Here is a 288,358-nt window from a genome sequence, read left to right as displayed (position 1 = left end):
TGCCCCGATGCATCAGCACCCCTGTATCCCTTGGGTAAATTCCCAGCAGTGCTACTGCTGGGTCATAGGGTAGGTCTATTTTTAATTTTCTGAGGAACCTCCACACTGTTTTCCAGAGTGGCTGCACCAATTTGCATTCCCACCACCAGTACAAGAGGGTTCCCGTTTCTCCACATCCTCTCCAGCATCTATAGTCTCCTGATTTGTTCATTTTAGCCACTCTGGCATGAGGTGGTATCTCAATCTAGTTTTGATTTGTATATCCCTGATGAGGAGTGACATTGAGCATCTTTTCATGTGCCTGTTGATCATCTGGATGTCTTCTTTAGAGAAGTGTCTATTCATGTTTTCTGCCCATTTCTTCACGGCATTATTTGTTTTTCAGGTGTGGAGTTTGGTGAGTTCTTTATAGATTTTGGATACTAGCCCTTTGTCTGATATGTCATTTGCAAGCATCTTTTCCCATTCCGTCAGTTGCCTTTTAGTTTTGTTGATTGTTTCCTTTGCAGTGCAGAAGCTTTTTATCTTCATGAGGTCCCAGTAGTTCATTTTTTTAATCATTTTTTTAACGTTGATTTTTGACAGAGACAGATATAGAGTGAGAGTGGGGGAGGAGCAGAGAGAGAGGGAGACACAGGCTCTGAAGCAGGCTCCAGGCTCTGAGCTGTCAGCACAGAGCCCGACGCAGGGCTCGAACCCACAAACCGCGAGATCATGACCTGAGCCGAAGTCGGATGTTTAACTGACTGAGCCACCCAGGCGCCCCCCCCAATAGTTCGTTTTTGCTTTTAATTCCCTTGTCTTTGGAGATGTGTCAAGTAAGAAATTGCTGCAGCTGAGGTCAGAGAGGTTTTTTCCTGCTTTCTCCTCTAGGGTTTTGATGGTTTCCTATCTCACATTCAGGTCCTTCATCCATTTTGAGTTTATGTTTGTGAATGGTGTAAGAAAGTGGTCTAGTTTCATCCTTCCACATGTTGCTGTCCAGTTCTCCCAGGACCATTTGTTAAAGAGACTGTCTTTTTTCCATTGGATATTCTTCCTGCTTTGCCAAAGATTAGTTGGCCATACCAAAGTGGCCAATTCTTAGGCCAAAACTTGGAAGCAATGATGGTGACGTTAGCTCCTGAGTCTACCAGGCCAGAAAACGATTTTTCATGAATTGTATGCTCATCTAAGGCCTTCTGTCCTTTAGAAATGTTTGCCAAAATACCTGTTTGCCAGTAGATCCAAACCCTCCCTGCCATTCTATCGGCGTGGGATTTAAAGCAATGTAAGGCAACAATAATAGTTGAGCAATGCAATCTCCTACCATGAAATGCCAAGGAACAGAAGTACTAATCATTACTAAAATTTCATCCTTAAAATCAGCATCTATGATTCCTAAGTGGACATGAACTCCCTTGGACAAGACTACTTCATCCAATAAGAAGACCAACAGACCCTGAAGGAAGAGGGCCATAAATCCCAATTTTAACCTGATAAATTCCAATGGAGAGTTCAAGGACCAAAGAATCTGGGGCAAGGATATCTAATGCAGCGCTCCCTCGTGTGGCATGAGGAGGTGATGGACAGATCTGAGTGATAAGTCCCCGTCGCTCATGGGATAACAACGTGGAATCTCATTCCCCATATTGTTTACCTTTGGGCCCTGGGGAGGGCCCATTATCCCCTTTCTCGACCGAGGAGGCAGGGGAGCTCCATTTTTATCGACTTTGGATGTACACTGATTAGCAAAATGATAGCCTTTATTGCATCGGGGGCATAACCTAGGAGGTTTAGTATTTCGTTCTGGTAGGAGAACCAAGGTAGATCCTGGGAATTGTTACGATTCGGCTGTCTACAATCCCTTTTATAATGTCCCAATTTGCCTCAGCGAAAACACTTGGACTGTTTGTAAGGTCCAGTGCCTTGAATAGCCGCTGACAGTAACCCCATTTTATAGGCCTCTGAGCCGATATCTTGATAAGCCTTTAAATAATCAGCTAAATCACCCCCTTGAGACTTCACTGGGCATAAAGCTTGTTGGCATTCCTTATTAGCGTTACCAAAAGACAGCAGCTGTAAGAGGAGATCGGGAAAGCCCGCCCCAGAAACGGTTTTTATAATAACATCATTTAGCCAACATCCTTTAGCTGAGCGATGAAATCTACATCAGGCTCGTTAAGATTCTGTTTAACTTGAACAAAAGAGGGTGTCACCTGTCCCGGGATAGCTATTTTCTCCCAGGCATTAAGGCAGCACAGTGTAACTTGCATACTGGTTGATCATCACGCTGAAGCCGAACCTGTATGCCAAACCCTTGTCCGGCCAGTAAATTGTTCTAGGGTAATGGGCACAGGAGCTTTGGCGGCGGCATCACGCCGGGCCTGTATCTGTGCTTCATCCCACCAAGTTCTAAATTGCAAAAATTCAGAAGCACTTAGGACAGTGCGACCTAGGACCTCCCAGTCCTACGGAATGAGTCACTCTGAATTTCGCTAAACCAGACACCAATCCCAACATATAGGGGGAAGTAACACCGTATTGTATGCAAGCCTGTTTCAAATCCTTAATTACCTTAAAACTTGAACATCATCAAATTGTTGCCCTCCTGAGTATATTGCTGATCAGGAGGAATTTGGGGAATGTTTACAGGATAAACTGCAGGCATACTAGCCATTAATTCAGTGTCCCTGCAGCCTCAGCTTGTTGAAGCATCTGCATCATGGAGGACACAGGAACTGTGATTCTCCAAGCGGAGGTATCAAAAAATGTGTTTTTTGAATAAGTGGAGCATTTAGTTTCCTCAAAAAGATTGACAGGCCCAGGGCCGTGGGGCAGTGCGGGAGGCAGGGGTGCGGAAGCTTGAGCTGAGACTATCTCTAGGCCATTAACCCGGCACCCCGTAGGTTTCCCTTCCTCCGGTGGTGGGGGTAGGGGCTCGGGTTCCTCATTATCTACAAGCTCATGATCATTTTCAGCCAGTGAAGGGTTGTGAGGACCAATGCTCCCTCCTTCCCCCGATTCTGACTTCAAGGGCTGTAAAGCCAGGGAAATTAAATTACATAAAGACCATATGGAGAGAGGGATGGCTTCTCTTTGTTGATGAGTTCGAGCAAAACACATAAAATCAAATTCCATTGTTTCTGATTCAAAGCATTTTTGCCAGAGGGCGTAAACCAATAACAATGTTTCTTTACTAAATAAATCCTCAAATGCGAACGTTTCACTTTTATCCCTGAGCTCTTTAGTAACGCCTGCAGGAGCTGAATATATGAGTCATAACTAAATGAGGTGGCATTCCCCATACTTGCCCCACAGAAATCCCAAAGGATGAGCTTCCCTGGCTCAAAGGTTCCCTTCGGTTCCCTCCCCACTTCTTCAGCGGTGTTGCAAACTTCGACCTTCAGGCCCCTGTTCCAGCACCAGCTGAAGAGAGACAGGGCCTAAAGGTGCGGTGAGGAGAGAATTACAAAGCAGGGGGCTGACTCTCCAGTAGCCAAAGCACCAGTTCCTGCCTCAAGCCTCTTTTAATTTTGCAATATGTCTGATAACAGCAAGCACATACAACATAGTGTTCGTCATCTTGCCAGGTCATGCACTTGAAGTGTATTCCACACTGGGTCATGAGTACCTTTGGCGCCAATCAAAACATTCTTATCCCCAGGCCTGGGGCCCACATGATGTCCTTCTGAAGAGAACGTGCAGTCCAAGGTTTTCTGCCTGGGAACGGAACTGCTTTCAATTCCTTGCTGCTCCGTCCCTTTCCTTCAGGACATTCTTATGGTGGCTCTGGCTTCTTGTTCTCCAATATTAGCCTATTGGTTAAATATAATCCCATTCCCCTGGATGGTGATTAGTTTAGGAATTGGCATGGAATGCACTTTGGCCAATAAAAGCCATGAAGAGGTTTGCAGAGAATTTTGATTTGCAGGAAATTTCTCTCTAGTCTGGGAATGCTTCAAGAATTGATCTTCTTGCTTCCTTTGTGCATTTCATGTGTATGATAGAGGTTTGAACATGCTGCAGCAATTTTGCTGCTATACCCTAAGAATAAAGTAATGAAATAAAGAAAAGCAATGCCAATAAATTCATTTCTTGCCTGTCCAGACCATGGATTGTCTCTATGACTAGGCCCATGATACAGATCTAGAGAACTATAGTCTAGAAAGCAATCTAAATATTCCACTATAAAAGTATAAAACCAGCAACATTTGTAAGTAATACAGTGGCATCTAAATAAGTCAGATCAATTTAAGAATAAACACCCAACAAGATAAATTCAATTAGTCAGTCAAACTTAGGAGAGACAAAAGTTAAACTGAATTGCTCTAAACTTACTGTACAATCAAACCAAATGTCTTCTAGTGTGTGTCTTGCCCAGGTGACTAAAATGATGTTTATTTTATAATTTATGATCAAAAACAGAACAAAAATTATACATTTCTTTTCTTATTTTCAAACAGACCTCAAATATGTATAAGTAGGTCAATGGCCATCAGTATGTACCTGTCACTTACATAAATGAACAGTATCATCTTTACACAAAGAATGTGGTGACTATATAGAACAACAACAACAACCTGAATAGCAGGTTCTTGTGGTAACCAGGGCTGAATGAAAGAATAATTTAGTATAGATTTTAGTTTATATTAGGACAAAATTCTGAACCAAAAGATTAAAAACAAGTTTGGGTACTTGGACAAGCACCTCAGAATGAGAGGAGACTGAATTTGGAAAGTGATTTTTAAAAAGTCTTTATATCAGGGCACCTGGGTGGCTCAGTTGGTTAAGTGTCCAATTTCGGCTAAGGTCATGATCTCATCATTCATGAGTTTGAGCCCCGCATCCGGCTCTGTGCAGACTGCTCGCAGCCTGGAACCTGCTTCTGATTCTGTATCTCCCTCTCTCTCTGCCCTCCACCACTCACAGTCTCTCTCTCTCTCTCTCAAAAAAAAAAAAATTTTTTTTAAAAGTCTTTGTGGGGGCGCCTGAGTGGCTCAGTCAGTTGAGCCTCCGACTTCGGCTCAGGTCGTGATTTCACAGCTTGTGAGTTTGGGCCCCGTGTGGGGCTCTGTGCTAACAGCTCAGAGCCTGGAGCCTGCTTCAGATTCTGTGTCTCCCTCTCTTTCTGCCCCTTCACCACTCATACTCGTGTGTGTGTGTGTGTGTGTGTGTGTGTCTCTCTCTCTCTTTCAAAAATAAACAAACATTAAACAATTTTTAATTAAAAAAAGAGTCTTTGTATCAATTCTGTGTATCAATTCTATGTACCTACCAAGCATCGAGTTTTTACCAGTAGACTGGAATCACCGTTGCTTCTAGAACTATATTCATTACTGAATTTTAGTAGACTGTATTCAGCCTTTGCTGATACAGTCACACAAATTGAAGAAATGAAGTACAGAATGAGATAAGACAAGGGACCTATTGGCCTTTATAACACATTAGATGCCACATTTGATGTGTCCTTCATAGTGTTGGACTGAAATGTAAACATACAAGTGTTCAAACAAGACACTTCCCAAATGTCTCCCACGTTCTGAAGGCAACAAGGGAAGTGAACTAGCTTGCAACCATCTAGAAGACAATCATCTATTCACATTGAAGGACACTATCCTTTCTTTAAATTCCAACCATCACATCCCCCTTCTCTCAAAAAGTTTGCATTGTTTACACCATGGGAAATGGTGTGGGAATAACAGATGTTGAAAATAAGAACACTCTAATCTCCGAAGAGAAATCTCAAAATTTGGGATATTGGTGTGGGGTATGGCTGAGTGATTCAGAATCCAAGAAGTGCTGAATTTCAGGGCAAATGGATGTCATTCTAGTTAAGCTGGTTCTAGAATTATGAGGCTGAAGTATTAGATGGGTCATTGGTATGGGTCCAGAAGTGTCTGTTCTGACGGCAGGGGGTACAGCAAAGAGGAAACAGTGAGCCAGTGGAACAGTGTGGTGATTTTCACAAGATTACAAAGGTAGGTTATAGACATTGTCTGCTGCCTTCTTGTTACCCATTTACTTGTTTTCCTTGTCAAGAGAGCCTCAACTTTGTTCAGAATTATGGTGGCCTCATGATCAGGTTCATGATTGGTCTAACCCTTAAACCTAGGTTGGCCTAGTTCTGGGTGGTAAGATGCAATAAGAAGTCTATTGAGGAAGGGTTTTCTGGAAATGTTTTGCTGTTTTGATGGTAGGAAAAAATTGTGCTGGTGACTCCTATTTTCCTTGGAGCTATGAGAGCCATCTCTTGATCATGGGGAAATGGCCAAGAAAATAATAGACTCTAGCTCTAGTATGAAATTATTATCTCCTTACTTCCAGATGTCTTGTTTGGGAGAAAATAATCTATTTAAGCCATTGTTAGTCAGACGTTATTGCTGAAAACAATCTTTACTGATACAACTAACATTATAGTAACAATTTTCAGATTCCTTAATTCATTGTTGGTTAATTTATTAGTTTTCTAGGGCTACAGATTGGGTGGCCTAGACAACAGAAACTTATTTTCTCACAGTTCTGAGGGCCAGAAGTCTGAGATCAAGGTGCCAACAGGGTTGTTTTTTTTTTTTCTGAAATCCTCTTGTCTGCTTCATGGATGTCTATCTTCTGCTAGTGTCTTAAAGTCTATTTATTTATTTTTGAGAGAAAGAGTGTGTGTGCAGGGGAGGGGCAGAGAGAAACACAAAGAGAGAATCCCAAACAGGCTCCACACTGTCAGCGCAGAGCCCATTGTGGGGCTCGAACTCATGAACTGTGAGATCAGGACCTGAGCCTAAATCAAGAGTCAGACACTTAACCGACTGAGCCACCCATATGCTCCATATCTTCTCCTAGTGTCTTCACATGGTCTTCCTTCTGTGTGTGTGTGTGTCCAATTTTCCTCTTGTTATAAAGACACCAGTCATGTTGTGTTAGGGCTACACCAAGGACATCATTTTATCTTAATTACCTCTTTAAAGACCTTACCTCCAAATATAGTCACATTCTAAGGTATGGGGATTGGATCTTAACATATGAATTTGGTGGTGGTGGGGGGGGAATAGTATTCAGTCCATAGCAGACAACTACAACTAACATTTAATATTTATGGTTCTCAGACTCTTTCAAATGACTGTTGGACAATCACAGCATAGGGTCTTTAAGGAGATTATATTTGTCACTTTTTTCTACTCATTCATTCAACAAATAATTAAATGTGACTGGTGTTATAATAGATGCTGGAGGTGAATACAAGGGAAACTAAGAGAAGGTTCCTTCTCTTTAATACTGTATAGATAGTCGAATGTGTGGACTAGAATTGGAAGGAATTCCAAAGGTCATCCAGACAGGGCTGTAAAATGTAAGAGTTGGAAGGACCTGGCCTGTTGTCTTGTTCAAGTTCTCCATTTTATATTTGGGAAGTCAGCAGCCTTCTTATATTTCAGAACCCACTTTACAAACCCAGGCAAGTGGGTTCTCTCTAGTCAAAGAATCTGCTTAAAATATCCCAATAAACCCAGTTAAAGAGTCTTAGGATTAGTGGGGGTAAAATGACATTTCATGAGCACTTACTGTTATCTAGGCACGATGCTATCAACTCTCATGGAGGACAAGCCCACTTCATGTGAGCCCCACTTTGGGTGAAACACAAGTCCTGCTTTGGGTGAGCCCCACTTCTCTCTCTCTCTTTGCCCCTCCTGGGATTCTATCTCCCTCTCTCTTTGCCCCTTGCTCACTTATGCCCTCTCATCTCTTAAAGGAAAAAAAAAAAAGAGTACACTTATGATGACCACTGAGTAATGTATATAATTGGTGGGTATATTGGGGCACCTAGGTGGCTCAGTCAGTTGAGTGTCCAACCTCAGTTCAGGTCATGATCTCACAGTTCATAAGTTTGAGCCCCACGTTGGACTCTGTGCTTACAGCTCACAGCCTGGAGCCTGCTTCAGATTCTGTGTGTCTCTCTCTCTCTCTCTACCCCTCCCCAGCTCATGCTCTCTCTCTCTCTCCCTCTCTCTCTCTCTCTCAAAAATAAACAGTAAAAACAATTTTTAATAAAAATTTTTAAAAAAAGAATTGGTGAGCATATGGTACACTTGAAACTAATACAACACTATGCATTAATTATACTGGAATTAAATAAATAATAAATAAATTTTCTAATTAAAAAAAAAAAGAATCCTTGGTTTTGGTCCTGGTTCTGCTACTAGCCATTTTATGGCCTTTAACCAATACCTTAAATTCTGGCCTTAGTTTCTTATGCCTACTTACAAGTATGTGGGCAAGAGTCATACTTTAAGAAACATAACTGAAGCACTAGTGAGCCAAGAACTAATTTCCTGAACTAACTCTTGCTAATGTACTAACAAAAAAGATCAGGTGTCTCTCAGAACCCTAAATAACAGATGTATTGTAATGAGGCTTTTCTGGAAATAATGCCCCACCTTTGTCACCTAAACCATATAAGGAGGGAACAGTGGCACCATGGCAAGCTGGTGAAGAAGATATATTTACTTAGGCAGGGCCTTTCAACGTTCTCAAATTATATTATGTGAACAATGCTGCTTGACACAAAGCAGTCTCCATCTGGCATACAATGTGCCCAGTAACATAGCATGTATTATTGACAAACACAATGACAAGTGTCTCTATTTTCTATTTCTAATACATTTTCAGGGTGATTTTTATTTTCTGAGATTTTCCTCTATTTTCCAGATGTTATCTTTACAACTGAAAAGAAACACATCATTAAACTGGTGATAGTATCATTACATTAATATATATCTCAAAAACATGAACTAATTAGCAGTCAAAAAATGTAAAATATCAATAATAACTTTTCTAAAATCTAAATATGTATTAACTATGGACTGAAGAATATCAGGAGACCTCAGAGTACTCACAATCAATTCATAAATATTGTTTATTTCACTTAAGAAAGTATGAAAGATGATAGGGCACCTTGGTGCTCAGTTGGTTGAGCATCTGACTTCGGCTCAGGTCATGATATCATGGTTCAAGAGTCTGAGTCCCACATTGGGCTCGCTGCTGACAGCGCGGAGCCTGCTTTGAATCCTCTGTGCCCTTCTTTTTCTGCTCCTTCCCCACTTATGCTCTCTCTCTCTCTCTCTCTCTCTCAAAAATAAATAAACCTTCAAAAAAAAAAGGAAAGTATGGTACACCTGGGTGGCTCAGTCGGTTAAGCATCCGACTTCAGCTCAGGTCATGATCTCACGGTCCATGAGTTCAAGCCCTATGTTGGGCTCTGTGCTGAAAGCTCAGAGCCTGGAGCCTGGTTCAGATTTTGTGTCCAGCCCCCCCGCCCCTCCCTTACTCATGCTCTCTCTCTCTCTCTCTCTCTCAAAAATAAATAAATGTGAAAAAAATCAAAAAGAAAGTATGAAAGATGGTAAATATATTTTGGGGATTTCAGTGCTCACTGTAACTAGTAGAATAAGAAATAAAATAATTTTTCCCTTTAGAGGAACAAGAACAGAGCTACCATATGGTCAAGGACATTATGCCCATCTATGTCATCTCAGAGAATAAAATTCTTGCACAAATGATATCCAGAAAGACAGCTGGCAGTGAACTGGAACTGAGTGAGGTATTTGGTGCTAGGCAGCCTGGGGACACTGTTAAGGATGCACTGATCTTTGTCTCCCTGAGGATTCCATGCTGCTCTACCTGACCTACAATTTATGGACAGTGTTACTCAACCTAATGCTAAGAGAGAACAGGATGAGGGATGGAGGATCAAAAGGAAGAAAGGTCCTTTTGGTGTCAAATGTGGGAAAGACAGAATTCTACTGTAACAACAATTCTTCTGTAGCTATTCATACAGTTCATTCCTAGAATATAACCATTTCTTGCTGTGTTTCTCTGAACAACTTCTACAGGATTGGAGTGAACAGTATAGCTGGTTAACCGGCTATTTTATGGCAAGTTATTTTCCTTTGGGTTATTAATCAAAATAGAGTTTACCATAAATTTCTCTTAAGTCTGGAAAATACTTTGCCGTGCATGAAGGTGAAGTAATGTGGGTCTTTAAAAGCAGTGTATACTTCGGGACTATATATATAGTCCCCCCCCACACACACACACACATTTATATATGGTACATGTGTGCATGTGAGCCCCTAAGCCCACTATAGAGAAGGCACATGAAATGAAAACATTTGAGTTTTTCCTCTCACTCCAAGACTTAGTGAGTCAGGAATGCTAAAGGGGAAAAAATCCCAGTAACTTTATTTATTTAATTATTTGTAGAGATGATGCTGTTTACCCTCAGTCATGAGGAACAAAATTTGAAAAGAGTGGGAGATCAGAGGATTTCAAAAAGAACAGGATGATTTAGCACAAGAAGCAAGTTAGCTATAAGCACGTAATTAGGGTGCCTCAGGAAGTTACCATGAATGGCAAGTAGAAATGAGTGTCAATGGAGCAGAAAGGGTACCATCCAACCTGGAGAGCTAAGCACCAAAGATCTATGTTAGAAGAACATGGCCAACTGCAGAGCCAATCTGTAGGGACTCCCATAAACCAAAAATGGGACAATTTGAACAACAGAAAGAATAAGAACTGCAATAAATTTAAACTCATCAACTATTTTTATTTTTCTTTTTTATAAGTTTTTAAATGTTTATTTATTTATTTGGGGGGGTGGTGAGAGAGAGAGAGCAGGGGAGGAGCAGAGACAGAAGGCGAGAGAGAGAGAATCCCAACCAGGCTCTGCACTGACAGTGCAGAGCCCAATGTTGGGCTCAAACCCACAAACGGTGAGATCTGAGCCACAATCAAGAGTTGGATGCTTAATCAACTGAGCCACCCAGGCACCCCTCATCAACTATTTTTAAATCCATGAATATTAAATAGTTACAAGAAGAAAAATATTTAACTGGTCAATCTGGGAGGATTATTTTGAAGTCTATTGCTTTGAAAACTAGCAAGTAAAGTGCAAATCGAAGTCTTATCCTCAGGGTAACAAAATAGTTAATGAGAGGAAATTTCTCCTTGAAGAATTATTTCAGTTAATAAGTTGAAGAATGATAGAATCAGAATATCACCATTTTGCAACTAATGATCTAGGCAATGATCATCAGTGATTGCTCACATCACAAGACAACAGATTTTATATATCTCCTGGTAGAAGTACATAGCATCCCTTATCAAGTACTCTTCACACACACACATGCACACACACAAACAAACCTTCAAATGTAACTAGTAATTTATAGCAAACAGAAAGGGAAAAGAAATATGGTAAAAGGGACACAATCAGAAAAATCCAACTGTAAGAAACTGTTTAGGATAAATGACTCCATTTCTCTAATAAGTGAAAGGAAAAAGGAATAGATGGCAGGGGAGACCTTTAGATTAAGAAACTTAAGAGACATATAAATCCAGAAGGAGGGCAGGGCAGCATGGAACTTTTCTTTTGCATCCCTCATCCCTAAAATGCAGCCAAATCAACACTGAACCATCTTGCACAGCTAGAAAACTGATCTGAGGATTAACACAACAATCTGCACAACTTGAACTACAGAACTTGGCAGGTACGTGGTGCAGAGAGGTGAACTTGGGGAGAGAGAAACTGTTGAGGGTAGGAAGCTGTTTTTGCCTGTGGAGAGAGGATGGAAACAGAAGAAGAGTCCAGGAAAAGCATTGCTCTATGCCCCCTGAGAGCAGCTGGAGAGAAAGAGAGTGGAGTGAGCAAAAAAGGAAGAATGGAGAAAGGGACTACAAGGGACTGAACAAAAAAAGGGGGGCGAGGATAAAGGAGACAGTCTAAATTCCACTAAGACGCCATAAAAAGGGGAGTTCAGAGTCTGAAACTCAGCAGTTTGATACCTGGAGGAGTTCTAGTGGGAAGAGCAAAGCCCAAGAGCAGACAGCAAGGTCCAAGGAGTCCTCAGGCCACATGGGGAATGGCTTTTTCCCTGCTGGGAGGACATTTGATAGAAGCAGTACAGTCTCCTCCAGCAGACCCCAGAGAACAGCCACTTTCACTGGTGTTGAAACAGGGACATTAAGGGTTCACTGAAGCTTGGAGCCAGATGGGCATTGTGATTTACCATAATCCCTGAAACGCTGCTGCTACACAATCCCCTAAACTTTTTCTGGGGCAGGCTGGCACCAGCTGCAGTTTCTGTGCATCTGTGGCAGCACAGTCTTGCAAACATTCCTGGGGGCGGGCTGGCCTCCGGCCACTGCTCAGCAAACCCTCCCTCAGAGGGTCTGAGCAGGTCAAAGCCACAGGGCACTCAGAAGTGAGGTTTGGAAACACAGTCCCATCTGAGATAAAACTCAGGAGGCAGGCTGACAGCTTGGTCATGGACAGTGTAGAAGCAGGGAGTGGATGGAAGCCAGACACAAAGGAGGGGTGCTTGATTTCCAGTCTGTGAGAGCACAGAGTTCTGATACTAGAGACTGGGTAGCTCAGTGATGCCATCTTCACCCCTCCCACGCATGCGCATGCACATGTATATCTACATAACGATCCAGTCCAATTAACTAAGCAGCTCCATCCAGTGGAGAATGGAGCTGCTGAACCAAGACCCACCCAAATGGGCCATAGCGCTCTAGTGGAACACCACAAATCTCTCTGCCTACTTAGTTTACATACTGTAAAGTGCTCCATAGTTTGACTTCTAGGGGAAACTGGACATAATTTCAATTGTATTTCATTCTGTTCATGGGTCTATCTATTCAATTTTTTTTTCTTTTCTTATTCTTGAATACAGAAAGAGAAAAAAATTATTTTTATTTTCTGTTTCTATGAAAAAGATTTAATTTTTCTACAATATTTTTTACTTTTTTGTAAGTTTTTTAGTTCTATTTTATGTTCATCATTTCATTTGATTCTATTTTATTGCATTCATTTTTTTTTAATTTCTAACATTTTCCTTTTTTTAACCTTTTTTCTTTCTTTTCCATTCTTTCCCTTTTTTCTCTAATCTATCAAACATCCTTCAAACCAGACTGAAATATACCTAGGAGCTAGCATTCTTTATTTGATTTTTTGTGTTGTTTTTATTTTTATTTATTTTCACTTTTATTTTATTAATTCTTTTTCTTCCTTCAAAATTACAAAAGAAAGGAATACACCCCAAAAGAAAGAACAGGAAGAAAGGACAGCCAGGGACTTAATCAACACAGATACAAGCAAGATGTCTGAACCAGAATTTAGAATCACAATAATAAGAATACTAGCTGGGGTTGAAAAAAGCATAGAATCCCTTTCTGTGGAGATAAAAGAGGTAAAATCTAGTCAGGACAAAATTTAAAATGCTATAACTGAGCTGCAATCTCAAATGTCTGCCATGGCAGCAAGGATAGATGAAGCAGAGTAGTGAATCAGTGATATAGAAGACAAACTTATGGAGAATAATGAAGCAGGAAAAACGAGGGAAACTAAGGCAAAAGAGCACGATATGAGCATTAGAGAACACAGTGACTCATGAAAAAGGAATAACATCCAAATCATAGGGATCTCAAGAGATGAAGTAGAGAAAAAGGAGTAGAAGATTTTTGTGAGCAAATCATAGTGGAAAACTTTCCTAACCTGGGGAAAGACAAAGACATCAAAATCAAGGAAGCACATAAAACTCCCATTAGATTCAACAAAAACCGACCATCAACAAGGCATATCATAGTCAAATTCACAAAATTCTCAGGCAAGGAAAGAATCATTAAATGGCAAGGGGAAAAACGTCCTTAACCTACAAGGGAAGACAGATCAGGTTTGCAGCAGACCTATCCACAGAAATTGGCAAGCCAGAAAAGAGTGGCAGGATATATTCAATGTGCTGAATCAGAAAAAATATGCAGTCAAGAATTCTTTATCCAGCAAGGCTGTCATTCAAAATAGAAGGAGAGGTAAAAAGTTTTTCAGATGAACAAAAACTAAAGGAATTCATGACCACTAAACCAGCACTGCAAGAAACTTTAAGGGGGACTCAGAGGGAAGAAAAGAAGAAAATAACAAAAAAGACCAAAAGCAAGTAAGATCAGAAAGGACCAGAGAACACCACCAGAAACTCCAACTCTACAAGCAACATAATGGCAATAAATTCATATCTTTCAGTATTCACTCTAAATGTCAATGGACTAAATGCTCCAATCAAAATACATAGGGTAACAGAATGGGTAAGAAAACAAGATCCATCTATATACTGTTTACAAGAGACCCACTATAGACCTACAGACACTTTCAGATTGAAGGTAAGGGGATGGAGAACCATCTATCATGCTAATGATCACCAAAAGAAAGCCGGAGTAGCCATACTGATATCAGACAATCTAGATTTTAAAATAAAGACTGTAAAAAGAGATGAAGAAGGGCATTATATCATAATTAAGGGGTCTATCTACCAAGAAGACCTAACAATTGTAAACATGTATTCTCCAAACATGGAAGCAACCAAATATATAAATCAGTCACAAACATAGAGAAACTCATTGATAATAATACCATAATAATAGGGGATTTCAACACCCCACTTACAGCAATGGACAGATAATCTAAGCAAAAAATCAATGAGGAAACAATGGCTTTGAATGACACACTGCACTGGATGGACTTAACATACATATTAGGAATATTCCATCCCAAAGCAGCAGGATACACATTCTTTTTCAGTGCACATGGAACATTCTCCAGAATAGACCACATACTCTCCAGAATAGATCACATACTGGGACACAAATCAGCCCTCAACAAGTACAAAAAGATCAGGATCATAGCGTGCATATATTCAGACCACAGAGCTATGAAACTCGAAATCAACCACAAGAAAAAATTTGGAAAGATAACATACTTGGAGACCAAAGACCATCCTACTAAAGAATGAATGGACTAGCCAAGAAGTTAAAGAGGAAATTAAAAAGTATATGGAAGCCAATGAAAATGATAACACCACAGCCCAAAACCTCTGGAACACAGCCAAGGTGGTCATAAGAGGGAAGTATATAGCAACCCAGGCCTTCCTAAAGAAGGAAGAAAGGTCTCAGATACACAACCTAACTTTATACCCTAAAGAGCTGGAAAGGAGCAGCAAATAAAACCCAAAAACAGCAGAAGATGGGAAATAATAAAGATTAGAACAGAGATCAATGCTATCAAAGCCAAAAACAAACAAACAAACAAACAAAAAAAAAACCCCAGTAGAACAGATCAATGACACCAGGAGCTGGTTCTTTGAAAAAATCAACAAAATTGATAAACCCCTAGCCAGTTTGATCAATAAGAGAATGTTATGGGCAATTGTACGCCAATAAAATGGGCAATGTGGAAAAAAATGGACAAATTCCTAGAAGCATATAAACTACCAAAACTGAAATAAGAAGAAATAGAAAATTTTGAACAGACCCATAACCAGTAAATAAATTGAATTAATAACCAAAATTCTGCTGAAAAACAAGAGTTCAGGGGAAGATGGCTTTCCAGGGGACTTCTACCAAACATTTAAAGAAGATTTGACACCTATTCTTTTGACACTGTTCCAAAAAAATAGAAATGAAGGGGAAATTCCCAAACATATTCTATAAAGCCAGCATTACCTTAATTCCAAAATCAGACAAAGACCCCAATAAAAAGGAGAACTACAGACCAATTTCCCTGATGAACATGGATGCAAAAATCCTCAACAAGACATGAGCCAAACAGATCCAACAATACATTAAAAGAATTATTCACCAGGACCAAGTGGGATTTATAGCTGGGATGCAGGGCTGGTTCAATAACTGCAAAATAATCAATGTGATACATCACATGAATAAAAGAAAGGATAAGAACCACATGATCCTCTCAATAGATGCAGAGAAAGCATTTGACAAAATACAGCATTCTTTCTAGAAAAAAATACCCTCAAGAATGTAGGCATAGAAGGATCATACCTCAAGATCATAAAAGCCATATATGAAAGACCCAATGCTAGTATCATCCTCAATGGGGAAACACTGAGAGCTTTTCCCCTACAGTCAGGAACATGACAGGGATGTCCACTCTCGTCACCGTTATTCATCATAGTATTGGAAGTCTTAGCCTTAGCAATCAAACAACACAAAGGAATAAAAGGCATCCAAATCGGTGAGGAGGAAGTCAAACTTTCACTCTTCACAGACAACATGATACTCTATATGAAAAACGCAAAAGATTCCACTAAAAACTGCTAGAACTGATCCATGAATACAGCAAAGTCGCAGGATATAAAATCAATGCACAGAAATCGGTTGCATTCCTATGTACCAATAATGAACCAGCAGAAAGAGAAATCAGGGAATCAATCCCACTCATAATTGCACCAAAAACCATAAGACACCTAGGGATAAATTTAAGCAAAGAGGTGAAAAATCTATACACTGAAAACTACAGAAAGCTTATGAATGAAATTGAAGAAGACACAAAAAAATGGAAAAATATTCCATGTTCATGGATTGGAAGAACAAATATTGTTAAAATGTCAATACTACATATTCAATGCCATACCTATCAAAATAACACCAGCATCTTCACAGAGCTACAACAAACAATCCTAAAATTTGTATGGAACCAGAAAAGACCTTGAATACCCAAAGCAATCTTGAAAAAGAAAACCAAAGCAGGAGGCATCACAATCCCAGAATTCAAGCTGTACTACAAAGCTGTAATCGTCAAGACAGGATGGTACTGGAACAAAAACAGACACTCAGGTCAATGGAACAGAATAGAGAACCCAGAAATGGACCCACAAACGTATGGCCAACTAATCTTTGACAAAGCAGGAAAGAATACTCAGTGGAATAAAGCAAATGCTTCTGGGAAAACTGGACAGCGACATACAGAAGAATGAACCTAGACCACTTTCTTACACTATACACAAAAATAAACTCAAAATGGATGAAAGACCTAAATGTAAGAGAGGAAGCCATCAAAATCCTCAAGGAGAAGACAGGCAAAACCTCTTTCACCTCAGCTGCAGCAACTTCTTATCTAACGTCTCCAGAGGCAAGGGAAACAAAAGTAAAAATGGACTATTGGGACCTCATCAAGATAAAAAGCTTCTGCACAGCAAAGGAAACAATCAGCAAAACTAAAAGGCAATCAATGGAATGCGAGAAGATATCTGCAAGTGACCTATCAGATAAAGGGTTAGTATCCAAAATCTATAAAGAATTTATCAAACTCAACATCAAAACAAAACCAAACCAAATAAATAATCCTGTGAAGAAACGGGCAAAAGACATGAATAGAGATTTATCCAAAGAAGCCATCCAGACAACCAACAGACACATAAAAAAATGCTGAACATCACTCATTATCAGGGAAATACAAATCAAAACCACAATGAGATACTACCTGCAACACCACATGTTGGCAAGGAAGCAGAGAAAGAGGATCTCTTTTCCACTGCTGGTAAGAATGCAAACTGTGCAGTCACTCTGGGTGACAGTATGGAGGTTTCTCAAAAAATTAAAAATAGAACTACCCTAGGATCCAGCAATTGCACTCCTAGGTATTTATCCAAGGGATACAGGTATGCTGTTTTGAAGGGGCACATGCACCCCAATGTTTATAGTAGCACTAGCAACAATAGCCAAAGTATGGAAAGAGCCCAAATGTCCATCCATGGATGAATGGATAAAGAAGAGGTGGTATATATATACAATGGAGTATTACCCGGCAATCAAAAAGAATGAAATCTTGCCATTTGCAACTACATGGATGGAACTAGAGGGTATTATGCTAAGTGAAATTAGCCAATCAGAGAAAGACAAACACCATATGACTTCACTCATAAGAGGAATTTAAGATACAAAACAGATGAACATAGGGAAGGGAAGCAAAAATAATATAAAAACAAGGAGGGGAGACAAAACATAAAAGACTCTCAAATACAGAGAAAAAACTGAGGGCTACTGGAGGGGTTGTGGGTGGAGGGATGGGCTAAATGGGTAAAGTGGCATTAAGGAGGACATTTGTTGAGATGAGTACTGGGTGTTATACATAGGGGATGAATCACTGGAATCTACTCCGGAAATCATTATAGCACTATATGCTAACTACCTTGGATGTAAATAAAAATAAAAATAATAATAATAATAACAAAATAAAAGATATTATAATACCTTCTTCAAAATTTAAAAAAGAGAGAGAGACATATAAACCAGTTGCAAAGAATGGGTGTTAATATTCTGAATCAAACAATCAAATTCTAAAAGGACTACTTTGGCCAACATGAACATTAATTGGATATGCAATGATATTAATAATTCTGTTTTTTGTATCATAATAGTATTTGTCTACTTTTTTAAAAAAAAGTATTTTACAAATACATTCAGAAATATTATAAATTAAATGATATGCTCCCTGGGATTTACTTCAAAATAATGTAGGAGAATTAAGGATATGGTAAATGTGAGTAAAAGTGAAATAAAACTAGCCATGCATTGTCAATTGTTGAGGGTTGATGATGTATATCCAGGAGGGGTTAACCATATATTTGATAGAGAAAGAGAAAGACAGAGATAAAAGGATGTGGCCATCTCCTAGGCCATGCTACCACAGTGGAACAGAGGCCCCCAATAAACAAAACCATAAACCATAACTTTTGGGCCCTCACTTAAAAGACTTAAATGCAATCAGAATGTCATCAAACAGTACACAAAATAGGAGAGAGATGAAGGGGACACAACATGAACATGAGCATTTTCAGAAGTATAGTGGACTGAGGAAAATCATATTTTTAATTTCATCAGACCAAAATTTTATGTTCATAATCAAGACATAATGTTTTTTAAAAGGGAGTATTATTATTGTTATTATTGCACGTACAGAGAGTTGATAAAGGGTATCAGTATTAAAACCTATGGCTAACATCACATTTAATGGTTAAAGACTGAATGCTGCTTCCCTTAGGTCAGATCAAGGCAAGAATGTACACTGGGAACACTCCTTGTGGGATGGGGAAGCACCAACAAACAACCCATTAGTTCCACATAAGGTGCTGTCTCTCACCATCTCTGTTCCTCCATCTTGGCCCTGAGAGAGGCCGTCTCTCTTGCTTCCCACATCAGCAAGGGTTCAAAGCCCCCTTGGACAAAAGCTCCCCTGGGGACCTCCTCACAGCCTTGAGAGCCAAAAAATGCCTGCTTCGGGAGGCCGCATCCTTGGCTCCATCAGCTCCGGAGAGAACTCACAGGGCACCCTGCTGGACGGCATCTGCCTAAGAATCCTCTTGAAAACAGCTACTGACAGGCATCTGAGGCTTTCTATAAAGAGTAAGGTAACTGACCAGGCGCCTGGGTGGCTCAGTCGGTTAAGGGACCAACTTTGGCTCAGGTCATGATCTCACGGTTTATGAATTCCAGACCTGCCTCAGGCTCTGCTTCCAATTCTGTCTCCCTCTCTCTGCTCCTCCCCTGCTTGTGCTGTCTCTGTCTCTCAAAAATAAATAAACGTTAAAAAAAATTTTTTTTTAAAGAGTAAGGTAACTGGCCTTTTGGGGGTACCTGACCCTCAATACAGTACTCCCATCATCCTAACAGCATTTTAAGGTATGGAAAACGAGGGTCTCAGGGGTGATTTGCCCAATTCTCACAGCTACTAAAACATAGCAGTGGCAGGATTCAAACCTACCAGGGTTTGTGACACCCAATACCAGGGTTTGTCCCCCCCGCCCACCAGAACTTGCAGAAACCTCCCCCACCCCGGGTTAGGCCAGGGAGTCGGGCGGCGCTGGCAGATGGCGGGGCAGGGCGCGCGCAGGGACCCGCCTCCCGGAGGAGAAGCGGAAGCGGAAGCGCCATCAGACGGTAGCCATGGAGACGCGGGGGGTGGCGGGTAGCCACGGAGAAGCGCGACCTTTAACCTGCAGCCGAGGGTACGTCAGAGGCGACAGCAGACGGAAGTGCGGAGTCGGCGGCGGCTGGGCTGTGGGGTTGCGGGGCAGCGGGGCTGCGTGGCCACTGCAGGCAGGCTGCCATGGAGGTAACGCTGCTCGGGCGACCGGACTGGGACCGGGGCCCACGATCTCCCCGCGGGGCCTTCCCGAGCCGCGGTTTGAGACACGGGGATGGGCGCCGTGTGAGTTCTTGGCAACCTTCCCTTTGCGCCCCGCAGCTCTGCGCTGCTCCGGTCTCTGCCCCTCCTGCCCCAAACTCAGTCCCTAGATTACCTGACTCCTTAGAGCCAGATTGTATATGATTTGCCACAGCGACAGACCCCCACCTTCCCTAACTCACATAGCAGTTTCCTACACTTGATTCCACGGAGAGGCTTTACCTGTAAAGGTTCCAGCGTTCTATCTGAGATTAGGAGAAGAGTTCTTGATACGTGGGTTTGATTTTGTTTTGCAGGATCCTGTTCAAGATGGGGTGGCTTCACCAGCCACCTCTGGGACCGGGAAATCTAAGGTGAAGAGAATACAGTACTTGACTAGCCAATTCACTGAAGAGTGGAAGGGTGATGAATGGAAAACTTTGGCATGGGTAGGAGGGTGGCCTATTTAAAAGAAACCCTTCCCCAAGGGCTCTCGATTCTAATTGACACAGTAACCAATCTGTTATCTTTTTTTTTTTTTTTTTTAAGTTTCATGGTGTGAAAGGAATGGACCTTGTTTACTTCCTGCTCCTGGTTAGCACCGCTGAGAGATTCTGCAATTTTTCAAACATTAATCTATGAGGATTTATATAGTGTAGTGGAAAGAGCAGTGACATTAAGTAGGAGTCAACGGACTCAATTCTGTAGGTTACTCCTACAGTATGAAAAAAAGGTTGAATTAGGTAATTTTTATGGTCTGGTACAACGTTTAACATTCCATGATTCTAAAAAGATAGTGGTTTATTGCTTGCATACTAAGTTTTCAGTACTTCCCTGAACAGTTACTTCATCATTTAAGCTTCATGGTAACCATGAGACAAGTACTTTTGTTATCCCAATTTTACAGATGAGAAAACTGAGCCCAGAGGTTAAGTAATTTCCCTGATTTCTTAAAAAGACTAAATGCACCCTGATTTGTCTTGTTGCTATATTTATGCTTACATATTTTCAGATAGCCAAAGACATTTCAGCCTTGAATAATTTTACAGCTCCAAGGAACGTTAAGTAGAATTAGTCCCAGTCCCCTAATTTTACAATTAAATCAAAACCCAGAAAGTATCTTAACCTAAACAAGAATTTATGTGAGTAAGAGGATATGTGCTGTTTTTTATATTTCATAGCAGTCCCTTAACTGGTATTTATTGAGTTGAAGTTGCAGCTGCTACTTTTAAAAAATATGGTTTGGTTGACATGAAGATTTATTCAGTAGGATGTTTTTAAGAAGATATTATATTTCTTTTTTTGTGGTCTAAAAGGAACATGAGTTATAACAAATTAGTAATATCATTACATCTTTCAGCTGGAAACCTTGCCCAAGGAAGATCTTATCAAGTTTGCCAAGAAGCAGATGATGCTAATACAGAAAGCTAAAGCCCGATGTGCAGGTATTGAGTTGAAAATACTCATCTTTACCACAATCTCATTGAATCATGATTTAAAATACTAGGTTTTTAGTTGTATATTGGCTTATTTTGTTTACCAGTGAATCCAATAAAATCTTACTCAGTGTGAAATCTATTATTATTTAACATTCTAACCATTTACCTGTGATTTTTTTTTTACCATTACACATCTCTAAACGGCAGTTATTTTTGAACCATTAAAATAATTTAAATAATAAAATAATAAAAGTCAAGGAGGAGGATCTTAAAGAAAAATTTGGTTAAAATTAAGCATTTTTTTGGATTTAGATTGTATATTGATCTAGATAAATCATTTTTTTCTAGGGTAGTCAGTTGAAATGTCAGAGATAGAAGATTGTGAGCCCAAAGAAGTAAAAAGAGGCCTCAAGTAAAGTAATAAAATATTTCCATTCCTGGAATGTTGAAATATATTTGTGGAAGTTGATTGATTGCCTGTTCAACTTTATATTCCTAAAGAATGTAAATATTAGTATTCTTTTCAATATGTGCAGTGAGGTCAAGAATTTCCAGTGACTTAACAAATGTTAATTGCTACAAGCCAAGATTTATTTTCTACTAGAAAAGGTCGCATTGTGTTTAGGGAGATTGGGCCAGTTTGTGATAAAGAGAGTAATAAATATATTTGGAAACGTGTTCTAGGCTCCAGACCTGGACATGAGTTGATGAAATAGGTTAGTATTTATGCTTAATATGAGGTTAATTATTGCTTTAAGATTATGCAGTAAGAAGTTATTTACAACTAAAATACTATAATGTCTCAGATTTGCATCAAAAATATCAAGATAGGTAAGAAAAAAGGAAAAATACAGGTCAGGATGAAATGAGTCCATGTAATTATTGCTAAATTAAGGTGATGGGTGTATTAATCATACTATCCTTTCTACTTTTCTTACTTGTCTGGAATTTTCCATAAGAAAAAAGGAAAATAAAAGGTAATATGGGGTGAAATTAGTACTTTCTCAAAATATCTGCTGCTTTATTCTAATTTATAGTGTCTTTTTTTTTCTTAAAGAATGTACTTACCACTTTAGACAATAATTATTCTCTTCATTTCTGAACTGGAATTTTTTTAATAATTACTTAGAATTGGAGAAAGAAATTGAGGAATTCAAAACAAAACCTGTTGCTGGAGGAACTGGTGATATTATTAAGGTAATGCAAAAGTTGCAAATATTGCTTTAATTTTTATTTATTTACTTAGAGGAAATGTGTAATAACAAATCAAATTTCCTTTAAAGCTGTCAATGTGCCAGAGCCCTTTCTGGCTTTTGCCTCTGTTTTTCCACTTCCTCTCTGCCCTTGGTTAAGTTTTTTACCTCTCTTTCTGTGTGAAATGAGTGGTACTCTCTTCTCTTTTCCATCGCACACACTCTGTAATTAAGGCGCTGCCTTAATCTCAGCCCTGCTCTTCCCTCTCCCCCTCAGAAAACCCGTGTTCAGGAATTTGATGGTGATTTTTAGGCCAATGGATGCATAAAATCTATAAATAGATATATATACCTGGATGTGATTACTGACCCACATCTCACAGTTGAATCTCTAGCTGTTTGGGGAAATATTTAAATATTCACCCATTTCTCTTGTCTTTTCTTTGTGTTTAGCATGGCCAAATCCCTTTTACTGGACAACCAGTGGCAGCACTGTTTTTCAGACCTTTTAACTTTAGAGACTCTTCAGTTTTCCTGTTTCCTTTATCCTGTACATGTGTCAGCCACCAGTGATCTATAGTTCCTTCAGGATAATGCTGCAGTTTATCAGTACACTTTCTCTTCCCTAACCCGGCTCTCTCTTCTCTTTTGGTTTTATATGCTCTTGCCAGATCACAGGGTATTGTTTTTATCTTGTTTATCTGTTGAAGAACCTGAATTGCTTATTCTTACTTACAGGCCCCTAATGCTAACTAAATGTACCCTCCCCACCCATTTGGTCTAATCTTTAGAGTTCCTTTTGTTTCTCAAAGCTTTGTAATGTTTTTTTTCCATGCTTTTCTAAATTTTCTAAATTTCTAGTAGTCATCTTATTTCTAGTAGTTATATTCTAGCACATTGGGATACATCTAAAGTTTTATTCAAAGCTGATGTATTTGACTTTCATTTTTAGAAGAGGAATAATCGTATTTTCCATGTCAAAATTTGAAGGTATATGAAGTTATATGCTGCTTCCAAATGCAAGGGGGAGGTGAAATTGCATGTTAAGATAATGAAATTTCTCGTACATGTCACTCTTGTTATTATCTCTTTGCTGGAATCAAGTCTGTATTTCCTAAGAAATAACTGTGCATCTGTGCCTCTAATCTTCAAGATTTTTTATAGCTGTTTTCAGTTAATGACCTGTATATATCCCCTAAAAATCAGTGAATGTATTTAGGATTGCCCTGATATTTACCAATCAGAAGTTTATTTTGCAATATTCTATGTAATGTGAAAAAGCTAATTTTAAAACTAAAATTGTTTTAACCAAAGTAATCTGTGCACATAATTTACAAATAATGCTAATAACTAAATAACTTATTAAAACCCTAATAACTTCTAGAAATTATTTCTGTATTTCTAAATAATACAGTTACACTGCTATTCCTTGATTTATCCATTTTAGACATTTAGCTATTAACTTGCTGTTAACAGCATATGAAAATTTTGCTATCTTTCCCAATAACTCCTACTTTCCATTGATCAGATAGATCAGATCATCTTTACTGTTTTTTTCCTGGACCCCCCCACCCCCCTTCTAAAGCCTTCTGTCCTGCATTAATTTGTTCTGGTTGTTCTCTAGGTCTGCCACCCAGTTTTCCTGGAAATGGCCTTGTGCCATGATCCTGTGAATTTTTACACTGCTTTTCTATATTGGCCCCCCATTTGCTAAGTGACATGTTATTCACTGTGGTGGTTAACCTCATCTTCATAGAGTATGCCCTTCTGTAGCATCCTAAGAAGGGATGTATGGGAGGAAAATGTCATCCCATATTTTAAAATGGCTTTATTTTACCTGTGTTTGAATAATAGCTATAACTTGATATAGAACTCTAAAATTTCTACATCTGTTGTTTGGTTTGTTTTTATTACTTTACGTAAGTTCAGAAGTAGACAGATATAGAGTGATAGTAGACTAATTTATTTAAGATTTTAACATTTTTATAGATTTTAAACATTTAGGTTTAACTTAATCTGGATTCATGATGAATTGGATTTGTGATTTTCCTGTTTGTAAAGTCTTTCAATATTTGTATCATGTTATGCAAATTTTGTAGAATAATGGAATCTGCTTCTTATTTTGTCTGAACAAGTTCATATGTAATTGGGATAATCTGTTCTTTGAAAATTTGATAGAATTCACCTGTAAAACTATTCCTTCTGTTACCTTAGGTGGACATGTTTTTAAACCACTAGTTTAATTTTTAAATTGTTACAGTATTAGGCTTTTTAATTTTTTTTTCTTGAGTTAATAAGGCTATATTTTTATTCCTTTCATTTCAGTTTTTAATGTTATTGCCAAATAATTGTTCATAATATTCTCTTTAGCTGTTTAATCTCTGATTTATATGTAGATATGTTTCCTTTTTATTTTTATTGTTGTGACTTCTGTCTTCTCTTAATCAGTCTTGCTAGAAGTTTTACTTACTCTTGTTGATCTAGTTTCCATTTCATTTACTTTCTATCCTGTTAAATTTCTGCAGAGAACAAACCTGTCTGAGGAAAATGGGACAGGGGTGATTTCTTGCCTTTTATTCTCATCCTCCCTATTCATATTGTCAACCAATCCCCAGTTTTTGAATCCCACACATTATACTTCCCTCAACAATATCTAGGGCCTCCAATTTCTGGACATTTAATTTACTAGAGTATTTGCCAGCTTCTCGTGTGTTTCCCTGTGAAGACACTGTAAGTTTTACTTTTCTTCCTCTTTCTAATTAAGTTCCTCCTCCACTTTTCAGTTTTTCAAAAATATGGTGAAATTTCCCGTAGTCCTTATTTATTTTCTCCTTTTCTCTTTGTTCTTATGTATAGATCTTTTTAAGTCTTTTATTCTTACTTCAGTGTGGTTTGGAAATGGTGAAGAAAAAATTACGCATGTGTTCAATCCATCATTTTTAACCTCTGGCAAACAAATCACCCTGCTCCAAAACAGGCATTGACTGAACGTCTGGATGCTCTTCTTCTGGAAAAAGCAGAGAGTGAGCAACAGTGTCTTTATCTGAAGAAAGAAAATACTAAAATGAAGCAAGAGGTTGAGGTAAGGCAACAATGTAATGTTTGGTTTTTTTATTTATTTACTATAGTCATGAATTTTAGAGCTAAAATCTTAACAAGCATGTGATTTGATGACTTTAATAATTTACAACAACAAATTAATATCTAAAAAAGAAAAACAACTGAAATCCCTCATCTACACAGAGATAGAACTAGCATTTAGTTTTTGCATTTCTTAATCCTCTTTATTGCTGTAATGTTACTCTTTAATGAGAATTATTAAAAATCACTTGTTTTGTGAAAAAGTACTTGTTTAAGTAAGTTGACTCTCACGCATACTCTAAATGAATCATTGTTCAGTTCTGGAATAGTCCATTGCCTATTGGGTCTGGGCTAATTTTCCCCAAAAGTCCCCTATTGTTCAACTCAGGAGATAACTCATTAAACCTTTGTGACTCAATATAACTTCCATAATTTATCCCTTTTTAAAAGGAAATTAAATCCAGAGATTTCTTAGATTTTAGTTATTACCCTGAATAACACATTTAGTACTGCAACATGCAGTATGATACTTAAGGTAGTTGCAGCCTGAGCAGAATTCTTGGGAGTCTCAGTGTCATATTGCTCTATGTACATTTTTGCTCACTTCCTTTTCTCTCCAGTTAGCCTGTGGCTAATATTTTTCCTGAAGGCAGGCATTTCTTTTGTCTTAATTAGGTATTTTTGTGTGCTGATTTTTATAATAGGATTCTATTACTAAGATGGAAGATGTGCACAAGGAGTTTGAACAATCACAAGGAAACTATGTGAAAGAAATTGAAAATCTGAAAAATGAATTAATGGCAGTACATTCCAAACACAGTGAAGATAAAGCTAGCTTGCAAAAGGAACTGGAAGAAGCAACAAAAAAACAGTTAGAACTTTCCGAACAACTTAAATTTCAGGGTAACTGTGAAGATAATGTTAAAAAACTACAAGAGATTCAGAACATCAAGCCAGTCTTTGAGGAACAAATTTTATATCTGCAAAAACAATTAAGCACTGCCACAAATGAAAAGGAGCAAGAAATTACACATCTGCAAGAAGTCATTGAGGCTAATTCCCAGCGTTACCAAAAAGATATTAATAGTTTGCAAGAAGAGCTTTTGCAGTTGAAAGTTGCACACCAAGAAGAGGTGAAAGATTTGATGTGCCAAATAGAAGCATTTGCAAAAGAACGGGAAGCAGAAGTGAGTAATTTAAACCAGCTAAAGGAGAATTTAGTCAGACAATGTGAAGCAAGTGTGAAGAACATTCAGGAGAAATATGAATGTGAATTAGAAAACTTAGAGAATGCGCCAGATGCAAGCCACGAAAATCAGATGTGTCCTATGCTCTTACAAGAAGAAGCTTTTGTAGAACAAGTAGTAAACGAAAAAATCAAACACTTAGAAAACACCTTAAAAGAACTGGAGTCTCAACATAGTATCTTAAAAGATGAGGTAACTTACATGAATAATCTTAAATTAAAACTTGAACTTGATGCACAACATATAAAGGATGAGTTTTTTCATGAACGGGAAGACTTAGAGTTTAAAATTAATGAATTATTGCTAGCTAAAGAAGAACAGAGCTGTGTAATTGAAAAATTAAAATCTGAACTAGAAGATTCAAACAAGCAATTTTGCTGTATTGTAGAACAACATAACAAAGAAGTACAGAGACTTAAGGAACAGCATCAAAAAGAAATATCAGAACTAACTGAGACATTTTTGTCAGGTTCAGAAAAAGAAAAATTAACACTAATGTTTGAAATACAAGGTCTTAAGGAGCAGTGTGAAAACCTACAGCAAGAAAAGCAAGAAGCAATTTTAAATTATGAGAGTCTGAGGGAGATTATGGAGATCTTACAAACAGAACTGGGGGAATCTGCTGGGAAAATAAGTCAAGAGTTTGAATCAATGAAGCAACAGCAAGCATCTGATGTTAACGAACTTCAGCAGAAACTCAGAACAGCCTTTAATGAAAAAGATGCTCTTCTTGAAACTGTGAATCGTCTCCAGAGAGAAAATGAAAAGTTGTCCCAACAAGAATTAGTGCCAGAACTTGAAAATACCATAAAAAGTCTTCAAGAAAAGAATGAAGTGTGTTTAGTTAGTCTCAGTCAGAGAGATACCATGTTACAAGAACTTGAAGCAAAGATAAGTTCCCTCACTGAGGAAAAAAATGATTTCATAAGTAAAATAAAAACTTCTCATGAAGAGATGGATAATCTCCATAAAAAATGTGAAAGGGAAGAAAGATTGATTGTAGAACTTAGGGGAAAAGTAGAGCAAACTAGCCACTGCAACAGTGAACTGGAACAAAAGGTAAATGAATTAAGAGGAGAACTAGAAGAAACTTTAAAAGAAAAGGATCAAAATAACCAAAAACTAGAAAAACTTATGGTTCAATTAAAAACTGTCTCTGAGGACCAGGAAGCACTATCATCTGAAGTTAAGTCTCTTTATGAGGAAAATAATAGATTAAGTTCAGAAAAGAACCAGTTGAATAGGGATTTGGAAGTTCTCCTGTCCCAAAAAGATGTTATGCTTAAGGAACACATTTCTGAATTAGAAAAGAAACTTCAGGTAACAATTACAGAACGAGATAATTTAAGTACACTGTTTGAAAATGAGCAGGTTCAGAAGTTATTTGTCAAAATTCAGTTATATGGTTTTCTGAAGCAGATGGAGTCAAAAGTTTCAGAAGAAGATGAAGAGCAAGATGTTGTAAATATCCTACAAGCTGTAGGTGAATCCTTAGCTAAAATCAATGAGGAAAAACACAACTTGATATTTCAGTATGATGAAAGGGTAGCAGAGTTAGAAAAAAAGATTAAGTGCCTTCAAGAAGAGAATGCAGTTCAGCATGAAGAGCTTCAGTCTCTACTAAGAGACCATGAACAAGAGAAAGTTCTCTTAAGGAAAGAATTAGAAGAAACCCTGTCGCATAAAGAGGCCTTGCAGTCTGATCTTCTAGAAATGAAGAATGCTAATGAAAAAACAAGGCTTGAAAATCAGAATCTTTTAAGTCAAGTTGAAGAAGCCTCTCAAAACTTACATAGCAAAAATAAAACCCAAAATGAAAAAGAACAGTCTTTTGTAAGGGAGCTTGAAAACCTGAGGCTATCGCAGGAACAAAAAGAAGCTGAATTGCAGGACGTGAGAGCAGAGTTGTTGTTATTAAAGGTACTATTATTTCAATTTTATTAATTTAAATAAATTCTTAGTTCTAGTACTAGACTAGAAAATACATACATTAAATTTTTACACTTTTAAGTCAGAAGTAAATTGTTTTCTGAAAAGTACATTAAACATTTTCATGTTACGTATTCTGTATCCATATTGGTCACTTTTTGGTTTTAGATCATTTTAGAATCTTGATCTGGCATAAGATTAAATGATTAAGGGGTTAAATGTCTTGGTCAAAATTGCATAACTAGTCAACACCAAAACTACAACATGAAAAAACTAGAATTTCATTCTGGTGTGATATACATTTTACCCTTCTTAAAGAGCACTATTGAGCAGAAAAGTGGGCTATTGTGGTATTTAACTTTAGCCAAAATTTTAGATTTTTGTCCAAAATTTGTGAAAGTATGATAAACTATAATCATTTAATCTTTTCTTTATTGCATTATGTGTTTGGTATGTGTCAGGCTGTTCATCTTGGCCTTGGATACTGCTGTTTTTTTACAGTAAATTCTATATGCATAAGGTCAGTATTACTTGGTCTATCAAGGTAAGAAAAAGACTGCTCATCAAATTGCTTTTTGTGTGAATTTTCTTTAATGAGGATTTTCTCATGCTTGATATGATGGCCAATTAGTTCATCATGGGAAATGAAGTGGTTTTCTTTTTGTTTTTTCTATAAAATCTAGGATTCCTTAGAGAAATCACCTGTAGAAAATGATCAACCTTCTTTAGTAAAAGAGTTGGAAGAAAAAATAGGTAAGTATGGTTTTGTATATGTTATCACAATGAATTACACAGATTCTTCTAGAGTTAGAATACATTGAGAAATGTAGCTGATTAATGAGTTGTTAAATCATGATAACTAGCTGTGTCTAATGCCCCCATTTTTGCTTCTCTGCCATCTGTTTGCCTTCCTTTCCAAAATTACCACTCTCTTGTTTAATTGTTTAATCTAAAGGACTGATGTGATTCCATTTATAACTGGTTCCATGATGGTTTGGGGATTTTTCACTTATTTAGCAAAGTTTATTTGAATGCCTAGCTAGATAGGCACTAGTAATAGCAAGTGATTAAAATACAGACCATGTCTTCAAAGAGCCAAGTGCCAGAGGGGCTGTTCTTGTAGTAGTTTGAAGTGTCGACAAGGTGTAATGCTGGAAGTACAGGAAGGCATGATCGGCTGTCTGTCTTCAGGTAGGAAAAACATCACAGAATAGGCTATACTTTTGTGTTAAAGAATGAGAAATTTGACATGAGAAGAAAGGTATTCTGGCAGGAGAGAACGGCAGGTGTGTGAATATCAACATACATAACATCAAGGAGCATACCAAGAAGTTCCTAGAGAGGCAGGAGTATGACCACAAAAGCACTAGAATGTGTGCAAAGAAGTTGAGACTTTGTCCTATACACATCTTTGTCATAGTAACATTATGGAGTAGCTATTTTATTCCCATTTAAAAATAAGAGACAAATACTTAGAAGTGTTAAGTAATGTGCCCATAAATCTTCAATTTAGTGTCTAGTTAGTCTAGTGAGGGAGAGGTAGCAGGGGAAGCTGGAAGATTTTTAAATGAATGCTAGTTTTCTTATAGTGGATGACTGGGACAAGTGGGGTTAAAAATGAGATTAGGAACTCGGTTTGAGACAAATTTAACAACTCAGATGGTGATGTCAGGTAGACTACTAAATATGCAAATCTGGAGTTATGGGGAGAGAGCTAGATCCGAGGTGAAAAGTTGTAGTTAACAGAACAGTTAAAAGCCATGAGATGGAGATCACCAAGGAAGTGAATGTAGAAAAAATATGAAGACCAGAGACCGTTCTCTGTCATTTAAAAGTCTGAAAGATGGGAACAGCACAGGAGATTGGGAAGGAGCAGCCAGTGAGTTGGGAAAACCCAGAACATAAAATGTGTTGGAAATTAAGATCAATGAAGTGCAAGTAACAGAAGTGTTTAAAGAGGGAAAAAATATTTAACCATGGCAAATGCTAGAATAGGTAAAGTAACATCAGTACAAAGAACTAACCATTGGATTAAGCAAACTAGAGGGCATTGGTAACTTGATAACCTTTTCCGTGATATGCTAAAACCAGAGCCTGAATGAAATATGTTCAAAAAAAAAAAAAAAAAAAGAAATTTGAGAGCATGTGTACACATGCTTACAAAGGGATTTGCTTGTAAAAGAGATGAGACAGTATCCAGAGGGGAAGTGTGGTGGTTTGCCTTTTTTTGTTTGTGTGATGTTTCAGCAATCCTTTTATGACCTTTCCCATCCTCTTTGGTGCTTCCACTGGGGCACCTGGGTGGCTCGAGTCAGTTGAGTGGCCAACTCTTGATTTCAGCTCAGGTCATGATCTCATGTGTTCATGAGTTCGAGCCCTGCATCGGGCTACGTGCTGACAGTACAGAGCCTGCTTAGGATTCTCTTTCTCTCCCTCTCTCTCTGCCCCTCCCCACTCTCTCTCTCTCTTTCAGAATAAATAAATAAACTTTAAAAAAAAAAAATGAAAGAAAGAAAAAAAATTCCATTAGAGAGGGGGATTTGCTGCACAAGAAAGAGGGAGCTTTGCTGCACTGATTCTTGAGTATGTGAGAGGTGTAGGATGAAATGCAAAAGTGGAACAATTGGCCAGTGCTGCACAAACACACAGACAAAATAATCACCTGTAGCAGCAGAGAAAGGCAGAGTCTGTGAGTACAGGTGCATCTGGATTAATGAGCGAGGACAGAAATTCAGATAACTTAAGCAGAGATATCAAGAAATAAGATCTGGAACACAGGAGCTGAAATAGAGGAAATGGCTAAAGATGTTAAGGAAGAGATCAGGATTGCAGTGTGTCTACAGAGCAAAAGTATTTAACTGTATCTGATATTTCCCCATATGATCCTGATTTGCAAATTGCCGCCTAAAATCCTACCATAGTTGAGTTTCTAGGAAATCTTCTAACATTAAAGGAGCACTAATAGCCTCTCCAATTCCTAGACACTTATGAAATGAGTAGGCTATTTTGACAGTTGGAAGGAAATGGACATTTTTACCATTGTTTCCCTTGCTTAGGTAATGACTAAACTTGCACTTAAAAAAATAGATACTAATATTTTTGCTACTTATTACTTTTAATTACAGATTACAGATTTTGTGTTCCAGATTAAAGGTCAATTTCTAAGGCTAACACAAGTAAATAATTTGGATTTTTTCCTTTTGAGTTCATATATATAATCCTTTCATTTTGTGTTTTTAGGATATCTGGAAAAAGAATCCAAAGAGAAAGAGGAAAAAATAAATAAGATAAAACTAGTTGCTGTGAAGGCAAAAAAAGAACTAGATTCTAGCAAAAGAGAGGTAAGGTGACTTAAAAATACAAGATTCAATAATCTTGCATATTAGAAAATCTAGTTTTTCTGTCCATAAAAAACTTTTTAGGGGCGCCTGGCTGGCTCAGTCGGTAGAGCACATGACTCTTGATCTCAGCATCGTGAGTTCAAGCCCCACACTGGGTGTAGAGATTACCTAAAAATAAAATCTTTAAAAAACAAAACAAAACTTTTTATCATATATTTAAAATAGGCCCAGACTCTACGGGAAGAGCTTGAATCTGTTCGATCAGAAAAGGATCAGTTGTCTACTTCCATGAGAGATCTCATTCAAGGAGCAGAAAGCTATAAGGTAAAAATAGTTATTTTAATAGCAAGTTATATTTGTAACTTCTAAGTTAAGGAATGTACTAGAAATGTAAAACTTTTCCATAAGACAGTCACCTTGTATTTTTTAGTAAATTTGTTTCTATTTTTTGTGTAATGTCACAGCATCCTAGTATCAAGATTTTAAGTGTCTGAGATTTAAAGTACCTTCAAGCTATTGTTTTTTAAAACCAAAATTCTGTCTTGGGATTTCCTAATAAAATCAGTAACAAAAAAGATGACTATTATTACTGTTATTATTTTATATTCTGGCCAAGTGAATAAACTTGAAACTCAAACAACAGGTTTAAAAGGAAAGTAAAAGCATTATTTGGAGGTAATATGCTTATCAACCTAACATGAGAATATTATAAAAAAATTTAAAATTAAAATAAGAGAGTGCGACAAAATCCCTGAATGTAAGATAAATACCTTTACATTCTTGTATGTATTTATTCAGCAAATATTTATACAGTCAGAGTGAGTACTGAGTACTAGGGAGATGCAGTCCACCAAATAGACTAAATTCCTGCCCTCTAAGGACTTAAATTCTAATGGCAATAACAGAGAAGTAGACAAAAAAAATTTAAGAAACTTACAGTGTATAAAAATAAAAGAGGATGGTATCAACAAGAGAGTGAGCCAAGTGGGATTGATTGAAAGAAGAAAATTCCATAGAAGCCAAAAAATAAAATTTCAGGAAGAACTTTAATGAGAAAATTTGGCACTTCATGAAGAAAACTGCAAAACATATATATAGCAACTATTATTATTTGATATACTTGTTTTCAGGTTGGTTTACATGTTCTGAAACAATTTCACTAAAGATTTATTTATTTTGGTTAGGCAATCTTGACAATTATTTTAAGTTTCAAATGGGAAATAAGCTCACAAGAATAGTTAATACTTTTTAAAGTGAAAAAAGAAAAGCATCTTGCTCTAGCAGGTGTGAAATTTATTACAAAACCATAATGTGATACAATTCTGATATAAAAATAAGACATTAATTTAACAGAAGACAGAGACCTCTGCATAACAACAAACACTTCTAGGCCAGCCTCTTTTCTAAGCACTTTACATATCTTATCACACTTAATTCTAAAAAAAAAATTTTTTTAGTAAAAAAAACAAAAAAGCAAGAAACATATAATTAACATTGCCGCTATCACAGAGCAAGTAACAGAATAAAGCCAAGTTTGGATTCAGGAAGTCTGGTTCCAGATCTGTTCTATCACCAACTAAGCTAGATTGTATACTAGCCCAGTAAGATTTGAAAACATTGAAACCAACAAAGAAGGAATTAGGTAACTACTTCAGAATAATTTAGTTAGATTTTTACTTTACTCCCACACACCAAAATAAATTCTAGGTGGATTTAAAGAGTTTTGTGAAAAGTGAAAAGGATTTTTTAAAACCTGGTATAAAACAATCATTTTACTGCTGGATATGAGATATGTTTCTAAACTTAAAAGCAATTGAATTTACAAAGGAACAGATAGACTGAACTATATAAAATAAAAAATTAACATGAAAATATGACAAGGGATTAATATCCTTAATATATAAAGGTATTTGACACATCCATTTTTTTAAAACACTTATTTGAAATTTAAATATAGGCTCATTTGTCTTTTATGAGCCATTAGCAGCTTGCTTCTTTACATTTTAATCTAACTTATTAATTTTTATCAATGGGTAGACCAGGTATGCCAATTTCTTGTTTAAACTATAGAGATGCCTAGGTGGTTTAGTCGGTGAAGCATCCAACTTTGTTTCAGGTCATGATCTCACGGTTCATGAGTTTGAGCCCCGCATTGGGCTCTGTGCTGACAGTTCAGAGCCTGGAGGCTGCTTCGGATTCTGTGTCTCCCTTTCTCTCTGCCCCTCCCCTACTCACACTCTGTTGCTCTCTCTCAAAAAATAAACATTAAAAAAAATTTTTTTTAATATAGATTTCAGGGGTATTTGGGTGTCTCAGTCGGTTGAGTGTCCAACTTTCGATTTCAGCTCAGGTCATGATCCCAGTGTTGTGGGATCCCCTGTGTCAGGTTCTGTGCTGAGCGTGGGGCCTTTTTAAGATTCTTTCTTCCTCTGCCCCTCTCTCCTTACACATGTCCACTGTCTCTCTCAAAAACCAATAAAAATTAAATATATATATATAGATAGATTTCAAAAGAAAAAAAAAAAAGAATATCAAAGAACGGTGAGCCAAGTACAAAAGGTACAACTGCATAATGAGAATGCTCATAGGAAAAGAAAGACATGCCTTTCAAGAAATGTTAAAAATTTAGGGCGCCTGGGTGGCTTAGTCAGTTAAGCATCTGACTCTGGATTTCAGCTCGGATCATGATGTTACAGTTCGTGGGTTCAAGCCCTACATCAGGCTCTTTGCTTAGAGCACAGAGCCTGCTTAGGATTCTCTCTCCCCCTTGTCTGCCCCTCCTCCAGTCTCACACATGTTCTCTCTCTCTCTCTCTCTCTCTCTCTCTCTCTCTCTCTAAATAAACTCTTAAAAATTTTAAAAGTTCCTTAGAGAAGGAAAATGATGTAGGTCAGACTCAGAAAACAATACTGAAGAAGAACAAAATGGGAGGATTAACCTGACTTCAAGACTTACTATAAAACTACAGCAATCAAGACAATGTGATATTGGTAGAAGAATAGAGAAATAGATCAGTAGGAGAGAATAGAGAGCCCAGAAATAGACCCATATAAATATAGTCAGCTGATCTTTGACAGTGGAGGAAAAGATAACCTTTTAAACAAATGGTGCTAAAACAATTAGACATCCACCTGTAAAAAAAAAAAAAAAAAAAAAAAAATTGAATCTAGATACAGACCTCATACCCTTCACAAAATTATCTCAAAAGTGGATCATAAGCCTACATGTAAAACAAAAAACTGTGAAACTCCTAGAAAATAACTGGAGAAAACCTAGGTGAATTTGAGTGTAACAATGACTTTTTAGAACACCAAAGGTATGATCCATGAAAGAATTGATAAGCTATATGTATACACACACACACACACACACACACATACATACACAGACACACACATATATGTTTAAATTGTAAGTATTTGTTCTGCGAAAGATAATGTCAAGAGAATGAGAAGGCATAGACTGGGAGAAAATATTTGCAAAGGACGTACATCTGATAAAGGACTGTTATCCTAAAATATGCAAAGAACTACTGAAACTCAACAGTAAGAACACAAAAAACCTGATTTAAAACTGGGCCAAAAAACTTACACCAAAGAAGATAAACAGATGGCAAATAAGCATATGAAAAGATATTCCACACCATATGTCATCAGGGAAGTGCAAATTAAAACCACTGCATGCCTATTAGAATGGCCAAAATCTGAAACACCAACACCAACAAATGCTGACAAAGACATGGAGCAATAGGAACTCTCATTCAGAAAATCTGGTAGGGGTACAAAATAGTACAGCCATTTTAACAGAAGTTTGGCAATTTCTCACAAAACTAAACCTACTCTTACCGTATGATCTAGTAACTGTTGGTGTTTATGCAACGGAGTTGAAAACTTATCCACGCAAAAACCTGCATGTAGGTGTTATAAACAGCTTTGTTTATAATTGCCAAACTTTGGGAACAACCAAGGTGGCCTTCAGTAGGTAAATGGATAGATAAACTGGTACATCCAGGCAATGGAATGTCATTCAGCACTGAAAAGAAATGAGCTATGAAGCCATGAAAAGGCATGAAGGAAACTTAAATGCATGCTACTACCAAGCAAAAGAAGCCAATCTGAAAAGTCTACATAATGTATGATTCCAACTACATGACATGTTGGAAAAGGGAAAAGACAGTTAAAAACAAAAAAATCAGTGGTTGGGGAGGAAGGGATGAATAGATGGAACAGAGGATTTTTAGGTTGTGAAACTACTCTGTATGATACTGATTAATGGTGGATGTATGTCATTATAAATTTGTCCAAAGCTAGAGAATGTACAACACCAGAAGTGAACCCTAATGTAAACTATGGACTTTGGATGGTGATGTGTCAGTGTAAGGTCATCAATTGTAACAAATGTGCCATGTATTATTGATAATATAGAAGGCTCTGCATTTGGGGGTAGAGGAGTAATGGGAAATCTGTACCTTCCTCTCTGTTTTGGTGTGAACCTAAAACTGCTCTTAAAAAAATGAAGTCTATTAAAACATTTTCAAAAATACATTTTAGGGGCACCTGGGTGGCTCAGTTGATTATTCAAGCCCCACATCAGGCTCTGTGCTGGCAGTGTGGAGGCTGCTTGGGATTCCCTCTCTGTCCCTCTCTCCGCCCCTCACCAGCTTGCTCTCTCTCTCCCTCTCTCTCTCTCAAAGTAAATAAATAAACTTAAAAATACATTTTATAGTTGTAGAATTTTCTCAGTCTTTGAATAAGCTAGGGATTCCATTTGTGAGGAAACAACAGGACGTACGATTAAATCGGTCCTGCTGATATGTTTAAGAATCATGATCATTTTTTATAAAAATAGACATAACTGAGCTCCATTAGGTTCCTCAGGGAACATCAATATTAGGATGCTGAGGAATTTTGTAGACTTGTGAACCTGGCCGGTTTCTTTTTTCAGTGTTCATATCACTTAAAATAATCATTTTTATCAGTTTTTTAATGTTTATGTTAAGAGAAAGAAAGCAGGTGCACGCACACATGAACAGGAGGAGGAGAGAGAGCGAGAGAGAGAGAATCCCAGGCCAGCTCCGTGCTCAGTGTGGAGCCTGATGCAGAGCTTGATCGTGACCTGAGCCAAAATAAAGAGTTGGATGCTTAACCAAGTTCCCCAGATGCCTCTCAGTTGTTGTTGTTGTTGTTGTTGTTTTAAAGATCTGAACAGGGGCGCCTGGGTGGCTCAGTCAGTTGGACGCCTGACTTCAGCTCAGGTCATGATCTCACAGCTCATGAATTCAAGCCTCACGTTGGACTCTGTGCTGACAGCTCAGAGTCTGGAACCTGCTTCAGATTCTGTGTGTGTCTCTCTCTCGCCTTCAAAAGTAAACATACATTAAAAATATTAAAAAAAAAAAAAAGATCTGAACGTGCAACAATTCTGAAGCGGTGATAATTTGTAATTATTCATTTGCTTGGAATCAATGTAGGCATATGCATCGAGGAAATTAGACCATTGCACGCATGGCATTCGTTTTTTGTTCCAGTGCTCCCCTTAGGAATAATATGATTATAGTCAGAATTTCCTGTGGCGAGCCATTATTTATTTAAGTCAGCTTTGTTATAGGAATCCCATTTTTGCAGCTCTTGACAACTATTAGAACCATAGCAAATAAAAACGAAGACGAGATAGAGTTTAAGAAGATAAAGATCTCTGATCTATAGACTTAGAGGAATCTGCACGAAATACAAAAACAGCATGGAATCTTCTCTCTGTGGAAGACAAATGATTTCTCAACCCCATATTCATTTAAGCCAAGAAATAGCAGAACCCTCAGACAAATAAACATGGACAAACATATATATATAAGCCAGATTTTTGGTTCCCACATCCTGTTTTTTGTCGATCATTAGATGGGTAGACCATAAAATTGAAACTCAGATCCCAACATTCAGCTACTAGTGTGGATAATAGTTGATTATGTATAAATCAGAATTAGAAACAAAATTACACTTAGCCAAGAGTCGGATTTGGCAAGCAAGAGCCAGAAAGAGCCTATAATTGTCACACATGAAACCCCAGAAGAGCCTGGGAAGGACTCAAGAAGTCCTGGTCTGAATGAAGGTCACTTTTTAGGCTTTCCAAAGTAAACTTTCAAAGAAAACTCAGATTTTGTTAGTTATTCTGTACACAAATTCATTATGTGAAGAACAGTCGGTAGTTTTCCAAGAACCAAGGCAAAAGCAGGATTTATTAGAGGAGGGGAAAAAAAAAACAGTACACACAGTCTCAAAACAGTGAATCTCATTTATATACTTTGGAGGATAACCTAATTTGCCAGTATGTTGCAAAAAGGTCAGCCTGGGCATTTTGTTTTTGAGTAGGGACCAACCAAAAATATCAAAATTCCATTGGTTTTAGAGTCCAAAAAATGGTAAACATCTTGCCACAGAGAGTGAGACACTGATTGTATGAAATATCTTCCTATGTCCTTCCATTAGCACTTATACCTTATATTAGGCCAGGCCTGAAACATTTCCCTCATCACAATTCTTTAGGTGGAGTTAATAGGCCACCAGGTTAAGCTTTTTCTCCTCCCTCTTTAAATTTTGTTTATGTTACAGGAGTTTATTTTTATTGACGACTAGAATATATTTAACTTGCTGGTACTGTATAAATGTAAAATCCTTTTGCCCTTTAATAGTTCCATCCCATACTAAAGTCCTCTGAACTATGTTAATTTTATTATACAGTGCCAATTAGATGTTCTGTCAAATGTTGAACTTAGCTAAGTGTTTTAAACTTTCAGAATGGACTCAAATGTTATATCAAGATGGTTTGGTAATATAGTCTGATTGGTCAAATGTATAATTGTCTAAAGTTAAATCCTTTTGTTTTATTGAAGAATCTTTTATTAGAATATGATAAGCAGTCAGAGCAGTTGGATGTGGAAAAAGAACGTGCTAATAATTTTGAACATCACATAGAAGAACTTACAAGACAATTAAGGAATTCAACTTTTCAGGTAAAAAAAATTTTGTGGAGGTATAATTGACATACAACATTATATTAGTTTAGTTTCAGGTGTACATCATGATTTGCATATATTTTGAAGTCTGGTTAACACCTATCCATACGTAGTTACAGAATTTTTTTTCCTTGCAATTAGAACTTTTAGGATTTACTCTCTTAACAACTTTCAAATATTCAATACAGTGTTATTAACTATAGCACCATGCTGTACATTTCATGACTTATTTATTTTATAACTGGAAGTTTATAACCTTTGACTGCCTACACTTATTTCACCCACCCCCACCCTGTGCCTCTGGCAACCACATATTCTATGAGCTTAGTTGTTTCGTTTTTTTTTTTAATTGCACATATATGAGAGATCATATGGTATTTATCTTTCTCTGATTTATTTCACTTAGCATGATGCCCTCAAGGTCCATCCATGTTGCCACAGATGGCAAGATTTCATACTTCTGTATGGCTGTATGGCCAAATAATATTCCATTTCATATATACACACACATACACATACATACATACATATACCACATGTTTTTTATCCATTCATCCATCAGTGAACACTTAGGTTGTTTCCTTATCCTGGCCATTGTAAGTCATGCTGCAGTAAACGTGGTTGTGCATATATCTTTTTGAGTTAGTGTTTCTATTTTCTTCGAATAAATACCCAGAAGTGTAATTACTGGATCATATGGTAGTTCTGTTTTTAATTTTTTGAGAACTTCCGTAAGGTTTTCCACAGTGGCTGCACCAATTTACATTCCCAACCCTTTTCTCCACATCCTTGCCAACACTTGCTGTTTCTGTTTTTCTGATGATAGCCATTCTAACAGATATAAGATGATATTTCATTGTGGTTTTGATTTGCATTTCTTTGATAATCAGTGATGTTGAACATCTTTTCATGTACCTGTTAGCCATTTGTATGTCTTTGGAAAAATGCCTGTATAGATATTCTGCCCATTTTTAAATCGAATTGTTTGGTTTTTTGCTTTTGAATTGTACAAGTTCTTTATTTAGGCTGTTAACCCATTATCAGATATAAGATTTGCAAATGCTTTCTCCCATTCAATAGGTTGCCTTTTCATTCTGTTGATGGTTTCCTTTGCTATAAAGAAGGTTTTGAATTTGATGCAGTCCCATTTGTTAATTTTTATTTTTGTTGCCTTTGCTTTTGGTATCAGGTTCAAAATATCATTGACAAGACCAGTGTCAAGGAGCATACTGCCATTGTCTAGGAGTCTTATGGTTTCAGGTCTTACATTCAAATCTTTAAACCATTTTAAGTTAATTTTTGTGTAAGATGAAGGTAGTGGTCCAGTTTCATTCATTTGCATGTGGACATGCAACTTGTCCAACACCATTTATTGGAAGAGACTGTACATTTCTTATTGTATATTCCTGGCTCCTTTGTCATAAGTGAATTGACCATATTATCATAGGTTTATCTCTGGGCTCTTTGTTTCATTGACCTGCATGTCTGCTGTTATGCCAGTACCATACTGTTTTGAGTACTATAGTTTTGTAATATAGTATGAAATTGGGGAGCATGATAGCTCCAGTTTCATTCTTCTTTTTCAAGATTGCTTTGGCTATTTGGGCTCTTCTTAGGTTCTGTACAAATTTTGGGATTGTTCTAGTTCCCTGAAAAATGCCATTGAATTTTTCATAGGGATTGCATTGAATCTGTAGATTGCTTTGGTCAGGATAACAATATTTGGACTTTTGAAAAATATTAATTCTTCCAATCTATGAGCATAGAATATCTTCCCATTTATTTCTGTCATTTTCAGTTTCTTCCATCAGTGTCTTAAAGTTTTAAGTCTTTCACCTCTTTGAATTTATTACTAGGTACTTTTTTTCTTTTTGATGCAGTTTTAAGTGGGATTGTTTATTCTTAATTCTTCTTTCTGATAGTTTGTCATTAGTGTATAGAAAACAACAGATTTCTGTATATTGATCTTGTATTCTGCAGCTCTACTGAATTCGTTTATTCTAACAGTTTTTTGGTGGAGTCTTTAGGGTTTTCTATACATAGTATCCTGTCATCTGCAAATAGTGACAGTTTTACTTCTTCTTTTGTAATTCGGATGCCTTTTCTTTTTCTTGCTTATTGTTGTGGCTAGGACTTCTAATACTATGTTAAATAAAAATGTCACAAGTAGGAATCTTGTCTTGTTCCTGATCTTAGAGGAAAAACTTTTCACTATTGAGTATGATGTAGTTGTGGGCTTGTCATATACGGCCTTTATTATGTTGAGGTACATTCCTTACACACCCACTTGGTTGAAAGGGCTTTTCAGGTAATTTTAAATTGAGTAAAAGCAAACATGAAAATTGTAATAAATATGTTTAAATTTCAGTATTTTTGCATAAAAACTTTTAATTAAAGTTAATATAAACTTAATTTCATTTTCTTTTTCCCCCTGTTGGGGGAAGACTATGACAAAACAGCTGGCAACTCTCCTGTCTTATCTACTGCTCTAATCTCAGCTCCCTGGGGTATTTTTGGTTTTGTTTCTTTTTTGCTTTTCCTCTGCCAGTGCTTGTGGTCTCTTGTAATGTTTGCCAAATTTATTTTAACAATAGTGTTTTAAACTTCTTCTCGATTTTACATTATGTGGAATTGTTTTTGAAATCTTCAGTTTTCAAATTGTGCCATAATCTCATAATGTATTATTTTATTCTTCCTGTTTTATACATATTTTTCTGCATGTTTACAGTAGTGAACATTTGTCATTCTAGTGTGAAAAATTAAATTCTGATAATGAAGATCTCCTGGCTCGTATTGAGACACTACAGTCTAATGCAAAGTTATTAGAAGTACAGATATTAGAAGTCCAAAAAGCTAAAGCAGTGGCAGACAAAGAGTTGGAAGCCGAAAAACTTCAGAAAGAACAGAAGATAAAGGTACAAACAGTCCCATGGGATTAATTTGTTATATAGTGATATTTTTATTATATTACTTAAGTGAAGGAAAGACTATGAATACAAGAGTTCATTGATTCCCTAATGTATGTGAACTATGAATTTGAGAATCCCAAGATATAATTTTGAGGTGCACATTTTTTAAATATTAGAAGGTTTTCAAGCTTTTTTTTGTATTTTAGTATATCCAATTCATTTTATAGACCCTTACAAATACCTTTTTTTAATGCTAGTTGGCTTGGGGGGATGAGGTGGCAATATTTTTATTTTTAATTTCAGGAGCATGCCAGTTCTGTAAATGAACTTGAAGAACTTCAGCTTCAACTTCAGAAGGAAAAGAAACAGCTTCAGAAAATTATGCAAGAATTAGAGCTGGTTAGAAAGGTAAAATAAAATACTAAATTCAAAACTAAGATCAATATTCACAGTGTTAAACTATTCTAATAGTTTAGAAAGGAAATATGTCAAAAATAAGGTTTTTGAGGTACCAAAATAATCATGTGTAGATTGTCAGCCTCAAAAAATTGCAAGTTTAACTTATTTCTCTCAGTCCTGTTTTTTCAGAAGAATCTAGGCTCAAAAATGATTAGATTTTGGTTTGATACTTCATTTTTTGTACAAGATTATTCTATGACACATGAAGATCTAATTAATGTCAAAAATGGGAATTTGTATTATACTTAAAACTTTGGCTAATTTTTCTCTACTTCTTCAAAGATGAGGCCAAAAAGAAAAGTACTGTAAGAGCTGCTTAAAATGTTAATATTTTAGGGGCACCTGAGTGGCTCAGTTGGTCAAGCGTCTGACTATTGATCGTGATCTCAGGATTTAAGAGATTGAGCCGCACTGAGAGCATGGAGCCTGCTTAGGATTCTCTCTCTACCCCTCCTTCTCTGTCCCTCCCTGGCTCTCTCTCTCTCAAAATAAATAAATTAATTTAAAAAAAATTTTCAATGTTAATATTTTATAAATAAGAGCTCCATAGGTAGAACTATGAATTGTGGTTAATGAAAATTATGATGAAATTCAGTGAAACTGAGAAAGTTAGATTAAACTATTAGAAAATATTTTATTTTATAAAATTACAAATTAGAAAGTACCAATTTCTAGTTTGTTCACATGTGTAAACTTTCCATATTACAGAAAAGCATAATAGAATATGTTTATTCCTGTGGCATAATTTATAATTATGCAATTAACAGTTTTGCAAATCAACTGATCTACTATTATGTGGATCTTTTATTTCTGATATGTGCAGGATGCCCAGCAAACCACATTGATGAATATGGAGATAGCTGATTATGAACGTTTGATGAAAGAACTAAATCAAAAGTTAGCTAATAAAAACAGCAAGATAGAAGATTTGGAGCAAGAAATAAAAATTCAGAAGCAGAAACAAGAAACCCTGCAAGAAGAAATGGGTGAGTAAAACAAAATTCACTTTAACTTACAATAATTTCATCATAACAGAACACAGGGCAGCAACATTAGGTGTTCATTTCACCAGTCTTTGACTGCCAACCAGAGCTTTCACACAATGCTCACTATTCTTAAGGACCAGGAGGGTTGTAAAACCATGTTTTGTTTGGATGTGTACAGTCCGCGTTGGTGAATAATGCATTCACTTACTTAAACATTTCTTAAGTACCTGCTATGTGAGTGATACAAAGGTAAGAAATGGTCTTATCCGCGATTTGCTGGTTGTCAGCAGAGTAGGAACATCAAATAGCAATTAAACCTTCTCTTTAAGATGATTACATTCCATTCTTTCCATAAAATGATTTCTCATGTATGCACCTAAAGCTCTAAATATCCCCAGGCACTCCTTCAACCACATCTCATAAGTTGGTATATTATACTTCTTATTCCACTCAAGATTTTTTAAATTTCCTTTGGATTTCTTCTTTGACCCATGGGTTATTTACAAGTGTGTTATTTAATTTGTTTGAAGGAATTTCAAATATCTTTCTGTTAATGATTTCTAACTGAATTCTGTTGTAGTTAAAAAACATATTCTGCATGATTTCAGTCCTTTTAAGTTTATTCAGTTTTGTATTAGGGTTCAGAATAAGATTTCTTTTGGTGAATGCTCCTTAGGCACTTGAAAACAATGTGTTCAACTGTATTAGTTGTTGGATAGAGTGTTCTAACTAATATCAAGTAAGTCAAGTTAGGTGACTGTTTAAGTTTTCTGTATTTTTAATGATTTTCTGATTACTGCTTTATCAAGTATGGAGAGAGGGATGTTGAATTTCCTGAACATAACTGTGGATTTCTTTCTCTTTTCATTTCTGTTAGTTTTGGCTTCACATATTTAGAAACTCTGGAATTAGCTACATTTACATTTAGAATCATTACTTGTTCTTGGTAATTTAATTCCTCTATTATTATGAAATGTGTCTTATTACTAGTAATATTTATTTTTCTAAAGTCCACTTTGATATTAATCTAACCACTCCAGCTTTCTTTTGTTTATTGTTTACATAGCATGTCTTTTGCTATCCTTTGGCTTGCGACCTAAGTCTATAAAATACTCCTTTTAGATAGCATATAGTTGGGTCTTCCTTTTCTCTCCAAGCTGACAGTCTCTGCTATTTAATTGGAATATATAAGTCATTTATTTTTAACATAAATATTTATGTGATTAGATTTAAATCTATCTTGCTGATTATTTTCTATTGTTCTTGTAATTCATTTCCTTTCTCCTCTTTTATCTGCCTTCTTTTGAATTAATTTATATGATGCTATTTTATCTCTTTTATTAGCTATACCATTGTTAGTGTTTAGTGGTGGGTTTAGGGTTTATAATATATCATAAATTTATTACAGATTACATTTAAGTAAATTATACCACTTCATATATAGTATAAGAATCTTACAGTACTGTTTGTTTCCCCATTGTTGGTCTTTGCTTTATTTTTATCACACATTTGCTTCACGTTTTTCACATGTGTTAGGAATGTAATAACTGTGTTGTTTTTCTTTAAAAATATTTCTTTATTAAAGAGAGATATGCAAACCATGGCCCACAGTTATTCATATATATATGTAGGTTTTTATATTTGTGTGTGTGTGTGTGTGTGTGTGTATATATATATATATATGTATGTATATAAAGGTTTTATTGAAACATTGCCATGTACATTTGTGTGTATCACCTATGGCTACTTTCATGCTATAACAGCACAGTTGAGTAGTTGTAACAGATACTGTATCACCTGCAACACTATAATATTTATTACCTCACCATGTAAAACATTTTCCAATCCCTGTTTTAAACAAATAAAAAACTAGAAAAAAATTTTTTAACTATTTACCCACATATTTACCATCTCTGTTGCTCTTCATTTCATGTATATCCAGATTTCATCAAGTATGACTTTCCTTTTGCCTGAAGGACTTCCTTTAACATATCTTGTACTGTGGGCTGTAGGTATTGAATTCTGTTATGTCTTTCACCCCCAAAAAATTGTCTTCATTTTTTTCTTAACTGTAAAATTTTATTCTTTTTTTTTTTTTTACATCCAAGTTAGTTACTATATAATACAACAATGATTTCAGGGTAGATTCCATAATGCCTGTTACCCATTTAGCCCATCCCCCCCTCCCTCCCACAACCCCTCAAGTAACCCTCTGTTTGTTCTCCATGTTTGAGTCTTATGTTTTTCCCCCTCCCCGTTTTTATATTACTTTTCCTTCCCTTCCCTTGTGTTCATCTGGTATGTGTCTTAAAGTCCTCAGAGTGAAGTCATATAATATTTGTCTTTCTCTGACTAATTTTGCTTAGCATAATACCTTTAGTTCCATCCACAAACTTGCAAATGGCAAGATTTCATTCTTTTTGATGGCTGAGTAATACTCCATTGTCTATATATACCACATCTTCTTTATCCATTCATCCATATGTGGACGTTTGGGCTCTTTCCATACTTTGATTGTTGTTGCTAGTGCTGCTATAAACATTGGGGTGCATGTGTCCCTTCAAAACAGCACACCTGTATCCCTTGGATAAATACCTAGTAGTGCAATTGCTGGGTCATAGGGTAGTTCTGTTTTTACTTTTTTGAGGAAACTCCATACTGTTTCCAGAGTGGCTGCACCAGTTTGCATTCCCACCAGCAGTGCAACAGGGTTCCTCTTTCTCTACATCTTCGCCAACATCTGTTGTTGCCTGAGTTATTAATTATAGCCAATCTGACTGATGGGAGGTGGTATCTCATTGTGGTTTTGATTTGTATTTCCTGAAGATGAGTGATGAGCATTTTTCATGTGTCTGTTGGCCATCTGGATGTCTTCCTTGGATAAGTGTCTATTCATGTCTGTTGCCCTTTTCTTCACTGGATTATTTGTTTTTCTGGGTGTTGAGTTTGATAAGTTCTTTATAGATTTTGGATAATAACCCTTTATCTGATATGTCATTTGCAAATATTTTCTCCCATTCCATAGGTTGCCTTTTAGTTTTACTGATTGTTGACTTCAAGTTTCATAGCATTGTGGTCTGAAATATGCACAGTATGATCTCGACCTTTTTGTACTTGTTGAGGGCTGATTTGTGTTCCGGTATGTGGTCTGTTCTGGAGAACGATCCATGTGCACTAGAGAAGAATGTATATTCCGCTGCTTTAGGATGAAATCTTCTGCATATATCTGTTAAGTCCATCTGGTCCAGTGTTTCATTCAAAGACATTGTTTCCTTGTTGGTTTTTTGTTTAGATGATCTGTCTATTGCTGGAAGTGGGGGTGTTGAAGTCCCCTACTATTATGGTATTATTATCAATGAGTTTTTTATGTTTGTGATTAATTGATTTATATGCTTGGGTGTTTCCACAGTTGGCGGATAAATGTTTACAAGTGTCAGGTCTTCTTGGTGGATAGACCCCTTAATTATGGTAAAATGCCCTTATTCATCTCTTGTTACAGTCTTTATTTTAAAGTCTAGATTGTCTGATATAAATATGGCTACTCTGGCTTTCTTTTATTGACCATTAGCATGATAGATGGTTCTCCATCCCCTCACTTTCAATCTGAAGGTGTCTTTAGATTAAAGTGGGTGTCTTGTAAACAGCATATAGATGGATCTTGTTTCCTTGTCCATTCTGTCACCCTATGTCTTTTGATTGGAGCATTTAATACATTGATTTACAGTGAGCACTGAAAGATATGAATTTATTACCATTATGTTACTTGTAGAGTTGGAGTTTCTGCTGGTGTTCTTTCGTTCTTTCTAGTCTCTGTTCCTTTTGGTCTTTATTTTATTTATTTATTTATTTATTTATTTACTTACTTACTTACTTACTTATTTATTTAGTCTTTTCTCCCTCAGGGAACCCTCCTTAAAATTTCTTGCAGGACTTGTGTAGTGGTCACGAATTCCTTTAATTTTTGTTCGGGAAACTTTTAATCTGTCCTTCTATTTTGAATGACAGCCTTGCTGGATAAAGAGTTCTTGGCTGCATATTTTTTCTGATTCACCACATTGAATATATCCTGCCACTCCTTTCTGGCTTGCCAAGTTTCTGTGGACAGGTCTGCTGCAAATCTGATTTGTCTTCCCTTGTAGGTTAAGAACTTTTTTCCTTTGCTGCTTTCATGATTCTCTCCTTGCCTGAGTATTTTGTGAATTTGACTATGATAGGCCTTGATGATGGTTGGGTTTTTTTAATCTAATGGGAGTCCTCTGTGCTTCCTGGATTTTGATGTCTGTGTCTTCCCCCAGCTTAGGAAAGTTTTCTGCTATGATTTGCTCCCATAACCCTTCTACCTCTTTTTCTCTCTCTTCATCTTCTGGGACCCCTATGATTCTAACGTTGTTCCTTTTTAATGAGTCACTGATTTCTCTAATTCTTAAATTGTGCTCTTTTTCCTTAGTCTCCCTCTTTTTTTCTGCTTCATTATTCTCCATAAGTTTGTCCTCTATATCACTGATTCTCTGCGCTGTCTCATCCATCCTTGACGCCATGGCATTCATTCGAGATTTCAGCTCAGTTATAACATTTTTTATTTCATCCTGACTGGCTTTTACTTCTTTTATCTCTGCAGAAAGGGATTCTAATCTATTTTGGACTCCAGCTAGTATTCTTATTTCATGATTCTAATTCTGGTCAGACATCTTGCTTGTATCTGTGTTAGTTAAGCCCCTTCCTGTCATTTCTTCCTCCTCTTTCTTTTGGGATGAATTCCTTCGTTTCGTCATTTTGAGGGGAGAATGCCTTCATTTTTGAAAGATAGTTCTGCTGGGTATAGAATTTTATGATGTGCCTTGTTATGTTTTCTTTCCCTGTTTATATCCTGCTTGTGGTTTTTTGCATTTCTTTGCTGTATTTAGATTTTCTAGTTTTCTTCAAGTTGATCATATTTTTGGCCATTGTTTACTTTATTCTTTCTTGTTTAAATCCTCCTTCTTTTTTCCCCTGAGACTCCAATTACACACATTAGACCACTTGATATATCACCATAGATTAGTGATAATTTGTTCATTTTTTTCTATTTTTTTTCACTTTCTGAGCTTCTTTTTGGATACTTTCTATTATTAAATATAATATAGTTTCTATTCTTGTTGTTTCTATTAGTAAGTAATTTTTAAATTCTCTCATCTCCAGAGTCTAATATTTTATTACCATCCAGTGATATTTTCTTGAGGTATTATATTTTTCATCTCCAGAAATTCCATATGTGGTTTTTTTTGTTCCTGTTTTCCATTTATCTCTTCATTATATTTTCCTTCCAGTCTTTAACCATATTCTGTGATTTATTGTTCTAAATCTATTGATTGAATTTTTTTCTCCTGTTATCAGTAATAATTCCCTGCTTCTTTGCATGGGAAATAATTTTTTAATTGGATGTGAATTTTACATGTTGAGTGCTAGATTCTTTGTATTCAGTTACAGAGTTAAACTTTGGCAGGCATTTATAGATCAGTTTTATTCTTTTGTGGCTTGTTTTTCCTTTTTTATTTTTTAGGACAAGTGTAGAGAGCCCTTTCATACAGATTTAGTTCAGCCTCTCTACTAAAATAGGGATCTTCTGATGTCTACTGAGTGCCTATGTATTAAACAAAGTCTCTTTACTCTGGCTGGTTGGAACAATTTATAGCCCTTTGTGAGCCCTGGGAATTGTTCCAATTATACTTCCCTATTCACTGTTCTTTCCAAAGCTATTGTTCTTTGAATCTCAGCAAGACCACTGCTCTGTTTGGGAGTCCCTTTCTGTACCACAGTCTAGAAATTGCCTCCTGACCAAAAGCTGGGACTGTAATAGGGCTCACCTTGTTTACCTTCTCTCATGGATCACAGCTCTAAAGTGCTTATTGTCTAATGTCAGAAAGCAGGATTTTTTTTCATATATTTTGTTCAGTTTTCTAATTGATTACGGTGGAAAGTAAGTCTAAGACTTGTTACTCCCACATGTCAAGAAGCAGAAATCCCATAAAATGATTTGAGGTGGCTGCAAAGATACTACCGTACAATATTTCAGATATATAAATGATGAGGAAATGATATAAAAGCAAATGTTGAGATATAGGACTATACAGTAAAGTCAGACATAACATCAAGACATAAAGTGTATGTTCTGTGTGCTTTTGGTATCACTTTGGTCTCCATAAATTGGCTTGGAGTTTCCCAGAAGCCATACAAAGACAGAAACATTCTCAGGTACAGGGTTTATAATAGCCACAATATTAAAACAAATGTGATAATTGCAAGAAACATAGCTTTTCCTGGTACTAAGATGTGTGAGAGAACTTTTTTTTAAGACATTTTTATAAAAGGGGGTGCCTGGGTGGCTCAGTCGGTTAAGCATCCAACCTTGGCTCAGGTCATGACCTCATGGTTTGTGAGTTCAAGCCCTGCATCGGACTCTGTGCTGACAGCTCAGAGCCTGAAGCCTGCTTTGGATTCTGTGTCTCCTCTCTCTGCCCCTCCCCCACTTGTGCTCTGTCTCTCTGTCCATGAAAAATAAATGAAAAAAAAATTTTTTTAAAGACATTTTTATGAAAGAAACACTGTGTTATGTGGTCCCAGACCATAACTTGAATGGTCCCAGACCTAACTTGAATGTCACACAGTATTGGAGAGCTTTTTGGAAAGCCCAGGCACAGATGTAAAGAATCAGAATCTTAAAGTGTGGGGCATTAAAATCTGTGTTTTCCAGGCGTACCTGGGTGGCTTAGTTGGTTGAGCGTCTGACTTTACCTCAGGTCATGGTCTCATGATTGTGGGTTCAAACCCCCCGTTGGGGCCTGTGCTGATAGCTCAGAGCCTGCTTCTGATTCTGTATCTTTCTCTCTCTCTTCCCCTCTTCTGTTTGCCCTCTGTCTCTCAAAAATAAAAATAAATGTAAAAAAAAAGGTTTTTTTAATAAAATCAGTGTTTCCAATAGTCTCATATGTGATTTTGAAGCTAATGCTACCTTAGGAATGTCAAACATCCAGAAATAGCAAAAACTAAAACCACCAAATCAATAAATAATATTTAGTAAGAATCTCGTGTGCATATAAGAACATTTCACAAAATGGGAGTTTTCAAATTCAGACACTGATAGCCCGGGGGTATTACCTTACAGGATTGGCTTGTAAAGTGAAAATAAGTAAATTTAACCTTTACAATGATTGGTTATTACAATGGGGGTTCCCAGATGACAAGTTCACTTGTTTTGCACAATAAGTTAAATAAGTTTCAGTTATATGACTTAAGTGGTTTTGTCTGCTCGGGGAATTTTCAAACCCAGTATCCATTTTATATTTACTTTTAACAGAAATCACTGATAATCCGGATAATCCAGATTTGTATTTTCAATGGCATCCCCACAATAAATAAAGTAACAAATCTCCCATGAATGTTTCATAATGGGTACTTCATTCAACCTGTAGCCAAATCACAGCTGAATAAACGTGATTCCATGAATAAACAAAGGAATGAAGCCACATATGCAGAGTTCTGATATCTGCCTGCATCCAGGGGGGGAAAAATAACATATTCAGATAATCGAAACGACTGTAGAGTTTCCAGACAATTCACTATGCATGTATCTCTTATGTACATACCATATTTTCCAACTGTGTTCTTGGTGCATTGAATGGTAGAACTCTAGATTATGTTCCTTAAGTAAAACATTTGGGATGCTTTTGTTGTTGTTTTTTTTCAATATATGGAATTTATTGTCAAATTGCTTTCCATACAACACCCAGTGCTCATCCCAAAAGGTGCCCTCCTCAATACCCATCAACACCCTCCCCTCTCTCTCACCCCCCATCAACCCTCAGTTTCTTCTCAGTTTTTAAGAGTCTCTTATGCTTTGGCTCTCTCCCACTCTAACCTCTTTTTTTTTTTCCTTCCCCTCCACCATGGGTTTCTGATAGGTTTCTCAGAATCCACATAAGAGTGAAAACATATGGTATCTGTCTTTCTCTGTATGGCTTATTTCACTTAGCATCACACTCTCCAGTTCCATCCATGTTGCTACAAAGGGCCATATTTCATTCTTTCTCATTGCCACGTAGTACTCCATTGTGTATATAACCACTATTTCTTTATTCATTCATCAGTTGATGGACATTTAGGCTCTTTCCATAATTTGGCTATTGTTGAGAGTGCTGCTATAAACATTGGGGTACAAGTGCCCCTATGCATCAGTACTCCTGTATCCCTTCAGTAAATTCCTACCAGTGCTATTTCTGGGTCATAGGGTAGGTCTATTTTTAATTTTAATTTAATTTTTTCAGGAACTTCCACGCTGTTTTCCAGAGTGGCTGCACCAATTTGCATTCCCACCAACAGTGCAAGAGGGTTCCCCTTTCTCTACATCCTCTCCAGCATCTATAGTCTCCTGATTTGTTCATTTTGGCCATTCTGACTGGCGTGAGGGGATATCTGAGTGTGGTTTTGATTTGTATTTCCCTGATGAGGAGCAACGTTGAGCATCTTTTCATGTGCCTGTTGGCCATCCGGATGTCTTCTTTAGAGAAGTGTCTGTTCATGTTTTCTGCCCATTTCTTCACTGGGTTATTTGTTTTTCGGGCGTGGAGTTTGGTGAGCTCTTTATAGATTTTGGATACTAGCCCTTTGTCCGATATGTCATTTGCAAATATCTTTTCCCATTCCATTGGTTTCCTTTTAGTTTTGTTGGTTGTTTCCTTTGCTGTGCAGAAGCTTTTTATCTTCATAAGGTCCCAGTAATTCATTGTTGCTTTTAATTCCCTTGCCTTTGGAGATGTGTCAAGTAAGAAATTGCTGAGGCTGAGGTCAGAGAGGTCTTTTCCTGCTTTCTCCTCTAGGGTTTTGATGGTTTCCTGTCTCACATTCAGGTCCTTTATCCATTTTGAGTTTATTTTTGTGAATGGTGTGAGAAATGGTCTAGTTTCAATCTTCTGCATGTTGCTGTCCAGTTCTCCCAGCACCATTTGTTAAAGAGACTTTTTTCCATTGGATGTTCTTTCCTGCTTTGTCAAAGATGAGTTGGCCATACGTTTGTGGGTCTAGTTCTGGGGTTTCTATTCTATTCCATTGGTCTATGTGTCTGTTTTTGTGCCAATACCATGCTGTCTTGATGATGAAAGCTTTGTAGTAGAGGCTACAGTCTGGGATTGTGATGCCTTCTGCTTCAGTCTTTTTCTTCAAAATTACTTTGGCTATTCGGGGCCTTTTGTGGTTCCATATGAAATTTAGGATTGCTTGTTCTAGCTTCGAGAAGAATGCTGGTGCAATTTTGATTGGGATTGCATTGAATGTGTAGATAGCTTTGGGTAGTATTGACATTTTGACAATATTTATTCTTCCAATCCATGAGCATGGAATGTTTTTCCATTTCTTTATATCTTCTTCAATTTCCTTCATAAGCCTTCTATAGTTTTCAGCATACAGATCTTTTACATCTTTGGTTACATTTATCCCTAGGTATTTTATGCTTCTTGGTACAATTGTGAATGGGATCAGTTTATTTGTCTTTCTGTGTCTTCATTATTAGTGTATAAGAATGCAACTGATTTCTGTACATTGATTTTGTATCCTGCAACTTTGCTGAATTCATGTATCAGTTCTAGCAGACTTTTGGTGGAGTCTATCGGATTTTCCATGTATAATATCATGTCATCTGCAAAAAGTGAAAGCTTGACTTCATCTTTGCAATTTTGATGCCTTTGATTTCCTTTTGTTGTCTGATTGCTGATGCTAGAACTTCCAACACTATGTTAAACAACAGCGGTGAGAGTGGACATTGTGGTCTGAAAGTATGCATGGTATAATTTCAATTCTTGTAAACTTATGAAGGGCTGTTTTGTGACCCAGTATATGATCTATCTTGGAGAATGTATCATGTGCACTCGAGAAGAAAGTATATTCTGTTGCTTTGGGATGCAGAGTTCTAAATATATGTCAAGTCCATCTGATCCAATGTATCATTCAGGGCCCTTGTTACTTTATTGACCGTGTGTCTAGATGATCTATCCATTTCTGTAAGTGGAGTGTTAAAGTTCCCTGCAATTACCACATTCTTGTCAATAAGGTTGCTTATGTTTGTGAGTAATTGTTTTATATATTTGGGGGCTCTGGTATTCGGTGCATAGACATTTATAATTGTTAGGTCTTCCTGATGGATAGACCCTGTAATTATTATATAATGCCCTTCTTCATCTCTTGTTACAGCCTTTAATTTAAAGTCTAGTTTGTCTGATATAAGAATGGCTATTCCAGCTTTCTTTTGGCTTCCAGTAGCATGATAAATAGTTCTCCATCCCCTCACTCTCAATCTGAAGGTGTCCTCAGATCTAAAATGAGTCTCTTGTAGACAGCAAATAGATGGGTCTTGTTTTTTTATCCATTCTGATACCCTATGTCTATTGGTTGGCACATTTAGTCCTTTTACATTCAGTGTTATTATAGAAAGATATGGGTTTAGTGTCATTGTGATGTCTGTGTGTTTTATGCTTATAGTGATGTCTCTGGTACTTTGTCTCACAGGATCCCCCTTAGGATTTCTTGTAGGGCTGGTTTAGTGGTGACGAATTCCTTCAGTTTTTGTTTGTTTGGGAAGACCTTTATCTCTCCTATTCTAAATGACAGACTTGCTGGATAAAGGATTTGCGGCTGCATATTTTTTCTGTTCTTCACATTGAAGATCTCCTGCCATTCCTTTCTGGCCTGCCAAGTTTCAGTAGGGAGATCGGTCACGAGTCTTATCGGTTTCCCTTTATATGTTAGGGCACGTTTTTCCCTCGCTGCTTTCAGAATTTTCTCTTTATCCTTGTATTTTGCCAGTTTCACTATGATATGTCGTGCAGAAGATCGATTCAAGTTACATCTGAAGGGAGTTCTCTGTGCCTCTTGGATTTCAATGCCTTTTTCCTTCCCCCGTTCAGGGAAGTTCTCAGCTATTATTTCTTCAAGTACACCTTCAGCACCTTTCCCTCTCTCTTCCTCCTCTGGAATACCAGTTATGCGTAGATTATTTCTCTTTAGTGCATCACTTAGTTCTCTAATTTTCCCCTCATACTTCTGGATTTTTTTATCTTTTTCTCAGCTTCCTCTTTTTCCATAATTTTATCTTCTAGTTCACCTATTCTCTCCTCTGCCTCTTCAATCCGAGCCGTGGTCGTTTCCATTTTATTTCACAGCTCGTTTATAGCATTTTTTAGCTCCTCCTGACTATTCCTTAGTCCCTTGATCCCTGTAGCAATAGATTTTCTGGTGTCCTCTATACTGTTTTCAAGCTCAGCGATTAATTTCATGACTATTATTCTAAATTCACTTTCTGTTATATTGTTTAAATCCTTTTTGATCAGTTCGTTAGCTGTTGTTATTTCCTGGAGATTCTTTTGAGGGGAATTCTTCCGTTTGGTCATTTTGGATAGTCCCTGGAGTGGTGCAGACCTGCAGGGCACTTCCCCTGTGCTGTCTTGAATAACTGGATTTGGTGGGCGGGGCCACAGTCAGACCTGATGTCTGCCCCCTGCCCACCGCTGGGGCCACAATCAGTCTGGTGTGTACCTTCTCTTCCCCTCTCCTAGGGGTGGGATTCACTGTGGGGTGGCATGGCCCGTCTGGGCTACTTGCACACTGCCAGGCTTGTGGTGCTGGGGATCTGGTGTATTAGCTGGAGTGGATTGGCAAGGTGTACAGGGGCGGGAGGGGCAGGCTCAGCTCGCTTATCCTTCTGTGATCTGCTTCGGGAGGGGCCCTGTGGCACTGGAGGGAGTCAGACCTGCCGCTGGACAGATGGATCCGCAGAAGCACAATGTTGGGTGTTTGCCAGGTGCAAGCAAGTTCCCTGGCAGAAACTGGTTCCCTTTGGGATTTTGGCTGGGGGATGGGCGAGGGAGATGGCACTGGCGAGCGCCTCTGTTCCCAGCCAAGCTGAGCTCTGTTGTCCGGGGCTCAACAACTCTACCTCCTGTTATCCTCTGGCCCTCCGGCTCTCCGATCAGATGATAAGTCCCGCTTGCTGTCTGAACACACTCCTCTGGCCCCTCCGCTTTTGCAAGCCAGACTCGGTGCCTCTGCTTGGCCAGCGGGTTGCCCCTCCGCCCCGGCTCTCTCCTGCCAGTCCGTGTAGCGGGCTTCGCCTCGCCGCCCTTCCTACCCTCTTCCGTGGGCCTCTCGTCTGCGCTTGGCTCTGGAGACTCCGTTCTGCTAGTCTTCTGGCGGTTTTCTGGGTTATTTAGGCAGGTGTAGGTGGAATCTAAGTGACCGGTGAGCCCAGCATCCTCCTACGCCGCCATCTTCCTTCTACAAACATTTCGTTTTATGAATTAGTTATTACGTGTATGTTTGATCATCAACTAAACTGAAAGAGAAGATTGATTGATACCTTGGAAAAACTAAAAAAAAGATATTTATTCAATAAATAAGTATAGAAATAAATGGTACAGGAAGTGAGTACTAGAGTTCAGAGGAGAGAGATTCTGTAGACTGAAACAATTGCAAGTTGGGCCTCAAGGTGAGTCCTGAAGGTAAGGTTTGGAGAGAAAAAGCAGACAGGGAAAGAGTATTCCTTTATGCAGCCATGGTACAAGCAAAAGTTAAAAGAAGTAACATAATTTTGGAAGTCTTGATCAGTTGGAGTGAAAGATTTGACCTGCCAGGGAGAAGTGAGGTATGATTAGGAAGACATTTTTGATCCAGTTCATGAAGTACCTGAAGAATGTATTGGGGCCCTTTTTAAAGACAGTGGGGGAAAATTGGTCTGCCAACATATTGGTTTAAATGGAATGGTGTAGAATCTGCCAAAAGCTGCCAGGCTAATGGCAGAAAGGGCCTTGGAAGGCTGGGCTAAGGAGATGTGGTAGAGTAGGAAAAAGATAAAACGTCCAGACAATGTTCTGGGGGGGGTGGGGGGGGAGGTTGCTTAATAAATTAGCAACACACATCTTAATCTGAAGCCCCTCCAACATTTATCCCCACTCTGTAACTGTATATCTCATATCTAAAGGAAATCTCCTTTCATGCCCTCGCACTCCCGCCATCATGCCCACGTTTGGGAATCCTTCCTAATCTTCAGTGTTTCCTATTCTATGAATTTTTTTTTGTCCTGTGCAAACTTTATATAACCTTTGGCTCCTGTGGATCTCTGTAGCCTTTTGTATTTCTTTCATACATTTATATCTTGCTTTATGTTATCATGTGAAATGTTATCCCCCAATTTCATTTTTAGACAGTTTGAGCTCAGGAACTTACTGTATCTTATCATAATTCCTGAAGCACTTAACAAAGGTTTTATATGTAATTTGTGCTTTAGAAAATGCTTTTCAGAACTGAGCAAATAGTTGCCAGAGGTTAACTAAATTAGACTTATAAGAAGTCATAGTTAAGATATATTCTTAAAGTATATGTGTTCATATTTACATGTAGTACAACTACATAAAGTTAATCATTGATTATAATATACTTTAGTAGCACAATTACATAGTGCCCATGTAATTGGCTTAGACCAGGTGTCCGGCACACTGTTTCTTGAAGGACCAGGAAGTCAGTCTCCATGGCTTCACAGGCTACGTGGTCTCTATCATACACTCTTCGTCTCTTTCACAACAGGCTGTGACCAGATTTGGCCTGCTGGTTGTAGTTGGGCACCTGTGATCTAGACAGTAAATCCACTTATTCCTATATGATGTTTTTTTTTTACCTGTGTTAGCATAAAAGTTTTTTGTTTTTATCATGTTTTATTTGTTCCTTAGTGAACTGTCACTGACAGTCCCATTCCATAAAACAATTAGTACCACAAAAACAGACAACCAGGTATGTGCCTCTGCTGTGATATAATTGGAAATACATGGCACCTCTTTTGAGGTACTTCTTAAAAGCAAAGCTTTTATCTTTTAGTTATACACTAAGTATATAACTTTATTTTAAGAGATGTATACTGAAATATGTACAGTTCAATGGATTTCTTGTGAAGAACCAAAAAAACAAAAAACAAAAACAATCACCCAAAAACCAGTGAGGGCATAAGGAATAGGTAAGGGTATAGGTTAGTGGCTGGCAAACTTTTTCTTTCAAGGGCCACACAGTAAATATTTTAGGCTTTACAGGTCATATCATATCTCTATCGCCATTAGTAAATTTGTCATTGTTGTACTAAAGCAAATGTGAACAATATGTAAATAAATGAACTTGACTGTGTTCTAATAAAACTCTTTACAAAACAGGCAGCAGCCAGATTTTAGCTTGCAGACCAGATTCCTGTTCTGGGTGAAATAAGATTGGCCATGTATTGGTAATTGTTAAAGCTGAGAGAGGGGTGCCAGGAGTTTATTACACTGTTGGCACTGCTGTCGTGTATATTTGAAATGTTCCATAATAAAAGGTTAAGACAAGTTTCTTTTAAATATGGGTTAATACAAAGAAAAGACTTGTCATTTCTTTATTTAAAGTCATTCATAAAAATTGTTCAACCTCTTCTGAAATTATTTCCTTTACTAGCTTCACTACAGTCTTCAGTGCAACAATCTGAGGAAAAGAATACCAAAATCAAGCAGTTGCTTGTGAAAACCAAAAAAGAACTGGCAGATTCAAAGCAAGCAGTATGTTAATTTCCCATTTTCATATTTCAGTTTATGTATCTATAAATCCCTTCTTTTCTAAATATAACCAGGATTCTTATTCTTTAGGAAACTGATCACTTAATACTTCAAGCATCTTTAAAGGGTGAGCTGGAGGCAAGCCAGCAGCAAGTAGAAGTCTATAAAGTAAGATTCTTTTTACTTCTGAGGATTTACAAAAGAAGTAAGGTACCATGTAGGGATTTTTCTAAATATCCTTATGTACATATATTTATATACCCACACACATTTCCCCCCCCCCCCCAATATCCTTCCTCAACATTTTGAAAAAGTAGAAGCAGTAAGCCAGGTATGGCATATAACTGGAGTATCCCATTTAGCTTAAGCTAGATTCTCTTCATGTATTTGAAAATCCTTAATGCACTAAGAATAGTACAACACAAAATCAACACGGCCCCAGAGCTGTATCTGAGCTTTCTAAATGATAGTGCAGTCACAAGAATCAGTTTATAAAATGGTTTCATATGTTTATATTGTATACATATGTATGTATGTTTCCATTATTATATATATTTTTATAACTGTTATATAATATCTTGATATATTCAATTAAACATTGAACTATAATAAGTAGTCTGGAATTTATGATTTTTCATGATTGATTTTAAGGAAAACTGAATTTATTGGGGAAATGTTCTATTATATTGCCTTTACTCTTTTAATAATAATAGATATTTTAAATTCTATTTAGTTTTATACCTTATACATACTCATGATCCAAAACTCAAGTTTATTTAAAGGAACATCTTTAATTAGTGAAGATCCAATTTGCTAGAGCTTAATTGAAAGGTTTTGTCCCAGATTCAGCTGGCTGACATAACCTCTGAGAAACATAAAGTTCATGAACAGCTGAAGACCTCTGCAGACCAGCACCAGCGCACGTTGAGCGCATACCAGCAAAAAGTGACAGCCCTTCAAGAAGAATGCCACGCTGCCAAGGTACATGCTTCACATGGACACAGACGACAGGTGTTATCACCTAGCAAGCAGTTCACGGGAGGGCTGTGGTCTGGCCTTTTAGTGTTTGCTGTTATTTAAGAGCACTTATTAGAGGAAAACTCGGTGCAGCTCATCTGACTCTAACCCCAACCCCATCCCAATCCTGTCATGTGCATAACCTTTTTTTTTTTTTTTTTGTTAAAAGGGAAGACATAGGTACATGTTTCCATTTTAACCTTGTTTTGCAATTTCTGTATGTAAGAGTTATTTTCTTTAAATTTTATAATCTAAAAAGCATATAGTTGTTTCTGAGGGCCAAATGATTATAAAATAACATTCTACTAGAATGGCTCTGAGGGCCTGCTTTCTTCAGCATACAAAACAAACTCAATACAGTAGCTTTGTGAGAGGTGCAGCTATCATCTAAGCAATTTTGGCAGAAGGGTAATGGGAGATCACCTTGGGAAAGTGAAAGACCTAGAATTTCACTTTTCCCTCTCTCCTTAGAAATCTGAAGTTCAAGTAGTTTAATTTCTTTGAATTTTTCTTGTATTTATGAAAAGAGGGACTATCTTAAGTAAAAATCTTTCCAAGTTTCCAAAGGCAAAAATAGTGCCATTACAAAATTTATGGGTACTCAATGAATCTACCAGGGAGGAAAACATGTAGAAACATCTCCTGTCAAACAAAATTATATCATTCAAAGAATTAAAAAGTGTAAGGCCAACAGAAACACACTTTTTAGGGTAAGTTAATCAAAGGGATAAAGAGTGTCAGCCATTTTATTCATTTTCTAAAACAGGTTTTCATTGTAAGTCATTAATCTGAAAGAAAATAAGAGGATTATGTTACAATAGAAAACACAATAGAAAAATTATTCTCTCTCTTTTAAATGTCATAGGCAGAACAAGCTACTATAGCCTCTGAATTTGAGAACTACAAAGTCCGCGTGCACAATGTTCTAAAACAACAGAAAAATAAATCTGTGTCTCAGACTGAAACCGAGGGAGCTAAACAAGAAAGGTAAAGTCAAAATTAAAAGAAACATGCAGCTTTCCCTTCCTCCCCCTGAGATAGGTCCTCCACCAAGTATGTTGAAAATCCGACTGATTTCATTTGACTGTGGAATTTTACATGCAACGAGAGCAGGGTGTCTTGGCTTCACTATCTCCAGGCAGCAGCAGGGAAATGTCACTACCAAGGGCACTGTTACAAACTCAGAAACTGTGTAATACGGGCAGTGAAATGAGGAGATAGTCTTTGAGGTATAAACTAAATAGTGCCATCTTGTTGTAGTAGGATCTGGTCATAGTAAAAATACAGACATTGAAGTTATGTTATGATTACTTTTTCCCATTTTGAAAATTTAGAAATAGAAGGGAAAAAAATGCTTCCTTGATATACCCACCATTAATTAAGCTTAAATAGGGGTGCCTGAGTGGCTAAGTCAGTTGGATGTCCAACTCTGGCTCAGGTCATGATCTCATGGTACATGAGTTCAAGCCCTGTGTCAGGCTCTGTGCTGACAGCTCAGGACCTGGAGCCTGCTTCAGATTCTGGGTCTCCCTCTCTCTCTCTCTCTCTCTCTCTCTCTCTCTCTCTCTCTCTGCCACCCCCCCCCCCCCCCGCTCACTCCCCCCCCCCTCAAAAACAAACATTTAAAATTTAATTAAGCTAAATAGAAATTGCTTTAAAACATTTTGCTTATTTCAAAAAGTTTTAAATTAAGTACTAAATTCTAGTCTGGAATTAAATTATTCTTTTTAAATTTATGACCATGTCAATTATTTGTTTCTGTAGTATGTTTTTAATGCATCTTTAAAACTAGCATAAGATCACTTTTGTAAATTACTTGAAGGTATGCTAGGAATATTAAACAAGGTATTCTACAGCAAATGTGTTTTATAAGTAGAGAGTCAGTGTTGAAAACAATTTTACATCTGCCTCTTACTATTCTAGGACTAAATATTCTGCAATGTTTGTATGTTTACACTTTTGCTACTTTTTATTTAAGTATCTATTAAATATGGGAACTATAGACTGAAAAATGAGATATTTTCTCTGTCAACCCATTTTCAAATTTCAAAGCAGAAATTGAATATTGACACATTTAATATGAAAATGTCAGCATCTGCAAGAGCCCTTTTTGAAAATTTTTGTGCTGTTCTTTTTTTTTTTTTTAGTGTTTATTCTGAGAGAAAGAGTGTGAGTGGAGGAGGGGCAGAGAAAGAGGGAGAGAGAATCTCAAGCAGGCTCTGCACTGTCAGCGCAGAGCCCGACATGGGGCTTGATCTCATGAACCATGAGATCATGACCTGAGCCGAAATCAAGTCGGACTCTTAACCAGCTGAGCACCCAGGCACCTCTAGAGCCTTTTTTGATCGTGCTGGAATTTTGGATTCAAATTATTTTAATGTAAATGTTTTACATTCCTTCTATTTTCTTATGCATTAAATGCTTTTTTTTTTTAAGGAAATTAAGCTTAGACCTGATTTTTTTTTTAACTAAAAGCGTAGCACTATAACAAAATGGGCTATTTTAATACCATTCAATGCTCTCTTCTCCATTTGAATATGAAATTTATAAATTCACAGCCTTTTTTGTAAATCTGCATTTGCCTAAGACACAAAATCTGACTCTAATGAATTCTATAACTGAGTTCTTCCAATTATACTTCGCTTAAAATAGTCCATAATAATAACAAGAATATGACATTAAAAGATCAAATGATTAAAGTAAAATTTATTTGAAACCAGGTTTACGTCTTCCAAAATTTTTTGTAAAACTGTTTCTGTTTTAGAGAACACCTGGAAATGCTGATTGATCAACTAAAAATCAAATTACAGGACACCCAAAATAACTTACAGATCAACGTATCTGAACTTCAGATGTTACAGTCTGAACATGACACTCTGCTAGAAAGACATAACAAGATGCTGCAGGAAACTGTATCCAAAGAGGCAGAACTCCGGGAAAAGTAAGGTTGCTAGCAGCACTAACAGTGTTTATACTGGGCAGCAAAATATTTCCTTGCTAGAACTCCTAAAGTGTTGCTCCTTGGGATAAATTGAAAATAAGAAACAGATATTCCTAAAGGCTTGGTAACTTTGTTTTCCTATCTTAAAGCCCTCCTTTTTTATTGTTTTTATGCTTCACTTTTTTAAAAAACAATTAACTTTATCTGTTCATCCAATATTCTGTCTCTCCTATGGCCTTCATGACCAGAATGTTTCTTTTAAAAAAACCCACTTTCCAACTCAAGTTTCAAATTCTAAGCATTTTTCTTTCTCTCGAGAGGAAAACATTCAGACAGCTGCTGGCTGAAAAGGAATATACAACTTACCTTTGCAACTGTCTTCAACTTGTTATATTATTACTGTTAATCAGTACTTTCAGTAGACCTTAGGGGTACTGGCAGGAGGAGTAGATTATTGTGAACAAGGAACTTTGGATTCCTAATGAAGAAGTTGGGTGGTAATATTTGTTGTATCTTAGACTAAGGAAAAGAGTTCTTCATTGAGCATCATTCATCAAGGATGTTGGAATACTTTACATGTCTCAGGTATGCTTTTAATACCTACCTAATCTATGGTAATCTCAAAAACTTCATTTTATTGGCTTTCTAATCTTTTAGCAGTGTAATTTATATAAGTTAAACATGTAAATCAAAAGTTTCCAGGAAGATCTACCGATTTTCTAGCTCCTTATCATCGGAGTTTACCATGAGATTAGCTTAAGTATAGTGACGCTTGCTTGCTCTTTACATTAGAAATTTCCCACACTTATTCTTTACTCTAGAAAAGTTATTGCAAAATATATTGCTAACACAAGTAAAAGTGCAAATGATGCCTCTAAAGTTCAATAAATATTTTTTCAGTACCTACTATGTGCCAGGCACTCTTAGTCCTAGAAACTTCACAGCATTTGAGATATCTTTAGAGGTCTTAACCCCCTTCTTCACACATATTAAGAGTAATATTGTTACTATCTGTGTCCCAGTATGAAGAAATAGCCTTTTCTTTATAAATCCTCTTCTTTTTTTAACCATCTTAATATTTATACTTTCTCTATATGAGATTGTAAAAACATCTCAAGAGGAATAACTGGGCTGAGAAGCTAATACCTACTACATTGCCCAGAGGATACAGCTACTATAAACACATCAATAACAGCTGAGACGGATGGTAAACTTCCATCAGCACAATTGTTCCAGGTCCAGGTTGGGATTCAAGCTTCTAGCTTTTAACTAGGTAAAGTCAGAAGTGTCACTGATACCACGTGCAAACTACCAACCTGACCCTAGCTCTAAAATGTAGCTATTATCTTCCTTAGAAAATTGTTGTGACTGCCGATGATTCTTCCTTTACTTTCGTGGCAGATACTATTTAAACAAAGGCTTACGAAAAAAGCAGGCTTGAGGGGTAACATATACACTAGCATTTTCTGAATTCATTGATCCAGTATAAATTTGGCAATTAAGAAACCTTTTCTGAAGCATATGATATTTTTATTGTATGTCACGCTTTAGCCACTAAATTTTGTTTTAAAACTATATGGTGTGCATATGTGTAGCACATAGGAAATAGCTCTTGGAAAGCTACATGTTGAACCAGTAACAATGTCTGTGCCTGAAGTTGGGATTTTACACTGTGGGGGTGGAATTGAATAAAAGAAGACTCTCACTTCTTTCTGTAATTGGTTCCATATTGTTTGAATTTTTATGAGAGTACTTGTGGCTCCCTTGCATTAAAAGAAAACTTTTTTTTTTCTTTTTACCAAATCCAAACATAAAACATCAAGACTATAAGTGAACAATTAAACATAGTGGTTCCCAAATTATAGTTGCATAGCTAGCATCAGGCTGACAACATAAAAATTGCATGCAAAACTGCTAAAAGTAGGCAATTTCTAGGACCACCTCCAGACATTCTGATTCAGTGGCTCTAGGATGAGAACTAGATGTTTATGTTTTTAACAAGGGACCCAATGATTCTACTGTGCAGCAAGATCTTAAAACAGCTGTAATAAACCAAGTCTATGTGTTTCAGAGTTTTGCATTACTTGGCTCAGAATGGCTCAGAAAACTTTCCATAAGGCTTTCCCTAAGGCTTTATTTATGAATCAAAAGAAAGTATTCATTTTTGTGTTTCCAAGGTAATACAGAAAAGGTACAGTAATCCTATTACCACATAAGATAACTTGAAAGGGGGACAATTTAAAATATAATTATTTTATGCTCTAAATTTAACCCTATTTTCTGATAAATGATGAAGGAAGTTCCTCATCTGAACCATTGTAACATGGTTACTCAAATGAGGTTCCTCATGAACTATAGAACACAGAAATGATTTGAACTAGATGACTGCCAAAGTCCACAGATGGTTAGCACAGCTAGTACCATTATAGATGCTTTTAGAAGTTAGTTCATACATTTAGTAAATATCTCAGGGCTAATGATCTAATAGAACCCAGTTGAGAAAAGCTGAGTCAGCATGACAAGTTGAAAGATCTCCTATGAAGTAAGTTCCTCTCACCCTTCAGGTTGTGTTCAATACAGTCCGAGAACATGATGCTAAAGTCTGAACATGCACAGACTGTGAGTCAACTGACGTCCCAAAATGAGGTCCTTCGCAGCAGCTTCCGTGATCAAGTGCGCCATTTGCAGGAAGAGCACAGAAAGACAATGGAAACTTTACAGCAGCAACTCTCCAAAGTGGAAGCTCAGCTTTTCCAGCTTAAGAGTGAACCGACCACAAGAAGTATGTGTGTATGCATGAAAACATTGGTTGTTCATGTTCTCATGTATTTATGTCACTTAAATACATTCTCCACAAGTTCATAAGAAAATAGAAAATGTATCAGGTGAAAGCCAGTGCCAATGAATTTTGGATTAGCTTACTGAGAAGATATTTGAACCATTTGAACCCTTGTTGATTATACTTATAGCCACCTCCTCACCTCTTACAGTACTGACTTTCACGTGTTTGTTACCCTCTGTGTGACACTATTTCCTGTTCTCTCACTCAGACATAACCTGCAGTCTCATGACATGTATCCAAATTCCAGTATTCACTGAATCTGATGTTCTCCACTGTTGATCACCAAATGTATCTGTTTTGTGATTAGGATTATGAGAGTTAGCAGCTTACTAACAGCAACTGGGCAACAATGAACTTGTAGGATCAATTGGCCAATATAGTTTCTTCCCTTTAAAATTTCTGCTTAATTAGATGGGTGCCATGGTGGCTCAGTTGATTAAGTGTCCGACTCTTGATTTCGGCTCAGTCATGATCTCATGGTTCATGAGATTGAGCATGGAGCCTGCTTAGAATTCTTTCTCCCTCCCTCTCTCTCTGCCCCTCCCCTGTTCATGTGCATATTCTCTCTCTCTCTCTCTCTCTCTCTCTCTCTCTCTCAAAATAAATAAACCTTAAAAGAAAGAAAGAAATGAGGTAACTTCATGGAATGGAAAATAAATGAAATTGGAATTTAACAGATCTGGGTTAGAATTCTTACCCCTAACCCTACTATGATACCTTGGACAAAGTCATTTAATTTCTCTGACCTTTGGGTTTCTTGGGATTAATAAAGTAATGTGTTTGAAAGTGCCTTACAGATCTTACAGATCTATGCAAGTGTTCATTATCAGCAAACAGGAAAGCCTGGCCTGAGGAGTGTAATAGATCCCTGCCCTGGGTGCTAGGCCTTTCTTTGGCTAAACACTGAAGTTATGAAGAGGCAGTGGTAGGAACCAGCAGAGGTAAAGGTGTAAGGCAGTAATAAACAAGAATATCTGTCCAGGAAATTTCAGCAAGAGTGTTGTGTCAGAAAGCATGCAGCTATCTGAAATAACTAATCCTCAAAAACAGAGTCTAGTTTTAGAATTTCTGCCAGTATTTTGCAACAGTATAGCTCTATTACAATATTTAATAGTATATTTTATCTAGGTGGTAGCAATTAATTTATAGCTTCTGTTGAAATTATTTAAGTGATTAAAAGTTCAATAACTTCTATTTTAATAAATTTTTAGTACTGACAGAAATTCTTTTTTTTAATTTTTTTTTTAACATTTATTTATTTTTGAGACAGAGAGAGACAGAGCATGAGTAGGGAAGGGTCAGAGAGAGAGGGAGACACAGAATCCAAAACAGGCTCCAGGCTCTGAGCTGTCAGCCCAGAGCCCGATGTGGGGCTCGAACTCACGGACCACGAGATCATGACCTGAGCCGAAGTCAGACGCCCAACCGACTGAGCCACCCAGGCGCCCCTAGCTTAGAAATTCTTTATGCACCTATTACTTGTCTTCTAGTTCTTCAAATTCCCTATCATACCATTTGACATCCCTATGATCATTTTAATCTCATCGTGTATCTTAGTGAATGCTGAATCCATGGTTTCGAACAATCTCACACTTTTAAAAAAAAAATTTAATAGGCCCAGCTTCTTCCCACCAACCTTTGAAGAACCTTCGAGAAAGGAGAAGCACAGACCTTCCCCTACCAGACATGTACACCATAACCCGGGAGGAGGGAGAAGGAATGGAGACAACTGACACAGAGTCTGTATCTTCCTCTGGCACTCACACACAGTCTTTAGAGCAACTGCTTAATTCTCCTGAAACTAAACTTGGTAAGTCTCTCTCTTTGGGTATGTTTTTCTTATTTAGCTCTGTTGTCTTATCTAATAAATCCTAACCCTTAAGTTATACTTGTTTTTTTTAACTACTCTAGGAAAATTTCTTTCAGTGTTCCACCCCAAATGGAAGACTCTTCTACAGAATGAAGCAATTGTTTGTTTGTTTTTAATGCTAGTTCTGCTCTAAGCTTGAGCCAGAAATAGATGGTTGTAAGCTATGTAGTATTAGAAAGTAGGATGAACTATTCTCTCACCCTTCTAAGAAACTGACAGCTTTCATTTATTCCTCTGGGTGACTTAGTAGTGCTAAACGTATTTAAATATGGTAAAGTTTTGGTACATGTTAGTCTTACCTGTCATGAACATTAATGTTCATAATTCAGAGAGACTCTATCCTCTAACTGAAGTTTCAGGATCTAGAGTAAGGAGTGTTTGTGTCCATGGTCACTGATTGTGGTGTGGGTGGAAACTGCAGTTAGTCGTCCAGGCAAGGTTAGTAGTAATGGCATGGAGGCATCATGAGAGACTGGCAGCAGACTCAAGAATCAGATCTGCCAAAATTCCTTGTCAACTTCGAGCCTGTTCCTTCTCTATAAAATTTGAATAATGATACCTACCCACTTCATATAAAATTCTTACAAGCATCCATGATATAAACGATTGGTGAATGTTACTACTCCCCTTGTTTATAAGTAAAATGACATAAACTCTTGGGACATAGAGGAGTGTGAGTAGTGAAACTGATAGAACTGTCTACAAATTCTAGAACTGGGGTTCATAGAACTTGAATGCAGTTAGATTACATGCTTTACAACAGAGATTCTGCCTTATTAGTGTTACATTCAACATGTAACGGAGATATGTTGAATAGAAGAATGACAGAGAGTGGACCTGAGTAATATTGCAAACTAAAATATCCATACTTAGATATATTTCTTACTTAGAATCTTCATCTATAATCTCTGATTTTGAGAATTAATTACTGGAACAACATCTTGCAGAGCCTCCTTTATGGCATGCTGAATTTACCAAAGAAGAATTGGTTCAAAAGCTCAGTTCTACCACAAAAAGCGCTGATCACTTAAATGTCCTGCTTCGGGAAACAGAAGCAACCAATGCAATCCTTATGGAGCAAATTAAGGTAAGATCAAACACTGCCACCCAGAAAATACTCTTTGTACCAGATTGGTTTTCTTGACCGCACCCCCTACTCTCACAGATGAGACACATCCATCACATCTTGATTGTTTATGACACTACATTCCTGAAACTGAGAAATACTACTTGCTTTGGTATGTGTTATATATAGGAAGACTACTTTAATTCCTGCTTTTTCTAAGAAACCATAATAGATTCAGAAATAGATTAGAGTAGGTTCACAAGTCATTGTTCCACATGTGCTTATGTAAAACTCAAATAGGTATGGGCCCTTAAGTTCTAAAGATAAACCGTAGACACTTCTCATTCATATCATTCAGCTGATATTTATGGCCCTAAACTACTTATCACAATTGTGGGTAGAGATAGGAAGGTAGCATAGGAAGCTTTCCTATTTAAAAGCAACAGTAGAAGGGAGAAGCCAAGATGGCAGAACAGCATGGAAGTTTTTCTTGTGTCTCATGTCCATGAGATACAGCCAGATCAACACTAAACCATCCTGCACACCTAGAAAACTGAGGATTAACACAACAATCTGCACAACTTGAACCACAAAATTCAGCAGGTACGTAGCACAGAGAGGTGAACTGGGGAAGAGAGAGGCCGTGGAGGGCAGGGAGCCATTTTTGCATGTGGAGAGGATGGAGGTGGGGAGAATACGGGAAAAGCACCCCCCCCCCGACCAAAGCAGCTGGAAAGAAAGTAGAACCATGGAAACAGCTGCAGGGACTCAACTAAAAATGGAGAAAGGAAAAAGAAAGGGTTTAAACTCTGTTAAGACTCTATAAACAGGGCAAGTACAGAGTCTGAAGCTCTGCAACACAATACCTGGCGATGCTCTGGTGAGAAGAGTGAATCCCCAGGAGCAGAGTGAAGCCTGGGGGTCTTTGGACCACATGGGAGAGGCAGTTCCCCTGCTGGGAGGACACCTGGTAGAGGCTCTGTGACTCCCCCAAAGGCAAGGCCCCAGTGGACCTGGAAGAACAACCGTATCTACTGGTTCTGGAACAAGGTTGCTGGGGGTGAAGCCTGGTGCCAAATGTGTGTGGTGATTTGTCATAATCCCTAAAATGCTGCTGCTACCCGATTGCGTGAACTTTTTCTGGGGTGGGCTGGCACCTAGCCGCAGTCCCTGGGTACCAGCAGCAGCGCAGTCCCACGAATGTTCCTGGGTGCAGCCAGCACCTGGCCATTGCTTGGTGACACCCTCCCGCAGAGGGACAGAACAGGTCAAAGCCACAGTTCCTCAGAAGTAAGGGGTGGGGAAAAACAGCCACATGTGAGATAAAACTCAGGAGGGAGGTTCTGCCTGGGGCATGGCCACAGACTGTGTAAAGCCGGGGAGTGGACAGGAGCCGAAGACAAAGGACGGTACTTAAGACAAAGGATGTGTGTGTGATTGCTGATCAGGGAGAACAGAGTTCTGATACGAGAGACTGGGTAGCTGGATGACACCATTATCACCGCTCTTGCACATGCATATACACACCTACAAGCGCCACACCAATCCACCCCAGTAAGCTAAGCAGCACCATCTAGTGAAGAATGAGCCGTTACACTAAGCCCCACCCAACCAGGCCAACCTCGCTCTTCAGGAGCATGAGTCTCTCCATCTGCTTAGTTTATGGACTAAACTAAAGCTATTATTAAAGCTATTCATATTATTAAAGCTATTCATAGTTGGACTTCTAGAGAAAAATGAAGTCGTTTCTATCATATTTCAGTCTGTTCACTGGTCCATTTATTCAATTTTCCCTTTTTTTTCTTTTCCTTTTTTCTCTTTTTCATTTCTTTTTCTTGGATACAGAAAGAGAAAAACTTCATTTTTGTTTTCAATTTTTATTACAAATATTTTTCTTTAATTTTTTTCTATTATATTTTTTACATTTATGTAAATTTTTTTGAATTCTATTTTATTTCCATCACTTCATTTTATTCTACTTTAATCTATTCATTTCTTCAAATTTTCAAAAGATTTCCTTTTTTTCCTTCTTTCTTTCCCTTTTTCTCTGATCTATTAAGCCCCTTTCAACACCCAGACTAAAACACACTTAGGATCTATCATCACTTATTTGAGTTTTGTGTGTGTGGGTGTGTGTGCGCGTGTTTAATTTTTCAATTTTAATATTTTTTTAATTTTAATTTTTTTACCTCATTAATTCCTTTTTTCTCTTCAAAATGATGAAATAAAGGAATTCACCCCAAAAGAAAGAGCAGGAAGAAATGAAAGAGGCTTAACTAACACAGATACAAGCAAGATGTCTGAATCAGAATTTAGAAGCACAATAATAATACTAGCTGGATTCGAAAATAGATTAGAATCCCTTTCTGCAGAGATAAAAGAAGTAAAAGCCAGTCAGGATGAAATAAAAAATATTGTAACTGAGCTGAAATCTTGAATGGATGCCATGGCGTCAAGGATGGATGAGACAGAGCAGAGAATCAGTGATATAGAGGACAAACTTATGGAGAATAATGAAGCAGAAAAAAAGAGGGAGACTAAGGAAAAAGAGCACAATTTAAGAATTAGAGAAATCAGTGACTCATTAAAAAGGAACAACGTTAGAATCATAGGGGTCCCAGAAGATGAAGAGAGAGAAAAAGAGGTAGAAGGGTTATGGGAGCAAATCATAGCAGAAAACTTTCCTAAGCTGGGGGAAGACACAGACATCAAAATCCAGGAAGCACAGAGGACTCCCATTAGATTAAAAAAACCCAACCATCATCAAGGCCTATCATAGTCAAATTCACAAAATACTCAGGCAAGGAGAGAATGATGAAAGCAGCAAAGGAAAAAAAGTCCTTAACCTACAAGGGAAGACAAATCAGATTTGCAGCAGACCTGTCCACAGAAACTTGGCAAGCCAGAAAGGAGTGGCAGGATATATTCAATGTGGTGAATCAGAAAAAATATGCAGCCAAGAACTCTTTATCCAGCAAGGCTGTCATTCAAAATAGAAGGACAGATTAAAAGTTTCCCAGACAAACAAAAATTAAAGGAGTTTGTGACTACTAAACCAGCCCTGGAAGAAATTTTAAGGGGGGACACCCTGAGAGAGAAAAGACAAAAAAATAAAGACCAAAAGGAACAAAGATAGAAAGGACCAGAGAACACCACCAGGAACTCCCAACTCTACAAGCACAAGCAACATAATGGCAATAAATTCATATCTTTCAGTACTCTAAACGTCAATGGACTAAATGCTCAAATCAAAAGACATAGGGTAACAAAATGGGTAAGAAAACAAGATCCATCTATATGCTGTTTACAAGACACACACTTTAATCTAAAGATACCTTCAGATTGAAAGTAAGGGGATGGAGAACCATCTGCCATGCTAATGGTCAATAAAAGAAAGCCAGAGTAGCTATACTTATATCAGACAATCTAGACTTTAAAATAAAGACTGTAACAAGAGATGAAGAAGGGCATTATATCATAATTAAGGGGTCTATCCACCAAGAAGACCTGACAGTTGTAAACATTTATGCGCCAACTGTGGAAACACCCAAATATATAAATCAATTAATCACAAACATAAAAAAACTCATTGATAACAATACCATAATAGTAGGGGACTTCAACACCCCCACTTCCAGCAATAGACAGATCATCTAATCAAAAAACCAACAAGGAAACAATGTCTTTGAATGAAACACTGGACCAGATGGACTTAATATATATGCAGAAGATTTCATCCTAAAGCAGTGGAATATACATTTGTCTCTAGTGCACATAGATCGTTCTCCAGAATAGACCACATACTGGGACATAAATCAGCCCTCAACAAGTACAAAAAGATGGAGATCATACCGTGCATATTTTCAGACCACAGTGCTATGAAACTTGAAATTAACCACAAGAAAAAATTTGGAAAGGTTACAAATACTTGGAGACTAAAGAACATCCTACTAAAGAATGAATGGGCTAACCAAGAAGGTGAAGAGGAAATTAAAAAGTGCATGGAAGCCAATGAAAATGATAACACTACAACCCAAAGCCTCTGGGACACAGCAAAGGCGGTCATAAGAGGAAAGTATATAAGAATCCAAGCCTTCCTAAAGAAGGAAGAAAGGTCTCAGATACACAACCTAGCCTTACATCTTGAAGATCTGCAAAAAGAACAGCAAATAAAACTCAAAACCAGCAGAAGACAGGAAATAATAAAGACTAGAGCCAAAATAATGCTATCAGAACCAAAATAAAACAAAACAAGACAGTAGAACAGATCGATGAAACCAGAAGATGTTTCTTCGAAAGAATTAACAACATTGATAAACTACTAGCCAGTTGGATCAAAAAGAAAAAAGGAAACGACCCAAATAAATAAAATCAACAATGAAAGAGGAGAGATCACAACCAACACAGCAGAAATACAATCAACAGTAAGAGAATATTATGAGCAATTATATGCCAATAAAATGGGCAATCTGGAAGAAATGGACAAATTCCTAGAAACATATACACTATCAAAACTGAAACCGGAAGAAATAGAAAATTTGAACAGACCCATAACCCATAAAGAAATCAAATTCATAATCAAAAATCCCAAAAAGACAAGAGTCCAGGGCCAGATGGCTTTCCAGGGGAATTCTACCCTACATTTAAAGAGGAGTTAACACCTATTCTCTTGAAGCTGTTCCAAAATATAGAAATGGAAGCTGTTCCAAAATATAGAAATAGAAATGTTCCAAAAAATAGAAAACTTCCAAACTCTTTCTATGAAGCCAGCATTACCTTGATTCCAAAACCAGAGACGCCACTAAAAAGGAGAACAAAAAACCAATATCTACCAAACATTTAAGGAAGAGTTAACACGTATTCTGTTGAAGCTGTTCCAAAAAATAGAAATGGAAGGGAAATTTCAAAACTCTTTCTTGAGTCCAACATTACCTTAATTCCAAAACCAGAGACCCCACTAAAAAGGAGAACGAACTATAGACCAATATCCCTGATGAACATGGATGCAAAAATCCTCAACAAGATTTTAGCCAACCAGATCCACCAATACATTAAAAAAATTATTCACGGCGATCCAGTGGGATTTATACCTGGGATGCAGGGCTGGTTCAATATCCGCAAAACAATCAATGTGATTTATCACATCAATGAAAGAAAGGACAGGAACCATATGATCTCAAGATGCAGAGAAAGCATTTAACAAAATATAGCATCCTTTCTTGATTAAAAAAAAAAACCCTCAAGAAAGTAAGGATAGAAGGATCATACCTCAAGATCATAAAAGCCATATACGAAAGACCCAATGCTAATATCATCCTCAGGAACAAGACAGATTGTCCACTCTCACCACATAGTATTGGAAGTCTTAGCCTCAGCAATCAGACAACACAAAGAAATAAAAAGCATCCACATTGGCCAGGAGGAGGTCAAACTTACACTCTTCACAGATGACATGATACTCTATATGGAAAACCCAAAAGAGTCCACAAAAAACTGCTAGAACTGATTCATGAATTCAGCAAAATCGCAGGATATAAAATCAATGCACAGAAATTGCTTGCGTTCCTATACACCAACAATGAAGCAACAGAAAGAGAAATCAAGGAATTGATCCCATTCACAATTGCACCAAAAACCATAAAATACCTAGGAACAAACATAACCAAAGAGGTGAAAAAAAATCATACACTGAAAACTGTAGAAAGCTTATGAAAGAAATTGAAGAAGACACAAAAACATGGAAAAATATCCATGCTCCTGGATAGGAAGAACAAATACTGTTAAAATGTCAATACTATCCAAAGCAATCTACATATTCAATGCCATCCCTATCAAAATAACACCAGCATTCTTCACAGAGCTACAACAACCAATCCTAAAATTTATATGGATCCAGAAAAGACCCTGAATAGCCAAAGCAATCTTGAAAAGAGGCATAACAATCCCAGAATTCAAGCTGTATTACAAAGCTGTAATCATCAGGACAGTATGGTACTGGCACAAAAACAGACACACAGATCAATGGTCAGAATAGAGAACCCAGAAATGGACCACAAATGTATGGCCAACTAATCTTTGACAAAGGAGGAAAGACTATCCAATGGAATAAAGACAGTCTGTTCAGCAACTGGTGCTGGGAAAATTGGACAGCAATATGCAGAAAACTGAACCTGGACCACTTTCTTACACCATACACAAAAATAAACTCAAAATGGATGAAAGGCCTAAATGTGAGACAGGAAGCCATCAAAATCCTCGAGGAGAAAGCAAGCAAAAACCTCTTTGACCTTGGCCGCAGCAACTTCTTAATACATCTCTGGAGGCAAGGGAAACAAAAGCAAAAATTAACTGTTGGGACCTCACCAAAATAAAAAGCTCCTGCACAACGAAGGAAACAATCAGCAAAACTAAAAGGCAACTGATGGAATGGGAGAAAATATTTGCAAACGACATATCAGATAAAGGGTTAGTATCCAAAATCTATAAAGAACTTATCATACTCAACACCCAAAAAACAAATAATCCAGTGAAGAAAAGGGAAAAAGACATGAATAGACACTTCTCCAAGGAAGACATCCATATGGCCACCCGACACATTAAAAAATACCCAACATCACTCATCATCAGGGAAATACAAATCAAAACCACAATGAGATACCACCTCACACCTGTCAGAATGGCTAACATTAACAACTCGGGCATCAATAGATGTTGGTGAGGAGGCAGAGAAAGAGGATCTCTTTTGCACTGCTGGTGGGAATGCAAACTGGTGCAGCCACTCTGGAAAACAGTATGGAAGTTCCTCAAAAAATTAAAAATAGAACTATGTACGATCCAGCAATTACACTACGAGGTATTTATCCAAAGGGATACAGATATGCTGTTTCGAAGGGGCACATGCACCCCAATGTTAATAGCAGCACTAATAATAATAGCCAAAGTATGGAAGGAGCCCAAATATCCATCGATGGATGAATGGATAAAGAAGTATATATAGTATACTTCTATATATATGGTATATATAGACAATGGAGTATCACTCGGCAATCAAAAAGAATGAAATCTTGCCATTTACAAGTATGTGGATGGAACTAAGGGTATTATGCTAAGCAAAATTAGAGAAAGACAAATACCATATGACTTCATTCATATGAGGACTTTAAGACACAGAACAGGTGAACATAAGGGAACGTAAGCAAAAATAACATAAACAGGGAGGGGACAAAACATAAGAGACTCTTAAATATAGAGAACAAACAGAGGGTTACTGGAGGGGTTGTGGGAGGGGGGATGGGCTAAATGGGTAAGGGGCATTAAGGAATCTACTCCTGAAATCATTGTTGCACTATATGCTAACTAATTTGGATGTAAATTAAAAATTTTTTTTTAATTTAAAAATTAAAATAAATAAATAAAAGCGACACTAGAAACACATGGTAATAGATTGTGGTGCAGTTGAGGGTTACATAATGCACCCAGGCTCACTGCTAAGTCACTTCTCCAAAAATAGTCCTATTACTTATTGTGCAATTCTCATGAGCCAGGCCCTTGGCTTTACATAGACCATCTCATTTAATCCTCACATCACTGATGAGAGAAATGATTGAAGCTGATAAGTGGGGAGCAACATTGCAGCTCTTGTATGTCTGGAGAGCACATGGCTTCTGCCCTGTACATGCTTGTCCAAATAGGCTCTCCTTCGGTGGAGAGCCTCAGCTCTCCTTGTTCAGTTAACTGTTTTATACTGAGTTATTACATTATTCATAGTAAATTGTATATACTATGACATTCACTTCTAAATATTGTAATATGCATCTGTATAAAATAACATTTTCTACATATTCCAAACATTTTCACATATAACAAATTGCTAACTAGTCCAATGAGTCTAAGTGACTATTCAAATGTTGTATTTCCACAAATTTACATTCCTGAATGATTTCTTCGACCTTATTGTCACTTTTCAGAATGACCGTAGATTTTAGGACCGAGTTTGCTAACTTTCCTGGACTAACATAAAATGATGAAGTATAACTATTTTTGTCTGTTTCAACCCACAAATCTCCAAAGACTTTAACATTTTGCCATCTTTTCTATCACCCTTTGCCCCATTTTTTTTGGTAATATCTTAGATCATCTTATATTCCTTATATTTACTCTGTCATGGACTTGGCTTTTGTTTTGGTGAAATGCTGTGCATCATGTAAACATAACTTCACTGTGGACACCGTGACTACCTGCAGTCTGTGAGCAGGGCAGGGAAGGGGTTTGTGGCCCTTGTTTTCAAACTCTGGCTTGCCCTCTTCACAGCATGTCTTATTCCACAGCCCTGAGCCCACTGGTTTACTTTCTGTAGAGAACAGGAGATGGAGGGAGCACCATAGTACCAACCTATGTAGGCTTTATATCAGTCCCCCATTTTCAGCCCCAATTTCCGTGCTCCTCTGTACTTCTGAGGCAGGAGCTTCTTGGTATTTTTGTGGAATCCATTGTGTCCTCCTGTCAGTGGTAGTTGGTAAGCTGCTGGACTGAGTCTTGTCCACTTTATCTGTTTCTCATCTTTTAGGAATTTCTTGATATTTCTATCTGCTTTTTTTCTTTTCTCCTACTCTCTTTTAGTCATTTTTGGGGGGCATTTCAGCAGGAAGGGAAGAAAAGTGCATGTGTTCAGTCCACCATTTTTAACCCAAAGCTCCTAAAACCATTTTTAACTCATTTATTTAATATCAGCTCCTCAAAAGTGAAATAAGAAGACTGGAAAGAAATCAGGAACGAGAAAAGTCTGTAGCTAACCTGGAGTACTTGAAGAATGTCTTGCTCCAATTCATTTTCCTGAAACCAGGTAGTGAGAAAGAAAGACTGCTTCCTGTTATAGATACAATGCTGCAGCTCAGCCCTGAAGAAAAGGGAAAACTTGCTGCAATTGCTCAAGGTACGTGAAGGAAAGTATTAGAACTTCTGTTTCATAACTTACACTAAATGCTGCCTTGTGGATGAGACTTTGTGTGTGCTCTTACAATCTTTTTCATGACACTATGACTTAAAATATGAGTTCTATCATATGTGTAACCTGTGACTAGATTTGAAAAGGTAACATTATGTAATTTTAAGATGCATCAAAATACAATACAGTGTTTAGTTAGATCTTTTGAATAGTGGACTTGTAATTCTAGCATTGAATTCTATCAAAGAATGTGGTTTTATTTTATATGATACTTTTTTTTTTAACTTGTGTTGGTTTAGTCTTTCTTGCTTCATGTCCACCTTTACCTCTTTTCCCCCAAAGAGTCTAAAGGCAACAATGATATGGCTCAACACTTGGTCCATATCATACCCAACAGTCCATTTCTTAAGGAACATTCAGCTTTAAAGCTGTCCTGTGTTTGGAGTTTAGATTTTCTATCAAATAGATTTAATACTGTGATTTCATTAACTCCTTTAAAATGATGCACATATAGCTGCTGTAGTTACCTGACTTAAGACTGCGTCTTAAGGATCATGGTTTAATTTTTGTTAGTTTCAAATGTTTTTATCACTGACCCTTTCAAGCATGCAGGCAGAATACTGTCATGTCCCTTATAGTTCTCAGTCATCTTTAACAGTTTTCAACTCATGGTCAGACTTCTTTTGACAGGGGAAGAGCAGAGCTAGAGATTTTAAAACAAGTTCCACACATCATATGATTTCCCCAGCAAATATTTGCTGTGTATTGGACCCCTGTGCTGTCTACACCAAGTTCACCCTCAGTGTTCCCATTATCATAGATGTCTTTCTACAGCATCGCAAATAGGGCTCACACACTGTATCTGGTTGATGTCCCTTAAGCTTTGTCTTATTGTTATTATCTATAGCATTTCCATGTTCTTTTTTGTAGTATGTCGATTATTATTTGAAGAAACTGGTCATTTTCCTACAGAAGCTCAGTTCTGAATTTGGCACTTGGAGATAGCATTTAACTTGTTCCATTATTGCCTATAAATAGGAAGTTAGATCTCTGATTAGATCCAGGTGTAAATGGGTGGGGTGGGAAACAAAAAATACCTCATAGGTAATGTTGTATAATTTCTGAGACATCGTATCAGTAAGCGCAGAATGTCCAGTTGTCCCACTTTTGACTGGTTTACCTCATGTTGGTGCTCTTTAACATGTTCTTCTATTCCCTATAAGTCCTGATTAAACTGGTAATGCTGGAGAGTGGTGCTCAAAATTGAGCAGGTATCAGAATCATCTGTTGCAATGATTAAAACTCAGATTGCTGGACACGCCCCTCCCCACCAAGTTTCTGATTCAATAGATTCAAGAGTTCGCATTTTTAACAAGTTCCCAGATGATACTGATGCTCTGGGGACCTGGTCTGGTGACTATACCTTGAGAACCCCTGATCTAGAGGACTGATACGATTCGGGGTTTGTTGTTTGTTTGTTTGGTTGGTTGGTTTTGGTTTTGCAGAAATACTTCATACATAGTGCTGATTGTTTCTTTCAAAATGTTGTCTTACAATATATCTGAGTAATGATGAGGGAGGAAGATTCTCAAGTAACCTCAGTTCTGCTAATTGTAGGGCACATTACCTTAGCTACAATTGTATTTTTGTCACAAGAACCAAAATAAGAATACATAATGTACATTTTTTGTAATTTAGTTATCCTGATAATAAATTTGCTTTTATATATTACTTTTTGTTTATTCTACCAAAGTTAAAACTATTTTTTTCATTGTAAAATTAACCAGGACTTTAGGAATGACATGTGTATTTTTAAATTAAAACATACTACAATGAAATGATCTCAAAATACTTAGCATATCTAACAGTCTTTTTTAAGGCCCAGATATTTAATGTTATGTAGGTGTTACATTCAAGTGGCTCCTGTAAGTTGAGTGCCTGTTGATTAAAAGATCTCAAAGAGACTAACTTAAGGGTTCTGATAACACAGATGTTAGTGATCATCCCACAGGGTATATATAAGAAGCTCATTAGAAACCCAGAACTCTAATACAGGTTTTTTGCTAAGTCCCGTAAACGTATACGAAAATTCCCTAAACTACTATACGTTATAAAGATTATTCACTTATCTCTTATCTATGTGAACAAACAAAAGAAAACTTATAAAAATTGAATTAGAAACAGCTGTAGTCTGGCAGCAGGTAGAGATACAGCTTAAGCAAGAATTATTAAACTGGAAGATGGGTCAGAAGGAATCATTCAGAATTCAGCATGGAAACACAATGGAGGAAAAAAAACCCAGAAAAGTAATAGATTTAGAGGATAGAATGAAGACATCTAACATATATTTAATAATTGAAGTTCTAGAAGGAGAGGACAGGAAAGAATGAGGTAGAGATGGTATTGAAGAGAGTGGCTAAAAATTTTTCAGAGCTGCTGAAGGACATCCCTCCACACATTTGAAAAATCTCAATACAATTTCAAGTAGGATAAATAAAAGGAAGTGTACCTCTTCACATAAAAGTGAAAATGCCCCCTAAAAGAATAGAGAAAAGTCTCAAAAGAAGACCCATTACCTCATTACCTTTAAAGGAGTGATAGGCTCACAGTGTACTTTTCCGTGACATTGGTGGAGTACTGTCTTTCGCATGCTATAAGATATAAATGTGAACCTTGGGGCAGCTGGGTGGCTCAGTCAGTTAAGCGTCCAACTTCAGCTCAGGTCATGATGTTGCAGTTCATGAGTTCAAGCCCCACGTCAGGCTGTCTGCTGTCAGTGCAGAGTCAGCTTCCAATCCTCTGTTCACCTCTCTGCCCTTCCCCTGCTCCTGCGCATACGTGCACTCTCAAAAATAAACATTAAAAAAAAACAATAACTGTGAACCTTGAGAAAATATTTCTCAAGATCTTTTCTGATAGAAACTTCAAGAATTCACCTCCATTGGAAATGCTCAACTATGTACTTCATGTATAAGGAAAAGGTAAGTAGAAGGTCAGAGATACAAGAAGGAATGCCATGCACAGGAAACCTGTCACCACACTACGGAAAAGGGTCCTGGGCCCCATCAGCCAGACCAAGGACATTTACCAGGACTTGGAAACAATAGACCACGTTACAGATGTCCAGAGTACCAGAAGAGAGGGTCTGAGGGCTGCTCTTCCTGACAGTGAAAGGAATGGGACCATAAAAGCAAAGAACACAAGTACCTCTTGCCCCCTTCATCTCCTTTGAAGCAGGGTTTATACTCTGATTTTGTGTAGAGATTATACCAATATTTTTCATTCAGGTTGGTAATCACTAATGGATGTTGAAATTAATTTGGTGAATCACATACAGAACATTTTTTTTAATTGAGACAATGAGACAAACATCAGACTATCTTGAATCTGATAAGGGTAAGAATTGTTTCTTGAAGTTCCCTGGGTATATGTGTGAATGTTGGTTTCTGTCTGACTGTATCAGACAGATGTTTGCCTTTCTGTGCATCTGGGTCACAAATATTTGAGAAACATTAACTTAGGGGATAAAGTAGGTTTTCTACCTCTGACAGGTGATGTCCAACTCCTTGTAATAAGCACCCAATAAGGACCCAACTTGCCCCACGGGCAAGTGTCATTAGCTGCTCAAAGCTGCCTGTCACATCTCTACATAAGGCAAAACAACACAAAGTGCTACGTTAGTCCCCAAACAAGTAACATGAAGAAATACTGCTCAGTAGCATAGGTTGTTGCTCTGCATGTGGTGCAAATGTTAACTCCCCTGCTTCCCTCATGTTGGATCCCAGCACCATTCACAGGCTGCGGATTTCTCTTCTTCTTGAGCCACAACTTGAGGTAAGCAGGTTGTTGGTCATATCGTGCTTCTCTTTGAAAGACTAGAATCTCAACTTGGCTGCTCAAGTAAGAGCAAAGTTTGCTTCTCTACATCTTTACTCCCCAACTAGGTTATAATTTGCAGAACTGTGTATTGTTCCTTACTGTACAGTGTTGCCAAAATCTAATACTTTATAGAAGTAAGTAAAGAGGAAAAATACCTAAAACTAATAGAAGAACCAATTTTACCTCAATTAAGAAAAAAAAAAGAAAGAAAAAGAAAAAGGCTAACAATTCAATAGGAAAAAAGGTGAAGACCGTGAAGCTTTTTTGATCATCTCCAGACTGGCAGGAAGAGAACACTCACATACTCACTGTACGGGCCTGATTTGGTTTGAAGAGGATGTAGAATTTTATCAGAAGAGAGCAATTACTCAGTGCAGGAGCAAATACACCCTATCTCAGCCTTTCTGTGGTCCTTGTTTACCAGAGAGGAGCAGCTGCCCCAGGGGTGCCTGGGTGGCTCATTTGGTTGAGCAGCCGGCTTCAGCTTAGGTCATGATTTCACGGCTCGTGAGTTCAAGCCCCGCGTCAGGCTCTGTGCTGACAGCTCAGAGCCTGGAGCCTGCTTCGGATCTATGTCTCCCTCTCTCTCTGCCCCTAACCCACTTGCATTCTGTCTCTGTCTCTCTCAAAAGTAAATAAACGTTAAAAAAACAAAAAACAAAAAAACAGCTGCCCAGAACATTGCATGGGGCAGAGTCCTGCCAGATCTGAGACACAGATCAGGTCATGATCTCACAGTTTGAGGATTCCGGTCCCACGGCAGGATCTGTGCTGATGGCGTGGAGCCTGCTTGGGATTCTGTCTCTCCGTCTCTCTCTGCCCCTCCCCACTCCCACTCTCTCTCTCTCTCTCTCTCTCTCTCTCTCTCTCTCTCTCAAAAATAAACATTTTTTAAAAGGTTAAATAATAATAAAATAAAGTTCCTCTATTTAAAATTTTGAAAATGCCTTTCTGCATGAGATCCACTTGTGATACATTATACATGCTTGAAAACACAGAAGAGCATCTGGGAGAGAGTATACTGAATTTAATAGTCATCACTTTTGGGGAGAAGTGGGAAGGTGGCAAAGGACATATAATAAGAAGAGGGGTTCACTTTTTTTAAGGTTGTAAAACTTGCAAATCATATATATTAATATTCAAGTCATAGTAAGAAGACAACAATAAAGGAGGCCTTGTCTGAAATTTTCTTGGAAGCCCAGAATTTTTCTGAATTTTAAGACAGGATTTGTTTGTGTTGATCATAAAAAAGATAAAAGGAAACTGGAACACTCAATACAAAATGATATAATCCCCTGGGAAAAGTTTAGCATTTTTTTATAAAGTTAAACATGCTTACTGTATAATAACAATCCCACTCAGAGGTATTTATCCAAGAGAAATGAAAGCCTTTGTTCACACAACAAACTGCACAAACCTAACCACTGAATGATACACTTTAAAAGGGTGAATCTTATGGTATGCAGATCATTTCTCAATAAATGTTAAAATTAAAAACCCATGCACAAACGTTTTTAGCAGTTTTATTTTAAATTGGAAAAAAATAGAAACAGCTCAGATATCCTTCACTGGTAAATGAATAAAACAAACTAGTCTGGTACAGCCACACAGAGGAATCTACTCAGCAGTAAAAAGGAATGAACTACTGATACACACGGAACATGGACAATTCTCAAATGCATCCTCCTAAGTGAAAGGAACCAAACTCCAAAGATACACAATGTAATTAAATTTATGACTTTCTAGAAAAGGCAAAAAGGTAGGGATGGTGGTGTTATACCTAAAAAGGATGAATTTTACCATGAGTAAATTATACCTCAGTGTATTTGATTTTAAAATGATTACAGGGCGCCTGGGTGGCTTGGTCGGTTAAGCGTCCCACTTCGGCTCAGGTCATGATCTCATGGTCTGTGAGTTCAAGCCCCGCGTCGGGCTCTGTGCTGACAGCTCAGAGCCTGGAGCCTGTTTCAGATTCTGTGTCTCCCTCTCTCTCTGCCCCTCCCCTGTTCATGCTCTGTCTCTCTGTGTCTCAAAAATAAATAAACGTTAAAAAAATTTTTTTAAATGATTAAAAACAATGCTTTTTGTTTGTCTTGGTTTCATTTTGAGGTTTACCACAAAACTATTGGGTTTAGATTCTAAGTTATGTAAGGCTTCTGTTTTAAAAGAATGTAAAAATTCCCCTTATTGTCAATAATACTTAGTTGTGCTGGGGAGTTTATTTTGGAATTGTCTAATGGAGAAAGCAAATACTGAAAGTTCAAGAACATACTTGTAATGTCAAAGTATGGTATGAAAAGATTAATGCCTTTTTTTTTCTTTTTTAACTTTCCAAAGGTGAGGAAGAAAATGCTTCCCGTTCCTCTGGCTGGGCATCCTATCTGCATAGTTGGTCTGGACTTCGATAGATTGACAGGAAAACATTATTTATTTACCAGATAGAACCCATTTGGCAAAAAAGTTTCACATACGTTGCTGTCATTCTTTTGTCCAATAGTGTGTGTATATATTCACATCTATATATATTTATACATATCTATGTCAGATGTATTTTAAAAGTCTCCGCTTGAAGTAAAAGTATGAAGTAAGTACAGCAGCCTGAAGTGTTGATACCAGTCCACAGCCCTTTGACTTTGTGACCTCCCATGTGTGCTACCAGATGAAAACACCAAGAACGAAGTCACTCCCTTCTTCTGTAGAACCTCAGGACCCGCCTGTTTCTGGGCAGTACTGTGAATTTTGAAGTTAAATTTTGGTACAGTACCAACTGGAATTTAGGTTTTTAAAATAATGTTACAAGACTGTTTATTGCAAGATCAGACTTGCAGATGGATTATTATTATAAATTGTTAAAGAAAACTTGTTAATTAGAATATGAAGGAAAATACTTTATTGGTAAAGTTGACATGTTTATTAAGAGATTATAAAGGAAATATGTGCAGTTAATTATGAAACTAAAATACAGTTTAATTACTTTAAAATGAACTGTCCTTTTTTTTCTCTAAAGTATATTATCTCAAAACTCATTATGTTGTTAGAGACTCTACCATTGGCTGGTGTGACACGGAACATGAACGTAGGGGACCAAGCTCATTACCTCGGGGTGATTTCATGATGTCTCTCCAGGCTCTTGAGGGGACTCATCCACTTTTAAGCCATGAATCTGTTTTGAGAATTCTTTCCATCTCCCCTAATAAAAACTTATCAGCACATTGATTCTGTCATTAGCATTGTATCTAATATGAGAGTGAGTGGTGCTTCCCGTGGCCCAGCAGACATGCCATTCCATGAACTCCATCACAAGGAGCTTCAGGAAGACACCTTAGAGGCTGGGGTCATGGTTCCACAGGTCTTGTGAATAACTTTAGGTGGTGGTGGTACCTGCCTTTGATTCCTCTGAGTATATTTTATAGACTAGATCAAAATTGTGTTCCTAAATCATAAATTTGAGAATTCCATTTTTAATATTTATTTGATGGAAAAATCACCACACAGTATGCTCTGTAAAGTTCTCTTAAGCCTTCCAATTTATACCCTAATTTTCAGTCTCAGCTGGTGAACTGACTTTATATTTTGGTTACTCAGAACATTTGTTTCCAATTTAATTTAACTGAAATTTGCTGCTGACATGTTGAGTTTGTTCTTTAAAGAATATCTCCTATTTCTGTCTTTCCTCCTGTTTTAGAAGAACAGACTTATCTAGTGAATGTATTAATGAAAATGCATCCATTTCAGAGCTGACTTTAAAAGTTTAGCTTTTTTACTTTATGAACTGTGAAGATGTGTATGCCAGCAGCATACTATGTAACTACTAGTATTTAAATAAATTTCACTTTAAGTCTAGGCCTTTTTGAAGTCTATATAAACTTGTTTTGAAATACAGTCTCTGCTTATGAATGTAATAACAAAAATACCTTTTTGCATGATAAAAAAATTATTACCTTGATTACAAAAGTGATATTCTTTCATGGCTTCAGCAATGAGAGGAAATGTAATGATTATTTTAATATTTCTATTAAATATATTTAACTGCATATTGTATTTTTATGCCTACTCTTTTTCTGTTAGACACTGTCTCTTTGGGGTTTTTTAGTCCATGAATTGGCATTGCAAATTCTTTCACTGCTTTCTTCAGACAGTTGGGACCTAGAATGTCATTTGCTTGAGAGAACTGACATTTTGGTGCATAAAGTGTAGCCATGATGCCTTCCATGTCTGACATCTACCTTCCAGCTGGATCCGGGAGCCACATTTAGCCTTACTTTGGGCACCTCTCAAGTTCCAGCCTCTTCTGTGATGTAGGCCTCTCTTGTATACAGTGAGATTTGCTTATGCTCCAAACTGTGTAAGATCAAGAATTATATTCCTTTAAACAAACTTTCACAATTACATTCCTTTAAACAAACTTTGGCAGAAGTGTAATTGAATTGCTTACTAGCAAAGCTAAGGCTTGGAAAGGCATGCAGCGTTTTGTGTTCTTTTTAAGCCCCATGTTAGCTAATGATGTCACTGGAAATACATAGTATTGAGGAATGTGAAATTTCCAATAAAGACACAATTTGGTATTTGGTGACACAAAAAAAGTACTCGTACTATGAGTAAGTTGGAATGTAGGTTGCAATTTGGTTTAAGACTATTCTGTTTTGATTTGGTTATCTGAAAATCAGCTATTATTTCAAAATGAATATACACTAGGTAAAACAACCTGATACAACTTTGCAGGTGTCTTTGAGCTAATTTTTACCCATGAGTGTTAAAAAGGATTTGGTTATTTATGCATAAGTTATATATAGCAGAAAAATCTTTTCCTCCTGCATTCAAAATGTGATTACATGGCCTTCAAATTGTTACTTTAAAAAAAACAGCAAGGTGCATATGAATAGAACACTGAATATTGTTCAATATTAATATGGTGAAGAAATAAGATTTCAGTTTCAATAATGTAGATGACCACCCCAGCTTCCCTTTGAGGTGAGCTCAGTTAGAACCCATAGTGGTTAACACTCCAAATGTCTGCCTAGACTTGAAGACGACAACAATCCTTTCCACCCCTGCCTCTCACTGGGAACTTTTGCCCCACCACCATACCAGGAGGCAACCATAGGCCCAACCAGAATCACCTGAACCAGGCACAGAGCCCTAACCCAGGCGAAATTGATTAGATTCAATGATGTGGATTTGGTACTACAGAGTCAAGTCCGCATTTCTGTGTAACTCAAATTATGACAAAGACAGGAGCTCTGGGAGGCCCAGAAAGAGCAAGGAAAGCTCACCTAGAAAGCACAAAGAAGGCTAAGCTGACAGGCAGAGGTAATACATATGGGGTGAGAATGTTGGGAGACTTCAATTCTGCTCTAATACCTGAGACACGTATAGTGGATTCTAGACCATGTCCCTGCATCCTCAGCAAACTTCTACATGTGCTTCGAGAGTGACTATCAGGTGTCTGGAACACAGTGCAGTGACGAGAGGAGAAACTCTACACTTAGATCTGGACAGAATGTCCACTTTACTACTGACTGGCTCGGGGCCCATTCTTGACAGTTCTGACACCCCATCTGTTTATCTGCAAGAAGAAGACAACAAATTACACAATCGTGAGTTATTAAATGACATAATCACCCCAGCACAGAGTGGGCACTCTAATGTTAATTCCCCCTTTTGGAAGTTATCTTCCTACTTCCTCAACTTGCAAAAAGGTTTACCAATTCACTTTTCTTTTTGTGCTCAGTCCTTACTTAAGTGCACGGCACATAACACTAAAGTGTGCTTAATGAGTAAGTTATTTAATTAATCAACAAGTGAATGTAACATTTACCTGCGCATGCCTGTAATAATCACCTCTTGCTTGGGGCACCTGGATGACTCAGTTGGTTAAGCATCTGACTTTGGCTCAGGTCATGATCTCACAGTTCATGAGTTTGAGCCCTGTGTCGGCTCTGCTCACCGCTAAGAGCCTGGAGCCTGCTTTGAATTCTGTGTCTCCCTCTCTCTCTGCCCCTTCCCCGCTCGTGCTCTGTCTCTCTCTCTTTCTCAAAAATAAACATTAAAAAAATTTTTTAATAAAAAAAATAATCACCTCTTGCTTTTTAGGAGCACCTAAAGGAAATATGTTTAATTTGTTTAGTTTTGATGATGAGTCTGTGTTTTAAAAGAATTACTTTTAAAACATGATGAAATATTTACAGTTGAAATCATATTTGATCCAAAATATTATGGGAGAAGAGTGGGTGAGGGTGGCAGTGAAAGAGGATTGACAATGAGTTGAAAGTTGTTTTCTTATCTACTCAAACATTTTCACTCAATGCACTCCATAAGCATACATCTTTTTTTTTTCTGACATCACTTATACATTGTGTTTTGGTTTTTACACATTTGTTGAGATATAATTTACATATCATAAAATTCCCTTGTTGAAAGTGTACAATTCAATGGTTTTAGTACAGTTACAGGGTTGCAAAATCATCCCCATAATCTGAGTTTAGAAATTTTTATTACCCCCTAAAAGGAACTCCCTGCCCATTGGCAGTCACTCCTCCATTAGCCTACTTCAGTCCTTGACAACACTCATCTACTTCCTATCAAGTTGCCTATGATAGGCTTTTCATATAAATAGAATCATGTGTGTGATCTTCTGTGACTGACTTCTTTCACTTGGCATAATGTTTTCAAGGTCCTCTGCATTGTAGCATGCATCATCCCTTTTACTGCTGAAAACTAATCCCTTCTATGACATGTTATGTTTTATATATTCATCAGTTGGTAGGCATTTGAGTATTTCCAACTTCTAGCTATTAAGCATATTGCTGCTATGAAAATTTGCATACAAGATTTTGTGTGGATATGTTTTCAATTCTCTTGGGTACATGTACATACCTTGGAGTGGAACTTTTTGCATCATATAGTAACTGTATGTTTATTTGTAGAACTGCCAAACTTTTCTAAAGGACTACTCCACTTTACAATCCCACCAACAAGGTATGGATTCATTTTCCCCACATCTTCATCAAAACTTATCTGTCTTTTTGATTATAGCCATCCTAGTGGATATGAAGTGATATCTCACTGTGGTTTGATTTATATTTCCCTAATGACTAATGATGTTAAAAGTGTGTTTCAGGGCACCTAAGTGGCTCAGTCGGTTATGCATCCAGCTCCTGATTTCGCCTTAGTTCATGATCTTAAGGTTCATGAGATAGACCCCTGCATTGGGCTTTGTGCTGACAGTGCAGAGCCTGCTTGGGATTCTCATTCTCTCTCTCTCTCTCAGAATAAATAAATAAATTTTTTTTTAAAAAGTGTGTTCCATGTGCTTTGTATTTCTTCTTCGGAAAAATGTCCTGTTTCAATTATTTGCCCATTTTAAAAATTGATGATTTGTCTTTTTATTATTTAATTATAAGTGTTCTAAGTGTTCTTTACATACAACTTTATGTGATATACAGTTTTGGACATAAATCTCTTATCAGACATATGATTTGCAAATATTTCCCACCATTCTGTGGTTTGTCTTTTTACTTTCTCGATGACTCATTTGCAGCACAAAAGTTTCATTTTGATGAAGTCTCAATTTACCTACTTTTTGCTTATCCCCTTTACTTTTGATGTCAGATCCAAACTTCATTGCTTAATCCAACAATTACAAAGATTTATTCCTATGTTTTCTTAAAAAAGTGTTCTAGTTTTAGCTCTTACATTTAGGTCTCTGATTCGCTTTGAGTTAATCTTTTTAATATGATACAGGAAGGAGTCCAACTTCATTCTTTTGCATGTTGTCATCCATTTGTCCCAGCACTATTTATTGAAAACTTGGTCCTTTCCCTATTGAATTGTCATGGCACCTTTGTTGAAAATCATTTGCCATAAAAGTAAGGGTTTATATCTTAACTCTCAGTTCTAGTTCCTTGACCTGTATGTCTGCAGCTAGACCAGTCCCACACAGTCTTGATTATTGCAGCTCTTTAGTAAGATTCAAAGGGGGAAGTGTGTTTCCTCAAAATTTTACTCTTTCTTTTCAAGATTTTTTGTCTCTTCCAGATCCTTTGCATTTCCATATGAACTTTAGGATCAGCTTGTCTGTTCTGCAAAAACACAAATTGGGATTTTGATGGGGTTTATGTTGAGTCTATAAATCAATTTGGGAAATATTGCCTTCTTAACAATATTTAGTCTTCCAACCCATGAACATAGGGTATCTTTCCATTTCTTTGGATTTGCTTTAATTTCTTTTGACAATATTTTGTAGTTTTCAGCATACAAGTCTTGCATTTAAATGTTAAATTTATACCTAAATACTTCATTCCTTTTGATGCTATTGTAAATTGAATTGTTTTCTTAATTTCATTTTTGGATTGTTCATTGCTTATATATAGAAATCTAATTGATTTTCTGTATGCTGATCTATCCTGTAACCACACTGAATTCTTTATTAGTTCCAGTAGCTATCTGTATGTGGATTCCACAGGAATATAGGTAACTATATTCCATAGATCATGTCATACGCAAATAAAGATAGTTTTACCCCTTCCTTTCCTATTTTGATGCCTTTATTTATTTTTTCCTGCCTAATCACCTGTCTAGAAACTCTAGCACAATGTCAAAGTGAAGTGACAAAAGAGGCCATCCCTATCGTCCTGATGTTCGGAGGAAAGCATGCAGTCTTTCACCATTAAGTAGGATGTCAGCTGTGAGACTTTCATAGATGCCTTGTATCGGATTGAGAAAGTTTATTTCTATTCCTAGTTTGTTGAGTGATTGATCATGAAAGACTATTGGGTTTTGTCAAATAGTTTTTCAGTCTCTTTTGAGATAATCATGAGGGTTTGTCTTTTGTTCTATTAATATGGTATATTATTACATGGATTGGCTTTTGGATACTAAACTAACCTTACATTCCTTGAAATAAGAGTTGAGATTTGAAGCTTAATAATGGAGGCTGGAGTATATATAGTAGTATTCTCACCATTTTTGTATGTGTTTGAAATTTTCCATAACAAAAAGTTACTAAAAATTTAAGAGTCCTTTAATTTGTCTGTTTTTTCTTTGTTCGTTCATTTGTTTTTGTTTTTAAATTCCACATATGAGTGAAATCATATGGGACTTTTTTCCTCTGGCTTATTTCACCAAGCATAATACCTTCTAGGTCTATCCATGTTGTTGCAAATGGCAAGATCTCATTTTTTTTTTATGCCTGAGGAATATTCCAGTGTGTGTGTGTGTGTGTGTCACATCTCCTTTATTCATTTGTGGATGAACACTTTGGTTGCTTCCATATCTTGGCCAATGTAAATAATGCTGTAGTAACCACAGAGATGTAGAGAACAAACTGATGGTTATCAGAGAGGAGGTGGGAGGGGGTATTGGTTGAAACAGGTGATAGGGAATAAAGAGTACACTTGCAATGATGAACACTGAGTAATGTATAGAATTGTTGAATCATTGTATTATGCACCTGAAACTGATGTAACACTGTTTGTTGGTTATATTTCAATTTTTAAAAATTTTTTTAAATGTTTAAGTTACTAAAAATTGAATAAAGAGTAGAAAGTTCTTAGAGAATTAGTGAAATGTAAGTAGACTAGGAAAGCGGGGGGAGTCAATGTTAACTTTAGGAAACACTAAAAGGTGAATGACAAAGAAGATATAGTCATAGCACACTTTTGGCTCACTGGATAACAATATAAAGTCAAAACACTATTATTGCAAAATATTAGAATGTTATATTGGAAGAATGGGTATGGGTGAAGTGAGGAGACACAAAGTTCCTAAATTCCCACCTCATGTAAAAGCAAATCAAAAAGATAAAAAATGGGACACCTAGGTGGCTCAGTCAGTTAAGCATCTGACTCTTGACATCAGCTCGGTCATGACCTCATGGTTTGTGAATTCAAGCCCCCCATTGGGCTCTGACCTGACACTGTGGAGCCTACAATTCTGTCTCTCTCTCTCTCTCTCTCTCTCTCTGCCCCTCTCCTGCTCTCAAAATTAATAAAAATAAACTTAAAAATCATAAAAAATGGATTTAACAAATCCATATATTATTTAGAAATATGAAGGTAAATAGGAAGAGAAAAGTTGAAAGAGGTAAAAGTAGTACTTTTGGAGAGAGGGCCTTGGGTCAGAAAAGTAGAGCAAGGGATTCATGTTTTTCTTTTATAATCCTTTAAAATAAAACAAGTAAATATTACATTTACATAATGAACAGGAATCCAAAGATACCAGAGATATTGCTCTAACACAATATCTAACCAGAGATATTGTGCCCCCCTCAAATCCACATGTGGAAGCCCTCCCCCACAATGTGACTGTATATGGAGATGAGGCCTGTAAAGAGGTAAGCTTAAATGAAGTATAAAGGTGGAAACCTAATCCAATAGGATGGGCGTCCTTATAGGAAGAGGAAGAGACAGGGGTTCACTCTCCTTCTCCCTGCATTTACACACCAAGGAAAGACCAGGTGACGACATAGTGAAAAGGTGGCTGTCTACAAGCGAGGAGGAATGCTCTCACCAGAAACCAAATCAGCCAGAACCTTGAGCTTGGACTTCTGCCCTCCAGAACTGTGAGAAAATAGATTTCTGTTGTTTTAGCCACTCAGGCTGTGGTATTTTGTCATGGCAGCTGGAGCTGACCAATACACACATCAACACAGAATAGATGCTAAAGTTATATTTTTAGGATCTATAATTATTGCCTATTTTTTGTTGTACTTACTAAATCTACTGATCTTGGATAACAAATATCAATAGTAAACATCAATAATTAATGGATTTTTAGGACTCATTATTTCTCAGAATAGTAAATGAATGGATTTTTGTGACTATTTTTCCTCCTATTTCAGTATGTAGTACTATATTAGTCCAGGTTCCCCAGAGAAACAGAACTAAGAAGTCCCATGATCTGCTTTCTGCAAACTGGAGAATCAGGAGAGCCAGTGATGTAATTTGCAGCCCAAATGCAGAAGACCAGTGCCCCAGCTAGCTCAAAGAAGGTAGAGAAAATGAGTTCTCCCTTACCCTGCCATTTGTTCTACTTTGGCCTCTGGTGGACTGGACGAGGCCCACCTCCACTGGGGAGGGCCATCCTCCAATTCAAATGGTACTCTCATCCAGAAACACCCTCAAAACACACCAGAATAGTATTTAAACAGATACATAAGCATCCGTGTCTCAGTCAAGATGACATAAAATTAACACTCACAACAACTATATATAAAAATACTCCTAGAGACGCCTGCCTGGGTGGTGCAGTTGGTTAAGTATCCAGCTCTTGATTTCAGCTCAGGTCATGATGTCACAGTTCGTGAGTTCATGCCCCGCATCCAGCTCTGTGCCGACAGCTCAGAGCCTAGAGCCTGCTTCAGATTCTGTGTCTCCCTCTCTCTCTCTCTCTCTGCCCCTCCCCCAGTTGTGTTTTCTCTCTCTCTCTCTCTCCCAAAAATAAACAATAAATAGATAAAAAACTAAATATTTATAAAACTAATATAAATGACATTTGGATCATTCCTGTTACTGCTTTCCTAATTTGCAAAAGCAATTTAAAATGTAGTTTACCCATAATATTGCAAATTCTGTTAGTTATGTTCCTTGAATATTTTATGATAACTTAAGAGAAAATATGTGTTTTTTTGTTTGTATTTTGATCAACTTTTCTAAACATTGTGCTCACTCTTTCTTAACAGTGTTGTTGCTGGCTAGATACAGGGTTTGCTATCCTTTGGGGGCCTCATCAAGAACTGGCTATGTCTTCTTGCTCTTTTTCTTACTCCAGTGGATTACCAGATCACATTCCCTCAAGAAGCCCTTCAGTTTCACGTTCAGTATTTACTTTCATGAATTTTCCCAAGGAAAGGATCTATTCATTAAGTCTGAGCTCTCTGACTTTCTATATCTATATCCATCTACATCTATATCTATATCTATATCATCTATATCTATATGTCTATATCTGTATATATCTTTAGACTATATGTATAGTGTATATCTATAGCACTGATGTATTATTGTAGCTGCTTTGTGTGAGCATGGATATGTTACTCATTGCACAGCTAGGTGGTGATAGAAGGCTAGTGGAATAAAGATTGAGGATAGCTTGAAGTCCCACCACAGACGTGAAAAGGACTCTTTTTAACTGCTTAGAAAACTTATAAACGTGTAAAACAGTTAATAAGTCGATCAATGGTCATACTGTGGTATACCAAGTTCTAGAAAGAGTTACCCTTTTGCAAGAGCACTGTTACTTAATCACCATTGATTGCTTTTAGTGTCTTGTTTATACACAAAAGCACTACTTTTACTACTTCTCTTATAAACAAAGTAGAGGCTAGGATTCAGACCCACTCTGAGGAACTTAACAGTTTATATTCACTTTAGTGCAGTTTAAGATTACAATAAGATACAAATCCCAAAAAATGAGATAAAACTTTTTGCTGAGTATGGGTCTATGGTAGTCTATAGAACAATGTATCCTACACTGAGCATAATTAGAAAATCTCTACATTTGGTGGTATAATGTGATCTTATTATAAACTAAAAAGTCATGTTGAGTACTGGACATTGTCCAATGTTTAATTCATATGATTCATTCTGAGTTTCTGACTGAGATCATTCTCTCTGGCCTTGCATATTTCTCCTGGGACCCATAAAATATGCAGCTAACTTAATTTCATGACTGTACTATTTCTGCTTCCTTTCCTGGAAAAGCGGAAATCATTCGGATAAGCTTTCAAACTGCCTTATAGACAATGACTGAAATATTTTAAAAGGAATTCCGTTGTTCTAAAACTGCTCTAATACAGTAGCCACTAGTCACATGTGGATTTTTGAAAGATTAAAATGTGGTTATTTCAAATTGAGACATACTGTAAGTATAAAATACACACCAGATTTCAAAGACATATGAAAAAAATATAATAACACATCTCATTTTAAAATGTTGTAATGTGGGGCACCTGGGTGGCTCAGTCGGTTGAGCATATGACTTTGGCTCAGCTCATGAGTTCAAACCCCACATCAGGCTCTATGCTGACAACTCAGAGCCTGAGCCTGCTTCAGATTCTGTGTCTCCCTCTCTCTCTGCCCCTCCCCTGCTCGTGTTCTCTCAAAATAAATAAGCATTAATTTTTTTTAATTTTATCATGATTGCATGCTGAAATTTCAAAATTGTGAACATATTGGTTTAAGTAAAATGTATTTTATTGGTAAAATATACTCTTAAAATTAATTTCACCTATTTCTATTTAGTTTTTATAATGTGACTACTAGATAATTTTTAAGTTACTTATAAGGATCTCATTTGTGGCTTATATTACATTTAGAACAATACTGTTCTAAAGAAACATTCTGTTAAGTTCTAAAATTAACTCCAAATGCCTTCTGGAATAAAGTGCTAACTGAGAGGCTTCCTTGAAATTCAATTTCTAAAAGCCAGCAAGCATGAGAAATACACTTTCTTCCTTCAGAAATATTCACTCTTCATCTCCAATTACTTATTACTTGGGGGTTATTAAGGTCCTCTTTTAAAATGTGAATTGAAGAAGATTAGGCCAGGGTCATTTCCATCTTGGTATCAATTAATATAATCAGATCATTAGATTGCTTTTTCTCTAAAACCTGGAAAGGATAAACTAGTCTTCAGAGAACTACAGGACTTTTTTGTAATGTGATTCATGAATTACAAACTAAAATAAAGTCTCTCCTTCTTTTCCACAGTAGAGCACAGAGCACATGTGAAAGTTCTGTTAGCTCTTAGAATAGTTAAAAATTCATAAACCTTGAAATAAGTGCAGGGTATAAAAATCATTGCATTTTACAAAACAAAATTTAAAACTGACTTTGAAAACTGCATAAAATAATGAAACATCCTCTCCCTGACTCTCTTTTGTCCAAATGATGAACTCTTTAAAGCAAAACTCAGTTGTCACTTCTGCTTTTAAAATGTTCCTGGCCTCACACCTCAACATGGACATCTTCCTTTGGGAGCTCACTATGCCTTCTGCAGATATACAGCCCTTCATTACTTGCATGCATGTTTATGTTTGACCCTACATAATTGTAAGGTCCTTGAGGACAGGCAGGAGATCTGACTTATTGGCAAGTCCCCAGGTTTCTCACTGTCAGAAAGAGAAAGAAATTACAAATAAGCAAAAGGAGAAGGCTAGAATCAACCTCAAGGTACTGGATAGGAATCAGAGGTATCAGTATAAATCATGTTTGTTGTTTTACTACACACACAGAGATAGAAAACTAGCTAAGCGTATATACATGGATTGGTATACATGTAGCCAACAAATATTTAAGGGGGAGATACTTTCAGGTGTGCAATATCCTGCTCCTTCTTAAACTATGGTCCATTAATTTTCATATTCATCATTTGGTTTTGCCTACAGCAATTATTAGCTTTAGTATGGTGATAGAAATCTAGCTAAGTGTATATATATGGATTGATATACATACACATACATTTTTTTTAGCTTTGTTGGCTCAGAGAGCCTAGATGAACATACCTACTGCCCAGCTCTTGCTTTTAAAATTTAAAATATTATCCCCCCCAAAAAAGAACCAAGACTCCTTGGTGAAATGGTTGATGCCAAGGCTGAGTAGGGAAAATACAAAATGAGCCTGGAGCATCTTGCAGTGCCAAAAAGTAAGTAAGTGCCAAAAAGACAAAAAGATGGGGGCGTATCAAAGGGACATAGGAGCCAGCCTTGAAGAGCTCCCAATGGCCAAACTGGAACAATTTGAACAACTAAATAAATAATAATAGTATTAGATTATAATTCAAAGAATAAAATAGATACCCATGAGTACTCTGGGTGAATTTAAAAATGAGGGAGAAGGGACAACTCTTCCATACAGAAGAATTCTAATTGATACATTTGTTAGGAGTGGGAGAAATAAGAATCACCATACCAAAGCTAATAATTGCTATAGGCAAAACCAAATAATGAATATGAAAATTAATGGACCATAGTTTAAGAAGGAGCAGGATACTGCATAGCTGAAAGTATCTCCCCCTCAAATATTTGTTGACTACAAGGAATAACAGTGACTTAACATTGGAGAAACCTGACAGAAAACGCCCTAGGCCGGGAGCCAAGGCTGATATCACCCATCATGGGACGTATCAGGGCTGGGTACCCTCTATAGGATGCTCTGGAGAGGGCATTACACCTTTTGGGGTATCCTTCCCCAAATCCATGGACTTTATTTAACCATGAGAAAACAGCCAACCCAAACGGAAGGACATTTCACAAAGTAAAGAGAGCCAAAGATCATGAATTGAATCCTGATATAGACAGGATACTGGAGGAAAGGCCGGTGAAATATGACTAAAGTCAGAGCTGACGAATCTTTTAGAATATGTCCTGGTTGAAAAAAAAAAGATGAACATAACCTTCCAATAGAGAGATACCTTAACCCCTTGATCTAAGCACCTCTAATAGTTGTGCTCTAGACATTATGTGCCTGATGAAAATAGTATTAACTGTGAATAATCCTTGCTAAAAATGTTTGATAGAAGTATATTCAAACCTTTAGATTAAAGTTCCAGTCTACTGGAAATAAAAGAGACAACAGTTAAAGAAAGGACATAATCAAGAAACAATCAGATAAACACAGAAATTGAGAAAATTGGCCTTAGACAATTGGCTGAGTCTCTCCAACAAGTTCAAGGTCAAGACAAAAAATCAGGGCCAAGTACTGTGCTTGGTTTTAAAAATGTTTAGAGACAAAACAATGAAATGTAATGCATGCTCCTTAATTAGATCCTGATTTAAACAAACCAGCTCTGAAAGGCATTTTATGATCAATAGAGGAAATTTTAATGTTGTCTGACTATGAGGTGACATTAAGAAAGCATTGTAAATTTTTTTAGATATGAGAATTATATTGTGATTGTGTGGTAAAATAATTTTCTTTTTTAAAAGGATACATTCTGAACTATTTAGGGGTGAAAAGTTTAAAGTCACTTGTAAAAATAGATTGAACAAACCAGAAATAGTTGGGTAGACACCCCCAAGATGTTCTCTACACTCTCCCTGCATTTCCATTGACATAACTTGCTGAATTATTAAATCAGATTCCTACCTTCTCTCCTTGACCCTAGATTTCCTTCTCTCAAACAACATACACATAAATGCATTCAAAAATATTGCCTTTGAGTTTTTCTCTATTCAAAATCATCCACATCTACTTTTTTTTTTTTCATTGAAAATCTAGCATTCTCTAATATTTAGGACTGTTGTGACCTGGATCAACCTGGCTTATTTTAATTTCATGCTCTTTCCTTTGGCTGTTTTGTACCCAGAATATGCTACTGTCTGTCTTTATGCTACATAAAATAAAATTCACCATCCTATTAAGTGTATACTTCAGTGGGATTAAGTACACTGATGTTGTGGGACACCCATCACCATTGTCCACTTACAGAACTCTTTCATCTTGCAAAACTGAAACTCTGTCCCATAAACACTTCCTCCTCACCCCTCTGTTCCCCGCCCCCAAGGTCCTGGTAACCACAGTTCTACTTTCTGTTTCTATGAATTTGACCTATTCTAGGGACCTCATGTAAGTGGAATCATATAATTTCAGTGTTTTTAAGATTCTACCTGCTCACCTTTTAAATCAGATCCTGGGCCAGAAGTGAGCCCTGATAACCCCATCTACTCTTATCTCATTTGGTTTTGCTCCCGCCACAGCTTTTCTGACTTCTCCAAATATTTTAGACCCTTAAGTAATTGCCTTGTGTATTACTCTGATTGTCTCACTTATCTCTCTCCCAAATTTGATTATTAGATCTTTGACTCATAAAATTTTAAGTTTTTTATATTTACAGCCATCTGTCTTACATCCATCTTTCTATTGGATGTTGGATGCCCCACAAACTCCTCAAATGTGGCAAATATGATACTGAATGTGTCATCTGCCTGCTACTTCCTCTCTACTTTCTCCTTTGTGCTCTATTTCAGATTATGGCTACACCATTCACCATGTGGCCTAGTCAGAAGCCTGGAGGTCATTCTACATTCTTCCTCTTTCGGTACATTCTTCCTCTTTCCACATTCATGTTCATTCCATCCCATCAATGTCTTACAAACCACTCTCCCTGGTGTCACTCCTACTCCCATTCATCAGCACAGCTCACTTGGATTTCTATAACTGGGTGCCTCCAACAGCTCTCCTGGCTCACTTCCCTCCACTCATCTTCCACTCTCAGGAACTATGGGACATCTTTATACATTTTTTATTTATATTATACTTGTTATTTATTTATAAGACAAAAAATATTTTTGTTTAACACAAATATAATACACTTTGATTGCAGAAAGTATTTGATAATAGATTTTCTAAACATCCTTCTCAGACAAAACTTTATCAAGGATATAGACGATTTGAATGGAAATAGAAGATCTGAATTAATAAGTTTGACCTAAAAGACATATATAGAGGGCTGCATCCAATAATTAGAAAATACTTTTTTTCTCAACAGAGAATGTAATTTTGGAATATTCACAAAAATTTATCATGTCCATAAAAAAAATCAACAAATTTTAAAGAATAAGTGTTATTCCAAACTAGATCTCTATTACTCACTAAGTCAGACTTAAATAACAAGACAAATATACCAACAAATTGGACAACCTACAAAAATAAGCAAATTCCTAGAAACAGACAACCTACCAAGACTGAATGATAAAGAAAAAGAAAATATGAACAGACCAATTACTAGTAAGGAGATTGAATCAATAATAATAAAACTCCCAACAAATAATAGTCCAGAACCAGACATGTTCACTGGTGAACTCTATCAAACATTCAAAAAAATTTACCAACCTTTCAAACTCTTCCAAAAATAAAAGAGGAGGAAATTCTTCCAAACTCATTTTATGGAGCCAACATTATCCTGATACCAAAACCAGACATAGACGCCACAAGAAAAGAAAATTACAGGTCAATATCCCTGATGAACATAGATGCAAAAATCCTCAACAAAATATTAGCAAATTGAATTCAACAATATGTTAAAAAATCATACTCTAAGATCAAGTGGGATTTATTCCAGGGACACAAGGATAGTTCAAAATATGCAAATCAATGAATGTGATACACCCCATGAACAAAATGAAGGATAAAAATCATATGGCAGTGTTGGGGTATCTGGCTGACTCAGTACAGCATGCAGCTCTTGATCTCAGGGGTGTGAGTTTGAACCCCACATTGGGTGTTGAGATTACTTAAAAATAAAATCTCTAAACAAAACTCTAAACAAAATAAGCATACTGGGAACATACCTCAACATGATAAAGGCTATATATGACAACCATCAGTTAACTTCATTCTCAGTGATGAAAAGCTAAAAGCTTTTCCTCTAAAATCAGGAGCAAGACAAGGATGTCTATTCATAGCAGTTTTATTCAACATAGTACTGAAAGTCCTAGCCACAGTAATTAGGCAATAAATAGAAATAAAACATCCAAATTGGAAAGAAAGAAGTAAAACTGTCACTATTTGCAAATGACATATTATATATAGAAAACCTAAAGACTCCACCAAAAAAACTGTTAAAACTAATGTACAAATTCAGTAAAATTGCAGGATACAAAATCAATATACAAAAAAAATCTATTTTGTTTTCATTCACTAATAGCAAACTATGAGAAATAGAAATTAAGGGAAAAATCCTATTTACAATCACATCAAAAGTCATAAAATACCTAGGAATAAATTTAACCAAAGAAGTGAAAGATCTGTATACTTACAGGTATAAGACATTGATGAAAGAAATTGAAGAAGACACAAAGAAATGGAAAGACATTCCATGCTCATAGATTGGAAGAATACATTAGGCTCCCAGAAGACAACATAAGCAGTTGTCACGGCTCCTTGACACCAGTCTTAGTGATGATGTTTGGAATCAGACACCCAAAGCAAAGAACACAAGCAAAAATAAGCAAGTGTGACTGTATCAATCAAAACCTTCTTCACAGCAAGGGAAACCATCAACAGAGTGAAAAGTCAACCTACTAAATGAGAAAAAGTAGTTGCAAATCATATATCTGATAAAGGGCTAATATCCAAAATATATACAGACCTTGTACAACTCAATAGCAAATAAACAAACAACACTATTTTAAAATGGGCAAAAGATCAGGGCGCCTGGGTGGCTCAGTCAGTTAAGCATTCGACTTCAGCTCAGGTCATGATCTCACAGTTTGTGAGTTTGTGCTGACAGTTCAGAACCTGAAGCCTGCTTCAGATTCTGTGTCTCCACCACTTGTGCTCTCTCTCTGTCTCTCTCTCAAAAGTAAATAAACATAAAAAAAATTTTAAATGGGCAAGAGATCTAAGTAGATATTTTTCCAAAGAAGACATACAAATGGACAACAGGTACATGAAAATATACTCAACACCAGTAATCTTCAGAGAAATGCAAATCAAAACCCGATGAGATGTCTCCTTATACCTATTAGAATGGCTATTACCCAATAAGAAATAACACGTGTTGGCAAGTATGCGGAGAAAAGGGAACACTTGTGCACTGTTGGTAGGAATGTAAATCAGTGCAGCCACTGTGGAAAACAGTATGAAGTTTCCTCAAATAATTAAAAATGGGACTCCCATATGATCCAGCAATTTCACTTCTGGGCTTTTATCTGACGAAAATGAAAACACTAACTCACCAATATATGCACACTCATATTCACTGAAGCATTATCTACAATAGCCAAAATATGAAACCAGCCTGAATGCCCATCAAAGGATGAATGGATTAAAAAAACTGTGATATATAGATACAATGGAATAATATTCAGCCATAGAAAAGAATGTCTTTTGTGACAACATGGACAAATTTGAGGGCATTATTCTAAGTGAAATAAGTCAGACAGAGAGACACAAATACTGTATTATCTCACTTATATCTAGAATTAAAAACAAAACAAAACAAAACAAAACAAGCTCATAGATAACAGAGAACAGTTTGTGATTACCATAGGCAGCCTATTTTAGAAAGGTTTATTAAATTTATTATATAAAAAATTATGTTTTTTTATTATTATAAGTAAAACAATCTCTAGTTATTCCTGGGATATATAAAAGCTTTGTTTTTTATATGTTTATTTTGCAATTGTACATCTTGCTGAAGTTTTGTAAGAATGCTGCTATTTCAATTAATCATATCATCTACAAATGATCGCATTTTTTTCTCTTTTCCAAAAGTTATACTTCCTCAATGGTCTCCTTAATTTTATTCCTCACTATAAGCGTGTAGCTAGTTCTTCATTGTAAATATGTCTTTGATTTCATATTTCTTTAAGCACACTGTAACAACATTTATCAGCAACATAACTTGAATTATAACACTTCTAGGCATTTATTAAGATGACTATATGGTTCTTCTCCTTTACAAATAGAGTAAAATGTATTTTTCTTACCAGAAAGCCAACCTTGTATTTCTAAAATTTCTAGCATGCTAGCTTACTTGGTCATGGATTAATGTTCCTGTGATGTATATAGTTGGTATTGATTTGTTCATAATTCTTTAAGATTTTTCAATCTATTTAATTCTTTCCTACTTCCTTTGGCAATTTTTGGTACTGGATTCATGCTAACTGTGTAAAATGAATTAGGATGATTTTTCTACATTCTGAGACAGTTTAAATAGCTTTAAACATTTCCTCCTTGAAATGTTAAAATAATTCTCCTGTAAAACACGTGGACTTGATGTCATTTTTAAAAAGAATTCTTCTATAATTTTATCAGACTTCACTGATTTTCTATTGCAGATTTCTTGAGATGATTTTGATAAGTTGTTTCCTAGAAAAAAAATAGTTCATTTCATCCAGATTTTCAAATTTATCAGCACATGGTAATACAGAATTTCTAATTTAAAATACGCTTTTTGGGTGCCTGGGTGGCTCAGTCCGTTAAGCAGCTGACTTCAGCTCAGGTCATGTTCTCACAGTTTGTGAGTTCAAGCCCTGCATGGAGCTTTCTGCTGTCAGCTTAGAATCTGCTTCTGATCCTTCTGTCTCCCTCGCTCTCTGCCCATCCCCCACACTCACTTGCCCTCTCTCTCAAAAATAAATACTAAAAATAGTTTTTTTCAATTTCTATAATGTTTATTTCTGTTTGAGAGACAGAGAGACCACAAGCTGAGTAGGAGCAGAGAAGGAAACACAGAATCTGAAACAACAGGTTCCAGGCTTTGAGCTGTCAGCGCAGAACCCAGTGCAGGGCTTGAACCCACGAACCATGAGATCATGAGCTGAGCTGAAGTCGGATAGTTAACTGACTGAGCCACCCAGGCACATCTAAAATAAAAATTTTAAGACATTTTGGGGGCATCTGTATGCCTCAGTCAGTTGAGCATCCAATTCTTGAATTCAGTTCAGGTTATGATCCCAGGGTTGTGGGATCGAACCCTGTACCAGGCTCTGCACTGAGTGTGGAGCATGCTTGAGATTTTCTCTCTCTCTCCCTGTCTCTCTCAAAATAAATAAATAACCATTTTTTTAAGCTAAAATAAAATACAAATAAAATAAAAAGACACTTTTATTTATCCTAATAAGTGTTTTTGTTCTTTACAAATTCCTGGCTTCTGTTTTTTGCTATGACTAAGTATTTTATTTTTCTTCTTCAATGTTTTGAGAATATTGATCCTGCCTTTAATTTTTATAGTAGTTACCTTGACATTTTCCAAACACATTTCTTCATTGTTCATTTCTCTAATTGTCAACCTTAGTTTTGATATGGAACATTTTGACTATTTCTGATGAAAATATGGAAAACTTTATTCATTAGCTCCTCCATCTGTGCCTCAATCTCAGGGCCCCATTAATTCTCAGTTTTTAACATCAGTTAATATAGTTTATCAAAATACTACTGAATTATTGCTTTTCCCATTATTTATCCTTTTGAAGACTTTAACATTTCACTCCATTTTATAAAGAGATTTAGGACAATTACTTAAATTTATTTGTGTTTATGTGATTTCAGTTTCACTACAGTCTTGTGGTATGACGTGGATTTAATAAACTCAATTTTCCTTCATGTCTAAATTGGTTGGAATAATCTAAGTAAGCAGCTTCTTGTCTCAAGAAGTGGTATCATTTCTGAACACTTACATATCTGAAAATGTCTTTCTTCCATTGTCTTCATCTGTGAAGGCATCTTCACTAGGTATAAATTCTTTAATTGGGGCTCCTGGGGGGGCTGTGTCAGTTGAACATCCAACCTCATCTCAACACATGATCTCACAGTTTGTGAGTTCAAGCCCCGCATTGAGCTCTGTGCTGACAGCTCAGAACCAGGAGCCTGTTCAGATTCTGTGTGTGTGTCTCTCTCTCTGCTCTTGCCCCGCTTGCTCTCTCTCTCTCTGTCTCTCTCAACAATAAACATTACAAAAATTTTTTTTTTAATTTTTGAATTTAAAATTTCCCTCTCTAAAACGCAGAAGGATAGTTTCCTATCTGGTAGTGCATGAGGCTAATTTGGTTTTTCGTCTCTTGCAGTAACTGGCTTTTGTTTGTCCTTGCCTTTCCTTTCATATCTTAGTGCTTAGAATTAAATTATAGTTTGTGTTTAAATTACACGATGTGTCTAGTTATAGAATGCTCTTCTCATCGATTTTTCAAGAACATGATGAGCTCTTTCAATCCATACATGTAGATCTTTCTTTGGTGCCCCAAAATCTTTGTTCAACTATATCTCTGAGCAGTACTTTTGCTCTACCTGTTCTGTTTTCTTCTTCAGAAACATCAAATACGCAACGCTCAAATGCCAACCTTTGCTCTTCCATCAGCTGTCCACTCTCTCGTTGGTACCATCTCAAGGTACTTATGAAAGCTACTCTTTTTCCTCGTGACACTGATTCTATCTTCTGCCGTATCAGTGATGGTATATTTTTGTGTCTGCTGTGCATTTTCCTTCTGCATTCTTCAGTTCCTAAAAGTGTCACCATACTCAACCTATTCTCTCTTTATGGCTTTCTGTTTTGGCTTCACAAACAGCACATTTTTTGACACTCACTTGAAGAGGTGCAAGCGTTTCCTGAAAATTTCTCCCAGTTTCTGTAAATGAAAATATATACTGATACAGCATAATTTTCAGTTTAGGACAATGCTCCTTTTCTGTGTTTCTCAGTATTCTGTCTCAGGTCCCACCATCTCCACCTCAACAGACCTGCAGCTACATCACTCATCTTTGGCAGTAGCAAGAAATATCCCTGGATGTTGGGAAACTAAGATATTTGTATGTTTCAGTTATTTTTAATTTTTTTATTTTTTAATTTACTTCCAAGTTAATTAGCATATAGTGCAACAATGATTTCAGGAGTAGATTCCTTAGTGCCCCTTACCCATTTAGCCCATCCCCGCTCCCACAACCCCTCCAGTAACCCTCTGTTTGTTCTCCACATTTAAGAGTCTCTTATGTTTTGTCCCCCTCCCTGTTTTTATATTATTTTTGCTTCCCTTCCCTTATGTTCATCTGTTTTGTATCTTAAAGTCCTCATATGAGTGAAGTCATATGATATTTGTCTTTCTCCAACTGACTAATTTCGCTTAGCATAATATACTCTAGTTCCATCCACGCAGTTGCAAATGGCAAGATTTCATCCTTTTTGATTGCTGAGTAAGACTCCATTATATATATATATATATATATATATATATATATATATATATATACACTACTTCTTCTTTATCCATTCATCCATCGATGGATATTTGGGCTCTTTCCATACTTGGGCTATTGTTGGTAGTGCTGCTATAAACATTGGGGTGCATGTGCCCCTTTGAAACAGCATACCTATAACCCTTGGATAAACGCCTAGTAGGGAAATTGCTGGGTCATAGGGTAGTTGTATTTAAAAAATTTTAAGGGACCACCATCATGTTTTCCAGAGTGGTTGCACAAGTTTGCATTCCCACCAGCAGTGCAAAAGAGATCCTCTTTCTCCGCCTCCTCGCCAACATCTATTGATGCCCGAGTTGTTAATGTTAGCCATTCTGACTGGTGTGAGGTGGTATCTCATTGTGGTTTTGATTTGTATTTCCCTGATGATGAGTGATGTTTAGTATTTTTTAATGTGTCAGGTGGCTGTATGGATATCTTCCTTGGAGAAGTGTCTATTCATGTCTTTTTCCCTTTTCTTCACTGGATTATTTGTTTTTTGGGTGTTGAGTTTGATAAGTTCTTTATAGATTTTGGATACTAATCCTTTATTTGATATGTCGTTTGCAAATATCTTCTCCCATTCCATCAGTTGGCTTTTAGTTTTGCTGACTATTTCCTTCGCTGTTCAGAAGCTTTTTATTTTGATGAGGTCCCAACAGTTAATTTTTGCTTTTGTTTCCCTTGCTTCCAGAGATGTGTTGAGTAAGAAGTTGCTGTGGCCAAGGTCAAAGAAGTTTTTGTTTGCTTTCTCCTCGAGGATTTTGATGGCTTCCTGTCTCACATTTATGTCTTTCATCCATTTTGAGTTTATTTTTGTGTATGGTGTAAGAAAGTGGTCCAGGTTCAGTTTTCTGCATATCGCTGTCCAATTTTCCCAGCACCAGTTGCTGAACAGACTGTCTTTATTCCATTGGATAGTCTTTCCTCCTCTGTCAGAGATTAGTTAGCCATACGTTTGTGGGTCCATTTCTGGGTTCCCTATTCTGTTCCATTGATCTGTGTGTCTGTTTTTGTGCCAGTACCATACCGTCCTGATGATTACAGCTTTGTAATACAGCTTGAATTTTGGGATTGTGATGCCTCTTTTCAAGATTGCTTTGGCTATTCAGGGTCTTTTCTGGATCCATACAAATTTTAGGATTGTTTGTTGTAGCTCTGTGAAGAATGCTGGTGTTATTTTGATAGGGATGGCATTGAATATGTAGACTGCTTCGGGTAGTATTGACATTTTAACAGTATTTGTTCTTCCTATCAAGGAGCATGGAATATTTTTCCATTTTGTGTGTGTGTGTGTGTGTGTCCTCTTCAATTTCTTTCATAAGCTTTCTATAGTTTTCAGTGTATACATTTTTCACCTCTTTGGTTATGTTTGTTCCTAGGTATTTTATGGGTTTTGGTGCAATTGTCAATGGGATTGATTCTTGATTTCTCTTTCTGCTGCTTCATTATTGGTGTATAGGAATGCAACCTATTTTTGTGCATTAATTTTATATCCTGCAACTTTGCTGAATTCATGAATCAGCTCCAGCAGTTTTTTGTGGAACCTTTTGGGTTTTCCATATAGAGTATCATGTCTTCTGTGAAGACTGAAAGTATGACCTCCTCCTGGCAGATTTGGATGCCATTTATTTCATTCTGTTGTCTGAATGCTGAGGCTAAGACTTCCAATACTATGTTGAGTAACAGTGGCGAGAGGGGACTTCCTGTTGTGTTCCTGACCTTATAGGGAAAGCTCTCAGTTTTTCACCATTGAGGATGATTATTAGCGTCGGGTCTTTCATACATAGCTTTTATGATGTCGAGGTGTGATCTTCTATCCCTACTTTGTTGAGGGTTTTTTTTTCTAAAATAATTTTATTTTATTTTTTTATTTTTTTTTTTTTTAGTGTTTTTATTTATTTTTGAAGGAGAGAGAGAGACAGAGCATGAGCGGGGGAGGAGCAGAGAGAGAGGGAGACACCAAATTCAAAGCAGGCTCCAGGCTCTGAACTGTCAGCACAGAGCCCAACGTGGAGCTCGAACTCACAAACTGTGAGATCATGACCTGAGCTGAAGCTGGACGCTCATCCAACTGAGCCACCCAGGCGCCCCTCTTGAAGGTTTTTATAAAGAAAGGATATTGTATTTTGTCAAATGCTTCCTCTGCATCTATTGAGAGGATCATGTGGTTCTTGTCCTTTCTTTTATTGATATGATGTATCACATTGATTGTTTTGTGGATATTGAACCAGCCCTGCATCCCAGGACCCACTTGGTCCTGGTTAATAATTTTTTAATGTATTGTTGGATCTGATTGGCTAGTATCTTGTTGAGGATTTTTGCATCCATGTTCATCAGGGATATTGGTCTGTAGTTCTCCTTTTTAGTGGGGTCTTTGTCTGGTTTTGGAATCAAAGTAATGCTGGCTTCATAGAAAGAGTTTGGAAGTTTCCCTTCCATTTCTATTTTTTGGAACAGCTTCAAGAGACTAGGTGTTAATTCTTCCTTTAAATGTTTGGTAGAATTCCCCTGGAAAGCCTTCTGGCCCTGAACTCTTGTTTTGGGGGATTTTTGATTACTAATTCGATTTCTTTATTGGTTATGGGTCTGTTCAAATTTTCTATTTCTTCTGGTTTCAGTTTTGGTACTGTATATGTTTCTAGGAATTTGTCCATTTCTTCCAGATTGCCCATTTTTTTGGCATATAACTGCTCGTAATATTCTCTTATTATTGTTTGTATTTCTGTTATGTTGATTGTGATCCCTCCTCTTTCATTCTTGATTTTATTTATATAGGTCCTTTCCTTTTTCTTTTTGATCCAACTGGCTAGTGGTTTATCAATTTTGTTAATTCTTTCAAAGAACCAGCTCCTGGTGTCATTGATTTGTTCTGCTGGTTTTTTTGTTGTTGTTTGTTTGGTTGGTTGGTTGGTTTTGATAGCATTAATTTCAGCTCTAATCTTTATTATTTCCTGTCTTCTGCTGGTTTTGGGTTTTATTTGCTGCTCTTTTTCCAGGTATTTAAGGTGTAAGATTAGGTTGTGTATGTGAGGCCTTTCTTCCTGCTTTATGAAGGCCTGGATTGCTACGTACTTCCTTCTTATGACCATCTTTGCTGCATCCCAGAGGTTTGGTCATGGTGTTATCATTTTCATTGACTTCATGTACTTTTTATAATCCTCTTTAACTTCCTGGTTAGCCCATTCATTCTTTAGTAGGATGGTCTTTAGTCTCCAAGTATTTGTTATCTTTCCAAATTTTTCTTGTGGTTGATTTCGAGTTTCATGGCTCTGTAGTCTGAAAATATGCGTGGAATGATCTCAATTTTTTTGTACTTGTTAAGGGCTAATTTGTGTCCTGGTATGTGATCTATTCTGGAGAATGTTTCATATGCACTGGAGAATAATCTGTATTCTGCTGCTTTGGGATGGAATATTCTGAATATATCTGTTAAGTTCATTTGGTCCACTGCCATTCAAAGCCATTGTTTCCTTGTTGATATTTTTTTTTTATTTTTTTAACATTTATTTATTATTGAGAGACAGAGAGACAGAGCAAGAGCAGGGGAGGGGCCAAGATATGGGGAGACACAGAATCCAAAGTGGACTCCAGGCTCTGAGCTGTCAGCACAGGGCCCAAAGCGAGGCTCAAACTCACAAACCACAAGATCATGACCTGAGCCAAAGTTGGACGCTTAACCGATGGAGCCACCCAGGCGCCCCTGTTGATTTTCTTTTTAAATGTTTTGTCCATTGCTGTAAATGTGGTGTTGAAGTCCCCTACTATTATGGTATTATTAATCAATGAGTTCCTGTAAGTTTGTGATTGATTTATATATTTGGTTGTTACAATGTTTGGAGAATAAATGTTTACAATTTTTAGGTCTTCTTGGTGGACAGACCCCTTAATTATGATAAAATGCCCTTCTTCATCTCTTGTTACAGTCTTTATTTTAAAGTCTAGATTGTCTGATATAAGTATGGCTACTCTGGCCTTCTTTTATTGACCTTTAGTATGATAGATGGTTCTCCATCCCCTCACTTTCAAACTGAAGGTGTCTTTAGATTAAAGTGGGTCTCTTGTAAACAGCATATAGATGGATCTTGTTTTCGTATCCATTCTGCTACCTTATGTCTTTTGATTGGAGCATTTAGTCCATTGATGCTTAAAGTGAGCACTGAAAAATATGAATTTATTGCCATTATGTTGCCTGTAGAGTTAGAGTTTCTGGTAGTGTTCTCTGGTCCTTGCTTCTCTTTGTTGCTTTTGGTGTTTTGTTTGTTTGTTTGTTTATGTCTTTTCTCCCCTCAGAGAGTCCCCTTTAAATTTCTTGCAGGGCTGGTTTAGTGGTCACGAATTCCTTTAATTTTTGTTTGTCTCAGAAACTTTTAATCTCTCCTTCTATTTTGAGTGACACCCTTGCTGGATAAACAATACTTGGCTGCATATTTTTCCAATTCAGCATATTGAATATATCCTGCCACTCCTTTTGGCCTGCCTAATTTCTGCGGATAGGTCTGCTGCAAACCTGATCTGTTCCCTTAAAGATTAAGGACTTTTTTCCCTTGCTGCTTTCATGATTTTTTCCTTGTTTGAGTATTTTATGAATTTGACTATGATATGCCTAGTTGATGGTTGGTTTTTGTTGAATCTAATGGGAGTCCTCTGTGCTTCCTGGGTTGTGATGTCTGTGTCTCTCCCCAGGTTAGGAAATTTTTCTGCTATGATTTGCTCACATAACCTTCTACCTTCTTCATCTTCTGGGACCCTATGATTCAGATGTTATTCCTTTTTAATGAGTCACTGGTTTCTCTAATTCTTAAATCGTGCTCTTTTGCTTTAGTCTCCCTCTTTTTTTCTGCTTCATTTTTCTCCACTAGTTTGTCCTCTATATCGCCGATTCACTGCTCTGCCTCATCCATCCTTGCCGCTGAGACAATCATTCGAGATTGCAGCTCAGTTACAGCATTTTTAATTTTGTCCTGACTAGCTTTTGCTTCTCTTATCTCCACAGAAAGGGATTCTAATCTATTTTCAACCACAGCTAGTACTCTTATTATCATGATTCTAAATTCTGGTTCAGATATCTTGCTTGTATCTTTGTTGTTTAAGTCTCTGGTTGTCGTTTCTTCCTGTTCTTTCCTTTGGGGCAAATTCTTTCATTTCATCATTTTGATGGAAGAAAATGAATAAATAAGGTAAAAAAAATAAATTAAAAAATTAAAAACAACACAAAAAATGAAATAAATGATGTAGATCTCAGGTGTGTTTTGGTCTGGTTGTTGAAAGGAGCATGATAGAGTAGAGAAAAAAAGGCAAGATAAGAAAAAAAAGAAAAGGAAAACATTTGAAAATTTGAAAGAATGTATACAATGAAATAGAATAAAATGAAATGATGGAAGTAAAATAGAATTTGAAAAATTTACAAGAAAGTAAAATATATAGTAGAAAAAAATTAAAAATAGTTTTAATAAATATTGAAAATAAAAATAAATTTTTCTCTTTCTGTATTCAAGAATCAGAAAAAAAAGAAAAAGAAAAAAATTAAATAGATGCACCAGCGAACAGACTGAAATATTGAAATTACATCAGTCTCCCCTAGAAGTCAAACTATGGAACACTTTATAGTCCATAAGCTAAGCAGGCACAGACTTGTTGTGTTCCTGAAGAGCGACGTTGGCCCAGTTGGGCAGTGCTTAGTTTAACGGCTCTGTTCTCCACTAGGTGGTGTGGCTTACCTTACTGGGGTGGATTGTTGTGGTGCTTGTAGGTATGTATGCGCATGTGTGGGAGGGGTGAAAATGGCATCACCAAGCTACACAGTCTCTAGTATCGAAATTCTGTTCTCCCCAACCAGCAATTGTGCACCTGTCCTTTGTCTCTGGCATCCATCCACTCCTCGCTTTACACTGTCCATGACCAAGCTGTCAGGCTGCCCGGTGGCCCCTCCCTCCTGAGTTTTATCTCAAATGCTGCTGTGTTTCCCAACTCCTCACTTCTAAAGGACTGTAGCTCTGACCAGTCAGATCTTCTGGGGGAGGGTCAATGAGCAATGTCCAGGTGCCCACCTGCCTCCAGGAATGTTCAGAGGACTGTGCTTCTGTCAATGCCCAGAGACTACTCCTGGGTGCCAGCCTGCCCCATAAAATGTTCTGGGATCATGTAACAGTATTTCAGGGATTATGGTAAATCACAACACACATCTGGCACCAGGTTTCTCCCGTAACGTCCTTGTTCCCACACCAGTGAATGTGGTTGTTCTCTGGTGTCCGCTGGGACCTTTGCCTGTGGGGTGGCCACACAGCCTCTACCAAATGTCCTCCCAGCAGGGGAACTGCCTCTCTCCATGTGGCCCAAGGACCCCGAGGACCTGAATCTCTGCTCCTTGGGGTTCACCCTTCCCACCAGAGCACCAGAACATATCAAGCTGAAGAATTTCAGACTCTGCACTCTCCCAGTTTATAGCATCTTAGTGGAATTTAAACCCTCTCCTTTCTATTTCTCCATTTTTTGTTCAGTCCCTGTGGCTTTTTCCCCTTTTGTACTTTCTCTCCAGCTGCTTTGGGGGGATGGTGCTTTTCCTGTATTCTCCCCCCAACTCCATCATCTCTCTACATGCAATCACAGGTCCCTTCCTTTTGTGGCTTCTCTCTCCCCCAGTTCACTCTCTGTTCTGTGTACCTGCTGAGTTCTGTGGTTCAGTTTGTGCATATTGTTGTGTTAATCCACAAATCATTTTCTAGGTGTGCAGGATGGTTTAGTGTTGATCTGGCTGTATTTCATGGATGAGAGACAAAAAAAAAACTTCCATGCTGTTCTGCCATCCCTTATGTTTCAATTTTTTTTCAAACCTTCTAATGTACATATATAGTTTGGTGATGATTAAATTATTTTGGAAAAAAGAAAAATAGAAAAAAATTCTTTAATATATTCTCTGTGGAACAAAAACAGACACTCAGATCAATGGAAAAGAATAGAGAACCCAGAAATGGACCCACAAATGTATGGCCAACTAATCTTTGACAAAGGAGGAAAGACTGTCCAATGGAATAAAGACAGTCTCTTCAGCAAGTGGTGCTGGGAAAACTGGACAGTGACATGCAGAAGAATGAACCTGGACCACTTTCTTACACCATACACAAAAATAAACTCAAAATGGATGAAAGACATAAATGTGAGACAGGAAGCCATCAAAATCCTCGAGGAGAAAGCAAACAAAAACCTCTTTGACATTGGCTGCAGCAACTTCTTACTCAACACATCTCTGGAAGCAAGGGAAACAAAAGCAAAAATTAACTGTTGGGACCTCATCAAAATAAAATCTTCTGCACAGCAAAGGAAACAATCAGCAAAACTAAAGGCAACTGATGGAATGGGAGAAGATATTTGCAAACGACATATCAGATAAAGGGTTAGTATCCAAAATCTATAAAGAACTTAACAAACTCAACACACACAAAAAAAACAAACAAATAACCCAGTGAAGAAAAGGACAAAAAACATGAATAGACACTTATCCAAGGAAGACATCCAGATGGCCAACAGACACATGAAAAAATGCTCAACATCACTCATCATCAGGGAAATACAAATCAAAACCACAATGAGATACCACCTCACACCAGTCAGAATGGCTAATATTAACAACTCAGGCAACAATAGATGTTGGCGAGGATGTGGAGAAAGAGGATATCTCTTTTGCGTTGCTGGTGGGAACGCAAACCAGTGCAACCCCTCTGGAAAACATGATGGTGGTCCCTTAAAATTTTTTAAACAGAACTACCCTATGACCCAGAAATTGCCCTATTAGGCATTTATCCAAGGGATACAGCTATGCTGTTTCGAAGGGGCACATGCACCCCAATGTTTATAGCAGCACTACCAACAATAGCCCAAGTATGGAAAGAGCCCAAATATCCATCAATGGATAAATGGATAAAGAAGAGGTAGTGTATATATATATATATATATATATATATATATATATATATATATACAATGGAGTATTACTCGGCAATCAAAAGAATGAAATCTTGCCATTTGCAACTGCATGGATGGAACTAGAGTTTATTATGGTAAGCAAAATTAGTCAGTCGGAGAAAGACAAATATCATATGACTTCACTCATATGAGGACTTTAAGATACAAAACAGATGAACATAAGGGAAGGGAAGCAAAAATAATATAAAAACAGGGAGGGGGACAAAACATAAGAGACTCTTAAATGTGGAGAACAAACAGAGGGTTACTGGAGGGGTTGTGGCAGTGGGGATGGGCCAAATGGGTAAGGGGCATTAAGGAATCTACTCCTGAAATCACTGTTGCACTATATGCTAACTTGGATGTAAATTTAAAAAATAAATTAAATAGAATGGAAAAAAATAAAGTACTCTGTGAAGAGCACAATAAAAAAATCAGTTTTTGTGAATCTAGGATATATATAAAAGTTATGATATGAGGATGGCAGTTAAAAATTATGTGCTTTTGCTTCTGAAAGGGAAGTAGATATATTGAGAAAGAATGACAACATTCTTTCCCTCATAAACTCCAATTTTATTCCAAATAATCACATAAGTTAAAAAATTTTCTTAAAATACTCTTACAAAAAAGTAACCCCAGTGTCACCAATTCTGGAAATTCCATTTTTTACATTAGTAATTACTACCTCAGTTGAGCTGAAACAGTCCAAAAATTCCATAGCTTCTATAGATTTCATCTTAAAAGTTAAAAAAATTCTATTTTTCATGATAAATGATGCTACTGATAACTTTACTTGGTAGACTTTTAGTTACTTTGGTTATTTTTACAATCTTACAAATAAGCAACACATATATATGAAATAATATTAAGCCAGTCTAATGGCTTTCATTGGAGGCCAAGGAGTTGCATTTTGTTAAACCCAAATTGAACAGAGTTTAATTTAGGTTAATACAGAGAAAGGCATGCTCTGGATGTGTTGTCCTTTGTTTTTCTTGAAACATCAGATGAATTGTAAAATGTTCAAAGAACTTCTTATTACTCCTATAACAGAATGAATACCTTAACTTAATTGCACACAGTTAAGGGAAATTATCTGGAATGGCAATGAGAGATCATTTACTTGTAAATGTGGGCAAATGGCACCTGGTTTTCAACCTAGTGCAGAAAATAAGGAACTAAAGGATTAATATGTAAAGGCAAACAAAAAAGGGTTTTAGGAGAGAAGCCCACAGTAGAAAAGAATTCAAGAAAAAAAAAGAATATGCTCTATGATCCTGAAAATTACACCCTATTCATTATTATCATGTTTGAGAAAAAAATAATTTCCTTGTAGCATGAAAAAGGAAAATACTTGATCATCTTATTTTAAGTGAGTAGCAGAATATTGGGTTAACTTTTGACTTAGATCCAACATACCCATTTATCCATCCTCCTCCTAATAACCAGTCAGTAATTTCATTTTCAATCAGAATAATATCTGAAACATATTTCTTATTTCCTTGTCTACATATATTTACCTCCTGAAATAAACGATCAAATAACCTACATAACCACCCACTTTAATACAAAATGATTCACATCTTTGTGGTTTTAAAGATTTACTTTAAGACCTGCTTGAGCATCAGCTATTCCCAGCCCTCCTGTTCAAGCTCTTTATCTCAGTCTGAAATGAATGTGAGCTATAAAACACATCAAGAATAATAAAATGCTTTGACTCAAGGATATACTTGCATTTTGGAACTACATAAAAAATCCCACAAATTAAGAGCTAAGACCAGGGGCACTTGGATGGCTCAGTTGGTTGATCCTTTGACTCTTGATTTCAGCTTAGGTCATGATCCCAGGGTCATGGAATCAAGACCTGCATCAGGCTCCACACTGAACATGGCCCCTCTTCCCTGCTCGTGCTCCCTCTCTCCCTCTAAAATTAAAAAAAAAAAAAAAAAAGCTAAGACCAAATCAAACCCAAGTAATGTTACTGCAGCTTCATAGCACCATAGGTAAACCACAACAGGTCTTCCTGATAATTTACTGATTAAAAATCAAGATAACCATGGTACAGTCAGCCTGTAAGTAAAGGAAGACAATGAATTGATAAGTTTAACTGATGCCAGTCCAAAACAAGTAATTTGGTGAGATGAGTAGTATAAGGTTCGTTTGAGAATTAATAACTTACTGTAGTATGGTACAGTGTACTAGGTACCAAGCAGAACACGTAGACCCACTAGCACACATCTACAAATAATTTTAAGATGTATCATATTTACTATTCAAGTACACTGAGTCCTGGTAAAATACCTCGGTTCACTACCATGCAAATCCAGGGGAGGGGAGAGGGAGGGGGCAGTGGAGCTGAACCAAAATCAAAAGTTTACTGTTATATACATGGGATGAGACAGGTGCTTAATTGCCCCAAAAGAAACACTGGAGAATACCTCAATATTAGGGAAATAAAGCTTAAAATTTATGTCCTTTATTTATAATTTAATAACTGGTTATATCAATGTCTGCATCAGGGGGAAGAAGAGGAAATCTAGAAAAAATGGCCTTGGTTCTTACAATAAAATACAAATTAGTAGCATAAAAAGTCCATAACTGTTTCCTAAAATAAATCCAGTTACCAACATCATTTTAAATCTCTTCTGACTGCTTCACTTTTACTCCCTAAATTCATTTCAGTACAGCAATAAGGATCTGCAAATATACTTTTATTATCTTTTTTATTGTCACCTGTGGTATTACAGAGTATCAGTGTGCACTATTTCACTCTGATACTACCACTTGGTTGCTAAAAACTGCTCTTATTTTTAATTGCCTTACAGTACTCTAAGTTTATTTAGCAGAAATGAACTATGGAACCAGGATGTTCTTAGATGGGCACTCTGATTCTCATTTGTCACTGCGTATATATTGTAGACATACAGTAATAGTTCATGAATCTCACTTTGCTACATTTAGAAATTGGAAATTTCTACATTGGAATTGTGACTTAACAAAGTTGAACCAATATAGGATTCAGAAAGGCCTAAATCATCATAATGATATATCTTTCAATAAAAAATCTTAGAAAAATTCTTACTTGATTTTGGAAAGTTTCTGCAGAATCATATTGAGCTTTCCTAGTATTTGAAGATCAACCTTAGGGGTTCAAAGCAGCACAAAGCAAGAACAAAAATATAAAATGTTGCTACAGGCTTCCAGGAAAGGCTGCAAGGATTCTGCAAAACAAATCACTGGTGCTTTACTGTTAGGGCGTAGCTAAAAAGGAAATTAAAAACAAAATAAACCAGAACTATGTGGGGTATTCATAAATATTGATTTGGATTTTCATTCTTTTCATACTTAATCTTTGGGGCAAAAATATCATCATTTGAAAACTTAAAGTCTCCACTGGCTCTTGTTGAACCATGCAAACCAAAAATAAGATTATTTTCCCTAATATCCAACTTCTACTAAGTAGAATTTAGCAGAAATCCCAAGTTTGAAAGAATGGGGGAAGGCCATTTCTTCAATAATTTCATGACAGTAGGCTGTGTTTAAATAATTAGCAAAAAGAAATTTTGTTGTGGGGCACCTGGTTGGCTCAGTAGGTTGAGCATCCCACTTCAGCTCAGGTCATGAGTTCAAGCCCCTCATCAGGCTCTGTGCTGACAGCTCAGAACCTGGAGCCTGCTTCAGATTCTGTGTCTCCCTCTCTCTCTATCCTTCCCCTGCTTGTGCTCTGTCTGTCTGTCTGTCTCTCTCAAAAATAAACATTAAAAAAATTTTTTTAAAGAAATTTTGTTGCAGTAGCAATTTTTTAACACTAAATTTAAGGATTTTATTTAAAATAACAAGTGTTGGTGAGGATGTGGAGAAAAAGGAACCCTTGTGCACTGTTGGAAATGCAACTTGGTGCACAACTCTGGAAAACAGTATGGAGGTTCCTCAAAAAATTAAAAACAGAAATAGCATATGATCTAGTAATTCCACTACTGGATATTTACCCCCCAAAATGAAAACACTAATTTGAAAAGATATATATACCTCTATGTTTATTGCAGCATTATTTATAATAGCCAAGATATTAAAGAAACCCAAGTGCCATAGGTAGATGAATGGATAAAAAAGATGTGGTGTGTGTGTATACACACACATAAATGTACACACACACAAAAATGGAATATTACTCTGCCATAAAGAACAAGATATTGCCATTTGTGACAACCTGAGTATACCATAAAATTTCATTTATATGTGGCCTTAAAAAACAAAACAATGAAAAAAGACACAAATGAATAAACAAACAAAAAACAGACTCTTAGATACAGGGAACAAATGGGTGGTTGCCAGAGGGGAGGGGGAGGATGGGTGAGATAGCTAAAGGGATTAGGAGGTACAAACTTCCATTTACAAAATAAATAAGTCACAGAGGTGACACGTACAGCATAGGGAATAGTCAATAAGATTGTAATGGGGCGCCTGGGTGGCTCAGACGGTGAGCATCCAACTCTTGATTTCTGCTCAGGTAATGGTCCCAGGGTTGTAGGATCAAGCCCCACATCTTGGGATTCTCTTTCTCTCTCTCTCTCTCTCTCTCTCTCTCTCTCTCTCTCTCCCTCTGCCCCTCTACCCTGCTTACTCTCTTTCTCTCTCTCTCTCAAAAAAGAAAAATTATAATAAGGTTGTATGATGACTATACTTATCATGGTAACATTGATTAATGTGTAAAATAGTTGAATCATTATGATGTCTACTGAAGCTAACACTCCCTGTTAGTATACGGCAATAAAAAAATTTAAAAATATGTCATTTGAGCATTATTGGCAATTTACATAATCTATGTATAGGGAATAACTTTCTACTCATAAAAGCAAAAGGGAGAAAAGATTCATAAAAGAAAAGATTTAAAAATTTTTTAAATAAAACCTTTAAATGTCTATGTAAAAAACTTTTTTTAACTTAAAAAGCTCTAAAAAAGCTCTAAAAAACAAACAAACAAACAAAAAACAAATGGGAAATGTAAAACTTGGGGCAGGGTGGTGGTGAGGAATTCCCCTTGTAATATATCTGCCAGAGGATTGAAATTATTGTTATAAAAGGAGTTCTTATAAGAGAACTTAAGAAAAATATGGACCTAATATTTTTAGTAATGAGCAAAGGGCACAAGCAAGTAATCACAACAGGATAAATATAGAAAACATATTCAACCTTAGTAGGAATAAACTAATTAGAACTTGGCAAATTTGTATCAAAAGCCTTGGAAGGGTATATCCTTTGATTCAGCAATTCTGCCTGTAAGCCTGTGTCGGAATCAGATGTATGCAGAGTTTTGTGCATACGGGCCACAGAAAAGTCTGTAATAGTGAGAACTAAAAGCTCTGCTAAAGTGGTTATGAGCTGAACACAATAACGTATAAACATACTTTCTGAGATGTACATCACAAGTATTGGTAATTAGGGGGGCTTGAAAGGAAGCAAAAATCAGAGAAAAATCATAAATTATGGCCTTTAAAATAGTTACATTCCTGGGGCACCTGGGTGGCTCAGTTGGTTGAGTGTCCGACTTCGGCTCAGGTCATGATCTTGTGGTTTGTGAGTTCAAGCCCCGCATCGGGCTCTGTGCTGACAGCTTGGAGACTGAAGCCTGCTTCGGATTCTGTGTCTCCGTTGTCTCTCTCTGCCCCTCTCCCGCTTGTGCTCTGTCTCTCTATCAAAAATAAATAAAATGTAAAAAAAAATTTTTTTAATAAAAAAAATAGTTATGTTCCTGTGTAAAAAGCCTCTGTAAAATTCAGAGGCTCCCACAGTAAATACAGGACTTTATTTCACACAGATATATAAGTCCATAGATACAAAGGACATAAAAAATATGAGAGCTTTAGGGGCGCCTGTGTGGCTCAGTGAGTTAAGTGTCTGACTCTTGGTTTCAGCTCAGGTCATGATCTCCTGGTTTGTGAGTTGGAGCCCCACATTGGGCTCTGTGCTGACTGTGCAGAGCCTGCTTGGGATTCTCTCTCTCCCTCTCTCTCTCTCTCTCTCTCTGCCCCTCCAGCATGCTCTCTCTTGCTTTCTCTTTCTCACACACACAAAATAAATAAATGAACTTAAAAAAAAGAAATAAAAAAATGATAGCTTTGTATAATCATTCTTTCTGAACCTACAAACATAGCTTGAAAGACTCTGTCTTGAGTAAAATATTCAATAACGAAACCAACAAAATCCACACTAGCAAAGTCAGAACATTGTTGTGATGACAGAAAATGAAAGGTGGTACAGGCTAGCAATGGAGCACGATGACAATGGTCATGTGTCTTCTGCATATTACCATGTGGCAAAAAATAGGATAAAAAATGTAATACTTTCCCCAGTATTACAGCAGTCTAACCTAAGTATGGACTAAACTGAGTTCACCAAGTCTTGTGTGTGTGTGTGTGTGTGTGTGTGTGTGTGTGCGCGTGAGTGCCTATGTGTGTGTGTGCACACATGTGTATCTCAGTTACAGAATCTCCTTAAAGATTGAAAATGTAAATTACAAATATAGCACACATAATCCACAAATAGCATTAAAATGCATTGATTGAAATTTGAAGCAGCTTCATTAAGCAATTAATTTTACATAGTTTTCTTTTTTTTTTTAATTGGCAACTGAGATTTATTTAAAGTAAGTCAACGGGCACAGCAGGTGGTGCCTAGCCCTGGGAACTGAGATTTCTCTGGGTGTGGGATGGGACCACAGCTGGCCACCAGCCAGGAAACACAGCCTGTCAACTCTGGGAAGGTCAATGTCTTCAGCTCCAAGCTCAGCATGGGCTTCAAACAGATTAATAAGTGATTTCCTTCAAACCTATTTCATTTCCTCCTTTGGTTGCCCAACAAAGGCAGGAATGCTGCAAAAGCTGTTCGAGAAGCTCCATTTCATCCATAAATTGAAGACTCTATTCTGCTCCCTTCAGCTTGAGGCAATCTGCTGTACAGTCCCATCATGTCAACTGCTGATGCCAATTCCCACCCATTAGACAGGAGCCGTTCTTTCTGTGACTCTAATGACTTGCAGGTCTCCATTTCTGCCAGGTCACACTGTTGCCTCTGCAGTTTTCAATCATGATCTGTCCAAACCAGTCATCCATGTGTGTTCATAGTTTATGAACATGGCAGTCCCAAAACCATTGGCTGCCCACTTGAGAAACTTGGCCATCTGCTCCAGAGTCATGTAAAGCAGCACACATTCAGTTATCAGGAGTGTTGGCAATTGTGGATTCATGTTACATTTCTTTAGCTTCTCTTCCAGTTCAGGTAAGTCTCGGACATCTGCTTCAATAATGGCATATCTCTTTGAATCCAACAGGTGTCCATTGATTTGAAGTGTGCCCTCTGAATGTAGTTCCAAAATGGGTTGTGATAAGAAAGGTTTGATTTGATGCTATGCTTTCTCGTGACTATCAATGGAAAATAGACTTCAAAATATTTACTTGGGAGATCTTCATCCTTTAATCTCCAGATGGTGATATCCATCCCAGCTCCAAGATTTAGAATTTAACAATGACGTTCTGTCTTCAGTAAAAATACTGACTGATGCCATGGACTTCAGCAAAATATTCTGTTAATTTCAGAGGCCTCCCTCTCCTCAAACAGTCTAACAAAATGCTGGATGTAAGGGTCATGCCAGTAGCCAATGCTTCCTGTAAACCTAAACACACTTGTTTGTTTCCTTTCTTGTGAGCTCTGCTGCTTTCAAGTAGATCTGCAAGGCCTTAAGTTTTGAATCACCTCTTACACATAGAAGCATCTTTGCAAGTGCCATGCACACCCTCATCATCTGTGTCTGTTGAGGAAGAAGAACAGGAGGTGAAAGAGAGCCTCCTCAGGCTAGTGGCCATGGGTGTGGAGGTTCTGGGGTGCTATTCCCACTGAGGATGTGGAAGTGGGATCCACAGATGCCCGGGAAGAGCAAGTCTCTGAGAAAGCAGGAGAGATGTGTACATAGTTTTCTTATTCAGATCCTGAGATAGATGATTCATGCCAACTGTCAACAAGGAAGTTAACTATTGTATGGTGAAGAGAATTGAAGTCAATTGATAAAAAGCAATCATTAGTCACTACCAGAAAGATCACTGAGAGTTCTTAACACACCTACAATCTACAGTATCAGTGTTTTCAATCTGAAAGCCTAGAAACCACATCATAAATTTATGATGGTTGTTTGTATAGTTGACCATTGAACAACACATATTTGAACTGTGCAGGTCCACTTATACATGCATTTTAAAATAAATACATTACAATACTGTAAGTGTATTTTCTTTTCCTTATGATTTTCTTGATGATATTTTCTTTTATTTAGTTTACTTTATTGTAAAAATACAGTATAGAATACATACATATACAACATATGTGTTAATCGACTATGTTATTTGTAAGGCTTTCATTCAACAGTAGGCTATTAGTAGTCAAGTTTAGAGGGAGTCAAAAGTTATAGACAGATTTTCAGCATTGTTGACCTGACCGTTGTTCAAAGTTCAATTGTAGTTCTAAAAATTCTGAAAGAAAATTCAATTAACAAATTGATTCCAACTATATATAAAAGAGGATAATACACCATAACTTGGGTTTATCCTAAGTAGCAAGATAGTTTAATATTAGAAAATCCATAAGTACAATTTATTACATTAACAGATAAAAAGAGGGGTGCCTGGGTGGCTCAGTTGGTTAAGTGTCTAACCCTTGGTTTTGATTCAGTTCATGATCTCATGGTTGGTAGGAGTGAGCCCCGCATTGGGGTTTGTGCCCGCCATTGGTGTTCTCTCTCTCCCTCTCTGCCACTCTCTGGCGCTCTCTCTCTCTCAAAATAAATAAACTTTTAAAAAATAGATAAAAAGAGAAAAGTCAAAAAATAAAAGAGGGGCACCTGGGTGGCTCATTCAGCTAAGTGTCTGATTATTGCTCAGGTCATGATCTCTCAGTCTGTGAGTTTGAGCCCCATGTCAGGCTCTGTGCTGACAGCTCAGAGCCTGGAGCCTGCTTCGGATTCTGGGTCTCCCTCTCTCTCTGCCCCTCCCCTGCTCATGCTCTGCCTCTTTCTCTTTCAAAAACAAACATTAAAAATAATTTTAAAAAGGAGAGAGAGATGGAGAAAAGGTATTGATCAAATTCAACATACATTAATATAAACTATAAGTAAATGAAAAATAGAAAAAATTCTTATACAGAGAAAGAATGTGAATGAAAAATGAGGAACAAACATCATCTTAAACAGGCACTGTTAAAATCATTCATTTTAAAATCAGGAATGATAGCATGATGTTCACTTTAATTACTTTGATTTTGTGTGACATTGAAAGCTGTAGATAGTGTAAAAAATAAGAGAAAGAAATTACAGTCACAAGATCTAGAAAAGAAAAAATAAAATTTATAATTCTCAACTGATATGATGGTTAACATTTAAAACACACAAAAACCTATGGATAAATTATTAGAAAAAATAGAAGCACCTGGCAATTTGGCTGATTATAAGATTTATAAATATATTTTTTGAGAGAGAGAAACAGAGAGACACAAAGAGAGCATGAGTGGGGGGAGAGGCAGAAAGAGAATACCAAGCAGGCTCCACACGGGGCTCAAACTCGCCAATGGTGAGATCATGACCTGAGTCAAAACCAAGAGTCGGACGCTTACTGACTGAGGGACCCAGGTGCCCGTAAGTTTAATATATATACATATTTTAATGCTAATTTATTTATTTTTGAGAAAGAGAAAGTGTGTGAGCAGGGGTAGGGGCAGAGAGAGAGAGAGAGAGAGAGAGAGAGAATCCCAAAAAGGCTCTTCGCTGTGAGTGCAGACCCTGATACAGGGCTTGATCTCATGGAGTATGAGGCAATCATCTGAAATCAAGAGTTGGATGCTTAACCAACTGAGTGACCCAGGAGCCCCAAGATTAATATATATATTTTGGGGGGGGGGTTGGTGATGAGGTGTTTCTTTTTATGAAATTTATTGTCAAATTGGTTTCCATGCAACACCCAGTGCTCATCCCAAAAAATGCCCTCTTCAATACCCTTCACCCACCCTCCCCTCCCTCCCACCTCCCATCAACCCTCAGTTTGTTCTCAGTTTTTAACAGTCTCTTATGATTTGGCTCTCTCCCACTCTAACCTCCTTTTTTTTTTTCCTTCCGCTCCCCCATGGGTTTCTGTTAAGTTTCTCAGGATCTACATAAGAGTGAAAACATATGGTATCTGTCTTTCTCTGTATGGCTTATTTCACTTAGCATAACACTCTCCAGTTCCATCCACATTGCTACAAAGGGACATACTTCATTCTTTCTCATTGCTACCTAGTACTCCATTGTGTATATAAACCACAATTTCTTTATCCATTCATCAGTTGATGGACATTTAGGCTCTTTCCATAATTTGGCTATTGTTGAGAGTGCTGCTATAAATATTGGGGTACAAGTGCCCCTATGCATCAGCACTCCTGTATCCCATGCGTAAATTCCTAGCAGTGCTATTGCTGGGTCATAGGGTAGGTCTATTTTTAATTTTCTGAAGAACCTCCACACTGTTTTCCAGAATGGCTGCACCAATTTCATTCCCACCACCAGTGCAAGAGGGTTCCCATTTCTCCACATCCTCTCCAGCATCTATAGTCTCCTGATTTGTTCATTTTGGCCATTCTGACTCGCGTGAGATGATATATGAATGTGTTTTTGATTTGTATTTCCCGGATGAGGAGTGACATTGAGCATCTTTTCATGTGCCTGTTGGCCAGCTGGATGTCTTCTTTAGAGAAGTGTCTATTCATGTTTTCTGCCCATTTCTACACTGGATTATTTGTTTTTCGGGTGTGGAGTTTGGTGAGCTCTTTATAGATTTTGGATACTAGCCCTTTGTCCGATATCTCATTTGCAAATATCATTTCCCATTCCGTTGGTTGCCTTTTAGTTTTGTTGATTGTTTCCTTTGCTGTGCAGAAGCTTTTTATCTTCATGATGTCCCAATAGTTCATTTTTGCTTTTAATTCCCTTGCCTTTGGGGATGTGTCAAATAAGAAATTGCTACAGCTGAGGTCAGAGAGGTCTTTTCCTGCTTTCTCCTCTAGAGTTTTGATGGTTTCCTGTCTCACACTCAGACCTTTATCCATTTGAGTTTATTTTTGTGAATGGTGTGAGAAAGTGGTCAAGTTTCAACCTTCTGCATGTTGCTGTCCAGTTCTCCCAGCACCATTTGTTAAAGAGACTGTCTTTTTTCCATTGGATAGTCTTTCCTGCTTTGTCAAAGATGAGTTGGCCATACGTTTGTGGGTCTAGTTCTGGGGTTTCTATTCTATTCCATTGGTCTATGTGTCTGTTTTTGTGCCAATACCATGCTGTCTTGATGATGACAGCTTTGTAGTAGAGGCTAAAGTCTGGGATTGTGATGCCTCCTGCTTTGGTCTTCTTCAACATGACTTTGGCTATTTGGGACCTTTTGTGGTTCCACATGAATTTTAGGGTTGCTTGTTCTAGTTTTGAGAAGAATGCTGGTGCAACTTTGATTGGGATTGCATTGAATGTGTAGATTGCTTTGGGTAGTATTGACATTTTGACAATTTTTATTCTTCCAATCCATGAGCACGGAATGTTTTTCCATTTCTTTATATCTTCTTCAATTTCCTTCATAAGCCTTCTATAGTTTTCAGCATACAGATCTTTTACATCTTTGGTTAGATTTATCCCTAGGTATTTTATGCTTCTTGGTGCAATTGTGAATGGGATCAGTTTCTTTATTTGTCTTTCTGTTGCTTCATTATTAGTGTATAAGAATGCAACTGATTTCTGTACATTGATTTTGTATCCTGCGACTTTGCTGAATTCATGTATCAGCTCTAGCAGACTTTTGGTGGAGTCTATCAGATTTTCCATGTATAATATCATGTCATCTGCAAAAAGCGAAAGCTTGACTTCATCTTTGCCAATTTTGATGCCTTTGATTTCCTTTTGTTGTCTGATTGCTGATGCTAGAACTTCCAACGCTATGTTAAACAACAGCTGTGAGAGTGGACATTCCTGTTGTGTTCCTGTTCTCAGGGAAAAAGCTTTCAGTTTTTCCCCATTGAGGATAATGTTAGCTGTGGGCTGTTCATAAATGGCTTTTATGATCTTTAAGTATGTTCCTTCTATCCCGACTGTCTCGAGGGTTTTTATTAAGAAAGGTTGCTGAATTTTGTCAAATGCTTTTTCTGCATCGATTGACAGGATCATATGGTTCTTATCTTTTCTTTTATTAATGTGATGTATCACGTTGATTGATTTGTGAATGTTGAACCAGCCCTGCAGCCCAGGAATGAATCCCACTTGATCATGGTGAATAATTCTTTTTATATGCTGTTGACTTCTATTTGCTAGTATCTTATTGAGAATTTTTGCATCCGTATTCATCAGGGATATTGGCCTGTAGTTCTCTTCTTTTTTTACTGGGTCTGTGTCTGGTTTAGGAATCAAAGTAATGCTGGCTTCATAGAATGAGTCTGGAAGTTTTCCTTCCCTTCTTTTTTTTTTGGAACAGCTTGAGAAGGATAGGTATCATCTCTGCTCTAAACGTCTGGTAGAACTCCCCTGGGAAGCCACCTGGTCCTGGACTCTTATTTGTTAGGAGATTTTTTATTTTTGATTTGTTTTGAGATTTTGATTCAATTTCTTCACTGGTTATGGGTCTGTTCAAGCTTTCTATTCCTCCTGATTGAGTTTTGGAAGTGTGTGGGTGTTTAGGAACTTGTCCATTTCTTCCAGGTTGTCCAGTGTTTTGACATATAATTTTTCATAGTATTCTCTGATAATTGCTTGTATCTCTGAGGGATTGGTTGTAATAATTCCATTTTCATTCCTGATTTTATCTATTTGGCTCATCTCCCTTTTCTTTTTGAGAAGTCTGGCTAGAGGTCTATCAATTTTGTTTATTTTTTCAAAAAACCAACTCTTGGTTTCATTGATCTGCTCTACAGTTTTTTAGATTCTATATTGTTTATTTCTGCTCTGATCTTTATTATTTCTCTTCTTCTGCTGGGTTTAGGCTGCCTTTGCTGTTCTGCTTCTAGTTCCTTTAGGTGTGCTGTTAGATTTTGTATTTGGGATTTTTCTTGTTTCTTGAGATAGACCTGGATTGCAATGTATTTTCCTCTCAGGACTGCCTTCGCTGCATCCCAAAGCGTTTGGATTGTTGTATTTTCATTTTCGTTTGTTTCCATATATTTTTTAATTTCTTCTCTGATTGCCTGGTTGACCCATTCATTCTTTAGTAGGGTGTTCCTTAACCTCCATGCTTTTGGAGGTTTTCCAGACTTTTTCCTGTGGTTGATTTCAAGCTTTATAGCATTGTGGTCTGAAAGTGTGCATGGTATGATCTCAATTCTTGTATACTTATGAAGGGCCGTTTTGTGACCCAGTATGTGATCTATCTTGGAGAATGTTGCATGTGCACTCGAGAAGAAAGTATATTCTGTTGCTTTGGGATGCAGAGTTCTAAATATATCTGTCAAGTCCATCTGATCCAATGTATCATTCAGGGCCCTCGTTTCTTTATTGACCATGTGTCTAGATGATCTATCCATTGTTGTAAGTGGGGTATTAAAGTCCCCTGAAATTACCACATTCTTATCAATAATGTTGCTTATGTTTATGAGTAATTGTTTTATATATCTGGGGGCTCCCATATTCGGCACATAGACATTTATAATTGTTAGGTCTTCCTGATGGATAGACCCTGTAATTATTATATAGTGATCTTCTTCATCTCTTGTCACAACTTTTAATTTAAAGTCTAGTTTGTCTGATATAAGAATGGCTACTCCAGATTTCTTTTGACTCCCAGTAGCATGATAAATAGTTCTCCATCCCCTCACTTTCAATCTGAAGGTGTCCTCAGGTCTAAAATGAGTCTCTTGTAGACAGCAAATAGATGGGTCTTGTTTTTTTATATTGTGATACCCTATGTCTTTTGGTTGGCGCATTTAGCCCATTTACATTCAGTGTTATTATAGAAATATATGGGTTCAGAGTCATTGTGTTGTCTGTAGGTTTCATGCTTGTAGTGATGTCTCTGGTAGTTTGTCTCACAGGATCCCCCTTAGGATCTCTTGTAGGGCTGGTTTGGTGGTGATGAATTCCTTCAGTTTTTTTGTTTGGGAAGACCTTTATCTCTCCTTCTTTTCTAAATGACAGACTTGCTGGACAAAGGATTCTCGGCTGCATATTTTTTCTGTTCTTCATATTGAAGATTTCCTGCCATTCCTTTCTGGACTCCCAAGTTTCAGTAGAGAGATCCGTCACGAGTCTTATTGGTGCTTTTTATATGTTAGAGCATGTTTATCCCTAGCTGCTTTCAGAATTTTCTCTTTATCCTTGTATTTTGCCAGTTTCACTATGATATGTCGTGCAGAAGATCAATTCAAGTTACTGAAGGGAGTTCTCTGTGCCTCTTGGATTTTAATGTCTGTTTCCTTCCCCAGATCAGGGAAGTTCTCAGCTACGATTTCTTCAAGTACCCCTTCAGCACCTTTCCCTCTCTCTTCCTCCTCTGAAATACCAATTATACGTAGATTATTTCTCTTTAGTGCATCACTTAGTTCTCTAATTTTCCCCTCATACTCCTGGATTTTTTTTATCTCTCTTTTTCTCAGCTTCTTCTTTTTCCATAATTCTATCTTCTAATTCACCTATTCTCTCCTCTGCCTATTCAATCCGAGCTGTGGTCATCTCCATTTTATTTTGCAGCTCATTAATAGCATTTTTTACCTCCTCCTGGCTCTTCCTTAGTCCCTTGATCTCTGTAGCAATAGATTCTCTGCTGTCCTCTATACTGTTTTCACGCCCAGCAATTAATTTTATGACTATTATTCTAAATTCACTTTCTGTTATATTGTTTAAATAGTTTTTGATCAGTTCGTTAGATGTTGCTATTTCCTGGAGAGTCTTTTGAGGGGAATTCTTCCGTTTCGTCATTTTGGATACTTCCTGGAGTGGTGTGGAACTGCAGGGCACTTCCCCTGTGCTGTCTTGAATAACTTGCATTGGTGGGCGGGGCCGCAGTCAGACCTGATGTCTGCTCCTAGCCCACTGCTGGGGCCAATGTCAGACTGGTGTGTACCTTCTCTTTCCCTCTCCTAGGGTTGGGATTCACTGTGGGGTGGTGTGGCCCATCTGGGCTACTTGCACACTGCCAGGCTTGTGGTGCTGGGGATCTGGCATATTAGCTGCAGTGGATAGGCAAGGTGCACAGGGGTGGGAGGGGCAGGCTCAGCTTGCTTATGCTTTGGTGATCTGCTTCGGGAGGGAGTCCGACCCGCCAGAGGGATGGATCCGCAGAAGCACAGCATTGGGTGTTGGTGCAGTGCAAGCAAGTTCCCTGGCAGGAACTGGTTCCTTTTGGGATTTTGGCTGGGGGATGGGCGAGGGTGATGGCGCTGGCGAGCGCTTTTGTTCCCTGCCAAACTGAGCTCTGTCATTCATCTGGGACTCAACAATTCTCCCTCCCGTTGTCCTCTCGCCCTCCCAGTCTCCGAGCAAAGCTGTTAGTTTATAACCTTCCAGATGTTAAGTCCCGCTTGCGGTGGGAGCACACTCCATCCCGCCCCTCCGCTTTTGCAAGCCAGACTCGGGGGCTCTGCTTGGCCGGTGGGTTGCCCCTCTGCCCCGGCTCTCTCCTGCCAGTCCGTGTAGCGCATACCCCCTCTCTGCCCTTTCTACCCTCTTCCGTGGGCCTCTCGTCTATGCTTGGCTCTGGAGAATCCATTCTGCTACTCTTCTGGTGGTTTTCTGGGTTATTTAGGCAGGTGTGAGTGGAATCTAAGTGATCAGCAGGATGCGGTGAGGCCAGCATCCTCCTACGCCACCATCTTCCCCCGATCCCAAGGTTAATATATTTTAAAAGTCAGTTGTTATTTTCATTGTACTATCATCAAGCAACTGGAAAATGTAATTAAAGAGAAGACACCATTGTAAATCAGAGAATACCAAGTACTATGAATAAATATAAGAAAAGAAATGCAACACCCCTAGAAAGTCAGAAAGCTTATTAAAATATATATTAAAAGACTTAAGTAAATAGACCAGATTCATGAGTAGCAAAACTCAATATTACAAAGATGGCAGTTTTTTCCAAAACAATCTATAGATTCAAAGCGATTTCAACCAAAACACAATAGGAATTTTATGGCACTGGAGAAAATCATTGTGTACATTGGAGAGGAAAAGGCAATAACCTGGGCACTTCTCAAAAAGAAAATCAAGGACCAGGGACTTTCTCTAATAAATACCAGCAATTATACAAAATGACAAAAATTAAGAGAGGCCACAAAGATAGACAAAGTGACTAATAGACTAGGACTGTAAGCTCAGAATAGACCCACGTGTATATGTAACTTTGGTATTTCAGTGTGTATAAAATCAGCTCTAAAACATTTGAGCCCCGCATCAGGCTCCGTGCTGACTGCTCGGAGCCTGGAGCCTGCTTCAGATTCTGTGTCTCCCTCTTTCTCTGCCCCTCCCCACTCATGCTCTGTCTCTCTCTCTCTCTCTCAAAAATAAATAAACATTCAAAAAAAATTAAAAAAAAAAAGAAAACATGTCAGACTAAACAGCTTTAAAAAAATAAAAGCAAGCAAGCAAGCAAAGACTATGTGATTCTACTTATATGAGGTACGCAGAGTGACCAAGTTCATAGAGACAGAAAGCAGCATGGTAGTTATTAATCTGCTATTTTGGGACAAATAAATGCCCTTTTCCCTGGCCTCTTATTATATAAGTATTTGTTGGAGATTAATGAAGTTGGAAAAAAAGAAAAACCATATTAAATAAGTGTTTATTATGAACACAACCTTCAAAATACTTGCAGTAATGTGATTTGTGTGTGTGCTTGTGTGTGTATGTATACACCTACATATAATACACAAACTTACAAATACCAAATTTCATTTTTAAAAGCTGGGTAATGGGAGTGAGAACAAAAATGAGCAAAACAGTTTTGGGGACATCTGTGTTTTCATTCTGGGAAACTCTGTAGGAACATGAGCAATAAGAGATTCAAGTTAGCATTCAAGACCAACAGACAACATTTTTTACAGCTTTGTGACAGATATTGGTCAACCACGAAAGCAGTATCACCCAGACAGCACATTCCACAGACAGGATAGCTATGACAAAAATGAACTACAACTTTAAAACCACCAATAAGAAACCAAGAAGAAGCCACTGTTTTTAGCCAAGTATCCTGAAATGACAGCATGATTAATTGATCACAAACTACAGCATGTTGGAAGCAAGCTACTGTATAAGGAAACCTGCTTTATGAAATATAAGCATAACAACAATTAAGGCAATTTATCCAGTAATGAATCTTTTACTTCACCTTTAAAAACGGGAGCACTTGGTAAACACTGCAAAAAAATAAGTGCTTGTTCAAAAAGAAGTGGGAGATGAAAGTTGTCAGGAGATGGGAAATCAAGACAAATAAGGTCTTTAAATTTTTTTGATATTTATTTTTTTCTAAAAATCAATGCATATCATTTCCTAAAAAACAGAAATGTAGAAAAACATCACATTGACTGTTCTTCAAACAAAACACAATTACTAAGCATTTTTAACCTACTTGTAAATCACACACTCTATGTAAACTTTTTAACTTATCCCATACAATTAATCATATTGTGTATTTTCTCATATTGCTACAGTCTCATAACTAATTTTTAATGAATATATAATACTCCATTAGGGAAATATAGATCTTGTGCATGTTGCCCCTCACTTAGTCCCCAGTCCTTCTACAGATTCAATTTCTGTTATGTTTCTTGTATATCTTATCATTCCAGATATTTCTACATATACAAGCAGGTGAATGTGTGTATGTGATGATAGCATACTTTAACAAACTTTTCCCCCTTGTGTCATTTCCTTATTTAAAATGTGTCATTGGAAATCATTCTTTATTACTGCATAACATCTGCCTTATTTTTATTTTTTAAATTGTGGTAAAATATACAAAACATAAAATTTACCAGCTTAACCATTTTAAAATGTGCAGTTCAGTAGTGTTAAGTACATTCACATTGTTGTGGGACCAACCTCTAGAACTTTTTCTTTTTACAAAACTGAAATTCTGTACCCATTAATCAATCAACCCCATTCTCCTTTCCCAGCCCCTGACAACCATTATTCTATTTTCTGTTTCTATGAATTTGACCACATTAGACCCTATATAAGTGGATTGATACAGTATTTGTCTTTTTGTGTCTGGTTATTTCCCTTAGCATGTCTTCAAGGTTTATCTATCATGTGTCAGAACTGTCTTCCTTTTTATAGTTGACTAATATTTCAGTGTGTATACACCCGTTTTGTTTATCCATTCATCTTTCAATGGACTTTGAAACCTTGAAACACTGGGTTGTTTCCACCTTTGACTATTGTGAATAATGCTATGAACATGCATGTACAGATATCTCTCCAAGATCTCGCTTTACGTTCTCTTGAACATATACACACCAAAGGGGGATTGCTGGATCATGGGATGACTCAATTTTTAATTTTTTGATGAGCCACCATAGTGTTTTCCACAGTGGCTGCACCATTTTACATTCCTAGCAATAACACACAGAGTTCCGATTTTTCTACATCTTTGCCAACACTTGTTGATAATAGTCATCCTAATGGGGGTGAGGTGGTATCTCATTATGGTTTTGATTTGCATTTTCTTAATAATTAGCGTTGTTGAGTATCTTTTCATGTACTTGTTAGCCATTCTTATTTTAAGAGCTGAGCATTATTATATATAGAAACTATAATTTTTAAAATTAATATCCTGGTTAATAAACTGTCTCAGTTGCTCTTAAAAACAAAACTGCAATGACTCTCCTTTTACATTCTTCTGGTTTCCATTTAAAAAACCTTTCATTATGGAATTTCAAATATACACTAAAGTAGGCAAACTAATATGAAGAACTCCATGTACCAATGACCCAGTTTCAACAATTACCAACTTCTGGCCAGTTTTGTTTCACTGACATTCTTACCTATATCCCTCACCCCCACCTTTTATTTTAAAGAAAATCCCAGTCATTTTATCATTTAGTTTATAATTATTTCCCCTTGTATCTTTAAAACTTGTACAGAGTTTTTATGTGCACACAATACATTTGTAAGATAAAGTCCAAAATGTGGACTTTCTGGGTCAAAGTGGAGCTGAATTTTACATTGTGATAGATATTGCTAACTTGTCCTCAGTAAAAATTGTGTAGATTTATTCTTCCATCATCAGTAAATCAAAGTACCTGTGCTCCCTATATTCTCATCAGAACAGCATATTGTCAAACTTTAATCTTTGCCTTTATGTGAAATTTTTTTAACATTTTAATTATGACATTGGATACCTTCTTGTACTTTTAAAAGTCATTTCTATTTCTTTTTCTGTGTAAACCTGTGTATATACCTTGTCTATTTTTCTGAGTGGTTGAACTTTTTCTTACTGACTCCTTTTGTAATAAGGAAATTAGACCTTTTTTGGTTGCTATTTCTCATATTTTTGTTTGCTATGTAGAAATTTTAATATTCCTATTTGGTCACATTTATTCATCTTTAATTTTAGGACTTCTGGGGTTTGTATCCTGTTTGGAAAGTATCTCTCCAGAGCAACCTTAATTTTTTTCTCCTGTGTTTTCCTCTAATATTTTACTATGCTCCCCCTTTTTACATGTAAACCCTTGCTCTGTTTAGAATTTTGATATAAGAATATCAAAGTCATCCAGTGACCACTCCGCACATATACAGGCTGGTGGGGCACATGGTTATAAGACCTGATATCCTGAAGAGATCATGTATATTTGTGCTGTGTAACCTATATTACATCCTTGGTAGAGTTCAGGTTTTGGTGGAGGTAATAAGCAAAGAGGATGAGAACCAGCAAGAGAAGAAACAATGCAGAGACAAGACCATCTCAAAAAAAGATTAACTTTCCCAAATTCACCATTTGTCAGCGCTGTGAAATCCTAGAGGGCACCCCAGAACGTGCCAGGCTTCGTAAACAGGGATTCAGTACTGGCCAATGCAGAGAAGGACCGCTCCGAGAGTCTGGGGAGCTTACTTCATTCACCTTCTTACGGAGTCTCCTCGGGACCCCTCACCCAGATGGGGTGGAATTCCAACACTCTGGGCCCAAAGTCTTCGGGCAGAGCCACGCGGTCCGTCACCCCAGCCAGAGGTGTCTCGAAGAAGGAAAACCTAACAGTTCCTCCGCTCGCGGGGTGACAGCGTCACCCCAGAGGAGCAGCAGAGGCCAGTCCCACTACGTCCAGCGTAAGCCTGGAGCTCTGGGGAAGCCGCCGTCTGGCCCTAGGGCCTTTTTCTCCACCACCCAGGGTTGGTCTCGTGCGCGTGCCTCGGGGCGGAGCTGAGGCGGAGCTGAGGAGGAGCTGGAAGCGGGGCTGTGACGGTAGGGCGGGACTGGGCGGTGCCGAGACGCGGGATGGAGCGGGGGGGGGGGGGGGGGGGGGGAAAAGGTGGGACTGGGCGGGGCCTAGATGCGGGGGCGTATTGGGGGCGGGGCCATCCGGGGCGGTCCTGGGAGCGGATCGGCGCCGGAGTGTGGGGTGGGCAGTGCTAAAGTTAGCGAGGTGGGGCCGAGGACTGGCCGGAGGCAGGACGAGGCCCCGGAAGGGAAGGAGTTGGAGGCGGAGCCAGACGGGGTGGGCGGGGAACCAGGCGGGGAGCCGGGCCAAGGACCGGCCAAGGGGGGGCGGGGCCGGCGGGGCGGGGCTAGGGCGGGGAAGAGGCAGCGTTTCGCCGCGCCGCGGGCCGGGTCCCCGCGCCCACCTCTCCTGGACCCGGTTCCGCGCGCGCCCCCGCGCGGCACGCCCAGCCATTTGCCGGCTTGCGGGCCGGAGGCGGCGGCGGCCTCCCCGCCCCTTGCTGGCCTCTCCTTCCTGCTTGCGGCCCGCCCGCCAGCCCGCCAGCAGCCGGCCGAAGCGCGAGGGAGGAGACGGCGGTCGGAGCTGCGCCGGCAGCCAAAGTGCAGAGGGACAACGGCCGACTGCGGAGAGATGCTGGGCGTGGCGGCAGGAATGACCAACAGGTAAGGGCCGGGTCCTGCCGGGGCCGCCCTGCGCTCGGCACCCGCCACGTCGGCAGCGGACCGCTTCCCCGGCCTTCTCGCGGGCCTGCGCGCCGGCCGGGGGCGGGCGGCCTGTCTCCCCGCGCTCCGGCCTCGGCCCGAGCCCCTCGGTGGCCGCAGTGCGGAGTGCGGTCGCGTCCCCGGTCTCCCGCAGCCACGCTTCCGCGCTGCCCCCTGGGGCGCTCAGACCAGGGCTGGCGGCCGCTCATGAGAGGTTCCACTAGTTATTGGTGACGTGTCCAATACCGCCTAAGCCCTTCGAGGGCTTAGCGCAGCAGCCCACAGCAGATGCTTGTTGACTGAATAATTCATATCCCAGCCGTTGGAGCACGTATATAGACCAGCGACTCTCAGACGTCTTGGTCTTAGCACGCATTTTAAAAATAAGAGAACTTTTTGCTTGTGATGGTTATTCCTGTAGGTATTTACTGGATTAGAAGTGAAATCTGAGGCATTTAAAAATGTTTAATTCATTAGAGAAACAGTTAATTCATGATATGTTAACAGACATAACACATTTTTATGAAAATAATCATTTTCCTAAACAAAAAAATCAGTGCGACGAGTGGTGTTCTTTTACATTTTGCAAATCTCTTAAATGTCTGCCATAGTAGGACAACTAGAGTTTCCTAAATGCATTGCATTCAGTCTGTTGCGATGTGTTTTGGTTGAACTGTGTGAAGAAAATCTGGTCTTACACAAATATGTCGTTGGAAAAGGGAGGAGTGTTTTAATACCTTTTTCAGATAATTTGTGGATATTTTTTTGCTGCTACCCCCAATGGTAGATTCGTTTGGAAGTGGAATCTGAAGCCTTACCAGTGAGCTTTTCACACTCTTTTAGGTTAAAATTCATTGGTCTGTCTTGCAGTTTGAATGGACTTGTTACCCATTGTAACATCATGTGTTGGTCATTTGGAAAATGTTGGTTCATAGAGTTAGGCACATCTTCCAAATGCTGACACATTTCATTATACTATACTACGGGATAATATTTGTTAATATTACCACTGATTTCATTAGAAATCTCTTTAAGTATGAGAACATGCCAAGCTCAAGGTGGTGGCAACAAGTTTCCACCATTCGGAATTTCAGTTGAAAGTTTGATTTTTATTATTGGCAGGAAACTACTGTCAGTTGTTTTCCTCAAAGTGAGAGGCTCACTTTTTTGAGCCTCAGGAAATGTCTGCCAAGTACCAGTCTAAAAACCATAGTTTATCACTTACTATTTCCAGTAAAAATGGTATATCCTGAAGAACATTTAATTCACCTCATCACTCAGGGACACATGTGCTTTTCCTGGAGACAGCCACCTTACTTTGGTATGCAGCAGAACTGCTGTATGCATACCTCCCTTTTCATCACAAGTAACAAGAAAGTCAAGATTTAATAACATTAATAATTTGTACCACTTCATCAAGGACATTTTTTCGTTTTTTGAAAAATTAACTGAATATCAAGTCGATACAAAATTTAAAAGATATGTAAGATATAAAGAATAATGATACAGTGGATACACAGTATAAAAAACATAAACTGTTTCCTTTTAAGGCCCTTGAACACCTTCCTGATCTAGCATCCCTCCTTGATCCCATCCCCTTCCCATCTTGAATTTGCTATTAGCAATACTTTTTTTTTTTTTTTTTTTTTTGGTATTAAGTACATTCGTGTTGTTGGATGACCATCACCACCACCCATGCATCTCTGGAATTCTTTTCATTTTACAAAACTGAAACTCTGTACCCATTAAACGACAACTTTCTTTTCCTCCCTCCCTATCAACCCCTGGTAACTCCTATTCTGATTTTTGTCTCTGATTTTGATGATTCCAGGTACCTCATATATGTGGAATCAATTATATACAGTGTTTGTCTTTCTGTGATTGGCTTATTTCATTCACTTGGCATAATATGCTCAAGGTTCATCCATGTTGTAGCATGTCAGAATTTCCTTGCTTTTTAGAGCTGAATAATATTCTCTTGTTTATAAGTACCATTCATTTGTTTTCTTTATCTGTTCATCTTTTGATGGTTACTTGGATTGCTGTATGTTTTACCTATTGTGAATAATGATGCTATGAACATAGGTATGCATTCTTTAATTGAAAAATTTTTAAGTTCATTTATTTATTTTGAGAGAAAGAGGGTGTGCGTGCATGTGTGCAAGTTGAGGAGGAGCAGAGAGAGAGAGAGAGAGAGAGAGAGAATACCAAGCAGCTCCATGCTGTCGTGCAGAGCTTCATGTGGGGCTCCATCTCACAAACTGCGAGATCATGACCTGAGTGGGGCTCAAAACCACAAAACTGGGAGATCATGACCTGAGCCAAAATCAAGAGTCAGACGCTTAACCCACAGAGCCACCCAGGTGCCCCTCTTTAATTGAAGTTTTTATAGTTTCACATACAGTTATAAAAAATAATTAAGAGAGATCCAGTGTATCCTTTACCCAGTTTCCCCCAATGATATTTTGCAAAATCGTAGTACAGTATCACAATCATGATATTGATGGTAATACAATCCATCAGTTTTATTCATATTTCCTAGTCATGTGTGTGTGTGGGGGGGGGTGGTGGTGGGTGGGTGTGTATTCAGTTCTGTGTAATTTTATCACGGGTGGTGGTGCATGTGTCTATCACCACAGTCAAGAACTAGAACAGTGAGTTCCAGGACCACAAGGATCCCACGTGTTGCCGTATTATACCCACACCCACCTCCATGTTTCTTCCTCTTTCTTAAAGCCTGGAAACCACTCATCTGTTTAGCATTTCTAAAATGTTGTCATTTCAAAAATTTTATAGAAGCAAATCAGACATATGTAACCTTTTGGGATTGCCTTTTATAAAATCCAGCTTAATTCCCTGGACATGCCTCCAAGCTGTAGTTCTTTGTTGTGGCTGAGTAGTACTCCATGGTATGGGTATGGGACAGTCTGTTCTCCAGTTGAAGGATCTTTGGGCTATTTCCAGGTGTGGACTGTTAATAAAGATACTATGAACTGGTTTTTATGTAGATAACAAGTTTTCCTTTCTCTGGGATAAATGTCCAAGAGTGTAGTTGCTGGATTGTATGGTAATTTCAGTTTTCACTTTCTAAGAAATTGATGGATTATTTCAAAGTGGCTGGAATTCAGTTGCACCACTAAGCGACCAGCTTTTATACCCACTTATACCCACTTTTGCTTTTGCGTTGTCAGTGAAAGTGTCAGTACAGTGCAAAAGGCTACAGCAACTTTTTTTGGAACTTCTTGGCACCATTATTAACAGGGTTTTGATCTCCCAGACCTCTTGTAAAGGTCTTGGAGATTACCCCCCCCCCCCACCCCCCACCCAGCCACCACCTCCTCCAGGGTTTTGAGACTACATTTTGAGAACCACTGTTAATGACATAATCCTAAATGATGAGGGAAGTGCAGATATTTTTAAAAGAATATATAGAAAGATTTCTCTTAAAATATATATTAAAGGCTTGTTGTAGTGTGTGTGTTCTGGTTTTGGAAGTTTTTAGTGGGACTTACTAGCTAAGACTTGAAGAACCACTATGGAAAAAGCAGTTTTCTGCCCTTAAGGATTTTCAGGACAGGATGACTAGTGCTGTTATGAAAAGGGAGAATGTCATGGCAGCAAGGGTCTTCCTAAAACTTCAGTGCTGTATGCCTGTTTGTTTGTATTGGTGAGGAAATTGGGCTCTTCACTTTTAAAAAAACTAATGAAAATTAGGTGGTGAAAAGATACCTTCAATTCTGGTTGTTCTGTGCCGTGTGAGCTTAGAGACAACAATCCAACAGGAATGCTGTCTTGATTTTTTTTAAGTTTTATCATTGATCTGCAATGTTATATTAGTTTCAGGTGTACAACATAGTTATTGGACAATTCCATACATTACAAAGTGCATACGTTACAAATTGCTCACCACGGTAAATGCAGTTATCATGTCACCATACAGTGTTGTTACAGAATTATTGGCTGTATTCCCTATGTTGTGATTTTTATCACCTTGACTTAATTTATTTTAGAACTGGAAATCTGTAAATGCCCTTCACCTGTTTTGCCCTTGCCCCCATCCCCTGCCACATCTCCCCCACCCCGTGACCACCAGTTTGTTCTCTGAGGCTGTTTGTGTTTTATATTGTTTGTTCATTTTTGTTTTTTAGATTCCACGTATTATCATTCCCATCCCTTTCCTTTTTGGTAGTCCCTTGAACCGTCTTCTGGAAAGCTCTTTCTCTTGCCCAATGTGGATATAGCACTTGAGCTTTCCTGTCTTCCTAGAGAGGGCCTTTCTGCCCCTCCACTGGGTCAGAGAAACTTCAATAGCTATAGCAGATCTATAATGGGAGAGCAGAGCTTTGCTCTGAGAGTCTCTATTTTTAATAGTGTTGTGTTTGTTCTTCAGATAATCATTTAAATAAACCCCAGTGTAGGTCATGTTCTTAGTTAAGGTTGCACTTAAATAGAAGACAAAACATCTCAGGCCATTTGTCGATTTTACATTTCTTGTAATTACGCTTTAAGCTGTGGTTTCCCACCCACAGGAGTATTATCTACATTACATGCTGGACTGTTGCCATGTTGTCTTCCAAAAACTTCAATTTTAAGATACTTGAGAAGCAAAGGCTGCTTCACCTGCTGCTACACACTGTGCATTCTACCCCACAGTGGTTTTATCTCCCCTCATACTGATATCATCTCATCTCTTTTATTTGATCTCATCAGACATTTCTACACTGGAGTTCACAGGGGGGAGAGGTGGAAGCATTTTCCTGCATATTTCTTTTTTTTTTTTTCCTTCATGTTGGAGCCTGTTTTGGAGTTTGATGAGTCCACAAGGACATTTAACATAAGGGTTGGGAAGTTGCAGATAAGTCAGGCTCTGAATAGTGTGTTCTGTGTAGGGTAGGTAAAAGGGTGCTAGCAATTGAGTTCGAATGCTGACAGATATGTTGGGGGTGGGAGACACCTGAAGTCTGGGGTCTTACCAGGATGTCTGAGGGTCATGTATGATAAAGTGATAAAAACAGATAAAAACTGTTTGCAAAAAATATGTATATACACACACACATTCTCTGTGTATAAAAATGCAATCATATAGTTGTACTGTTTTGCAATTGCTTTTTTTAAAGATATTTTTTAAATTTTAGTAAAATACATGTAACAAAATGTACCATCTTAATCATTTTTCAGTGTACATTCAATGGCATTAAGTACATTCACATTGGGGTACAACCATCACCACTGTACATCTCCAGAACTTTCTCATTATCCCAAACTGAAACTCTAGGCCCATTAAACAGTATTGCCCCAATGTGGGGAATAAGCTTAGGAATTCCCTGAGCTTGCACCCATGGGTTAGGAAGGCATAAAGAAATAGAAAGCCATAGGATATACACACCCAAGTTTGGGTAAATAAGATTAGGTAAACGGGGCAAAGTCCCCCAGAATAGGTAAAGTGGGGCAGAGGCTCTCAGTATAGGACAAAGGTATAGGAATAGGGAACCTCAGGATGAAAACATCCAAGATGAGGTAAACAAGATTAGGTATTCAGGGTGGAAATGCCCCCCAATTTAGTAATAGCTGAAAGCTGCTTTCGCAAGAAGGAAGGACCAAATTAGGTAAACAGGTAAATAGGGCAATGGACCTCAGCAGAGTGAAGTTGCCCAGAGGGGAGCTAATTAGCAAAAGAAAGGTGCCTGTTGACCCTGAGATAGCATGCTTTGTCTTTCTTGTCCCCTAGGCCAGTTTAGGTAAACAGAGGTGGGGCCTTATGTCTGCTGTAAACAACCTTCTGCCTGGCACCAGGATTTTGTTTTGTATTGACCCAAACCCCTAATCCCGCATATCTTCAAAACCCCCTTTCCCTCCTGCCCTTGAGTTAATGTTCACAGATTCATGGTCTCTTTGTGCACACCCATCACCACATTTGTAAACCTTCTGATCCCAATAAAAACGGAGCAAGGACCCTTACTTGGGGCTCTTGTCTTCTCCTGGATGTTAGCATCTCTCGCATTTTTTTTTTAATTTTTTTTTCAACATTTTTTGTTTATTTTTTTTTGGGACAGAGAGAGACAGAGCATGAACGGGGGAGGGGCAGAGAGAGAGGGAGACACAGAATCGGAAACAGGCTCCAGGCTCCAAGCCATCAGCCCAGAGCCCGACGCGGGGCTCGAACTCACGGACCGCGAGATCACGACCTGGCTGAAGTCGGACGCTTATCCGACTGCGCCACCCAGGCGCCCCATCTCTCGCATTTTTAATCCTGCATCCCACTTTCTTGCTGGACAAGAAAGAACTCCAGACCCAGAGTCTATGACACCCCCTTCCTGGCAGTTGTTTTTTCTAACTTAATAAGCTGTCTTACAGGTTTTCCTGTGTGGCATATTTAGATCTACTGTAAGTTTTAACTTTAGATTGACTGTGTATAGTAGTTCAAAGTATGCATGTGATGTGACTTACATAACCAGCCCTTGATAGACATTTCAGTTCCAGATTTTTGTTATTATAAGCCCTTTGAACATCTGTGCCAGTGCTTCCATAGGAGATACCTGAGGGTAGAGTAGGTGTGTGCATGGATGGTTGGACCCATGTTCCAGTCCCACTTCTGTCCCTTCATGGCTCTGTGGCCTTACCCGGTTAAGCTCTTTAAGGCTTATTTCCTTAATTTATGAAGTAATATCTATCTCAGAGAATCATTGTGAGCATTAAATATAATGGCAAATATAAAGATTTCTGAAAGATACAAATGTAGTTGTTAGTCATTGTTGCCCCTGGAGAGGCAGTCTATGAATCTAAGGAATTTAGGAATCTAGAATGAGAGGGGAATTTTTTTACTATGTGCCTTTTCGTACGGTTTTGATTTTTTTAAAAATCTTTTTTAATGTTTACTTTTTATTTCTTTGATAGCACAAGCAGGAATGGGTCAGAGAGAGGGAGACAGAGGATATGAAGTGGGTTCTGTGCTGACAGCAGTGAGCCTGATATGGGACTTAAACTCACAAACCATGAGATCATGACCTGAGCTGAAGTCAGACGTTCAACTGACTGAGCTACCTAGGCCCCCTGTTTTGATTTTTTTTAACCTTGTGCATGTAAAATTTTTTAATGGGTCTGACTTCATGCCAGGAACATAGTAGGTGTTCAGTTAATAGTTAACTGTAGTTGTTGATGTTGATTTTTTCCTATCATCCTGGTTGTTTTTTCCAAGCTTACAACTTCTGACCTCACTGTTTGTTAATTTCATTGATTCAGTCCTTTGTGATTTCTTCCTTTCCTTTACTTCCTGTACCCACATTCTTGCTGAATTCCTACCTTAGAATTTTTTTTTATCCATATTTCTTTCTCATTCCTTTCTTACTAACTTTTCCACCCTCGTCCTGATTACCTTTCAAGTGAGTGTAAGAAAACAATATTAAGGCTGGGGAAGACTTAGAGAATGCAAAATAAAATATATATGCATATTAAACATTTGAGGTGGAACACATAATTTTGTATGTTCCTGTTTGTCATTTAAATGTTGATAAAGTACAGATTCTTTTAAAAGTGTTATGAGATTTGTGGTAGCATTTTTGTACTGTATGCTTTCTGTTAGCATATACTGAAAACACAATTACAGTAACATGAAGATCTAAGAAATTTGCCTAGCATTTAAAAAATGTTTTCATATGGGAAAAAGAATCTACTAAACTGATGTATTCAATGCTTTTGTGGGCCTACTATAGTAGTCCACTAAACTGTTCCTTTATTTTATAGGTCAGGAGTTGGATAGAGAGGTAATTTTATTTATCTCTGTTCAAGGCCACAGAATGAGTGGCTCTAGTGCTTAGGACTAGACCCCAAACTTTGAAGATAGTGTGGAGTCCTCTCTGCTGTGCTACATTAGTTTGTTCTATTACTGCATTCAAATTGCACTGTTAATAGTTTGTTACATATATATTTTATCTTCCTATCTAGATTGTAAATGCCTTGAAGGCTGAGCCTTTTATCTATCTGAGCCCCATTAACATAGTGATTCTGGAAATGTCCAAATGAATTATTAAATGTTGCTTTAGATTTGTTCTGTCACAGAGGTCCTGGATGTCACTCTTTTTTTCAGGTGGATTCCTTTTGTGAAATGCGTTTTTTGGGGCATGGGATTCGTAGGCACACATGATGGTGATTGTATTTGTTCATTCCCAGAGCCTTAGGTCTTTTTACCCACACATGTCCACTGCCCTCGCATGGCATAGTCTGAGAGTTTCCTTCCTATCGATAGGCTTCTTTACTGATATATCAGTTAAGTGACAAATATACCAGCTGCTTAAACAGATTGTAAATTATTTCTCATTGGTAAGTGTAGTAGTTGTTGATTTTGTTTTTGTGTGTTTTTTTGTTTTAAAGCTGGACGCATTGCTATTCCGTATGGAATCTGCCTTACTAATATAATATGGAAGAGAGGGGATGCAGTTGCTGCCTCTGCCACAGCTGGTTGTTCCTTCTTCTCAATTCAGTAGATTCCACAGATTTTTTAATATATAAGGTACAGTGCACATACAGCTGTGGGGATTGAAAAGGCAAATAAGACATGGTCTCAACTCTAGAGTGTCTTCCAGTTTGACTATTCTGTCATTCATGTTGGCTCCAGATTTTCCTGCAGCACCACTTTGTTCATATTACTCCACTTTTCAGAATATTGAGAAGGCTTTTTATTGCCTATCACAAAGTCCAAACTCTTGAGCCTAAAGTTTAAGGCTCTTTGTGGTCTGGCCCCAGCCTGTCTTTATAGCCTTGTCACACACTGTTCCCTTAGTCTGTGTTTCACTAAACTCTCACCTACTTGCCATTTTCTGAAAACATCTAGTGTTTCCCGTCCCTGTGTCTTTGTTCATACTATTCTTTTGGGCCAGAAAACGTATTCTCCTGTGTCTTTTTGGCACTTGGGACAAAACTGCCACTTCTCTCATGAAATAATGAATTTCTGGAACATTTATTGAGCCCTTGTTGTGTGCTTGGGGAATTAGGGATTCAGAGCTTGTGTTTGTCCTCTGAAAGCATTTAGACTTTTTTTGGTAGTTATCAGCTTCTGTTTTGTGTTATACCTGTTTGTGTATATGTCTAACTTTTTCTGCCAAATTGTGATCTCTGAATCTAAAGGAATGTCTTAATCAAAATTTGTTAAATGTCCAAAGAAAAACAAACTAGATTTAAATCAACTTTATTTCTCCTTTTATTTCTTCATTTGTTAGTGAATGGAAAATTCAGTGCTGGTTCTGCTTAGTGCCTGTGACACCGTTGAATAAACCCATCACACTTTGAGTAAAACAACATAGCTTTCACATTTGGTTTAACTTAACTCTTCAGTGTAGTGTATACTAGTGGTGGAGACCCAGCACCCATGAAACATTAGGAAGAAATTCAAACGATGTTTAGTCATCCATGTTTATTTAGATAATTTCGTTTCATTGTCAGTCCACTGACAAAGCTTTTGAAAGCTTTCTTAGTGATAACCACCTTTTATTAATTACCTACTTCGACAAAAAGTACTTTAAAGATGTTGAACATTTATGTAACAAATTTTACCTTCACAGTCACATCGTGAGGTAGAGTTTTTTTATGCCCACTTTTACAGATGAGTGATCTAAACTCAAGAGATGAAGAACTCACCAAGTTCCACATTCATGACAGAGCCGGGGTTCACCTGTGTCTCCTCCATTTGCTTCAGTATTCAGTAGGTCAGAGCTCTCTACTTTGCCTGTGTTTCAAATCTTTCTCTTATCTTCGCGTGCCAGCCAGCCTATCCAGTTTTATTCCCCACTACTCTTTCTTTACATCATCTTATTGCCAGACATACAACAGTTCTTCTTTCTGAACTTGGTTTTTCCTTTTTTGTGAGGCAGAGAGTTCCAAATCTTGTGCTCAAGGCCCAGCTTAAACTTGAAGATGGTTTCCCTGGCTGCTTCAACCTCTTGTTAGTCTTTTCTTTCTTGGCCTCCTAGAGAACATATTGGATAAGATAAAGTTATTTACTTAAATTTAGTGTGTGCATACTTGTGTGCAACACACAAGTGACTCCTATGTTAAGTTTGAACTCTTGGCTATCTATGCTTGTATATACTAAAGTATTATAAATTTGGGAAGATAGTTCCAATTCAGTGTGCATTCATTTGTGTATGCTGTGGAGCATATTATAATATAGTGAAGGATTACATTTATCTACTTTGTATTGCATCTCATATGTGTATACAGGTATCATGGGAGAAGTTTTAAAAAGTCTTTTAGAAATTTAAAGGAGGAAACGATCATTTGTCACCTGTTATAGACTTACTGTTATTTATTTAAGATGTGGGGATCAGTCAAATGTTTATTGAGATCTCTTTGGAGGTAGAGACATATCGGTCATGGCAGTGTTGAACCAGGGGCTGCTTTATTTGGAACATTGTAGGGGAGATTCGTGACTCTCAGTCTCAATACATGGGCCACAGACCAACAGCGTGGGGGGATCATACTAACTGCAGATTGCTCACCCTATTCCCGTACTTCTTGGGGGAAAATGTCATGAAATCTGTACTTTTAAATTTTTTATTATGGAGAATTTCAGACATTTACAAAACTGGAGGGATTAATGTATCCCCATGTGCTACCACTCAGCTTCACTAATTACTGACTGATGGTAAATCTTTGAGGGCCAATCTTTTTTCATTCCTCTTTCCTATGGCATATCATAAAGATTTTAATATGTATCCTTAAAAGATAAGGACTCTTCTAATAAAACTTTTTAAATGTCACTACAACATCATTATCACACCTGAAAAATATTACTAACAATTCCTTGGTATCATCAACTACTCAGTTAAACTTTCCATTTATTTCAGATATCCATTTTATTTTAGAGGTATTCTGAATTGGCATCTAAGTAAGGTTTATGTGTTTTGGTAGCTTGCTAAATCTGTTCATCAGATCCCAGCAGCATACTAAATTCTCTGGGTTTTAACGTATATATTCCAGACTTGGAGCTGAAGAATCTGGCAGTCTGGAAATGCCAACAGATCAGATCAAAAAGCCACAACAAAGGGCTGCTCTCTGTAGCCAAAAGACCAGGAGAGAGACAGTCTAACACGATATAAAACATCTAGACAGCATATGCTGTACTCCAGTCAAACACCCAGAAAAAACTGTGGCCACACCACTACTCATGCCAGCAGAGTCCAAGGGGGAGACTAGACTCACCAGGCTGGACCCAGGCACCCCAACACCTCTGTCATGGTGGGGTCAGTGAATGTCAAGGAATCAAGACTTTCATACTCACCAGCTGGTAATTACTGCCCCCCTCTCCCAATTATCACAGTGTTAGTAGAGACAATGTGGGGAACTAGAACTCTCATCCTGGCTCACCATTAGTGAAGAATCCCCATCTTGGGTGTCAACAGAGGCCAATGGGGAACATATACTTCCACCTCCATTTGGCAGTAATGAGGGCACTCCTTTGCCAAAGAGATTTCAGAGAAAGCCAGTTTCATAACATAGTATGAAAATATTCATGTTTTATTAGGAACTAATTTATCCTAGCAAGAACCAGGAAAATCTCAAAGTGAAGAAAAAAGGACAATAAATAGATTTTAGCACCAAGATGACAGAAATGTTAGAATTATCTGACAGAGATTTTAAAGCAGTCATAATAAAAATGCTTCAGTGAGCTATTGTGAAGATGCTTGAAACAAATGAGGAAGTAGAAAGCCAGAGCAAAGAAATAAGATATAAAGAAGATTCAAATGGAAGTTCTGCAGCTCAAAAATATAATAACCAAAATAAAAATCTCAATGGAGAACTCAATAGTGGATGGGTTCAACTGAAGGGGATTGAGGAAGGAATCAGTGAACTGGAATGTAAAATAGTAAAAATTACCCAGTGTGAACCACAGAGATAAAATAGACTGGGGGGAAAAAACAAAGCCTCAGGGACTTGTGGAACTATAACAAAAGAGCTAACTTTGTGTCATTTTAATTCTGAAAGGAGAGGGATAGGGGGTAGGGTAGAAAAATACTAGAGGAAATAATGGCTGAAAATTTCCCCAGTTTGCAGGAAACATCAACATACAGATTCAAGAAGCTGCACAAGCCACAAACAGAATAAACCCAAAGAAATTCAGTCCAAGATGCATAATGATTAAATTTCTGAGAACTAAAGACCTAAAAAAAAAAAACCTTGAAAGCAGCCAGAGAGGGGAAAAATGACACCTTACCTTTATAGGAGAGAATTTGGATGACAGCAGAGTTTTCATCAGAAACTATGGAGGCCAAAAGGGTATTGGCGTAATATTTTCAAATTTAGAAGGAATAATTGTCACTTGGTATTCTATATTCTCTGAAAATATCCTTCAGGAATAGAAGGGATGCAGTAAATTCTCATGAAGACAAACTAAGGGAATTTGTGATCAGCAGATCTTAACACCTCACTCCCCTCACTGTTCCCCCATGGGTAAGAGAAGTTCTCTAAACAGAAAGGAAATTATAAAAGAATGAACCATGGGGCACCTGGGTGGCTCAGTCGGTTAAGTATCTGACTTCAGTTCTGGTTATGATCTCACAGTTCGTGAGTTCGAGCCCCATGTCAGGCTCTGTGTTGACAGCTCAGAGCCTGGAACCTGCTTCAAATTCTGTCTGACCCTCCCCACTCACACTCTGTCTCTGTCTCTCTCTCAAGAATAAATAAACATTAAAAAAAATTTAAAAGAATGAACCGTGGAACCTTAAGAATGAAGAAAGAACATGGTAAAGCATAAATGTGAATAAATACTATAGACTTTCTGCTTTTGAATTTTCAAAGTTATGTTTGATGAATGAAGCAAAATTGTAACAGTGATGTGATTTTAAATTAATGTAGAGAAAATTTTTAAACAGGGATGGTAAAGGGTTATAGGAGAAAGTTTTGTATACATCACTCAAGGTGGTAAAATGAGGACACCTGAGGACTATAAGTTACATATATATGGTATACTTAGAGCAGCCACAAAGATATCAGAGAGATACCCTTAAAACTAGACAAATCAAACTGGAATTCTAGAAAGTGTTGAAGTAACCCACAAAAAGGAAAAAGAAAACAAACAAACAGAATAAACAAAAAACAAATGGCAGACTTAAGCCCCAATATATCAGTAATTACATTAAATGTAAGTAGGTTAAGTATACAAATTATAAGACAGAATTTTATGGAGTAGGTTAAACAGTGTGGCCCAACTATATCATATGTAAGAAACTCACTTCAAATATAGTATAATGATATAGGCAGATTGAAAGGAAAAGGATGCGAAAAGATATAACATGCAAGCATCAATTGAAGGAAATCAGGCACCTGGGTGGCTCAGTTGGTTAAGCAACCGACTTCAGCTCAGGTCATGATCTCATTGTTCATGAGTTCGAGCCCCGCGTCAGGCTCTGTGCTGACAGCTCAGAGCCTGGAGCCTACTTCAGATTCTGTGTCTTCCTCTCTCTCTACCCCTCCCCTGCTCATGCTCTGTGTCTTTCTGTCTCTCAATAATAAATAAATGTTAAAGAAAAAAATTTTTTTTAAATCAAAGGAAATCAGGAGTGATAGTGTTAGTATATCAGATATAGATATCAGATAAAGTAGACTTCAGGGCAAAGTAACTTACCAGAGACAGGGGTTATGTAAAGGATCAGTCTACCAAGAAGATGTAGCAATCCCAAATGTGTCTCTACCAAACAACAGAGCTGTAAAACATGGGAAGCAAACCCAGTAGAAGTAAAAGGAGAAATAGACAAAACCACAATTATAATTAGAGACTTCAACACCCAGCAGAAAATTAGTAAGAACATAGTTGAACTATGTTCAACACCATCATTAACTGGAAATTGACATCGGGAGACTACTTTATCCAGCAGTAGCATAATATACACTCTTATCAAGCTCGTATAGAATAGTCAACACGATAGACCACATTCTGGGCCATAAAATAAAACTTACCTAATTTAAAAGAATAGAAACCAGACAATTATGCTGTCAGACCACAACATAATTAAACTAGAAGTCAACAACAGAAAAAAGACTGGAAAACCATAAAATATTTGATTAAAACACACTTCTGAATAATACATGAGTCAAAGAAGAAATCTCAGAGAGAAATGTAAGAATATTTTCAACTAATGAAAATGAGCACACAAGTTATCAAAGTTTGTGGGCTGCAGTGGGAGCAGTGCTTAGAGGGAAATTTATACCACTGAATGCATATATTAGAAAATAAAAAAGAACTAAAATCAGTAATCTAAGTTTTCACCTTAGGAAACTAGAAAAGGAAGAGCAAATTAAATCCAAGTAAGCAGAAGGAAAAAAAAGTAATAAGAATTAGAGCAGAAATCAGTGAAATTCAAAACAGGAAATGAATAGAGAATATCAGTAAAACCAAAAAGCTGGTGTTTGGAAAAGTTTAACAAAAGTGATAAGGCTAAAAAAAAAAAAGTGATAAGGCTATACCAGGCTAAGAAAAAAAAAAAAAAAGAGGATACAAATTACTAATACCAGAAATGAAAGAGGAGATATCACTACAGATCCCATCCCATGGAAATCAAAAGGATAAGAAAGAAATACCGTGAACAACTCCGTGCCCAGTGATAATTTATGTGAAATGGACCAATTCCTTGAAAGACACAATTTGCCAAAACTCACACAAGAAGAAATAGGTGATCTGAATAGGTTTATATCTATGAAAGAAATTGAATGAATGAATGAATAAACAAACAAACAAACTTCCACAACAACTCAGGCCCATACGGGTTCACTGGCAAGTTCTACCAACTATTTTAAGATTTATACCATTTTTCTACAGTCCTTCAGAGGATAACATTAGAAAGAATACCTCCCAATGCTGTCTATGAGGCTAGCACTGTCCTAACACCAAAGTCAGACAAAGGCATCACACAAAAAAAGAAACTGCAAACCAGCAATACCTCTTGTGAACATTGATGCAAAAATTGTCAACAAAATATTAGCAAATTGAATCCAAAAACATAAAAAGAATTGTACATCGTGACTAAATTTATCCCAAGGAAGTAAGATTGACTGAATATCCAGGAAGCAACTTTATTCCTTCTTTTTTAAGTTTATTTGTTTATTTATTTTTGAGAGCAAGAGAGAGAGGCATGAGCAGGAGAGGGGCAGAGAGAGAGAGAATCAATCCCAAGCAGGTTCCATATTGTCATCATAGAGCCTGATGCAGGGATCAAACCCGTGAGCGGTGAAATCATGACCCAAGCTGAAATCAAAAGACACTTAACCAACTGAGCCACCCAGGTGTTCTGCAACTTTATTCTTAATACCCGCATACTAGAAACAGGCCAGATGTCCTTCAGCAGGTAAATGCTTAAACAAAGTGTAGTTCCTCTCTATCATGGTATACTATTCAGCAATAAAAAGAACTAGACTATTGATTTTTGTGACAATTTGGATGGTTCTTAAGGGCATTATACTGAATGAAAAAAAAAGCCAATGTCAAAAGTCACATACTGTGTGGTTTGATTTATATAATAATTTCTAAGTGACAGAATTATAGAGATGGAAAACATATTAGTGGTAGCCAGGGGTTAAGAGGAGATGGGAGTTGGGGGTTAGAGGGAGGGAGGGTATAGGTATGAAAGGGCCACATGGGGAATCCTTGTGGTGATAGAATGTTTCATATCTTCACTGTACTTGATCTTAATGTGCTACATTTTCATAAGATTTTACCATTTGAAGAAACTGGGGAAAGTGTACATAAGATACCTATTATTTCCTAGAACTGCATGTGAATCTACAGTGATCTTAAAACACTTAATTTTTAAAAATCCATGCTTACCTAAGGGCAACAGCTATCATTTTTCCATCTGTGTCTTACTGAAAATTGTATAGACTTATTACATTGATATAATATTCCCAGACAATGCCTACTCCCAATTTTCACTGACACTCTCTAAGAGTAAAATGGAGAGTCAATTAGGGTAGGGAAAATAAATGTGTTTTTAGGAAACTTGAATTAAATTATCATGCTGCAATCCCAGACTTTAACCTCTACTACAAAGCTGTAATCATCGAGACAATATGATATTGGCACAAAAACAGACACATGGACCAATGGAATAGAATAGAGAACCCAGAATTGGACCCACAGATGTATGGCCGACTGACCTTTGACAAAAGGAAAGGGTATCCAATAGATAAAAGACAGTCTCTTTAGCAAATGGTGCTGGGAGAACTGGACAGCTTCATGCAGAAGAATTGAAACTGGACCACTTTCTTACACCATACACAAAAATAAACTCAAAATGGATGAAAGACCTAAATGTGACACAGGAAACCATCAAAACCCTAGAGGAGAAAACAGGCAACAACCTTTTTGACCTCAGCCACATCAATTTCTTTCTTGACACGTCTCCAAAGGCAAGGGAAATAAAAGTAAAAATGAACTATTGGGACCTCATCAAGAAAAAACCCTTCTGCACTGCAAAGGAAACAATCAACAAAACTAAAAGGCAACTGAAGGAATGGGAAAAGATATTTGTAAATGACATATTGGATAAAGGGTTAGTATCCAAAATCTATAAAGAACTTACCAAACTCAGCACCCAAAAAACAATCCAGTGAAGAAATAGGCAGAAGACATGAATAGACACTTTTCCAAAGAAGATATCCAGATGGCCAACAGACACATGAAAAGATGCTCAACGGGGGCACAGTTGGTTGAGCATCTGACTTTGGCCCAGGTCGTGATCTCACGGTTCGTGGGTTCAAGCCCCGCATCGGGCTCTGTGCTGAACACTTGCTCAGAGCCGGGAGCCTGCTTCAGATTCTTTCTGTGTCTCCTTCTCTCTCTGCCCCTCCCCAGCTTGTGCTCTCACTCTGTCTCTCAAAAATAAACAAATGTAAAAAAAATTTAAAACAAAAGATGCTCAATGTCACTCATCATCAGGGAAATACAAATCAAAACCACATCGAGATACCACTTGACACCAGAATGGCTAAAATTAACAATTCAGGAAACAACAGATGCTGGCGAGAATGTGGAGAAATAGGAACCCTCTTGCACTGTTGGTGAGAATGCAAACTGATACAGCCACTCTGGAAAACAGTGTGGAGGTTCCTCAAAAAGTTAAAAATAGAACTACTCCACAACCCAGCAATTGCACTGCTAGGTATTTATCCAAAGGATGTAGGAGTGCTGATTCGAAGGGGCACATGCACCCCAATGTTTATAGCAGCACTTTCAACAATAGCCAAATTATGGAAAGAGCCTAAGTGTCCACCAACTGATGAATGGATAAAGAAGATGTGGTTTATATATACAATGGAATACTACTTGGCAATGAGAAAGAATGAAATCCTGCCATTTGCAGCAACATGGATGGAACTGGAGGGTATTACGCTAAGTGAAATAAGTCAGTCAGAGAAAGACATATATGTTTTCACTCCTATGTGGAACTTGAGAAACTTAACAGAAGACATGGGGGGAAGGGAAGGGGAAAAAATAATTACAGAGGGAGGCAAACCATAAGAGACTCTTAAATACAGAGAACAAACTGAGGGTTGATGGGGGGCGGGAGAGAGAGGGAAAATGGGTGATGGGCATTGAGGAGGGCACTTGTTGGGATGAGCACTGGATGTTGTATGTAAATGATGAATCATGGGAATCTACCCCCAAAACCAAGAGCACACTGTATACACTTGTGTGTTAGACAACTTGACAATAAATTATATTTTAAAAAAATTATGTTAATTTCTTGCCTTATTTACCAAAAGCAGAGGGACACATACGAAATTGGAGCAGCTATGTGGGTAATCCAGGCTCTGTATGTTGGACCCTCACATCTCCAAAAGGAAATGGCTGAAAAGTCTTTTTTAAAGGACCCCTTCGGGGCACCTGGGTGGCTCAGTCAGTTAAGCGTCCAACTTCGGCTCAGGTCGTGATCTCACGGTTTGTGAGTTCAAGACCCACAGCAGGCTCTGCACTGACAGCTCAGAGCCTGCTTCAGATTCTCTGTCTCCCTCTCTCTCTGCCGTTTCCTCTGCTTCTCAAAAATAAATAGATACGTAAACATTTTTTAAAGGATCCTTTAGATCTCAGATTTCTCTAAGTTTCTGTCAGAAACACAGGCTGGCTTCTCCAAATGCAGAGCATCTAACTGAGAACTAGAGTGTTTAAAAATCGCCATTTTACATGGAAAATTATAATTCCATCTCAGATGCTTCTGCAGTAGAGCTCAGGAATAATCTTTTCAGAGTCTGATGTATTTGAAAGGCTCCCACATTGTAAGATTGTCTAGAGCTGTACATTGCTGGTGTTGCATCAACCGAGGAGATGTCCGACTGTCAGTAAGGACTTGGGTCTTTAGTAAAGAATATATTAAGAACCATTGTCTATTTTTGCAGTGCTTTGGAATTGATGAAATATTTAGTCTTCTTCCTCAGTCCTTACTTTTCCAGCCCCACTTAAGATTCATACACCCCTACCCTCAGCTGCCCAGGAGATGTGTTCTACACTTTCAGAACTGTTTGAAATTAGGATCTCTTCTGTGTTTCTTCATGTCTTTACATACCCTGTCTCCCTAACATTTTTATGTTCTGAGTGGCATTCCTAATCTTTCAAAATTCATTTCAAAAACCATCTTTCCCATGATGTTTTCCCTGATGGCACATTTCCCTTTTCCTTACCTAGAGAAATGTTACATATTTCTCTCTCTCCACTGTGTATATTATTCTTAACATACAGTAGCTCCTATGGTGTGAAACCTTCCACATAGCATGTAAGGGGTTCTTTTCCCATATCTCTGCTTTAGACTGATTTCCTTCAGGGAAATGATTTTTCTCCATTCCCCTTTATGTACCAAGATCCAGCAACAATGCCTGACATTAGGTGCTCAATAATAGTAAATGAGTGAGTTAAAGTAAATATGAACATTTTTTTTAACGTTTATTTATTTTTGAGACAGAGAGAGACAGAGCGTGAACAGGAGAGGGTCAGAGAGAGAGGGAGACACAGAATTGGGAACAAGCTCCAGGCTCTGAGCTGTCAGCACAGAGTCTGATGCGGGGCTCGAACTCACGGACCGCGAGATCATGACCTGAGCTGAAGTCGGACCTTTAACCGACTGAGCCACCCAGGCGCCCCAAATATGAACATTTTTATTTTCACACTAAGAATTGGAGGTTTGGAAATTTAGAAGATGTATTCTGGGTGCAAAGCTGACATAGAAGGAACTGGAGCTTGGATCCAGTAACTGACTTCAAGGATAATGGTTTCTCCCCCAGGGATGCCTGGCCCCTTTTCCAGTTCCATCTTACTGAAATGAAAAAAGCCATTGGTTTCACTGATCTGTGCCAATTAGACATTACAAATGGGAAGTGGCACACATGGAAAGTAAGAGCATTGATTCTGGAGCTAAACTGTGCTCAATCCCAGCTTCTTACCTTTTGGTAATTGTCTGACTTCTCTCTGCCTCATGTGTAATAGTACTCATCCCCTGTGATTGTCACAGAGTAAATAAGCTACTATGTGTAAAACATTTAGAACAGTGCCTAGCACATTAGGCACTCTATGTATTTATTGATACATGTGTTGTTGATAAAAATGGAGAAATGAAGAATTCCTTAATAAATATAAAAATGCGAGAACTCTTTCAGCTCACAGCTCATACAAAAATAGGCGACAGGCCATATTTTGCAGACTTTCAGTCTAGATCATTAGTTCATTAAGAGGTTGCAAAGTGATGCTATTGTTGTTTAAGACATTTCATGTCCTATCTGCAAGTGCTTCTAAAAAGGGAAGCTTCTTCCCTATTAACTAATTTGGTAACCCGTTGGTACAACTTGACAGATAACAAGCATTACTATATAATAGAGTCCAGTCCCTATGGGAAGTCCAGTGCTGCCTTACCATATATCACTTTTGTATTAACTATACTGAGCATGAGATCTGTGCTCAGAAAAGTACATTGTCCATGGTACCTACATAATACTTCCATTTTGCAAGCACTTAAGTTAGAGTTGAGATCCCGCATTCTCTCACTTGGACCGGTGTTTTTTTTACCTCACTTTCAGGCTGCCTCGCAACTCTTGAAGAGCATGTTGCCTTTGTATTGTGAGCCCATCCAGTTCGGGTGCCATCAGGAAGCCCACTGGAGTGTGGATAACTTCCTCTTCACACCTAGCGATCCCTATTCATTAGCATATAACCACACCATCCAAGGATGTAGTTAATATTTGTGTTGTTTGTAGTGGAACTAGCAAAGCTTAGCTATTCATTACTTAGCAAACCTGTCTCTAATTTGAGTGACCCTTTTTTAAGGCAGTGGTATAAATGGTTCGTGTTAAATATCACTAACATGTTGTCCAATGAGAGCTATGAAACACCTTATCATTAACGTGTTGTCCAGTGAGAGATATGAAACATGTTATCTTTAACATGTTATCCAATGAGAGATGTGAAAAAAAATAATCTGTAAAGGGTCAGGTAAGTTGCTTATGGAGACTTTTTAAAAGCACCTACAAATCATTTGAATGTTAATGATATTCACTTTTTTAATGGAAAGCAACATTTCTTTAATGATGCTTGTGCTTTCATTAAAACTTTTTCCTTTCTAGTAGATGCCTCCCTGACTGTAATTATGTCTTTGTGACTTTAACCTGTGACTGGGGAGATGAAATGACTGATTTAGAGTTCTTTTTTTGTTGTTGTTAACATTTACTTATTTTTGGGAGACAGAGAGCACAAGCAGGGAAGGAGCAGAGAGAGAGGGAGACACAGAGTCCGAAGCAGGCTCCAGGTTCTGAGCTGTCAGCACAAAGCCTGACACAGGCCTTGAATTCACAAGCCATGAACTCATGACCTGAGCCAAAGTTGGACACTTAACCGACTGAGTCACCCAGGAACCCCTGGATTCTGATTTCATTATATGATAAGAAGAAAGGATGGTGAACTTCATCAGGTGGAGTTGTGTTTGAAGTTAAATTTAATATACATTTTGAGTAATGTGTTTTTCTTCATCCTTTGGATTACAAATGACATTTAGACTCTGACTTCACCACACAACCAGTGTGCTTCCACACTTACTAGTCATGGGGTTGAACTTGAAATTGCTGGGAAGTAGGCCAGTCATATTCCAGGGGAGTGGACAACCAGTCAGGATGTCGTTGGGAATTGCAACGTTCTACATGTCATCACCAAAGGGTGGTATGAGGGAGAGATGGGATTTGGTGAGACTGAGGACATCTCTTTTTCAAACCTTTAGAACATGGTAGTGAGAAAATCGTCAACACAGGCTGAAGTTTTCCAACTGTTGGCTCCAAGTGACTGGGTGCCCTCTGAGGTAGTGGTTCAGATTTTGGTCCTGGTCTTACAGAGACAGAAACAGAAGTAGTCAGGTAAAAATGACATGTGCTAAGCGCATAATTAAAGAAGGGACCTTTGGCATTTTGATTTTGGCCTGTGTCTAGCTAAAGCATATAAATGTAGATTAAAATTTAGCCTAATTCCTCAGGCTTGACTTGAATGCCTCTCTTATTCTAATGGGAAAGTTTAGAACAAAACAAATTTCATTTACTACTTTCAGATTTTCTCATTTAGAGAGTGTGTGGGAAAATGATGTACAAAATAATCACAGTTTAGAGTCATTGCCCACATTAAAATAAATTGATTCCCTTGGGTTTTAATGAGTTGCTGTCAGAATAGTTCTTTCTTTGGAATACAATGCAGATTTTGTCACATAGAAGCATGTTTTAGGGAATACAGTGTGGTCTTCATTAGAATCTTGAAATGGAGAATTTCATACACCAAATGAACAGCCTTTTGTTTTAGGAGTGTGGGTAGTGATATTTTTGTAATAGTCATGAATCCTTTGTAAACATGGTTAGAGACTAGTTTTTTTTTTTTTTTAATATTTATTTTTTGAGAGAGAGAGAAAGAGAGTGTGAGTAGGGGAGGGGCAGAGAGAGAGACACAAAGAATCTGAAGCAGGATCCAGGCTTTGAGCTATCAGGACAGAGACCGATGTGGGGCTCAAACTCACAGACTGGGAGATCATGACTTGAGTTGAAGTCAGACGCTTAACGTACTGAGCCACCCAGGCGCCTCTATACTAGTTTTCCTTTTTAAAATGATCCAAGGAAATAAGAGCTTTGTGACTAGCCCCATGACATCTGGAAAGTTCTGTTAGCACTTAGCCCATTTCGGGTGATTGAATATAGTTACATGATTGAAGATAATGGTGAAAACACCGTGTTTAAAAATTTTTTTGAAGATATATGTATAGGATATTAGGTTATCTGTTTTATAAAATGGACCAGATTTGCAATGCTGTAACTTTCAAGTGGGTGGAAGGCTAATGTCTGAAATAATTTAATGGCGTTTTTGGACGTAATGTGCTTTTTTTTTTTTTTTTTAATGCTGGCTAACTCGAATCTTAAAATGAGAGCATTTTTTGTCTTTTGGGCATTTGCCAGATCTGTACAAAGCATGAAACATCTGCAGATGTCTGTTTAAGGCAGTTTCTTAATGCTTTGTAGTAGAACGTTTTAACCATGAGTACTTATGCAGTTGTACGAAAGCTACTTTAGTTTTGCTACTCTATATAGACCTGGGTTTTCCATTACTTTCAGGTGCTTTCCCTTTGGAAGTGTTACTAATGATGACAAAGGGCACTGGTGAAGTGTAAAAAGTAATGCTTAATTTTAATATATAGCTCTTTTGAACTTGACAAAAGATAAAAAAGTTGCAGTGATTCCTCACAATTTCAGAGGTCTTTCCCCCCCACCACCCCCCACAAGGTCATTTTGGGACCGTGAAACCAGACTTGAAAAGAAGAGTTTTCTGAGCTTGAGCCCTTTTGATTTCTAAAATAAACACTCACATCCCTTTCTGATAATATATTTGGTCATTTACAGTTCTTTCTATGAAGGAAGTTGTGGTGATAGGTTCTGGAATGTGAAGCCTGCAGCAGGCAAGAGTGATTAAGAGGGTGATGGGAACTCCAAGGATACAGGGTTGGGAACTTTTTAGAGATGAATTTTTCTTATGCTCAGTCAGGATTAATCAAGCTTTCTAGGAAGAAGCAGTGCCAGGTTAGCTGAACAAATGGGATGGAAGTTGAAATATGAGGTTGGTTTTTAAGTATATTTTGATAAAGAGGTTAAGTTCTAAGAATATAGCACTGTCATACAAAAAGCTACTTATGCTTTTTGGGATACCGATGTATCCCAAGCTCATATAACAATAATGGTCAGTCAGTAAATACTTGTTAAGTGAATGAATAATGATATAGTATATTTTATTTGGTATATGTGGTTTTTGGTTTAGTGAAGTATATTTAAATACTGCTATAAAATAATGTGTGAGTAAATGCTAATAAATTAGCTTCCAGGAAGTATTAAATTAGACTTGAAGGGTTATTTCAGCTTTTCATAGTTGCGGTAATACTGTGTAAGTACAAGTATTTGTACGGTACTGTGTACATATTTCTTTTCTTTAGGACTTAGTGCAGGAACAGTTATTTGACATGGGAAGATGCTGTATTCTGGATTACTGAAGCTTCTAGGTGAATGAGTTAAATCTTTTAGATCAAACATTAACATTTTCTCGTGAACTTCTTCAGTTTTCCATATTAATATATATCTTCAATAGTATTCATCAGATTTCCAGGTGGAACTGTTTTGATAAAATTGATGGAATATCCTGAAGTTTCTTAAGAGGCATAAACAGGCAAGAATAGCAAAAAGCCAGTTATTGAAGGAAGAAAGGTGGTGAGGGAGAGGACATTGGCTGTGTTTGCTGTTTCAACACATGGTTGGTACAAGTCACGCAGTATGTCTCTGAGGTAGGATCAGATACGTCAGTGGGCTAGAGTTCGTAGTATGAGCACTGTGATAAACAAGGCTTTGCAGTGGAGAGGAGGCAGATTATTCCATAATGTCCCACAAATGGTGAGATAATTTGTTAGCATTTGGGGGAAAAAAGTTTAGAGCTTTATATGATATCCGAAGACATTCCAGAGGGCGATATTTAATAGTTATAAAATTCAAGCCAGATAAACACTAAAATAAAATAGAAACAAATGTTTTTCAGACTTCTAGAATGAAAAGTACTTTTTTTTTTTAAATTTTTTTTTTCAGCGTTTATTTATTTTTGGGACAGAGAGAGACAGCGCATGAACGGGGGAGGGGCAGAGAGAGAGGGAGACACAGAATCAGAAGCAAGCTCCAGGCTCTGAGCCATCAGCCCAGAGCCTGACGCGGGGCTCGAACTCACGGACCACGAGATCGTGACCTGGCTGAAGTCGGACGCTTAACCGACTGCGCCACCCAGGCGCCCCGAAAAGTACTTTTTAAATTTAGTACTTTTAGGAATAAATTACAAAAATACATATTTGAGTAAGACTAAATTAAACTTCTATGAATTAAAAAAGAGGCTGGGAAGACCATTTACAACAAAACAATATAGAAAGTGTTAATCAGAATATGAAACTCTAGTACATATGTAGGAAAAAATGAAGAAAGACAATATTTTAAAAATAGAAACAAAAGAAAATATAACATATACAAAAGTATAAAAAGTGTTCAATATTAGTGATTCACGAAAGAAGTATATATTAAAGTAGATATTATCAGTTGCCTGCATTATTACAGAGCTTGTTAAGAAATATATTTATCATGGGGCACCTGGGTGTCTCAGTTGGTTAAGTGTGTGACTCTTGATCTCAACTCAGGTCTTGATCTCAGGGTCTTGAGTTCAAGCCCCATGTTGGGCTCTGAGCTGGGCATGAAGCCTACTTTAAAAAAAAAAAAAAAACAACAACCAAAAAGCTATTTATCATATGTTGCTGGTATGAGGGTATAATTGATAAAATTTATTAGTAAAATAATTTGGCAATACATGTCAAGTCTGACATGATTTATAACTTGTAATCCACAATTTCCACTTCTGTAAATCATACCTAAGAAAGTTATTATATGGGGCGCCTGGGTGGCTCAGTTGGTTAAGCATCAAATAAATTTTTGAATTTACTATTCAAAAATAAATAAACGTGAAAAAAAATCTAAAAAAAAGATTATTCTAAAAGTGGAAAGAATTTAATGTGAAAAGATTTTGGCAGCATTATTTATGCTAGTAGGAAGTTTGAACATACATAAGTAATGATAGAAGCTCATTTAAAATGCCTGATGATAGCTGTTTAGTGAAATCATGTAGGTATTTAAAATGATAGTTATTAAAGTTTCATAATGTCACTATATCATGATCACTTTTTAGTCTTTTATTTAAACCTTTAACCTGTTTCAGTTATCACTGTAACAAAACAAGAGTAATTTGAGAATATGTTAGCAAATGGGAGGGGGAGGTTGTGGACTCTGGATGAAACTGACTTGAATTTAAGTAGATGCTAAAATTATTATATTCATTATAAATCAACATTTTCTAATTTAGGCAATTGATAAGTTTCTTTTTTGTTGATTTAAAAATACTGCTATTTTTCAGCTTCTTATTCCCTGGTATTTCCCTTTTATGCTGACAGTCAAGTTACCCAGGTAAGAAGGTTAGAATCATTAGCAAGTCATTGCTTTAACCCCAAGTGGTTTGGCAGATTGTTTTAAAAATTTCTTTTAATGTTTTATTATCCACATTTGAGAGAGAGGGAGACAGAGCATGAGCAGAGGAGGGGCAGAGAGAGAGAGAGAGAGAGAGGAAGACACAGAATTTGATGTAGGCTCCAGGCTGTTAGTAGAGAGCCCAGCGCAGGGCTTGAACCCACGAACCATGAGATCATGACCTGAACCAAGTCAGATGCTTAACTGACTGAGCCACCCAAACGCCCCTGGCAGATTGTTTTAGTGTGCGTACCTTTACTGTAGATCTGGCCTCATTTATATAGCATACTTAACTTTGTTGGGTTAACTCAAAGTGTACTGTTGATTTGCTTAGAAGTAACCAGAAAAAACAGGTTGTCTACTAGCTAGTTAATACTTTCTTCTTAGCAGATATCTGTGTTCTAATCCAGTATAGCTGCACAGAAGTATTTCAGGCAGCATTGAGAGCTATGATTATTTATTATTTCTTCATGTTTGGAATGGGGATAAGGAAAATAGTTTTTCTTCCAGCAATGCAAAATTAGGAAGTGGGCTACCAGTCTCCTCTTTTTCTGTATCTCTCCCCCATCCTCTTTTCTGAAGAGCCCTTCTACTTCGTTCTGGATCCAGTTCCTTTCAGCTTCCTGATGGAGCTTGTCTCTGTACTTTTCTCTTCCAGTAGTTCTTCCTAACACTGGTATCCTTCTGGTCTTACTTTTTGCCTTCTATTTAGACAGCTTCCTTGAATAATTTGCCCCATTTCTCACCTCTTTCCACATTACTCCCAGAAGCTTTGTTTTCACCATTGAGGTGAACTTCTTTAAGATTGATAATGACTTTTCTTTAGCAAAGTCTATATACTTTATTGAATGTTGATTATTAACTTTTCTTGTTTACTTCACATTATTATCACTCTTGTAATTGGCCCTTACTTTGACTTTTCTGTTAATCTATTTGAAGACTTTCCTACTGGATACTCCTGCCATTCTCTTTCTATAGTCCTGCTTTATTGTCTTTTTGAATCCTATCTGTGGTTTATTTCCTGAACTTCACTTCTGCTAAATTAATTCCTCAAGAAACTTTTTGGTGATTCTCCAGAGCTGGCCAAATAAGCAGGACTTCTCTGTGTTTCATCAAACTAAGCTCTGCTTCTCCCCCACCCCCTTCATACAGCCTGCCTTCTATCTATAGCCTGAAACAGATTCACTTTTCTATATTACCTTTACTGGTTTTCCATTACCTGCATAATAAGGGCATTTTAAACCCTTGACAGTTTAGCCCCAACCTAATTTTACTGCTAATTTTCTACTAATCTGTATATTCTTTTTCTCCAAATGTCATTTCCTCTGCTCTTAACTTGCCTTGAATAACTCTTCATAAACCCTTCATAATCTCCTCAGGCCACTGAGTTCCACTCCTAGTTTCTTTTATATTTGTAAATTCCTAATTGTATTTAAGATCCAACTCAAGAAGTCACTTCCTTGGTGATAATGTCCAGAGTTTCTTTTCTTCTTTTTTTTTTTTAATTTAATTTAATTAATTTATTTTTTTAATATGAAATATATTGTCAAATTGGTTTCCATACAACACCCAGTGCTCATCCCAACAGGTGCCCTCCTCAATGCCCATGACCCACTTTCCCCTCCCTCCCACCCCCCCATCAACCCTCAGTTTATTCTCAGTTTTTAAGAGTCTCTTATGGTTTGGCTCCCTCCCTCTCTTTTTTTTTTCCCTTCCCCTCTGCCATGGGTTTCAGTTAAGTTTCTCAGGATCCACATAAGAGTGAAAACATATGGTATCTGTCTTTCTCTGTATGAATTATTTCACTTAGCATAACACTCTCCAGTTCCTTCCACATTGCTACGAAAGGCCATATTTCATTCTTTCTCATTGCCATGTAGTATTCCATTGTGTATATAAACCACAATTTCTTTATCTATTCATCAGTTGATGGACATTTAGGCTCTTTCCATAATTTGGCTCTTGTTGAAAGTGCTGCTATAAACATTGGGGTACAAGTGCCCCTATGCATCAGCACTCCTGTATCCCTTGGGTAAATTCCCAGCAGTGCTATTGCTGGGTCATAGGGTAGATCTATTTTTAATTTTTTGAAGAACCTCCACACGGTTTTCCAGAGTGGCTGCACCAGTTTGCATTTCTACCAACAGTGCAAGAGGGTTCCCATTTCTCCATATCCTCTCCAGCATCTATAGTCTTCTGGTTTGTTCCTTTTAGCCACTCTGACTGGCGTGAGGTGGTATCTCAGTGTGGTTTTGATTTGTATTTCCCTGATGAAGAGTGATGAGCATCTTTTCATGTGTCTGTTGGTCATCTGGATGTCTTCTTTAGAGAAGTGTCTATTCATGTCTTCTGCCCATTTCTTCATTAGATTATTTGTTTTTCAGGTGTGGAGTTTGGTGAGTTCTTTATAGATTTTGGATACTAGCCCTTTGTCCGATATGTTATTTGCAAATATCTTTTCCCATTCCGTCGGTTGACAAAAGCAGGGAAGAATATCCAGTGGAAAAAAGACAGTCTCTTTGAAAATGGTGCTGGGAGAACTGAACAAAGTTCCTTTTCTTCTGATACAAAATTAACAATCATAGGGGCTCCTGGGCTCGGTCAGTTGAGAATCTGACTCTTGGTTTCGGCTAGGGTCATGATATCATGGTTCTTGGGTGTGAGCCCCACGTCGGACTCCGCACTAATGGTGCGGAGCCTGCTTGGGATTTCTCTCTCCTCTCTCTCTACCCCTCCCCTCCTTGCCCGCTCTGTCTCTCTTGAAATAAATAAATAAACTTAAAAAAATTGTTTTTAAATCAAAGTTAACAATTCCTTTTTTTGTACTTCTGTGGTGCTTTAATTCATACTGTTGGCGGAGTAGCTATCACATTGTGTTTTGTGGTTTATACACATGTTGTCCCTTTCTAGACTGTGAACCACTTGAGACATTATATCTTTTTCATGTCTAAATCCCTAACATAATCTCTTACACAGGATAGACCTTCTATACATGTTGAATGGAATAGGCCTGCCGGTAATACTCAGTAATCATCAGTCCAATACTCTCCTACACTAGAAACAGTGGCATTCAGCCTTTCCCATTCTCTGTACATATTACCTGGCTTTTGCTAATGTAGTTATTTCTCTGTTGACCCACATGTCTGTCTTTATGCCAGTACCACCACGCTGTCTTGATTACTGTAGCTGTGGAAAAATTTTGAAATTAGCAAGTATGAGTTCTCCGACTGTCTTTTTCAAGAATTGTGACCTGTTCTAGGTTCCCTACTTTTCCATATGAATTTTAGAATTAGCTTGTCAATTTCTCAAAAATGGATTTTGATGGGGGTTACAGTGAATATGTAGATCAGTTTGGGGAGTAATGCCATCCTAACAGTGTAAAGTCTTCCAGTCCATGAACATGGATGTCTTTCCATTTACGTAGGGCTTCTTTAATTTCTTTCAGCAATGTTAATTTATTCTGTATTTTCTAAAGGGCCTAGAGTATTTATGCTGAATAGAATCTTTCCCCTTGTCTTAGTCTTAGTCATTTAAGTGAAATAATGGAAGATGGCAGCTCTGGCTGAAAGGTCTCTGTTACACTTTTAAAGCTGAATTACATATTATGCTGTGCAGGGAAGTGAGTAGTTCAGAGTTCTCTTTAATCACTCTGACTGTCCATTTGGCTCTTTTGCTTGCAAACAACAGAAAGCAATTCTGACTAACTGAAGTCAAGAACAGGAGTTATTAAAATACTGTGAAATAGGTAAAAGGAAAACTGATTATTCAGGTCTTGGAAAGAACAGGGGTATTAGTCACAGTCTCTTCAGAAGGACTTTCTTGAGATGAGTCTTTCCAGCTGGTTTTCATGCTTATATCATTTAGTTCAAGATTTCCATATCTGGAGAAGAGAGTTTGCCTGGCCTGATTTGGGCATGTATCCTCCCTTGGCCAGTGGAAGTCAAGGTTTCCTTACTCAGCCTCACCAAAGGAGAATAGAGGTGTTGGTACTAGAAAAAAGGGAATGGATCAGTATATGCCACCATGAGGGTGCCGGCTAATTTGTGGTTCATACCTTTAAAAACAAAGGTAATTCAGGTCTCATTAGTCCTATTATCCAGTGCCCAATCAGGTATGCAGTCAGCTGAGATAGATTCTCTCCAAAGAATTTCCAACACTGATCAACAGACAAATGTTCTACAATCTGATACTAAATAGAGATACAGTAGGACTTTGAGAAGGTAGGTGAGGTGGAAAACACTTTATTAGTCTGAAAAAAATGGAAAGGGGTAGTAAGGATATTCTAGTTCACATAGTAAACAGTATTTTGAGAAACAGATCCTCACAATAAAATATATTTCCAAACTGCTGATTCTAGGAGATGCTAGGTTGATGTGAATTGACATGGTTGACGTGGTTCCTGTCTTCCTACCCAGGTTCAGCCTGGCTCAATGCAAGTAAATTCCTTCTGAGAGAATTAGTACCCCTTTGGGGGATCACTGCCATTTAAAAGAGAGCTTTTTAACTTTAGTTCTTTTAAAAATCGTTGTTCCATGATTGAACAAATGGCCAGTGTTAACTTATATAAATGTAGAGGGGCGGTTGAGGGCAGTGGCTGATACTTGGCAGGATTAAGTGGGATTCATGATAATAGAGGCTTTTGATAGCTATGGAATCTGGGCTAAGTTTCCTCTGAGGCAAGCAAGGCTCTGGATCACAGAATCCTAAAGTGGCAGAGCTGGAAGAGACTTTAGAGAACTAACCAGTCCTCTTTTGTTACAAATAATGACAGTTTGCATCAAAGTTACAATTTTGTGGCATTCTCTCTGCTCAGAAAGAACCCCTCACTTTGTAAACTACCCTAATCAGTGTCATAAACCGCTAAGGAACAGGAAATTTCAAATTGCAGTCTAGTGCAGACTCACTCCAGTCATCCCAGAATCTCTGGGGACCTGGCTTCAGGCCATGCACCACCAGGACTGCTGCTGTGGACTCTAGCAGACATACATACATTGTATATGGAAGAGTCAGGGTCCAAATCATTTTCAGTCCAAAGTTACAGAATTCATCAGTTCTGGAGGTCTCCGGCAGATGGGGAAACCTGAGCTGTGAATGATGGTGAAGAGACATTTGTATACCATTTCATGATTTACAAAGGATTTTTCTCTTATGCCATTTTATTTAATCCCCGCAACTTTTGGAGATGAGCTTAATTATCATCATCCTCTTTTTTCAGATGAGCAAGCCGACTCAGAAAATACTTGTCACACGGCTAGTTAGTAGAGTGGCAGAGCTAAAATTAGAACCTGGATCCTGGAATTTCAAATCCCATACATTTCTTATAGCATTAACCTGTTTCTGGGTAATTCATTTAGTAGTGGGGAACAAACTTTGTCCTGTTTGTTCTCAGACCAAGGAAACTGCCAGGCTGCCAGATGTTTTACAGAGTTTCACCTGTCTAGCTACTAAGGAAGGGGTGTGGCATGACAGCTCCTGGCAGAGTCAGATGGCTATGGAGATCCCAGGAAAAGTCTAAGACCTGTTGTTGCTGCATATGTCCTGTGTATTCACTTGCCACTTACTGCTCCTTACTTCTTTGGAATGATTCAGACCAAGGCATGACTCTACTCTATGCCTCTGGAGTCTATACCCTGATTCTCAAGGACTTGTCACTCTTCCCTTAGGTTTTTAGGATGGAATCCTTTGATTAGTGCTTTTGGAGGACAGCCTTTCTCTGAAGAAATGTATCTTCCTTTATTCTAGAGGCAGAAATTATGATGCAGATGGGGTGTTAAAATCATAATGGCTTGCCATTAGAGCTAGAGTACATTGTTTATTCATCACCATTGATTATTTTGCCAAGTGTTTTGTGTAAAAAGCTTCTTAGCTTCTGGATGCCGCAGGATAATTTGTCACCTACAGTACTCAACACCCATTGCCATTGCAGCTGAGAGGAGCATGCTGGATTGTAAAATCCAAGGCCCATTTGGCAGCCAGCCTGCCCAAATACATGATGACTTCAGGAGGCTGCAGGTTCTTTGCTGACTAGAAGAGGTGAGTTCTTTAGGTAAGAAATATAGAACCTGATGTTGATTAGCTCCTGAGTATACTGAGGGACCAGCAGCATCAGCATTACCTGCAAGCTGTTGGAAATGCAGAATCTTGGGCCCTGCCCCTGACCTACTGAATCTGCATCTGCATTTTAGTGAGATCCTCAAGAGGATTTGTGTGCATGTTAAAGTTTAAAATGCACTGGTATAATGGACATTGTTGGTTGCTTGTCAGCTCCCTGTCCCCTGCAGATAGCCCTGTGAATCTGTCCTTTGTCTCAGTTGGTCAGAGCATAGTTTTCCCTCAGTGACTGTTGATGGTGCAGGGATAGTCATGTGACTTAGGTAGTTAGCTCAGTCATCAGGAAAGACTGATTCTTTGTTTTGGGTAAGCATTTTCTATCCCATCTAGCAGGAGAGAAAAAATAATGAAGCATGCTCCTCACCATCATCATTATCATCATTAATCTTCAGATAATGGAAATGTAGCCCTTATTTCCACTGGTAGCCATCCTATGCCATGAGGGGATTAGTCTTGAGATGAATCTGACATTGAAGTTGTTAGAGCAGAGAAGTAGAAAGAACCCAAATTTCTGATTCTGGCATTGAGCTGTTGATCTATCTTGTATTTGGATCTCTCCTTGCCTTTAGTCTCTCGATTATGTGTAATAATAAATTTTTCTCACTGTTTTATGCCAGTTGTCTTTAAGTAATTTTTATTACTTGCAGGTGAAAGTATCCTAGTATATTCATACACAGAAATGCTTGCTGGATTCCCAAAGTATTGTATATGCTGATCCTCCTGTAAAATATCTACTTTTTCAGCTGGTTTTAGGTTTTTCTCCTAGTGTTTTGAATAATACTTTTACCATGTGGTGATCATTAAATTGTTCAGATGAAGGTTGGTATAGGGAATGAGAAGGCTGTCCTGAGAAAAGGCATACTTGGACTCACAAGTGCTGTGTGCTTGATTGTAGAGCCCAGTAGGACTGCAGAGTCCCCTAGTGTGTGAGCCCACTAGACTGTAGAGCCCACTGGTTGGGTGCTGACCCATGCTTTGCCCCTAATTTGGTGTTTGGACCTCAGTTTCCTTATTTGTAAAATGAAAATAATAATTAAATACTGGAAGTAGAAATGCTTTGAAAACTGGACTTTTTTTTTTTCCAGTCTATTTCTCATTTCTAATTGTTTTTGTTTTTTCCTTATTTATGGTGGTAAAACATATATAATGTAAAATTTACCATTTTAACTATTTTTTGAAAATTTTTTAATGTTTATTTACTTTTGAGAGAGAGAGGGAGAGGCAGAGGCACAAATAGGGGAGGGGCAGAGAGAGGGGGAGACACAGAATCTGAAGCAGGCTCCAGGCTCTGAGCTGTCAGCACAGAGCCCGATGTGGAGCTCGAACTCGTGGACTGCGAGATCATGACCTGATCTGAAGTTGGATGGATGCTTAACCGACTGAGCCACCCAGGTGCCCCATCCATTTTAACTATTTTTAAGTGTACAATTCAGTGGTGTTAAGTTCACATTAACAGTGTGTGCAACCGTCACCACTATTTCTAGAACCTTTCTGTCACCCCAAACAGAAACTCTGTTCCCATTATATAATATCTCCCCATTCTCCCCTGACCCCAGCACCTGGGGACTTCTATTGTACTTTCTGTTTCTATCAGTTTAAATAGTCTAGATACCTTATATAAGTAGAATTACACAGTATTTGTCCTTTTGTATCTCACTCATTGCACTTAGCATAAGGTCCTCAAGGTTCATCCACGACGTAGCATATGTCAGAAGTTGGGATAGCTCACACTGGCTATTGCGAGTAATGCTGCTGTGAACATTGGTGTACAAGTATCTGTTTGAGTCCGTTTTTAATTTGTTTGAGTGTATACCTCTGTTGCTGGATCATATGATGATTCTAGGGGCAATCACCAAATTGCTGAAAACTTGACTTTTTAAAAAAATAAGTTGTTACCATGTATTTGGAAACAGATTGTAATATGGATGTATGTTTTTTCTCTTAGGAGTATAGTGTTTTCATTGAGAGAATGTAGTAGCTTAACATGGGACTCATGAACTGACCCTTTTATAACACATTGAATCTATATACTGTCAGATTTATGTACATTCTTCTCCTTAATCAAATAAGAGAATAGTTTCTTTAAGTTAAATGTGTCAAAGATTTATGTGTAAAATGATTCATGAGATTGTTGATGTCAGAATACCCAACTTTGTGTATGTGTTTGAGAATGAATTGATATACTACTAATAAGGACAGTAACATCTTTATGACCTGTAAAAAACAAAAGGCTGAATGTATAATGAAGAAAATATGGGTATAAAAGCTCTTGCTCTTCTATTAACACTTTTCTATCAAACAAATGTTTGATTATTAGATGCCTAAAAAATTATACATACAGAATTAGGAAGAAAGTCATTGTGTGAATTCTTGTTGTAATGTCTCTGAAATATACTAGAAGGTAATCTTGGATTTAAAATTGTTTACCCTTTCTTTACTTGAAATTGTAAAATGGGATCTGTCAGCCTACCAGAGCATATATGCATTTTTATAATGGTGAAAATGCCTTTGCTGTTCTGGCATTTCTCATCCTTTTTTAATGTGACTTAGACTGGCTTAGTCTGCAGGATATATTGGAGACAAATATCATTTTACATCCACTGTGAGAAAATCTTTAAGAACACATTTAAAAGTAGGAAAATAACACTGCGGAAACCCTGCCACGGCGACCGATGCCATGCCAGATTCCCACTGTCAGGAGTGATTGATCAGGGAGCTGCATCCCTTCCAAGAAGTTACTCCATATGGATTAATTTATATGCCCTTATATGCCTATGGCTTTAGTTTAGCTTGCATATAAAATCCACATTAGAAAGCTGTGGAGATAGAAAATTGTAACAATCCTGGACTTCTGTGGTAATTGGAGATACTAGTCTGAAATGTCCTCCATGTGTGGAAATGTTTGAAAAATAACTTCTGAAGTGTGTTGTTCTCAAGTAACTCACACTACATATAATTGAAAAAGTTTCTTTTTATTTATTTTTTAGTTTATGAATATGAGTTGATTTTAATTGGCTGTGATTTAGAATTACTTATGTTCCATAAGGAGTTTGAAAATAAAACTTTATAATTGTGGTCTTATAATCTATCTTAATAACGTATGAAACTATTACTTTTATTTTGCAGCATAGCGTTAGTTTTGTATTACATTAGAAACGACTTCAGAATTACGAAAGGGCATGATAAAACTATCTATGTAAGAATCACATCCTTCACGTTTAGAAGAAATTCTTCTTGAGGCACGTGGGTGGGCTCAGTCAAGCGTCCAACTCATGATTTCAGCTCAGGTCATGATCTTGTGGTTTATGAGTTGGAACCCCATGTTGGGCTCTGAGCTGATAGTGTGGAGCCTGCTTGGGATTCTCTGTCTCCTTCTCTCTACACTTCCTCCACTCGCTTGCTTTCAAAAATAAATAAATACACATTAAAAAAAAAGAAGAGGTTCTTCTTGACTCTTAACATCCTGTCACCCCCTAGTCTCAGGTGAAACCTATGTGAAATTAAACATATCCTGTGATATGTTTGCTGGGGAATCTGGAGAGTCTCCTTCAAGATGTGCTTGTGAGCAGTGTGCGTGTATGTGTGTGTGTGTGTGTGTGTGTGTGTGTGTGTGTGTGTGTAATATTTTCAGTGAGGTGGTTAAGATTTAAGCAGATAGGCAATCATTTATAAAGTGGTTTGATGCCAAATCAGCCTTGAAAACCATTATTCAATAGTCATTTATTCTGCAGATACTTATTCTGTTCCAGGAACATTTCTAGGCACTGGGGATTTAGCAGTAAGCAAACAGAGCCTACCCCCATCCCCTCACCACCATAGCATATACAGTGTAGAGAGTTCTTTAAATTTTTCATTTTCTGCCCCAGGGAGAGGTGGTGAAGAATGCCTTTCTAGTGCCCTTTCTGAGGGGAGTTTTTCAACCCTGTATTCCTGGGGCCAGCAGAGAGCCTGGCACTAAGTGTGTGTCCCATGAACATGTGCAGAGTGAATAAATGAGTGATAAGAGGTCACTATCACTTCTCATTTGGATTATTGCATTAACTTCCTAACTAGTCTTGCTTTTCTCCTTGCTCTCCTGCCTCCCTACAACTCCCAGTCTGTTCTTAAAACAGAAACCGAAGTGATCTTATTAAAAGGTAAGTCACATCCAGTTGCTCTTGTTCAGAGACCTCCAGTGAGTCTCCAGTATACCGGGTGGAAAAGCTACAGTGTTTAGAGTGACCTACAAGGCCCCACAAGTATCTGGCCTCCTGCTGCCTTCTGGCCTCATGCCCTATTGGTCTTCCCCTCATTCATTTCCCTTCAGCCACACCTGCTTCTTTGTTGTTTCTCAGACTTACCAGCCAGGCTCCCATCTCAGGACCTTTCATCAACTGTTCTGTCCAAAATGGTCTGTCCACAGATGGCCAAAGGGCCCACTCCTTCACTTCCTGTGGATCTTTTCTCAAATGTGTTTTCCTTAGCAAAACCTTCCTCAGCTACTCTTATCAAAAATTGCAACTCTCCTTTCCCTGACACTCCTGATCTCCCTTCCCTTACTTTCCCCCTGGCACTTATCTCTAAACACACACACACACACACACACACACACACCCCTTGGATGGATGGATGGATTTTAATTTTGTTGTTCTCTTTCTATTACTATTAATTACTACCTAGGCAATCTGCAACATTTATAAGGGTTCCTGTTAGTGACTCAGTATTTGTCAAATAAGTAAAACAAAACAAAAACAACCTATAACAAATGTTTCTGTCTGAAATATACTTTTAGTAGGTCCAGAATGATGCCTTCTGTGTCTGTATGTGCTTTAGTAAATGACCATTGGTTTTGCCAACACTATGGCTCTAATTCTAGTTCCAGTTGGACAACAGAAAAGTTTACTTCTGGCCTTCTGTAATGAATATAGTAGTTTAATGAAAAAAATTAGCTGTATTCGTCTTTTTTTTATTTTCTATTTTTATTTATTTATTTAATTTATTTAGTTTATTTGAGAGAGAGAGAGCACGAGCTGGGGAGGGGCAGAGAGAGAGAGGGAGACACAGAATCTAAAGTAGGCTCCAGGTTCTGAGTTGTCAACAACAGAGCCCAGTGCAGGGCTTGAACCCACAGACCGTGAGATCGTGACCTGAGCCAAATGTGGATGCTCAACCAACTGAGCCACCCAGGCTCCCCTGCTGTATTTGTCTTTTGACTGCAAAGTGCCAACACAAATGAGTACATCTCTTAACTGTCTGTGGTGTTGATATTTATTACTTGCCTTCTGCCAGAATCTTTCAGTCTATCGATACTGTTTTTAACTCATACAGATTGAAGGGTATGGCTCACATCCAGAGTGACGTGTGCTGACAGGATAAATGTTGAATGTTTGCTCTAAAGATGCAGACAATATCAGATCCTAGAGGCAACCTCAGCTATTCCCTCTCATCTTTTTCACCTGCTTGAAATATCCTAAGCATCTCCAGATCTTTAGTTGGGTTCTCCCTAAGGAGAGGTTTCATTGAATTTTATACTGTGAAGTACTTATCAATTGATGGGGAATGGGAAGGTCCAGAATTGAAAAGTTCCATACTTTCTAATCTTTAGATGAAAGAAATTTTGACATTCCATTTGCTGGTTTAGATGTGTGGAGTCCTTTTGATTGGATATAATCAGGGGCTGGGTAGTGGTGGGGAGCATGGAGTTTGAAGTTGATTAGACCTTTTGCAAGTTGCTTAACTTCTTTGAACCCCAGTTTACCATATTTTACATATTTTATCTTCATGAGTGCCCTATGAAGTAAGTACTATTATTAGCCATTTTACAGATGGGGAAACAGGTTTGAAGAGATTAAGCAACATGATCAAGATCATATAGGAAATTAATAATAATCTGCATTAGGGTTCTCCACAGAGGCAGAACCCATAGGGTTTGTGAGTATGCATATGTAGATTGATTGATTGACTGATTTTAAGGAATTGGCTTGCACAATTATGAAATCTGCAGGGTGGATTGATAGTCTGGAAATCCAGGGAAGAGCTGATGTTGTAGTTCAAGTCTGAAGGCTGTCTGCTGGCAGAATTCAAACCCAGTCTTACTTTCACCATTATACTATATGCCTCTTCTCGGATAAACCTGCTGGTTTAGGGCTTGGCACAGACTGATACTGAACATAAAATTAAGTTCCACAGGGGTGGTTGAAGTGGAATGCATATTGCTACAGCTATGTTGCCATGTTAGGACTGAAGCTGAAATGGTGATTGTGTAGAAGATATGAGAGATGACAACAAGGGTGTGGATAACACAGCATAGCCTGAAGAAACCTGTCTGTTGCAATTATCCAAAATGGGTATATTGTACTGTAGTCATTGTAGCCCAGGGTTACAGGAACAGACACAGCCAGAACTCTGCCCTAGCTCTTTCAGAAAAACTTGTAGTTTCAGGAAGGATGTGTGCTGGATGAGATCTCTAAGCTTTCTCCAAGTCCATTTCTGTCTAAACCCAGAATTGCTCTGTAACCAAATTGACCTTTGAAATACTTGATTGTTTCAACTCAGCCTTGCTCACTGGGTACTGTTAAAAGCGAAGAGGTGATTTTTTTTTCCCCCTCTCCTGCATACCCTGTCTACATTCCACAAGGGTTGAAGTGGGATGCATAAAAGGTTGCTATAGTGATGTTGTCATGTTAGGGCTTAGCCAAGGTGGTAGAGTTTCTGGCAAGGTTGCCAAAGTGGATAGTTAAAATTTGGTAGGAACAAAGGTCTCTGAAAAAAATATGGCTGGCACATAATTGAGTCATTTAGTAACCATAGAGGGTGTTAACCAGCTCTTTGCTATCTTAGCTAGAGGAAAAAGAAGTAAATTGTATCAGGAGGTAGAGTTAAAATTCTGTCTTGGAGATAGCTGCTTATTAAAATGACTGCTTAGGGGAGGAATGAACTTGTTTAAAAGATAGGCAGAGTGATTATATGAAACCAGTCCTTGGAAATGTACATTGTAAAGATAAAATTATTTTTCTTAATTCTGTCCTTGTCTGTTTTTTATGTTATGCCCCTTTTTTTTCTTTTGGTGTGTTTTTTAAAAGTTTATTTTGACAGAGAGAGGGAGAGAAGGACAGAGAGAAAGGGAGAGAGAGAATCCCAAGCAGGCTCTGCACTGCTGGCACAGAGCCTGACATGGGGCTTGATCACATGAACCGTGAGATCACGACCTGAGCCAGAATCAAGAGTTGAATGCTTAACTGACTGAGCCACCCAGGCTCCCTGTGTCCCCTTTTGTTTTTATTCTGTCAGTTTTATTTTCTGCATTACTAGCTCTGTCTCATGTCTGTGTGCAATAAAATGAAGGGTTTCAGGGTTTACCAGGCATCATCACTTATGACAGGGCTGGGGCAATTTAGGCCACTTCTCTGCTTCACTTTCCTCACCAGAAGAGTGAGGACTACAATCCTGCCTGCTTTCCTTCCTGTGAGGATTAGGTGTGGATTCCTGGTGAATCATCCAGGGCAGTACAAGACTCAGTAATATAATTTGCATGAGCTGCTTTAATGTTGGTGATGCATCAGTGCTGTCCCTGGGGGTAGAGTTAAGGAATCCAACTGTGAGTGTCTTTGTCAGCAATTGCCATCTCATCTGCAGGTCAACTTTTTAAGGTCTGTATTATTTATGCCCTCATTTATATAGATGAGGAAAGGGAGTGTCAATGGATAACTTGCCCACAGCCATGCAGCAAGTGGCCCAGCTGACCACGTTGCAAACTTGAGTCTGTAATACTCATACACCCATGCTCTTTCAAATATATTGTGCTAATTTCTGTTTTGTTTTGTTTTTATTATGGTAAAAAAATATGTATAAAATTTACCATCTGAATCATTTTTTAAAGTTTATTTATTTTGAGAGAGCGTATGTGCACATATGTGTGAGGGAGGGGCAGAGAGAGGGAGAGAGAGAATCCCAAGCAGGCTCTGACATGGGGCTCAGACTCAAGAATCGTGAGATCATAACTTGAGCCCAAATCAAAAGCCGGATGCTTAACCAACTGAGCCACCCAAGTGCCTGCCCCACCATCTGAACCATTTTTAAGAGTGTAGTATAGCTAAGTAGTGCTAAGTATATTTACATTGTTGTGAAGCAGATCTCCAGAACTTTTTCATCTTCCAGAACTGAAACTTTGTAACCATGAAACAGTTCCCCATTTTCTGCTCTTCCCAGCCACTGATCATGGTCATTCTTTCCATATCTATGAATTTCGTTACATTAGATACTTCATATAAGTGATGTCATACAGTATTTTTCCTGTCGTGACTGGCTTATTTCACCTGGCATAGTGTCCAAGTTCATCCATGTAGCACATGCCAGAATTTCCTTCCTTTTTAAGGCTGTATTGTATTCCACTGTGTATATATACCACATTTTGTTTTATTTGTGCATCAATAGATATTTGGGTTGCTTTTACCTCTTGGCTACTATAAATAGTGCTGTGAATATGTGATATGTGCACATATCTCTTGGAGACCCTGTTTTCACTTCTCTTGGATATTTACCTAGAAGTAGGGTTACTGGATCATATGATAGTTCTATTTTTAATTTTTTGAGGACTTGCCATACTTTTTTTAATAGCAGTTGCACCATTTTCAATCCAACCAATAACACACAAGGGTTCCAGCTTCTCCATATCCCCACCAACACTTATTATTCTGCTTTCTGATTTAGGGTTTTGTTGGTTTGTTGGTAATAGCTGGCCTAATGACTGTTAGGTGGTATCTCATCGTGATTTTGATTTGTATTTCCCTGAGATTTAGTGATGTTGAGCGTCTTTTCATTATGCTTGTTGGTTATGATTGGTATATCATCTTTGGAAAAATGTTCCAAATCCTTTGCCCAAATTTTTAGTCAGGTTATTGAGTTTTTTGTGGTTGAGTTACAGTTTTTTATATATTCTGAATATTAACCTTTTATTACATACATGATGTGCTAATATTTTATCCCATTCGATAGGTTGATTTTTTTACCCTGTTGATGGTATCCTTTGATGGACAAAAATTTTGAAGTTTAATGAAGCCCCCCACCATTTATCTATTTTTGCTTTTGTTTCCTATGTTTTGGGTATCATATCTGTGGAATCATTGCCCACTCCAAAGTCATGACACTTTTTCCTTATGTTTTCTTCTAGGAGTTTTATAGTTTGGGGTCTTAAACATTCAGATCTTAAATCCATTTTGAGTTAATATTTGTTTAGGATATATTTGTTAATTATAGTTTAGAATAAGGGTCCAGTGTCATCCTTTTGTATATGGGTATTGAATTTTCTCAGCATCAGTTGTTGAAGAGACTTCTTTCCCACCATGCAGTTATTTAAGGAGAGAGGAGAGAGAGCGATGAGACAAGGAACAGATAATTGTTTGGGGAAAAAATAATGCTAAAATGTTTTTTCCTTGTTTGGTGCTACATAGAGAAAGGTATCTATAAATCTTTGCTTGTATGATATGTTTACAAGAATTATGGAGAATCTGTTTCCTTGACTTAGAGTTGAATTATTATTTATATTTGTTCATGTGGAGAAAAAAAAATCAAGGTATTACAGTAATACAGTATTCTCTTTGGCTCTGAAGAGACCAACTTTGCAGAAATCCAGGGTCTCTGGAATCCAGAAGTTGTTGGCAGGTTGGTGGTGGGGGGAAGGAAACCCTTTTAATGGCAAACTAATGAGGCCCTGAGCTCCCAGAAGCAAACAGACATGGAGGAGAAAAAGAGCCAAGGACTCAAAGAGCCTGTATTCTGTGTACTCTGATGGCTTGATCCACAGTGGGGGCAGCAACATCTCAGAGGGAGTGTGACCATCTCCAGAGGCAGAGAACAGGGAAAATTAGCACAGAAGAGCCAGAAAGCAGAGGCATGGGGGTTAGCAGCACTGGCATGAGCAGTAGACCTTGAAGAAGGGGTCCTGACTGAAGGTACTCAGCACTGTGGCCTGGTGGTGGAGGGTAAAGGGGGTAGGGGGGCACAGAACCATTTTCCCTTCACCTGAAGTGTTAGCCTTCAACTAGCTAAAAAAAAAAAAAAAAATAGACTTTCCAGAAAAACTCAGTCCATAGGAACTCTGAATAACTAACTGGGGAAGGAAGTGTGTGTGTGTGTGTGTGTGTGTGTGTGTGTGTGTGTAGCTTTTTGACTAATGTGGTAACATTTCTCAGAGTTGCTAAAACTTTTCAGATATCTAATACTCTTGTTAAAATCCCTGGGCTTTGAGTAGGATTATAGAAATCTTATTTGTATCGTTATTCCTTTCCTTTTTTCAGTAAGTATTAAGTATTTGTGTGTTATTCATTGTGAGGGATACAAATATTATGCATCCTTCCGTCAGGGTTATAATGCAATAGAGAAGATAAATGTTTATAAGTAATAGTAATAATGATAATAAGACAAAAGGTTGTCTTTTTAGATAACCTTTTGAGGTTATCTAAAGGAAGAGGAAGGTCTTCTTAAGGATGGAGAAACTGAGAGCTGAATATTATGTAGTTTATAGGTCTAGGTCCTTGATCATATTACATCTTATGGAAATGACAAAAGACTTCCAAACCGTAATTCTGTAGACCATATTAGCATGAATAGCAACTGTAGAATGTTTGATTCTACTGCTCTCCTACTATACTAGATCTCTCTTTGAGCTATTTACACACAGTAAAAAATACCTCTGAAAATAAATATGGAAACGTATAAATGCTTGTTATCCACATCATTTGACTAAACTGGGACAGTAGATTCTCTGACAGAAATGTAATACCTTTCATTGGAATACCATTCTGTGGTATACAAAATAGTCTCACATAATACTACAGAAATAGTGTGATTCTTAAACATTTAATCTTTTCTTTCTTTGAAGATTCTCACTTTTTAGTTTATGAGAATGTAGCACATAATCCTGTACAGTGAGAAAATAGAGATAGAGGCATGGGCTAAAAGACATTATTTAGGAGAGCTATTCATTGTGTGCACAGGGCAACTGAGAGACTTGAACTTTGCTGAGGGCGAGTATCTCATCTGTTCTTCTGGAGTTCGGCCAGATTTGACTGACAATGTTCCTCTAGGCCAAAAACCACTGATCCTTAAATTTTAAAACAGGTGGTAAAGGGTAAAGTTCTACCAGAAAATCTCAATTTAGTGCATCAGTTGCAAAACTGTAATAAAACATACATACATGTGTGTTTATGTTTGAGTTTATGTTCAAATACCGATTGCATTATGAGTGGCCCATTACAAAGCCACTAGAAAAGTTATTCTGAAGAAGGATTTGAGTAACTGTGGCTTTTTTTTTTTTATCATGGGACTTGTATCTTAACTCTGACTTTGTACCTATATTCTTCATGTCTTAATGTTCTCCTTTGCCTTCCATGAATTTTCCTTTATTGAGGTATACTTGGCATGCAGTAAGCCATTCATATTTGAATTTTACACTGTAAGTTTTGACTCATGACATCATCACCACAGTCAAGAAAATGTCATTGCCACTTGTCGCATGCCCCTTTGTCAGTCTCTTCTCCACCCACTGCACCCTGTGCCTTTCTTGGCCTGAAACCCCACAGAAATTGAAGTTCTGAATGTGTAGTACAAGGTAGCTTTGTTGGTGCTCGACAGCTTCCTGGGCCACATCAAGTGTGGTTGGCCAATGCTTTCCAAATTATAGTGAAGAGTGAAGCTTTTCTTTAAAAAAAAAACAATAACTTTCAGTTCATAGCTGTCTGATGCTTATATAAAGGACAGTAAAAATGGGTTACTAGAAAAATGAAATGAAAAAGAAGTCATGAATGCAAGTCTCAATTTTTTTTTTCTTTAGACCAGCAGATATAAAATTTCTCTGTCAAATTTTAAGTTTATAAGTTCTTGTTCTTAATTTCTGCACTGATTTCATTGCAGATTGACAGCAAAATCTCATGATTACATAGGCTATGCTGAGTAGGCAACCCTGCTTTTCTCCCTGTGTGTTTCACTGGGTATAAAGATCTCTTGGGCATGCTTTTAGAGTTTCCCACTTGGACTGTTCTGCAACTTCTGGCAGCTACTTTCACTTAAGAAATGATAGAAAACTAACAGTTGTTGGGTACTCTCTAAATGCCAGCCAGTATATAAAACATTCTTCTATGAGGCTAGTTGTGAGCTTGTCATATATGGCCTTAATTATGTTGAGGGACACTTCTGTACTCCCTTTGTTGAGAGGTTTTTGGATTTGTTTTGTTTTTTTATCATGAGTGTATGTTGAATTTTGTCAAATGCTTTTTCTGTATCTATTGAGATAATCGTCTGATTTTTATCCTCCATGTTGGTAGTGTGGTGTATCACTTAAATTTGTAGATGTTGAACCATCCTTGCATCCCTGGAACAAATCTAACTCTGATCATGCTGTATAACCCTTGTTGAATTCAGCTTGCTAATACTTAGTTGAAGACTTTTTCATCTGTGCTTGTCAAGGATGTTGTGAGTAGCTTTCTTTGCTTATAGTGTCCTTGTTTGATTTTGGTGTCAGTGTGATGCTGGCCTCTTAAATTTTGGATGTGTTCCTTCCTCTTCTTTTTTTTTGGAAGAGTTTGAGAAGGGTTGATATTAATTAAATGTTTGGTGGAATTCACCAGTGAAGCCATATGCCCTAGACTTTTGTTTGGTTGGAGGTTCTTGATTACTGACTCATTCTCCATACTAGTAGTTGTACTCATACTAGTACAATCTTTCAGATTGTCTATTTTTTCATGATTCAGTCTTGGCAAAGCGTTTGTATTTTTTCTTTCTGAGTAATCCTCAGAACAACCCTAAAGTATGGGTGCATTAGCCCCAGTGGGTGGTTGAATTAACTCACTTATATTTATGCATTTAGTTAAATGTTTCTGAATCCTTGCTATGGGCAGGCTTATCCTAGGCTCTGGGGAGGCAACAGGAAGCAGAGCAGACAAAACCCCCTGTCCTTGAGGGACCTACATCTTTTCTGGGGGGAGACAACATAAACAAATAAATGAAACACATTAGATGGTGATCGATAAGGTAAAGAGAAATAAACTAGAGAAAGGTGTAGGGGACAGGAGGTGGGGATTGCACCTTTAAATAGGGTGGTTAGAGAAGTCTTCACTGCCATGACATTTGGGCAGAGATCTGAAGGGGCTGAAGCAGGGAGAAGCACTCAGAGCTAATAGCAATGGTAAAGTTCCTGGAGTTTTTTGAGATGCTCACTGATATGAAAGACCTTTCTCCCACCTAGTAAATGGCTCATCTGGGTTTGAATTCAAATTTGGCCTTTTCTGTTATGCTTTCCCGTTTTTATTCACTATCCATGCTCCTGATTTAAAGATGCCTAAATCCAAATAAAGTGGAAACCCATTTGGGAGTGGGAATGTAATTTATGTGTGTTAGGGAGTTAGATGGAAAACCTACTCTCTGTGTGATCTTGCTTTTGATTATGTCTGGATATTTTCCAAGACTTTGAGTATCTTACTCCTAAGGGTACAAAATTGATGAGTTTTGTAGTTGAGTTTCCATTTTTAAGTGGATGAAATTTCTCTAGAGGACATAGAAAGCCAGACAAAATCAGGGAAAGAATTTTCAAAGAACAGATGATTAAAGCTTCGGAAAGAAGGCATTGCTTTTGTTTAAGCACTTTGAAGTTAAGGATTGTGTAAGTCCTTCCCTACCATTAGTGACCTGGTGCTTAACAGACAGCTCTCCTCGGCATTGACTGGAGCCTTTGCTGGGACTCTCTTCTCATCTGGCTGCTCTCCCTGCCCAAGACTTCCCTTCTGCACACGCCGACAGCTCTGACCCAGACCCTTTACCTGTGGTTCCAAAAGAGGACTTCAGCTACCTCCATTTTGATCTCAGTCAATTATTTCTAATTGATTAAGTTCTTCTTGCCAGCTTATCTCAAAACTCAGGCAAAAGATCCTGTGGGCTAAGCATCCTATGATGGGAATGGAAACTACCTCCTCAAACACTACAGACTGCCCTGAGTCAGCAAGACCCCTTGTGACTGACCCCATGACGGATGGACCTGTTGACCTTTATTGCCCACCACCCTTCATCCCACATTTTCCTTATATAAACCTAGATGTATTTTCAGCACCTTGGAGACAGTTAAGACATTAGTCTGCTGTCTTCCTGGTGTTGGCCTCACTGAAGTAAATTCCTTTCTTGTTTCACTGCCATTCCTCTCTCTGCCTTTGGATTTTGTCAGTGTTGAGTGGTTGAACCTTGTCTGTTAAGGACCCCTCCCACCAGGTGCTCTTGCCCCTCTGCATCCTGATTACATTCCTGGCTGTTGAGCCTTAGATTCTTTGCCCTGTCACCTCCTCCAGCAGCCCCAGATTGGGTTGGGGAGGAGGAGGAGCAGTATGTTGTCATTCATGATTGTTAGGGTGCACTGTTCTCAACTGAGCTTGAGGGCTGAAATTGGCAGAGCAGGTATTCCTATGTCTATTTAACAGATGAGAAATGTGAAGCTTAGAGACATTAAATAATTTGTTCAAGCTAATCATCCCCCAGTTAAACCATTATAGATATTTGAACCAAAGTCATTGGTTTCCATATTCCCTGATAGCTGCTACGTGGTTTCTTTTTTTCAGCCTGATTTTGGATAAACAAGCTTTTGTGGATTGGTCATGATTTTGTTGTATGGAATTTATTATATGGCTCCTTATGGAAATTGTAGAATTTTAAATAATATAGAATTGGCTTCACATTTTTGATGATTGAGTTGGGGGACTAATTGATGTCATTTTTTTTTAAGATCTTATTTTTGGGGAGCCTGGGTGGCTCAGTCGGTAAATCATCTGGCTCTTAATTTTGGCTCAGGTCATGTTTTACACAGTCTGTGAGATCAAGCCTCGCATTGGGCTCTGCACTGACAGCCTGGAGACTGCTTGGGATTCTTTCCCTGTGTCTCTCTGCCCCTGCTGCTTCTCTTTCTCTCTCTCAGAATAAACTTAAGAAAAAAAAAAAAAAAAACTTAAAAAAAGATTTTATTTTTAAATAATCTCTACACCCAGTGTGGTGCTCAAATTTACAACTCCGAGATCAGGAGTCCAATGCTCTATTGACTGAGACAGCCAGGAGCTCCTGATGTCATTTGATTTTTACAGTGTCTTGCTAATTTTCTTTAAATGGGAAGGTAGATTTCCCATATACCCCCCCCCCCCCGCCTCCACACACGTGTAGCCTCCCTTACTATCAACATCCCTCACCAAAGTGTTATATTTCAGTTGATGAACCTACATTAATACATTATTCACCCATAGTCCATACTTTACATTGGAGTTCACTCTTTGTTGTATTTTCTATGGGTTGCATAAATGTATAATGACATGTATCTATCATTGTGATATCATACAGATTATCTTTACTGCACTAAAAATCCTCTGTGCTCTACCTGTTCTTCCCCCTCCCCACCACTTCCCATGTCTTACTGATTTGTTTGTTTGTTTGTTTTAAACGTTTTTAATGTTTATTTATTTTTGAAGGAGAGAGAGACAGAGCTGAGCAGGGGAGGGGCAGAGAGAGGGAGACACAGAATCTGAAGTAGGCTCCAGGTTCCTAGAGCTGTCAGCACAGAGCCTGACGCAGGCTTGAACCCGCGAACTGTGTGAGATCATGACCTGAGCAGAAGTCAGACGCTTAACTGACTGAGCCATCCAGGTGCTCTCTTACTTCTTTTTTTATTTTTATTTATTTATTTATTTTGAGAGACAGTGCAAGCAAAGGAACATGAGCAGGGGAGGGGCAGAGAGAGAAGGAGAGGAAGAATCCCAAGCAGGCTATGCACGGTCAGCACAAAGCCTAATGCGGACTCATTCCCATGAACTATGAGATCATATCATGACCTTAGCCAAAAGCAAGAGTTGGATACTTAACCAACTGAGCCTCCCAGGCACCCTTCTCTTACTTCTTATACCTACATCTGACTACGTTTTGTTGTGGTCAGGCTGCCAGGCTGAGTGCATCTGGACTGAACACTGACTTTCAGAGGGGCAACTTTAATTACAGCTCTCCTTTTCTCCATCTTCCTTTAGGCACTGTTTATTTCTTTTCTTTAAAGAATGTCATGGTTTGATTCATAATGACTATTCCGGAAGTCAGTCTTGAGTCATCAGAGTTATTTAGTCTGTCATCTTGGGTGCATGTGTCTGTCAGTGTGGTGGTATTCATTTTGGATATTTGGAGAACATAAGATATAGTAATCTTGATTCCATAATTAAAATCAACTCAAAAGAGGTTGCCAACAGGACAAAAAACAGCAAGATAATGCTAATAGGCATATGTGCTGTACACGTGCATCAGGAACCAAAAGCAGCTGAGGCCAGGATTTGAAGTTTTTCTACACTTAATGGTGGATGAGACATAACATGAGCAGAGGGCTTGGGAATGGGGGAGAGGCCTGGTCTTGATGTTAATGTTAGAGTTACAGCAGCAACAGGGGCTTATTATCAATCATTCGTTTTCCCTAATCATTTTAGCTCTGTTCTTTTTATAAGGTTTTAGGATTCATGTACATGAATGAGAGCTACTAGTTAACCAGGTTTTATTCATCCTGTGAGGGGGTTGGATTAGAACTTTTGATAATGAGTCAGTACCATTACCATTCAGTTTAAGGTTAAGGAACAAAGCTCCTGGTCTCAGATTACAATCTAGTAGGGATAGGCAAAATAAGCCCTTTCTTCCCTTTCCCCTCTCCCTCCTTTTCTTTCTTTTCCTTTCCTTTCTCTATTTATTTATATTGAGGTGTAATTGACATATAGCATTATATTAGTTTCAAATGTATAACGTAATGATTAAGTATTTGCATATAGTGCACAATGATCACCACAGTAAGTCTAGTTAACATCTGTCCCAGATTTATCTTGATATGTGAGAGCATATGGTAAATATCCTAAAGAGACAGGGACAGAGTGATCAGTACTCACACCCTTAAGTAGGAAGAAAAGTACTCTCTAACAAGGATTTATGACCACCCCAAACAAGGGTACTCATTTCTGTTACTGCTTCACACTTCCTGACACTGTGGTTTGATCTTGACTCATATGTCCAAGTTCCTTGAACACGGGTTAAACCTCTCAGAATACCATATGATCTCATAACTGTCAGTGCACTGAGCATATTGTTTAATCAGTGACCATTACTTGTCTCCCGTAATGAACCTAATCTCATTAAAACCAGCGAAACTGTGGCTTCTTCTTGTTCCCTGAGGCACAAGTGCCTGACATGTACTAGCAGATGGTGCTTCTTTGTTATCCCCATCCCTGGGAATGTCCTCTCCCTCCTTTTCTGCTTTGTGAGCACAGCCAGTTGAGACTCACATTAGTCCCTTACCCCCTAAAGCCATCCCTGCAGCTTCTCTGTGCCCTGGCTCCTTGCAAACACTGCCTCGACTAATTCTCAGAATACTGTGATGTGTTTTGTATGTATCTCACAGTCTAGGGAGCTACTCAGGGGAAGGGGCTGTGCCTTGTTCAGCCTTCTGTGCCTTGTGCCCATACAGTTAGTTACAAGGTAGTCATTGGGTACATATTTGCTAAAATGAAAATGAAGGGAAGTTTCTGGTGTACAGGTTATTTGTTTGCCACTCACCCCTCTGTTTTAGTGGTACAAACTGGGTAATGATAAGTTAACATTTGCATTGGCACAGAAGTTAATTTTTACTGTTTTACATTCTTAACAAATGCAATTTCTCTGAATTATGATACTTCACTTTTTAAGTAAGAGGTGCTTCATATATTTTTAAACTACTGTTTAGCATTTCTGGAAACTTACAATGCAGGAGTTAAAAAATGAAAAGCTGTTTTTTCTGGGAAATGAAATCGTATCCATCTATTCTTCCTTCTTACCAAATCACTGTTGAATGCACTTATGAGCTTGTACATGTTTTGACACTCTAGGGAAGTATATCATGAATTGCCAGTTAGTCACCAATAATTTCTAATTGTGACTCAGTTTTTAACAAAGTACATTCTTTGCACTTAGGTGTGTAAACACTTGTTTCGTGTGTATCTGACCCATATACCCCATCCTATTTTGTTTTATACTCTCTAAATAGAAACATTTTTATTTTGAAATAGTTTTGCAGTGTTAAAGCTAACACTATAACTTGGTAGTATGATAAGATCCTGGCCACATGGATATGAAATGTCTTTGCTTTCCTGCACCCCCACTAGCCAGAAGGCTTAATGCTCTGGCTGAACTCTAAAAAGCATCTCTGCTGTCATAAGTATGATGAATGTTTGTGTTAGTTCATAAAATGTAAATGAGTTTTTAATCTATTTCTCAAGAAACATGATGATGTGGGGGTATCCTTTCTTCCTCAAGAATAAATCAAATCTAAAATTTCATGTTAGTATCTGGATTCATTATCCCATTTCACCTTTTTTGGTATGCATTCGTGGGATTTTGCAGGCATTTTTGTGCCGAAGTGTTGTATATTTATGGTTCTGATTTTTATCATTTCAGCTAACACTCACTCTGAGATGATAGAGAATTTTGTAACAAAAGCACCTTGTTTGACTTTTTTTAATTTTTATTTTATTTATTTATTTATTTATTTATATATTTTTTTCAGTATATGAAATTTATTGTCAAATTGGTTTCCGTACAACACCCAGTGCTCATCCCAAAAGGTGTCCTCCTCGATACCCATCACCCACCCCTCTTCTCCCTCCCACCGCCCATCAACCCTCAGTTTGTTCTCAGTTTTTAAGAGTCTCTTATGCTTTGGCTTTCTCCCACTCTAACCTTTTTTTTTTTTTTTTTCCCCTTCCCCTCCCCCGTGGGTTTCTGTTAAGTTTCTCAGGATCCACATAAGAGTGAAAACATATGGTATCTGTCTTTCTCTGTATGGCTTATTTCACTTAGCATAACACTCTCCAGTTCCATCCACATTGCTACAAAGAGCCATATTTCATTCTTTCTCATTGCCACGTAGACTTTTTTTTTTTTAAGCCCAATGTGGGTCTTGAACTCATGACCCTGAGATCAAGACCTGAACTGAGATCAAAAGTCAGACGCTTAACTGACTGAGCCACTCAGGTACCCCGCCTTGTTTGACTTTTTACATTTATGATTTCATTTAATCTTTGTGTAGCCAAGTTATTATCCCATTTTGTAGTTGCTAAAGCTGAATACACTGAACCAAGATGTTACATCTAGTAAGTGGTACAATTAAGACTGTAAACCAGGGACTTTTACCTGTAGTCAGGGCACCTTCCACCATTGTATGGTGTTTCCATGCATATTGAACTTATTACTAGCCTAAAGCTGTGGTTTTCAGCTATGTTAAATACATTTACATTTTTTTATTCATGTTTAATATACATACAAAAGAGTGCACAAATCTTTTTTTATTTATTTTTTTTAATGTTTTACTTATTCTTGAGAGAGAGAGAGAGACAGAGCATGAGTGAGGGAGGGACAATGAGAGAGAGGGACACAGAACCCAAAGCAGACTCCAGGCTCTGAGCTGTCAACACAGAGCCCGATGTGGGGCTTGAACTCATGAGCCATGAGATCATGACCTGAACCTAAGTCAGATGCTCAACCAACTGAGCCACCCAGGCACCCCAAGAGTACACAAATCTTAAGTACACAGGTTGATGAATTTTCACAAAGTGAACACATAAATTGAACTGTTTTGAATATGAATTAATATTAAAGTGAATTTAACATTGAGTATGTAAGACCTCTTGATTCTAAATAAATATATTTATTTTCAAACTTCTGTTACACTTTCCCCAGTACTAATTTGATTGTTTAAGTGGACTTCTAATTTCCTAGTTTGTTCATTTGTTTGAGAAGCATTTACTGAGAGTCTTCTCTCTGGCAGGCATGTGCATAGGTGTTGGGAGATTCACCACTTGTAATAAACTTCCTTTTGGACCCAAATAAGGAATCAGGCAACAGATTGTGTGGTGTTAAACTCCATTTCAGGAGTACTGAGTGCCAGGCCTTATGGGAGCATGAGGAACTTAGGGAAAATATCACGGAGAAAGTGACATCTAAGTCCTGCCAGATGAATGAGAATCATCCAGAGATGCCATTGTAGACAGGAAGAGCAGAGGGAGGAGCAGGTAGGATACTGAGATGTAGCACGTAGGTCCCCATAACTGGCTTAGAGCATGTGAAGTGTGTAGTGTACCTGGGGAATGCAGAGTGGGAGCAGGGACATCTAGATCAGGAAGGATCTTTTGTCAGCCTGAGACTACTTTTATTGTTACTTAAGTTTCCTTGGCTACAAATAACAAGAATTGACTCTGGCAAACATAGGCTAAAAAGGAATTTATTGGAAAGATAGTAGGGTGGCTCAGAGAACGAAAGGGCCAAACATCCAGGTCTCTGAGAGAATAAACAACTAGAGCAACTCTGAGCATCTCAGCAGAAGAACCTGTGCAATTTCTCTGTAGGATAATATCATTAGTTGACTTGTTCTACTTCCTAAGGATTATTCTCTATTCAGATTTCTAATTTTCAAAACATAGAATCTGATTAGCTTAGTTCAGGTCCAGTGCCCAAACCAGGACCAGTCACTGTGGCCAGGGTTAAGAACAAACACTGTCTAATCAGTTGCCTGTTACGTGGTCAGGAGAGCTAGCTCTGAAACAGAGAGTGGAGGGAGGTGGGTGTGCTGCCTCAAAAGCCATGTTGCAACAGTGTGGAAAGGGGGTGGGTTGGAGACAGTGATCAGGAAGAAGTGCAAGTCCAGAGACCAGTTAGAAGGCTGTTATATTAATCCAAGTAAGAAGTGATGGCGCCAGAAGTAGGTACTATCCACAGGGATAGAAAGAGGTGAATAGACTCAGGTATTTAAAGGCAGAAAAGAAAAGACTTTGCGTTTGGACATTGTGAAGTGTGTGGACATTTGAGGAGTTGAGGATGACTCCAGTGTTTCTGGCCTTGGCCACTGAGTGAATGGGGGGACCTTGTGTGGAGAAGAGCTACTTTCAGGTGGGGAACAGGGCTTTCATTCAGTTTTGAAGTGTTAAGTTGACATACCTAAGCAGACCATGTTTAACTTGAGAATACTTGGTGCCTTTTGGGATTCCAACTTTGCCATCAGGGCCCCCTCTCTCTGACATAGAGGCACTTGCCAGCATTGTCCCTTTTTTGTCATGTCCTTGGGCAACTAGAGTCTTCCTACAATATTGCCATGAAAATTGACAAGCTTCATTCCCCTGCTATGCCTCCTGTACTTTGGACAGTTTCAGGTCTGAGTGGATATTGGGGATTATACATTGCTCATACTCAAAAAGTCTCCCAGAGCTAGGAACATTCAGGACCAAGTGCTGTCCTTTAGGATCTTTCTTAGATATCATTGTGATTAGAAAAGTCTTGTTCTTTTATGACATTCTTTTCCTGACGTGATTTTATCTGAGTTTGAAAATACTTGAAAATTGACGAGTTACTTGATTAAAGAGTTTAAATTATAGTTGGAAGTTTTTTAGGTAGTGTTTTAATTTTAGTAGTATTCAATGTCGTAGGTTAAGTCACACCCTGACAAGTAGTTCCTTAAGATACTTTAATCAGTGCTTTGCCATTAGGTAGCTTAATGGCTTCTGAAATCCTCTGGGTCAGTAATTCTCAGTGGGGCTAGAACTGTTTCCTACAGAGCAACTGGGAACTTGTGGGGTAACAAAAAATACTCCACAATGGTTTGGGGCAAGGGGCACATAGGCATTGAGTTGGCTAGGGTCAGGGATGCTGGATGCCATGGACTTTGTTTGCATCCATAGGACTTTGATGCAGGTAAAAAAGAAAAAAATATTATAATTATTTGAGCATAGCACCTAATTCTATTTTAGATATAATCATGGCCTACTTTTACATGATTTCAGTAGACACTAAGTTTTTCAGGAATGCTATGAAATTTGTAAATTGAGTGAAAAATGAAGTTTGCTTAAGATTTTACTGTAAGTTCTACTCTCATAGGTGGTATTAATTTCTTTTTTTATCCTGTTTATAACTTCAAAGACTTTAAGATAATGAAAATATATTGAAAATATTAAGATAATTTTGTTTTGTTTTTGTTTTTAATGAGAGATGGTTGGAAAACTAATGTTTTCTCAAGTGAAATAGGGCAGACACCCCAGGGAAAGCATATGTCTGGGGATGAACATGATGAACTTGCTGGGTTATAGATGTGTTTCATAAATAAGAACCTAAGAAGCTTATAGAAAGGTGGAAACATTCAGTAGCACTTGCTAGACTGGGTAAATCAAATTGGGTGAAATTACCCCAGATTTTTTAAAAGGCCAGAGAGGAAAAGATATGCAAAGGCATTGAGTAAGTTACAAAATAGATATGTGTCCATGTAGAGTGTATTCTATGGAAAACATGTATCTGGATTTCCTTTTATCTGTGTGAGAATTATAAAGGAAAAAGGAAGCGTGGCAATGGATGAGTGAAAAAGGCTGGTTCTTTTAACCAGGCGGGGCACCCAAATGGTAGCTGGTAACGATATGGAACCATAGCTCCATCTGCTGGAGAGAAGCAGACCCTCTCTTGCACCGTATACAAATAAAGTGACTCTGTATACATGTTAGTGAGCCACCCAGTATTTATTAAATACTCCTGTCTGAGAGGCAACACCTTGCCAGGCTCTAGGGTAGCAGTAATAAAAACTTAGATACATTCCCTGCTTTCACCTCACCATGCTTAGCTGTGATAGGCTTTCTGCTTTTAAGAAAAAGACTTCATTTTTGCATTCTGAGTTTCTCTCTTAGATTTCTCCATGGATGACTTTTAAGAAACCACGTAACCTCTTTTTGAGCATCATTTTCCTTATCTGTAAGATGAGAACGACTGTCTCTAATACAGGCTCAGTTTAAACTATATCGAATGCCTAGTGTGTATGGCAGCCATAGGCAGGAAGGGCATAAGATAAGCAGGAGCCTTGTTCTTGCCCTCACTCGGGTTAGAAAAAGAAGCTCTTACGAGATAAGTGAGAGGGCCTCATGAGAGCCCTGAGGAGGAGTGCCTGATGCAGACAGGAGAATGGGACTGGAGAGGGGTTGAGGCACGGTTTTTTGAAGACCTTATGCTTCACTTCAGTTGTACAAGGATGTACAAGGATGTTAAAATTAGCAAGAGGAAGATGAAAAGCTCTTCCAGGCTGAGGACTGGCATAAGCAGCAACATTGAGATGGGGCCTACATGGCATATGTCATGGCTGGGTTGCATGAAGTGAGTGGCAGGGAGTGTCCAGAGATAAGGATTGGAGGAGGTTGGTGGGCCAGGGCATATTGGGTTTGTATTCTTCTTTAAGGGGCTTAACTTTGTGCTCAGTGCACCAGAGAGCCATTGCAGAGTTGAAGCAAGTTCTGGAGAGACACCTGGCTCCTTAGATCACTTGTTGGCTGAGTCCTGGATTTGGTTAAAGGCAGAGAGTTAGGAGGCTGCCGCTGTAGACCAAGTGTGTAATCATAAGGGCTAGAATGGTAACAGGGCTAAAAATGAGAGTGAAGTAGCACAGAGGGACTAATTTAAAAATGAGTTAGGAGTTAAAATTAGCAGAAGTGGTTGGTTTGAAGGTAAGAAATCAGGGGTGACTGGGAGATTCCTGACTTGGGTGACTGGTTGGATAATGTTGCTGTACCTAAGAGAGTACATATAAAAGGAAGAGCTGGCTATGGGCATGGCAGGAGGGGTGAGTGGTTTATTTAGTCATCTTGAGTTAGGGTGTCTCCATGAAAGCAGCCAGAAGACAATTTGATGCATGACTGCAGGTTCAAGAGAAAGGTCTGGCCGGTGTTGCTAACATGGGGGGAGTAGTGGAGCCATGAGAGATGGTGAGTCGTCAGGGAGAATGTTCGTAGTGTTCACAAGCAGGGAGCCAGGGTACGAATTAGGGAAGTTGCCACACGTAAAAGGCAGGCAAAGGAAGGGGATCCTACAGAGGAGACAGTGATGGGATGATTGGAAGGACAGGATAATGGCCTGGAGACCAAGGGTTTTGAGTTGAAAATGTCCAGGAGAGCACTGTTTATAAATGTCTAACGTAAGATAAGGATTGAAAAATGTGTTCTGGATTTGCTCTTGCCTAGAAGAATTTATCCGAAGAGAGGAGGAGGGGGTGAGATAAAAGCGAGAAGGACTCAAGATAGACTTCTCCTAGTCACCTCCCTAGGCATGTGTGCCCCTTTGTTCATCACAACACCCTGTTTCCTTCACAGTGCGTGGTGATCAGTAAAGAATTGGGACACAAAGAAATGGCAGATGTTTGCCTCTCTGGATTTTAATTGCAATAACATAAGTTACTTTCTTGAAGAGAATTCCATATGCTGGGAATTTAGCTCACAAGACTTCCGTTCTTTTACTTCTCCCAGGAGAGATTGTGGCTGCTTTCCAGGGTTTATATCTCCGGTATAGTACTATCCCTCATGGGAGTGGGGGTGAGAGGCCTCTTCTTACCCACAAACAGCCTTGTACTTCCAGTTTCCTTCTATATCCCACTCACACCCCTCAAAACAAAGTAAGTAAATCAAGGCCAGAAAAGTCCTCTGGCTGGAATTGTACATACGTTTAGTCTTGTATTTCAAGTCCAAACCCAACTCTGGTGGTCAGGCTTTAGAGTGAGCCATGGAGATGGAGCCTGTGTGGTGCCCCCAGGGGTGCTGGGCCAGAGCCCTGAAGTTTAGAGCTCACTGCCTACAGCTTGTCTTAGGTGAGCTCTTTCACCTCTCCAGACATCAGACTGCTTCCCTATAGAGTAGATGGAGTTCCAGGGTGCCTGTCACATCTGCCCTTCTACTGACAGTCGCCATCTCTCAATACTGCCAATACCCAGTCTCCATTGTTGGCATAACAAGCAAAGGTGAGGAATTGTTCTCTTGTTTTTAAAGATTAACCTCAGGTCCTATAACCAAGAAATGCTGTTATCATTCTTAAAATGACTGCTTTATAATAAATTTTTTAAGGGACTTTCTTGTAATATTCTCAATGAATCAGGGCAAGGAAGTCTTCATTCATGGAGGCGGAAGCCTGTATTAAATGCTCCTGAGTTCCTCCATCTCTACCAAAGATCCCTTGATTAGTCTTCAATGGAAACTTGGCACCCAGGAGTCCTGCGAAGTGACTCAGTCGGATGTATGAGGCCTCATTAGCATTGGCCCTGCTCCATCTCTGCACTGTGTGTGTCAAGGATATCTGGGACAGAAGGCTATTTCCCCTACTTAGCCTGCCAGAGTTTGGCCTGCCTGCCTTTAAACTGGGCTGAGCTACCAGGAGGATAAAATAGACTAGCTGTTCAACACTGACATGGTAAAGCATTCAGAGGAGACTTAAAAGAGGCTCTATTATTTCAAACATGTAGATACTATCAAGATCCAAAAGGGTGGAGAATATCTTTTTATGAAAGCTTCACTTCTTTCTATACTAATTATTGTTTGTTTTTCTAAATATTTTCTGCACAGCTTTCAATAAATTTGTGGATGAATTTCTTAACTTAGTAAGGTACATAAAACAACAGGATATGAGTTATGACATTTAGGGGTGTTGCCTTATTGCTTCAGAACTTTGGGGTTATCGTGTAACATACCATGTCACATGACTTGACTGAATGCAGGAAAAAAAGCCCTCAATTTGGTTTCATTGGCTTAAATATAGCTCAAGGCAACAGACACAAAATTAAGATGAGGAAGTACTATACAGTGTAGGAAACAGGAGCTTTTAAAGATAATCCACTGTAATCTGGAACTGGTTGCCCAGGCCCTGATAAATGAGAGAAAATAAGAGCAAAAGTACCAGAAAGGAGATTCTTTATTCTTGAGGTGAGAACAAGAGAGTGTAGAGGCTCATCAGGTAAAGTGCTTGGAATATCAACTTGCTTTTGCAGAGGTGGGGCTGTGTGTGCAAAGTGATTAAGACAGAGGAGTGGAAGTCTGAGAGAAGACATCCATCGAAAAGACATTCGTCTAAACTTGCATATCCAGTAACAGGAACAGTCTTGGGTAAGTTGTAGCTTTTAGCCATGCTAATTAAATTTTTCTTTTCGCTGCTGCAAAGTGTAATGGTTGTGGTTCTAACTTCCTGTGGGTGCATATTTAATTACTGAGTATATGTAAAAGTAACTTTATATTTTGTTGGTTTTAAAGTGGATGAGGAAGGGAGGCTATACCCTTATATTTGTAGAGAAAACATTAACAGTCTTGATAATGTTTTGTGCCATATGGTCCTGCAGAAGCATAGAGTGCTTTTTGTCATTTTATTACATTAAATATTTTTAACCCACATTCTGTGTAGGGTCTTAAAATAAAATAATCATATACTGTTTAGCACTACGGTTAGTGAGTATCTGTCTTGCCATGGTATGGAAAAAGCAACTATAACTACTTGAGTTATTTATTCGTTAACCTATATAAGTCTGTAAAAACCAGCAGGCCATTTTTAAAGTGATCTTAATGCACTAAATCTACATTTGTAAAACATTTATTGAGAGGTGATTATTCACCCCAAAAGGATCTTGTGCCTTACACATGATCTGCCTTACACAGTGTACTTCCTTAGAGATTTAAATGTAGTTATGAAAACATTTATTTTGCAGTCAGTCTCCAGGAACATGATAACCTTGAGAGGAACATAGCTGTGATATAGAATAGGGTGATGTGTAAGGGACTTTCTTATTTTGTATGTTACATATTTATAGATATGTTTTTTATAAACACATTGTCATGAAATAAGCAATAGTTATAGTATTAAGAGAACAGATTTATTTTTTTCAGGGACAAGAAATAAAAAGTTCTAAAGGATGATCGCTTTGCTTTGGGTCTTGCAAGTTAATAGAAATTAACTTCAAATTAACTGCCTTGCAACAAGGCAGTGTACATGGCTCATAGAATAAAAAATGAAAAAGATACTTTGGATAAACATACATAAAGATGGTGTAAAAAAAATTGCCCCCAAATAACCAAGCATAATCAGACCAACATGAGTATACTGTCAAGTTTGGAGGCATAACCAAAAGTAGGAGTGACTTGTAATTCTCAGGGACCAGCACCATTTAGTTGATTCTTAAGTTGGGCTTTGAAGAATGAGTAAATTTCAGCATTTAAACAATGATGGGGAAGGGTATTCTTCTAGCGAGTTGGTGACATCTTCAGCAAAGGTCAGTTTTACTTCCTTGTTCAGAATCCTCCCATTGCCTTTTCACCTCGCCTGAATGGAACCTGGAATCCTTATTCTGGTCTGCAAGGGCATACTTGATATGCACCCTGCCCTTGGTTTCCTCTTTCTTTCAGATGCCATATCTCTACTGCCCCTTTCCACTAGACTCTAAGATTGATGAAACAGGGGCTTTGTCTTCCATGTTCCCTCCTGTATGTCCAGTGCCTAGCTCTAAGTGCTCAATAAATGAGTATACAATGAATGAAAATAATTCAAAAGACATCTAATGTGCTAGGATGTAAGATGTGTTTGCAGGATAAGAGTGATAGGGAGTGCGCATAGATTACTGGTCTTGAATACGATATAAAGTTTTGGGTGATTTTAAGGGACTGGATATGGTAACATTGCAGTGTGAAGGATGGACCTGGAGAACTCCCGTTGCCTGACTACTATTGCAGAGATTTGCTTCTCTCTCTTTTGCTTTTTTTTTTCTTAAATCTGCTCCCCTTCTCTTATGTTTTCTTTCTCTCACTAATTCTTTCCCTTACCCCCGTGATTCTGTTACCATCTTCTATCTTTTCTAAAGGGAGGAAATCTGTCCGGAGCTGGTCCTTCTTCTCTATCCCCCAGCCCCACCAGGACCTGGAGTTGTTGTCCTCCTGTGGAAGGGGTCCTAGCAGTAGAATGAGATTCAGACGCTAGATTGCATTGATGCATAATAAACTTCTTTAAGCCAGACTGTCAAAAGGATTGGCATTTGTAATAAATAATAGCAGGTATTTGGGAAAAGTCAGGTGGAAAATAAGAAAATAGCATCATCCAAGAGGGGAATTCAGTCTTCAGGGTTGTCAGCTCAGCACACTGTTAGCAACAACTTGGAGGAAATCATAAAAAATTTTTCACAGATCAGCCAGAAATAAACTCCAGACTGCCAAATCAAGTGTGATTTCTTAGAGAAGTTGCTTTTCATTCCCTATGATCCTGTTTGGTCTGGTCAGTAATCAAAAGTCAATATTCAGTTTGATTTTACTTCTTTCTAAGACCATTATAAAAGTCTTCATTCATTGTGTATCTGATGAGACACGGGGAAATAAAGGATGTATCCATGCATCTTAGGAGAATGGAGTGCACACACATGAAGTAGCTAAAATTATAACAAAGCTACATTTAAATTTAGGCAGTAGCAGGATGCCTGGGTGGCTCAGTCGGTTAGGCATCTGACTTCGGCTCAAGTCATGGTCTCACACTTCATGGGTTCAAGCCCCATGTCAGGCTCTGTGCTGATAGCTCAGAGCCTGGAGCCTGCTTCAGATTCTGTGTCTCCCTCCCTCTCTGCCCCTCCCCCGCTCATTTTCTCTCTCCCTCCATCTCTCTCTCTCTCAAAAATAAATAAAAGATAAAGAATATTTTAAAAACAAATAAATTTATGCAGTAGCAATGAGCTATTGATAACGATCCTAAGGAGAAAGTGAGCAGCAGCCAGAATTTTGACATAAATTTTAACGATTTGTCAATGTGTGGACCAGTGGAGAGGTGAAGGGAAGAATATGGCAGATAAATAAATGATGGAAATAGATAATACAACTGTGGGGAAGGGGACAGATTTTGCTAGAAAGCGCCCCACATCCCTGACTGGTAAGGGTGATTCTGTGGAAGTAATTAGAATGGAAAGGAAGGAAAAAAGAGTCTTGTACTCCAGACTTTCTATGACTAACCCCAAAATGACTAAATCAGCAGCCGAACATACCCACAGGGTTTCTGAGACTCCAAGAAAGGGAAGTAACAGTCACTGAGAATGCACTTTGTGTTGGTAAGTGCTTAAATGTTTTCTTTCTATTGAAGTCCTTGAAACATTGAGGGGGTTTTATTATGACCACATTTATAAATGGAGACCTAATCTGTAGGTGAAGAAATCTGCCCTGGCTAATAAGAGATAGAGCCAGGATTCTAGTCCAGGCTGCCACTTCCCCTTGTTTTCTGGGATACATTTCTTTATTCAGTAAACCTAGATTGGTGCTATCCAATAAACACATGAGCCACATCATATGTGTAGTTTAAACTTTTCTACTAGCCAGTGCAAAATGAAACAGGTGAAATTTATTTTCATAATATATTTTCTTTAACTCCATATGCCAAGCTATTGTCCAAACTATATACATATCATGTAACATATTAAAAACTATTGAGATATTTTACATTTTTGTGAGCTAAATCTTTGACATCCCAAGTCTGTTTTACACTTAAAGCACATCTTGATGTGAACTTAGCCACATTTCAAGTTGCTGCATGTGGCTACCAAATGAGCAGAAGTCCAAGAAAAAGGATTGAGGCTCATCCTGAAAAATCAAAGGTAGAAGCTCTGCCTTGAAGTCATAGGGAGGAGTTAAGATGGGGCAGGAGAGCAGCTTCCCCTAAGATGGAAAAACTGTGGAAGAAAGGTACCGTACATGGAAGGCAGGACTGCTTATTAAAGGAAAGTAAAGATGCAGAGCACAAAGCACAGAGTTTTGGAGTCGCTGTGTTGTACACTGGAAACTAATGTAAACACTGTGTCTCAACTATACTTCAATAAAAAATTAAATTACTAAATTAAGAAAGTAAAAAAAATGTTTTTAATTAAGAAAATAAAGACATGGGGTGCTTGCCTGGCTCAGGCGATGGAGCATGTGACTCTTAATCTTGGGGTTGTAAATTCAGGCCCCATGTTGGGTGTAGATATTACATAAAAATAAAATCTTAAAAAATGTAAAAAAGAAAGTAAAGACATTACCATGTCATTTAAGACATATTACGGACTGAAGGGCCATTTATGGAGAGCAGTAAAGTCATACCAATCTTTATCACTACCTCCAGTAACGACCACAGGAAAACTGTGGCATTGAGTGCTAGATGCTGAACCATATTTAGCCAGGGGGATAACATGTTTTGGCAAATGTGGTAACCATTAAGAATGGAACCACAGCTCTTAATACATATATTTTTATATATGCATGGTGTTGACAAAAGAATGTCTTCTTCCAAAGGCCTAATGCCTTTTTCAGATGGGAAATGTAATGCCCTGCTTTAGGAAATAACCATGAACAAACTACCTTATATGGGAATTTCCACAGACTTCAGCTCTACCTAGAGCAAGATAAATGATAGTTTCAGACTTCTATTGCAGCAAAACAGGAATTATTTTAAAATGTTCGTGGAATTTCCCCTTCATTCCCTTCCTGTGATTGTGCTGCCTACTTTGTTGCCTTTGTCCCACTTAACCCCTGTCTTTCAGTCTTTTCCTGTTATATTTACTTTACTTTTCTTTTCTTTCTTTCTTTTTTTTTTTTTTTTTTTTTGATGGTAAGCTGTGTACTAGGGTCATGTTCTCGGTTCTCTTACATCTTGGACTTTAATTCTTCTTCTTTAATTCTTTTCCTACACCTGAAAAGTGAAAAGGATGAATTAGAAACCTTCACCATCATTCACATCCTTCACTTTGCAGCTTGGAGACTCATTTTTTAAAATAATAGTGAATATATATATTTTTTTTTTCTTTTTTTTTTTTTTTAATTTTAGAGAGAGCACACAAGCAGGGGAGAGGGGCAGAGGGAGAAGGAGAGAATCTTAAACAGGGTTCACACTCAGCACAGAGCCCAACGAGGGGCTCCATCCCATGACCCTGGAATCATGACCTCAGCTGAAATCAAGAGTCTGACGCTCAACTGAGTGAGCTATGGCTACCCCCCATGGTGAAATACATTTTTAAGTGTATAGTTCAGTGGCATTAACTACATTAACATTGTTGTGCTACCATCTCCAGAACTCTTTTCCTCTTGCAGAACTGAAAATCTTAACTCCCCATTCCCCTCCATCCCCAGCCCCTGGCACCCACCATTCTATTTTCTGTCTCTATGAATTTGACTACTTCAGATACCTCATGTTACGTTTAATCGTAAGCATTTGTCTTTTTGCAACTGGCTTATTTCACTTAGTGTAATGTCTTTAAGGCTCATTCATGTTGTTGTATGTCTCAGAATTACCTTCCTTTTTGAGGCTGACTAATATTTCATTGTGTGTATATATCACATTTTGTTTATTCATTTGTCAGCAGATATTTGTGTTGCTTCCACTTTTGTTTTGGCTGTCATGAATAATACTGCTGTGAACATAGGTGGACAGATATCTCTTGGAATCCCTGTTTTCAGTTTGTTTAGATACAGAAGTAGAGTTGTTCGGTCACATGGTAACTCAGTTATTTTTTGAGCATGACCATACTGGTTTTCATAGTGACTGCACCATTTCATATTCCCACTGATGGTGCAGAAGGGTTCCAATTATCTCCACATCCCGAACGTTTGTTGTTTTCCTTTTTTCTTTTTCTTTTTTTTAATAGTAGCCATCCTAATTTGTTTAAGGTGGTATCTCATTTTGATTTTGATTTGCATTACTCTAATGACTAATGATATTGAGCATCCTTTTATGCACTTATTGGCCATTTGTATACCTTCTTTGGAGAAAAGTCTATTCAGGTCTCCTGCCCACTTTTTAATCTGGTTGGTTTTTTGGTTGTGGTTGAATTGTATGAGCTCTTCATAGATTCTGGATATTAACTCCTTATCAAATATATAATTTGCAAATATTTTCTCCCATTCCATGTGTTGTTTTTTAACTCTGTTGTTTATGTCCTTTGATGCACAAAAGGGTTTTTTTTTTGCTTTTTTGGGTTTTTTTGAGGGCTTAAAGAACAGCATTTATTATGTCTTAGTTCTGGAGGCCAGGTGTCTGAGATCAAGGTGTTGGCTGGGCTGGTTCCTCCTCAGAAGGTTATGGGGGAGAATCTGTTCCATGTCTCTCCCCTATCTCCTGGGGGCTTTCCTGGCAAGCTTTTGCATCCTTGACTTGTGGAATCATCACTACCATTCCTGGGTTTGTTCTCATGGCCTCCTTCCTGTGTGTATGATGCACAGAAGTTTTTAATGTTGATGTAGTCCCAGTTATCTATTTTTACTTTTGTTGCCTCTGCTTTTGGTGTCCTATCCAAGAAATCATTGCCACATTCAGTGTCATGAAGCTTTTCCCATATGTTTTCTTCTAAGAGTTTTATTTGACCCATTTGGAGTTAATTTCTGTATATGGTGTAAGATTAAGAGTTCAACTCAATTTTTTTGCTTGTGGATATAAATTTCCCCACCACCATTGGTTGAAAAGACTCTCCCCATTGAATGGTCTTGACACCCTTGTCTAAATGGTCTTGACACCCATTTGACCATATTTGTGAGGGTTTATTTCTAGGCTCTCAGTTCTATACCATTGGTCTGTGTGTCTGTCTGGTTTTTTTTTTAATTTTTTTTTTAATGTTTATTATTTTTGAGAGAGAGAGAGACAGAGAGCAAGCAGGGAAGGGGCAGATAGAGGGAGACAGAATCAGAAGCAGGCTCCAGGCTCTGAGCTCTCAGCACAGAGCCCAACGCAGGGCTTGAACTCACAGACTGCGAGATCATGACCTGAGCCGTAGTTGGCCACCCAACTGACCGAGCAGCCCAGGCGCCCCTGTGTGTCTGTCTTTATGCCAGTTGCACGCTTGCACACTGTTTGATATTAGACTTTTATAGTAAGTTTTGAAATCAGTGTGAGACCTCCAACTTTGTCTCTTTCAAGATTCATTTGGCTTTTTGGGGTCTCCTGGAATTTCATATGGATTTTAGGATGGATTTTTTCTATTTCTGCAGAAAAACATTATTGAGATTTTGATAGGGATTAAAGCCTCATTTTTGAATTCTGTAAAGTAAGGGGGTTATTTTTGCCCAGGAATTTAAATCAAGGCAGAAGTTTCTACCTATAGCAAGATGTCAAAGAAGGCCTTGGCCTTAGGCATCTATGGGTGGTGGGAGGCATATGCTGGAATAGTTCTGTTGGAGCAAAGATTAGGAATAAGGAATGATCTCGCATATACTTGCAGTAGTGCCTTAAAACATGCTTAAGGAATTGTGTAGGGGTCTTCACTCTGCTGCAGACACTTTTGACTTCTGATACCCTTTTTGACTTCTCTGTGACCCAGTAGTAGTATACTGAGTGCCTGACATTGCTATAGTAATTAATTATCTTCCCTACTTTGTTTCTAAATTTTTTATTTTTTCAGCATTTATTTATTTTTGGGACAGAGAGAGACAGAGCATGAACGGGGGAGGGGCAGAGAGAGAGGGAGACAGAATCGGAAACAGGCTCCAGGCTCTGAGCCATCAGCCCAGAGCCCGACGCAGGGCTCGAACTCATGGACCGCGAGATCGTGACCTGGCTGAAGTCGGACGCTTAACCAACTGCGCCACCCAGGCGCCCCTTCCCCACTTTGTTTCTAATACGCTATTTAATTCTTACAAAAAGATTGTGAAGTAAACAAACATGTGCTGTCTTTGATGTACAAGCAAGGAAAGTGAAGACTTTGCAGAAAACTTGCTGGTGGCCATGTGATAGCTAGAATGGCAGAAAAGCCAGAGGGAGGCCTCAGGAGCCTGGTGCAGCCTTCCCTCTGTGGGGCGCTTGGGCACCAAAGCCAAAGGGTAGAGATGTGATCACTCCTTACAGTGGTGGAGGCTTTATGGAAACCATCTAGTATAACCCACTGGCTCCTTTGACTCTCTGCTGCCTGTCCTTAAGGGGACACAAAAGAGTGTGCTAAGTTGGGGGAACAGTGGTTGGGGAAGGTGGCTCATTGTGGGAAGGGGATTCACAGTTGGAAGGAAAAAAAATGGCTGGCAATGAGGCCAGAAAGGTAAGTACGTTGTGAAGAGTTACGTTGTTAGAAGATGGGGGAGGGACAGTACATGGTTCCCCCAACTGAAAAGGCACTTTGAGACCAGAAAAGGAAGCAGGTGGCTCCATACAGTTTACAGACTTTTATTTAGGGTAATTTACTGACAAGGGGGCAAAGGGTGGGGAGGATAGAGCAGAAAACAATCCATGGCAGCTGCATAGTTATTTTCCATAAAGTCCAGATCTTAGTCTACAGATTTTATAGAGCAAGGGGACATGCAGAAGGGCACTATAGTGAGATCGAAGGGTTTGCACACACCTCAAAGGGCTTGCATGCACCTGACAGCTAACCTTCAATTAGATCTTGTGGCATCACCTGTGCGTCAGGAAGGGGGAGGGCTGTGTTATATCTAACATAGAGAGGCCAAAACAAGCCTTACTCATCCCAGCCATGGCAGGCATTTCTAAGGTATGCATGTCAGTCTCCAAGGGGCCTGGAACATATAGCCCCCAAAGAAGCCATCAGTTGAACTTGAACATGATACAGAGCCAAAGGGATGGGGTCAGTATTGTCAGCACTCCTACATATGTTGCATATGTTATGCCAAAGTCTTTAAACTGTATCCCATATAAAATAGACATCCATAGAAATCTTCTAAACTGAGACATGGTATGATCAGATTTGCACTAAGAAAAACTTTGATGGCAGTAGGGGAGAGGAGAAATATTGATAATGGTGATATTTATTTTGTATTTAACACTTAGTATGTGCCACTTGTCAACCTTAAAAATAAAATAGCCAGTTATTTTCCTAGGAAAATGAGTTTATCTGGGAATAGGATTGGAACTGCAATTTGGGACAAGTAAACTATGGCAAACCATAGGTAAGTCCAAAGGGACAAAGGGAAGCTTGCTTTTATTAGGTGTTAAGGGGAAATTGGGGAGGATTGTTGTGAACAAAAGTTCACTAGGGAAGAACAGGAGTTTGAGACTGTGATTGATTTTGGAGCAGGGAGCGATTGTCCCACTTTTTTCTTAAAAGCCAGAGATAAAATTTCTATGGGAAAAGTGCCCTTTCTTGTCAAGATAAGAATTACCTTCCTTCTTCCTGCTGATTATGAGTGGTGATGGTGCGTTAGTGAGAGCTCCCCCTTCAGGGCTTCCTGCCATTTTCAGTGAGGTTTCCATGTGCTTTTCATAGGAGCTGTATGGGGTATGACTATAACAATTTCATTTTTAGAAATAAAAGTGGGGCACTGGGGTGGCTCAGTCCATTAAATGTCTGATGTCATCTCAGGTCATGATTTCACGGTTCGTGGGTTTGAGCCCCACATTGAGCTCCATGCTTACAACTCAGAGCCTGGAACCTGCTTTGCATTCTGTGTCTCCCTCTCTGTCTGCCCCTCCCCCACTTGCACTCTGTTGATCTCGTTCTCAAAAATAAATCAACATTAAACAAATTTGAAAAAAAAGAAAGAAAAGAGGGGCACCTGGGTGGCTCAGTGGGTTAAGCATTGACTCGATTTTGGCTCAGGTCACCATGGTTTGTGAGATCAAGCCCCAAGTGGGGCTCAGCACTGGCAGTGTGGAGCCTTCTTGAGAGTCTCTCTCTCTCTCCCTCTCAAAATAAAGAAATAAACATTTTTTTTTTAAAGTGGGGGGCCTGAATGGTTCAGTGAGTTAAGCATCCAACTCTTGGTTTCAGCTTGGGTCATGATCTTGTAACTTCATGGGTTCGAGCCCCACATAGGGCTCCATGCTGGCGGTGCAGAGCATTCTCGGGATTCTCTCTCTCCCTCTCTGCCCCTCTCCCCTCATGTGCTCTCTTTCAAAATAAATAAACTTTTTTTTTAAAAAAGTAGCTATTAAGTATCAAAGCTGGGATCTGAGTTCAAGGCTGGTTGACTCTGAACCCAGCCTCTTAAGGAGAGTGAGGATGGGGTCATCAGCTGGGTATGCAGGACACTATGGGAAGAACCTTAGACATGTAAATATAAATGAAGAGAGAAATGGAAATGACATCTCATGCATTAAATCAACTACTTTTGGTGAGTGGGTTGGTGAGAAAGAAGTTGCTGAGGATGACTTCAAGAGTTTAGTTTGGGCATCCAGGTGACCAGGGACCCTCTTTTTTTTTCAGTTTATTTATTTATTTTGAGAGACAGAGACAGTGTGAGTTGGGGAGGGGCAGAGAGAGAGGGAGAGAGAGAATCCCAAGCAGGCTCCACACGGTCAGCACAGAGCTCAACGTGGGGCTCGAACCCATGAAACTGCAAGACCATGACCCAAGCCAAAACTAAGAGCTGGGCTCTTAACCCACTGAGCCACCCAGGTGCCCCGCCCAGAGACACCTTTGATCAGAAGGCCATATTGGGCACTGTTGTACAATATTTGGGGGGCAGTGGGGGCAGCTGGTGATAAATAGAATGTAGTGAAACATACCAGTTATCTAATACCTTTACTGTATAGGTAGTGCTTGTGCAATTAATTTTACACAGGGACGTGTTTCTAACTAGTTAAGATTCACTGTGATACAATTTTTAGGTTTATTTCTCTCTAACCTGGATATTCGGGAAAGATGTTGATCTCGTAAAATTTGCTATTAAAAATACTGAATTCTAGGGATGCCTGGGTGGCTCAGTCAGTTGAGCGTCCAACTTCAGCTCAGGTCATGGCCTCACAGTTTGTGGGTTCAAGCCCTGCATTGGGCTCTGTGCTGACAGCCTGGAGCCTGCTTTGCATTCTGTGTCTCCCTCTCTCTCTGCCTGCCTCCCCCCCCCCCACTTGTTTGTTCTTTCTCTCTATCTCTCTCTCAAAATAAACATTAAATTTTTTTTAATACTGAATTCTGAAGTACAAAATGAAGTGAAACTTAATGTTATGTACAAGGTTTCTTTTTACTGTGTTCTTTCTGTTCATTTACTTCTGGGTTTTGACGTTTGTGTCTTGATCTTCATTTAGCTATTAATGGAATTGCATCTGAAAGCCCATCTTTCTGCTGGTCTTGACTATTTAACCTTAACGTGTCTTACGTTGATCCTTCTCTCTTAAACAGTTTCCTTCCAATAACTCTCTCATACTTTTCTTCTTCTGAGTGGGCTTCCTACCAAACTGGCTTTTATGATTTTTATTTTTCCAGCTTTATTGAGATATGATTGGCATATAACATTGTGTAATTTTGAGGTTTACAGTGTGGTGATTTAAGACATGCAATCACCATTTTGTTGACGTTATGGTGAGAACATTAAGACTACTGTCATAGCAACTTGCAAATACATGTATTTTTAACTATGATAGTCATCATGCTGTGTATTACATACCCAAAACTTTCTCATCTTACACCTGTTTATGGTGTAAGGGTAGTTTATGGTCAAAGGGTAGTTTATGCCCTTTGATCAACATCTCCCCATTTCCCCCACCTCTCAGCCCTTGGCAAGCACCATCCTACTCTTCATTTCTATGAATTCGGTGTTTTTAGATTCCACATATAAGTGAGATCATACAGTATTTGTGTTTCTCTGGTTTATTTCACTTAGCAGAATACTCTCAAGGTCCACCCGTGAGGTTGCAAATGGCAGGATTTCCTTTTTTTTGTAAGCTGAATAATACTACATTGTATATGTATGCATACATATGCTACATTCTTTATCCATTTGTATCAATTGATGGACACTTAGGTTGTTTCCATGTCTTAACTATTGTGAATAATGCTGCAGAAAACAAGGGAATGCAGATATCTTTTTGAGATAGTGATTTCATTGCCTTCAAATGTATACCCAGAAGTGGGATTGATGGATCATATGGTAGTTCTATTTTCAATTTTTTGAGGAACTTCGTACTGTTTTATACAGTGGCAATGCCAATTTACATTCCCACCAACAGTGCACAAGGTTTCCTTTTCTCCACATCTTACCAATACTTAACTCTTATCTTTCTGATACTAACCATTCTAACAGGTATGAGGTGATATTTACTTGTGGTTTTGAATTTTCCTGATTATTAGTGATGTTGAGCACATTTCATGAACTTGTTGGCTATTTTTATATCTTTGGAAAATCTGTTCATGGCCTCTGCCCATTTTTTTGTCAGGTTGTTTGTGTTTTGGCTGTTGAGTTGTATGAGTTCCTTATAAATTTTGGATATTAACCTGTTCTTAGATGCATGATTTGGAAATAGTTTCTTCTTTTCTGTAGGTTTCCTTTTCATTTTGTTGATTGCTTCTTCTGCTGTGTGGGAACTTTCTGGTTTGATGTAGTTCCCCTTACTTATTTTTGCTTTTGTCGCTTGTGCTATTGGTATCTCATCCAAAAAAATCACTATCAAGACTGATGTCAAGTTACTTTTCTGCTATGTTTTCTTCTATGAGTTTTATAGTTACAGGTCCTACGCGTAAGTCCTTAATCCATTTCGAGTTAATTTTTGTGAATGGTGTAAGATAGGGGTCCAGTGTTATTCTTTTGCACCTAGCATATGTTTTATGTCTTCTGTTTTATTTTTATTTAGAAGTGGTAAGATGTTTTTAATAATGGTTATGTATCAAATAAGTGGCTTACTCAGGCTTCTCTGTGGGTTACATCCATATGATCTTGTACCTGAGAATTAACAATGCCTCTTTTTAAACTTCCTTTCTTTTTCTGAAAATTGTGTGCATGTAATATCTTTAGGAGCCACATGATGGCAGAAGCAGTGCTTTGAAATTTTTGGACTTACAAATATGCTATCTAAGAGAACGTCTGCTCTGTATTTTCATCCTTTTTTCATTTAAAAAAAAATGGTATAGGACTTACTAGAAGGAGGCTTCAAATGCCTATCACATATCTTAAGAAAGAAAACATTACAAATATAGTCGAGGGGCACTTGCATGGCTCAGACTGTTAATTAAACGTCTGACTCTTGATTTCAGCTCAGGTCATGATCTCATGGTTGGTAAGTTCAAGCCCTGAATTGGGCTCTGCATTGACAGTGGGAGCCTTCTTGGGATTCTCTCTCTCTCCCTCTCTTTCTGCCCTTCCCCCACTCGTGTGCACACACACTCTCTCTCACACATAAATAAACTTAAATAAAAATTTAAAAACATCAAAAAAATAAAAAATAATTTAAAAAACAAATATAGTTGAAATCTCTTGGTATACTTTCCTGTTTCAAATATCCTCCCATCCACTTTTCTTCCATGAGGAAAGCATTTTCCTAAATTTGTATTACTTCTGTGTATGTCTTTATACTTTTATTACACAGTTATGTTTTCTTAGCAGTGCATGAGATTGTTTCTTTTGTTTTAGATTGTATATAGTGTATGCTATTTGTGTTACTATGAAACTTAGAGTTTTGACTTAACATTTTTTAGATTAATTCATATGGATTTATGTAGCTTTAGTGAATTACTTTCATTTGTAGCTATATGGTATTCCATTGAAGAGATCACAACTTTTTACATCTTGTTTCTTAATGATAGGCATTTAGAGAGACGGTACAATAGAGTGATTATAGACTGGGGAGCTGGGGACCTGATATACCCATTCAGACTCCAGTGCTGTCATTTGCTAAGTATAGAGCTTGGTTTCTACTTCTGCAAAATAGGGATAGCACTTGTGTCACAGGGTGTTGTGACCATTACATGAAATAGTACGTAGAGCATTAACACCATAAGCATTATTGTCATTAGCACCACAACAAGATGACAATAATGTAGAATCAGTGTTATTTTGTGCCATTTATTAAATTCTGTTGAAATGGAAGTCATCCTGTAAGAAGGGGGGAGTATAGTGAAAACGAGGGCTTGTAGGCAGTCAAGGTGGCTTCTTTCAGATGACTTCTGTTTTCTCTAAGGTAAGCAAGGTTATCCACAAGAGTGATGGGAAAGGAGGGTGGACGGATGATTTGAGAGTGCTGAGGGTTTGAAGTGGCCTTGTTTGGGGCATTGTCTGGCTAGGTGTTTGCAAAAGAATTTCCTGTTTCGGTGTATATACTCCTGTTTGTTTTGTTTTTTCTCACCAACCTTTTCACCTCACAAGTCATGAAGGCTCCACCTCCATTCTCGAGTCTTCTCTTTCCCTCCTCACATGGCACATCTTGCTGCCTAGCTGGTCTTTCACAGATGGATCTATCCAGGCCTATAACCTTCTCCATCCTGAATCCAAACCATTTGTGACCCTTTATCACACGTTTCATAATATTTCCTAGCGTGGCATTGACGAATCCTCAAAATATGGCCCTGTCTTGATGCCTTATCTTCTACTTCTCTACTCATACTCTTTTCACAAAATGAGGCTATCTGCTGTTCTCTGGGTCAATTTACCACCATTCTGTGCTTTTGTTCTATTTCTTTCTTCTCTACCTAGAATATTATTTTCTCCTCTCTCCCTGTGCATGTGGGGGCTGTTTTTATACTGCTGTCAGGGTATTATGTTATGACTTCAAGGTAGTTATGCTTGTTTTCATCCCCATTGGTTGAATTTTGTTTTAAGTTAAAATAATTTTAGTATGAAAATTTTCTAATATAAAAATGGAAGAAATGAACCTCCATGTACTCATTACTCTGCCTTAGTTACTGTATTACCATGTTTGCTTCATATATCTTGTTTTTGTCTCTTTTTTAATGGAAATATAATTGACATAGTTTCAGGTATACAACATAATGATTTGATACTTATATACTGTGAAATGATTACTACAGTAAGTCTAAATATCCATTAAGATAGTTACAAAAATTTTCCTTGTAACGAGGACGTTAAGATCTATTCTTAGCAACTTTCAAATATGCAGTGCAGTATTATTAACTGCAGTCACAATGCTGTATGTTACATCCTTGTGGTTTTTTTATTTAAAAAATTTTTTTTAATATTTATTTTATTTTTGACAGAGGGAGAGAGACAGAGCACGAGCATGGGAGGGTCAGAAAGAGAGAGGGAGACACAGAATCCGAAGCAGACTCCAGTCTCTTGAGCTGTCAGCACAGAGCCTGACATGGGGTTCAAACTCCAGAGTGGCGAGATCATGACCTGAGCCGAAGTCGGACCCTTAACCCACTGAGTCACCCATGTCCCTTCCATGATTTATGTTATAACTGGAAGTTTGTACATTTTGACCACCTTCACCAATTTTGCCTACTCCCCAATTCCCACATCTGGCAACCACCAATCTGTTCTTTGTATCTAGGAGTTCTTTTTTCTCTGTGTTGTTTGTTTGTTTGTTTGTTTGTTTGTTTTAGATTTCACATATAAGTGAGATCATAAGATACTTGCCTTTCCCTGTCTGACTTACTCCACTTAGCATAATGCCCTCATGGTCCTTCCATGTTGTTGCAAATAGCAAGACTTCATTCTTTTTTGTGGCTTAATCACAGTGTGTGTGTGTGTGTGTGTGTGTGTGTGTGTGTGTGTGTGTGTGTGTGTATACATGAATATATGTATATAAATCGCATTTTCTATACTCTTCCATTAGTGAACACTTAGGTTGGTTCCATGTCTTGGCTTTTGTAAATAATGCCACAAGGAACATGGGGTTGCAGATATCTTCTAACGTTAGTGTTTGTGTTTCTTTCAGATAAGTACCCAGAAGTGCAGTTGCTGGATCATATGGTAGTTCTGTCTTTAAGTTTTTGAGGAACATCCATACTGTTTTCCACAGTAGCTACGCCAATTTACATTCCCACCAACAGTGCACAAGGGTGTTGCCTTTTCTCCATACCTTTGTGAGCACTCGTTATTTCTTGTCTTTTTGTTAGTAGCTAGCCATTCTAACTGATGTGATACAGTATTTCACTGTGGTTTTGATTTGCATTTCTCTGATGATGAGTGATGTGGAGCACTGTAGGACCGTCTGTATGTCTTCTTTGGAAAAATGTCTAGATCTTCTATTTTTTTTTTAATTTTTTTTTAACATTTGTTTAGTTTTGAGAGACAGAGCACCAGCAAGGAAGGGGCTGAGAGAGTGAGAGGGAGACACAGAATCCAAAGCAGGCTCCAGGCTCTGAGCTGTCAGCACAGAGCCCAATGCAGGGCTTGAACCCACGAACTATGAGATCATGACCTGAGCCGAAATCAGATTCTTAACCAACTGAGCCACCCAGGTGCACTGCCACCCCTCCCCCTATTTTTAAATCAGATTGTTTTATTTGCTGTTGACTTGTGTGAGTTCTTATGTTTTGGATATTAAACCTCATGAGATGTATGATTTCCAATATTTTCTCCCATTTGGTAGGTTGCCCTTTGATTTTGTTGATGGTTTTCTTTGCTGTGCAGAAGCTTTTTAGTTTGATATAATACCACTTGTTTATTTTTGCTTCCCATGCCTTTGACTTTTGGTTTCAAATTTTAAAAATCATTGCATGGGGCACCAGTCGGGTAAGTGTCCCACTTCAGCTCAGGTCACGGTCTCACAGTTCATGAGTTCAGGCCCTGCATGAGGCTCTGTGCTGACAGCTCAGAGCCTGAAGCCTGCTTCAGATTCTGTGTCTCCCTCTGTCTCTGCCCGACCTGCTCATGCTATGTGTGTGTCTCTCTCTCAAAAATAAATACACATTAAACTTTATTTTAAAAAAATCATTGCAAAGATGATGTGAGGGAGCTTACTACCTATGTTTACTTCTAGGAGTTTTATGGTTTTAGGTCTTATGTTTCAGTCTTTAAACCATTTGAGTTAGTTTTGTGTGTGTGTGTGTATGTGTGTGTGTGGGGGGGGGTATAAGGGAGTGGTCTAGTGCCATTCTTTGCATGTAACTGTTCAGTTTTCTCAGCACCATTTACTGAGGAGACTTTCCTGTCCCCGTTGTATGTTCTTGGCTCCTTTGTCATAAATTAACTGACCATAAATTCATGGGTTTATTTCTGGGGTCTCTATTCTGTTCCATTGAACTATGTGTCCATTGAACTATGTGCCAATACCATACTGTTTTGATTACTGTAGCTTTGTAATGTAGGTTGAGATCAGCTTTGTTCTTCTTTCTCAAGAGTGCTTTGGCTATTGGGGTCTTTTCTCTCTCTTAATTTACTTAAGTATTTAAAAGCAAATCCCAGACATTAGGTCAGTTGATCTCGATACACTTCAGAATTAGTCTCTGATAATATGGTCATTTTCTTATATAAACATGTGCTATTATCACATCTAACTGAGTGAGTGATAAATCTTTGGTATCAACCAATACCCAGTCCCTGGTCAAATTTTACCACCTATCCTAAGAATATTCCTTTACAGTTGGTTTGTTTGAACCAGGATCTAAACAAAGGCCATACTTAATACATTTGATTGTTATGTCTCTTAAATTTCTTTTAATTTGGAGGAAAACCCCTTCCCCATTTTTCTTTCTTTTAATTACTTTTTTGGAGATACTAGCTCTCTTGTCATGTTGAATTATCATTTTGAATTTTTTAAATAAACTTTTATTTTTAGAATAATGTTAGATTTATGGGAAAGTTGCAAAGATAGAGCATTCAGTCTATACCTCTCACCCAGTTTCCTCTCTTGTTAAGATCTTTCATCACCTTCATAGTGTCTTTTTGTCTATTTCAGCATCCTGTCTGGGATACTACCTTGTGTTTATTAGCCTTGGTTGAATTTTAAAGTAATTTCTGATCGTAAGCTCTCTTCTACTGTTGAGAAGAATAGCCATTTTCTGGCTAGGGGGCAGCACACTGTAATGGTTAAAAGCATGATTTAAAACCAAGCATAAGGTTTCAAATTGTTAATCACATAAAAACTGTATGATCTTGGACAGATTGCATGCACTGCTACCACAGTTTCAGCATCTTTAAAATGGGAATAATAGTATTATTTACTTTATTGTATCACTGCAGAATATAAATTTGATAAATGCTTGCAGAACATGCCTGGCACATAGTAAGCACTCAGTAAATATAGCTCTTAACAGAGGTATTATTTCCTAAATCATAGTGAATGTCAGGGAAGAAGCTGGGTCCCATGGTAGGGGAGAGATGAGTTTGCTAAGAGATGAGTTCCTTTGCTTTGTGTGATACGGATCTCAGTAAGTTTTAGGTATTTCACCTCTATCTTAAGAATTTTTGTTCAGTAGAACATATTTCTCTAGTATGTGGAGACCAAATATGGCATTACAGGGATTTGTTAATATCAGGATTGGGGAATAAAACTGCATACTTTTTTTTCTTTATTATTCTCATGTAGTGATTGGTTTGTGTTTTGAAATAGCCTCCTTTATAAGGTACCAGAAGCAGGTGGTGTGTATGGCTTAAACACTAACATTTGTTTATGGCATGAAGTGCTCTCAAAGGAATTAAAATGGGCTTGGTCATATTCTCAGTGCCTCTTCCTGCACCCACACCCTCCTAACATCGCTGTGTTGTCTCAGTTGCTTCCAGAGCCTCCCTTGTTGCCATGTAACAGTCTACATGGTTTCAGCAGACTTGCTCTGTTAGAGGAAACTGGTATTCATTAGAAGTTTTGCCTTTTTTTTTCCAGAACTCATGGAAACATTGAGTCATCACATGTACTCTGCAAGGAAGTAAGGCAGCATTGGTAATTTCAACCTGCAGAACTCAAAGGAATCCAGGAGTTCAGTTAAATTTAAGACTACCAATTTGACTCCTTTCTTTCATAGGCCTTTACTTCCGGACTGGTGGGAGAAAATTAGCTGAGGAGGAAGATGTGTATTAGTGAGTATTGTACAGGAGTGCACTATAGGTCTCTTTCCAAATCCTCAGACTCCCCATTCACAGTATTCATCTAGAGCATAACTAGACTACTTTTCATTTCCGGGGATGGAAAGTGTGGGCCAGCTGTCTCTAGTCTGTGTTTATAGTCTGGGACTTTTCCTCAGGGCACCTGTGCCTGTCAGGGTCCTGAACTTTCCAGAAGCTTCCTGGGTTAGATTTATCAGTATTGAAAGGCAGTTCTAGTTCACAGTGACCTTTTGATGATCTGTGAGGAGAGCATTTGGGGGCCCAGAGACAGTGTAGTCATTGGCTAAAACAGGAACATTTGAGTCAGGTAAACTTGGGTTGGGATCCACATTATCTGCCTTATTGGTTATGTTGTTCGGTCAAGACATTTAACTACTGGGGTGCTAAGTGACTCAGTCATTTGAGCATCCGACTCTTGATTTTGGTTCAGGTCATGGTCCCAGTGTCATGGGATCGAGCCCCACAAGGGGTTCTACACTGAGCGTGGATTCTCTCTGTCTCTCTCTCCTTCTGCCCCTCTCCCCGGCTCACACTCTCTGTCTCTAAAAAAAAAAAAAAAGAAGAAGAAGAAGAAGAAGAAGAAGAAGAAGAAGAAGAAGAAGAAGAAGAAGAAATAAAATAAAATTTTGAAAAGACATTTAACTGTTTTAACACTTCGTAACTTCATCTGCAAAACAGGAAGAGTGATACACACCTCATAGGACTGAGATGAACATTAAACTAGATAGTAAGTACAGGGTGTTTGGTAGGCACTTAGACCCCTCTGTTGTTAGTAATGATCAACCATATTAGAGAGTTGGGCGACTTTGAACTTTGTGAGGTGAACATTTTTGTGTCCCAGCTTTTTCTTTTGTAAACACTCTCTAAAAACTATTTATCAGATTCAAAGTAGGTTTAAAATGCCTGCCTCTCTGTGAACAAGATTAAAGGAACATGAAGTACAGATCTTGCTGTATTTCCCCAGGTCAGTGTTATTGCTTCGTCACAAACAGAATATGGGGAGATGTTAACAGTGTCAGTGCTTACTGCCTCTCCTACCCCGGCCTCTCCATTACCTCCTAAATTCCTCTCATACCACTATAGCTCAGGCTGTTATCTCTTCCCTGCACTGCCTCCATGATTGTCCCCACTTGCTCCTTAAAATCCACCCTCCCCACATGCCACTGTGAGAGCAATCTTTGTGGAACAGATTTGATCCTGTTGGGCCCTTGTTTAACAGTATGGTGGCTTCCCTTCGCTCTTAGGTTAAAAGATGCCATGCCACTGCCTGTCTCTCACCTCACCTGCCAGCACTTCCCTTTAGCCACAAGGTGGGATTTCCTTTCCTCCTGGCCCTGGGTCTCTATCAACTGACCCTGTTTCCACGAATGCTCCTCACACCTTGGGCCCTCTTGCCTTTAGTGACCTCATACCTTTTGGGTTTGCGGGGTATCAGATCCCAGCTTTTGGGGGTAATGTTTCCATTTCAGAAAATGTTTCCCTGCCATCCCTCCCCACTCCTTGCTGTAAGCATTCTCATGGTACCCTATTCTTCTATCATTTGACACGTTTTTAAATCTGTATTTGTGTGATTGTATGATTAGTACTAGTACCAGCAGTAGACTGCAAGCCCCACAAGGACAGTGGGTCCCTGGTCTTAGAGCAGGACTTGCCACATGTTTGGGGCTCTCTCAGTGTGCAATGATTGCCTTGGGGCGGTCATAGCACACTCTTCTGTGCTCTTTTGCTGAGCCCTGCCCATCAGTCCTGATGTAATGTTGTCTGTGCCTGTCCCCTTCTCATTCCCATGAACAGTCTCAGCTGGACCCTCATCTTACACTTGGGCAATGAGATCCTCTGTACATGGCTTTCCTTTTTTTTTTTTGTGCTACCTTGAAAGCTGTGGTCCTGGCTTAGAAGATCCACTGCTCTGTCAGTCTCACTTTCCTCTTGACATATCTCTCAATCACATTGCACTGATGTTTCCTCCACCTGGAGTGCCGTCCACTTACCTCTCCCCAAATCCTCTTCTGTACTGCTGTTCCCACTCAAACCCGACCCACTCTAGAGGATGCATCCATATTTCATTATATAGAGGGTTTCTGAGGTGTCCTTTCTTCCTGATTTGATTAGAAATCCCTTTGGAAGATGGGATAATGGATCCTAATTTTTCTGTTCGTTACCTCAAGCATTTTAAATTTTGGTTCCTTATTAAATAGAACTATATTTTTCTGTTGTAGAAAACTTAGAAGATATAGACAGTCCACAAGAAAAAATAATTTTGAATCTTTTCAAATACTGCCAACCAGAGATATTTTGGAAGGTATATACTCTTCCGGACTCTCTGGTGTTTGTGGATGTGTGGATGTGCATACATACATGGTGTATACATATGTGGTCTTTCATGTAAAATGGAAGCAGTGGGCAGTGTCCTCAACTCTGTTTTCACAAAGTACTATATCGTGAATACCTTTTTGTATCAAATAATTGTCATCAATCACTCTCAAATGGTAAAACTATGCAGGAAATATTGTCCTTATTGAAATAATTATGTCTTTAGAGCTTTCTTAAAATTTTAAATTCTTTTTTTGTCATGGTATTGAACTTTTATCTGAGCTAGGGAGAAAAAAATAACAGTAAGTGAAGAGATGACACATTAGAAATGAGGCAACACAAATTTTTTTATGTTGCCTTTGAGATTAGAATTTATACAGAACCTGGAAATATTTTGAGAACTTGGTGAAAACAGTTTTGATATAAAAGTTGATGTGTTGACAGTGCTAACTGTTGTAATGAATCCTATACTGGGGTAAGGCAGGTATTGTGGTTTACTTTTTATGACACGCCTCTTGAATTCCAGGGCAGGGAGCAGAACTGTATTTCTTCTTCCAGGTTCTCAGAAGATCAAAATTCCTGGCTCGTGACTGACTCTCTTGGAATGTGGAAATAACTGTTTCTTCCCTCCTCTCACACACAAGTACTTCACCTATTGGATTTTTTAAAATGAGAGTTTAGTTTAGAAACAGGCTCAGCACATATCGAGGTATAAGGTGGACAAGTAGAAAGAGTAGAAACAATATTTATAGCAATGTTATAAAAAGTTATATTAAAACATATGTCTTAGGTTGAATGTGTGAAAATTTTTATTTTCAGAAAAGCTCCCTTTGTTGAAATATTACCAGTAGGATTTCTTTTTAAAACAAGTTTCCTTAGAGAATTAAAAATTATTCTGTTAAAAAAGTTTAATCTTACACTCAGTTTTCCAAAAACATGTTTAGTACATCAAATGAGGTACCAACATTATAATTTATGCTCAACTGGGTGGCACAGTCGGTTAAGTGGCCGACTTCGGCTCAGGTCATGATCTCGCGGTCCGTGAGTTCGAGCCCCACGTCAGGCTCTGTGCTGACAGCTCAGAGCCTGGAGCCTGTTACAGATTCTGTGTCTCCCTCTCCGTGACCCTCCCCCGTTCATGCTTTGTCTCTCTCTGTCTCAAAAATAAAGAAACGTTAAAAAAAAATTTAAAAAAATAATTTATGCTCCAGAGGAAAAGTGCAGTCCTCCTGCAGACACCTACTTCCTTATTCCTTCCCTATGGTCTCAGGGCTCTGTTGAGGAGGATTCTCTGGTTTTGCAGCAGATGTGTTTTGGGGCTGGGATGATCAGTATGCCTTTTCATGGCATTTTATATTCTCATTAGATCTTACTTTTGGAATAGTTCTTTTCACCCAAAGAGAAAGTATACAGGGAAAGAACAATCAAGAAAAGTTCAAAGATGCTCAGTATCTTTCTCCTCTGTTCCTGCCTCTACACTGAGGATCTGACATATGGTAGGACTCCAGGAAATACTTTTTGAAGAGCTAATGTATAAATCCTGACCCTTGTGTTCCTAATTTACTCAGCAATGGAATTTCTCACTAATGCAGTCATTAGGGGTAAAGTGTGCTGTGTCAGAACTTAGTCGACATTGGCACATCATGTTACTCAGGTCCTTTCTTAAAATCAAGTCCTTTTAATATAGGGGAAAGACCAGTGATATCATCTAATTTGGTTTCTTGTGTTTCTAAATGGAAAAATTGAGGATTTTCATAGTGAAATGACTTCCTGTGTGCTTATATGTCAAGCATAGCAAGAAGGCTGACAAACATGGAATATTTCTGGTTTCTTTCTTGTACCCTTACACCAACTTACCCTGTACTTAGCCCTTTCAAAATGTGGATGGGATAAGTTACTTGAAATTTTATTTCAAATTCCTTTGGAAATAGAATTCACCATATTTTGACAGCATCTTTTGAGAACAGTCTTTAATTGTCTAACAAAGTACTGTAGATGACCTCATGTTGTTGGTCATGAGAGAAACTTCAGTGTGTATCTGGCTCGGAATGATGCAGTGAAGTTCTCACAAGCCTCTGATGACAGGTCAGGCTGTCCACTCAGGTGTGTCCAGCTTGAGTTACAGAAAAGCTGATTAAGGAAAAAATTCAGAGGGACTTGTTGCGGCGTCATCTCCTTATGAATGGCATCGTGTTTTTTTGGTGATTTTTTTTTTTTTTGACTCTGGCCTGGTTTTTTAGGCAGTTTATTCTGCCTTCCCATATTCTTTGTTCTAGTTAATTTCATCTTCAACCTACTTATGATGGCATGTCAGAGTTAGAACTCTTAAGCAGTAGATCTGTTTTTCAGTACTGCGTCCTTCCTGCATATTGATAGCCCAGAGCACTCTAGAGAGGTCTCATTTAGAGAGATAGCAGGGCTGATAAATATTTAGGAAATGAATGTGTTAGACATAGTGAGAAAGGACGATATTCTTACTTTACTAGAGAGTTTGCTTTCCCCTGTAAATGATTATTCATAAGATAAAATTTTAAAAAGGATTCATTTTCATTAAGTTCAAAATTAGTTGCGAAACATAAAATTTTTCTCTTATTATGTGTCACACAAGGAAATAAATGGCCTGGAAATGTACAACTGCTCAGCCAGTTTACAGGCTCTTAGTAGCTAGTACAAAAGTTACTGCTAATGAGGCCCACTTAACTCTGCCATGGAATCTGGTTTGTCGCTGTCTTATTTCTGTGTAGGAGAAAGATTCACAGTTTAGTAATACTAATGATCAGTTTTAGAAGTTTGATGTTTAACTAGGTTTCTTTACCCTTTCGTGCCTGAAGGAGTACTTAGACCAAGTACACTAAAAACTGGACTATGTCATAGGAGTACACTTATCATGATGAGCACTGAGTAATGTATAGAATTGTTGAGTCATTATATGTACGCCCAAACCTAGTATTAACACTGTATGTGAATTATACTTCAACTTAGAAAACCTAGATCATGTCAGGTATAGGTAAAAATCTAGGCTAAATTTTTTTTTTTTATTCCAGTCCCAAGTGGGAAGTGTTTATACCGTGGGAGGTACTGTTCAACTCTACAAAAGCTTTTGACTTTTTACAGTATCACCAAGAAAGTAAATTTTTGTAAAAGTATAGAATAGGTGTGCCTTTTAAAAATTTCATTTAGGTAATGTTGAATGTCAAATGCAAAAAAAAAAAAGTTTCAAAATCTCACAAGTAGCACTGTAAAGTGATTAGGCTGTCAAAATCAGTTGGTTGAACCACTAAATCAAAGAACTTATTTAAATAATGCAAACGTCTACCATGTATCTGGTCTTGTGGACACAGTTGTAAATGATCTGATACATTACTACCCTCACAGACCTGTTATGCTAAGGGGAGAGGTGGGTAGAGAAGCAACCTGTTGTGAGGCTGTGTGATTATGAGGACAGAAGCACAGTTGCCAGGGGAAGGCACTCTGGGAACAACAGAAAGGTAACTGTGGGTGCTTAGGGTCTAGAAATGCTTCTTATAAGTGATGATCCTTGCACTGAGTTGTAGTGGGATGATTAGGAGTTGGTCCATCTTCTAGTCTTATAAAGCTGCATGTGGAAAGGCCAGGAGGTGAGAGGAAGTGATGCCTGTCCTGGGAACCTCCCGGAATTCATTGCAAGTGTGGGAGGGCATGGGCTCAGCAGGGTTCACTTGGCGCCCCATGGCAGTGAGCCATTCAAGAGTTTTTCAGCAGGATCAATACATGATATTTTATGTATCACTTTGACAGGACACCTGGATGGCTCAGTTGGTTAAGCATCTAACTTGATTTCAGCTCAGGTCGTGATCTCATGGTTCATGAAATCCAGCCTGCTTGGGATTCTCCTTCTTCCTCTCTGTCTGTCCCTCCCCTGCTCGCTCTCTCTCTCTCTCTCTCTCTCTCTCAAAAATAAAGAAACAAAAAAAATTTTAAAGAGCACTTTGAAATTTGGAGGATAGATTGGAAGAGGGTAAGATAAGTGGAAGAAAGATTGGTTCGGAGACATTAAGGGGAGACAAAGGAACTCTTCTGAAACAGTGCCTAGCCCAGTGCAGAACACTGAGTGAAAACTTATTGAACAAATGAGATCCAAAGTCCTACACCGTGGTGTTGCAGGTTTCCAGAGAAGGGGAAGATCAGTGCAAATCAGAAGATCCAAGGTAAAGTCCATCTGTTGGCTTCTGAAGAATCTATTGTTTCCCTGAAATGACAATAAAACTTTGTGTTCACATGCATTTTCTGAGTCATTAACTTTTGTCAGGTTCATAAAAGGTTCCTGACCTTCTGAAAGGTGAAAAACCACTGGGTTGGATGTTAGCCTGGCAGAACAGGACCTTGTGTGAGGCTCTGTAGAACTTTGTATTTAGTCATCTCAATAAAGGGCTTAAATTTATAAAAGATATTATCAGCTATTCTGATGACGTTAAGCTGGAACAGATATCTAATTATGCCAGGAGTCAAAGTACAGATTCAAAGAGAACCTAACAGTTTGGAGACAAGTGAACAAAAGTTGTAATCAGGTTCACAGCCCAACTGTACTGTATTGAAAGTGGGATAGAAGATGCTTCACCTTAACAACTTTTGTGAGCTGTTGCTCCTTAACAACCACTGGGCATGGGGGCTGAGGAAAGCTCTGGGAGTTCTGGAGTGCTGCCTGGTAGTGAACACTTGATGCCTGGAAGCCTCTGAGAAGAGGCAGAATCCCAGGTGAGTGATGCTGTATAGGAGTATGAGAGAGGAGTATTCCTCATTGGCCCTCAGAGATTGTTTGGAGTGCAGAATGAACTATTTCCCTCTATAGAGACCCACAGAAAATGCACTGGCACAGGCCTCCCTCTGTGCTGTCAACAGAGGGCACAACTGAGAGCTCTGTTTCTATGGAAAAGTATAAAAGTTAACAAAAAAAAGATGAAGACATGAGGCCACTTTTGCTGACACCGCCCTGTTGTGTGTTCCAGGGGTGGGTTCTCCCTCCCTTGGTGCTGAATGAAGTTCAGGAACACCATTGTGAGGAGAGGAGTTGATAATCTGGCTATCCCGTGCGCTGCTTGGTCAATGGTGTGTTTTGTGGCATTTGTGAATTTCCTATTCAGAAATTGTGTGGGTTCCCAGTGTGTATTGTAGTGCTGGTTCTACTTATAGCTCAATAAAATCTGAGAGCACATCCGAAGGGGTGCTAGAGACAATGTGAGAAAGCTTTACCTTCAGCCCCAGAATTTAGTTTTACTTGGTTGTGACAATTTCGTTAGGCCTTAAGCATTCATTTACTGAAATTCCTATTTGTCATTACAACCATTTTATAAATTTTTTTTAAGTACTTATTTATTTTTTGGGAGAGGTTGAGGGGGGGAGAAAGAGAGGGAGAGGGAAAACGAGAATGAATGAACACGGGGGAGGGGCACCAGAGTGTGGTAGGGGACAAAGGATCAGAAGCAGGCTCTGTGCTGACAGCAGAGAGCTGGATGTGGGGCTCTAACTCACGAACCGCAAGATCATGACCTGAACTGAAGTCCGATGGTTAACCAACTGAGCCACCCAGGCACCCCTCATTACAACCATTTTAAAAGTCAGAGAGCAAGAACTGTTTCAGTTTGTTTGTTATATAGCTTGGGAACTTTTTTTTTTCTGTTCACATCCTTTAACCTTAGACTCATCAAATACAGGATTCGTCCTACACAGTTAGGTGTTTCCTGTCTCGTTAACCTTTAGTAGTTGCCAAGCACTTTTTCCCTGTCAGCATTCTGCATTACTTTTTTTAAAGCTCTTTTAAAAATCAAACTCTGTTATTTATATCTTTCTATAGAAACAAGTCCTATTTAATGTTGAGCTTTCTTGAAAGTAATATTACACTCTATGTTAACTAAATGGAATTTAAATAAAAACTTGAAAAAGGAAAAAACAATGTCAAGGTCCCTGTGTTTGTAGTGAATATAATATTAATTTGTATTGTATTCATCAAGCATCTAGAGTGATGCCTAGAGTGAAAAGAAACAGAATTGGTGGTTGTTTCTCTTCATTTGTTTTTCACATCTGTTTTGACAAAACTGTGAGAATTAGACACTTTAGGAATCCTAATTTTATGTTTGTTATGGTAAACTTCAACCTTTTCTGTATTTTAGGTCTCAGTAGGATCCTAGGGCTTTGTACAAAAGGCATATGTAAAGACATATGTATTTTTTATTTATTTTTGAATAGGCAGAATATCCAAAGTTCTGAACAGAATTCGGTAATAGAAAGGCTTTCTTCTGCTACTGTCCCCAAGTTCCCCAGAGGCCTCCAGTATTACCCTTTTTGAAAGAGATAACATTCGTCACTTGATTCTTTTACATGTTTCACAACTATTTAAATCTAGTGTTAACAACAAAATTAGTAATTTCTTCCTTGAATCTTTAAAAGTGTGTGTTATGGGGCACCTGGGTGGCTCAGTCAGTTAAGTGTCTGCCCCTTTGTTTCAGCTCAGGTCATGATCTCTCAGTTCGTGGGTTTGAACCCCGTGTTGGGCTCTGCTCTGACAGTGTGGAGCCTGCTTAGGATTCTCTCTCTCTCCCTCTCTTTCTCTTCCCTTCCCCTGCTTGTGCTCTCTTTCAAAAAAAAAAAAAAGTATGTTACATTTTGGCGGCGCCTGGATGGCTCAGTAGGTTGAGTGTCCAACTTCGGCTCAGGTCATGATCACGTGGTTCTTGAGTTCAAGCCCTGTGTCAGGCTCTGTGCTGACAGCTTGGAGCCTAGAGCCTGCTTTGGATTCTGTGTCTCCCTCTCTCTGTTCCTCCCCTACTCACACTCTGTCTCTTTCTCAAAAATAAACATTAAAAAAAATAATTAAAAAATGTATGTTACATTTTGATGGCAGCTGTAAGTTGTCTGTTTTCCGCTGGGGTGGTGGAGCCAAGGTGACAATTGTGGCCCTGAAGGGAGCTAACATCTGCGTGTCCTGAGTGAAGGAGTAAGATATGGACCCCCCTCTTCCTTGTGGGTGCCTTAATATTTGTATTTATAATATAGATACTCTCAGGGGAATATGTTAATTCTTTAACCCTTGATGCACAAAGAAGTTTCAGAGACATTTCTATATGCTCTTGTTGAGGGGATTCTAGAAGGGAAGGAGGTTGATACAGATCACTCAAGGAGAAATTATGGAAACCATAAAGTCAAACTATTGGCTAAGAAGTTGCCAAGGCTCTAGCCTGTATCTGTGAGACAGTGCTGTATACTGAGTGGAACTGAATCAAAACTGGAGGCTACAATCCTGCATGCTGTTGCACTAACATCATTTGGAACTGTAACAGTAAAGACTTGCTCCATGTTATTTGTCCTCCATTTTTTGCGAACCCCTCTTGCAAACACTCACCTATACCCCACACACACTAAAACAGAGCCCCTTTCTATCTTTGTCACCATCTGGTGTCAAATGTGCATCTGCTAGGGCTGCATAGGCACCCAAAACACCTTTAGGCAGACAGTGTTGATTACACTGAGGTGCATATTTGATGAGAGGGAATTTTTAGAATAGGTAGTTACAGATTTAGAAAATCACTGAATGGAGGTTGATAGAAGAAAACATGTTCCTTTCAGTTATGAATTTTTGAGTAACATCTAGGGGGGAAAAGACACTTCCTTTCTAAAAAGGATTTCAGATAGAATGGGGAAAGGGAGGAATTGCACTGTTTCCCTCACAATTGTGCCTTTTTTTTTTTTTTTAAGGAAAATATCCCAAAGAACTCTTGATGACCAGGCACTTCTTTATACTGACAGCTGCTTGTGGAGTCTTCGTGCATTTCCTGGCAAATAAAATAGGGCAGGACCCTTTAGTCATTACCCTACTGGAGCTTTTTAGCCTAATTTTAATTCAGAATGATGCTGGAAAGATTTATAAAGGAATTGGTGTGATTATTCATAACAATTAAACTTTGCTTATTAGTAAACACGTGAGACCCAGGTCCCTGACACCTCCCCCCACCCCCTCCCCCAAGGTGCAAGGCCCAGAGATAAGGCAGGCCAGGCCTTGCTGAGGAGGGTGTGTACCAACAGAGAAACAGGAAGCTGTGCTTAGCCCGGCTTGCCTGGAGGTTTCCAACTCTGGTCAGGTGTACTAAAGTCCCGGCAAGAGACACGTTCGTTCTGAGCCCTAGCAGCCACGCTGCTCGGCATAAATGCTTCAGACTGTCAATAACTGATGTGTAGAGAGAAGTATGACTGCATTACAGCTTAAAGAGCTGTCCCACTCAGGTCTCTACCGGAGAAGACGAGATCGCCCCGATAGTGTGAGACTAAATGGGTTACCGGAGGAAGAGCTAAGGTGAGTGCAAAGTCATGGTTGGCTGGAGGTCAAGACACCTAGTGATTGCGGCGAGATTCCTGCCTCAGTGGATGCAGCAGTGGGGAATACACTTTGAAGAGGTTCCACTGAAACCTCTCAGTCTGTAATTAAAGATTGAACACTACCCCCAGATTGTGCTGGATTGGAACTGTGCAAAACTAGAACTCATTTTTCCATTTCTTCACGAATCCTGTAAGTTGTTTTAGCTGTTCCCCAAAACTGCCGTGCTGTCTTTCAAAATTATATAATCATCAAAGTAATATTTGGAAACAATTGATTTTTCCCCCTTAGTTTAAAGATAGATTGCTTTGGCTTATTAGAACATGTTTCTGTGGAGTTTTTCTTTGAATTTTGGTGGTGAGATTAGTTTGTGATGTTTTGAGTGGGGGTTGGGGGGTGTTCATAGAGCATTCTTTGTTATTGAAATGGTTGAGCAAAGGAATGCAGAAACTATTGAATGTAACCTAGGAAGGAAGGACATCAAAAATCTGGAGACCATTTTAACTAAAAGGTTAGGGTGTTTTGTTTTGTTTTCAGACTTAATTTGCCTCATTTTAGTTTTTGTTACAGCTATTAAGAATTGTTTTTAGATTTTTAGGTTCTAAAAAGTCCCTGCAACATTAAGCCATATGTTAAAATATTATGCTAACTGTGAAGGGTTTAGATTTTGTTTCTGAGATGAAGTGTTCCTGTTTTAGTGCTGACAGGAGGCTGCAGTAAAGAGAGACTTCCTTTTCTTTTTATTACGTTTACTCTATAGTACTTAAGTTTGTTTATGGACTCATGACTTAAGTATTTGAATATTTCAACTAGATGGTGAGAGGGATATTTACATGCTGTGTGTTATTGCTCTTTTTTCTATAACTTCATTTTTAGAGTTTGTTTTAAGTTCTGTATTTAAATTTGACAGGGAAACAATTATCAGGAACGCTTTTTTAAACTTCTGTAAGTCTGTTTGTCTTACAGCCAGCTATATATACTACAGGAGCTATACTTTGGGAGGGAAACATTTACTTGAAAATTATCAACTCTTTCATTAACTTTTGAAGAGAATAGTAGCATTAAAGGACCATTATTGATGCTAACATTATTAGATTTTATTCCTTACTATGTCAGGTGTCTCTTAGGTATGTATAATTGTATCAATTTTGAATTGATTGGATTTAAAGACAGAATTTAAAGGCTTCAGAGTTTGAATTGTTACAAATTTTATGAGGTTTAGTGAAAATATTGAGCTCTCTCTTGCTAAACAGATAGGCTTTTGGAAGTGTCCTCTGAAATCAACATTTACAGGCAGACTCCAAACTACTCTTGAGCCAAGAGTGAAAAGTTACCAGAAACAGTTTTAATTTCAGATTTGGGGTCCTAAGGAATTTCCTTTATAAAAAAAAATTAAGATATATAAAACAACATTTGAGACCAACCATATTTTATTTATTTTTCAGACAGTAGCAAAAGTACCCATGAATAAAATTGCGTTTATGCTCAAGGAGGTAGTTATTTTTATAATGACCTTCAAAACAACTGGATATTTTCCTTTTGTGTAGACTTCAAATCAAAGGAGGAAGAATATATTTTTCTTGAGAGAGATGGGGGTAGGTAGGGGCAGAGGGAGAGAGAGAGAATCTTAAGCAGGTTCCATGCCCAGTCCAGAGCCTGATGCAGGGCACAGTCTCACCACTGTGAGATCTTGACCATGAGATCATGACTTGAGCCAAAATCAAGAGTGGGACGCTTAACCAACTGAGCCACCCCAGTGCCCCAAGGAGGAAGAATAATTATTAATAAGTATTGCTTGTTCTGTTGAGTTAAGGGGAAATATTTTTCCACCCATTCTGGTGATACAGTTCTCAAGTGATAATAAGGGACTTCTGCTTCTGTGATTTCTCTGTCCTTTACTGCAGAGAGAATGACCATTATTCCTTATTTTATTTAAAAAAAATTTTAATGTTTATTTTTGAGAGAGAGACAGAATGCAAGCAGAGGAGGGGCAGAAAGAGATGGAGACACAGAATCCGAAGCAGGCTCCAGGCTCCGAGCTGCCAGCACAGAGCCCGACATGGGGCTCAAACCTATGAACTGCAAGATCATGACCTAAGCCAAAGTCAGACACTTAACTGTCTGAACCACCCAGGCGCCCCTATTATTCCTTATTTTAGGAGTGTGGTACTTAGCTAGTAAAAGTAGGCAATTGTCTGTTTTTCCATGGACTTTTTATCAATTTAGAGAGTCAGGTTGTTTGTTTTTCTAATTTTATAGTAAGCCTATTTTTAGCATTAAATCAGGTTTCTTAGTTAATAGGAATCAGGGAGGGTAGGGACTTTGAAATTAGGTACACTCATTTCAGCACCACTCTGTTGGACAAGTTATGTAATCTTGTTAAACCTCAGTTTGTTCCTCTTTAGAACGAGATAAAAATAACTGCCATTATTGAGCATCGTTTACTATCTCATAAATTCCTCACCACCAACCTACAGAGGCAGAGGCGTTACTTAAAAAAAAAAAAAATTTAATGTTTATTTATTTTAGAGAGAGAGACAGAGCACGAGCGGGGGAGGGGCAGAAAGAGAGGGAGACAGAATCCGAAGCAGGCTCCAGGCTCCCAGCTGTCAGCACAGAGCCCAATGACAGCACAGAGCTGTCAGCACAGAACCGCGAGATCATGACCTGAGCCAAAGCCGGACGCTCAACTGACTGAGCCACCCAGGCTCCCCGAGGCAGGGGCATTATTATATTGTGCGTAGTGGTATAGGATTAATGGCTTTCATGCATTATTCAGCTAATTGTTATTAGGTGCCTACTCTGCTAAATAAAGATGTAGTGATGAATCAGACACAGTTCTTCCCCTTTAAGGCACGCCACGGTTTTGGCACATGAACTGTGACCAACAGGTGCTCTTCACACAAGCAGTTGTTTGACTTTGAATACATGTAATATCAAACATTTCTCACATCGCCTCAGTATTGCACAAGACCCATACCTGCTCACATTCCTTCTCACTCTCCTGTTCACTTTCTTGGCATATTTATGAACTCTAACAGAATGATAGAAACTAAAAGAGCTATGCTCATTGCCAGAAAACATTTTTCTTGAAAGTTAAAAATAAAAAGACTATGCTCTGAAACAAAATACAAGTGTTTAAGGAGGACCGTGAAAGACATGAAAACAACCCTGGCTTCAAACTTGTAAGAGGCAGCATGAAAAACACTGACTTTATAGACTTTTATTTTGATGTACTAAATATAACCTGAAACTTTCCCTATTGCATACTTTGTACAATAGATCATTGTCCTCTACATTTGAGGGTTATGTTATGGCAATTTATTTTATTTAAATAGTAGTTGTTACTACCAGTAGAAAGTGTCCTGTGGGTCTTTGTCTTGAGTTCTAGAGCATGTCCTTAATTTTGGCTAGATTCTAACATGTCAAAGAAACCATTGGAAATTATTTTCCCTTGTGAAGCTCAATGTTAAGGATTTGGATAAAGTGTGGATGTTCATTTGTATCCAAGACTATATAAAGTCTGTGTATACAAATGAGATTGTCTTTCTGTCCAGTTCTCATGACCTGGATACAACTGGTATGACTTTCAAATTTGAGCAATGGACTCCTTAGCACAACATAGCTCACACTTTTATGTCAGTCGGCTCAGAGCTTGTTCTGAGTTTCACACCTCTAAAAAGCATTCACCCTTTTTTCCTTGGAATTTTTGATCTTCAAAAATCGCATCTAAGATATACCCTTGGGGCCCCTGGGTGGCTCAGTCAGTTGAGTGTCCTGACTCTTGATTTCGGCCTAGGTCATGATCTCATGGTTCATAGGTTTGTGCCCAACATTGGGCTCTGCACTGACAGTGTGGAGCCTGCTTGGGATTTTCTGTCTTCCTCTCTCTCTGCCCCTCTCTTGAGTGTGTGTGCATTCTTTCCCTCTCAAAAATAGATAAACATTTAAGATATACCCTTATCTGTATACTTAATCCTTAACTATTTATTCCATCCCTCAAACTACGTTCCACCCAGACACCTTGTTTTTTGATGAAACATGAAGAATACGCCTAACACAATACACACACACACACACACACACACACACACACACACATTCACATACACCCTTTAAAATTCTCACTCACTTTTGGGGTGCCTGGGTGGCTCAGTCAGTTAAGCAACTGACTTCAGCTCAGGTCATGATCTCACAGTTCGTGGGTTCAAGCCCCACATCAGGCTCTGTGCTGACAGCTCAGAGCCTGGAGCCTGCTTCGGATTCTGTGACTCCCTCTCTCTCTGTTCCTCCCCTGCTCATTCTCGGTCTCTCTCTCTCTCAAAAATAAATAAATGTTGGGGCGCCTGGGTGGCGCAGTCGGTTAAGCGTCCGACTTCAGCCAGGTCACGATCTCGCGGTCCATGAGTTCGAGCCCCGCGTCAGGCTCTGGGCTGATGGCTCAGAGCCTGGAGCCTGTTTCCGATTCTGTGTCTCCCTCTCTCTCTGCCCCTCCCCTGTTCATGCTCTGTCTCTCTCTGTCCCAAAAAAATAAATAAAAACGTGGAAAAAAAATTTTTTTTTAAATAAATAAATGTTAAAAAAAATTAAAATTCTCACTCACTTTTGCTCTCAGATATAAAGGATCTGTAAGTAACTAATTGGGGATACCTCAAAAGTCAAGTCTTTGCTGGGTAGGCCTGAAACATAGTTTACATAGCAACATTGGCCACATCTGGCCCACTGCCTGTTTTTGTATGGCCCATGTGGATTTTATATTTTTCAGTGGTTGGAAAAAAATTGAAAGAATATTGTATAACATACTGAAAATTACATGAAACTCAAATTTCACTATCCATAATAAATGAAGTATTTTTATTTTATTTATTTTTAATTTTTTAAATGTTTATTTTTGAGAGAGAGAGAGAGAGACCAACAGAGTGCCAGTGGAGGAGGGGCAGAGTGAGGGAGACACAGAATCCAAAGCAGGCTCCAGACTCTGAGCTGTCAGCACAGAGCCCAGTGCAGGCCCGAACCCAGAAACCGTGAGATCGCTACCTGAGCTGAAGTTGGGTGCTTAACTGACTGAGCCACCCAGGTGCCCCTCAAAAATAAACATTTAAAAAAATTTTCAGGGGCACCTGGATGGCTCAGTCGGTTAAGTGTCCGACTTCGGCTCAGGTCAAGATCTCACAGCTCGTGGGTTCAAGCCTTCTGTCGGGCTCTGTGCTGACAGCTCAGAGCCTGGAGCTTGCTTCAGATTCTGTGCTTCCCTCTCTCTCTCTCTCTCCACCCCTCCCCCACTCATGCTGTCTCAAAAATAAACATTAAAAACAATTTAAATATTTATTTTTGAGAAAGAGAGAGAGTGGGGAGGGGCAGAGAGAGAGGGAGACAATGGATCCAAAGCAGGCTCTGCACTGATAGCAGCAAGCTCCATGCAGGGCTTGAATCTAGGAACTGTAAGATCTTGACCTGAGCTGAAGTCAGACACTCAACCAACAGAGCCGCCCAGGTGCCCCATAAATGAAGTTTTGCTGGAACACAGCCAAGCTTATTTGCACGGTTGTCTCTGGTAGTTTCTTGCTACAGTGTGCAGTGGCATTAGACCCTTGGTCTAGTTCTAAGATATAAAATCCTTCTGTTTTTCCCTGTTGTTCCTTTAGTTATGCACCTACTCTCTCCACTGCTCCACCTCCCAGTTAGATTTGTTGTACCTGGATAAAATCAGGGCTGTGTCAATCTTGAAATGAGTGAGGAAAACAAAAGAAAAAATACTTTGAAGTTTGTATCCCTACATGAAGTTGACTAGATGCAGCAGTAAGAATTTATTTACTTGTTAGAACTTCTTAATGCTATCTTTCGTGCACTTTTCGTGATGGAACTGGCCAACGAGGAATAGGAGGAAGTGCAAAGTAACCTTTACTTTCTGATTATTAAGTAAACCTTCTGAGCTTGTATCTTTCTAGATATAGGACATAATCATTTTTAAGTAGTGGGAATGTCCTTGGGTTGTTGGGGTGGCTCTGTCAGTTAAGCGTCTGACTCTTGATTTGGGCTCAGGCCATGATCTCACAGTTCGTGAATTTGAGCTTCATGTTGGGCTCTGTGCTGGTAGTGCAGAGCCTGCTTGGGATTCTCTCTCCCTCTCTCTGCCCTTCCCCACTCGCGCTGTCTCTGTCTCTCTCAAAATAAGTAAATAAAAAGTTAAAAAAAAAAAAGGTAGTGGGAATGTACTTGACTTGGTTTGAGAGTTGAAAACTCAGATCATGTGTTCTGAATAATACATTTCCACTGGTTGAGCCCTTGTTATGGGTTGGGCACTATACTAAGAATTTTCATAGTTTGGGAGTTTTTTGTTTGTTTTTTAACTCACAATTCAATAAGTGAGGAAGAAGAACCTAAAGTTGGAAAAGGTAATCATCATTATTAACCAGTTCCTGTCCTTGATTCTGAGTTCAGTTGAGGTTGGAGTAGGTCAGCTTAGGATGTGCATTTCCTTGCATACTTGCTTTGCAGTTTGCTTATTATTTCTTTGCCTGTATTTTGGATGAAAAACCAATGTTCATGTTTGAGTTTGAGACATATAGTCTGTGAGACAATTAGGGGGATAAAATTGCAGCTTTGCCATTTTTGTCTGTTCTTATTATTTAATGGTTCAGCGAGAACATATTTAATCTTCCTAACAGTGAACACATCACATGGTTAATAAATATTTTTTTCTCTGAAAGATGTATCATTTTGTCAGTTTTGGTTTCTTTAAAGGTAGTAGTGCTTTCTTATGTGTGTTTAAGGGTGTAATATAGACAAATACATGGTGGGGGGGGGTGGGATCATGCCGGAATGTTATGCAGCTGTGAAGAAGAAGGAAATCCTGCCATTTGTGACAACATGAATGGACCTTGAGGGCATTATGCTGATAAGTCAGAGAGGGAGGCACAAATACTGTATGATATCACTTTTATGTGGAATCTAAAAAAACTCACCTTGTGAAACCAGAGAGTAGAATGGTCATTACCAAGGCCTGTGGGCTGGGGGTGTTGAGCAGATGTTGTTTTAAGGGTACAAACTTGCAGCTAGTAGATAAATAAGTCCTGGAAATCTAATGCCCAACATAATGATTATAGTGAACAATACCATATTCAACACTTCAGAATTGCTAAGAGACTAGATGGCAACTGTTCTCAACACAAAAAGGAAATGATAATTATGTGCCATGGTAAAGATGTTAGCTAAAGCTACCTTAGCAATGATACCACAATATACAAATATATCAAACCAACAGGTTAGGTTGGCTTCTTCAAACTTCTACAGTATCACATATCTCAATTATATGAATGTTTCTAAAATAGTATAATCCACAAGTATTTATATTGTAATAATTGGCTTTACAGGCATAACCCCTCCTCATCCTGCTCACTTTACCTGTCCCTCTCCTGTGCTCCTCGCCGTTAACAGAGGATTCTCCAAAGCCAGAGGCCTGGCCTTATTACTGTTGCATCCCTAGCATCTACCATAGTACCTAGGAGGTCATCACTGTCCAGTATCTATTCCTCACTTGATGAGTGAAGAAATTAGAAACTAAACAGGCTTAGAGGTATCTCTTATATCTTCCAAAGCATCATGGTCAAAAAGATCATGGTCATTTTGTTTTTCAGTAGTTTGGGGAAACTTATTTTCTAAAGGGGAATATATTTTCCTCTTTATCACCTAAAATATTTCTATATAGTTTAGAGACTATATGCTGAAGTTAAAAATAGCAATGTTAGTGAAAGGAATAATTAAAAAGTGAAAAGTCTTTAGATAAGGATCACTTTTCTGTTTCTCTGTACAGCTAAGAGACATTTAGGAATGAACCTCAACTTCAGAATCAATTTGTGAATTTGTTGTCAATAAACATAAAATTTTCTCAATGATTTGCTATCACAATTAAATGCCAACATTTTAATCATCATAATTGCTTTCCTATAGCTTCAAAAATACACATAAAACCTTAAAGTATCAGTTATAAATCACTTATAAAAACAAAAAAAATAGCAGTTGACTAATAATTGCACTTTACCTACATTATTTGGATAGATGCTATTAAAATGAAACCATATTACTTATTTTGTATATATTTGCATATAAAAATATACATTTTGAAAACATAACCACTTATTGTGTATCTGTGAGACCCAGTTTAATTCTGTGATTAAAACAGGCTTTGAGGGGTGCCTGGGTAGCTTGTAGATTGAGCAGCTGACTTTTTATTTCACCCAGAGTCTGCTTGAGATTCTCTCTGCTCCTCTCCCCTGCTCACGCTCGCACTCTCTCTCACTCGCTTGTTTAAAAAAATAACAAGTTTTGAACGTGAATATTCTTTTATAGAATATCTACTTTTAGGGGTGCCTGAATGGCTCAGTTGAGTGTCCAACTCTTGATTTTGGCTGTAGTCATGATCTCATGGTTCTTGAGTTGGAGCCCTACATCAACTCTGCTCTAACAGTGTGGAGCATGCCTTGGAAACTCTCTCTCTCCCTCTCTCTGCACCCCCCCCCCCGTTCGTGTGCATGCTTTCTCCCCCTCTCTCTCTCTCTCTCTCTCTCTCTCTCTCTCTCTCTCTCTCTCTCTCCTGTGCACGTGCTCTTTCTCTCAAAAATAAATAAACAACAACAACAAAAAGAATACCTGGGGTGCCTGGGTGGCTCAGTATCCGACTTTGGCTCAGGTGCTGACAGCTCGGAGCTTGGGGTCTGCTTTGGCTTGTGTCTCCTCTCTCTGCCCCTCCCCCGCTTGTGCTTGCTCACTCACTCTCTGTCTCTCTCAAAAATAAATAAATGTAAAAAAAAAATTAAAGAAAAGAATACCTGCTTTTAGAAGTAAATACTGAATATGTTTTCAAATAAATATACGACTCCTTAAGTCTTTTTAAGGCCATGTTGGTTTCCTAGAATTGTTCCACAAACTGGGTGGCTTCAAACGGCAGGTTTACTGTCTCACAGTTCTGAAGACTAGAAGTCAGAAATCAGTGTGTCAGCAGGACCACATTCCCTCTGAAACCTGAAAGAGAGAATCCTCTTCTAGCTTCTGGCATTTGCTGGCGTTGCTTACTTACTGTTGGCTTGTAGATGGCATCACTCTAATCTCTGCCTCTTTTATAACATGGCTGTCTTCTCCATATGTCCATGTCTTCACACAGTGTTCTCCCCATGGGTGTGTCATATCTTTGTCTCCTCTCCTCTTTGTGTAAGTACACCAATCATCTTAATTTGTATCTTAACTATATCTGCAAAGACTCTATTTCCAAATAAGATCCTATTCAGGGTACCAGGAGTTAGGATGTGATTGTATCTTTTTACAGTTTGTTTATTTATTTTTGAGAGAAAGAGAAAGAGAGAGTTTACTAGGGAGGGCAGAGAGAGAGGGGGGGGGAGAGAGAGAGAGAATCCCAAGCAGGCTCCTAACTGTCAGCATGGAGCCCAACATGGGGGCTCAAACTCACAAACTGTTAGATCATAATCTGAGCCAAAATCAAGAATTGGACGCTTAACTGACAGCCCCCAAGCACCCCATCAACGTATCTTTTCAGGAGACAGAATTCAATCCACAGTAGCAGTCTGTTCGTAGAGTGTATATAAAGATTAAAAATCAATCTCGTGTGCAGTTTTTTAAGAAACAGCTTTGTTGAGGTTGAACTAATGAACCTCAATGAAGTGCACAATTTTAATGTGCAGTTTGATCAATTTTGACAAGTAAACACAGTGATACTTTTACCATAGTCAAAATAATGAGCACACTCATCATCCCAGAGCTTCCCTCTCTCTCCCTTCCCTGCATCCCCAGATACTTTGATCTGCTTTTTGTCATTCTAGATTACTTTAGATTTTTAAGAATTTCAGGTGAATAGAATCATACGATAATGTGCTCTTTGTTTTGATTTGGTTTTTTAACTCAGCATACTTATTTTGAGATCCATCCATGTTATTGCCTATATCAGCAGTCCCTTCCATTGTGTCTTTGAGTGATGTTCCATTTTATGGGTAAGTTATAATCTGTTTAGACAGTTGCTTGCTGGTTGACATTTGAGTTGGTTCCAGTTTGGGGCTATTACAAATAAAGCTGCTGTGAACATTCTTGTACAAGTCCTTGTAAGGACATATTCTTTCATTTCTCTTGGGTAGAATGACTGGTTGTTAGGTAGGTTATGTATATTACATTTTTTGAGAAATATCTAAACTGCTTTCCAAAGAGATTGTACCCATTTCCACCAACAGTGGTTGAGGGTTCTGTTTTCTCCACATCCTCACCAAACTTGGTTTCATAATTTTTTTTTTAATTTTAGCCATTTTGGGGGTGTGTAGTGGTGTCCGTTGTGGCTTTAATTTGCATTTTCCTAATGACTCATGTAGTTGAGTATATGTTCATGTGCTTATTTGCAATCTATGTATCTTTGGCAAAACGTTCAGTTTTTTGCCTGTCTTTTATTGGGGTATTTCTTACTGGTATTAAGTTTTCACAGTGTTTATATATTCTACATACAAGTCTTGTCAGATACATATTTTGCAAATGTCTCCTCCCACTGTGTGGCTTGTCCTCTCATTTTTATAAGTGTCTTTTGAAAAGCAAAAGGGTTTTTTTGATACTTTATTGATTTTTTTGTTTTTGAAGTTTGTACTTTCTGTGTCCTATTTAAAATCTTTCCCAAACCCACAGTAAGATTATTAATACATATGTCTCATATAAATATAAACTCATTAATTATTTTTAAAAACCGTCATGGCCTTTCATTTAGTGCTTTTCTGGCTATGTGGTAAGTGCGTCACAGCCTCAGTGAATCTTCACAATAATCCTGTGAGGTGCAGAGTATTTCCCCTTTTCACAGAGAAGGGAAAGGACTCTTAGAGACACATGATTTGTAATTTGGACAATTGGGATTTGAACCCAGGGCTGTACCCATTTGTGTCTTGTGTTCAAAGTGTGAGCTCTTAACCACAGAACTTAGGCTTCATTTAGGTTTTAGGGTAAGGTTTCTTATGTGGAAGTTTTGAATATACGTGATCATATCTTAAAAGTTAAAAATTTACCATTGAACATGAAAGTAAACATTAACCTCCTGTGCTCGCCTGTAAGTAATAAGATCAAAACAAAAATAGAAATTTTATGCCTCCTTTTCACAGATATTTGTCAGAGAAAATATCCAGGTTTAAAAAGCTAAAAATATTACATTTGTATGTCATAATGAATATATTCCTTTTTTTTTTTTTTTTTTTAAAGTAGGCTCCATGCCCAACGTGGGGCTTGAATTCACAATCCTGAGATTGAGAGTCACGTGTTCTACCAGCTGAGCCAGCCAGGTGCCCCATAATGAATATATTCCTTAAAATTAAAATTGAACATCATAAAAATATCCAAGTTTTTATCTTGCCAACAGTATTGTACTCCTGCCTCTGGCAGCCAGAGTGTGAAGGGAACCAGACTGAGATAGGAAGCTACAATGAATCATTGCGTGTAGGATGTTGACTTATGTTTGACAGTTTCTGCTGCCAACTTTAGTTTTTAATTCTGACATACAGAATTTGTTGGAACAAAACTGAAATTCTACAGTGTTTTGGAAAATTTCAATAATATTTCCAAGTGCTGGAAGATATATTGTTTATTTCATGGTTAGAATTAATAACAATCTTGGGAGTATCTGATATAAACTGACATACAAGTATTTTATTTTATTGTTTTTATTTGTAATTTAACTTTATTTTTTATTTTTTAAAATTTACATCCAAATTACTTAGTATATAGTGAAGCAATGATTTCAGGAGTAGATTCCTTAGTGCCCCATACCCATTTAGCCCATCCCCCCTTCCACAACCCCTCCACTAACCCTCAGTTTGTTCTCCATATTTATGAGTCTCTTATGTTTTATCCCCCTTCCTGTTTTTATATTATTTCTGCTTCCCTTCCCTTATGTTCATCTGTTCTGTGTCTTAAAGTCCTCATATGAGTGAAGTCATATATTTGTCTTTTTCTGACTAATTTCACTTAGCAAAATGCCCTCTAATTCCACCCACATAGTTACAAATGGCAAGATTTAATTCTTTATGATTGCCGGGTAATACTCCATTGTCTATATATACCACCTCTCCTCTATCCATTCATTCCATTGGTGGACATTTGGGCTCTTTCCATACTTTGGCTATTGTTGATAGTGCTGCTATAAACATGGGGGTGCATGTGTCCCTTCAAAACAGCACACCTGGACAGACAGGTATTTTAAACATGAGGTTTTATAAAAGTGTAGCCAGTTTAAAAGATAACAGTTTTCCTGGATCTAGAATCATTGTTTCTGTGACAGACAACAAATACTTTTAAAATGGATTCAACTGAAAATAGTAGCTATTTTTTAGCACCATTTGTAGTTTTGGTTCTTCTTAATATAATGTTTTCTTTTTCTTTCTTTCTTTCTTTCTTTCTTTCTTTCTTTCTTTCTTTCTTTCTTTCTTTCTTTCTTAATGTTTATCTCTGCGAGAGAGAGAGCAGGAGTGGGAGAGGAGCAGAGAGAGAGGAGGATACAGAATCAGAAGCAGGCTCCATGCTCTGAACTGTCAGCACAAGTCCCGATTTGGGGCTCGAACTCACAAACTGTGAGATCATGACCTGAGCTGAAGTCAGACGCTCAACTGACTGAGCCATCCAGATGCCCCTATAATATTCTTTATTTAAAGGATATATTGCTAGGTTGTGAGTTTCCCATGTTAGTAGGTAAAATGTATTTGTCTAGGCATTCTTGGTTCAGTCTACATTTATTAAGGTCTGACTCTGTGCCAGGGAAATGGGGATATGAAGTTGATTAAACCATTCATTATCTGCTAACACGTAACTTTGTATATGGTGGAAAAACAGACACACAGAGACAATTGAAAGATAGCTGGAGGAATGGCCATGATGCTATAGGATCAGAGTGCATTGGGGGCGCCTGGATGGCTCGGTCGGTTAAGCGTCCAACTTCAGCTCAGGTCATGATCTCACAGCTTGTGGGTTCGAGCCTTGTGTCAGACCCTATGCTGACAGCTCAGAGCCTGGAGCCTGCTTCGGATTCTTATCTCCCTCTTTCTCTGCTTTTCCCCCACTCGTGCTCTCTCTCTCTCTCTCTCTCTCTCAAAAATAAATAAACATTAAAAAAAAGGATCAGAGTGCATTAGCTACCTATTACTGAATAACAAATCACCTCTAAACTTAAGGGCACCTGGAGTCGGCATACTTTTTGGTAAAGGGCCAGATAATATTTTAGGTTTTGCACACTATACGTTCTGTGCCACAGCTACTCAACTCTGCTGTTGTAGTATGAACACCGCTGTAGAAGATGTGCAAATGAATGAGTGTAGCTCTTTGTGTTACAATAAAACTTCACCTACAAAAGCAGACAGTGAGCCACATTTGGCCTGTGGGTACGGACTTACTGACTAGAGGCTTAAAACAGTGAATCTTTGTTATCCCACAGTTTCTTGAGCAAGGAATCCAGATGCATCTTAGTTCATCGAATTTAGCTCAGGATCTTTTGTGGTATTGCTGTTGAGCTTTCAGTCAGGGCTGTAGTCTTCTCAAGACTCAAGTGGATGAGAGGGAGAGAGCTCAAGAATGGCAGCCACAGTCTTTATATAGACAAATCTTGGAAATGACTTACCAGTTTTGCTGTAATGCCTTCATTAAAAGCAAGTTAGTAAGTCCAGTCTACACTGAAGAACAGGGGATTACGCAAAAGTGTGACTACTATTAAAGAAAAACGGGGCACCCCAGTTGGTTAAGCATCTGACTTCTCAGGTCATGATCTCACGGTTTGTGGATTTGGGCCCTGCATCCCGGTCTGTGCTGATAGCTCAGAGCCTGGAGCCTGCTTTGGATTCTGTGTCTCTTGCTCTCTCTCTGCCTCCTCGCTCCTCAAAAATGAATAAACATTTTAAAATTTTAAAAAAAAGAAAAACAACATCCAGTGACACCTATTACAAAACAATAAGGCAGACTATTCAGGATCAAGATAGATATAGGGACCACTGCAGTGGGCTTCCTGGTGGGGGAGATTGATGAGGGGTGAACTCCCAAGTACACCAAGGAAAAGTGGGGTTTATAGCCAGGGAGCAGAGTAGGGGTCAGTGGATGGAGAATTACTGAGAAGAAACATCAGAGGTAAGGGGGCATTCTGGCAAAACTGACCTAACAGGATTCTTGCTAAAGGCAGGCCAGGTGAGCAGACATCACCTGGGGGGTGGTAGTGTTACGGAACCAGGCTGGAACGCTGGCAGAAAAAACAAGCGGCACTCGGATATCTTGGTGGATTGGAGATTTATTGTACACCGGCGGGCTCAGAGGAGACTTTCTCCAAAGATCTGAGCCCGGAATGCAAGTGGGGAGGGTAATTTATAGCCGACAGCCTCCATATCTGTGGAGGTTTTCGCGTGCACAGCAAACAAAGGAAGAAGAAACCGGAGGAGGGGTCTCTAAGCTAGAAACCAGAGTTTGTTTTAGTCCAATCAGCCATCTTTGGTGTACTTTATCCACTTCTCCAACAGTAGAGGATGAGGAATTTAATTAGTTGGAGAGATTGAGCAGATCTCAAGGGTGGGAGGTTACAGTCACACTGACCTAAGAGGAATATTGATGAAGGCAGGTCAGGGGAACAGACATCATCTGGGGAATGATGGAGGATGAAGAACCTTGTTAGTTGGAGAGACTGAGTAGATCTCAAGGGTGGGAGGTTAAGTTACTCTGATTCTGGCTGTGGAAACTCAAAAGTCAGGGCCCAGTAAGAAAGAGCTTAAAAGAGCATGGTTGGAGTTCATCAAGGAGAGAATCTTTGTCAGTTCCAAGAGGCGGGGTTTCCAGGGTTATCCTCTGGGCTGCCTGCCACAAAGGGGTGGACTGTGCCACTTAACTCAGCCTGGGGAACCTGGAAAGAATGAAGTCAGGGTACTCAGGACCAGTTGTGTATGATGCATAGAGAATAAGAACACCAAGTCAGTCAAATGTTAAATGTTAAATCAGCCCTCTGTTTCTCTTCATTCACAATCCTTATATATATGTCTCTGAATCATCTCATATCCGTCAATGGCCCTGTCCATCGAGATCTGCTTGTACCTTTGTGAATGAATGAAGCACTATGCCTGCCTTCCATGTTTTCTTCTCATCCTGCTGTGCCATCCCCGATTTCACGCTCCACTCACTGCTTTAATTGTTTGTTGAATGAAGACAGAGGGAATCCATGAAAGAAAGTAGCATGTCGAACTTGTATGAAGCTAGTGCTATTAGACATTTTCATGTGTTCTCTTGCTTAATCCTGCCTTTGCACAATCAGTGAAGGGCAAGACTGCAGGAGAGCAGAATTCTTCATCCCCAAGCCCGCTGCTTCTCGTCACCCCTGCCCACCCGGTGCCATGTGCCCCACTATCCCATAGGATACAGTCTAGCTTATGTCACTGTCAGTTGTACATGCATCTAGGCTCCTTTGCTAAACTAAGATGTCTGAAGGCAAAGCTGTGCATTGATCATTTGTTAGGGATTTGTCCCCCCCCCCCCATTTTTTCCCTTCACAGCGGTTTCTACGTAATACTCATAAAAGTTCACTGAGTTGTAGGAATAAATGAAAATCATGGTAGCTTGTTGTCAACTTTGTGGTTCCTTGTATTCCCTCCTATCAGCTTGGTCACCTAGACCTCATGGTCACACATCACTGATCCAGAGCCATTCCTTAGGTTACGTTTTCCCTCTGTGGCAGCAGCCTTTATCCGATCATCCCTCTCATACAATCTGTAGTAAGTAGTGAGTCTCTTCGTTGTACTGCTAGCTGGCAAGGAGGAAGTAAGTGTCTGTCGTGGGAGGGAGGCCCACCTCACAATCCCAAGGCTGTCACTATAAATCAAGTTACTTTGCCTTTACTTCTTTTTGAATTTGTATAGCAGTAATACTTCCTTCTTAAAACTTTCTCCTTCGTTCATCTCCCCAATGCTGCCTTTTCTTAGTTTTCCTACTAGTTACTGCTTTTTTTCGATTTCTCATTTGTTGTTGCCCTTGCTAGTGTTTCCAAAAGCTCTTCAGTATTCATGGTGTCAGATACCATCTATGTAAAGGTAACTGTCAGATCCAGGCTGGGAGTAGTTTCTAACTCACTTTGTGACTAGCACAATTTAAACTACTAGATGTTCAGGGGTGCCTGGGTGGCTGAGTCGGTTAAGTGTCCAACTTCAGTTCATGTCACAATCTTGCGGTTTGTGAGTTCAGGCCCACATCCAGCTCTGTGCTGACAGCCTAGAGCCTGGAGCCTGCTTCGGTTTCTGTGTCTCCCTCTCTCTCTGCCCCTCCACTGCTCACGCTGTTTCTCAAAAATAAATAAATGTTAAACTACTAGATGTTCAGTTAATATTTGTGAATAAATGAAATGAACTATGAGAGCATTGTATTAGGTCATTCATTGAAGAAAGAGATTGTAAAATCAGAGTAGAATATTTTGGTTTTTCTTTCCAAACTAAATATGAAGCCATTACAAGACATAAGTGAGGCTTTTAAAAACATGACTGTTTGTTTTATGCTTTAAAAACAAAACAAAACAAAAAATGTTTCTGGGGCACCTGGGTCTCAGTCAGTTGGGCCTCCAACTTTGGCTCATGTCATGATCTCACAGTTCATAAGTTTGAGCCCCGCCTTGGGGGCTCTCTGCTGTCCGCGTGGAGCCTGCTTCCTATCCTCTGTCTCGTTCTCTCTCTGACGCTCCCCTGCTCATATGTGCGCTCTCTCTCTCTCTCTCTCTCTCTTAAAATAAATGAACAATGTTTTTGTTATTGAAGTACAGTCAGTATACAAGATATCGTAGGAGTTCAAATGTATGACACAGTGATTCGACAATCATATACATAACCAAATGCTCACCACATTAAGAGTAGTCACCATCTGTCAGAATACAATGTTATTACAGTATTATTGATTATATCCCCTATGCTGTACTTTTCATCTCTGTGATGTATTTTATAACTGGGTGTTTGTACCTCTTAATTCCCTTCACTTATTTCACCCATTCCCCTCTCTCCTCTCCTCTAGCAACCATCATTTTGTTCTCTGTATTTATGTAGTCTGTTTCTGTTTTTTATTCGTTTGTTTTTTAGGTTCCACATATAAGTGAAATTACATGGTATTTATCTTTTCTGCCTTACTTTACATAGCAAATACACTGTAGGTTCATCCATGTTATCACAAATGGCAAGATTTCATTCTTTTAATAGCTGAATAATATTTCATTGTAAATATACATACAACATCTCTCTCTCTTTTTTTTTTTAAGTAAACTCTACCTCCAGCATGAGGCTTAAACTTACAACCTTGAAATCAAGAGTTACATGCTTGAGGCACGTGGGTGGCTCAGTTGGTTAAGCATCTGACTCTTGGTTTCAACTCAGGTCATGATCTTGCAGTTTCATGGGTTTGAGCCCCATGTCAGGCTCTGCACAGGCAGCACAGAGTCTGCTTGGGATTCTGTCTCTCTCCCTCCCTCTCTGCCCCTCCCCAACTTGCACTGTCTCTGTCTCTCTCAAAATAAATAAGTAAACATAAAAAAAAAAAGTTGCTTGCTCATACCACATTTTTTATCATTCATCTATCATGGGCACTTAGGTTGTGTCTGTATCTTACTTATTATAAATAGTGCTGCAGTAAACATAGGGATGCATATATATGTTTTTTAAACTAATGTTTTTGTTTTCTTTGGGCGAATACCCAGTAGTGGAATTCCTAGGTCATTTGGTGTTTTTTGAGGAACCTCCATATTGTTTCCTGTAATGACTGCACCAGTTTACATTCCCACCAACAATGCATGAGAGTTCCCATTTCTCCACATCTTTGCCAACAATTGTTATTTCTTGTTGTGTTTTTTTTCTTGTTATTTTTTTCTTGTTAACAGTAACAATTGTTATTTCTTGTTGTGTTTATTTATTCATTTAAGTAATCTCTACACCCAATGTGGGGCTCGAACTCACGACCCTGAGATCAAGAGTTGCATGCTCTTCTGACTGAGCCAGCCAGGGGCTCCTCTTGTCTTCTTTTTTGTTTTTAATATTTATTTATTTTTGGGAGAGAGAGACAGAGAGAGCAGGGGAGGGGCAGAGAGGGGTGGGGGAGACACAGAATCTGAAGCAGGCTCCAGGCTCTGAACTGTCAGCACAGAGCCTGACATGGGGCTTTAATCCACTGAGCCACCCAGGTGCCCTATGCTCTTGTCTTTTTAATAACTGATGTTCTGACTGGTGTGAAGTGATATCACAAGTGGTTTTGATTTGCATTTCCCTGATGTGTAGTGAGATCGAGCATCTTTTCATATGTTTGTTGGCCACCTGATTGTCTTCTTTGGGAACACGTCTGTTGGATTTTGATAGGTTTTGTGGCCACTGTAACCAATTCTGCAATTTAGCAGATTACTGCTGTCACCTTTGTACATCTTTGTATTGCCATCTGCTATTATAACAACTTAAAGAAGGCATTGTCAAATGGTACTGAGATTAAATGGTACATTTTATTATCAAAATTCTGTTTAGGAGTTATAGAAATGAAAAAAATGATAGTATTATGGGGAAGAAGTATGAGTGTGCATGGACCTAGAACAGGGCCACAGCTTACATGCAGGCTGCTCATTTGGAATGTTTCAGCCATGTTTGAAGGGAAAAAGAAGGAGTTACAAGATTGTTTCCAGGAAAGATGCTTCTCTGTGAATGAACTTAGGGTGGTCTTCTGAGCTATATAGAGAGAACTAAAGACTGAGATTGATCTACTCAGTCACCAGTTAAAACTGGTATATACCAGTAAGTTAACTTTCACTCATAATAGAAGTGGTAAAATATCAGACCATTTCAGAAAACTGGTCAATGTTTTTAGAGCTTCTGATTTTCACAGGAATGGACCAAAAAAACAAAAACAGGTATCTGAAAATCTCAGAAAGAAGTTGAAGTTCCAGTCAGAAGCTTTTTAAAAAAATCATCTTTTCCAGACAGGATGTTCCTGGGCACTGTGGTGTGTAGAACAAAAGCAGTGATGCTCTGTGGAAGTGATGAGAAGGGAAGGGGTGGGAGGGCTAGACCGGATTCTTTTCCTGAACCTTCCCCCAGTCCTTTGGCAGCTGCTGAGGTATCTCAGTATGATTTGAAAACTAGTGGAGGACAGTCTACCCCCACTTATGAGTCCCACAGCCCAGGGATCATGACCTGAACCAAAATCAAGAGTCAGATGCTCAATAGAATGAGCCACTCAGGTGCCCCAAGAATCTGTAATTTTGAAATAGTAGTAGGTAGAACTCAAGCATCTCTATAATGAGCCTCCTTCACAATTTACTATGCTATATTACATCCCTGTAGGGGAAAATAGAGCTTGAATATATACATTATGGTTATATGCTGAAGAATTTATGGATCAAATGATATGATGTATAGAATTTGCTTCAAAATATTTTATGGTTGAAGAATAGATAAAACAAATTGGTCACGGTTTAATAACTTTTGGCATTGAGCTGGATATGAGGGGATTCATTTTATTTTCCCCACTAGTTTAGTATGTGTTTGAAATCTTCAGTAATTAGAGTTTATAATTTTTTGATATGTATCATGATGAGTGGCACAATTTTAACCTTTCCCTCCTGTGTAACACATTATAATTTAACACTTGCTGGGCTTATCAGTAGTTTGCCTTACCCAACATCTATAACGAGAGTCTGTCAGTCACTTGCCTGTCAGTGTCATATAAACCAACCAGGATTTCAGCATTTGTGGCTCTGGTATGTGTAATTTGGAGGTTGATGGGAGGAGGAGAGTGGAAAGAGATAGGAGCCCCTTACCTTACCCAAGGAGGTCTACCTGTGGTAATTATTAAGCCTTTCTCAATTTGTATCGAAAGAGATTGGACTGAACATCTCATTTACTGTTCTTACCTCCATGGCAGAGAGAGATTTGTTTCATCTGTGGGACAATTTACATTTATTTTGAAAATAAGAGCTTGGCTCATGGACTGTGGGCCATTATAGTTTAGAGTCTGGGGTAGCAGAGACTACATCCAATATCTGGTATCACCACTTAGTAATTGACTTTTACGAGTCACTTATTTTTAGGAGCTTGAGTTTCTCCATTTGCCAACTGAATATGATTGATAAAAAGAAAAGGTGTTTTGATATTAACAGATTTAGAGTTATTCAAGGAGGAATTGTATTTCGTTTTGAATATCAAATGACTGGACACTTTCCATTTTTACTATTTGGGAAGACACATCTGTTAGCAAAGCTGAACATTAGTTTCTCTTTGCTTCCTGAGTACCTATGTTAGTAATTTGTTGGAATTCTGCTATGGTCTCTCCTTGAAAGACACCTTGTTAAAAATTAAGTGCTGGAGCCGCTTAACATGTGCAAAATCAAGAAAGAATACCCAAAGGAGCATGTACTCAGAATTCTCATGGTTCAGGACAGTTTGTTCTTTCTCTGCAAGGCAGTGCCAGACCTTAGGGCACAAAATGATGTTTAGGGTCAAATGAATGGTAAATGAGCTGCAGAAAAGCCTCTGGCTTCTTTCTGTGCCTTTTGAGTCTTGAAAAATATAAGAGGGAATGCAAATGTTACGAAAGAACCAAAATGTAGATCATGGCCTGTCTGAAACTGCTTCTACAGAGCTAAGTGTGACCCCCTGGGGTTCTGACCTCTGGGCTGTGTGATAATGACTCCAGCTGTCTGCATTTACATGGAAACATTCAATAAAAGGGAAGGTAAACTGTCTTGTTCATATGTGTTTATATAGGCAGTTTACCTAGAGGCAGTCTGTACCTGCATAGCAAGTATATAGATTGATTTCTGGATGAAAAAACACATTGCTTTATGAGCCATTATAATATTGAGCACTGATTGTATTTGTGCTCATGATAATGAACTGTGCCATGTGATTTTTCCCCCTCATCCCTTCCCGCTCTGTCCCTGAAAGCCTTCATGCATCCCATATGACTCTTAAAATGTTTATCATGACAGCAGTGTAAAATTTGGATTTTGTCCTTTTAAAATATTAACTGTTCTTCTGTCCCTTTGCTTTTGCTAGCATCTTTTTTTTTTAATTTTTTTAATGTTTATTTATTTTTGAGAGAGACAGAGTGTGAGCAGGCGAGGGGCAAAGAGAGAGGGAGACACCGAATCAAAGCAGGCTCCAGGCTCTGAGCTGTCAGCACAGAGCCCGACGCGGGGCTTGAACCCACCAACTGTGAAATCATGACCTGAGCCGAAGTCAGACACCTAACTGACTGAGCCACCCAGGCACCCCCCTTTGCTAGCATCTTAACATAGTGAGTAATTTGATGTTTGCTTTTCATTTATCCTTTCAATACAGAACTATTTCCTTTATTTCAGAGCAATTTTATCTAAAAGGATAAAACTGTCTCTTGAAATAATGGTGATCATTTGTCTCTACTTGTTTGAAATATCGTTATCTGTGGAAGAGTAGAAATGACTACCACTTTTAATAGAGGCAGATCATTGATTTTTGATGCAACATCACAGATGCAATCACTTGAGGGCTAGACAGCTCTTTTACTTATATTCAGACCATATGGTTTTATTAGTTTATGTGGACCATTCTCAGCATTTCATCATTTGATTTGCTTTCCTACTAGATTCCAAGCTGTTTAAGAACTCAAGTATTTTGCTCTATTTTTCCAGCTTAGAATTTGACCTGGTACCAAGTTAGTTTTGATGACATTTTGCTTCCTTATTTATGCCATGAGAAGAGATCTTTCTGTTTTATGCGTTGCTGTGGTTAAAGATTTATATAGACATTGTCATCCCAGTACACGTTTGCTGTCCTAAACTAAAATCCTTGGTGTCAGTTCTGTTTATAAGAGGATTAGAGCAAGGAGTCTCCATGCCCTATAGTCAGGAAGGTTTAAGTTTTGTTTAATATTATTTAAGCAATTACATATTAGAAGACAACACACACACCAGCATGTGCAGGTGTGTAAGCCTCAATGGTAAAAGTCACTGAAATAGTCTTTGCAAGCTCTGTGGTATTGTTTCTCTCCCCAAGCCTTTTCCCTGATTTTTTTTCTTGTACGTTCTTTAGAAACAATATTTCTGGAAGGTTTGTAGTTGGGGTGAAAACTGGATGGTGGCTCTGGCCTCTTTGTGGCAAGTAGAGGCCATGCTCCAGAAAGAGGAGGGAGAGCAGTGTCCTAAGAATGGGAAGGGAAAGCAGGCTGAACAGCTACAGCCCTTGTGAAGTTGGTCTGTCACTAGCCTGTTTAGGGTTGCAGATGATGGCCACCAGGATGTCTGTAAAGGGAAGGGAAAGAAGGCCCACAGGGCTGGTCTGCTCCCTGTCGTGCCAGCTGCTGCCGTGTTTCGTGACTCAGAGTTTGTCAGTTCAGCTTTTGTATGTATGGGGACTGAAAGAAGGTAGATGAAGAGGAAACAGAACAGATAATAATAAGATAATGTATCATCCCTTAAAAGCGCATTTTTATGACAGAAGTTGTTTAGAATATTACTACATCACATTTTAGATTTTGCCCGATCTCTCCTCAGAAAATGAAGCTGAGAATCCTGGCATAGGCCTTGGAGCCCTCAAGGGGCTGACTTTCAGGCTCTCCTGGAACTGTGCTTTCTGGCTGTGCCCACAAACAGGCTTTTGGTGTGACCATACCTGCAGAGATGCAATGCAAGTCACTGCTAAGTGGTGTGATGGTCTTTCCACCACAAGTATTCTGAAATTGAGGGACTGTTTAGGAAGCAGGCTGCTGCTTAGTTATTACACACCAGGACTGTCATGACAGGAAGGGAAATAGGAATTGCTGTGACCAAGGAAACTTGTATAGCACTGACATGAAGTAGCACAGAATACCCCATAACCAAGTGTTCTGGTACATAGTAGGTGCCCAGGAAGCTTGCAGTTCTTATCATCAGCCTCCTTACAGTCTTGAAGATGTTTAGTAAATGAGAGCTTACTAAAGGTTAATAAAGGCTCCTTTATTCTCCTCTTTTGTTTCTTGAAGACTGAAGCAGAAGTGTGTCCCTTGTTTGCCTCTTTCCTGGGTTAATACCTAGCGTGAAAATATAAGAACCCAGGTTGACTGGTCCCCAGACATGCCCCTGGTACAAGAGAGTGATCACAGGAAGGAATTTCTGCTCTGTACTAGGTTGGGGGGGAGGAGGGGAGTGCCATATACTCTTGCCCTGAGTTGAACCTTGAGTCCATTTGTGGCCTCTGGCTTGGAGACACAAAGAGTGAGGTCGACTGTCTTGAATTCTTATCTAGCTGGCCATTTTATTATGTTGGACTTTTTATTTTATAATCCACTCCTCCCTTCCCTTTCTAGTTTCAAACACAAATCCAGTTGTTTTAAGTGAGACAGATGCCTCATATTGGATAAAGGACCCGATGAGGTCTAAGAACAATCAGTTAAAGAGTCCTGATTTTGGCCTCTCATATCAGCTGTGGTTCAGTCTGGATCCAGTCAGGAGAGAAAAAGCCACATAGTATACTAAAACCTTGGATTGCAAGTAACTTGTTCTGCAAGTGTTCTGCAAGAGCACACATTTCTAATAAATTTTAACTTGATAAATGAGTGATGTCTTGCAATACAAGTAAGTACATGATGCCAAACATCACATGATCACAACTGTACCAGTGGTTCTTGAAATTTGCTTTGATATACAAGTGCTTTGGATTACAAGCATGTTTCTGGAACGAATTATGCTCACAAACCAAGGTTTTACTGTAATTTGAAGGAGGAAGGTTTCACAAAAAGATAAAAAGAGTTATTAACTCCAGTAAAGGTTTGCAGTCGTAAAAGGTTGACTAGTAAGAAGCAGAGAGAAGGCTAAGAGTGTGGGAATAGCACCTCTAAGCAGCGAAGAGCCCTCCTCCCCACCCAGGACTCACCATGGTTGGGAATAGCACAGCAGTTGCTACAGTGCTGCCGCAGTGAAACATATGTTGCTAGAAACCTGAACTTGTAGGAGACTCTCCCTGCAGGGTGCCACAAGGCTCTCTACTACAGAAGTGCTAAGAATGGGAGCGGTGGGCAGTGTGGTAGTTGGAGAGGCAGGGCTGGGTGGTCAGTGTGCTGTGGGCTGCCACACGCTGCAGGAGCCAGAGGCCCCCCCTGCTCCAGAACCACCAGGCATTGCCACCAGGAAAGCCGCTTGCCATTCACTGCTTCTGGCTGCCATGCACATGTGAACTGGGCACTGAAGAAACTGTATGTGCTGCCAGAGGCTGGACCTGAGAAAGCCCTGCCCCCACGCGCACTTGCCTACTGAGCTTGCCAGGAGCAGCATGCAAAACCCTTTCCTCCAGTCAGTGTCTCCAGCGCCCTCTGCTGAAAGGCCTCTGGGCCAGCAGGCTGCAGAGAAAGCACTTTCCCATCATCAGCACACCAAAGATATTCCAGTAATCTTCCATCAGGAAATGAGGAATCTGTCTGCAGTCATAATGATCATACCTTTATGTTATTACTGCTGGATTCATAGAGTATATCTCCTTGAGAAGAGGTAAAGGAACTGAACATGAAGCTTCCTACCTAACCTTGTAAACTGCTTTCAAAAACCCAGACTTCATTCTGTGACAGAGAATAGTAAGCTCCATGGGGAAAGAGAAGAGCTGAGGACAGGAGGCAGAAAAAGAGGAGGAACATGCCAAAGACACCTGGGAGAAACTGAAGCTCAACCCGTGTACTAGGTAGCCTTACAATGACACCACCAGGTGCTCAGGCCTCCTGATCATTTCCACATCTTTTGATTATACATATGGGAAACTGTAAGTCATGGTAGCTAAAGCAGTTCCTTGTCTTTCTATATGAACTTCACAGAATTTGAAGTTAAAAGAGAAGAATTACCTTTTTAAAGTTAGCCAAATAATTTTCAGTTCTTCTGTTTAATTCTGTCCAATATTTTCAAATGTTGTTTAATGTAACAAAATATACGTGAAAACATGTTCTGTGTTAAAAATAAATAAAACAACTGAAAATGGAAGATGTAGATTTAAGTTTGAAAGGGTTGTTTTACCTTGAGTACAGTGTGAATTTTTTTCTGTACTTCCTTCCTGAAATTCTCATGGTTTTCTTTTACCTTATCATTCGTGTGAAGCTTATTCACAGAGTAAAAACTCCCATTGACTTCCTGTCCCATCTTAACTGAAGGTCAGTTCAGTGAGACATCCCAGCTGAGTCAGAACTAAAATAAGAATGTGATTTAGAGCCAGAAAGTTGGGTGCTGATGGCCACTCCAGCCATATAAGGTGCCCATGGATTCACTGAGGGATTTCCCTGGTAAGCTGGACATTCTTTTAGTCAACACTCTTAGCTAAAAATACTGTTCTATATTTGAAATAAAAGGCTTTCTCAAATTCATCTATTTTGGTCAGGACACAATGTATCATTTTAAAAAGATGTTTGGGGTGAGAATATGTGTTAGTGGGTCACCATACGAGTAATAGGGAGAAATGATTTGGATAATGGAGGAGCTGCTACAGAGACATTTTCCAGTGAGGATGTTTAAAAAATCAGAGAAAAATTGCCTAACCTATGAAAGAGGATTCTCAGAAAGTTTTTTCAATTGACCAAACACTCTGCTTACTGAGCAACCATGGGGATCTAGCGAGAGAAAGTTTGTTAGAAAACTTATAGGTTTCAGACCACAGTGATATCTTGTTAAGAGAGTTCTCTTTACTGACAAGAAAATGTCACGCTGAAGTACATACTGATGCTACACCGAGTTGTCTTGGGTTTCTGGGGATGGTGGTGGCATACCAGCACCTCTGTAGCTCTGTTGTATAGCAACTTTTCACAAAAGGGCCACTTTGATTATTGCCTACTAAGAGGGTGCTTGATATGAAGACTCCATGGAAATTTTCACACTAAAGGGCTCATGGTGTTCTTGAGAGAAGAACCATCTTTGCAGTGTAGAACACAATGTGGAATCGACTGAAATCTTACCCACTTGAGCACTGTACATGCTAAACAATTTAGTACAGGCTAGAATGCTCACAGGAAGCTTCTTAGAGAAGACCTTGAATAGAAATTTGAGGACTGGGCAAGTTTTGGATAAGCAGAAAGCAGGGGAAAAGGGAGCAGTAGTATTCATCCAAAGAACTTTATGTCCTTTTAGGTTTGTGTCTTTTTATGTCCAGTACTAGGTATGTTTGATACTATGAAAGATAATTCTGAACAGTCACCATGCAACAGTCTTGCCCTTATTTACAATCATGTGTATATATGTATTTTACAAGGAATAGAGATCAACATATTGCAGTGCTTATCTGTAGATGGCAGGTCTCCTAGATGAGTGGGTCTTCTGTGCCTTTTATAAATGTTCTGTAACAAGCTATGTTGCTTAGGGGCTGATGGGGGTGGAGAAATTCAACTTGCCAAACAAAACAGTGCAACCCAGTGATCCTGTCTCAGAGTGCTCACACTTCCATACACTTGGGGCTTCCAGAAGTGAGGTTGCCCGTTCACGTCCTTTGTTAGTTTTTGGTTATTACTGATTTTGCCTTGTTGCCACATCTTCTGCCACTTTCCCGATCTAGTTTTGAATTTTTTTAGTGTTCATTTATTTTTTGAGAGAGAGACAGTGTGAGCAGGAGAGCGGAGTGTGAGCAGTAGAAAGAAAGGGAGACAGAATTCGAAAGAAACAGGGAGACAGAAGCAGGCTCCAGGCTCTGAGCTGTCCGCACAGAGCCTGATGTGGGGCTCGAACTCACAAAGTAGGAGATCATGACCTGAGCCGAAGTCGGACACTCAGCTGACTAAGCCACTCTGGTGTTCCCCCTCCCAGATCTAGTTTTGTATCTTTCCTTCTCTAGTGGGTTGCTCTGTGGGATGGGAGTGTCATCATTACTGCAAAGACAGGGTGGCTGGATGCAGGCAGCAAGTCAGCACTGTTACATCTGTACCCAAGAGAGAAGGGTGTCACGAACTGTCTTGAACTCTGTTGGTTTTTCTCTGCACGTGGTCCAGAATGTCTCTTAATAAAGTAGACCTGTCAGCATCAGAGTGTAAGGGTTAAATTGTAGTGTAGGGCTAACAGCTTTGTGTTGACACTGTAGCTTGAAAAATAACAGCTTCGTTCTGACCCTGAAGGTCAAGAGATAACAGCCTTGCTTTACTCTTGTAAATTACGCTTGGTACTCTCGAAAATCTACTCTTGTAAATCAGGCTTCACCAACAAAGGAAACAAAAGTTCACAGAAAAGAGCATCAGGGGCAAGGTCAAGGAGATCCACTGGTTGCAACTTAGGGGCAGAAAGTCTAAAATAATCACCTCATCCGGCAACCGTTTCTGACTCATCTGGGAACTGTTTCCAACTCATCTGGGAACTGTTTCTCTGTTCTGTTCCCAGGTAATGATAAAACTATGTGATCGGCTTTAAAAACTCTGTACCCCGGCTGTTCGGGGCCGCACTCTGATCAAGAGTGTTGGTCCTGATTGGTTGGCCTTGCCTCTCATTGCAATAAACTTTGTTGTGACTGTCACTGGTGCCTGTAGCATTCTGTTTCAGGAGTCGTGTGGATGCAACAAGAGTGTCATGGAGAAAGGGGAGAACACTGTGAGTTCTCATTCCTGCATCTTCCCCAGGCTCCCTGTGTCCTCTACATGCTGAAGTTTGTGGATGGGTTGGTTGGGTAACGTTGGAAAACTTCTAGAGATTGTCCAGAGAGAAGTACTTCCCAAGAAGTAGTCCACTAAGTAGGTTGTTAATACTTATTAAATTTGTTAAGATTGAGAAACTGAACTATAATTTGCGACAATTTGTGCCTGTTGCAGGCAGAGTATTTCTGAGCTGCAGAGCACCTTTGGGACCTGTCTTGTGCCACAGAATCCTCAGGGTATGGAGGAGAGCCTGAGGCAGCTGTCTGCCTGATGGCTCCTGAGTAGTTGACTCCTCTGTTGTGGGCTTCAAGAATAAAACCAGGGCCCTTCCAGACACCAGAGAAAGAATTTTTACCTCACCCACTTTCACTGGAAACAGTGTATTTTTTTATTTTAGGACTGAAAGTGTGCCTGCTAGTGTTCTTCTTGGAAATTTTCAACCAGAGACTGTTTCACTCATTTTCCTTTAGAGGGATATAAATACACTTCTTCAAATATCACAACATTTGGGGTGCTCTAAATCTTCTGTCTTCAACAGCACAGAGCTCTAACTTTTAGGTGAATTTCATTTCAGATGGTGTTACAATCATATGCAAATAGCTTTCTCTTCTGGAGTCCCAGCCTCAGGATCTCTGCTGGACTGCTCTGAGTACTTGGGATGAGCAGGAGGTCCTTTAAGTCTGTTCTTTCCTCCTGGTAGGTGATAACAGTGTTCACTTAGTCTCTTCAGTTCTTTCTAAAGTACAGTAACAAAGCCAAAGATGTTCTTCTCTGCTTTGATTGTAATCCGTAATCAGCACCTGTGCGGGCAGGTAACAACACCTTTCTTCTTTGAAGTTAATTGAAAACACATCTTATTTCTTTCTCACTCTCTTGCCCCTGTTGTAATAAATGCTCTCTTTTTGCTTGTGCAACTCAGAATTAGGAAACAATTTTAACAGACAAGAAAAATGCTATGTTAATTGCAACTCCCGTATCCTCTCTGGCCAGCCGACCTTTGTCTCTTTCCTCATTGACTGTTGAAAGAAAACACAGTGCATTTGTCCTGGTCTCTGGGAAATGAGAAAGAACTTTCCAGCTCCATTATCTTCACTTGCATGTCACGATTGTTGTGTTTTTAATAGTAGGGGGAAAATCAGGTTAAATTTTCCATTTAAGTAGAATAGAGAATCACAGTGAAAATAATTCATTTTGTCATATGGTAACTTAACCAGGCTGTCTCAACAATTTGAATACCCCAGTATTCATGGAAGCCTTTTTTGTTTTGTTTTGCTTTTGTTTTTAACGTTTATTCACTTTTGAGAGATGGAGAGACAGAGAGAGAGACTGAGAGTGCTAGTGAACATGAGTCCAGGAGGGGCAAAGAGAGAGGGAAACACAGAATCCGAAGCAGGCTCCAGGCTGTGAGCTGTCAGCACAGAGCCCGACTTGGGACTCAAACTCACGAACCGCGAGATCATGACCTGAGCTTAAGTCAGACATTTAACTTACTGAGCCACCCGTGCACCCCAACATGAAAGTCTTTGATTAAAGTTGAAGAAGCTACATTCTAGGTGTTGTTATTGCCAAGTGCTTGGTTAGCCATCCACATCTTCACATCTGTCTATGGAATGGCGTAAAACATGTAAATAGCACTGCCTTTTTTTTTCTGTATTCAAGTCCTGTGTTTTAGAAGCAATTGGTCAAAATGTTCAGCTTCAATTTTAAAAACCACATAGATGAGCTACGTATCTGGTAGTGATACACATAGTTCAATTGTTGCTATCTGAGAGAATTTTAATTTTAAAATGCCAGTTATTAAAAAGTTGGTGTTTAATTCTGGCAACCATCCTCATGATTGAATCTAGGACTTAAGTATTTGAGCTCCTGATTATAGCTACAATATTTTTGTGTGATGTCCCTCAGTCAGTTATGTATCTCGGGCTAGGCAGTATGTCAGGGGTGGAGTTTGGGCTGAAATCATGGAGCTCGCTGGACTGGTAGGGTCTGAAGCACTGCAGTACTCTTTACTGAACACTGGAGTGGTCAGCTTAACATAGGATATGTTGTGTGTAGTTTAGCATCTAACAGACTGTCACATGCACTCCACCAGGGTCCTAGATCCTGCCTGCTGTGGTCTGAATATTCATGTCCCCTCAAAATTCATATGCCAAAATCCTAACCCCCAAAGGTGATGGTATTGGTGAGTGGGGCTTTTAGGAGGTGCTTCGGTCATGAGGGTGGAGCCTTCATGAATGGGATTAGTGCCCTTAAAAAAGAGGTCTCACAGAGCTCCCCAGCCCTAGCCACCATGTAAGAACCCCGGTGAGAGGATATGAATGAGGAAGAGGGGAGGAGGGCTCTTACCAGAACCTGAACATGCTGGCACCTTGACCTTGTACTTTGAGCCTCTAACACTGTCAGAAATAAATTTCTGCTGTTTATAAGCCACCCAGTCTGTGGTATTTTGTTATAGCAGCCCAAATGGACAAAAACACAGCACAGTAGATCGCTCACAGTAGATGATCAAAAAATGTTGAGTGTAGGAAATATGAGTCTGTCTACTCCGGATGGATTTAAGGGATGTTTAGGGTTCAGACATGTCCTGTAGGGTCTCCCATAGACCGTAGTCATAGTCCATAGACCATAGTCAGGTTATAGAACCTTTTGGAAAGAACCCTTAAGGAATCATGGGCCTCAGGAAACCCTAGTTCTTCAGCAGAAGCCACCTAACAGGCCCACTATTCAGACAAAACTGGCTTTTGGGTATTTTTTTTTTAAACAGCCTCCTGCCCTGTTTCAAAGACTATTTTGATGCCACTGAGGTGGCAGTAGTACGTTCCATCAAAAGCATTCAGGTAAATATTTTTCTCATTGTTACAAACACAATCTAAAAAGATTGTTTGTATTTCTTAGACATTATTAAGTGCCAAAAATGGTTTAAAAGTAACAAAATGCCTGGATATAAAACTTAAGCAGTGGTGTTTATTTGGCCTGAAATGACCTCCATGTCCTCTTGGAAAAATAACCATGCATTTCTCTTAGCTGTGTTCTGTTCTGTTATTAGCTTATAGCTGGAAAAGAAGTGATTGACCAGCTGATTCCCCTTTGCAGTCCTTTTGGGTGAATAGTACCACCTGACCTTGCAGTGGCCTCATAGTTACTGATCCTTACTCAGATACAAGGGTGCACAGACAGCCCTTTTCACTCAGCATCTCCTTATATGCTTGAATAAGGGAGAATCCATGGATATCCATATATCGTTTGCCTAAGGACATTGTATACTCATAGAAACAGGCTGTGACTTGTATTCACTTGTTTATTCATTTGGCAGGCACTTCTCAGATACCGCTTAGGCCTGTTGCATTGTGAGCACATAGGAAAAGTTCCATATGTTCAGACATGACGTCTGAACCTTCACTGGGTGAATGGTTAAACAAACTATGGTATGTCCATACCATGGACAGCAATAAAAAGTTACACACTGTTGATACATATTAACAACTTGGATCGATATTATGCTGAGTACAAAAAGCCAGCCTTTAAAAGGTTACATACTATTATGATTCCATGTAGCTGTCTTAGTTTGGTTGGCTATGACAAAAATATCATAGACTGTATGGCTTAAACAACAAATATTTATTTCCCAAGGGTCTGGAGGCTGCGAAGTTCAAGATCAAGGTACCAACAGATCCAGTGTCTGGTGAGGATCCACAATTTTTTTTTTAATGTTTATTTATTTTTGAGAGACAAAGAGAGCTTAAGTTGGGGAGGAGCAGACAGAGAGGGAGATACAGAATCTGAAGCAGGCTCCAGGCTCTGAGCTGTCAGCAGAGCCTGACACTGGGCTTGAACTCACGAACCATGAGATCATGACCTGAGCCAAAGTCAGATGCTCAACCGACTGAGCCATCCACATTTTGCTACCTTTGGCTATATCCTCACATGGCAGATAAAGAATGATCTGTGTCTCTTCCTCTTCTTAAAGGATGTTAATCCCATAATGAGGGATTAATGCTCTTCTCTTGACCTAATTTAATCCTGATTACCTCCCAAAGGTCCCACCTCCAAATACCATCACATTTGGGATTAGGCTTTCAACATACGAATTTTGGAGGGACACAAACATTCAGTCCATAGCAGTAACATTCTCCAAATTATAATGACATAAATGAAGAACAGACTAGTGGTTCCCAAGGTCTAAGAGATGGCAAGGTTCGTGGAGAAGGTGAGTGTGACTATCAGAGATAATATGAAAGAGATCTTTGTGGTGACAGTATTGTGCTGTTTCTTGATTAGGGGCAGTGCCCAGGTGGTAAAATGACATATATGTAATGTATATACACACCTTGTGTTAATGTCAGATTCCTGGTTTTGACATTGGACTGTAATCACATACAGTGTAACCATTGGAGAAACTACGTAAAGGGTATGAAGAACTTCTCTGTACAATTTTTATAACTTCCTGTGACCTTAATTATTTCAAAATAAAAAGTTAGAACTTGATGGCAGATCTTCCACATTATCTTTAATTCCTTAGCAGGTAAGAGTCTTCATTGTGTCTGTTCATGAACCGAATAGTGTGTGTTCACTATTAGCTTTTTTTCATAGTTCTGCTTTTCTGTCTAGTAAATATAAGATTAATTCTTATGAAGTTAATAAGATAGTTACATTTTTAGATCTTCTGACTCAAAGTGTTTAGCAGACTGGTAGCTAAATTGCTGTCTCACTGTTTTCATGGTTTGCCAGATGAAGTAGATGGATTATTAACCCTAGTTCATTCAACAAATAATTACACACACCTGCCAAGTGGTGGCTTCTCTTGATGATGCTGGGGCATAGGCATGAACAAAACAAAGTTCCTACATTCCTGGAGGTTACATTTCTAGCTTGTGAAGTGAGATGAAAAGAACATAGAAAACTTATCCTCAGATCCCCTGGAAACTGAACTGAAGGAAAGGGAAATCTCTAGGACCTACTTCAGCGTCCTGCCCTTAGGTTGGTATCGCCAATAGCATTACCTCAGTGGGCAGAATATTTGGATTTAATGATGTTTCTGGTAGGAAAATGAACATGATTTGCAATCATTGTACCTAGTATGGATTAAGAACTGTAAGCATATTGTAAACAAAACAAACAAATAGAGCCTAATAGCTTCTTTCCTTAGACATAGACAAGTGTATCAGTTACTGGAAACACCCATACAGTATAGATTTTATTTTATTTCATTTAAAAAATTTTTTTGTTTGCTTATTTTTGAGAGAGAGAGAGCAAGAGAGCAAGCAGAGGAGGGACAGAGAGAGAGGGAGAGAGAAAATCCCAAGCAGGCTCCACACTCAGCACAGACCCCAACGCAGGGCTCCATCCCACGACAGTGAGATCATGACCTGAGCCAGTATCAAGAGTCAGATGCTCAACTGAACGAGCCACCCAGGTGCCCTGTTTAAAAAAATTTTTTTGGCTTAGTAGGTTAAGCATCCAGCTCTTGATTTCCGCTCAGGTCATAATCTCATGGTTTGTGAGATTGAGGCCACTGAGAGTGCAGAGATTGCTTGGGATTCTCTCTCTCCTTGTCTCTCTGCCCCTCCCCCATTCCCCCCACTCCTAAAATAAAAACATGAACAAAAATTGTTTTAAATTTGTTATATAACTGTCCTATATTTTTTGCAAGAAGTTTTATAGTTTTAGGTTATGTATTTTGGTTTTGGTATGTGTATGTGTGTATATATATATTTTTTCATGAAGTATAGTTGACACTATTATATTAGTTCTGGGTGTACAGCATCATGATTTTACAACTCTATAAGCTGTGCTATGCTCACCACAAGCATAGCTACCATTTGTTACTATATAAGACTATTATAATACCACTGACTATATTCCCTGTGTCATAGCTTTTATCCCTGTGACTTACTTGTCCCGTAACTGGAAGCCTGTACCTCCCACTCCTCTTCACCTTTTTTACCCATCCCCCTTCCCAACACACACACACACACACACACACACACACACTCCCATTTAGCAACCATCAGTTCTCTATATTTATGGGTCTGTTTCTGCTTTTGTTTCTTTGTTCATTTGTTTTGTTTGGCTTTAGATTCCACTTATAAATGACATTATATAGTATTTCTCTTTCCCTGACTTATTTCACTTAGCATAATACCCCCTAGGTCCATCCAGGTTGTTGCAAATGGCAAGATCTCATTCTTTTTTATGGCTGAGTAATATTCCACTGTATGTATATGTATATGTATATGTATATGTATATGTATATGTATGTGTATATATACCACATCTTTTTTTTTTTTATACCACATCTTCTTTATCCATCCATCTGTCAGTGGACACTTAGGATATGTCCATATCTTGGCTATTGTAAATAATGCTGCAGTGAACATGGGTGTGCATATGTCTTTTCAAATTAGTGTTTGTGTCTTTTGTTTTAGCCATTTCTGACAGGTATGAGGTGATACTGTGATTTTGATTTGCCTTTCCCTTATTATTAGTGATGTTGAGACCTTTTCATGTGTCTGTTGGCCACAGGATAGATTTTATGTAGAGGTAAAAAACAAACAGAAACATTGGAGGCAGATGTCTGGATTTGAATTTGGGATCTTCCACTTGCTAGCTGTGTGACTTTAAGCAGGTCTCTTAAGCTAAGAAGGTGATTCTTATTTATTATTTATGCATGAAAAATTAACTCTGAACACTAGTTGTAAATTGGCAAAGTGGAAGGATTATTGTTGAGAACACAGTGGCAGTGGGGCCCCCTTCCTTCTTTTTGACCATTAAGCCATTGTCTAGAATCTTTTCCCTGAGGAGGGCAAATCCCCATGTTTGTGGACTTGGTCCCAGTAAACTGAGATAGAAAAGTTTAAAGATAATTAAAATAAAGATTGATTTTTAGGAGTGTCTTAGATAAAGTAGAAATGTAAATAGAAGATAATCAGGTTAAGAGGGAAGAAGTATTCTGGGCAGGAGGCATGGTTCCCCTCTTTCTATTGTGCTACCCCTAATTCAGTGGCATTGTGTTTCTAGTCTCAGAGTCAGAGTGTGTGTGTGTGTGTGTGTGTGTGTGTGTGTGTGTGTGTGTGTGTTCATGCCTGCTGCCTCCTCTATTCTACGTGGTCATGATAAAGTTAAAAAACTTTACATGTTTTATACATGTTAAACCATGAGGCTGTTTCTTTCCTCTTTAAAAATGGTGAGTCTTGGGATGCCTGCATGGCTCAGTTGGTTAAGCGTCCGACTCTTGATATCAGCTGTCTTGATCTCAGAGTCATGAGTTCAAGCCCTGCACTGGGCTCAGCACTGGGTGTGGAGCCTACTTAAAAAAAAAAGGGTGAGTCTCTTACTCCATCAGCCACAGGCTTGGGGTCTGAGCAGGATCCATAGCCCCACAGCCTTTAAATTTCTGATCTGTGCTCTGAGATCATTCATTGGGTTTCAAAGTGGGAAGACTAGATCTCATTTTCTGCTTCTGTCTCATTTTGTGTTCACTACTTAAATCTTTTGTAGTTAACTTATTTTGCTCTCCAGTGAATATGTTTAACTATTTTCTGACATGGTAGTTGACAACATAGGCCCTAGAATAAGGTTACTTAGATTTAAATCTTGACTCTCCCATGTACTTAATTAGTTATTCAGCCTCCTTACACCTCAGTTCCTCAACTGTAAATAATACCTACCTTATAGGGATGTGATAGTACTTACAAATGCTTAGGTAGCATTATTTATTGTTATTATTTGGGAGTCTCAGCTGCATTGTGTCTGTTTGCTGATGCTTTCATGGCTCTCATCTCTAGTGTGACCTCTGTTGGTCAGTGTACCTTTTACCTACTCTCTAGCTTTTCTTTCTTAAGTGGCCCTTGGTACCTTGATTTTGGTGAGAAATCGAGCACCTAGGTCTCAGAGGAATGGGCCTGGAGAAAGGTTCTGAGCCCCTCTATTGCCCGTGGCCTTCATCATCACCCTCCTCATCTGTAGCACTGCTACAAGACAACAGTACTGTAGACTGACTATTGCAGGAATGCCAGCAGCATCCTTAACCATGATAAAGGCTAGGATTAGCTGGGGGTTTCTAACTAGACTCTAGCGCTTTCCTATTTCTTCTTATGTCCATTCATTGAACACATCATCCAACTCTTGCTATGTACCAAGTACTAGGATCAATGAAAGTCCAAAGTAGCTCCAAATCTCAGGGACTCACAGAACCCTGGGGGACGGCAACCGTGGGTATAGCTGGCAAGCATGCCCTGGCCATTACAACGCCCCGTAGAGTGTGCCAGCTGCATTTGGCCTCAGTGGGGAGCTTGTTTAGGAACAGAATATCTGGGGATGTTTTACAAGAAGCACAGTGTTTGTGTGGTTGATGCCTGGTGACAGATTCCCCAGGACACGTGGATGTTTGTTTCTCTCGGACCCTGCCAAGCAGTTCTTCCTTCCATAGCAGTGTTTACAGACACAGTCCATCAGGAAGATTGTTCCAGCAAAGACTGTCACTGCTTTGTGGAATGTTTTCTGGAGCTTCCAGAAATGCCTCAGTAAATCAGGACTGGCACACCAACTGACTGCTTTGCTGCTGGAGCTCTTAACATGAAAGGCTAGGAATGATCCTGGCAAACGCAGGGCTGACGTCTGTGGGAACAGTGGGAGTGACCCTGGCAGGGAAACAGGGGAGGCCTGGAAATTGTTTCTCTGTCCCTGCCTGCTACTCTCTGCCCTGGGTTTGGGGCTCTCAAGCACCCACGGATGGCGTTCCCGGGCAGGGTGTGCCCCTATGTTATCCCAGAGAATGAAGAAATCCCCCAGACAGCTCTTAACAATGTCCACCAGGCTAATGGCAATGAAGACGAGAGGGCTGTGTCCAAACTGCAGCGCAGGCACAGTGACGTAAAGGTCTACAAGGAGTTTTGTGACTTTTATGCGAAATTGTAAGTGTCTCTTCTCCTGGGAGAGGAGCTCCCCTCTTCCAGATCTAGCCATCTTGGGTTTCAAGTTCACTAGCTATTGATGGTTTTATTTCCTCGACTTTTAGCAGGGGCATTCTAGGGTGATGGAGGGGCGGGGGGTGTATTCCAGCAGGCAAGAATCCACCAGATGAAATGCAGAAGTGAACAAAAATGCTGCCTTTAAAGTAATAGTAGTAACATCTTTGTCTTCAGTAGGTTCCTGATAATAGTACATTTTCATTATGTAGTCCAAGAGGGAGATTTAGAGTTTTTGCTGTCAGGATTTATAATAGAAAAATTGTATGCTCTAAAACTTCCTACACATAAGGGGTCAGTTGAGGGGAACAGTAAAAACTGAACTACAGACTGTTAATAAGGATGCACATTTTTGTTAGGTTTAACAAAGCAGTTTGAAGTAGGCTAACTGGGTTTAATACTGTCTCAAAGGGACTGAATGAATAAATAAGAATGTTGTGTAACCTGCGTGTGTGTGTGTGTGTGTGTGCCATTAACTCTAAAAAGTTAGTCTAATTCATGTCATTAAGTGGATTTTAGCAAACAATAAAAAAAATAGTGCAGAGTAGTATTTAGTATTATTTAGACCAACTCATGTAAAGTCGGAAGCTTCGAATTATTGCAGATTCCCAATTTGTCAATTAAGAGTTAAGGAGAATTTAACTGACCTGATTCTCTATTTCCATGAACCCATTCTGTGTGGTATTGTAACAGATGTCATTTATTTTTCACAACTTATAAAGAGTTCTGTTTAAGTATAATTGGGCAATTATAATTATACTGTAACCAAAATGCTTCATGGACTTTCAAGATGCTTTTTGGATTTACAAATTTGTTTTTCATTTTAATGCCAGAAAATTTTTTCCCATACTTTGATCAATAAGACAAAAGAAAAACAAAAAGCTCAATGATGCCAAGTTTTCTGTGTGCAGCTAATTTGTGGAAGTGGGTCAGTTATGACTGACATAACAATCAGTTATGACTGGCCAGATGTAAAGATACTTCCCAACATATATATTCTTTGTCATCAACACTTCTTAGCATATCCCTTTTTGAAAAATCAGCCAAGTAATTATTTCTAGCCTGATGACAGTTATAACTATCATTCATAACTTTTAAAATGTAGAGAGGGAGGCAAACCATAAGAGACTCTGAAATACAGAGAACAAACTGAGGGTTGCTGGGGGGGAAGGAGGTGAGAGGATGTGTCAAATGGGTGATGGGGATTAAGGAGGGCACTTGTTGGGATGAGCACTCAGTGTTGTATGTTTTAAGTGATGAGTCACTGGGTTCTACTCCTGAAACCAATGCTACATGATATGTTAACTAACTTGAATTTAAATTGAATAAATAAGTAAATAAATAAATAAATAAATAAATAATTACCTGAACTAAAAATAATAAAAATAATAAAATAGAATGTAACTTCTATCATAGTAGTGTTAAAGATAAAAACAACTGTAAAAAAAAATACACAGGTTACTGTAGGTTCATTAGTTGTAACAAAGTACTACCTCTTTGGTGGGGGTGTTGGTAGCAGGGGAGGCTCGGATGTGGGGGTAAATGGGAACTCTTTACACTTTCTGCTCAGTTTTGCTGTGAACCAAAAACTGCTCTAAAAAATAGTCCATTGAATAAATACTGCCAGAGGGTCAAAAACAGGAGAGGAAAAGGAAATGTAAACAGTTCAGTAGCTGGGTGAGATTATTGGGGCTTTTGTTCTGAAAGTTTCCTCTAAGGTTCTGTTTCCTTATCCTGCTTGTTATTAAAAGGAATACCTCTTCAAAAATACACATTACATTATGGCTAAAACTAGTTTATTTTTCCTGTGTGTGGGAAACTATGTATTTGTTTTTATAATGTGTCAACCTATTTTCTAATTCTATTTGAGTATTTGAATTTGACTATAACCAGTGTTTAGTATAATGAGTAGTAAACAGGTGATAAATGCTTTGGTCTTGGGACTGCTTTACACTCTTAAAAATTGTTGATGTCCCCCAGGGCTCCTGGGTGGCTCAGTCAGTTAAGCATCGGCTCAGGTCAGGATCTCATGGTTCATGGGTTCAAGCCCCACATCGGGCTCTGTGTGGACAGCTTGGAGCCTGGAGCCTGCTTCAGATTCTGTGTCTCCTTCTCTCTCTGCCCCTCTTCTGTCCATGCTCTATCTCTCTGTCTTGCAAAAATAAATAAAATGTTTTAAAAAATGAAAAAAAAAATTATTGAAGTCCCCAAAGAGCTTTTGCTTGAGATATTTACTGTTTTTGAAAATAAAACTGAGAACAAAATATTTATTAATTTAAAAAACAATAAACCCATTACATGTTAATACTAATAACTATTGATATTAATTTTTATGAAAAATAACTGTTTTCAAATGACAGAAGCTTGGTGGGAAAAATGGCATGAATTACATTTTTGCAAATCTCATTAGTGACTGTCTAAGACAGTTTCTCAGTTCTGATTCTGTGTTTATCCTATTGTAATATGTCGCTAATGTATATAAAGAAAATATGCTTCCCATAGAGATATAGTTGAAAAAGGAAGGGAGTTTTTGAACCCCTAAAAGGGTCACAGTGACCCCTGTACTTTAAGAACCAAGATAATAATGGATCAGGACATTCCAGAATGTTCTGCACTTCCTGCTTTTTAGGAGTTCTTTTAAAATTATAAGGATTGAGTGAACCTTTTGAGGGGGTTGAAAATTAATAATGACACTTTGTCTTTGAGTAGCATCTTCTGGCTTCCAAAGTTACATACTTTTTTAAATTTTATCTTCAAAACGATATTAAGAATTATGGGGGCAGGTGCGGGCTTCCCATCCTTCATCTAGGGACACCTGTGGATTTTGGTCAGGAGAAAGGAGAAACACAAACCTTTCCAAGGGCTTTATTAAAATTGTTGTAATTCATCTAGCTTACGGCAAAACCCAGTAAGAAGGGAATGTGAAGATTTTTCTCCCTAACCAACAGTAATTTTGAAATGACAAAATAGAAAATTTGTTTTAATGTGATAACTTAGGCTAGGTTTGCCAAGCAGTGAGGCTGCCTGTCTTCCTTTTTTTTTTCTTTTCCTTTTTTTAGATTTTATCTATCTATCTATCTATCTATCTATCTATCTATCTATCTATCTATTTATTGAGAGAGTGTATGCAAGTTGCATGCAAGCAGGGAGGGTCAGAGAGAAGGGGGAGAGAGAATCCCAATCAGGCTATATGATGCTTAGTGCAGAGCCCCATGTGGGGCTCAATCTCACAAACCCATGAGATCATGACTTGAGCCGAAACCAAGTCAGTTACCTAACTGACAGAGCCACCCAGGCACTCCTTTGTTTTCTTTTTTTGTGATATTTTAATTTTATATTTAAGCCTATAAGTAAAGTTGAGTTTTGATTGGTATGCGGTTATGAACATGGTACTTCTGCATGAGGTTAGTTATGGCAAGGCTACAAAATAGGAATGCTGTTCTTTGAAACATTTGGGGCAAGAAGGCAAAGTTTTCTTCCACTGGGGTGGGGTGGAGGTGAGACAGCATATGTGTGAGCCTTTCTGCTAAGGAAACGGCAAAACTTAGAAACCGGCTGGGGACAAGGCAGTTATTAATCTGTAAAATGAAGACTCCTCACCTGCCTCACAGGGTGGTTGTGAAGATTCTGGAGAATGTCAGCAGTATCTTTACCAGGTGGATTGATTCAATATCTGGGTGGTTACAGGCTGCACCAGGGACCTAGACACACAGGTAGAGCTTGTGCTCTGAGTGGGTGTCTGAAAATAAACTTGCCAAATTGTGAAGGACAGTTTGGCCAATGACTGCTCTGGTTAGGGGACATTCCTCACTTCATGGCCTTTTAAAACAAAGCAGTTCTTTCTTTCTTTTTTTTTTTTTTTTAAGTTTATTTAAGTAATCTCTACCCCCAACATGGGGCTTGAACTCACGACCCCACGATCAAGAGTTGCACGCTCCTTCGACTGAGCCAGCCAGACGCCCCCAAATACACAGTGGTTAAATAGGGCCTGGAACCCTTTATAGAGTTCTTCCTATATGCTTCAAGGTACAGTGGAATGACTGCAAGGGAGAGATCGGGTCACTGGGCTCTTCAGTGGTCACTTGACTGCCTAATATGTAAAAGCGTGATGGTGTCCCTATCACATATTCTCGGATTTTTGAAATTGATACGATAATCTGGTTGTGATTTTATGAATGGGGGCCCTGGATTCTGGTCCTGTATCTTTCATTAACTACTGAGACTTGTGAAGTTGGATAGGTCATTCCACCTCCCTGAACCTCCCTGTGTCATGTCTGTAAGATGATCTTCATAATGGACAATGCTGTGACTTTAAGATATAGCTTATAATGCCAGTGCCTAATACTTGTCTTACTAATGAGATTACAGGACCATGGCACTCTGGCTGGTTTTAAGAGCTACTGTAGCAGTTGCCTTCAGCAGGATATAACCAAAGGGATAACCTGTGTCCAGCCTAGGACATGGCATTCAGTTGACATGCAATTTAGATTCTGTTCTCAGAAGGGTGAAAAACTGGCTTTGAGATGGTGACCTGTGGATATTTTAATTAGGCTACTTAGGAAGCTATAACCTCAAGCTCTCTCAAGAGCAACTCTTGACTTTAATCTCTATCCCTAGTTCCTCACAGGTAGCAGGCACCCTCTTCTAGTATATTTAGCAAGAAGAATGTCAGCAATATTAAAAACAGATTCCAAGCAAGAGACCCTTTCAGCACCTAAGATGCTAAGGCAAAGAGATGGGAACAGTTTGAGTTGAGTACTTAAGACACAAGAAATTGGGCTTTAGGGCTACAATATGATTTTTGTCATCAGATAGAATTTTCTCCTTAGTCCTTTATGTTGTTTAGTCTTAAGTTTAAGAAAAGGTAGACAGTCTGTGACTTCTGTCCTTTGTGTATTACAGCAACATGGCCAATGCCCTGGCCAATGCCACCTGTGAGCGCTGCAAGGGGGGCTTTGCGCCCGCCGAGAAGATAGTAAACAGTAACGGGGAGCTGTACCACGAGCAGTGCTTCGTGTGTGCCCAGTGTTTCCAGCAGTTCCCAGAGGGACTCTTTTATGAGGTGAGTCAGTCTGGACAGAAGCAACGTTCCCTTCCCACTCCACCTTGTTTTGAGGCATCCTTCTTCGGTTTAAATTTCAGTATGAAGATGGTGTTGAAGTACCAGGTATTTTGGTACCTGTCAGGTCAGTGATGGCTTCTGTGTGGAATGCCCTGACAGACCCACCAACTTATACTGTTCATTTCACCTTCCTGTGCCAGAACCCTTGGTGCCTTGTGACTCGACCCATCAGATCTGTGCACTTCAGCTCAGCAGACAGAGCCCTTTTGTAAGCTTTAGCCGCAGGTTTTCTGATTTGCTTGCCCCCTACACATACCTTCCTGATTCCTGCCTCTGTCTTTCCCCAACTCAGAGCACCATGAAACATCCTCTCTAAGGCAGGGTATCTGTTACCTACCTTTCAAACAATCAATAGGAGCTTCCATGCATTTATTCTCTAAGAAGGATCTTATTTGGATATTTTGGAGGGATATCCTGTCCATATTAAGCTCTTCTATGTATCTTCTTTTCCAAATTCTTGCTCCTGATTCTCGTGTGTTACCCTGTGGTGTCTACACTTGGATTTCTTCTTACCATTGCTAAAAGCCCCTACTCACAGAATATGTCTGCTTTTGGGAGTAGTCTACAGAGGCCAAGCCCATGTTGTTAACAAAGATGAGAGTGGTTGTGTGTGTGTGTGACCAGTTAGATAGTGCACTTTTACCAGCTTACTCCTTACATATTTATATGTGTGTGTTATTCATATGCATGTCTCTCTGTGATAATATCTGTACATAGAATTATGTTATAGCCAGAGACAGCTGCTCTTTGATTTCTTCTTTGCCTAGCACATTTTTTAATTTCCCTGTTTTAAAAGCCATTCCTGAGGAAGGAAAGGTAATTTTTAGTGGTTATTAGTAAGTCAGTTGTTTGCCACTCAGATGGCATTTTCCCATGGAAATAACGCCTCCTGAGAGGGAGGTTTCCAGGCCAGCCTGCAGAAAAGCTATTTACCCCATCATATGCACATGACATGCAGAACTGCCCTGTCTATAGTAACATAACTCTGGGGAAAGCTTTAAGAGTTTTGATTAGAGGGGCATCTGGGAGGAGGGGGGGGGTTCAGTCGGTTAAGTGTCACGATCTCATGGTTTCATGAGTTCAAGCCCCACATCAGGCTCTGTGCTGACCCTGCAGAGCCTGCTTGGATTCTATCTTTCTCTCTCTCTTCCTCCCCTGCTCGTGCTCTGTCTTTCAAAAAAAAAAAAAAAAAGTTTTGATTAGAACACATATTTGAGCTCCTGCTGTATCCCAGAAACTATATTCCCCACAATAAAAACCCTAGCAACAGGAAGAGATTCTTATTTTCTTTTCCTTCATTCTTCCAAACTCCTTCCCTGGGCAGTGGGAATCTCTTTTTCTGTCAAATGTGATGGCTTTGGGCTGGGAATGGCAAGTGACAGTGAGAAGAGGCGTAGTAGGAGGGAAGACCAAGGAGGCAGCTAGAGCAGGGACTGTGCTTCTTGGCATCAGGGTAACAGATCCCTTCCTGAGGTTGTGGGTGAAGCTGCCAGTGGTAATGAGGAGAACGGCAGCTAGATTTCTGAAGAAGAAAAGGAAATCGCTAGGGGTCTAGGCAACAGGGAGAGAAAGGGAGCAGGGGCAGGAGGGAGGGCAGTCCTCAGTTGTAGTACAAGGAAAAGGACCTGCTTCCGTGGTCTTGATGGAACACTCAGGTTCTCAGGTCAGCACAGTGGGGGTGTGCTGGGACTCTGGCTCAGGTCAGCACAGTAGAGGTGTGCCAGGACTCTGGCAAGGAAGGAGGTCACTTAAAGAGAGCCAAGTGTCTGCCTCTTGAGGAAACATGAGTCTTCATACTCTGTCAGTCCCAACCTTACCCCTACTTTTTTTTACCCCCTTGAGGCCCAAAGATGTTGAAGTGTTGCTATAACACAGTAGGTCTGTGATGTGAATGGGATTAGAACCTAGTTTGGTCTCCTAATGTCTAATATGGTATTCTTTCCCATGCGTATTCTTTTCAGATCTAAGGGGTTTTTTTGTTTGTTTTTTAAGTCTAGAGAGAGAGCACGAGAGCAGGAGAGGGGAAGGGGCAGGGATGAGCAGAAAGAAAGAATCTTTAGCAGACTCCATGCTCAGCACAGAACCTGATGTGGGGCTTGATCCCATGATGCTGGGATCATGACCTAAGCCAAACAAATCCAGAGTTGGATGCCCAACCGACTAAGTCACCCAGATGCCCCTCAAATCTAGATATTTTTATTGAAATGGTTAGTTATGGCAAAAACCTTAGGAGAGAGTCCAGAGGAGGAAGAGAAGGATCCAAAAGGGAAAGGCAGGGTCAGTTTTTCCAAACATTAATTCAATATTATATGGTCCATTCACCTGGCACTTTGGAATTAATAATTGTTGTCAGGCACTGTCACCTCCTAAGGTCCTGGTTCCGCATCTGTGTTCTGTCAGCTGTCAGGCCACTTGTGCTTAGTCAGAGGGGAGGCTCTGTGAGAGCTTTCAGTGGGACAGAATAAAGCATGACTCACACTTGTCCTCCTGCCCACACCTCACTCCTCTTTACTTCTGGACTATAAATATGCTTCCTGGGTCCATCTGATATTATTCCAGAATGTTATGAATACACAGAACTAGTCTATGAATGGGCTATTGCCCAGCTTAAGGTCCCTTGGGTCCTGAGGAAGATTGCTGTTTTAGCTACACTTAAAATTAAAACCCCTTTTCCAAGGCCAGGGATGTGTAAATCTGCATGTAGAAAATCTGGCCTTTCTTTTTGGTTGAATGATGTCCGAGAAAAAGCTATCCAGGGCTTCCAAGAAATAATCTTCATTTTCAGTTATTGAAAAGCAGGCTTAAAAATTTACCTGGCTTGCTTTCCATTTGAGACACAAAGTATGGACTTCAATCTTGGTAATAATAGCAAATGTGTCCTTTCTACTCTACAGCTTTGTATTGCTTTTGTCTTATTATTAAAACATCAACCTTCCTTATTTCCACCATCCCTAGTCTTTTCTCTGTAGAATTAGTTCTTCCCCTTGAAAATGGGATTCACTTTATACTGTGTAACTTCTGATATTTGGGATCAGATGGCCAGGATGCTCCTCCCTTTGGCCCAAAGGCAAGTCTACTATTACACTACTGTTTCCTACCCATTCATGAGGATGTTTGTCTGGAGGTAAGCTGATTGAGCTCAGCTATTTCTGGCTCATTTGCAGCTCCTCTTAAGACTGTTTTAGCAGCAACCAGGATTATTACCTGCACTGGCTCCTTTATGCAGGGTGAATTCCAACCCACCAGCTTATGTGGTTCAGTAAGTGAACTTAAAAGTTTGCCATTGAGGCTGTAATCTATCACTGCTAAAAAATATAAGGTCTGTCTCAGTGCTTCTTGTGCTCCATAGCTTCTGTCATCAATGACTGCTGTACCTGGGATGTTTTTATTTACAAGACCACATTAGTCATGTTTTCAGGCCACTCACACCTGTCTCATTTCAGTTGTCTTCTCTGACGACACACAGCACTTTGTTTATACCTTTAGTAAAGACGGCATTTCACAATTTATTACATTGAATACCTTGGGTGCAAGGACTGTTCTCATTGATTCAGTATCTCTATAGTTTGTTATGCAGTATTTGATGACTACTAGGTGCTTAATAAATACAATGGTATGTATACAGTACTTGGATTGTACAGATGGCAAGATAAAATGCTAAGATTCCCACTAGGACCCAGGGAACACATTTTCTAATATAAACATTGCAGGCTATCCTTCAGAGTCTTTACTCATTTACCTATTGCTCATTTCATGAACATTGTCCAGAGTGGTGGATGAAAGAAATGTATTCTTATGTAAAAATAGGAAATTTCAGTTTTGGGTAGAACCCTGAGTAAAATGCCTAGTCATGATGTATTTTCACTACCATAGGTGAACCACTGATTTGGTATATTGGTTCAAGCCAATGTGGTGTTCTTGAATAAACTTGGTTGTTATTTAAAACCTACAGAAAAGTTGAAAGAATAATACAGTGAATATCATGTATCCTTATGCATCTCACACACATACCCACAACACCCATCTTCTGCCAAATTGTTTGGAAATAATTTCCAGACATATAACACTAAATGAAGTTACTTTAAATTTTTGTGTTTTTTGGGGGAGGAGGTACAACAGAAGAATCATAGTTAAGGGATGATTTTTGGGATACTGGCCTTAACAAAATGTTCTTTTATTGACTGACATGTTATATCTAGTTGGGATTGAAAGGGTATTGAAAGGGATATAGAAAGGGTAAAGTAGTGACTTTGCGGTGGCAAAACCTAGCAGATACTATCTTTTTTTTTTTTTTTTTAACGTTTATTCATTTTTGAAAGGCAGAGACAGAGCGTGAGTGGGGCAGGGTTAGAGAGACAGAGAGAGGGAGACACAGAATCCAAAGCAGGCTCCAGGCTCTGAGCTGCCAGCACAGAGCCTGATGTGGGGCTCGAATTCACGGACCATGAGATCGTGACTTGAACCTACGACAGGCGCTTAACTGACTGAGCCACCTAGGTGCCCCTGGCAGATACCATCTTTTTTTTTTTTTTAATGTTTGTTTATTTTTGAGAGAGAAACAGAGTACGAGCAGGGGAGGGGCAGAGAGAGAAGGAGACACAGAATCTGAAGCAGGCTCCAGCCTCTGAGCTGTCAGCACAGGGCCTGACACAGGGCTCGAATCCACAAGCTGTGAGATCATGACATGAGCCGAAGTCAGACGCTCAACCGACTGAGCCACCCAGGCACCCCAATACCCTCTTAATCAAGTGGTCAAGGTAAACATGACCAGTAAGAAATCATGTTGAGATCATGTACTCTCCGATATGATACAAGAAAATAGAGCATATTATTACCCCTGTGGTATTCCCGCAAATCTATGACCTCAGTCTAATCATGAGACAAACACATAATGAGGAGCACTCTACAAAACACAACCCGTACCCTTTAAAAGTGTCAAGGGCAGGGCTCGGTCAGTTAAGCACCTGACTCTTGGTTTCAGCTCAGATTATGATCTCACAGTTCATCGGATCAAGCGCTGCGTCAGTCTCTATGCTAACAGTGTTGAGCCTGCTTGGGATTTTTCTCCCTTTCTCTCTGCCCCTCTCTTGCTTGTGTGTGTGTGCTCTGTCTCTAAATAAATAAATAATAAACATGCATTTTTTTTTAAAGTGTCAAGGTCATTTAAGACAGGGCAAGGTTGAGGAACTGTCACAGATTGAAGGTGACCAAACAGCCTCGATTAGTCAGACATCATGAGATTTCCCATGTGTGTGTTTATTCATTCTTTATTGACCTATCCATCCACTTAACAATATTTATAATATTAGTTAGGTAGTTACAGTGTGTCAGGCACCATGTTACATTCTAGGAGTACAATGATGAGCAAGGTAGATAAAGTCTTAAGGAGCTTATCCTACAGTGTATTAGACTAGGCTGACCAAGATCAAGTCATTGAAAATTAAATACAAAACTTCACAGTATTACAGACTGGTTGGTAATAGGAAGTTAAATCTACCTGAGGACAGATTTCTACCCCAGAATCTACTGAAAACCGGAATAGATGATGTTTATATTTCAGCACAGTGGCACTTGGTAAAGAGCTTAGTAAATGGAAGGTACTTTTTTTTAGAAAATAACCATGATATGATTTTACAGGCTGTCACTACATATAGCTGCAGCAGCTTCTAGCATCGTGCCTTGCCTTTAGTGGGTCCTCTGAATATTTGCTGAGAGAAACTGTCAGTGAAGCTGTGCATCCTAGGATGTCTTAGGAACCATGTATCCATAATTAGGTTGTTTCAGGACCTCAGCATTTTCCTCAGATTTGTGCAATGGAAATAGAAGGAGGATTCACTTTATTGGTACGTTGTCAAAAAGGAACACAGTAGTCCCAGGCTGTAATGTCATTGTTCCACATCCAACAGAATTACCTCTTCATCTATCTGTGTTCAGATTAACAGTTCTCAAGTGAAGTTCACATCGTGTGTTGGCAGAGAAGCCATGGTTTTTAAGTTGATAGAAACCCACAAGATAATTTAAGAATTCTAGGTTATATTCTCTATTGCTCTGTCTAAAAGAGGTGGTGGATACAGAAGAAGCAGTGTAGATTTTAGGGTCTGACAGCCTTGGATTGAACCCCGGCTCTACTGGCTTTGGTGCAAGTTATTTAATATTTTTGAATTTCAGTTTTCTCTAACAAGGGATTAATCACATGTGTCTGATACGGTTATGAGTTTGAACCAAGGTAGCATGCTGTGTTCTGGAAGCTGTCCTGTGCATTGTAAGATGTTTAGTAATCTCTCCCCACTAGATCCCCAGTCCTGACAACCAGAATATCCCTTGGGGCGCTAAATCACCCTCAGCTGAGAACCATTACACTAAACAATGAGGGTTATGATCTTCACTAGGGATATAGCAAGTCCATTGTAAGTGGGTGTGTTCCCCATGTTGGTTAGGCAGTACTCTCACAAAATAAAAAACCTTTTTATAGTTCTGTCTCTCAGAATTTGACTGCAGTTAGAGCTAATTCTTGTTCCATAAATTAAAAAAAAAAATTTAAGCTTTATTTATTTTTGAAAGAGAGAGAGAGCGAGAGCAAGCAAGCGGGGGAGGAACAGAAAGAGAGGAAAACACAGAATCAGAAGCAGGCTCCAGGCTCCGAGTTGTCAGCACAGAGCCCGACATGGGGCTCAAACCCGCAAACAGCGAGATCGTGACCTGAGCTGAAGTCAGATGCTTAACTGACTGAGCCACCCAGGTGCCCCATAAATTTAATTAGAAAGTATTTCTAGACAGATTTCACTTAAGAAAGACCCTCAAGAGAGCCTACATTTTTCTGGTTTAAATTGACACAAGAAAAGATAACTATACCGTTCTTGGATAGTCATCATTCAACTATTCATAATGAAAATATCATCCTCATTTAGCAGAAGGCAAGATACATTACCTGTGTGGTGATTAGTACTGGTTCCACTAACTGAAATTTATTTTTCTCTTTTCAAATATCCTACTTCTGTGTTTTAATTTTAAACAACTTTTAAATGTTTATGATTCCAGGGGCGCCTGGGTGGCGCTCAGTCAGTTAAGCATCTGATTGTTGTTTGCAGCTCAGTTCATGATCTCACACTTTGTGGGATCAAGCCCTGCGTCTGGCTCTGTGTTGACAGTGTGGAGCCTTCTTGGGATTCTCTCTCTGTCTCTCTCTGCCCCTCTCCCACTTGTGTGCACTCTCTCTCTCTCTCAAAATAAATAAATAAAAATTAAAAAAATAATAAATATTAAGGATTCCAAAAAATATTTATCTTTTAATTTTGTCTGTATTGGAAGGTAGTGATCAGGGCAGTAGTAAAAACAACATGTTCAAACAATCATGTTGGTGGTATTGCTTGCCACCCCTAACACCCCCAGGAGTTGAGGTGCTGTTTCTGCTTCCATGTGTCTCTTGAGAGTAAGGTCACCTAGCTTGTTGTGTTAAGTCACAGTCCTTAACCTTGTCTAGAATGTAGTACTTTATGTGTGAATAAATGTCCCACAATTCCTGATTTTAGAAGACTTGTGAATTACACTAATACTTTTATTTCTGAGCCAGGCACTATACTAGGTATTTCTTTCTCTTTTTTCTTTCCTTTTTTTTTAGTTTTTTAATTTATTTGGGGAGAGAGATTGCACGCGTGAGTGCAAGCAGGGAGGGGCAGAGAGAGAGGGAGAGAGAGAAAATCCCAAGCAGACTCTGCATTGTCAGTGCAGATCCTGACGCAGGGCTCGATCTCACAAACCAACAAGATGATGACCTGAGCCGAGTCTGATGCTTAACCAACCGAGTCACCCAGGTGCCCCTATACTAAGTGTTTTGTAGACTGTTATTCTTGTTGTTCTTCTTTCATTTGATTCTCACATAAATCCTGTGAGTTAGGTACTTTTTTTCCCAACTTACCTGTGGCCGTGATGAGGCTCAGAGACCTTGACCACAGTTAACTAGTGGGGATGTGGTCAAATCAGGATGTTAACTCATGCCTGCTTGTCTGCACAAACTGGGTTCTCCTCCACTAGGATGCACCAACTCTCACTGAAGTTGAAATGGTTTCCTGGGACTGATATTTTATCATTCTGAGAGATAATGCTCTCTTGTATGTGGCCATCACTACTTTTTCATCCAGTCATTCAGTAAATATTTATGGAAAGCCTACATTGTAGGGTATACTGTGTGGACCACACTATACCCTAGTTCTGGGAGTGAATACAGTTTTCACAGTGATTTGGATAGAACTTGATGACTTCCATGCTTCTGTTCCTCATTTTCAGATTAGGAAAATTTAGAGAGGTCAGATAAATATATGAGTTGTATACAATTAGTGATTTTTGCATTTGGAATTGTAGTTTGCTTCAAAGTGAAATCTGTTTTCATCAGTACTGGTTTTCATGAGTTACCAGTATGTCTAGTCATATTCCAATACATATGAAGAAATATTTATAAAATGACCAAGTCATTGGTGGCATGAGCAGGCTGTTTAAATGCCATTTCAGAGGGGGATACCCGCTCAGCCCAGAGGTCCTAATGCTAACTATATGTATATAGCCACCATAACAGCTCCCAAATCTAACTTTGTGACATCTCGGCATATCTCCAGTAAAAGGATTATCTTAGTATTTCCCCTAAGAAGGTACTTTTGAGAGTAAAATTGAACCAACAGTTAAAGGGTGATATAATTCTACAAACATTACAAATCAGGATGGACTGGACCAAGAACTAGGAACATGGTGTGCAGCCTTTCTCATTTTGGCATAGTACACATTAAGTTATTTGTTAATACTTCAGATTTCTTTCTCTCTCCTTAGTTTGAAATTCCCAAATGTGTCCTTTTTTTCCTATCACAAAATGCATAACAGGAAAGACCAATTTATAATGAATGATTTAGTAGAAAGATGGTTTACAAAGGGATTTCTTCACTCATTTCCTCTTACACAGAATCATGATTACTCAGGAAGGCTGAACCCTGAGAAGGGAGGTCTGGTTGGGAGGAAACTTCCCAACTAGATGAGGAGCTTATCTGCTGACCCACTCAGTTCAAAGCAATTTATGACAAACCAGTACGAATCACCAAGTGAAGATCGTTAACATTTGCACTTGCCTTGAAATGAGACTACCAGCTAAGTTTCTAATTCTGAGCTTTCTTTAAAGCAGCAGAATCAAGCCCCACCCTCCTCGAAAGAGAGTCTTCACAGAATTCAAACATAAAACATAAAGCAGAGCTATTTTTGGTTGGAGTTCATCCTCCCCCAGACTGAACAATCCCTGTTCCAGGCAGGTGGCAGCAAGTAGGGTTCTTAGACATTCCGTTTCAACAATATTAATTAATTAATTAATTAATTATTGAATATTCAATATTCAATATTGAATTAATTAATTCAAATTAATATTTCTTATAAGCTGAGGGTATTTTAAACCAGTTTTGGGTTGTAACATGCAGTTACCTAGAAAGGTAGTACTTCTGAAAGTTTGATTTTTTCAAATTTCTGATTTCTGATTTTTCATTTTTATCCTAGAGTTTTACTTTGGATCAACTTCTGGCCTTTCTCCTAGGCTTGGATATCAAGCCCATAACTGTGTTTGATCATGTCTATACCTGTAGAAAAGAGGCGCTTGTTGTAGCAAAAGAAATTCTCTTGCATTAGTCCTCATACAGGATAAGCACAGCCCAGGGTATGCAAAGGGTTTGCATTATGGATGGTTTCAAGGGATCCATTTCTGGATCCTTGTATTTTGGTTTGAGAGAACTAAATTTTTGGATTCTTCTTCCTAAAGTTGATTTCTCTGATAATATATTTGTATTCACAGTAGCACTTGATTTTCCCCCTTCACAAGAGAAAGGAATCTCAAATCTTACTGTGATTAATTGCCCCAGAACACCAATAAAAAGTCATTAGTCAGGAGTCCTCAAACCCATAAGGCTTCTAGTCTTTCCCTGCCTTGTGTATTTTCTTTGTTTTTTTTTTTTTAAGTTTTATTTACAGTAAAACATTGCATTGCGAATAACTTACTCTGCAGGTGTTCACAAGAAGAGCAAACATTTCTAATAAATTTTAACTTGATAAATGAGCAGTGCCTTGCAATACAAGTAGTACATGATGCCAAATGTCACATGATCACACCTGAGCCAATGGTTCTTCAAATGTGCTTTGATATACAAGTGCTTTGGAATGCAAGCATGTTTCTGGAACGAATTATGCTTGCAAACCAAGGTTTTACTGATTTATTTTGAGGGAGAGAGAGAGCACGGGTGCACGTAAGTGGGGTGAGGGTCAGAGACAGAGGAAAAGAGAATCCCAAGCAGGCTCCACACTGTTAGCATGGAGCCTGATGCAGGGCTTGATCCCACGAACTGTGAGATCATGACCTGAGCTGAAATCAAGAGTTGGACACCCAACCAACTGAGCCACCCAGGCACCTTGCCTTCTGTATTTTCTTGATAAGGATGAAGCCTAGCTTTAGGAACTGTGCTGGCTGTTCTGGGTTCAGATTTGTAGCAGATTTGGAAATGTAGGGAGTAATCATGACAACTTCCTGTTAAGACTGTCTTTTTTTATCTTTAATTTCAAAAGGACTCATCCTTTTTCTTCAGTTTTATTAAAATATGGTCGACAGATAACATTAAGTTTAAGGTGTACAACATGATGACTTCATATGTATATGTATATATTGTGAAATGATAACCACAGTAAGGTTAGCACATCCATTACCTCATGTAATTACCTTTTGTGTGTGTGTATGGTGAGAACATTTAAGATCTACTGTCTTAGCAGACTTCAAGTGTGCAATACAGTGTTGTTAACTGTAATCACTGTGCTGTATCTTAGATGCCCAGAATTTACTCATTTTATAACTGGAAGTTTGTACCCCTTGAGCAATATTTCCCCATTTCCCTGATCCCTCCAGGTCCCAGTAACTATCAGACTACTCTGTTTCTAGGAGTTTGGCATTTTTAGATTCCACACATAAGTGAGATCACACGGTATTTGTCTTTCTCTGCCTGACTTAATTCTTTCAGCATAATGCCCTCCAGGTTTGTCCATGTTGTTGCAAATAGCAGGATTTCCAGGGCATATGGGTCGCTCAGTTAAGCATCCAACTTCAGGTTAAGTCTTGATCTCATGATCAAGACTTTGTGAGTTTAAGCCCCATATCGGGTTTTGCCCTGACAGTGAGGAGCCTGCCTGGGATTCTCCTTCTCTCCTGTCTCTGCCCCTTACATTCCCCTTCTTTCTCTAAATAAATAAATAAATAAATAAATAAATAAATAAATAAATAGCTAGCTAGCATGATTTCCTTCCTATTTATGGCTGAGTGGTATTTCGTTGTATATGTATATCACAGGATTTATCCTTTTAAAGGGAGATGTCTGTGAGAGCAAAGCATAGAGCATTGGTAAGAAATTATGAACATGATGCGTATATGTTAGGAGCCAGAGCCAAAACAGAAGTCTGTGACTCTCAAAAGGCACTGAGAGGCTAAACAGCTTGACCCAGGTCACACAGCCAGTCAGTGGTTTAGCCAGAATTTAAACTCAGGCATTCTGGATCCATGGTCAGTGTTCTTAACTTCCACTCTATGCTACCTATTTGAATCACGTCTTAAAAGACTTACTCAAATTGCAACCAATCCTATTTTTTTTTTCTACCTTCTGCTAGCAAATATAGTATATATGCTAACTGCTGGACTCATTTTGTTTTTGTCTTAAGCAATATGTCTTTCTCTTTCATTAAATACAAACTAAAAGTTGAATGTTTCTTTTTTTTTTTTTCTCATTAAACTATGTTTTAATGGTCTCCAAATTCTGTGACAGATTTTTTTTTGGTTGTTTCCATTAAAAAGAACTGATTTTAAAAATTATAATAAACCTGCCACACACACATAAGTGGCACACAAAACATTCTGTTTTCCTACTAAAAATGTTGTGATGCATTGTTATCATTAACCAGTCTTTGCTATTAAACCTACATGGCCAGGGGCACATGGGTGGTTCAGTTGGTTGAGTATCTGACTTTGGCTGAGGTCATGACCTCATGGTTCTTGAGATCAAGACCTGCATCAGGCTTGCTGCTGTCAGCACAGAGCCAGCTTTAAATCCTCTATTCCCCTCTTTCTCTGCCCTTCCCCTGCTCACACTCTTTCAAAAATAAAAATAAATAAAAAATAAAAAATAAATCTTTAAAAAAAAGAATAAAGCTACATGGCCAGTTGACACCAACAGTTCTGAGCCCAGTCTTTCAACATGGATTAAGACTAGGGTAGCCGATGGGGCGCCTGGGTGGCTCAGTCGGTTAAGTGACTGACTTCGGCTCAGGTCATGATCTCACAGTTCATAGGTTTGAGCCCCACATCAGGCTCTGTACTGAACGCTTGCTTGGAGCCTGGAGCCTGGAGCCTGCTTCAGATTCTGTGTCTCCTTCTTTCTCTGCCCCTCCCCTGCTTGTACTCTGTCTCACTCTGTGTCTCAAAAATAAATAAATATAAAAAAAAATTAAATTAAACAAAAGACTAGGGTAGCTGATAAAAAAGTTTATCGGTTCCAACTAAATCAGTGGAGTTGTTTCTGAGTCTTTATATTTGATTTCTCTCTTTTTTTTAAATTTTTTAATGTTTATTTTTGATAGAACACAAAGGGAAGAAGAGAAGAGAGACAGGGAGACACAGAATCTAAAGCAGGCTCCAGGCTCTGAGCTGTCAGCACAAAGCCCAACGCAGGGCTCGAACCCACAGACCATGAGATCATGACTGAGCTGAAGTCAGTCACCCAACCGACTGAACCACCCAGGCACCCCTTGATTTCTTTTTTTAATTACTGCTAAAAGCTAAACATCTGATTTCTATATATGTTTGTAACATCCAATAAAGGAACATATTTACTTCATAAATAACTTCTGGTTGGGGCTACCCACAGTGCATTATGACAGAGAACTGGGTAATATAGCATATCAATTTATGATTATCTGTTTGTAACTTCTGAAAATAGATTCATTGCATTAATTTAAAAATTTAAAAAAAAACGGGGGCATCCAACCTAGGTGGCTCACCCACCCAGGTGGGTGTCCAACTTCCGCTCAGGTCATGATCTCATGGTTCATGAGTTTGAACCCCACATTGGGCTCTGTGCTGACAGCTCAGAGCCTGGAGCCTATTTCGGATTCTGTGTCTCCCTCTCTCTCTGCCCCTTCCCTGCTCATGCTCTGTCTCTCAAAAATAAACATGAATTAAAATTTTTTTTTAAAAACAGATTCATTAAACGTATTAGAGTTCATCCATTTGAATTTCAAAATGAAGTAAGCCTTTTTCTGGCACAAAATAAATCTACTTGGGCTGGTCTGCAGATTAAGCTATAGTGGATATGTTCAATAAATTGAGCTAAATCTGCAGCTAATTTCCACAATTGACCAAATTTAGTTGACTACTGCTACATCACTAAAAATGGATTTTGATAGTCAAACAATATGCAATATGTGAACATTGTAAGGAGTTCAAAGATTCAAAGGGAGACATGCTATAATTCTCACGACTTATTTATGTGAAGAGGGTAAAAAGCAGCCCCCAAAATAGAAATTCATGTTGAACTCTTCCATTGGTAAGTCCTATTTATCTGTGGATACATGGAATAATTGTGAGAGGAAGGGGAGCCCTGCTCATCTCATTAAGAGACACTTTTATTTTTTATTTTTTTAAATTTTTTAATGTTTATTTATTTTTGAGAGATAGAGTGTGAGTAGTGGTGTGGCAGAGAGAGGGAGACACAGAATCCAAAGCAGGCTCCAGGCTCTGAGCTGTTAGCACAGAGCCCGATGCAGGGCTACAACTCATGAACTGTGAGATCATGACCTGAGCCGAAGTCTGGTGCTTAACCAATTGAGGTACCCAGGTGCTCCACGATAGGCTTTTTAAGTAAACAAATAGAAAGTAAAATTTGACATTTGTACACATATTCATGTTTTAACTATTTGTGTACTAATAATTATAATGATAACTTAATCCAGAATAAAAAGAATGTTTTTAGCTTTTAGAGTTCAGGTAGTAAAACAAATTTTAAAGTTTTGTTATATACATTTTAATTGCCGAGAAGTATGGTAGGGTGATCTGTTAAAGACTTTAGTATGGAATTTAGGAAAAAATATCATACCAGGATAAAACTTTGTGGGAAATGAAATGGAAATAGTTCAAGGAGAGAAGTAGAGGATGTGAATTTTCCAACTATTAAAATAGAATTAAAAAAAATTTTTTTTAACGTTTAGTTTTTGAGAGACAGAGAGAGATAGAGCATGAATGGGGGAGACACATAATCCAAAGCACAGAGCCCGACGTGGGGCTCAAACCCATGAACTGCGAGATCATGACCTGAGCCAAAGTCAGACGCTTAACCGACTGAGCCACCCAAACGCCCCTAAAACAGAATATTTTTAATGGGTTTTGGCCTCATTTTAAAATGTTTAGATCTAAAATATACTAGACTATCTACCCTTTGTAAATATTTAAGTTTATAATACAACATTTCAGATATCAACATAAAAAAAGTGGAAAACGGTTTGTGTATATATGTGTATTTTCTAGGGAGAGGAGTCCACTGCTCTCATTAGACTCCTAAAGGTGAGTCTGCAAGCCGGAAAATAGTTCATCATTGTTACAGGGAGTTCACTGTACTCTGGAGCCATAGTACCAGTTGTTGAGTATATCTTTCCTGTACCCACATGCAGGTAGGTGTAGGGAAAGTACAAAAGTACATCTGCTTTTAAACATCTCAGTAGAATTATAATTCTTAGGGCAGAGCTCTTAGTTCAAAAACATCTTTCCATATGTCTCCACAGAATAATTATATTCATCCTGTGATTGTTTCATCTGTACAAGCTGATGGTACTTTCTATTTCAGTTTGAAGGAAGGAAGTACTGTGAACATGACTTTCAGATGCTCTTTGCTCCTTGCTGTCATCAGTGTGGTAAGTTTTACTGCTGAATAGCAGAGTAAAAAGTGAGTCTCAAAATTATGTCAATGGTGGAAATGGTGTTTAGTGCTCATTATAAATAGCATTCAGGTACTTTATACATCCTTTTCCTTATCATTAATATGTAACAAACTGGAAGAGTATCAAAACCCAGAGAGAAATGTTTTTTAAGGACATCTAGTGTAAAGTTTTTTGGGGATTGATTAGGACTTTTATTAGATGATCCTTTGGAATATTCTTGTCCCCTGTTAATTCAGCCTTTACTCGCTTTTGAGGTTGCCAAGAGAGAGACAGGGAAAACATTGGAGGGGTGCTTCACATGCTTAAGGATTGCTGTGTGTAACACAAGTGTTTAACTTGCTTGCATTTTAGCCACCTCATGGGTTGCTAGCAGCTTTACTAGAGAGTTTCCAGAAATTGGAGAAACTGAGTAGAATGTTCTAAAGTTTAGTGAAAGAAGAAATTAAGTATAGGCTTCAAGAAAATGTGCTGTGTCAGCAATGACCAGAAATAAACAAAAGGCATTTGAGAGAGCCCAGTGTATCATTGAGAAAAGGAAAATCAGATTCAGAGATGTGATAAGACAGCCCAAAAATTTGACCACAGAATCAAAACTAAGGACTCAGATGAAATAGAGTTTTTTCCTAATGCAGTGCTTACTGTGGTCGATATGTATGTAGAAAGTCCCTAGTTGTGGAGAAAGGTTTAAATGTGTTCTTTTTCCTTGCGTCTTTTGCCTTACTGCTTTCAGCAATAAGACGCACCCTGGACATCCTTTGTGTGTTCCTTTCCCACAGGTGAATTCATCATTGGCCGAGTTATCAAAGCCATGAATAACAGCTGGCATCCTGAGTGCTTCCGCTGTGACCTCTGCCAGGAAGTTCTGGCAGATATTGGATTTGTCAAGAATGCTGGGAGGTAGGAGTTTTCCATCCTTGTTAGGTGTGGGTGGAGAAGTAACTACTGCAAGGTCATGCCTGTTTTCCCCTAGGGCTGTGAGGAGGTGCTTTCAGGCACTGAGTTTAAGGTATGGGGACTGCAGCCTGTATTGGCTCATCTGGCGGCTGTTAGGAGAGGACCCTAGAATTTGTGTCCCTGGGCCAACAAAAGGGAGATACGTAGTTAAGATGGAGTTTCTTAAAGATCAGTTGGATTACTTGGGTTGGAATAAATAAATTTTCATGTAAAAAATAGTGGCTTGATTCTGCTGTTAAGCCAAGTGTGATTTTTTTTTAAATTATTCACTTCTTTTCAGAGACATGAGAAGCATATTTCTTTTTAACTATTAGAACCTCAGATTTTAAACTTAAGTTTCTAAAAAAGTGTTGGCTCTGTTTAGACATCTATGTCGCCCCTGTCATAATCGTGAGAAAGCCAGAGGCCTTGGAAAATACATCTGCCAGAAATGCCACGCCATCATCGATGAGCAACCGCTGATATTCAAGAATGACCCTTACCATCCAGACCATTTCAACTGTGCCAACTGCGGGTACTGCAATTTCTTCCATTTTTATTGCACAAATCATGGAAATAAAGTAAAACATCACTTTTTTTCTGTATCTTTTACTCCAGCACACCAGATTGTTTTTCTCCACCTTGTAATCTGGAACATTTTAAACCTATAAAGAAGTCAAGAGACTAATACAAAGAATACCTACATACCCATCATTGAGTTTCATCACTTAACATTTTGCCACATTTGAGTGTGTGCAGCACACTCTCCCCACACCCTGTGTGTGTGTACATATAACATATATACATATACCTTTAGTATTCAGTTAGTGGTAAAATTCAGTTATCCCAAAAACTGTTTTGATCACTGTGCTTTTTCAATACAGGATTTAAAAAAAAAAAAAAAACCTTTAAAAAGTCTTCTCTTTGTACATATATAACTTTTACAGTTGTAATACTTAGGGTATTATCTTAAAATACCTTAAACTACATTTATTTAATTTTATTTACTTCTAAAGGGATTTTTTTTCTTCAAAGACTCATAAATTGTTCAGCTATGATTTTTTAAATTTGCTATCTAAAAATTTAACGGGAAAAGTTACTTTACTATAATCAGTTTGAACATACATGCTAAATTATAGTGGGGGTGGACAGAGATAAGGTAAGCTAAAGATCAAGAAAATAGCTTTGTGCTATGAGTATAGCCACCTCATTTATTTTGGGATTATCAGTTTGTACCTTATTTCATTTTCTTGCCTATTTCCCTTTGGTGGAATTTTTCTCTGTTCATTTGTCATTAGTACTTCTGGAGAATTACTTAAAACAGATGAAATGTAAACAAGTCCATTTGGCTAATTAGGGCCACCTCTGCCTAAATGTTAATATTGATGCAGGAGACTGAAAAGAATAGTGAACTTAAGCATTTGTGGGAAGGAAGGTTCTGGGCATTTCTTTTATTTTCTGTTAACCTGTAACTTAAAAGCTGGTGACAGTTTAAATAATTGTTAGTAAATGGAGCTAATCTCTAACTTTAGACCTCAGTTATTTTGTAAAGATAACATCTCCAAGTCTGTCCCAAGCACTGTGATGATTCTTCTCTAGCTTTTTCAGGAAGACAAAAGGACTATCATGTGATCATAGACAAGGAAGTGATAAATATGACCAATGTGATGGTATATATCTGACTTGTTTGTACATTTTATCATTATTGCTTGACATTGATGTTTTGATAGGAATCTGAAACCGGTTCAAGCCTATTAATTTAGGTTACTGTGAGCACTACTAAGAGTGGGGAAAAGAAGGTTATGGGGATTGTTATAGTGAGATCTTCAAAAACCTGCTAAAAAGTATGTCAGTCTCCTCAGTTGCCTGTTTTTCTCTCTCAGTAGTAGTATTCAGTTGGATATATTTCTCATGGACAGGAAGGAGCTGACTGCTGATGCCCGGGAGCTGAAAGGAGAGCTGTACTGTCTGCCGTGCCATGATAAAATGGGGGTCCCCATCTGTGGCGCTTGTCGACGGCCCATTGAAGGGCGCGTGGTGAATGCTATGGGGAAGCAGTGGCATGTGGAGGTGAGTCGTAAATGGTGGTAAATGGTACTTTTGAATTTCCATCATTCAGAGGTGCTGGCAAGATTAGGAAATTCTAAAGATTAAATACGGACATTTTCAAGACAAATGACGTTGTAGAAAATTAAGAATACAGAATATACACACTTTTGTGATCTCTCAGTAATGATATAGGGTGTGCTTTTTTGTTCTTAAATCCTTCTCGAGGCAGGAGTGTCATGGTCCATTTCCAGCAGCAGCCCCTCCCTTATAGATGATATTAACATGTTGACCTCTTTTCTCATTCTGTGTTGTTTAAAAAGGCTGTGTCTTAAAGTAACGTGTCAAAAACTTCAAGACACCTGAATTAAGTTAAGACTGAAAGTGTCCCAGGTTACCCCTGGCCGAATGAAATAACTACCTCAAACTTTCATGTACCTTCTCTGAGAATAATTTAACTTTGGGGTTTTACTTTATTAAATAAGTAAAATATGGCAGCTCAAAAATTACCTCTAGCAATTTTTTTCAGCATTTTGTTTGTGCCAAGTGTGAAAAGCCATTTCTTGGACATCGACATTATGAAAGGAAAGGCCTGGCATATTGTGAAACCCACTATAACCAGGTATTGATCATACTTATTGGATACTAGATATACTTTTATAAGTTTGAGCTTAATATTTTAGTTACAAGGAAAGCTCTTGGAAAATGTACATTGGACTATAGATTTTACTTTTTAATGTTTTACTTGGGAAATAATTTCAGAGTCAACAGAAAGGTTGTAAAATAAAAATATGAAGAATACCTATGTACCTTTTACTTCATCATTTGCATTGGCCCACTCTCTGTAAAAACACACAATAAATGCACAGATCTTCATATACAAATGTATGTATTCATATATCACACATTTTTTTCTGAAGTATTTCAGAAGTTCATCATGGCCCTTTACCCCTAAATACTTCAGTTTTTATTTCCCAAGAATATGGAGTGGTCTCACATAATCATAGTTAATCAGTATTGATATAATACTTTATTATATTTATTCCAATTTTGTCACTTGAACCCATAATGTCATTGAATCATTTTTTTCCACTTCAGTACTAAAGCCAGTCTAGGGTTGTCATTTCCTTTAGCCTCCTTAAATCTGGGACATTTCCAAAGCCATTTTCTGGGTTTTGATAGTGATGAAAAGTAAATTATCTTCATTGTAAAAAGTAAAAACTAGTCAATGCACTTTACTCATTTTCTCTAATAAGGGTAAATTCTAGATCTAGGTAGCCAGCTGTTTATTTTTAAGTGGTAGAAAGAACTGAAACTGTGTTAAATGTTTGGTGTTCTAAACCTTAGTTCTAACATGTCTTGAATTTTTACCACTTTTTTTTTTTTCATTTTCAGCTATTTGGTGATGTTTGTTTCCACTGTAACCGTGTTATAGAAGGTGATGGTAAGTATCTGTAGGGATTTTATATGGCATAATTTTGTGTCAAAATTATGACACAAAAACAGAAAGAGATTGATTACTATTTGTCATTTGACCATTATCAGTTACTTTCTCTTTGGCATATTTCTCAAGTAATTCATAGCAGAGATGATAATATCGTACAAGTTGGATTTGTTACTCCTTTATGACAATACTTTAGGGCAGTGCCTCAGGCTTGTTACAGTACGTATTGTGTGAACCATTCATGGCCAACCTTGAGATCTGTTTCTATTTCCATGCTCTGGATTTATAGAACTTGGAAGCTGTAGAGCAGTGTTTATTAGGAACAGCTTAATCTGCCTTGGTAGTTAGTGAGAGTCGCTTTAACCCTGCAGATGCTAAAACCTGGCAGTTTTCTGTAGACATTTCTAGCACTTACCAGCCGTGTATTGTAAGTAGGCAGGGCTGATTAACTGGGACAGAAAGGAAGCAGCTGTGTTTGCTAATAGCCACTAGCATAGTTTTGCCAGAAACTTCCTGGCAAAGTTTTAAACATTCCTGTTTTCAACATGCTTCGTGTTTCTCATCAGAAAACCCAACCTGGGAAATACTTTGTGAAACACTGCCCATGATGCAGTTTGCAAAAGGATTACTTCAGGAGAGCAATCTTTAGTGCCATAGAAAATAAAACTTAGCTCCCTCCTATGTGACATAGTGGTCAGGTGAAAGAAGCTGTCAAAGGAAGCTCTCCTTTTTGTCAGCTATGGAAGACAGGCAAATAAGTTAACGTCTGGATTGTTTTTTAATTACTTATCTAGTCTATATTTCTTTGTTGGGCCAGTGGTAGTGGAGACTGTGCTGGTAGGCAGGGCCTGTGCCAGAAAAGCTCATCTGAGTGACGTAATGCATGTTAAATACACACCACACCATGCACAGAGTGAGAGGGCAGGCTTTGGCGGGAAGGTATGGTACATACTGTTTATGTGCCTCACAGGATACTCTAAAGGGAAGAAGAAAAGTTTTAACTATAAATAAAGATTGAAAAAGGCAATGGTAATCTTCCTTAAGATGTACCCTACAGTCACGGAAGACATTAAGTGCTCAGTTTTTTTAATAATGTGAAAAAATAGCCTTTAATTAATTTATTAATTGGATTGATTCAGTAAACATTAATTAATGGCACTGAGATTTTTAGTCCTGTGAATTCTTTTGCAAAAAAGCCTCTCAGAACCTCTTCTAAGTGTTGTGGAGGCACCCTTAGCTCTGTTTGAGTTGAGGATGTCAGCTCTGCCACTTTGAACGCCAAAGTGTGTGACCATGTGTCTTTGCTCTTTCTCCAGTGGTCTCTGCTCTGAATAAGGCCTGGTGTGTGAACTGTTTTGCCTGTTCTACCTGCAACACTAAATTAACACTCAAGTAAGTCTGCGGTTTAGTCCCGTGTGAATCCTAAGACCAAAACTTTAGGTTAGCATTTTTTTAAATAGAGTATTTTTAAAAATAATTATCTGATTTCTTATTCTTTCTATTTAGGCCTCTGAATGTAAAGGTTCTTCCTTTAATTGTTTTATGTTGTTTCTTCTATTCCTTCTTTGTCCTGCTCAAAGGGATAAGTTTGTTGAAATTGATCTCAAACCAGTCTGCAAACACTGTTATGAAAAAATGCCAGAAGAATTTAAGAGGCGACTTGCCAAACGGGAGAGAGAAGCAAAGGATAAGGACAAGCAGAAAAAGAAAAAGCCAGTCTGTTTGTAAACTTTTCTGTCCCTTCTATCATCATTTTCACTACTTTCTTCTTTGGTTAGTCCTTTAGAATGTGTTTTGTTCTCTTTTTGTCTCTTGCTTTTTTGTTGTCTCTTCCTTTTGGCATGTGTTTGTAGCCGCCAGAGATGGAAATACAAGTAGTTGTCCTCTGTAGAGCTGGGCCTTTTGGGTAATTACTAAGATTCTTCTTTTTTTTTTTTTTAAGTAGATTCAAAGGGAAGAATTCCAATCTCTATTTAGTAGATATTAGGGAAAGTTTTAAAGTATTTTTCTCTGATAATTGCAGCTTTTAAAATCCTGGTTTTCAGTTTCTTTGCCTAAAATGATTTAATTGATAAACTCCAATCATCACATGTTCTAAGTTCTGCATTAAGTTAAATCCTTTCAGCATGTTTCATATCTAAGCAAAGACCATTTACTGTACATAATAAGAGCTCTAATGTCTTTGGTGTATGTAATCTGCTTTCACAGAGTACCCATATGCTACTGTTTATGGATTCATTTTCTTGATGTTTTCAAAGCCTACTTACTTTATTCCTGATTTTTATGGGAAATATTTCAATCTTTGAAATTCTGTTGAATTCCTAGCATGATTGTCCTTTTTTCTTCATGGTTATCACTGTGTTCTGCACTCCAACGAAAGTTTTTTATTGTTCCAGTTCTCGTGTTTCCTTCTATAAAGAGGAATTAAAATTCAAATATAAATTAAAACAATTGAAGGTTTGCTTAGCAGTATCTCTGAAAGCAATGATAATTTATTTCCCTCATTAAAAAAAAATGGCAGTTTTAATAGCTTTTGTTCTAAGAAGTCTTTGGGAGAATATTGTAACTCATTAGTACTATTTAAATCAAATTGTCAATGGAAAAATAAGATCATTTGAATTTCTATCAGCATCAAGAGCTCTGTGAAAAATAGAGAATAATTTCCATGTAATGCTGTAAAATAAAAGATTTTTCATTTTAAATATAGTAGGAATTAACTTTGTTATTAACCTTATTCTTTAAAATTACATCACCTGATTTAATCATTTGTCATAGATAACAAAGTACCACTAAATTTGTTCCAGAAATGCTGCCTAAATACAAGTTAGGAAAATGCAAAAGTTACAAGGTTGTGCATATACTCAGTTCACAGTTTAGGACCCTCGATTTCAACAGTAATGAGCGATTGTAATGGTATTACCAAGTGGAAATGCATGACAGATACTTAGGAGGCTGTCTAGAAACCTGTGCTCTCCAGAACTGTTCTACAAACAAATTGATAGATAATGTGTATTGCTCTAGCTTTTAAAACATTGAGTTCTCCATACAGCTAACCATTCACAAAATGGAACCACAGGCAATCTATTTCATTTCTGTTTTTTAAGAGTGACTAAAAACATTCTTATATCTCCCCTACCAACTTTTCTGTCAGACAACCAACCAAAAAACCATTTCAGATTTTTATGATTTCAGATTTTTTTGAAGATAATTTTTTTGGTGCTGGAGGTAGGAGGCAAATCATTTCATGCAAGGAAAGATAAAACCTATAGCTCCCTAATTTAAAATATTAAGTACAATGATATTGCCTTCAACAAAGAGAAAGTCATTCACATTACAAAAATACAACTCCTCGCTTTTAATAACTGTTCTTTAAAGTGTTCTTGTGGTACATTAACATGTGATTGACTTTACTTACCTAAATTATATTGACATTAGATTTCCTGTATACATGTGAGCACGGACTAAAATGTAATGTACATTCTGTATTAAACAGAGAGATGTATAAGATCAATTTATAAGGACAATTTTTTTCCCAATGGTATTATAATTTTTTTACATCTCCACAATGACAAGAATTAAGATTAGAATTCATTTTTTGCTATGAATATTAATGTCACCATATTGCATCTTCATTTACTTCAGTAAAATTACCTCACATTATTTATATATCTGTATTAAATACCTTTCTATTGATTTCTTTTATTATTGTTACTGTCTTTAGGAATAAATTTGTGGAGTTTGACATGAAGCCAGTCTGTAAGAAGTGCTATGAGAAATTTCCATTGGAGCTGAAGAAAAGACTTAAGAAACTAGCTGAGACCTTAGGAAGGAAATAACTTCCTTTCTTTTGTTTTTTCTCTTCTGTGCAAAGAAAAGAGATTACCAACATTACTTGACTTGGTCCACCCTGTTTAAAGCTGTATCTCAAAATAATTGAGAGTGAAGAGGGCCTATATGAATGGTTTTCTTTATCTCCTTTTTCTCATTAAAAAAGAAAAAAAGCTTGTGTAATCATATTTAAAACACAGATGAGATCATGATGCTTTTGTTAAATACCCTATCAGTTTGTTGAAATGTAGACTATACTTAACAGCAAAAACACATGGTTAAATGTTACATGTTAATCAAGGTCCAAAAAAATTAATTTAACTTTTAAAAATGAAAATAGGGAGTCAGCTTTCACATGACTCAGATACAATAGAAACATTATTTTACTTTGTATTTGAAAGAAAATAAATTCCAACAGCTGTTGGGGAGGATATAAGGAAGAAAAATAACCAACCAAGAAAAACAAATCTTGTAGAATGTTAGTATGTTTATCAAACTAGTAGTTATAAAATGAATGTACACATTACTAAGACAAGAAACAAGTGCATTCAAAACTACTTGATTTCATTTTTTGTTAAATTCAATAATTACTATGCTTAGTTTTATATTTTGTTCTCCTTGTGAAACTCTTCCTTCATACAGTTACTTAACATAGTAGTTATAGCTAGCTAATAGTATGCCTTTTTAAATTTTTTGCAAAAAAAATTTATACTAGACATTTGAAAATTCAGTACACTTTACAATATTGGAAAAAATGAAGTATTTTTTAATGGATTACAGCAATTATGCTTCTAAGCTTAAGGTCAAAGATGTAGTCTTAGAATAGGACACAAAATTAAATTTTATGTAGCTTAGAATGTATCGCTTAAAAACAAGTGAATTTATATGTATTGGTCTTCTTGCCTTTATAACCATGCTGACTAATATCTGTGCTTCATACATAATCAAACTTGCCTTGCCTTAGAAACATACTTAATTCAGGAATCCTAGCTGTTTCGTGCAATACCAAAAATAAGTGCATTGATTGAGATTTGTAAACCCAAATTCATTTGCCACCACTAAGATGAGATTTTTTTTTCCTCTCCTTTTTTTGGGAAACACATTGAAATTAATTTTTGTCATCTTATTAAAAGAATGATATTGATATGTGTTTCAAGTTTTTCATTTCAAATCTCATAATTGGATTTTATTTAAGTAGGAGGTAAAAATGACATTTTTAAATTGGAAGGGGATGTTTAAATGTCAATTTTAGATCAAAAGTAGTGAATCATTCTACTTTATAAAATGTTTTTTAAAAGTTTATCCTGAAGTTTCTAGACCATTCTTTCTTGGCAAACTTGTTTGCAATGCAAATTTTGTGAGCAATTGTTAAATGTTGCTGCTGCTATTTTTCATTTAAAAGTAAGTTCCCAAGACAGACTTCTAAGGAGGAAAGTATTGGTTTTTTAAAAAATTGCTGAAATACTGTTTTGCCATTAAAAAAAAAAAAAAAACACCTCAGGATGCTACTCACTCTGCCATTAAAGTATTTGTATGCATGTATTTTTTAAAAGTTTGTGCATGCACTTTACAAGAGTAAATTCTATCTTGGTTTTTAGATAACTTATAACCAGTTATTTTTTAGTGTTCTTTTAGAGTTCAAAGAATTATCAATGATTGAAAATAAACAATATATAGTTTAAGACTGTATATACTCAGAAGTTTAAAACAGTCTTTGCATTGGACAGTAAGAATCAAAATCCCTCTGTGTGCCTTCGTCAGCTAATATGTAACCAGCAAGGAAAACCTTGAAAGTATTTATTAAATACTGTACTATGGATATAGGCCAAATAGTACAGGCTTTGGCAGTTTGGGGTCTTGATGCTAAATTCTCAAATACCCCTACGGCAGAAATAAGGAACAGAAGAGCAACCATTTACCCATAGTCTTAATCATTTTGAAGATGCATGAACTCAGCTCAGCTTGTTTACATATCTTACACAGCCAGGCCTCTCCTGTAGCCAGATGTCCCACTACTGTCTTTGCTCACTCTTTTAAAATAAGAATTGGTATTTCCTGGAAGTTTTAGTACTCTAGGGTATTTTGTCTAGATGCAATACTTCCTTCCTTGATAAGGGACATCATTGGAGCCCTTACCTGTGGGAAAGGAAGAGGAAGTCGAAAAGTTGCAAGTGGAATAGAAGACTTGGTTGAGTTCATAATACTTTTCATGGGGTTTTCCCTGGCTGTGGAAAAACTCAGGCTAGTAAGCATTTCTCTGTTTAAAGTCCTACAAGGCAATTTGAAATAATTCATTGTTCTTACCCAATTTCTAAGTGCTCTTTTTCATACCAAGCCTACCATAATTGGGGGAAATGTCTGGGTACAAGTAAAACATTCTTTGGATCATGTTCAAAGCCTTATTAATATTGTACCTAAAATGATAGGTCATTTTGCCTCACTTGCCAAAATAGCCATTTCTAAGTTAAGGAAATTTTGAGGTAGGCTTACAGCATTATTGTTGTATTTCATTTTAGAATGTAAGCTCGATGGCAGGGACACTATATTGTTAATTATGTTTTTGTATAGCAACCATTGCAGTATACTCTTGGTGCTTAATAAATGTTCACAATTATTAAGAGTAATCCTATTGCACATTGTTTCATTTGAATGACTTTGAGACTTAGAACTATGAGAAGATAGGACTAATGTTTAAGAAAACAGCTGGTGAGGGGGTGGTCCCTGGCTGGCCCAGGTAGTGGCACATGCAACTCCTGATCTTGGGGTTGTGAGTTTGAGGCCCACGTTGGGTGTAGAGATTACTTAAAAAAATAAAATCTCTAATAAGAAAACTGTTTTGGAAACAACTTCAGTGTCCATCCACAGATGAATGGATAAAGAAATTGTGGTGTATTATGCAATGGAATATTATTCAGCCACAAAAAAGAAGGAAATCTTGCCCTTTGCAACAACATGGATGGAACTGGAAGGCATTATGCTAAGTGAAATAAGTCAGAGAAAAACAAATACCATATGAACTCATGAACATATGGAATCTTAAAAAAAAAAGGTCCTAGAATACAGAGAACAGATTGGTGGTTGCCAGAAGTGGGGTGTCAAAGTGGGAAAAATGGTTAAAAGAAGTCAGAAGGTACAAACTTCATTATAAAATG

At 38.4% G+C, this 288,358-nt stretch overlaps 2 protein-coding genes and 1 pseudogene across 14 annotated transcripts; 2 read left to right on the top strand and 1 right to left on the bottom strand.

Moving 5' to 3' along the window:
* Positions 1-19,786: 19,786 nt before the first annotated feature.
* GCC2 (GRIP and coiled-coil domain containing 2) lies at positions 19,787-84,758 on the top strand. 4 transcript variants are annotated; one of them, XM_015074789.3, is made up of 23 exons: positions 19,787-19,933; positions 20,302-20,358; positions 21,345-21,429; positions 22,553-22,620; positions 25,594-25,698; positions 26,402-28,864; positions 29,557-29,626; positions 32,114-32,214; positions 32,440-32,538; positions 39,101-39,220; positions 41,974-42,138; positions 42,436-42,540; positions 43,415-43,577; positions 58,068-58,168; positions 58,256-58,333; positions 59,009-59,146; positions 60,048-60,169; positions 61,947-62,123; positions 64,688-64,905; positions 66,581-66,775; positions 67,783-67,922; positions 76,632-76,833; positions 83,062-84,758. In XM_015074789.3, the coding sequence occupies exons 1-23, from the start codon at positions 19,928-19,930 to the stop codon at positions 83,130-83,132; spliced, it is 5,049 nt and encodes a 1,682-aa protein (XP_014930275.2). In that variant the 5' UTR covers positions 19,787-19,927; the 3' UTR covers positions 83,133-84,758. The 4 variants fall into 4 exon arrangements, with proteins under 4 accessions (XP_014930275.2, XP_053056334.1, XP_053056333.1 ...); XM_053200359.1 differs by having other exon boundaries at positions 19,804-19,826; XM_027069401.2 differs by having other exon boundaries at positions 19,897-20,029.
* A 34,403-nt stretch (positions 84,759-119,161) lies between these two features.
* On the bottom strand, positions 119,162-120,217 carry LOC106977289 (leucine carboxyl methyltransferase 1-like; annotated as a pseudogene).
* Positions 120,218-133,163: 12,946 nt separating this feature from the next.
* On the top strand, positions 133,164-287,830 carry LIMS1 (LIM zinc finger domain containing 1). Of its 10 annotated transcripts, XM_053200357.1 has the most exons (13): positions 133,164-133,429; positions 190,983-191,097; positions 251,513-251,564; positions 261,751-261,910; positions 276,862-276,928; positions 277,732-277,852; positions 278,274-278,423; positions 279,808-279,958; positions 280,464-280,556; positions 281,330-281,378; positions 282,695-282,770; positions 282,959-283,151; positions 285,100-287,830. In XM_053200357.1, the coding sequence occupies exons 4-12, from the start codon at positions 261,755-261,757 to the stop codon at positions 283,104-283,106; spliced, it is 1,011 nt and encodes a 336-aa protein (XP_053056332.1). In that variant the 5' UTR covers positions 133,164-133,429; positions 190,983-191,097; positions 251,513-251,564; positions 261,751-261,754; the 3' UTR covers positions 283,107-283,151; positions 285,100-287,830. The 10 variants fall into 10 exon arrangements, with proteins under 10 accessions (XP_053056332.1, XP_053056328.1, XP_053056329.1 ...); XM_015074788.3 differs by lacking the exon at positions 190,983-191,097 and having other exon boundaries at positions 133,291-133,429; XM_053200353.1 differs by lacking the exons at positions 190,983-191,097; positions 251,513-251,564 and having other exon boundaries at positions 133,261-133,429.
* Positions 287,831-288,358: the final 528 nt, after the last annotated feature.

The sequence above is a fragment of the Acinonyx jubatus genome, chromosome A3 (genome assembly GCF_027475565.1).
Source record: "Acinonyx jubatus isolate Ajub_Pintada_27869175 chromosome A3, VMU_Ajub_asm_v1.0, whole genome shotgun sequence".
Lineage (NCBI taxonomy): Eukaryota > Metazoa > Chordata > Mammalia > Carnivora > Felidae > Acinonyx > Acinonyx jubatus.
Note: the sequence above shows the minus strand (reverse complement) of the source record. Positions and strands in the feature narration are given on the sequence as shown.

Excerpts from the sequence above, each read along its gene's own strand:
- GCC2 (XM_027069401.2), top strand. The coding sequence starts at position 19,928 with ATGGAGGTAACGCTGCTCGGGCGACCGGACTGGGACCGGGGCCCACGA. Across the intron at positions 39,221-41,973 it reads TAAGGAATTCAACTTTTCAG|TGTGAAAAATTAAATTCTGA; the intron begins GTAAAAAAAATT and ends TTGTCATTCTAG. Across the intron at positions 58,169-58,255 it reads TGGCAGATTCAAAGCAAGCA|GAAACTGATCACTTAATACT; the intron begins GTATGTTAATTT and ends CTTATTCTTTAG.
- LIMS1 (XM_015074783.3), top strand. The coding sequence starts at position 256,613 with ATGGCGTTCCCGGGCAGGGTGTGCCCCTATGTTATCCCAGAGAATGAA. Across the intron at positions 280,557-281,329 it reads GTGAAACCCACTATAACCAG|CTATTTGGTGATGTTTGTTT; the intron begins GTATTGATCATA and ends TTTCATTTTCAG. Across the intron at positions 281,379-282,694 it reads CCGTGTTATAGAAGGTGATG|TGGTCTCTGCTCTGAATAAG; the intron begins GTAAGTATCTGT and ends CTCTTTCTCCAG.